The sequence below is a fragment of the Delphinapterus leucas genome, chromosome 1 (genome assembly GCF_059928025.1).
Source record: "Delphinapterus leucas isolate spDelLeu-1000000601 "Yukka" chromosome 1, BTC_Dleu_Yukka2, whole genome shotgun sequence".
Lineage (NCBI taxonomy): Eukaryota > Metazoa > Chordata > Mammalia > Artiodactyla > Monodontidae > Delphinapterus > Delphinapterus leucas.
This window is the reverse complement of record NC_143129.1, coordinates 154,214,161-154,457,858: the sequence shown is the minus strand read 5'-3', so window position 1 is coordinate 154,457,858 and position 243,698 is coordinate 154,214,161. Positions and strand designations below refer to the sequence as shown.

The 243,698-nt window shown below is 46.7% G+C and overlaps 4 protein-coding genes and 1 pseudogene across 14 annotated transcripts; 2 read left to right on the top strand and 3 right to left on the bottom strand.

Moving 5' to 3' along the window:
* Nucleotides 1-15,299: 15,299 nt before the first annotated feature.
* Nucleotides 15,300-29,264, top strand: KLF17 (KLF transcription factor 17). The gene is made up of 3 exons (XM_022575011.2): nucleotides 15,300-15,383; nucleotides 27,762-28,623; nucleotides 28,954-29,264. Exons 1-3 carry the CDS (start codon nucleotides 15,300-15,302, stop codon nucleotides 29,196-29,198), a joined length of 1,191 nt encoding a protein of 396 aa, XP_022430719.2. The 3' UTR covers nucleotides 29,199-29,264.
* A 19,428-nt stretch (nucleotides 29,265-48,692) lies between these two features.
* On the bottom strand, nucleotides 48,693-55,436 carry LOC115801844 (uncharacterized; the record flags this gene model as incomplete). Its single annotated transcript, XM_089912776.1, is given in 4 exon segments — nucleotides 48,693-48,868; nucleotides 49,483-50,500; nucleotides 52,491-52,703; nucleotides 55,206-55,436. Coding segments are annotated over 4 exon segments (1,638 nt in total), but the record flags the coding sequence as incomplete, so codon positions are not given.
* Nucleotides 55,437-92,066: 36,630 nt separating this feature from the next.
* On the bottom strand, nucleotides 92,067-93,149 carry LOC111175468 (transcription initiation factor TFIID subunit 9-like; annotated as a pseudogene).
* Nucleotides 93,150-101,111: 7,962 nt separating this feature from the next.
* DMAP1 (DNA methyltransferase 1 associated protein 1) lies at nucleotides 101,112-109,547 on the top strand. 3 transcript variants are annotated; one of them, XM_089894376.1, is made up of 12 exons: nucleotides 101,112-101,473; nucleotides 102,021-102,112; nucleotides 102,359-102,575; nucleotides 105,933-105,950; nucleotides 106,067-106,165; nucleotides 107,285-107,443; nucleotides 107,571-107,738; nucleotides 108,027-108,212; nucleotides 108,342-108,413; nucleotides 108,698-108,770; nucleotides 108,909-109,198; nucleotides 109,435-109,547. In XM_089894376.1, exons 1-12 carry the CDS (start codon nucleotides 101,369-101,371, stop codon nucleotides 109,492-109,494), a joined length of 1,539 nt encoding a protein of 512 aa, XP_089750502.1. In that variant the 5' UTR covers nucleotides 101,112-101,368; the 3' UTR covers nucleotides 109,495-109,547. The 3 variants fall into 3 exon arrangements, with proteins under 3 accessions (XP_089750502.1, XP_022431229.2, XP_022431228.2); XM_022575521.3 differs by lacking the exons at nucleotides 105,933-105,950; nucleotides 106,067-106,165 and having other exon boundaries at nucleotides 101,113-101,473; nucleotides 102,359-102,554; nucleotides 107,574-107,738; XM_022575520.3 differs by lacking the exons at nucleotides 105,933-105,950; nucleotides 106,067-106,165 and having other exon boundaries at nucleotides 101,114-101,473; nucleotides 102,359-102,554.
* ERI3 (ERI1 exoribonuclease family member 3) lies at nucleotides 108,928-239,296 on the bottom strand. Of its 9 annotated transcripts, none has more exons than XM_089894395.1 (9): nucleotides 238,870-239,171; nucleotides 236,361-236,436; nucleotides 224,168-224,439; nucleotides 205,902-206,018; nucleotides 199,389-199,448; nucleotides 195,031-195,122; nucleotides 171,057-171,129; nucleotides 135,208-135,307; nucleotides 108,935-110,499 (listed from the first exon to the last, which is right to left on the bottom strand). In XM_089894395.1, the coding sequence occupies exons 1-9, from the start codon at nucleotides 239,002-239,004 to the stop codon at nucleotides 110,417-110,419; spliced, it is 1,008 nt and encodes a 335-aa protein (XP_089750521.1). In that variant the 5' UTR covers nucleotides 239,005-239,171; the 3' UTR covers nucleotides 108,935-110,416. The 9 variants fall into 9 exon arrangements, 8 of the variants coding, with proteins under 8 accessions (XP_089750525.1, XP_089750538.1, XP_089750533.1 ...); XM_022575522.3 differs by having other exon boundaries at nucleotides 108,936-110,499; nucleotides 224,168-224,445; nucleotides 238,870-239,170; XM_089894420.1 differs by lacking the exon at nucleotides 238,870-239,171 and adding an exon at nucleotides 239,238-239,290 and having other exon boundaries at nucleotides 108,938-110,499.
* Between the last annotated feature and the right edge of the window lie 4,402 nt (nucleotides 239,297-243,698).

The following is a 243,698-nucleotide window of genomic DNA, read 5'->3' as shown; positions in this document are numbered from 1 at the left end:
AATCTCCATGTAACCCAGAAGCTCTCTGAACCCCAACCTTTTGGGTTTTAATGGACACTTTATTACATAGGCATGATTGGTTAAATCATTGGCCATTGCTCCTCACCCCCTCCCAGAAGTCAGAGGGGTGGGACTGAAAGTTCCAACCCTCTAATCACGTGGTTGGTTCCTCTGGTGACCAGCTCCCATCCTTAGGTGATCACAGGCATTCTAAAAGTCACTTCATTAACATAACAAAAGACACCTTTATTACTCTCATCACTTAGGAAATTCCAAGGGTTTTAGGAGCCAGAAACAAGGGGAAGACAAAATATATATTTCTTATTATAAATCACAATTTATAATATTTCTTGTTATAAATCACAAAATCACAAACCAAAAGTTTATAAGAACACGTGAAATAACCCCCACTGCTATACACATCCCTTTTATACCTTCTTAAGTGGCAATTTGACTGACACAAAGATCTAACTACTTCATAACATATAAAAATAAAAAGCAAAGCTAGATATAGGCTATACCTCATGACCAATGTTTGAGCATCCTATCTTACTTAGAAATTACCCAGATATCCAAAATTATAATTACCATTTATACTAGATTTTAAAGTTAACCAAGGATCTTGGGAATTATATATATAAGCTGACATATTACAAAACCTAATTAATGTTGCTATCAGAAAGTTTGTCAGAGGCTTCCCTCGTGGCGCAGTGGTTGAGAGTCCGCCTGCTGATGCAGGGGACACGGGTTCGTGCCCCGGTCCGGGAAGATCCCACATGCAGTGGAGCGGCTGGGCCCGTGAGCCATGGCCGCTGAGCCTGTGCTCCGCAACGGGAGAGGCCACAGCAGTGAGAGGCCCGCGTACCGCAAAAAAAAAGGTTGTCAGGATTATACTTCAGTTTAATTAAACACATAATTTTACGTTTTTCTAATCTTTTGTTTCAAAACAGCTTTGTTGATACCATACAACTCATACATTTAAGGTGTATGATTCAATGCTTTTGGTATATTTCATTATTAATTTTTAAAAATTGTAGTGAAAGAATACAAAAACACTAATTCAAAAAGATATATGCACCCTTGTGTTCACTAAAGCATTATTTACAATAGCCAAGACATGGAAACAATCTAAGTGTCCATCAACAGATGAATGGATAAAAAATGTGTGGTATGTATATATATATATATATATACACACATACATATACAATGGAATACTACTCAGCCACAAAAAGGTTGAAATCTTGCCATTTGTGGCAACATGGATGGATCTTGAGTGTATTATGCTAAATGAAGTAAGCCAGACAAAGACAGATACTGTATGATTTCACTCATATGTGGAATATAAAAAACAAACAAAAAACCCAAATAAATGAACAAAACAAACCAAGCAAAAATAAACATGTTGATATGGAGAACAGAGTAGTAGTTTGACCAGGGGATAGGGGTAGGGACAGGCAGGGAGGAGGAATGGGTAAAGGGGATAAACTGTGTGGCGATGGATGAAAACTAAATTTTTGGTTGTGAGCACACTGTAGTATATATAGATGTAGAAGTATAATGTTGTACACATGAAGCTTATATAATGTTACAAACTAGTATTACCTCAATAAAAAATAAATTTAAAAAATTTCCCTGATATGAAAAAAATGTGGTAAAATATATGTACAGTAAAAATTTCCATTTTAATCATTTTAAAGTGTACAATTCAGTGGCATTAATTTCATTCACAATGTTGTTCAATCATCAGCACTAATTCTTTCCAAAATTTTTCATTGTCCCAAACAAAAACTCTGTAATCACTAAGCAATAACTTCGCATCCAACCCAAGCCCCAGCCCGGGTAACCACTAGTCTACTTTCTGTCTATATGAATTTGCCTATTTATTTTATTTTTTGGCCGTGCCACGCGGCATGCAGGATCTTAGTTCCCTGACCAGGGATCGAATGCAGGCCTCCTGCAGTGGAAGCACAGAGTCTTCACCACTGGACCACCAGGGAAGACTCTGAATTTGCCTATTCTAGATATTTCATATAAGTGGGATCATACAATATTTGTCCTTTTGTGCATGGCTTCTTTGACTTATCATGATGTTTTCAAGGTTTATTCATGTTGTAGCATGTGTCAGAACTTCATTCTTTTTTATGGCTGAATAATATTTCATTGTTTGATAGATCACATTGCTTATCCATTGCTTATCTGTTGATGGACACTTGGATTGTTTCCATCTTTTGGCTACTGTGAATAATGCTTCTGTGAACATTGGTGTGCAAGTGCTGCTTTGCTTAATCTTAAACATTATATGGAAGTGACGTTAGCAGGGGTTCAATAAGTATCCATCCTCCTTTTCACCAGTATGAAATTGGAAAAATCTATTCTGCAGTCATACCCATTCCTGGAATATCATATTTGAGAATGCATCTCATTCAGTCTGGCAAACCTGATTAAGGAGAGAGGGTTTCAATTCATATATGGAATCAAATCCTGCAAAGCCCTTCCAGGAACCTGAAGTGGCATCTTACCTGTTCTGTGGTATAGCATTGCAGACTTTCAGGTAGTAAGGAAGGTACTTCCTGGCATGCCAAACCTCAGCAGATTTGGGGAATCTTGAGAAAGGGTTCTTTATAGCTGCTGTAGGTGAAACATGGTGGAAATAATTTTGGGGGGGGGGTTCCGAGCCATAGGATTGAAGGGCAGATAATAAAAGTCTTTAAAAGTCTAATCCTAGATTCCTTATGAAATCTCTGGACAAAGGTTACTTCTCTGGCCTTAGTAGTTGTTCATCAGCATGTCACTCTAGCTCTGCTGCTTGATATAAATGCATCAGGCCAAACACTATGAGGCCAGCCTTACTTTGTGATCAGGAACAATCTTTGGAGAATGTTTATGATCACAGTGGGGGACCATTAAGGAAAATTGTATAAAACTGGTAATAAGGCGAAAGGATGACTACATGTCTTTTCTTTTAAAGTTTTTTAAAAAACTTCTTATTTTAAAACAATTTTCAATTTTCAGAAGAATTACAATGACAGTACAGAGTGTTTCCATATACCTGTCACTCAGCATCTTATGTAACCATGTACTTTTTTTTTTTTTTAGTTTTTCAAAGTTATTATTTTATTCATTAAAGCTATAATGGTAAAAAGCCCAGTTAATCCTTAAGCTTTTTTTTTTTTTTTTTTGCGGTACACGGACCTCTCACTGTTGTGGCCTCTCCCGTTGAGGAGCACAGGCTCCAGACGTGGAGGCTCAGCGGCCATGGCTCACGGGCCTAGCCACCCCGCGTCATGTGGGATCTTCCCAGACCAGGGCGTGAACCTGTGTACCCTGCATCGGCAGGCAGACTCTCAACAACTGCGCCACCACTGGGTTGGTGGTGAAAGCCCTCTCACTGGGTTTTGATTTTCATTTCTCTGACAATTAGTGATGTGGAGCATCTTTCCATATACCTGTTGGCCATTTGTATGTCTTCTTTAGAAAAATGTCTATTCAGGTCCTCTGCCCGTTTCCCCATTGTGTGTTCTTGGTGCTCTTGTCAAAGATTAATTGGCCTATATGTGTGGGTTTATTTCTGGGCTCTTGATTCGGCTCCATTAGTCTATGTGTCTATTTTTATGCCAGTACTATACTGTTCTGATGAATATAGCTTTGTAATATAGTTTGAAATCAGAAAGTGTGTCGCCTCAAACTTTGTTCTTCTTTCTCAGGATTACTTTGGCTATTTGGGGGGTCTTTTGTGGTTCCATATGAATTTTAGGATCATTTTTTCCATTTATGTGAAAAATGCCACTGGAATTTTAATAGGGATTGCATTGAATCTATAGATGGCTTTAGGTAGTATGAACATTTTAACAATATTAATTCTTCCAATCTATGAACATGAGGTGTCTTTCTCTTTATTTGTGTCTTCAATTACTTTCATCAGTGTCTTATAGTTTTCATGTACAGATCTTTCACCTCTGTGATTAAATTTATTCTTAAATATCTTATTGTTTTTGGTACTATTGTAAATGGGATTGTGTTTTTCTTCTTCCTTTTTTTTTTTTTGGCCTTGCCATGTTGCTTGTGGGATTTTAGTTCCCCGACCAGGGATTGAACCTGTGCCCTTGGCAGTGAAAGCATGGAGTCCTAACCACTGGACCACCAGGGAATTCCTGGGATTGTTTTCTTAATTTCTCTTTCTGATAGTATGTTGCTAGTGTATAGAAAATCATCTGATTTTTGTATGTCGAGTGTGTATTCTGCAACTTTACTGAATTCTTTTATTCTAACTGTTTTGGTGGTGTCCCTTTTGATTTCTTCCTTGACCCATTGATTGTTCAGAGTGCATTAATTTCCATATATTTGTGAAATTTCCAGTTTTCCTCCTGTTACTGATTTCTAGTTTCATACCATTGTGTTTGGAAAAGATACTTGGTATGATCTCAATCTATTTAACTTTGCTAAGACTTGTTTGTGACTTAATATATGATCTATCCTGGAGAAGGTTCCATGTGTGCTTGAGAAGAATGTGTATTCTGTTCTGTTGCATGCAATGTTCTATATCTGTCTATTAGTTTTTTGTGTTCTAAAGTGTAGTTCAAGTCCAATGTTTCCTTATTGATTTTCTGTCTGGTGATCTATCCATTGATGAAAATGGGGAACTGCCTCCTACTATTATGGTATTGTAGCATATTTCTCCCTTCATATCTGTTAATATTTGCCTAATATATTTAGGTGCTCTTATTGGGTGCATTTATTTACAATTGTTTTATCCTCCTGATTAACTGATCATTTTATCATTATATAATGACTTTGTCTCTTGTAACAGTTGTTGTTGTTGTTGTTGTTTTTGGCCACACTGCACAGCTTACAGGATCTTAGTTCCCCAACCAGGATTGAACCCACACCCTCATCAATGAAAGTGTGGCATCCTAACCACTGGACCACCAGGGAATTCCCTCTTGTAAAAGTTTTTGACTTAGTCTATTTTTTTTTAGTCTATTTTTATGATATAGTATAGCTACCTTGTTTCTCTTTTGGTTTCCATTTGCATGGAATGTATTTTTTTATCTTTTTACTTTCAGCCTATGTGTGTCCTTAAAGATGAAGTGAGTCTCTTTCAGGCAGCATATACTTGGGTATTGTTTCTTTTTTTTAAATCCATTCAGCCACTGTCTTTTGCTTGGAGAATTTAATACACTTACATTTAAAGTAATTATTGATAGGTAAGGACTTACTATTGCCATGTTGTTAATTGTTTCTGGCTGTTTTATAGTTCCATTTTTCCTTTCTTTCTCTCCTGTTGTCTTCCTTTGTGGTTTGATGATTTTCCATAGTGATATGCCTTGATTCCTTTCTTTTATCTTTTGTGTATCTATTTAGGTTTTTGCTTTGTGGTTACCCTGAGGCTTACATAAAACTTCATATAGTTATATCAGTTTTATTTAAGCTGATAACTGTGATTGCAAAAACCTCTACTCTTTTACTGCTCCCCCTCCATTTTATGGTTTTGATGTAACAATTTACATCTTTTTATATCATGTATTTGTTAAAAATTATTGTAGGTATAGCTATATTTAATACTTCTGTCCTTTAACCTTTATACTAGAGTTAAGTGGTTAACACACCACCACATTACAGAGTAGTATTCTGAATTTGACTATCTATTTACCTTTATCTGTGAGTTTTATACTTTTAGATGTTTTCATGTTATTAATTTGTGTCCTTTCATTCCAGCTTGAAGAACTCCTAGTTCTTAGAACAAGTAGGTCTAATGGTGATGAACTCCCTCAGCTTTTGTTTGTCTGAGAAAGTCATTATCTCCTCTTCATTTCTAAAGGACAAATTTGCCAGCTAAAATATTCTTGGTGGGCAGTTTTTTTCTTTTAGCACTTTGTATATATCATTCCACTCTCTCCTTGCTTGCAAAATTTCTGCTGAGAAATTCAGATAGCCTTATGGGGGTTCTCTTGCATGAAATGAGACATTTTTTAAACATTTTTATTGGGGTATAATTGCTTTACAATGTTGTGTTAGTTTCTGCTGTATAACAAAGTGAATCAGCTATATGTATACATATATCCCCATATCCTCCCCGCTTGCATCCTTCCACCCTCCCTATCCCACCCCTCTAGGTGGTCACAAAGCACTGAGCTGATCTCCCTGTGTTATACAGCTGCTTCCCACTAGCTATCTATTTTACATTTGGTAGTGTGTATATGTCAATGCTACTCTCTCACTTTGTCCCAGCTTACCCTTCCCCTCCCCGTGTCCTCAAGTCCTTTCTCTACATCTGTGTCTTTATTCCTGTCCTGCCCCTAGGTTGATCAGAACCTTTTTTTTTTTTTTTTGGATTCCATATATATGTGTTAGCATACGGTATTTGTTTTTCTCTTTCTGACTTACTTCACTCTGTGCGACAGACTCTAGGTCCACCCACTTCACTACAAATAACTCAATTTCATTTCTTTTTATGGCTTAGTAATATTCTGCTGTATATATGTGCTACATCTTCTTTATCCATTCAATGAGATGAGTTTTAAAAAAATTTATTTTCTGCTTTCAGAACTGTATCTTTGTTTTTGTTGTTTGACAGTTTTATTATAATGTGTCTCAGTGAAGTCTTCCTTGGGTTGAATCTGTATGGAGACCTATGAGCTTCATGTATTTGGATGTCCATATCTCCTCCCAGATTTGGAAAGTTTTCAGCTCATTTCTTTAAATAAGCTTTCAGCCCTTTTCTCTCCCTCTTCTCTTTCTGGGACTCTCATAATGCAAATATTGTTTGCTTGTTAGTGTCTTAAAATTCATGTAGGCTTTCTTCACTGTTTTTCATTTAGTAATAATGGTCATGAATGTTCTTTGTTCTCCTCTGATTGGTTAATTTCAAATGTCCTGTCCTCTACTTTACGGGTTCTTTCTTTTGCTTTATCCAGTCTGCTGTTTATGCGCTCTATTGCATTTTCCACTTCACTCCTTGTATTCCTTAGCTCCAGGGTTTCTGTTTGGTTTTTCTTTTTTAATTCCTGTCTCTCTATTGAACTGATTTTGTTCATGTATTGTTTTTCTGATTATATTGAATTGCCTTTTTGTGTGTGTTTTCTTTTAGTTCACTGAACTTCCTTAAAACAGCTATTTTGAATTCCTTATTGGGAAAATTTCAGATTTCCATTTCTTTGGGGTTGGTTACTGAAAAATTATTTTGTTCCTTTGGTGGTGTCATGTTTCCTTGATTTTTCATGTACCTTGAAGCCTTGCTTTGCTATCTTCTCATTTGAAGTAGCAATCACTTTTTTCATTCTTTATTGACTGGCTTTAGGAGAGAAATAATTTCTGTCACCCTTGCTAGGGATTCTGAGGCTCTCTTGGACCTTTCCTAAGGGTATGCTACTCCACACTTGTTCCCTGCTGTGGCAGAATTAAGACTGCATGCTTTCTCTTGATCCTGCAAAGCCAGACCAAGTGCTGACAGCCTCCCTTTTTCTTTCCCTGTAATGGTACTGAATGCTCAAGTCTATGATTTCTCCCAGGCCTGCAGAGTTGGGCTAGTTTTTCCTGTGTGCTCACTAACCATCCGCAAAAACTCACTCTTGCCACCACTGCGAGCACAGAAAGCCAGTCATGAGGTGGGGGTGTGTGGGGGTGAGGCATGTGGAGTGCTAGGGGAGCTGTGAGCCAGTTGGGGGGATTTGCAGGTGAGGCATCTCCAGTGGCTCATGGGCAGCCTTCCTGATGGAGTTTGTGACACAGTTAGTAGTATCTAATTTGGCAAGAAAAGCAGTCAGTCCATCAAATCATAGGAAAGGTAATTCTGCAAGCTGTATGCTACTTAATGTCTCCAGAACTTTTCTCTGCCAGGAGTATCCTTCCCGCTCGTCATTAGAGCATCCGCAAGCTGACTAGCTCCTACCTGTCTTGCACCTCCTATAAGGTAGACTTCCCTGATACTCAGGCTGGGTTAGGTGCCTCCTCTGTGCTCCCACTGCCTTGGGTTACCCACATCTTGGCACAAATAGCTAATTGATTTTGTTGTTGATCATGTGGTTAGTTTTTACTTGCTTAAGAGTCTTCCTTTTCTGCCTTCCTCCCTCCCACTCTGAGCCCCACATATACATACCCCGTTCTGTGTTTACCTCTCTCTCCTCTATGTTCCTTTGATGCCCTCTTTGTGCTCTATCTGCTGCTCCCCATCTTTCTGTTGTGCAGCACACCTCAGTATTCCGGATGGGGCAACAAAGAAGCGGGAGTCTTTGGCAGTGGAATGCACAACTGGGGATGCTGGGCACTCATTCACAAGCTCATTTTCCCCCATGGGAGAAATCATGGGCCAAATCAGTCTCTCTTGGCACTGAGCTGTGCCTTCTTGGGGGAGGGGTGATTCAGGTAAAGTGAAATTGTTCCTCTTGCGTTCTTTAATTTGTCTGATCTCAAAATTGCCTAAATTGGTGCTCTTTGGGAGGAAGATGGTAGAAAGCTCTCATTCTGCCATGGTGATGACATCACACTCTTGAATCCTTTCAATGTTGTAGTGGAGTATGGTCCAATAGGCTCATTTATTATTTGATTCTCTAGGGTGGGTACCTTTGTTTGATTTGCTATTGCTACAAATTAGGGCCTAGATTCTCTGAAGCTACATGTTGACTTGGAGATTTTTGCCTAGTAAAGATCTAAATGATATCTATCCAGTAGAGAAGATAACTCCAAAGCTTATAGTTTTACTGCCTTGTAGTACATTAACTAGTTTCATTTTGTCTTAGTCAGTTCAGGCTGCTATAACAAAGTACCATAGACTGGGTGACTTATGAACAATAAAAATTTATTTTTCACAGTTTTGAAGGTTGGAAGTCCAAGATGCGGATGCCAGCATGGTCAGGTTCTGTTGAGAGCCCTCTTCTGTGTTGCAGACTGCCATCTTCTCATTATATCCTTACGTGGCAGAAAGAGAGCGAAAGAGCTCTTTGGGGTCCCTTTCACAATGGCACTCGTTCCCTTCATGAGGGTTCCAGCCTTGTTATCTAATTATTTCCTATTACCATCACATTTCAACATATGAATTTTGGGGAACACAAACATTCAGTCCATAAGCCTCTAATTCAGCAAACTTATTTAAGCATTCCTTTCCCATGTAATTATGTAAATCTCTGTTCTTTAAATGCCCTTTGAATCAGCTTTCCCAACTTTCTGAGTTAAGCTTTAAAAAATTCTACTTCGACAGAGTTAGTGTGAGCCTGGTTCTGAGGGTTGAGATGACATTACTGAGGAATTAAGATCTTCTCTATAGTTATATAATTTGACAATTCAGAAAACACTTATAGTTTTTTTCTTTCCTGGAAAAAAATTTAAACATACCCCAGGTTTGTCAGATCTTAGCATTTACAACACTTGCCCCAGATTCCTTTAAAGAGAAAGAAACAGTACAGATATGTTTAAAACTCCTTAACTACTTCTCTAGGATCTGCTTCTTTCCTTTCCTCCCTCCCGCCCCTTGAAACCACTGTCTTAAATTTGGTTTTGATCATTCTCATGAATTTTTAAAATCTTTATTATGTATGTATATATCCATAAATAATAATTGGTATTATTTTGTATGTTTTAAAACTATTTATAAAAGTTATCATATTGCATGATTCCTTTTTTTCTATGAGCTTACATTTTTATAAATAAATGCTATTTGGGAATCATTTTAGATTTACAGAAGAGCTGCAAAGGTAGTACAGAGAATTACCCTTCACTCAGCTTCCCATAATGTTAATGTCAGACATAACCGTGGGACATTTGTCAAAACCAAGAAACAAATACAGGTACAATACAGCTAACTAAACTACAGAGTTTATTCAGATTTCACCAGTTTTTCCATTAATGTCCTTTTCCTGCTCTAGGATCCAACCCAGGATACTACATTACATTTATCAGATTGCATTTTTGAGATTTATAATGATACATGGCATTCTTATTTATTCATTCTAACCGAAGATAGAATTCCATTGTTTGACTGTAACCAAGGTGTGTATTCTCCTATCGGTAGATGTTTAGGTTGTTTCCAAATTTCTTTTACTATTATAAACTGGTGCAATATAACTGGTACCTTTGTCCTTATTTTCTTTACCCTGTCAGGAAACAGAAAGCATCTATCTGTTGCATCTATCTGTAACTTATAATGAAGTCCCAGCCTATAACCTTCAAAATCTGGCTCTGACTTTCTGTTCTAGCCTCATCTTAACTCCCAGACAACCTTTCAAGTTCACTACTGACTTCTCCAGCTCTCTAATGTTTTCTAATTCTGCCCAGTGCTTTCCTGTTTCCCAGACTTGTCGTTTCTGGTCATCTTCCTCACTCCACCATCAGCCTCAGTGGTATCTGTTAGAATGCTGTGCGGATTAAGAGCAGAATGGGATTAGTAAGTAGGTTGTAAGAAATAATTATGTTCTTAAAATGTTTTTTTTTTTTAATGATCAGCATGGATATGGAATAACACCACATAGAGGCATATGAAAGTGAAAGAGGTTTATCATACTCACAGGCTGTAGAAGGGGGAGGCAGGCATGCCACACAAGGGGCTATGTGGGAGGATTGTAAAGGGAGCTGGCTCAACCAAGCAGGTGGGAAGCTGAGAGAGACTGAAGACAGTGGGCAAGTGCCTTTATGAGGGTCATAAAGTGAAGTACACAGCAAAATGGGTGATGGGATTTCATTGGTGTGTTTGAATGTCGCTGGGTCACAGTCAGGGTTGGACAAGAAGGGAAACCTGTGGCAGGGACCAGCCTTCTCACACTGGTGCACTTGGTCTCCTGGGCAGGGGGCTCACAGACTGTGGGGCTGTTGAGGCAGCAGAAAAGTATGAAGTCTAATCTATCCCGGGTGATCTCATACATACTAATGGCTTCAACTCTGAAATCTACACCTCCAGCCTAGACTCTGCTTCCCAAGCTTCTAACACATGTATCTAACTGCTTCCTGAATATCCCCATGTGGCTATCTCATAGGTAACCTCAAAGTCAACCTGTTTAAAAAATGAATTCATCACCTGTAAACATGCCCTGAATCTGCTCTTCTTCCAACGTTCCCTTAGGGAATGGCATCAGCAACCTCCTAGAACTCAAGGTAAACACCTGGGAGTTTCCTTTGACTCACTTCTCTTCCCCAGCATCAATCCAATGCAGCACTAAGTTCTGTCTATTCTATTACCTTAGGATAGACACATTTGTCAACTGCATTCACTTTTTATTCATTTTTGCATTTATTCAATGCCTTTTTATGCCAGAACCTGTCCTGGGTTCTGGGAAACAAAAATAAACCAGTGTTTCTCAAACTATCTTAGTGAAGGACCATTTCTTTTCTTTTTTCTTTTTCCAATCAGTCAAGAATGGATTCTTTTGTAAAATACAATGAAAATCAATTAGTAGAAAAATAAAATGAGAAAAAGGACAGACAAAATACAAGTCCCAGTTTTTCATTATTAGATTCAATAAACAAAAATTACTTGCCAAATTACTATAAAAGTTTATAAATGTTTCTCTCGATTTCTGTATCTATCTCATTGCAGACCAGTTCAGTCTGCAAACTGGTGTCATCCATGGACCACACCCGGAGTAGCATAGAGGAGAGAGAGGTAAACACAGAACGGGGTATGTATATGTGGGCCTCAGAGTGGGAGGGAGGAAGGCAGTAAAGGAGACTCTTAAGCAAGTAAAAACTAACCACATGATCAACAACAAAAGCAATTAGCTATTTGTGCCAAGATGTGGGTAACCCAAGGCAGTGGGAGCACAGAGGAGGCACCTAACCCAGCCTGAGTATCAGGGAAGTCTACCTTATAGGAGGTGCAAGACAGGTAGGAGCTAGTCAGCTTGCGGATGCTCTAATGACGAGCGGGAAGGATACTCCTGGCAGAAAAAAGTTCTGGAGACATTAAGTAGCATACAGCTTGCAGAATTACCTTTCCTATGATTTGATGGACTGACTGCTTTTCTCTGAGCCTCAGTATGCATAAAAGGATGTGATAATCCTCTCTTTGAATGATGAAAGAAGAGAAGGATGAAAATGTAACAATGCCTGGTGCTTGGTACCACTGCTTTTTTGTGTGTGAGGAATATTCACAGGAATCAGAGCTATCTTGGATGGTGGGGTAGAGTGGGTGGAGCCAAGACTGGTGTCCAGAATGACTCGGGCTCTGTGGGGGTGTGTGTGACAGGGGAAACAGGGGGACACGCCTGTCCCTGAGTCATTCCCAGGCCTGAGGCATGTTTCTCTAGGACAGTCAGCAGACAATGGGGTGTAGTTTTATGCTGGGGCAGGAGGCAGGACCCCAGAGTAAGCTTCTCTTCCCCTCCAGTCCCTGGTGTTCCAGATGTCCACAACAAAAATAAGGCTGTAAATTAAAAGGCTGAAGGGTGGGGCTGGCTCTGTCTTTTTGTGCCTTGCCCTGGGGAATTTGATGATATAAAGACGTTAATGGGTTGTTCATAAATCACAAAGCTAATCCTCTTAGGTTCTGGTTGCTAATAAAGAAAGTGAGAATCAGGAAGATTAAATCAGTGATCCCCAAATCTCAAAACCAGAGTGTTATGAAATTAATTAATATGAAATGTGATTTGTGAAATAATTTTATCCTACAGAGGAATAAGGTGTTAAAAACTGATCTAATATGTCAAATACGATTCATTTCACAAATATTTTCTAAGTTTCATGTTGGAAGAAACGCTAGGTGTATGGTAACTGGAAGAGGCATCAAATGGGAGTCAGAGGGACTTCCCTGGTGGTCCAGTGGTTAAGACTCCATGTTTCCAATGCAGGGGGCGTGGATTCGATACCTGGTCGGGAAACTAAGATCCCACGTGCTGTGAGGTTCGGCCTAAAAAAAAAATTAACAAACGGGGGTCAGAGATGGCCCAGGAAGAGGTGATACTGGAGCTGATACCTGAGCTGGTGTTAGTCATGGAAGCATTGCCACTATTTCTCAAGGGCCTGTTCTCAGCCCCACCCCATGCTAGTACCTGGAGACACTAAGATTCTTAAGACTCTTGTTATCTCACCTGTTACCATAGAGCAAAAGTCCCTGCTCTCACCAAAAGCTCTCTTGTCTATTTGTACCCTGTGTTCTGTCTTTTCTTCACTTACCATAGTTGCTTCTATAATTTAGCCCTCTCTCTGCTTCAATGTCAGTTTCAAACTCCTTCAGAAAAGTTGTTTACCAGGCAGTGTCTCAGTGTCTCTACCTCATCAGTGCCTGTTCCCTTCTCACCCACTCCAATTGGGCTTCTATCTCCTCTATAACTGCTTTTGTCAAAGTCACTAAGGACCTGCACCTTGTCAAATCCAATAGGCACTTACCTGTTTCTTAACTCAGCAACATTTGGTGCAGTCGAACATTCCCTCTTTTAAATATGTGCTTCTCTTGGCTTTTTTGTTTTGTTTTGGCCATGTCGTGTGGCTTGCAGGATCCCAGTTCCCTGATCAGGGATCGAAACTGGGCTCCCTGCAATGGAAGCGTGGAGTCCTAATCACTGGGCCGCCAGGGAATTCCCTCTCTTGGCTTCTTGAAATATAATTTCCTGACTTTTCCTCTACTTTTCTGGCTGCTACTTCTCAGTGTCTTTGGATGACCTCACTGTTCTACCTGATCTTAAATGTAGAGGGAACTTGGGTTCTGTCCTCAGTTTTTCTCTATCTCCCTAGTTGATATCATTCACTCTTATGGACTTAAAACCACCATCTCTATGCTGACAACACCTAAATTTACATTCACATCCTTGACCTCTCCCTGAGCATATTTAATAGCCATCTCAAAATCAACATGTCTAAAATGGAATTCTTGTTTCAGCTGCCTCTAAATTTTCTCAGATTTCCACATTTCCATGTTACTAAATTGTGCAGTCATCTCTTGGTTGCTCTCCCAATAATCTAGGTGTCATCTTTGATTCCTCTTTTCCTCCCAGCCCTTTACCATTCCAATCCATTACCAAGTCCTGACTTTTTAAATTCTAAAATATTCTCTAATGACCACCCCCCACCCCGCACCAAACACTGACTTCTCTTTCTTGGAGACTTCCTTTAGCTTTCAAACTGGTGTCCCTGCTGCCATCTTGTCCATAAGCCTCAAAGGGTCAGAATGATTATTTTCTTTTTATTGAGGTATAGTTAATTTACAATGTTGTATTAGTTTCAAGTATACAGCAAAGAGATTCCGATTCTTTTTCAGATTCTTTTCCATTCCAGGTTTTTACAAGATATTGAGTATAGTTCCATGCGCTATACAGTAGGTCCCTGTCAGAGGATTATCTTAAAAACTTAGATCATATCTATTTCCTGCTTAAAATCCTTCAGTGGCTTCCTATCACACTTAGAATAAAATCAAACTACTTTCCATGGTCTCCAAGACCCTGCCCATCTCTGCTCTCACGTCATTCCACTCTCTCCCTATACTCACATCACTGAAGTCACCTGGCTCTCCCATTACCCCTCTGGCCTGCCAAGCTCTTTCTTGCCCCAGATCCCTCCAATCTTCCTATGGCTGGTTCATTTCAGGCACTCGGTTCTCAGGTGAGCTGTGTCCTGTTTTGTCTTCTCCTCAGTACTCACCACCATCTAAAATTATGTTAACTATTATTATATCCATTTCTTGTCTGCCCATTTAGGATGAAAATTCCCTGAGTGAAAGAACCTTGTTCTGTCTTATTTGCCAGTGTATCCCTAATTCCAAAAACTAGCGCCCAATGCACAGTAGGAACTCCCGAAGTATCCTTGAAAAAAGACTGTTCCCCGGAGCTCCCAGTCTCCGGTTTGTACACACAAGGACATGGTACGTGGAGGAGATCCAGCTTACGGCAAGAGCCTCGACCTGGTGGGGTGGTGTTGGAAGCTCTCCTGTCTGCAGAGGCCCTGCACCCCGATATTCTGCTCTCTCCATCCTCTTTCCCTTGTTCCTCCACTCGGAGGTCAACAACGGCTGGCCAAAGTCTGAAACCTCGGTGTTGCCCACCCTCACTTGGGCCAAATAAAGATGCTCAGACTGAAAGGTGGATGGGGTAGGCAGGGTGCCGAAGACGTGAGACACAATAAGTGATGAAAGTCTTGAGGTCCCCTATTAATGACCCTGCTGCGTTTGGGCAGGATCAGCACGAGGCTGGAGCCCCGCAGGGTGGGGCAGCGGCTGCTGGGTGGGTCGGTGGGTGCGGCCCTTGGCTCCGCCCCCCGCTGCTCTGTGAGAAGTAGAAGCTGAGAGCGGTGATTGTGGCGTGGTGGTGCCGCGACACCAGACTGCGACGCTCGGCGAGTCAGAGCTCTGTTCAGGTGTGGGTCTGGACCCTCGCGCAGGCTCGATGTGCAACAGATCCCAGCTTAAGATGGAGCAGGGAGTCGAGGACCTAAGCCAGTGGCATGGGGCTCCGCACCAATTCACAGAGGTGAGTCAGGGCGTCAGCCCCAGGGCCCCGCGTGGGGGCTGAGGGCATGGAAGCTGGGGGAGTGGAGGGAAGTAGCAATCTGGAGGATTAGGGGTCCGAGGGGTCCGAGGGACAGGTTGGGAAGGGAAGGGATGGAAGATCAAGAACCTAAATCACGTGTCGTTTATTCAGTTAATATTCTTAGCATTGGGTGCTGGGGGTAAAGAAATTCCAGATAACTTCTGATAGAGACTTTTGAGTACTCAGGAAAGAAGACAAAGTTAGAAAGTCAGAGGGAAGCAGACAGGGAGGAAAAAATTACTAATTGGCAGGCCTTTGACAGACCCTGGGAATACAATTTTGAGTTTACCATAAGATAGTTTACCATTTTATTAATAAGTAGCTAAATGATCGGAAGTATATAAATTACTGTAAAGAAGAAATACAGGGGCCACAGAAATGAATAGTAGAGGTGTTTGATCTGATTTAGGAGGTGGAGAAGACAGCTGAGGATTCTGTCTGGGACCAGAGACAACTGGTGAGGTGAAGGGTTAGCAGATCCTGAGACCAGAGACAGAATGCCTCCACTTTGGAGGTAATGAAAGATGGACTGTGAGACCAAGACCAAGAGACTGATGGGAGAGTGGTCAAGGGGAGGGGAGGCAGGGACCCCAGCACCACCTAAGTCATGCGGGGCTTGAGTTGGTTATTCCAAGAGCAGGGGGAAGCCATTGATGAGTTTAAGCATGATCGATCACAATTAGATTTGTATTTTAAAAAGAGTGCCCCGGGGGTGGGTGGGTGGGGAATGGGCAGAAGTCAAGGCAATAATTAGAAAGGTATCGTGATAATCCAATCAAAATGGTGGCCTAACTAGAGAGATGGAGAAAACGGAATGGATCTTGGAGATGTGTTGGAGGCAGACGCCACAAGAATTGGTAATGACTTGGACCTAGGTTGTGAAGGAGGCATCCAGAACAATTGACCAGATTTCTGGCTTATAAAACTGGATAAGAATAGTGGTGACATTTTCTGAGAGCAAAGGATGAGAAGGAAGAGGATTAACAGTTTTTTCCCCTGGGGGTAGGTTGAGGGGTGGGTGTGTGAGTAAAGATGATCAAGAGTTTTGGACATCGGATGAAGTGCCTTTGGGCTATCCAAATGGACTGAGCACTAGGCGGCTTGAAGATTCGGAAAAGGTCTGCCCTGGAGCTATTGATTTAAGAATAATTGACTATAAACAGAAATGGATTCATTAACATGAGAAAGATTGCCCCGAGAGTGGCATAATGCAAAGGGGACTGAGAAGGAGGAAGCTCAGAGAGAAGGGAAGGAGGAAAACCAGGCTAGTGTGTCAATGTGTTCCAGAGGCCAAGGGAAGGAAACATTTAAAGAACAATGGCCACTATATGGGAAAAGAATCTAAAAAAGAGTGGATATATGTATATATATAACAGATTCACTTTGCTGTACAGCAGAAACTGACACAACATTGTAAATCAACTATACTCCAATAAAAATTAAAAAAAAAACAAAAAACAGAACAATGGCCAGTAGTCTCAGAAACTCATGAGAGGTCAAGCAGGGAGGAATCTGACGTGTGTTTGGACTTAATAACATGGAGATCATCGGTGACCTTTATGAAAGCTGTTTCTGTGGAGAGATGGGGGCCAGACTGAACTTGGAGGCGAGATAGTGGTAAAGATGTGTTTAGACATCTCCAAAGAAGTTTGCCTGTGAAGAATCAGGAAAGTAAAAGGGAGGGAAAAGTGGCTGAGTACCCCCAGAAATACCCATCCAACAGACAGTTATCTGGCACCTATTATGTGCCTAGTTTATGCTAGTTACTGAGCATATAGTGGTGAATAAAATGGACTATGGTTTTTTGGGTTTTTTAAAAAATTAATTTATTTTTATTTTTGGCTGCGTTGGGTCTTCGTTGCTGTGCGCCGGCTTTCTCTAGTTGTGGCAAGGGGGGGGCTACTCTTTGTTGCGGTGTGCAGGCTTCTCATTGTGGTGGCTTCTCTTGTTGGGGAGCATGGGCTCTAGAGCGCAGGCTCAGTCGTTGTGGCTCACGGGCTTAGTTGCTCCACGGCATGTGGGATCTTCCCGGACCAGGGCTTGAACCCACGTCCCCTGAATGGCAGGCAGATTCTTAACCACTGAGCCACCAGAAAGTCCAAATAATTTCTTAATATCATCTATTCAGTACCCCTAGTTGTCCCTCAAATGTCCTTTCCAGCTGGTATGTCCAAACCAGGATCCAGTTTGAGACCACATGCTGTATCTGGTTATTATGTCTCTTGAGTCTCTTTGAAATTAGAAAAGTTTTCTTTTTTCCTGACTGATTTTCCATCATCCCAAGTTTTGTCTTGTAAAATATTCCTCCTCGTGGATTTATCAGATTGCTTTCTCGTGGTATGATTTAGCTTGATCTATCTCTTGTATTCCCTCTAAATCGAAGTTAGATCTTAAAGCTAATTGGATTCCTGATTTGGGGTAAGGATGTCTCATAAGTATGATAGGCTTCATCTTGCATTACATCAGGAGACACATTTGACTCCCCACATTTGGTGACATTAGGCTTGGCGCTTGAATTAGGGTAGCGAAAAGCCTCATTGGTCTCTCTATTCAAACTTATATTTTAGCCTTGTGGTCAGAAAGTAATCTGTGTAATGTTATCTTGGATACATGCAAATGTCCAGTTCCCCACTAATCATTCACTTACGGGCTTGAACCAAATATTAATTTTTCCTTAATCAGAAGTTTCCTTAGAGGTTGTAAAATGATTTTCAATTCCATCGTTCCCTCTACATGTATTTGTATTCTTCTGTAAAGTAGAATTTTTCTTAAACAACTGGAATCATTGGGTGAATTTGAAATAACAGTTTCCTATTGGACAGAATAAATGCTTCTTTCACTTCAATTCACAATGTTCAAAGCTGGAATAATAGCTGACCCTTTGTCACTTTGGCTCATGAATTTTCATAGATTCAATCTATTAAAATCAACAATCATTCTTTTTGATTCTCAAATTGTCACAAATTTGGCCAGTGGGAACCCCTTCTGTACCCCCCCCTTTTATATACAATTAGTTTAAGTCTTTCTTTTTTTTACTTATTCTATTTATTTTTGGCTGCATCAGATCTTAGTTGCACGGGCTCTTTGTTGTGGTGTGCAGGCTTCTCTCTAGTTGTGGCGTGCGGGTTCCAGAGTACATGGGCTCTGTAGTTTGCAGCACACAGGCTCTCTACTTGAGGCGTGCAAGCTCAGTAGTTGCGGCGCACTGGCTTAGTTGCCCCACGGCATGTGGGATCTTAGTTCCCTGACCAGGGATTCAACCCACATCCCCTGCACTGTAAGGCGGATTCTTTACCACTGGACCACCAAGGAAGTCCTTCTGTGCCCCTTTTTAAACATTTAAAAAATTGTGGTAAAATCTGTATAACATAAAAGTATCAGTATAGCTATGTTTAAGTGTATAGTTCAGTAGCATTAAACACATTCACATTATTGTGCAACCATCGCCACCACCCATCTCCAGAACTTTTCTCATAAAACTGAAATTTCCGTAATCATTCAAATAGTAACTTCTCAGTTTTCCCTCTGCCCACCCTCCACCCAGTCCCTGGCTATCACCGTCCTACGTTCTGTCTCCTTGAATTTGACTTCTTAAGTACCTCAAATAGAATCATACATTATTCGTTTATTTTGACCGGCTTACTTCACTTGGCTTAATGTCTTAATGTTGAAGCATGTGTCAGAATTTCCTTCCATTTTAAGGCTGAATGATATTCTACTGTAGGTATATACCAGCTTTTGTTTATCTGTTGATGGACACTTGGGTTGCTTCCACATTTTGCCTATTGTGAATATTGCTGCTCTGAACATGGGTGTACAAATGTCTCTTCCAGTCCCTGCTTTCAGTCCTTGTAGATATATACCCAGAAGTGGGATTGCTGGGCATATAGTAATTCTATTTTAATCTGTTGAGGCAGCACCACTCTGTTTCTATAGCAGCACACCATTTTAACATTCCCACCAGCAGTGCAAGGGTTCCAATTTCTCCACATCTTGCCAACACTTTTTTAAAAAATAATAATCATTTTAGTGGGTGTGAAGTGATATTTCATTGTGGTTTTGATTTGCCTTTCCCTAATGGTTAATGATGTTGAGCATCTATGTCTTTGGAGAAAAGTCTATTTAAGTCCTTTGCCCATTTTTGAATTGGGTTTTTATGGTAAATTTTAGGAGTTCTCTTTATAGTTTAGATATTAATCCCTTACCAGATATGCGATTTGCAAATGTTTTCTCCCATTCTGTGGGTTGCCTTTACACTCTGTTGGTAGTGTCTGTTTTTGTGTGTGTGTGGTACGCGGGCCTCTCACTGTTGTGGCCTCTCCCGTTGCGGAGCACAGGCTCCGGACGCACAGGCCCAGCGGCCATGGCTCACGGGCCCAGCCGCTCCGCGGCATGTGGGTCCCGGACCCTCCCGGACCGGGCCACGAACCTGCGTCCCCTGCATCAGCAGGCGGACTCCCAACCACTGCGCCACCAGGGAAGCCCAGAAGTGTCTTTTGATGCACAAAAGTTTTAAATGTCGATGAACTCAATTTTGTCTATTTTTTCTTTTGTTACCTGTGCCTTATAGTAAGTTTTGAATCAGGAAGAGTGAATTTTCCAATTTTGTTCTTCCTTTTCAGGACTACTTTTGGCTATTTGGGATTCCATATGAATTTCAGGGTGGATTTTTCTAGTTTTGCAAAAAATGAATTTTGATAGGGATTGCATTGAAACTGGATATTGCTTTGGGCAGATTTTTTCTTCCCATTTTTTAAAATGTCTTTAATTTCCTTCAGCAGTGTTTTATAGTTTTCAGTGATATAGTTTCAGTTAAACTCTGGTTATTTCTGAGTGATTCTTTTTGATGCTATTGTAAATTGAATTGTTTTCCTAATTTCCTTTTTAGATTGTTCATTGCAGTGTATAGAAACACAATGGATTTTTGTGTCTTGAATTTGTATCCTGCTACTTTGCTTAATTTGTTTATTAGTTCTAACAGGTCTGTGGGTCTGTGTATGTAATCTTTAGGATTTTCTACATATGAGTGTATCATCTGGGAACAGAGACAGTTTTACTTCTTTTCCAATTTGGATGCCTTGTACTTGTTTTTCTTGCCTAGTTGCTCTGGCTAGAACTGCCAATGCAATGTGAATAGAAGTTGCGGAGGCAGGCATCCTTGTCTTTTTTCTGATCTTAGAGGAAAAGCATTCAGTTTTTCACCATTGAGTGTGATGTTAGCAGTGGGTTTTTCATAAATGTCCTTTATCATGTTGGAAATTTCTTTCCATTCCTATGGTTTTTTTTTTTAATCATGAAAAGATATTGGATTTTTCAAATGCTTTTTTCTGCATCAGTTGAGATGATGTGTTTTTTCACCTTTATTTTTCTTATGTAGTATGTTATATTGATTGATTTTTGTATGTTGAATCAGCCTTGCATTCCTGGGATAAATCCTACTTGGTCATGTTGTATAATCTGCTTAATATGCTGGTGGATCTAGTTTGCTACTTTTTTTGTTTTAAGGATTTTTGTATCTATATTCATAAAAGATGTTGGTCTATAGTTTTCTTTACTTGTGATGTCTTTGTCTGGCTTTGGTATCAGGGCAATGCCCCGCTCATGGAATGGATTAGGGAGTGTTCCCTTCTCTTCGATTTTTTGTTAGAATTCAAGAAGCATTGACATTCTTCTTTTAAGAGTCTAGTAGGATTCAACATGAAGTCATCAAGTAAAGAAACTTTCTCTGTCCTGGAAGCTTTTGATTACTGATTCAGTCTCCTTACTAGTTGTGGGTCTATTCAGATTTTCTATTTTTTCATGATTCAGTGTTGGTAGATATTGTTTTTCAATGATTTTATCCATGTCATTTAGGTTATCCAATTTGTTGGCATGCAACTGTTCATAGTACTCTCTTATAATTCTTTTCATTTCTATAGAATTGGTAGTAATGTCTTCACTTTCATTTCTGCTATTAGTAATTTGAGTCCTCTTTTTCTTGGTCGGTCTAGCTAAAGGTTTGGCAATTTAGTTAATCTTTCCAAAGAACCAACTTTTGGTTTCATTAATATTTCTCTAATGTTTCCTTCTGCTAACTTTGGGTTAGTTTTTTTTTTTCTCCTAGTTCCTTAAGGTGTAAAGCTAGGTTGTTGGTTTGAGATCTTTTTAAATTATAAGCATTTACAGTTATAACTTCCCTCTTAGCCCTGCTTTTGCTGTACCTCGTAAGTTTTTTTACAGTTGTTTTCATTTTCATTTGTCTCAAGTATTTTCTAATTCCCCTTGTGATTTCTTTTTTGACCTATTGGTTGTTTTATTATTATTATTATTTTACCTATTGGTTGTTTAAGAGTATGTTGTTTAATTCCACAGATTTGGAGATTTTCCAGCTTTCCTGCCCTTATTGATTTTTAACTATCTTTCAAAATCTCTTAAGCCTTAATTTGTGGCCTAACATATGATCTATTCTGGAGAAGAATGTACCATGTGCACTTGAGAAGAATGTGTATCCTGTTGTTGTTGAGTAGAGTGTTCTGTATATGTTTGTTATACCTCGTTGGTTTATGTGTTGTTCAAGTTCTCTGTTTCCCTACTTATCTTCTGTGTGGTTGTTCTAGTCTTTATTTAAAGTGGGGTATTGACATCTCCAGCTCTTACTTAGAACTGTTTATTTGTCCCTTCAATTCTGTCAGTTTTGGCTTCAGATATTTTGATGGTCTATTATTCTATGTAAATGTTTATAATTGTTTATCTTTTTTGCTGTATTGAACCTTTTATTAATATATAATATCCTTTGTCTCTTGCAACGTTTTTGATTTAAAGTCTATTATGTTTGATAGCCACTGCTATAGCCACGCCCACTCTTTTGTTTACTACTTCCATGGAATATCTTTTCACTTTCAGCTTATTTTTGTCTCTGGATCTAAAGTAATCTCTTGTAAACAACATATAATTAGATAATGTTTCTTTTACTCCATTCTTCCAACCTCTGTCTTGATTGGAGAGTTTAAACCATTTATATGCTCTTTGTTTTCAATATGGCTTTTAGCTTTTCTTGTCCCTTGTTTCCTGTATTATATCTTTTGTGTTTAGCTGATTTTTTTTTTTTGTAGTGAAACTTTATTTCCCTTCTCATTTCCTTTTGTATATATTCTATAACTATTTTCTTTGTGTTTACTATGGGGATTACATTTAACATTGCCAAATTATAATATTCTAATTTGAATTTATACCACTTTAATAAGATAAAAAAATTCCCCATCCAGTTCTGTCCCCACTCCATTTCAGTTATTAATGTCACAAAGTTACATCTTTATGCACTGAGTGTCCAAAAATATAGACAAATAAGTTTTTTTAATGCATTAGTGTCTAAGAAAACTGTTTTCCTTCATTCTCACACTCACACACTTAGGACATCATATATGTGGGTTTTCTGCACCAAGAAACTCTGACATTAACTGCTTGGAATTAGTGCCCAATCCCACGGGTTAAGGGCTTAATCCCACAGACTGCCCCCTACCCCCTGCTTCAGACGCCAGTCATAAGTCCAGGTTGTCACCTGGGCTTCTGACCAACTGGCTGTAAATCAGGGCCAGTTTCTATGACCTCCTCCTCAGATTTGATAATTTCCTAGAGCAGCTCACAGAACCCAGGAAAAGTTTACTTACTATTGCTGATTTATTACAAATGATATTTTAAAGACTACAGTTGAACAGCCAGATAAAGAGATACATAGGGGGTGAGGTATGGGAAAGGGGCACAGAGGTTCCATTCCTTCTCTGGGCACAGCACCCTCCTAGCACCTCCGTGTGTTCAACAACCAAGAAGCTCTCTGAACTCTGTACTTTGGGGATTTTTATGGGGGCTTTATCATGTAGACATGATCAATTATTAACTCGTTTTCTAGCCCCTCTCCCCTCTCTGGAGAATGAGGGATAGGGCCAAAAATTCCAAGCTTCTAATCATGGCTTGGTCTTTCTGGTGACCAGCCCCTATCCAGGAGCTCACCAAGAGTCACTACATTAGAACAAAAGATGCTCTTATCATCCAGGAAATTCCAAGGGATTTAGGAGCTCTGTGTCAGGAACTGAGGCAAAGACCAATATACTGATTTCTTATTCCACCATTAGTCTCTCAAATCATGTAGAAAACAAAAAGTGGAGTTACAAATCAAGTACAATAAGACCAGTTTTTATAGTTGTCCATATATTTGCCCTTACTAGAAATCTTTATTTCTTCAGATAGTTTTGAGTTAATGTCTAGTGTTCTTTCATTTTGACCTGAAGGACCCCATTACCATTTCTTGCAGGGCAGTTCAGGTCTAATGACATTAAACTCCTCCAGTGTTTGTTTATCTGGGAATGACTTAATTTCTCCTTCATATTTGAAGGACAGCTTTGCCATATATAAGATTCTTGGTTAGACAGTTTCTTTCAGCATTTTGAATATGTCAGCCTACCGCCTTTTGGCATCTAAGGTTTCTGATGAGACATCTGCTGGTAATCTTATTTGGGATTCCATATATGTGATGAGTTACTTCTTTCTTGCTGCTCTCAAGATTCTTTTTGTCTTTGGACAGTTTTGATTATAATGTGTCTCAGTGTGGATTTCTTTGATTTTATTCTATTTGAAGTTCATTGAGCTCCTTGGAGGTCTATATTCAGGTCTCTCATCACATTTGAGATGTTTTCACCCACTATTTTTTCAAGCAATCTCTGACCCTTTCTCTCTCTCTTCTAGGAGTCCCACAATGCATATGTTGGTCTGCTTGAAGTTGTCCCACAGGTCATTTAGGCACTCTGTTCAGTTTTCTTCAATCATTTTTCTTCTTGTTCCTTAGCTTGACAACTTCAATTGTCCTATCTTCAAATTAGCTGATTCTTCTGTCTACTCAAATCTGCTTTTGAATCCCTCTAGTCAGTTTTTCATTTTAGTTATTACATTTTTCAGCTCCAGAATTTCTTTTTTTAAAAAATAAATTTATTTATTTATGGCTGCATTGGGTCTTCATTGCTGCACGCGGGCTTTCTCTAGTTGTGGCGAGTGGGAGCTACTCTTCCTTGCGGTGTGCTGGCTTCTCATTGCAGTGGCTTCTCTTGCTGTGGAGCACAGGCTCTAGGAGCGCAGGCTTCAGTAGTTGTGGCACGTGGGCTCAGTCGTTGTGGCTCGTGGGCTCTAGAGTGCAGGCTCAGCAGTTGTGGCGCACGGGTTTAGCTGCTCCGCAGCATGTGGGATCTTCCCAGACCAGGACTCGAACCGGTGTCCCCTGCATTGGCAGGCAGATTCTTAACCACTGTGCCACCAGGGTGCCCAGAATTTCCTTTTAGTTTCTTTTTAGGTTTTCTATCTCTTTACCAAAATTTCCATTTTGTTCATACATCATTTTTGTGACTTTTTCCACATCTTCTTTTAGCTGTTTGAGCATCTTTAAGACAGACAGTTGTTTTAAATTCTTTGTGAAGTAAGTTCATCATTTGGTCTTTCTTAGACATTTCTGTTTATTTTTTTTTTTCCCTTGAATGGGCCATACATTCCTGTCTTTTTATGACTTGTGATTTTTGTTGTTGTTGTTGAAAACCGGACACTTGAATCTTATAATGTAGAAACTCTGGAAATCCAATTCTTCTCTTCCTCAGGGTTTGCTGTTTTTGTTTTTTGTTTGTTTATAGCTTATTTAAATTGATGTATATTGCCTTTGTGCCAGCATCAGCCTGAGAGGTAAACTTAAGGTTTTCTTAGACCTTTTATGAGCCTGCATCTTTTCTTGGGTATGTGTGGTGACTTTCCAAATTTTCTAGTATATGTGGTTACTTTTGAATATACTAGTTCTTAAATGTCTGGTTCCCAAAAGGTGAAAAAGGAAAAATGAAGGGGGAAAGAAACAGGCGCCAGGGACCTCCATGGCAGTCCAGTGGTTAAGACTCCGGCTTCCACTTCAGGGGACATGGGTTCCATCCCTAGTCAGGGGACTAAGATCCCACATGCCATGCAGCACAGCCAAAAAGAGAGAGAGAGAGAGAGAGAAACAGGTGCTAGTCCTTTTAAATACCCTGGAAGTCCTGTCATGTGGAGGAGAGGTTTGTGACAATGGTAGTGGGAGTTGCGACAATGGCTTGCCACCTCTGTCTGCTCCTCATGATCAGAAGCAGCAATTAGTGATAATACAGATTACTCAATATTTGGAGCACAAGGTTTTCATTGCCCACTCTGGCTCCCACAGGTCCAGAAATGTGTGCACAGCTCCCTGGTATGGGACCCGGGGTGTTTTGGGATAGCCACTACCTACCTAAGAGCTGAAACTGACTGAAGTTAACTGCAGTTTACCTTCCAAACCTTCCCTTGGAAGTCACAAGCATTTAATTGACTCCATTGTTCCAAAGTAATTACAAAAGGCAAATTCTGCAGGCGTAATTGTTATCTTGGTGGGGACATGGATTCCTGGTGCTTTCTACTCTATCATATTCCCTGGTGTCACTTCCTGTATCCTTTTGACACAGTCCTAATAATCTTGGGAAGTTCCCTTATTTTCTGGCACGATAAGATGCACCACAAGCTCACTTATTCATTCCTTCTTCCAGACTTGGAGTCAGGAAATACTCCAAGGATGATTCTTCCTCTTAGTAAGGAATGGAATTAAAGGCCAGAATCTGAGCATGAGGGGTTTGTGTTTGTATAAAATATTTCCTATTTAAATATAGCATTATTTTTATTTCTGATTTTTATAATTTCACTTATGCTGAAAATCCTGATTTCTCACAGTATTGTTTTAAAACCATTTTATTATGAAAAATAGCCCTCAAACAGAAAAGTGAATATAAGTACGCAGCTTAATGGATTATTACAAAATAAAGACCTTTGAAGCATTGTTAGCACTGCAGAAGCCCCTACAGTTTCCCTTATTGCCCCCTTCCCTCCCCTCTAATATTACTCATAGCCTATTGTCTGGACATAACTTTTTTGAATTCCTCTATTTCTGCCCTTTGGTGTTCCTGTAATTGGTAAAAGCCGCAATTGCTTTCTTAAGTTTTGCTTTCTTTTCTTTTTTTTAAATTTGTGTTTGAATGTTGTTAAATTTTTCCTTGATCTTTTTTTTAAATAAATTTATTAATTTATCTATTTATTTTCGGCTGCGTAGGGTGTTTGTTGCTGTGCTGTCTCTAGTTGCTGTGAGCAGGGGCTACTCTTCATTGCAGTGCGCGGGCTTCTCATTGCTATGGCTTCTCTTGCTGCGGAGCACAGGCTCTAGGCTCACGGGCTTCAGTAGTTCTGGCACGCAGACTCAGTAGTTGTGGCTTGTGGGCTCTAGAGTGCAGGCTCAGTAGTTGTGGTGCACGGGCTTAGTTGCTCCGCGGCATGTGGGATCTTTGATGTTTTAGTATCTTCTATAGATACTGTATTTTACTCATGTTTTGTTTTTCATATTTAAATGGATTGGTCTTTTCTGGATCCTCTTATATGGGAAATTACAGGGTAGTGTTCCCAATTTCTCAGCTCAAGAGCTCTCTCTCTACTGCTACAGTAATTGACAACTTTAAAAAATATGATTCTTGGATCCTGTCCTGTTTCAAGAAGTTCTACCACCAATCTCTTCTTTTTTCCCTTGACTTCCAAGACAATCCCCCACCCTTTTTAAAAGTGTTTTTAAAAGTCTGCCTCTTTTCTTTACCTCCTCCAATGCTTGATCTCACACCTTCCCACAGCATTCCCACTCAGGTGAGAACCTCTTCGGTAGGTAAATATTTGTGAATGGTTTCTAAGTTTTGCCAAAGCCAAGACTAAATGAACCCTCCATTCTTCTTACCTTTATGGCTTTCTGAACCTGTTCTGCTGGCTTGGGATGATCCCTCACACTTAAACATAATCTGGAATTTGAGGGTTTTCTCAGTATTGCTGAAAGTACAGGTTGTAGAATATTTTATTTGCTCTTTGTGCTTTTTTTGAAATAAAACCGAAAACATGCCCAGCAAGAAAAGTGGCATGAGTCACATCTAGATTTCCACCATGCTTCTATCAGCCAGACTTGCATTTTGTTTGTTTGTTTGTTTATTTATTTATTTAGTGGCTACACTGCATGGCACATGGGATCTTAGTTTCCCAACCAGGGATGGAACCTGCACCCCCTGCAGTGGAAGCACAGAGTCTTAACCACTGGACAGCCAGGAAAATCCCCCAGGCTTGCATTTTAGAAAGCCCAAACTGGAGAATGGCCTGGAGGTGGGATAATTTAGGCAAGAGACGATAGAGGCCTGGATTAGGGTGGGGCCTGGAAATGGGGAGAAGGGACATGTGGAACTGGAGTTTGAGCTATGGTGAATTTCACCTGACTTTTCTTTTTCTAAGGATACTGAGAAGTCAATATCCATCTTGGATGTGTCTTCATCTCCCAGAAACAGTGGAGTGCACGCCTCTTGGAACCATGGCCCATCAGGCATTCAACGCGTCCCTCAGGGCATAGAGCTGGAGACGACCTCCTTGGTCTCTGCTGAGGCACCCAGGCAGAATGCCAGTGAAATGGGGTCACACTTCAGTATGTTGCTGCCTGACCACGGTGTGACCTACTGCCCCCAAGTGACTTTCACTCCTTCCCAGATGATTTACACTGAGGGAATGTCTCCTTCCCAGACAGAAATGATGATTTTCAAGGGGCCCCAGGCGATGCCCTTAGGAGAGCCCAGTATTCCAGGGGTGGCCACGACCTTTGGTGGGAATCTAAGGATGTCCCCCAATGGGCCGCCAGTCTCACCTGCCAGTGGAATCCCAATGATGTCCCACGTCAGAATGCGAACAATGCCTTATTCTGGCCTCCCAACAGTACCTTCTAATGGAGGCCCTTTAACACCTAAAACATTATTGGATCCAACCATGCCTTCCACTGAGGCCCTGGCAATGCTCCGCTCTTTGGATCAGATGTTGCCCCCTAGAAACCCCCACAACTATGGGATGCCCCCAGCTGAATCGCCATTATTGCTGGCTTTGGAATCCCAGGGCTCTCTTGTGAGCCAGCCAGTCTCCCAGGAAGACCCCTTCCTACCTAAGCAGCCCTTACCTGCTCCACGGAGAGCAGAGCAGTACTCCGGGGCCCAGGAAAGGCCTCCCAGAAGGAGATCCCCAGTTTCAAGGCCTTACCGCTGCGACTATGAGAACTGTGAAAAAGCTTACACTAAGCGCTCCCACCTCGTGAGTCACCAACGCAAACACACAGGTAAATGAGGTGTCGGATGGGTGGGGTGGGTGGAGAGATCTCTGGACTTTAGATTTGTGGGGGACCCCTGGTTTGTAATGGTTTGGGATTAGCCCATCATCCTTCAAGTTTGGGATCAAGCTCTTTTGGGCCCACCAGCTTGCTTTCCCACAGTTCAGGATGACTGTGCCAAGATGGAGACTGCTGATGGTGCTGTCTCCTCACTGCTGTCCTGAGTTTTTCCTTTTGATTCCTCAACGTTGACTGCTCTGCTTCATAAAATCAGACCCCTTCCTTCCTACCTGCTGGCCTATTCCTCAAAATTCCTTCTCTCCCTTGTCATTCCCCCAGGTGAAAGGCCCTATAAATGCATGTGGGAAGCCTGTACTTGGTCCTTCTTCCGTTCTGATGAACTTAGAAGACATACTCGGATACACACCAAATACCGACCACATAAATGTGACCAGTGCGGCCGACAGTTCATGAGATCCGACCATCTCAGGCAACACCAAAGGACTCATATGCGGATGCCAGCATCCCCAGACCCACCGGCTGACAGTGGACGTATGGCTGGTCCTCCTGCTCCTGGTCTTTAGGTCAATCTGCTCTTCCCCTCATTTTGGCTTCTCTGCCCAGATCTTGCCTGCCTCTGACCAGCTAGTCTCTTTGGTAGGTGTAGGTTTTGATGAAGACAGAAAGATTATGAGGCAGTGTGGAAGCCCATATGAGCTCTGGACCTAGTCGGGGCTCCTCAAAAACTGTCTTGGGTGTCCTCACATCTCTGGGGCCACCTACGTTTGTGCCAAGTTCAGCCACATGGCAAGATGGAGCAAAGTAGCGGTTGGGAGCTTTATAAAAAGCTCTTTATCTTATGTCACTCCTAGCTTGAAACCCTTTAGCGACTCTCCTTTGCCTGCTACATAAAATCTAAGTTCCTTATCTTGGTCTTTGACAGTTTCCAGAGACAGACTATGTTCAAATCCTGAATTTACCACTTACTAGCCATGTGACTTTGGGAAAGGTCTTTGATCATTATGCCAGATTCCCTCTTCTGGTAAAAGAAAAACAGTATTGGACTGTTGTGAACACATCTTATGTACAAAACCAGATTCTCTTCGGCACTCACCAGCCGCACACCCAGAGTTTGTCTCCTCCCATCATTTCCAGACTTGGATGGAATGCCCCCACAAGACATGGGATCTGGCACCTCAAGGAGCCACTAGCAACCCAGGAATGTGGAAGAGTTAGTGCTCCTGGGGTAACATTTGACTAATGGGAGATGGGAGAAATCCAGGATGATAAATTCCCTCTTCTTCCCTCCCTTCCCTGAACTGGTCTGGTGCAAGACACCATTTCTCCCAATGGGGAGACCTCCCAAGTAGCCAATGGACACACCTGTGCCTCTTCCAGTCTTGTCATGAAGCAGACTCAACCTGCTATCACCTGGCATTGCCTCCCATTCTCTTGCGTCGGGTCCCTTTTCTCACTCTCAATGCTCTGTATTTGCATCACCCAAATAAAACATCGGTACTTAGTTCTTGTTCTAGGCTCTGTTTTCTAGGTAACTTGGGGTTGGAAGATATTAGACTGGGGCAGAGAAGGATGAACCGCACTGTAACCTTCCCTCTTCCCCCCACCAAGCCCAGGTACCTGGACTAGTAAATATCAGCTATTAAAAGGCCTGCTCTGCCCTGCCCCTCTCCTGGGATTGAGGGCATAATGACTCCTCTGGAAACTCAGCCCCAGGTAGTTCAGAACCTCATTCCTGGATTTCTCAGCCAGCTGTTTTACTGACCAGCAAACTAATAGAAAGGAACTTGCCTAAGTTCTCAAGGGGCAGAGCTGGGATCCCAACCAGGATCTGTCCACTTCAGAGGTAGATCTCTTATCTTAGAGATGACGTCTTCTACAGGTGTCTCCTGGGCCCAGTCTGGTGCCCAGTACTATCAGGTGATGGCCACAGTGAAATGAATCACATCTGGTTCCTGTGGCCCAGGGACCATCTTGGTCTAGGGACTGAGAGGTCCACCTTGGTGCAGTGGCCATGGAGAGGAGGACCACCTGAAGGGGAAGGTCAGAATTTCTGGGGGCGGTGACCCTTGAGCTCAGTAAGTGAGGGTATGTAACATCTAGTAATCCCTTGATGTTGAAATAAACTGAGCAGATGAATGAAGAGAAAAGAGAATTCCAGGCAGAGAAGCTGGATCTGGCGATCGCTCCCAGGAGAGTCAGCCTGCAAACTTCCATTCATTCGACAAATGTTCTTCAACCCACAATACAGAGAGCACCATGGCTGTCAGGACAACTCACGGTGAGGGGCACGGAGACAACGAAAGTGTGTGTCAGGGAAGAAAGACTTCTCAAGGAGGTGCCTGAGTCGGACCTAACGGGTTTATGGGGGTTAGCTGGACCTCCTATTTCCTGGACATCTACCTTTAGTCATGCCTTGTGCTGGACACTAAGTACTCGGAGAGCATGACAGTGCCTTGCTGCAGGGCAGGAAGATCACAACAAAAATTCTGAAAGCGCTCAATGCTGCCAAGGAGAAGAGCCAAACCTCTGTGGACTCAAACTTATTCTGGGTGTCTTGGGGAGTCTCATGGGCTTGGTTGTGCCTGCCCCTCCCACCTCCACCCTGACCCTGTCCTGCAGGGCCACCTTGGTCCATTTCCTTAGTGGTCCCAGCATACCTGGGCCTGGCATCCCATGGCTTCCACCCAAATTGTGAGCCAGGGGAGTGGATATGATTAAAAAATGGGGGCAGGGGGCTCTCTTTTGTGACCCAATTACCCAATTACCCAATTGCTGGCCCCAGGGGCAGCAGTCTGAAGTATTCAAAGTCTCTTTCGTTCCCATCTGAGCACTAGGTCCCTTCTATGGAGCAGGGCATCTGAGGCTCAATGGGCCAGGGCTGGTCTCTGTCCGCCACCCATCTTGCTCACACGCAGTCCTGGTCAGCAGGCCAGGTTGCTTGTTGGGATGCAAGAGGGGTCTGTTGGTAACCCATCACTTTCACTGAGGAATGGAAGTGGGTAGGAACCAGAGTGGGCAAGGGTGAGCCATGTATGCTTCAGTGGCAGGCAAAACAGGCCCCCACCCCTTGGAGGTCACAAACTAGTGGAGGAGGGACATAGGAAATGTACAGCATGCTGTGAGGACAAATATATCTATCTGGGGTTTACTATAGTAGGCCAAAGCAGTTAGGAAGGCACTTCTTAGGAAGAGTAATTTGAGCTCAGAGTTAAGGATTAACTAGGAGTTAGGCAGATAAAGGAGGTGAGGAAAGTCAATCTATCCTTTATCCAGTGATTACCCTGTGACAGGCATGACTAAGCATTTCCCGTGTTATCTTTGTTTCAACACAAGGTAGGATAATGGATGGGTAAGACATTGTGGGCTCTCTAGTAAGACTAGAAGATTTTAATTCTGCCTTTGCCATATGTGACTGTGTGGCCTTGGGCAAATTAGTTATCTCTGCTTCAGATAGCAGTGGGGCCAGATTAGTAGAGTCGAGCTCAAGAGAGATAGGATTAGTCCCATTCAAAAATGGTCTCTTTGATTTGTTTAAGGGAGAGGGAGGTGTTTTGGTTCTCCAGGTGGGAGTGGAAGGTGGCTTGGACCAGGTTGTAGAAGTAGAGGTGGAGGGTAGTAGATTTAGGAGAGACAATTAACCCTAATCCAATGAATTAATCCAGTTAATTCATTGGATTAGGTCCGTGAGGGAGTAGTCAGGATGACACCCAGGTTCCTCGCTTGTGTGATAAATAAGGAGAACCGGATGAAATTCATAACTTATTTATTTTTATTGTGATATCTAACGTGTGCAAAAAAATCTTTTGTATATGTACAACTTAATAATAAAAACACTTATTTGCCTTTTATGACACTTGAGAAGAACTTTGAGTTCGCCTCTCATCACATTCCTTGTCCTCAACAGAGGTAACCACTATCTTGAATTTTTAATCTTGTCTTTGCTTTTCTTTGTTGTTTTTACCATATATGTATCTATTCTTAAGCATATAATGATTGGTTTTATGTGGTTTTGAATTTTGTGTTTATTCTATTTGGGGTTTGTTGAACTCCTTCAATCTGAAGTTTTATATTCTTAATAAAATTTGGAAAAATTTTGGCTATGTTTTGTCAATTTTTTGTCCCCACCCCTTCTCCTTCTGACACACAATCTGTGCATATAAACAGAGCTCTTGCTATTGTCCCATAGATCACTAATACTCAATATTTTTCTATCATTTTTTCCCCTGCTTCATTTTAGATGTCTTCAAGTTAACTGATCTTTTCTTCTGCAGATTAGAATCTGCTATCAGTTCCATCCAGTATGTTTTTCACATACCTTTTTTTCTTCTTCTTCTTTTGGCTGTGCTGCACAGCTTGCAGGATCTTACTTCCCCCACCAGGGATTGAACCCGCACCCTTGGCAGTGAAAGTACCGAGTCCTAACCGCCAGACCTCCAGGGAATTCCCTCAAATACTGTATTTTTCATTTCTAGAAATTCGATCTGGATCTTTTAAAACATCTTCCATTTCTCTTCTTAACATTCTCGTGTTTGCCTCTACTTTCTTGAACATAGGAAGCATCGATATAGTAGCTGTTTTAATGCCTTCAGATGCTAATTTCCATTGTGTCTGTCATTTCTGAGTCTATCAGTAGATTGATGTTTCTTCTGGTGACTGTCCTTATTTTTCTACTTCTTTGAATGGCTGATAATTTTTTACTGGGTGCCAGACAATTGTGAATTTACATTGTTGGTTGCTGGATTTTGTTTTATTCCTTTAAGTGGTGTTGGCTTTTATTTCTGGCATGCATTCTACTTGGAATTAGTTGGATCTCTTTGAGGCTTACTTCCCCACCCACCCCCCCCAACTTAGGGAATTTTTATTTGTATGAGGCCTACTTTTAAGCTTTTCTAGGACAGGCCCAGAGCTGCCTTTTTTTTCTAATTTGCCCCGCTGCTATGGCAATATCCCAAGGATTCTACCTTATCTGTATGTTATGTCTTTGCATTCTGGCTAGTGGAAACAAACTATTTCCAGCCCTGTGTGGGCTACAGGAATTGTTCTGCCTACTTTTTTTTTTTTTTGCGGTACGCGGGCCTCTCACTGTTGTGGCCTCTCCCGTTGCGGAGCACAGGCTCCGGACGCGCAGGCCCAGCGGCCATGGCTCACGGGCCCAGCCGCTCCGCGGCATGTGGGATCTTCCCTGACCGGGGCACGAACCCGTGTCCCCTGCATCGGCAGGTGGACTCTCAACCACTGCGGGACCAGGGAAGCCCCATGTTCTGCCTACTTTTTTCAGTGATCTTTTTCTTAGTCTTGGGTAATTTCTTTTCATGATTGATCAGTACTCAGGCTCAAGGATACACCTTTCCAGATCTCAAGCACTCTGCAAAACTCTTATCCTTTCAGGTACTCTGCCTGCCAAACTCTAGATACCTTGGCCTTCCTAAACTTTAGTTTCTGTCTCCTTAGCTCAGATTTCCATGCTCTGTTTCGGTTTCCCTCCCTTATCTCAGGGGTCACAGTCCTGTGCTGTCTATTGTCCTTGGAGAAAGCCACTGCTTCATATTTGGTCTGATCCTCTAGAAAAAATCCAGTGGCTTTCACTCCATCTTTAAAATGCATCCAAGTGGAGTCATATTTTAATGAAGTCTGAATTTATTTTTTTTCTCACATTTATGCTTTTGAGATTTATCTATGACCTGCATGCAGATGGAGTTTATTTTCACTGTTGTGCAGAATTCTATTATCTGAATATATAATCTGTCTATTCTACTGGGTCATTTCCAGTTTTTTTTTTTTTTTTTAATTTATTTATTTTTGGCTGTGTTGGGTCTTCATTTCTGTGCGAGGGTTTTCTCCAGTTGCGGCGAGCAGGGGCCACTCTTCATCGCAGTGCGCAGGCCTCTCACTGTCGCGGCATCTCGTTGCAGAGCACGGCTCCAGACACGCAGGCTCGGTAGTTGTGGCTCACGGGCCCAGCCGCTCCGCGGCATGTGGGATCCTCCCAGACAAGGGCTCGAACCCGTGTCCCCTGCATCAGCAGGCAGACTCTCAACCACTGCGCCACCAGGGAAGCCCTTTTTTTTGTTGTTTTGCTTTGTTATTAAAAACAGTGCTGCCCTGAATATTCCTGCCTAAATGCTTGCATTTATGATAAATCTCTCTTTGAGGCATTTCCAAAGGGTGGTTGTTAACTCATTAGTGGGTTGTGAGTGGACTAGAGAAACATAGTACGATTAAAGGGCAAGGTTGGCAAGGGCTGAGCTTGGTGACAATTTATTGAAGAGTCAGTCTATCCTGTTATGGAACTTTCTCCTGTGGCATCGGTTGCTTGCATAGTTGAGAAGAGAAGGAGTTGGTTAGAGTCAGCAGCAGTTGGAGCTTTGTCCGTTGAGTGCCACAGCAAGACAAAGGGACAAAGGAGTTTAGGAAAATGGCAGGAGAATCAAGGGGCCCTGGAAGCTAAGACAGGGTTGGGTAGGGGGAATGTCAAGTCTAGAGGATGCTGAGGAACAGACACAGTAGAGCTACGAACAGGTTCTAATGAAGTCAGATAACTAGTAGATTAGCAATTGTTGAGTGAGGCTGGAAAGAATTTAGGATGGAGATTAGGATGTTGAATAGGTATTTTTGCTGTTAGAATGATGATGAGATCCAGGATGTGGCCGAAGAAGTGGATGGCTGGGGTGGACTAGGGGTGAAGGTTTTTGGAAATGTAGAGAATTCAAGGTGTTATCTGGGTCATCCTTGGATGGTGCCAAGGACTATGGCTAAACCTTGGGTAAAGAAGGAGTACTCAAGGCAGGTGACAAATTCTAGGAATGAGTGAAAGTGACCAGGGAGGTGAGTGAAAAATAGTGACCAGGAAAAGGATAAGGTATCCAAGGAAACAGGGTTTTGGTAGGGAAGTAGAATAATGAATTTTAAGTAGCACTGTGGTGAGAGATTCAAAGGTAGGTAGGATGGAGAGAATGTGAGGTCTCCATAAGACAGAGATGTAGCAGGATGTGAAGGCAAGCAGAAGAGGGAGATTATTGGCAGAGGTGGAGGAGGTAGTGGAGTTCTGGATTCTGGAACAGGAGTTCCAGCCTGTACTACTACAGTGGGGTAGTTTGGGAACGAGCTTGGGAGAAGGATGGAAAATAAGATCTAGAAATGGGGAAGGCTTTCCAAAGATCTTTTGGACATTGACCCTGCACAGTGTTGGAACCCGCATTTTATTCATTCTCATTCATCATCAAAAATGTACTGGGTGTCTACTGGGTGCCCAGGGGTCTCGCTGCTTGGGATTACAGTGGCCAAGAGGTCAACTGGATCTTAGCTCCTCCTGGAGATCTAAGTGGAGGTAAGGCTGACCCAGAGAGAGATGATTACAATTGCATTTGGGAAGCCCATCTTGGTTGCCTTGTATGGAGGATGGATGGAAGATTCTGGGCTGAAGAGTAGACAACTACTTATGGGTAAGGCAGCAGACAGCGGTCTGCACAGTCAAGTAGATTGTTAGTAGCAGTATTTGGGATGAAGTAGTTGAGCTGAGAATTTCTCGTGTCTTCATTCTATAGGTCCCCTCCCAGCCCCCAGCCATAATCGCTGCCGGTGGGCTGTGCTGGCAACATGCCCAGTGCTCTGTGCATATGATGATCATTGTGTTTTTTCAAGAAAGTGCTGGAGGCAGCGGCATGATGGAGGGCAGCTAATGCCCTCTTGAAGGCTACTTCCCTGGCCCAGCTGGGGTCCAGAGGAGGACACCCCCTCCTATGTCTGGGCCAGTGCAGAATTCAGCCACACTCTACAGACTGGAGAAACAGTTCTTAAAGAGAATCTTACATTCTGGAGAAACAGGGGCATGGAAGCTGCCTTTATTTTTAAATTTTATTTTATTTATTTATTTATTTGGCCGCATTGGGTCTTCATTGCTGCACGTGGGATTTCTCTAGTTGCGGCAAGTGGGGACTACTCTTTGTTGCAGTGCACAGGCTTCTCATTGTGGCGGCTTCTCTTGTTGTGGAGCACAGGCTCTAGGCGCACAGGCTTCAGTAGTTGTGGCGCACGGGCTTAGTTGCTCCGCGGCATGTGGGATCTTCCCGGACCAGGGATTGAACCCGTGCCCCCTGCATTGGCAGGCGGATTCTTAAACACTGCACCTCTAGGGAAGTCCCTGGAAGCTGCCTGTAGAATGAACCCTTGGATGATTGCAGAAAAGATGGGATGGGGGAGGGATAGGAGGGATGGCATGTCAAAAGGCTCTTAGAAAATAAATACTGGTACATCTATTCCACTCCTACATATAATATAACAAGGAAATAATGCCCTTTTTCAATGTCTCTCCTCTGGCTTTCAGGTGTTCATTCATTCATTCATTCATTCAGTTCTGACTTGGTGAGAACCTCAGGCTATGAATCTTACTTGTACTTGTGTTGAGTGTTGAGATAAAAGATAAGCCCTCTAACTTTCAGTTATTCTCTTCTCTCTTTCCTTTCCTTCCTCCTTTTCCTTTGCCTCCTTCATTAAAAACATCTTAAATAGATAATATGTACATACAGCACACAATCCAAAAGGTAGGACATATTGTTCAGTGACAAGTCCTCCTGCCGCTCTTGAACTTCTCTCCTTGGAAGTGATGCTACTCTGTTATGTGCTTCCAGAACTATCTTTAATATGTAAATAGCATGGTGTTCACACCATTGGGTCTCTTGCTGCTTTCACTTATCAGTACATCTTGAAGGCTCTTTTATGTCAGCAAATATAGAGCTACCAGAATCTTTTAAATTGATGCATATAACTCCGTCATATGGGTGTACTGTATTTATTCCATCAACCTTCTATTGAAGGCCATTCAGTTCATTTGCTATTATCAAAGCTATAATCTTGAGAATGTGGTTTTTCTTTTAATAGATGAGTTTATTTCCATTGCAGTTATAAATATTTAATCTTACTGATTTATTTTATTGCCTTTTGGAGGGCAGTTAAATAACTTTATTTTAGAGAAGTTTTGGAAAAATTGGGTTGATAGTACAGAGAGTTCTCATGTACTCCATACCAAATTCCCTTTATTATTAACATCTTACATTAGGATGGTGTATTTGTTACAATTAATAAACCAATATTGATACATTTTTATTAACTTGAGTCTATACTTTACTTAGATTTCCTTAGTTTTTACCTAATGTCCTCTTTCTGTTCCAGGATTCCATCCAGAATAGTACCTTATATTTAGTAATCATGTTTTCTCACTCACTTTCCTTTTTTTTTTTTTGTTTTTTGATGACCTTCACAGTTTTGAGGCGTACTGGTCAGATATTTTGTAGAAAGTCTCTCAGTGGATTTGTATGATGTTTTTCTCATGATTTGGTTGGAGATATTTCCAGCAAATCATACCATAGATACTACATACTATTCACATGACTTATCATTGCTGATGTTAAGCTTGATTGCTTGGCTGTGGTTGTGTTTGTTAAGTTTCTCCACTGTAAAGTTGCTCCCCCCTCCCCCCTTCTTTTTTTTTAATTTTTAAATTTATTTTATTTTTGGCTGTGTTGGGTCTTCATTGTGGTGCGTGAGCTTCTCATTGCGGTGGCTTCTCTTGTTGCAGAGCACAGGCTCTAGGCATGCAGGCTTCAGGAGTTGTGGCACACAGACTTAGTAGTTGTGACTTGTGGGTTCTAGAACGCAGGCTCAGTAGTTGTGGTGCATAGGCTTAGTTGCTCTGCGGCATGTGGGTTCTTCCCAGACCAGGGCTCGAACCCGTGTCCCCTGCATTGACAGGCGGGTTCTTAACCACTGGGCCACCAGTGAAGGCCCCTCTCACCTTCTGTGCTGTACTCTTTGGAAGGAAGTCACTATGTGCAGTCCACAATTAAGGAGTAGAGACTTGTGTTCCACCTCCCTGAAGGTGGAGTTTCTATGTTAATTATTTGGAATTCTTCTGCTTGAAAGATTTGTCTATTATTCCCCCCATTCATTTATTCATTGAATAATTAATTTGTATCTGAATAATAATAATTCACATAACAAAATTCATCTTTTTAAAGTGTATATTCAACATTTAAAAAATATATTCATGGGGCTTCCCTGGTGGTGCAGTGGTTGAGAGCCCGCCTGCCGATGCAGGGGACACGGGTTCGTGCCCCGGTCCGGGAAGATCCCACATGCCGCGGAGCGGCTGGGCCCGTGAGCCGTGGCCGCTGAGCCTGCGCGTCGGGAGCCTGTGCTCCGCAACGGGAGAGGCCACAACAGTGAGAGACCCACGTACCGCAAAAAAATAAAATAAAATAAAAAAATTAAAAATATATATATATTCATGAAGTTGTGCAATCATTACCACTAATTCCAAGACGTTTTCATCACCCCAGAAAGAAACCCCATACCCATTAATAGTCACCTCCACATTCCCCCCCTTTCTCTACCCCTGAGCAGCCACTCATCTACTCTTGTGTCCTGGATTTGCCTATTCTGGGCCTTTCATGTTAATGAAATCATACTATATGTTGTCTTTTGTGACTGGCTTCTTTCACTTAGCTAAATGTTTTCAAGTTTCATCCATGTTGTAGCATGAATTAAGACTTCATTCCTTTTATGGATGAAGAATATTCCATTGTATGGATATGGCACACTTTGTTTATCTGTTCATCAGTTGAGGGACACCTGGGTTCTTTCCACTTTTTATTATTATTAATAACGCTGCTATGAACACTCATATACAGGTTTTTGTGTGGACATATGTTTTCAATTCTCTTAGTGTGAAAATGCTGAGTCACATGGTAACTAGTTTAAGGTTTTGAGGAACTGCCGAACTATTTCTAAAGTGACCATACGATTTTACACTCCCACTGGCAATGCATGAGGGTTCCAATTTCTCCATTTCATTAACACTTGTTATTTTCCATCTTTTTGATTATAGTCATCCTAGTGGGTGTGAAATCATATCTCACAGTGGTTTTAATTTGCATTTCTCTAATGACTAATGAAGTTGAATGTCTTTTCACGCGCTTATTGTCCATTTGTATACCTCTCTTGTATTTTTCTTACAAATATAGCTAATTGGCCATTTGTATTCTCTCTTTGGAGAAATGTCTTTTCAAATTGCTTGTTCATTTTTAAATTGGGTTATTTGTCTTTTTATTGGTGAATTGTAAGAGTTTTTAAGTTCGGATACTAGACCCTTATCAGATATATGATTTGCAAATACTTTCTCCCACTCTGTGGGTGGAATTTTCGTATTCTTGATGGGGCCCTTTGAAGTACAAAAGTTTTAAATTTTGATGAAGTTCAGTTCATTTATTTTTAATTTGGTTGCTTGTGCTTTTGGTGTCATATTTAAGAAACGATTGCCTAATGCATGGTCATAAATTTATACCCTTATGTTTTCTTCTAGGAGTTTTCTAGTTTTAGCCCTTATATTTAGGTCTTTGATCGTTTTGAGTTAATTTTTTGTCTATGCTGTGACTTCTTTCTTTTGCATGTGTATATCCCACTTTTTTTATTATATTCTCCATTTGCTGAGACATCATTTTCATACTCTTTAAAGTTCTTTGGACATATTTAAATTAGCTGATTTGAATTTTTGTTCAGTATGTCCAATGTCTGGGGTTCCTTAGGGACAGTTTCTACTATTTTTTTCCCTGTGTATGGGCCATACTTTTTTGTTTCTTTGCATGTCTCATCATTTTTTGTATTGTTGAAAACTTGACATTTTAAAAATAATGTGGCAACTCTAGAAATCCAATTTCCCCCCCTCCCAGGGTTGGTTGTTGTATTTGTGGTTGTTATTTGCTTAGTGACTTTTCTGAAATAATTCTACAGAGATTGGATTTTTTTGTTGTGTGTGACCAAAGTTTCTGCTTAGCTATTTTAATGGTCAGCTAATGATTGCACAGATATTTCTTTAGATGCCTGGAACCAATAAGTTTTACAGTCTTTGCCAAGTGGCCCTGTGTGCACACTGGGGTAGCACATCTTCAATATTCAGCCAGGCAATTGACAACTCCATATTAGCTTTCACTTCCTGCTTGCACAAAACCTCCAAGTTAACCAGAGATGAGAAACTAAGACCATCTCTTTCCTGAGCATGCATAGAGGCCTGGGCATGAGCCCAGCCCTATGTATGTGTGTGACCTTCTAGAATCCCAGTTATATGTTGGAGCTTTCCAGAGTCTCCTATGGATATCTTATTCCCCAGCATTTCCATTTAACCTTTTTGGTTTGTTTGCTCCCAACTGTTATCTACTGCGTCATGCAAGTGTGGTGTTCAACAATTGCCTATGGTCATTTTGATAAACATCCCTGGAGAAAAGGCTGTTTGCACTGGGCAAGCTCTGAGGTTGGCCAAATATAGTCAGCCTTGCAAGTGGGTTCTTTCAGGGAACCACCAGACAGGTCAGATAATGACAGTTTTCTGGAAACAGTGCTTTACAGTAACTCCAGCCTTGTTCTGTCCCCTGCAGTGGCTGCCAGGCTGCTAGTTTTCACCATGACTGCAGGCTGTTAGTTTTCAAGGCTACCATGGAGCTGAGGTGGATGGAAATAGGACAAGTTGAAATGCCACAGAGTTCGCTGTTCTTACTGGTATCAGCCATTTTTCTTGAATAAGTTCTCCCCAGATAGCTGCAAGCCTTTAACTAATCTCCTGAATTATAAAACTGTTGAATTCTAACCATTTTTTCCAGGGTTCTCATTGCTTTTATGGAGGAGAGAATTTTTGGAGGTCTTTACCGCACCATTTTCACTGACTTCACTCTTTCATTGTAGTTTTATAATTTTTTAGAAAAATTTATTTATTTTAGGCTGCGTTGGGTCTTCATTGCTATGCACAGGGGCTTCTCATTGCGGTAGCTTCTCTTGCTGCAGAGCACAGGCTTCAGTAGTTGTAGCTCGAGGGCTCTAGAGCGCAGGCTCACTAGTTGTGGCTCGCGGGCTTAGTTGCTCTGCGGCATGTGGGATCTTCCCGGACCAGAGCTCGAACCCGTGTCCCCTGCATTGGCAGGAGGATTCTTAACCACTGTGCCACCAGGGAAGCCCCGTTGTAGTTTTAATTTCTGCCTTTCAAATAATGAATGACAACTAGATTTCTTTTCATATATTTATGGGCAATTGAAGTACTTTTTAGTGTGAATTATCTGTTCATGATTTTGTCCATTTTTTCCTCTCAGTTTTTGTGTATTTTCCCCTCATTTTTAGAGTTTGCCAGTTGTCTTTTGATTTTATCTATCTATCTATCATCTACCTATCTATCTATCTATCATCTATCAATAATCTATCTTTCTATATTTTGCCATGTGAAAGATTTTTATTGTCAGGCAATCAATTGTACGAACTCTCTTCTTTTATTGCATCTGGATTTGAGTCATACTTAGAACCCTATGTCTAAATTCTGGTTATAGAGGAATTCACCTGTTTCTTTTTCTAGCAGTTGTATGGTTGCATATTTTACTTTTAGATTCCTGATCCATTTGAGTTTACTTTTACCTATGGAATGAGCTACAGATCTAATTTCAACTGTTGCTAGCAGGTTAAGCAGCTCTCCCGGCACAATTTCTTAAAGATCATCTTTCTTCCAGTGACTTGTCACTTTTATACTTATTTCCCATAGGTCCTTCTGTCTATTTATGGGCTTTCTATTTCATCCCACTGATCTATCTGTGTCTTCGTTCACCGCCTCCACATTATTATTTGTTGACCTTTTGCAGCCAGAGCACAGCCTGGTGATCATCCTCCCGCAGTCCTGTCAATGAAGACACTGCAGCCTGCAGGCCTCCCATCCACACCAGTGCCCTCAGTCCCTCTGCTAACTCTCAAGGTTGTCTCCTCTAACCCTCCCAGCACCACAGCCCTCCCACCATGGGCACTGTGTGTTCTGTGCCTTGGGCCCACACTAGCACCTCCATTCCCACTCATGCATCCAGCCCCCGTCTACAGCTCACCTGCACCCTGGAGGGTTCCTTCCTGCTTGAGCAGTGACTGTGGTCCAGCTCTGCTTCCGCAATGACTACAAACCTGCAAACTTCTCTGCCATCCACCTTCTGCAACTATACCTTCTTCAATGAGATCAGAACCCCAACCTCAGAGAGAGGGCTCATCTTCCATGCTTGTCCTTACTCCTGAGCTTGTGCTCTTTCAGCCCTAGGGTCTCATATAATGTTCCCTTGCATCTGAGAGTTACTCTTTTATCACAGTTTATTCGTTCTGTTTAACGAATGTTTAAATCACTGTGTTTTCTGTCTCCCGATTGGACTCTGAATGATGCAATCACAGAGCATGTTTGCTGTGGTGCAAAAGGAGAATGCAATTAGTATCCCATACCGTACAGTATCATGGCCTACTGCACACTGCCATGTCTACTAGTGAGTTTATTACATTATAAATAAATATGGAATTGAGGGTTTTAATTCTTTATATAATGTGAAATGCTTGGTGGATTAGTATATGAGTGTTTTAGTGAAATTTGAGGAAATTGGCTGAGATTTTCAATGGGGTGGAAATATGTTACAATTTTGCATATTTAAGTCAATGTCTAAAAATTCACTGTCCAGCAGATTAAATTTGGATAATCAGGGACGGCTGTATTATCTTTTCTCTTTTGGTTGGTTGCACTTGACATAAGGCCCAAGTGCACTCTCATATCTCTTTGGTCTCCTTCCCACCCCAGTGTGTTGATAAGGCATTGAAATTTTCTTTGGCAGTTGTTAAGGATTTCTTTTCTTTTTTTTTTTGGTCCAAGCAATAACACAAATGAATCTTAGAAGTATCATTTTGAGTTGAGAATAAATCAGGTTCAGAAGACTATGAGGAGCGCAATGTCATTTACATGAAGCACAAAATAAGAAAAACTGTACATTTTTTGAATACATACATTTGTAATAAATTGCTACAAGGAAAACCAAGGGACTTTATACATACAAAATTCAGAGTAGTTGTTAATTCTAGAGGCTAGACAGATGGTTGGATGGGGGAGAACACAAGTAGGTACAAAAGTATCAATAATATTCCAACTCTGAAATTGGGTGAGGAATCAGGTTCCAGTCTAAATCCTGTGTATGATTTTTCAGGTCTGACCATAAGGCTTTGCCTGACTGGTCTCCTGGGGGAAGCTGCCCTCCCCACGCCAGGCAGCCAGGCGCAGCCAGGCCACTGCAGTTTCCTGAAGGGAGCTGCAAGGATCCCAGGGCCACTTGGACCAGATAAACGGATGCATATTTGTGTTTCTTGCCTGGTCCCCTCCATCCAGAGACCTCCTTACCCGGGACCTTGGTGAGGCATTTTTCTTCACTATGACTCAGTACTTTTCCAGTCTTAGCCCTTCCTCCTCTTCCTCCCCCAGATCCCCCAAGTGCATGAAAAGACAGGAAGTGTTTGTTTGAGGATCCTTGGCAGTGAGATCATTCCTGTCTGCCTGTATTATCTGACCCTTGCCTTGTGCTGTTCCAAGCGGGTGTCAACCCCAACAATCAATAAACAATCTAAAATAAGGAATGGAAGAGAGTGTTATTCTAGCCATACTGAGGACTAGCCTTGGAGTGCAGTCTCCACCAAGGAAGGAAGTGCTGCGGAGATGCATGACTTTCAGCACAGTTTCATATCTTCTCAGGACAAGAACATACATCAGACATGACAAGGGTACATTCCTTCAAGGTTTCAGAAGAAACAGGTTAGAGTGCATCAATACCTGGCGAGTCAGTATGGCCTTGGCATTTGGGAAAGGAATCTTCCAAGGAGTACTAACATTGGTGTCATAGGAAGGGAAGCATTGATTCTTATCCTCAAAGTAGACATTCTTTTTACTTGTAGATAATGCATTCTTCTATAGTTAAAGCATATGTACAATGGATGTTTGACAGGCCAAAAGCCGGGATGTTCTAGTTCACATAAAGTTTAGGCCAACCTTTGTATAAGCCAGAATGATTTCCCCATACCCCAACGTGTGAAAATCTTTTCCATTGTGGAAAACGGAGCATTAAGGAGCCAGCACCTCTTCATTTCACCTCTTGCTTGCAGTGACACAGTGAGGTTGGACTTTTACCTGCAGTTTGGCTTGTTGTCTTAATTAACCATCTTGGCACCTGGCAACTCAACAAATTGATGCAGCCAGCAGGGTGGCCAATCGAGCCCTAAGCCTTTCTGGAAGAAGAAAAAGCCTGAGGGTCCCCTGGGCACTTCCACAGCCATGCAAATGGGCCTTGGAAGTGCTGGTGAATTATTTATGGAAACTTTTAGTTCTGAGAGGAACCATTGGTCTTCAACTCCCTTGGCTGAGTTCCCTCATGGGTCAAATTAGAAATCCAACAGAGGGACTCCAGGAAAGCTAGGGTAGCAGTTCCCTGGCCACTGCTCATGATCCTGCAGCGACGGGACTAACAGCTGTCAGAGACAGTGCGTTGCATGCAGTAACTCTTGTTGGATCCAAGCAGGTTCCTGGTGCCAACAGAGGCTGGGCAACCCAGTGCGATACTGAGATTTCATACTGTCTGCGAAAGAGTATGGAGTCCTTCAGGATTGCTTTCTCCAGTAGCTCAAAGAGACCTGGAGACTTGGTTAGTTTGCCTCCACCATAACCAAGATCATCTTGTTAAACTTCATGATAGAGAGTCTGTTTGTGGGATGCATTGCTACAGACCCTCTCTTTCAAAGTGCCCTGATGGCGTCCATTTTGGCTGGGGAGGAAGAGGAAGAGGGAAGGGAGAGAGCCCCACCATCTGAGACCCCCTTCCTCTACTGGGCACTCCCTCAGGTTTGGCTCACCCGTGACAGGTCCCTTGTTTAGACCACACCTGCGGAGGATATAACCTCCCTGCAAGCTATCCTTGTGGCCCCATGGGGACCTACAATGAGGGACTGAGGACAGTAGATGGTAAGACTTAGCCAGACTCAGGTTTCCAGGTTTGTAGATGCTACTTGGGTTGGCCCTGGTCATCAGGCCGTTACACCCTGTTGTGAAGTCAGGTCAATTGGTCCATGACACAGTTCAAGTCTTAACTGATGAGTTCCTAGATGTGGAAAACGTGGCCACTGGCAAAATAGCAAAGACTGAGCGAGAGAGATAACTGATGTTAGAGTAATGACCTGGCGCCCTCTCCTGGGCAAACTGGGCTAAGGCCTTCCTAGAAAGTTCTCTGAACTTGATTCTTGGCCAGTAGTCTCAAAGGAGACTGATAGGCCAAGGAAATCAGGACCAAATGCTGGGCCATGGGACACCTGATGGGGCTCCTGGGGAGCCTGGAAATGAAGAGTACTGCCACTTTTACCTGGACCGCTTGGCATTCAAAAATAAATAAGACTAAAAAAATTAACAAAACTACAGGCCATACTAAGATCCCTCTGTCCCCACAGGGGACTGGAGGCCCTAAGCCAAGGTCAAGTTTCAACAGGGATGTGAGGGAGAATTGCACTTCTTGGCCTTTTTTTAAAAACTGAAGTATAGTTGATTTACAATGTTGTGTTCGTTTCTGGTGAACAGCAAAGTTATTCAGATATCTATATGTGTATCTGTATCATCTATATCTATATTCTTTTTCAGATTCCTTTCCATTACAGGTTATTACAAGGTACTGAATGTAGTTCCCTGTGCTATACAGTAGGTCCTTGGTGTTTATTTGTTTTATATATAGTAGTGCGTATCTGCTAATCCCAAGCTCCTAATTTATCCCTCCCCAACACTTTCCCCTTTGGTAACCATAGTTTGTTTTCTATGTCTGTGAGTCTGTCCCTGTTTTGTAAATAAGATCATTTGTATCATTGTTTCAGATTCCACATATAAGTGATATCGTATGATATTTGTCTTTCTCTGTCTGACTTACTTCACTCAGTATGACAATCTCTAGTTCCATCCATGTAACTGCAAATGGCATTATTTCATTCCTTTTTATGGCTGAGTAATATTCCATTGTATACATATACCACATCTTCCTTATCCATTCATCTGTTAATGCACACTTAGATTACTTCCATGTCTTGGATATGGTAAATATGCACTTCTTGGCCTTTGACTGCTGGTCCACAAGTGACTGTGATCCCTGAAATCCTTGCTCCAGGATGAGGGGGAACAGATAAACCTCTCCAGTTTGGGGTTTGAGGTTTCTATCCCTGGGAGTCTTGCTGAAACTGAGCTATGGGTAATTCCGTGTGGGTCCTTATAAACCTCCTTTGCCATGGCTCAGTACTGAACACGTTATTGGTATAGATGGACTGTCTGTGTGTACTCCTACCTGCCTTTGCCCCAAATCCCTGATAAGAACTGCAGCATTTTAGTGGGAGAATGACTCATGAACCTACCCAATTTCCTCCCAGTGCTGAGTAGCATGGTTTATCCAAAATAATATGGGCTGATGGGTCAAAAAAAGGAATAGCCACCTGCGTTGCCAATCTCACGGAAGCCAAAGTTCTCCATGAGAGAACTCTTCATTCAATAGCCCCACCCGGACCGTGCTCAAGGCCTTGGGTATCTGGAGACTCACCATGGCTTATAGGAGGCTCAATGCCATAGCTCCAGAGAGGTACCTGATATTGTATCACAGAGGTTATTGCCCAAGCTGAGGGAACTTGGTATGCTGCAGTTGTTACTGAACATGCTTTTTTAAGCATCCCCTCTCTACCCAGATGATAAAAATCAATTTGCCTTCATAAGGAAAGGGTTGCAGTATACCTTTAATGTCCTACTTCCAGGCTACCTAATTCTCCAGCTATCGGTGATGAATGTGATTTGGAAAAAGTCCTGCCCCTGGAGGGAGCACTGGCCTTTATTATATTGATGACATTCTCCTGGTGGACCTAGACAAGGGCACCACCTAACAAGAATTGGACCCCCAGGTGACTCACATGCAGCTACATAGCTGGGCCACTGACACAAGCAAGGCACAAGGACCGAGTATCCAGTGAAATTCCTCGGCATTATCTGGGAATGGCCATGATATCTCATTCCAGACATGACTGCCCTGACAAACATAAAAAAGGTCCAGTGACTGGTTGGAGTCCTTAGCTATTGACGCCCTCATATAATCCATGTGGGGATCTTGAGGGATCTAGCATCTGGGACCTGTGTGAGGTGAGAGTGGGTGGGTTAAGTAGATCTTCAAACGTTGCAGGGCAAACTGAAGCCCTGGGATTTGTAGTCTGCTTCTTTTTTAAGTCTTGGTCTGGAAAGTGCTTTTCAGAGGACCCCCCTTGGAAATGAGCAGTGGGACAAATCATATCCTGGGTTTTACCCACTTTTCCAGGAGGAATATTATACAAGCTGGCATTTGGATGGGAGCCCAAGCCACACCTAAGAGGACAGGGCCTGCTAGGAGAAGGACCTAGCAGCAGGCAAAGATGGCTAAATTCCTCAGGAGCAGGTGTCCAGCCATGCCCAGGCCAAGAGAAACAGACCCCAGGTCACTGCAGCTGCAGACGTGTCAGCAGAAGCCATGATGGAAAGACCCTGAAGCCCCCATGGAAAGGAAATGTCCTTCCCCTGGCAGCCAGCACTTGACTCCTCCTCCAATACCACCACCCCCTGTGTCCTGACAGCATATAGAGAAGGCAGAGGGGAAAAGAGACACTTTGTCTGAGAGAAAAACAGCCAAGACAAGAGGTTCAACCTTTTAATAGATTAAGTTCATCCAAATGAGTTTCATTTAATCTGAGGCCACTTGACACTGGAAGTGACCAAGTGTCCCTCTCAACTCCCTTGAAATGAACCTCCAAAGAAACATGAGCTCAGATATGAAATGCTACATTCTTTATACATCTGAACTATGCTATCTTACATTGCAATCATCTACATATAAACATCTTTACATGTACACATAGAAGTAAATACACAAGCAGCGATCTACAAGAATTCATACATAGCACACTGAAAACATTCACCACGTACAGGAAAGTGAATGAAGAGTAGTGCTGATTCTATTGAAATGCATACATGCATTCTTTATATGTTTCAGAAAAAATAAATGAAAACCTTAAAAGTTTACAACTAATATTAAGCACCTACTATGTGCTGGCACACTGCTAGGTACTGAGCACCGAGCAAAGTTTTGCAGGGAGAATCTTTCAGCTCAACTCATTTTCTCAAAGGCTGATAGGTTTGTTATCATGGAAGAAATTTATCTGTGGACTCTCTGATGCTGCTTTAAGTGATCTGATCGTGAAAAGTTCCTGTCGCATTTAGTACACTGGTAGGGCCTCTCCCTGGTGTGCTTCCTCACGTGTCTGTTGAGCTCATCCGAACGGGAGAATGCCCATGTGCATCCCTTCGCGTTGCATTTGTAGGGCTTCTCTCCTGGACTCGAGAAAGAAAGGAAGACTTGTCATGCTTCAGGATAGCATGGGACACAGAAGTTGGAAATGAATGGAGAAGAAAAAGGAGTTGGGCATGTTGCAGTGGGACAGGGAGAGACAGACAGGAGACTGGAGGGGTTGCATGGGAAAGGAAGAGAAGGAGGGCAGGATGGGCTAGAAGGCTGAGAGGAAAACTGTGAAGGAGGGAGAGGAAAAGAAAAAGAAAACCAGGAGGGGAAGACAAAGGTCAGTGGTGGGTAAAGAAAGTTGAGGAAGAGGGGTTATCTGTTGGGCCTATAGGAGTTCATGAAGAGAATTCCCAGGAGGGGTAAAGTCAAGACCATCCTAGGAGGTCAAACAAATCCCTCCACTTCTTCCATCATCCCAGACATTCAATACCACAAAAGGCTGCAGCCAGGTTGCCTCTGGCCCAGAACTAGGGTCTGTTCTTAGGACTGCTTTATATACCTTTTCAGATTTGCCAGCATTTTCTAGGGTCTTCTGGGTCCTAGACTTAGAGGGAGGTGGCAACAATCTCAAATGACCCCAAAGTCTTATAAAGGCAGAGATCTTTAGTCATTTTCCTGACACCCTTATATTTCAGTCTTCACTCACCAGTGTGTAGGCGCTTATGGATTCGCAGGTGGGAAGATTTTGAATATGATTTCCCACAGCCCTGGTATGTACAGATGTAGGGTTTCAAAATGTCAGAATTCTTCTGCAACGAACATCTCTGAATCTTGAGATTCCACTTCTGCTTTTCTAGGGGTTGTCCTTGGATCAAATAGGAACTAGAAATGTACAGAAATCTAGGATATGGCAATGGTGATGAGGAATGTGGCACCATATGGACTTCACGGGGAATGTTCTCTTCACTGAGTATCTTCAGCGGACGCCTATAGAGGGTTTGGTCCCCACTGAAGCTCATCTGGCCTCCATTGTGGGTCTGGTATACATGGATGGTTTTCATCTGACTTCCAGAGACAGCCTGGTCCCAAGGGAAGATCATCTGGGCTCCACTGAGAATCTGGCGTTCACTGGGGTTCTTCATCTGACCCTCATAGAGGGTCTGGTCCCCACCGAAGGTCATCTGGCCTCCACTGAGGCTCTGGTCATCATCGAGGATCTTCATCTGGCTACCCTTATTGGGGATTGTCATCTTGTTTGCATTAACGGTTGTCACTTTACAATCAGTGATGAACGCCTTTGTGGTGTCAGTGACATCCATCAACTGGGATGCTGCTGCAGGGTTTTTCTCATCAAAGGAGGTCACCTTGGGGTCAAAAAGAAAGGCATTTTAGGTTCCCAGGGGGCAAATTAAGGGATTTAACATGGGTTGTTGTTAGATATGGACAAGAACTGTCCCAGGGATGTTAGAACATGCATAAATCATCCTTGTGGGCATCAAAGGATTCATCACCTGGTTCTGCATTGACTCCTTTTGGCTGTCCTCATCACAGGCAGTCAGAGGTACATAGAGCTCTGACTCTGGTGCAGCTGGGGTTCTTGCCTCATGTATCTCATTGATGTCCTGGAGAAACTCATCAATGTCTTCAAGTGTCAGAAAGAAAGAAGTCATGGAAGCCTCTTTGCTGTTGCCTGATAACCGAACTAGATCTTCAGCTGTGGGATTCTGCAAAAAAAGTTAGAAGTCAGATGTCTTACCCAGCTCAAATCCTAACTCCACACGCCCTTCCTCTCCATCCCTGCTGACCCAGTCCTCGTCTAGCCCACCATCATTGCTTGCATAAAAGCCTGCAATTTCCTCTTAATTGACCTCTGTGAATCTGGAGTTGACTCCATCCGGTGTGCCCTCCATAAACAGTAATATTTCTAAAATGAAAAGTCTTCCTATGCTACTCCTACCTATCAGTGGGGGTGGGATTCTAGATGAATGGAAACACCCCACTATCCCCTGCAGTGAGCTTGCCCCATAGACTTTTAAAAAATTGATAAACACTTGATGTACACTATTATATGTTATAGTTGTACTATATAGTGATTCAAAATAGTTAAATGTTATACTCAATTTTTAGTTATTATAAAATATTGGCTATATTCCTTGTTTTGTACAATATATCCTTGTAGCTTCTTGTATACATAAGAGTTTGTACCTCTTAATCCCTTGTCTCTATATTGCCCTGCCCCAACAGAGACTTTTCCACAGATGCCCCATCTTCCAGAAATCCTACCAGAGATTTGTTCAATTTAATGAACTTCCAAACATATTATCGCATTTTATTCCAACCATGACCCCAGAAACAGGAGCCATGATAAAACCGTATTAAAGAAGAATTCACAGACGTCCAAAGAGGTGAAATGACATGGCCCAAGTAGAAGATTCTTAACTTGAATTGGACCTGTCTTGCTCTTGGTGCTCACAGACCTGATCCTCTGTGGATATTTCCCCAAGAGACCTCCTGGAGTTCCCCCTGGCATTCCAGCTTCCTGAGAACCATCCTGGAAAGCATCAGCCTCCAGGAACCATTCCAAGAAGAAGCTTCATTACAGGCAGAGGCTAATGTGCACATGGCCAAAGTCTATACTTCTATTCTCATTGGCCATCCTTATGCTTCTAGGTTTCCTATACATCTGGTAGAAAGCTTCCAGTTAACTCCTCAAAGCCATCATGTCTCTAGCCTCATATCTTTTTCACCCTATGTGCCTCCTTGCAGCTCTTATCCTACTCTAGCCAGACCAGTCTGCTCACTTTTGTCATATCCCTGTCCTGTCCCTTGTTCATAGCCTGTCTTATTAAATATGACATCCATTCTTATCCCGGCCACCAAAGACTGGTCTCTCCCACCCTGTCCTGACTCTCAGAGCAGAGAGACAGCTAGGATAGTTCACCGAGGCTATGTTCGAAACATATGACTGTACAGCCATTGACTATGGTAGACTGAGGGCACTCCGAAGTCATCTTCTGCTACAAAAAAATCCATAGAAGTGATAGATGCCCTTAAATTTAATTGTTATCTACATTCACGCTTGGAAATAAGTGGAATTTTCTAAGCCACAGTGTAGCAGAAGCCACTGTCACTTGGAGGTGTGGAAAAGGGTACCTCCATGAAGCCAATGTCACTGTGGAGACAATCCTCCAAGAAGGGCCATCAAAACCTAGGGATTCTCTGAGATGAAACCTCACTGGAAGTCAACCTCTAATAACATCGTACTAGGGCACTTCTTTTACTATCATTCCCACTCTTGAAATAGTGTCATGCCTGTCTTCTCCCCTTCCCCTACCACTGGACTGAAAACGCCTCAAGACTAGAGAACTCTACTTCCACCTTATCAGGGTCTGACAGATCCAGCTGGGCAGACCTCAGAGAAAAGGGACCCAAAGAAAGAATTCTGATTTCTACTCCTCCAGCTCTAGGTCTGCATCCAGCCTCTAAAATCTCAGGATGTGTTTGGGGTGTCAGTGACATCTGTCAACTGGGATGTTACTTGGGTTTACTCTCATCAAAAGAGGTCACCTTGGGGTCAAAAAATGTCTCATTTAAGGTTTCCAGGGGGCAAATCAAGTGCTTTACCATGGGGTGATCTTAGTTCTGGATGAGAACTGTCCCAGGGATGTTAGAACATGCAGAAATCATCACTGTGAGCCTCAAAAATTTCATCACCTGATTCTGGATTGACTCCTTTTGGCTGTCTTCCTCATGGGCAGTCAGAGGCACATAGAGCTCTGGCTCTGGTGCAGCTGGGCATCTTGCCTCAGGTGTCTCATTGATGTCCTGGAGAAATGCCTCAATTTCTTCAATTGTCTGAAGGTAAGAGTCCCTCGACACCCCTTTGCTGTTGCCTGATAACTGAACTAGATCTTCAGTTGTGGGATTCTGCAAAAAAAGAAGTTCATGTGTCATAACCAGCTCAAATCCCAATTTCACACACCCTTCCTCTCGATCCCTGCTGACCCAATCCTAGTCTAGCCCATCATCATTTCTTGCCCAAAGTTTGCAATTGCCTCTTAAGTGGCCTCTGTGAATCTGGAGTTGACTCCATGTAGGGTAACCTCCAAAGACCGTCAGAGTAATATTTCTAAAATGAAAAGTCTTGGGCTTCCCTGGAGGCGCAGTGGTTGAGAGTCCGCCTGCCGAAGCAGGGACACGGGTTCGTGCCCCGGTCCGGGAAGATCCCACATGCCGCGGAGTGGCTGGGTCCGTGAGCCATGGCCGATAAGCCTGCGCGTCCGGAGCCTGTGCTCCGCAATGGGAGAGGCCACAACAGTGAGAGGCCCGCGTACCGCAAAAAAAAAAAAAAAAGAAAAAGAAAAAGAAAAGTCTTCTTATGCAACTCCTATCTATCAGTGAAGGTGGGAATCTCGATGAATGAATGAAAGCCCCACCATCTCCTGTAGAGATCTTGCCCCACAGACCTTTTTTAAATTGATGTATACTTAATGTATAGTATTATATGTTACAGGTATACAATATAGTGAATCATAATAAAGGTTATACTCAAATTTTAGTTATTATAAATAATTTTTATATTCCTTGTTTTATACAATATATCCTTGTAGCTTGTTGTATACATAAGAGTTTGTACCTCTTAATCCCCTATCTCTGTATTGCCCGCCCCTGTCCAGAGACTTTTCCAAAGATGTCCCATCTCCCAGACATCCTACTGGAGATTTGGTTAAATTAATGAACTTCCAAACATCTTATCTCATTTTATTCCCACCATGCCTCAGAAACAGGAGCCATGCTTAATCCCTATTAAAGAAGAGTAAATAGGGGTCCAAAAAGGTGAAGTGACATGGCCTAAGTAGAAGACTTTTAACTTGAATTGGACCTATCTCACTCTGGGTGGTCACAGACCTGAACCACTGTGGACATTTCCCCCAGAAATGTACGGGGTTGTCCCTGGCATTCCAGCTTCCTGAGAACCATCTTGGAAAGCATCAGCCTCCAGGAACCATTCCAAGAAGAAGCCTCATTACAAGCAGTGGCCTAATGTGCCCATGGCCAAAGTCTATACTTCTATTCTCATTGGCCATCCTTACGCTTCTAAGTTTCCTATACATCTGGTAGAAAGCTTCCAGTTAACTCCTCAAAGCCATCATGTCAGTAGCCTCACATCTTTTCACCCTGTGTGCCTCCTTGCAGCTCTTGTCCTGCTTTAGCCAGACAAGTCTGCTCAGTTTTGCCATATCCCTGTCCTGTCCTTTGCTCAGCCTGTATCTCTCAGTAACGTGTCTTAGTGACTATAGCCTGTCTTATCAAATATGACATCCATTCCTATCCCTGCCACCAAAGACTGGTCTCTCTGGCCTGTCCTGAATCTCAGAGCAGAGAGACAGCTAGGATAATTCCCCCAGGTTATATTAAAAATTTATGACTGTACAGCCATTGACTATGGTAGACTGAGGGCACTCCGAAGTCATCTTCTTCTACCAAAAAATCCATAGGAGTGATAGATGCCCTTAAATTTAATTATTATATATATTCACACTTGGAAATAAGTGGAATTTTCCAAGCCACAATGTAGCAGAAGCCACAGTGACTTGGAGGTGTGGAAATGGGTACCCTCATGAGGCCAATGTCACTGTGGAGACACTCCAACAAAAAGGACCATCAAAACCTAGGGATTCTTGGGACTTCCCTGATGGGGCAGTGGTTAAGACTCCTCACTCCCAATGCAGGGGGCCCGGGTTTGATCCCTGGTCAGGGAGCTAGATCCCACATGCATGCAGCAACTAAGAGTTCACATGCCACAGCTAAGGAGCCTGTGAGCCACAACTAAGGAGGCTGCCGGCCACAACTAAGACCCAGCACAAGCAAACAAATAAATATTAAAAAATAAAAAAGCGCCACTTCAAAAAAACAAAACCAAACCTAGGGCTTCTCTGAGATGAAGCCTCATTGGAAGTCAACCTCTAATAACATCATATTAGGGCACTTCCTTTCCTCTCATTTCCACTCTTGAAATACTGTTATGCCTGTCTACTCCCCTTCCCTCACCACTGGACTGAAAGCTCCTCAAGACTAGAGAACTCTACTTCATCCTTAGCAGGGTGTGACAGATCCAGCTGGGAAGACCTCATAGAAAAAGGACCCAGTAAAGGACTTCTGATTTCCACTCCCCCAGTTCTAGGTCTGCAACCAGCCTTTAAAATCTCAGGATGTGTTTGGGGTGTCAGTAACATCTGTCATCTGGGATGTTACTGTGGGTTTGCTCTCATCAAAAGAGGTCACCTTGGGGTCAAAAAGGGTCTTGCTTAGGTTTCCAAGGGCAAATCAAGGGCTCTAACATGGAGTGATCTTAGTTCAGTATAAGAACTGTCCAGGGATGTTAGAATGTGTAGAAATCATCATTGTGGGCTTCAAAGGATACATCACCTGGTTCTGGATTGACTCCTTTTGGCTGTCCTCATCATGGTCAGTCAGAGGTACATAGAGCTCTGGCTCTGGTGCAGCTGGAGTTCCTGCCTTATATTTCTCATTGAGGTATTGATAAAATGCCTCAATTTCTTCAATTGCTTGAAGGTAAGAGTCCCCTGAAGCCTCTTTGCCACTGCCTGATAAATGAACTTGGTCTTCATTTGTGAGATCCTGCAAAAAAAAGTTAGAATTTCATGTGCCTTACCTAGCTCAAATCCCAGTTCCACACACCATGCTTCTCCATACCTATTGACCAAATCCTAGTCTAGCCCACCATCATTGCTTGCCTAAAAGCCTGCAACTGCCTCTTAATTGGCCTCTGTGAATCTGGGGTTGACTCCATCTTGTGTACCCTCCAAAGACAGTCAGGGTAATATTTCTAAAATATGAACTTTGCCTATGGTACTCTCATCTGTCAGTGGAGGTGGTATCTCGATAAATGCATGAATACCACACCATCCCCTGCAGAGATCTTGCCCCACAGACTTTTAAAAATTGTAATATAGTTGATGTTTAAGGTTTCGGGACACACGTAGGATGAAAGTGAAAAGATGACAAAATACATTCCATGCAAATGGAAACCAAAAGAGAGCAGGGTAGCTATACTATATCAGAAAAGTTGATTAATCAAAAGCTGTTACATGAGAAAAAGAAGGTCATTATATAAGAAAAGGGGACAATTAATCAAGAGGATATGACAATTATAAATTAATGGACTCAACATAAGAACACATAAATATGTTAAACAAATACTAACAGTTCTGAAGCCAGAAATAGAAAGCAGCACAACAGTAGTTGGGGACTTCATTCCCCACTTTCAACAACAGATAGATCTTCCAGACAGAAGATCAATATAGAAATATTGGACTTGAACTGCACATTAGATCAAATGAACCTAACAGACATATATACTACATTCCATCCAACAGCACAAGAATACACATTCTTCTCAGGTACACATAGAACATTCTCCAGGATAAATCATGATCATATGTTACATCACAAAAAGTTTTAAAAATTTAATAAGATTAAGGTCATATCCAGTATCTTTTCTTACCAAAATGGTGTGAAAGTAGAAATCAAAAAAGAGAAAGGTTGGAAAATTCACAAATATGTGGAAATTAAACAGCACACTGCTGAGCAATCAATGGGTCAAAGAAGAAATCAAAAGAAAAGAAAATATTTTGAGACAAATGAAAATGGCAACACAACATACCAAAACATATGAGAGACAGCAATAGTAGTTCTAGAAAAGAAGTTTATAACAATTATGTGCCCACATTAAGAAACCAGAAAGATCTCAAATAAGCAATCAAAGTTCACATCTCAAGGAACTAGAAAAGAACAAATTACAACCAATGTTAGTGGAAGAAAAGAAGAAATAACAGAGACCATAGCAGAAATGAATGAAATAGAGACTAGAAAAATAATAGAAAAGGTCAATGACACTAAGAGATGGATTTTGAAAAGACAAGCAAAATTGACAAAGCTTTAGCTAGACTATAGATGAAAGAAAGAGAACAGTCTAACAAATAAAATCAAATATGAAAGAGGAAGGAGTATAACAGAGACTGCAGAAATATAAAGATCATAAGTGATTACTATTAACAATTATATGCCAAAAAATTGGATAGCCTAAAAGTAATGGGTTAATTCCTAGAAACATACAACCTACCAAGACTGAACCATAAGGAAATGGAAATCTGAATAGACGTATATCAGTCATCAAAAATCTTTCCAACAAGATTCCAACAGTGAAAGTGACTTCACTGATCAAGTCTACCAAACCTTTAAAGAATTAATGTCCATCTTTCTCACATTCTTCCCAATAATTGAAGAGGAAGGATTAGTTCCAAATTCATTATGAGGCCAGCGTTATCCTGCCACCAAAGCTTATAAGGACAGTACAAGAAAATAAAATTATAAGCCAGGGACTTCCCTGATGGCGCAGTGGTTAAGAATCCGCCTGTCAATGCAGGGGACACTAGTTCGAGCCCTGGTCTGGGAAGATCCCACTTGCCGTGGAGCAACTAAGCCTGTGTGCCACAACTACCGAGCCTGCACTCTAGAGCTCACGAGCCACAACTACTGAAGCCTGCACACCTAGAGCCCATGCTCTGCAACAAGAGAATCCACCGCAATGAGAAGCCTGTGCACCACAACGAGGAGTAGCCCCCGATCACCGCAACTAGAGATAGCCCACGCACAGCAATGAAGACCCAACAAAAAAGAAATATAAATAAATAAACAAATAAATAAATAATAAAATAAAATTGTAGGTCAGTATTCCTGATGAACATAGATGTAAAAATCTTCAACAATACTCTAGCAAACCAAATTCAGAGCACATTAAATGGATTATACACCATCCTTAAATGGGGTTTATCCCTGGGTTACAGGAATGTTCAATACACACAAATCAATAAATGTGTCTAATGAATTAAAAAATGAAGGATGAAACAAATATGTTTATTTTAGTAGCTGCAGACAAAACACTTGACAAAATTCAACACCTTTTCATGACAAAATCTACAAATTAGATGTTGAAAAGCTGAAGATTTTTCTCTAAGTTCTAGAACAAGACAAAGATGCCAGCTGTCACTTCTATTCAACATAGTACTGGAATTCCTAGCCTGAGCAATTAATTAAGAAAAGGAAATAAAAGGCATCCTAATCAGAAAGGGAGAAGCAAAAATATCTGTTTGCAGATGTCATGATGTTATATACAGAAAACTCTAAAGGCTCCACAAAAACATGCCTAGAATAAGTGAATTTAGCAAAGTTGCAGGATACAAGAATCAGTAGTGTTTCTATACATAAACAACTCTCAGTAAGAGAAATTAAAAAAACAGTTCCACCTGCAATAGCATCAAAACAATAAGGTACTTAGGAATAAATTTAACCATAGAGGTGAAACACCTGAACAGTGAAAATTATATTGATGAGATTTAAGAAGACACAAATAGATGGAAAGATATCCCCTATTCTTAGATTGAAAGAATTAATATTGTTAAAATGAGCAATTACCCAAATTGATCTAAAGATTCAAAGGAATTCTTAACAAAATTCCAATGGCATTTTTCACAAAAATAGAAAAAACAATTCTAAAGTTCAACTCAATCCACCGAAGACCCAAATTACAAAAGCAATCTGAGAAAGAAAAGAGGCATAACACTTCCTGATTTAAAACTGTATTATAAAGCTATAGTAATCAAAATAGTATGGTACTGGCTGAAAAAGAGACACATAGACTAATGGAACAGAATAGAGAGCCAGAAATAAATCTATGCATCTTTGACCAGGGTGCCAAGAACACACAATGTAGAAAAGATAGTCGCTGCAATAAAGGGTGTTGGCAAAACTAGATACACGCAGGTTTAAGAATGAAAGTGGATCCCCATCTTATAGAACTCACAAAAATTAACTTGAAATATACTAAAGAATTAAGTATAAAACTTGAAACCATGAAGATTCTAGAAGAAAACATAGGGGAAAAATTTCCTTGACACTGGTCTTGGCATTGATTATTTTGTATTTGACACCAAAAGCATGTGCAACAAAAGCCAAAATAAACAAGTGGGACTCCATCAAACTGAAAGCTTCTACACAGCAAAGGAAACAAGCAACAAAGTCAAAAAGCAACCTGTGGATGGGAGAAAATCTCTGCAAACCATCTATCTGATAAGGGGTTCATATCTAAATATATATGGAACTCATACCACTCCATAGCAAAAACCAATCTGACTTAGAAATGGGCAAAGGACCTTCACAGACATTTTTGCAAAGACATACAGATGGCCAATAGGTACACAAAAAGGTGCTGATCATCACTGATCATCAGGGAAATGCAAACAGAAACCACAGTAAAATAACACCTCATAACTGTTAGAATAGCTATTATCAAAAAGACAAGGTATAAAATTGGGGGAGGATTTGGAGAAAAGGGAACCCTCATGCACTGCTGTTGGGAATGTAAATTGGTACAGCTGTTATGGAAAACAGTATGGAAGTTCCTGAAAAATTAAATACTAGAACTACCATATGATCCAGCTATTCCACTTCTGGGTGTTCAAAGGAAATGAAATCTGTATCTCGAAAAGAGATCCACACTCAGAGGTTCAATGCAGCCCTAGTCGCCATAGTCAAGATATGGAAACAACCCAAGTGTCTGTCCATAGGATGAATGATAAAGAAAATGTGCTATTCAGGTATCCAGAGCTTTTTGGAAAGTTTGCATTATGCCACTTTGCTTTTATGGAAGACCTACATTAATACCTGTTTTCAATAACCAAAAACAAACAAACAAAAACCCCAGAAGAGGGGCTTCCCTGGTGGCACAGTGGTTGAGAGTCCGCCTGCCGATGCAGAGGACACGGGTTCGTGCCCCGGTCCGGGAGGGTCCCGCATGCCGCGGAGCGGCTGGGCCCGTGGGCCATGGCCATTGAGCCTGCACGTCCGGAGCCTGTGCTCTGCAGCGGGAGAGGCCACAGCAGTGAGAGGCCCGCATACCGCAAAAAAAAAAAAAAAAAAAAAACCAAAAAAAAAAAACAGAAGAGGATTTTCACTTTTTCAAAAACAGGTGAAAGTGAAAATAGTGCTAATCATTTTTTTTTTTTTGGCCACGTCGTGCAGAATGTAGAATGTTAGTTAACCGACCAGGGATCAAACCCGCACCCTCTGCACTGGAAACGAAGACTCTTAACCACTGGACCACCAGGGAAGTCCCTCAACATTTGTTTTGCAGTGAACTCGAACAGAGGCAACGCACACCCAGAACAGGGAGAGTGGCAGCTCCTCCCTGGGGGACTACACTCAGCACCTCCTCAGCAAGCCACCATACCCTTGAACTCTGTCTGTGAGCACCTGGGCTTTATCTCCATTTGTTTTGCCCATCCTTTAGCAAGAAGCGTCCTGAGGTAATTGCCTCATGGCTTTATGCCATTTCAGCTTACAAAACGTTTCATAGGAACCCTCTACTTTCTGAGAACAGAGAACATTATTCGGCCATCAGAAAGAAGGAAACCCTGACATTTGTGACTACGTGGATGAACCTAGAGGGCATGGCATTATTCTATGTGAAATAAGTCAGAAAAAAACATAAACTTTATCTTGTTATTTTTACGTAGAATGAGGAAAAACAGTTGAACTCATAGAATCAGAGAGAAGGGTGGAAGTTGCTAGGGGATGGGGGGTGGGGAAGTGGGAGTTCTTGGTCAAAGGGTGCACAAGTCATAAGAGGAATAAGTACTGAGGATCTAATGTACAGCATAATGATGATGGTTAATAATGCTGTATTGGATACTAGAAATTTGCTAAGAGAGTAGATCTTAAGCATCGTCACCCAAAACAGAAAGGTAACCACATCAGGTGATGATTGTGCTAACCACTTTGAGTGTGGCAATCACTTCACAACATATGCATACATCAAATCAGCATGGTGTGCACTTCACATTTATGCGAGTGTGCCAATTATACCTCAATAAAGCTGGGTAAATAAAAATGAAATGTTTTCAAGGAAGGGAGAAATCGGTGCCCCCTGCCACGGGCTATATAACTCGTTCTCCTGATTGTCTAATTTCTACCAGTATCCACTCAGGCCCCTCCACACATGGCCACCCATTTTGCACATCCTTCCACCCTTGCCACACGGGTTGCAGCTGCCCAGTACCAGGTAGTGATCTGGGGACTGGGGGGGTGTACCATCTAGGCAGCAGCCTTGCCCTCAAGGGGCCTTCGGGGACAGCAGCCAACTGGACAGGTCCCAACACTGTCTCTTCTTCAGGAACTCGACTGTCTGCACGAAGGCACCCCCTGGACAGTGCAGACATGCAGGGGTACTCAGTAAAGAAGGCCTTAAAGAAATTAATGTTTTGAATGTTTGGGTTCCTCTTCCATAAGAGTGTACCCCCTGCTAGGACTCACGACCTTCCACCTCAGTACCCAGACATTGGCTGCAGACTCACCATCAGTGGATCCATTGTGTGGCCAGGAACCTCAGCGTCGTGGGCCAAGAGTTGCCAAGACTGGGCTGCAGGCTGAAGTAGCCGACCTCTTATATAGTCTCAGGGGCCGGATGTACTGGGGTCCCAGACCAGCATTCTTTGGTTGGCCACGCCCTCTGGGCGGATCCCAGCGCACCCAAATCAGACACTTGGGAATTCTCAACCTTTCAGGTTACCTACCTGATTGGGTTACCCACAAGGCACCTCGGGACGTTTTTACAGCCATTTCCCAGGTGTTCAAACTGTGGCGGGGGGTGGGGGTGGGGGGGTGGGGGTGGGGTGGGCGGGACGATTTACACGATTAGCCCATTTCATCCTCACCACAGTAGTATGAGGTGGAATTTATAACTGTCAGCATAAGATGCAGAAAGTGAGGCTCAGAGAGGTTAAGCCATTTGCTGGAGATCACACAGAGAGTCAGTCATAGGTTCTAGATTTGAACTCAAAGGGCTTAGCGTTAGTAATCTGGGCCCTTGAACACATCAGAGGTGTCAGCCCAGGATCCAATCACCACTGAGTTCTGCAGATTCCATCTCTTGGCTGTAAACATAATCAGAAATACTTCCGGGGTGAAATCCTGGATTTGATGAGATCACCTAGAAATGATTTCCACCTCCCCTCTCCCACCCCCAAGTCCCACGGAGACTGTTTCATCCCAGCAGAGTGATACTGAGGTCGCATGAGTGACTTCTGACCCGCTTCCAACTCTGCTCCAGGTTCGTGTCTGGTCCCCACGGCCTATGGCTCATCCATGACCAACAAGCCTCGGGGCTTTAACCATTTGTAGACCCGCCTGAGGGGAGCCCCGACAGCCTCCGGTCTCTAAAAATTTTAAAGCAAGGTGCTCATGCCCTTTCACCTGGGCCCCGACCTGGGTTGAGGGGTGAGGTGAGCGGGGCAGAAGGAGCCTGACGGGGTCCTTGGACGGACTTCCAGATCCTGGCTTCTGCTCTTGGCCGCTGGAAGGCCTGTTCTCGTCGACATCTCCAGTCGTCTTGCCCTCTGCTCTCTCAGAGGCAGCTGCTCTCATTTATAATCCAGACCGTTTTCTCAATCAAACCCCTTCATCCCCAGGCAACCACTGTTGTGTTTTCTCTCACTATTCCACATATGTAAATAACAACATATAGTGTTTCTATGTGCTTTTAGACTCATATACCTGGCATTACTCAGCACTTATTCTGTTTTTTTAAAATAAATTTATTTATTTTATTTATTTTTGATTGCATTGGGTCTTCATGGCTGCGGGCAGGCTTTTCTCTAGTTGCGGTGAGCGGGGGTTACTCTTCATTGCGGTGTGTGGGTTTCTCATTGCGGTGGCTTCTCTTGTTGCGGAGCATGGGCTCTAGGCACGTGGGTCTCAGTAGTCGCGGCACACGGGCTCAGTAGTTGTGGTTCGCAGGCTCTAGGGCTCAGTAGTTGTGGCACATGGGTCCAGCCGCTCCGCGGCATGCGGAATCTTCCCGAACCAGGAATCGAACCCACGTCTCCTGCATTGGCAGGTGGGTCCCCAACCACTGTGCCACCAGGGAAGTCCAGCACTTATTCTTAAATTTGCCTTTTCTCACTGGAACTTATGTCTTCATATCTATTCCTGTGGATAGACAGTGTAGTCTTTTTTTTTTTTTTTTTGCGGTACTCGGGCCTCTCACTGTTGCGGCCTCTCCCGTTGCGGGGCACAGGCTCCAGACGCGCAGGCTCAGCGGCCATGGCTCACGGGCCCAGCCGCTCCGCGGCATGTGGGATCTTCCCGGACCGGGGCACGAACCCGTGTCCCCTGCATCGGCAGGCGGACTCTCAACCACCAGCGGAGCCCTCAGTGTAGTCTTTTTAGAGCGGCTTTTTTTCCTTTGTGTGAGTAGAGGAATGAGATGCCATCCCAGAAAATTCGGGGTCCTCAGGAGGGACTGGCTTTTCTGATTCTGAAGCAAGGCATGTGCAGGAAGCGCCTGGTGTGAGCACACCCCCAGGGCAAAGGAAAGCTGTTTCCTTTCCAGGTTACCTTTGGATAAGTTGGGAAATTCCCTTTGATTAAGGACTGAAGGCCCGTCCACTTTCACAGATAAAACCGAGGGCGCAAGCCTCTTAAATCCAGTGTCACTGACAGAATTTGCATTGATTGGTAAAAGAAATACAGTAAATAGTTTGAAGAAATGAGTAGTTTCAACCTTAAGGTGGTTTTGTATTTGAAAAAATAGGCCTGCCAAGTGGAAAAAGTAAAACTTTGGTTAAATGGTAAAGGTTACACTCTAATAAAAATTTAGAACGTCATGTGAATAACCAGGTAAACTACTAAGTTTTTGGCCAAAGTTTAAACAGTATCCTTCTAATGTAATTCCTTTTCCTAAACAGTTTGTTTGATGAGAAAGAGAAAAGCTACCTGTGGCTGTTGACTCGAGTGTCCCTGCTGAATTGAAGATAATGAACACATGCAAGTTGACATCAGGTCAACAATTCATAGTCATAAAAGGGGTTTTAAGAAACAATTTTGCATTAAGACTTTTCACTGAGATTTAGAAGGTAAACTAAATCCAGGAAATTAAAATTTCACCAAAGTAATTTTATATACCTATCATGGCATACTCTTTGATGAATTAAATTTTGGGGGGAGTCTGGGGCTTCAAAGATGGCTATATGCAAGAGGGAAGAGATATGGGAACATATGTATATGTAGAACTGATTCACTTTGTTATAAAGCAGAAACGAACACACCATTGTAAAGCAATTATACTCCAATAAAGATGTTAAAAAATTATGAGGATTTTCCCAACTTATTAAAATGTGTACAAAGCAAAAAAAAAAAAAAAGATGGCTATATGATTTCTTGATTTTACCACTGTGAGAAATAAACATGCAAATAGGTCATTTTAATTTATGTAGGATTTGGATTTGAGTTAAATAAATAATCTAAATTAAAAGAATCACCTAAATTCTTAAATTGCCTATAAGCTGTATAGTTTATTATTATTTACACTAATATTTAAGGATTGTAAGTGTAAAATTTGTTGTCCAATTAAATTGAATCATAATTTAAATAACTAACATCTTTATAAATTTTGTCCTTATAAATCTCAGGCAAAAATGAAAATTATGTGAGCCTATGGAATTAGGCTAACTAAACTAACTGGGAAATGTTTTCAGGGGTCTTGTTTCTCTGTCAGATTCTTATTATTAACAGTGATGGTATTATTCTTCAATGATAATTTAATTATGTCATGTGAAATTGGTAACTGACTTTAAGATCTTGGACTAATCCAATATTAAGATAATAGTAGTCATTGTTTACCTGGAAGCCTCCAAAGAGGTTAAAATTCAGAGAGGGAGAGAAAATAAAATTCTTAATTGCCATACAATCTTCAAATGAATTTTTAACCTATGTATTCTTGACCATATATGTCTTCTTCATAATGCTCAAACTAAGATGGAAAGTCATTCCACGTCTTTTAATCCTTCTTCCGAAATAGTGCGTCTTTTCATTAGATTTAGGGTTTATAAGAATCATCTGGGAAAGACCACAAATTACAAATGCTGGTGAGGATGTGGAGAAAAGGGAACCCTTGTACATTTTTTGTGGGGATGTAAATTGGTGCAGCCACTGTGGAAAACAGTATGGAGGTTCCTCAAAAACTAAAAATAGAACCACCATATGATCCAGCAATTCCACTTCTGGGTGTATATCTGAAGAAAATGAAAACTATAGTTTGAAAAGATACAGGCACCCCAATGTTCATAGCAGTATTATTTACAATAACCTTGGCTGTCTTGATATGGAAGGAACCCAAGTGTCCAACAACAGATGAAGAGGTAGAAGATGTGGTATATAAATGTCTCTCTCTCTCTCTCTCTCTCTCTCTCTCTCTCTCTCTCTATATATATATATATATATATATATATATATACACACAATGGAACACTACTCAACCATAAAAAAATGAAATTTTGCCTTTTGCAACAACATGATGGACTTAGAGGGTATTATGCTTAGTGAAAGAAGTCAGACAGAAAAAGTGAAATATTGTATGATATCACTTATGTGTGGAATCTAAAAATTAAAACAAACTAGTGAATATAACAAAAAAGAAACAGACTCATAGATATAGAGAACAAACTAGTGGTTACCAGTGGAGAGAGGGAAGGAAAAAGGGGCAAGAGAGGGATAGGGGTTAAGAGGTACAAACTACTATGTGTAAAATAGCTACAAGGATATATACACAGAATAGAGCCAGTATCTTATAATAACTATAAATGGATATAACTTTTAAAAATTGTGAATCACTACGTTATTACATCTGAACTTACATAGTATTGTAAATCAACTATACCTCAATAAAAACAAAAACAACAAAGAAGAGTCACTTGCCGAGCTTGTTAAAATACAGATTTCTGGGCCCCACCTCTAGAGGTTCTGATTCATTCATTCTGGAATAGAACTGGAGAATTGGAACTTAACAATCTCTGAGGTGATGCTGCTTCTGCAGGTCAATGGACTATTTCATGGAACTCTGCCCCAGAACTAGAGTGATTAGATTAATTTTTTGAAAAGTAGAGTTTAAAGATTTGAATAACACCATCAAGTAAACATATTATATTGTTGGATGTAAGTATATAAACACATGTAGACGTACATACTTAACTATCAATGTATATATAATAAAGTTAGCAAAATGAGAAGTGTCTAAAAGAGAGACACTGGTAGCTCAGAGAAAATGGAATTGGGCTCTGGGTACATGATCTGTTCTTAAAACTAGGTAGTTTTCTCTTATCTCTTCTGCCAAGATGGTCCTACTCAATCACGCATCTCTCCTCCGGAGTCTGTTAGCCTTTGGACTGACTTGCATTGCATTTTTAGATAGTTCAACTGGAGACTTTTGTGAAACAATATGGCTTCTCACACTTGAAGAAGTAGAAATTTCCAGTGATCCTTATGTTACTTTCTGTCGGGATGTAATAAAATATTGTCACTGATTAGTGATATAGGCAAGGATGTAGTCGTTTCTCATTCTCAGTCACCTTTGCTCTTATCATTGTGAACTGACCTGTTTTATTTCTGGCACCTTTTTCTTATCTTGCATTTCTGTAGGATCCAGTTTTCTTTTGCACCTGGATTATTTTTGTCTGTGCACCTGCCCAGAGAGACACTGAATATCACCAAAGGTTTGCTCCTCATCTGCTTGGGCATCCTAAGGCAATGCAGCCTCCTCGGGGTTTTAGAAAAAAAATTACTAGGCTCCTAATTCTTCCAGAGTGGTTCAACAGTGCAGTAAAAACTGCTTTTGTTTGTCATCCCCACAATGTGAAAAAAAACGGTCAAGACAAAGAGAAAAACATCAGGGCTGCCATTAGATTGTTTCTATCCAGAAGTAGTAAGTCATGTTCATGTCATGTACCCTAACAGGACATTTCACTTCTGTGGTATTCTTCCCCAAAGTGCATAACTCCAATCTAATCATGAGAAAACTTCAGAAGAACCTTAAAACTTCGAAGTTCCTTAACTGAGGGACATTCTATAAAATACCTGACAAGTACTCTTCAAAAATGTCCAGATGGGGAAACACAAGGAAATAGAGAAACTACCAGAGATTGGAGGAGATCAAAGAAACATGTGAATTAATGCAATGTGGGATCCTGGACTGGATTCTAAACAGACAAACAAACAAAACAGGACAGTACAGTAGTACCGTCAAAATTCAAATATAGTTTTCTTAGTCAATATTGCTAAAAGTTTGTCCATTTTGTTAAACTTTTAGAAGAACCAACTTTTCGTTTCATTGCTTTCCTGTATTCTTTTCGTATTTTCTATTTCATTTATCTCTGCTCTAATCTTTATTATTTCTTCCTCCTGCTAGCTTTGGGTTTAGTTTGCTCTTCTTTTCTATTTTTTGCGGTACGCGGGCCTCTCACTGTTGTGGCCTCTCCCATTGCGGAGCACAGGCTCCGGACGCGCAGGCTCAACGGCCATGGCTCACGGGCCCAGCCGCTCTGCGGCATGTGGGATCTTCCCGGACCGGGGCACGAACCCGTGTCCCCTGCATCGGCAGGCAGACTCTCAACCACTGCGCCACCAGGGAAGCCCTTTCTTCTTCTTTTAGGTGTTTAAATTTCTCCCTTAGCATTGTTTTCACTGCATCCCTCAAGTTTCATATTTTCATTATTATGCAAATGAAAGCAGTGTTTTTTCATTCCCATTTCTTTCTTTCTTTTTTTTTTTTTTTTTTTGCGGTACGCGGGCCTCTCACTGTTGTGGCCTCTCCCGTTGCGGAGCACAGGCTCTGGACGCGCAGGCTCAGCGGCCGTGGCTCACGGGCCCAGCCGCTCCGCGGCATGTGGGATCCTCCCGGACTGGGGCACGAACCCGTGTCCCACGCATCGGCAGACGGACTCCCAACAACTGCGCCACCAGGGAAGCCCCCCATTTATTTCTAAATATTTTCTTATTTCTATTATGATTTCTTACTTGACCCATTGGTTGGTTAAAAGTGTATTGTTTAATTCACACAATTTTGTGAATTTTCCAGTTTTCCTTTTGTTATTGATTTTAGCTTCATTTTATTGTAATCAGAGAAAATACTTGTTATCCTTATATATCTTTTAAAAAATCTATTGAGAATTGAATTGTGGTATAATATATCATCTGTATTAGAGAATGTCTCATTTGCAGGTGAGAGGAATGTCTATTCTGTTGTTGGGTAGAACGTTCTCTTGTTAAAACCATTTGGTTTTTTGTGTTGTTCAAGTTCTCTTACTTATCTTCTATCTGGTTCTATCCATTATGGAGAGTGGGGTGTTGACATCTCCAAGTATTATTGTAGGACTGTTTCCTCCTTCACTTTCTTCAGTTTTTGCTTTATATACTTTGGTGGCTTGTTATTATGTCTGTAAACGTTTGTAACTGTATTATCTTCTTGCTGTATTGAACCTTTTATTAATATATAATATCGTTCTTTGTCTCTTGTAACCTGTTTTGATTTAAAGTCTGTTTTATCTGTTACAGCTTAGCAACTCCTACTCTCTTTTGGCTACTATTTGCATGGACTATCTTTTCCATTTTTTCACTTTCAACCTATTTGTGGCCTTGGATCTAAACTGAGCCTCTTATAGACAGCATCTAGTTAGATCATGTTTTTTACTTCACTGTACTAATTTCTGTCTTTGGAGAGTTTAATCCCTTGCAAGGAGGGATTCACCTCTACTGTTTTGCTGTTTTCTTCTATATGCCTCATAGCTTTATTTGTCCCTCACTTCCAATCTTCTTTTGCATTTAGTTGCTTTTTGCATGTTTTAATTTCTTTTTTCTTTCCTTTTGCATATATTGTATAGCCATTTACTTGTGCCTACCGTGGGGACTATGTCTAACATCTTAAAGTTTTAACACCCTAATTTTAACACCTTAATTATACCAGCTTAACTTCAAAAACATACAAAAACTTTGCTCCTCTGAATCTCCATCCCCACCCCCTTTCAGGAAGGGATAATGAGAACAATATTTCCTGCATTCTGGCATGTTTAAAATTGCTTTCCTGCTGCCTCGATATTACAGGTAAACTGTTCCACAATATCTTTCCCTGGATAGTTGCTATATTACTGTTTTCTTGTATTGAATGTTTATGTCATGAACATAATGCCAAACTGATTTTTTCCTTTGTGAAATAACTTGGTCTTTCTGCTTGCAGTCCCTAAGAATTTTTTTATTTTTAAAGTCTAGTAATTCTATGAGGATATGTCTCAGAGTTGACTGTACTGAGTCAATTTCTCTAGGTAAATGTGGTACCTTTTAAATATATACAGAAGGATCCTATTTAACTTCAAAATATTTTCTTGAATTAGAATTTTAAAAATTAGTTGCTTTCCCCGTTCGGATTTTCTTTCTCAGAGACTCCAATTATACATTGGTTGACTCTTCCTTGTCTGTTTTCTGTATCTATCACTTTCTTCCTGATTTTAAAAAAATCTCTTTCTTTATTTTTGAAACACTTTCTTGGTTCTTTTCATTTATTTTCTCTATATCCTTTATTGTCTTTTCAGTTTATTTATTTTCTCTTGGACACCCTGTAAGTTAGTCTTCCTTTCTGAGATAATTTTGTCTTTTTCAATCTCTTTCCTGAGTTAATAAGTAAGCTACAGTTTACATGATCCTCTGGTTTGGTCCATTTCTGTATTTTTGCATCTTTGTTTCTTGTGATCCCCTCCTCCCCATATTTACAATTGTTTAAGTATTTGAAATTCTGGTTGGATTCTTGTTTTGTAATTTTCCTCTGCTAAATGACAGGAAGTTTTCAGTGTGTTTTCATGTGATAAAAATAGTTGATTCTCATTCTTTTTTTTTTTTGAGGTGCCTGTTTATTTATTTATTTTTTAAAAAATTATTTATTTATTTATTTGGCCACATTGGGTCTTTGCTGCTGCGCGTGGACTTTCTCTAGTTGTGGCGAGTGGGGGCTACTCTTTGTTGCGGTGCGCAGGCTTCTCATTGCGGTGGCTTCTCTTGTTGCAGAGCACGGGCTCTAGGCACACGGGCTTCAGTAGCTGTGGCACACGGGCTCAGTAGTTGTGGTTCGTGGGCTCTAGAGTGTAGACTTGGTAATTGTGGCACACAGGCTTAGTTGCTCCGCGGCATGTGGGATCTTCCTGGACCAGGGCTTGAACCCATGTCCCCTGCATTGGCAGGTGGATTCTTAACCACTGTGCCACCAGGGAAGTCCCTGATTCTTATTCTTAACAATCATTTTATCTTTGCATGTATGCTTTATTTTAATTTTTCTTGTTCATGTTTAGAATGTATTGGGTTTTTCTGGACCATATATTTGAAGAAGGAATTTCTGGAGGGCGAGGAGTGAAGGTGTAGGCATTTTTACCAATTTTCTGTTCAAGGGCTCCCTTTCTGTTGCCAAAATGTAGAGCTGTTTCTTTAATATGTAGTACCTTTATTTCTGGTGATGTTTTCTCTGATCCTTAGATCTTATCTATTTAAGTAGAATCTTTATTATAAGCTACTTCTTTCCTTCTCTTCACATCTACTGAGGCCTCTTCTAGACACTGCTGTCTTCTAGGGTGACTCTCTTTTTCTCTCTTAGAATTGGTACCTTTCAAACACTTTACAATTTTGGTCACAGGCACTTTTGAGCCACTTCCTTTTGAATCGTCTATTGTTAGTGCTTTGACACATCAGTCTCTGACCTGCTGTCAGTAGTTCCCTTCAAGACGGGTTCCTCTCTGTCTGAGGATGAACGCTTGTTCTGCCGCTGCTAGGACCCATCCACAGTCTCACTCTTGCATGCAACTCCTTCTGCCCTCCCACACCTATGTGGGTTCAAGCACAAATTCTGCTAGTCCCTGGTGTTTCTCTCCCTCACTTTCTATTAAATTGGAATGTGTAGTCTCTTCTGTCTCAGAGTTACACTAGGAGGATAAGTTCTGGGTATTTTTATTTATTCTCAATTGTCTGCTTGATTTTTAGGAGGAGATGTGGGAGGTATCAGATCTAGGCAACATCCACTATCATACTATAAGATTCTACAGGTTATGGGCTTCAGAGTTTTCTTCCCTTGTGAGAACTGAAATTAAGCTGCCATGTCAGAGGGCTTTTCCAGACTTCAGACAAACCACCATGGACCTTTGATCTATGTTAGAGGGAAACCTGTTGGCAAGAAATACATTGCTTTTGCTCATCAATAGGAAACTACCTATTCTGGAGGAGAATCACATGTACAATATATCAGTTGTTTTAAAGTTCAGGATGGGATATATGATTATATTTCTATCCTGAGTGTATCTTTTAAAATTGTGGGTGAATTGGGTCTGATTATTTGAAGCTTGTTCCAAATGTTTGAATCTCTCTTTTCTTCATTTTCTTTAGAAGAAATGTGGAAATCTACAAAAATATCAAATGATTTATATTAGTCAGCTATCACTTTAATAATAGCTCATTATAAACAACCCCCAAAATCTCAGTGGCTCACAACAACATACAGGCTTACCTTTGTTTCATTATTGTACTTCACAGATATTGTGCTTTTTACAAATTGAAGGTTTGTGGCAACCCTGTGTTGAACAAACCTATCAGTGCCATTTTCCCAACAGTATTTGCTCACTTTGTGTCTCTGTGTCACATTTTGGTAATCCTTGCAATATTTCAAACATTTTCATTATTATTATATTAGTTATGATGATCTGTGATCAGTGATTTTTGATGTTACTGTTACAAAAAGATTACTTCTCATGGATGGCTCAGATGATGGTTAGCATTATTTAGCCAAAATATTTTTTAATTAAATAAAGTACATTGCTTTTTTAGACTTAATGCTATTGCACACTTAATAGACTCCAGTATAGTGTAAATATAACTTTTATATGCACTTGGAAACCAAAAAAATTTGTGTGACTTGCTTTATTACAATACTCGCTTTATTGTGGTGGTCTGGAATCGAGCCCAAAGTATCTCTGAGGTATGCCTGTACATTTCTTTTTCTTGTTTATAAATCTGTAGGTCAGCTGGGGCATCTGCTTCACTTTGGATTGGCTGGGCTTGTCTGTAGGCCATGACCTTGGCTCAGGTCTGCTCCTCATGTTGTCTTTCTGGGGCCCAACTTGAAGAGGCAGTGGCTACCTGGACATTCTCTTCTTATGCTGGATCATAGGAGTGTAAGAGTGGAGAGTGGGAAAACATGCACTGTTTCTCTGGGAGATTGGGATTGACATATATACACTAATATGTATAAAATAGATAACTAGTGAGAACCTGCTGTATAGCACAGGGACCTCCACTTCGCTGTACAGTAGAAACTAATACAACATTATAAAACAACTATACCCCAGTTAAAAAAAAAATGCACTGTTTCTCAAATTCTCAGCTAAAAACTTCAGTTACTTTTGCTCATATGTCACTGGCCAAAGCAAACCACATGGCCAAGCCCAACATCAGTGCGGAAGACAGTTATGGCTCTGCCTCCTTTAGTGGGAGGTACTGCAAAATACATGACAAACCTCATGCACGTATAACTTTTGTACAGAAAGAGAGTGAAGAACCGGAAGCATTGATCCAATCTATTACAGAAGCCAAATAAGGAAGTGGACAAAAACTTACATGACAGAAAAAAGGCATTTTATCCGTGGATATTAGATACTGTGCTAAGCTTAAACTAATCTCTTAACCCAGTTGGACAATGGAAGAAGCATATGTAATAAAACAGGAAGAAATATTCTCCAAAAATAAAATCCTCACATGGGAGCTTCCTGGCTTAAAACTCTATACCTTGACTGGGATACTCACCAGAGCTTGGCTCTGGGGAAAGGGGGCCTGTTGTCTTAGAAGAAGGTCTTCTTAAACTCTCTAGACTGCCTGAGAATTTAATGAAATCTTCAACTCCTTGAGTGCATGAGATCTTTTCTTTTCTTCCTGGAAGAAAGTATAAACTGGTTGAGAGATGGAGAGTGGGGATTTTAGGAGGATTCTGGAACCCCAAAACTGAATATCACTTTTTGAAAAAAAATGTTTTATTTTGAAATCATTTCAAACTTACAGAAAAGTTGCAGGAATAGTACAAAGGACTCATATATCCATCCAGATTCCCCAGTTGTTGATATTTTGCCACATCTGCCTTATAATCCTTATTATTCTCTCTCTCTCTGTATGTATAGATATAGATATATTGATATTTGTTTTTTCCTGAACCATTTAAAAGTAAGTTGCACACAGTGCTTCATTAATACATCCACACTACCCCTTAATACTTCAATGTTGATTTCCTCAATGCAAGGGTACTCGCTTACATAACCACACTATAACCAACCAACAGATCAGAAAATAAACATTGGAGCAATCTGACTGTGTAATCTATTTGCTCCACTCACATTTTTGCCTATTATCCTGATGTCTTTTATAGGTCCAAGATCCAGTTCAGAATCATGCATTTAGTTGTTACATCTCTTTATTCTCCTTCAGCATGCAACGGCTCTTTGGCCTTTTTTGCTTTTCATCATCTTGGCATTTGTTAAAGAGTGCAGACCAGTTACTTTGTAGAACGTACCTCGATTTGGGTTTGTAGGATGTTTTAAATGATTAGATTCAGATCATATACTTCAGGCAGGAATACCTGAGAAGTGGTGCTTTGTTCTTCTCATATCAGGAGGCACGTGATGTTGATTTGTCCCATTATTGTTGATGTAAACTTTTAATCACTTGGTTAAGATGGTGTCTTCCAGATTTGTCCACTGTAAAAGTAATTAACAGGTATGTTTTCCTTATTAATTCAACTGACAAGTATCTTGTACTTATACATTTAATAAGTAATTAATAAATATTTTGTGAGGACACAATTTGAGATTATGTAAATACCTGTTTCCCCACCAAACTTTCCCCTATTAGTTTTATCATTCATTAATGATTTTTGCATAAATCAATTATTTTTATGATGATGGATAAATGATAATTTTCTACTTCTACCCTTCCTTCTACATTTATTAGTTGGCATTCTACTGTAAGAAAGAGCTTTCAATTCTCCCTCATTTATTTATTTATATGAGTATGGGCTCATGGATCTCTATTTTATTTGGTGAGTTAAAATCCATTATTACCATTATATACTCTGATGCTCAAATTGTCCCTAATTTGACCAGTGGTAGTACCTGTATCCTTTTCTCAAGTTCCTTTTGACATATTCCCATAGTTCTTTGAGCATCTCCTTATTTTCTGACACTATAAGATATCCTAGGCTCTTATTTTTTTTTTCCTTATCCAGTCCTGGAATCAGCCATTTCTGTAAGAAGCCCTGTTTCCTTTTATGGAAAAATAGTATTTAGATTTGGATGCTAGGTATCCTCGTTGCCATGGGATACCATTGCTACTAGACCTTCTCAATGGGCAGAGCTAGGACATATCCATACACACTCACAAATACATCTATATTTGCTTTTTGTATCTATCTACTAAAAATCATGAGTTCTCACTGATACCTCCAATTCCAATACAATCCTAGAGAATTATTCTAGACTATCCTCTTTCCGTATTTGTAACTCCCTCAACACTGAGAAACCTGGTTCCCAATATTCTCAGTGTATTTACTTACTTGCCTATATGTAAGAAATCTTCTGGCCACACTGGTAGCCTGCTCAGTCCTGGTCCCACTGACCTCTGGCTACTCTGGCTGAACCAGCCAATTCCTTGGTCCTGGTTCTGACAACCATGCCTATTGCACTGCCTTACTCCTTGGCTTCAACCCCACAGACGATGCCAGCCGCACCAATCAGATCTTCAGCTCCTGCCTTGCTAACTGTGTTGGCCATACTGCCAAACATGTGACCCTGCCCACCAGATCTTGGGCTTGTTTTTTACGGAGGGACAGAGCTAGCAGTAGCCTTTATTACTGCTTACTGCCAATGGTTGAATATAGATTCAAGTCAATCTCTTCTGATAGTGCTTCTGACAGTAGCAGAAAGCTGCCCATAATTTTTAGAGCAAAAGAATAGAATCATAGCTTTACAAATTGAAAAAAACCGAAATGCTGGAAGGGGACAGAGGAATTACAAAGGAAAGGGGAGACAGAGCTTTTAACAAAGATACTGAGTGGAGAAGTTTTCGTTTCTGCAGGCAAAGAGATCTCTGGAAAAAATAAGTACCTATACTGACTTCAGAACGGAAGTAATTCCTTGGGCCCACCTCCTCAGTGGGCTCAGAATCAAGTTGCATCCCCGAATCTGTACTCCTCTTATGGGAGCCTAAGAATTAGAAGGTCATTTCCACGTGGCAGAACCCCTGGGTCACACGGGACTTTGTGTCTTCCACACACTAGGTGTCACCCAAGTCAAGGGCTTGTCCCCACGTTCAGTTAGGATAAGTTGTGGCATATTCCTCTCTCTTCAAAAATGTTTAATGCTGTGGGGATTTCTAATCAAAGTGTGACTCCTTCTACCTCTCTCCCTGCAAATGTTACCTTAGGGCCATTCTGCCTTTTTAATTAAGTCCTTCCTTTCCTGTCAGCCTGATGTAGACCCGATGGAGAGAGTTTCTGGAGGACACCCCACTCCCCCAGGAAAGGAGCGGGGAGTCAGGTGGACTTGTAAGACTCCCAGGCACTTCCAGCCCTCTGTATGCTGAGGCCAAGTTATAGGGTCCAATGCCCAAGGGCAATTCATGCTTTGCTGCAAGTGTAAGCTTTGAGCAGCAAAGCATGCAGAAGCTTGGGGAAAGGTGCACAGAGCAGATAAAGGGGAACTGAGAGCATCTGGGTAGGGCCCTGCAGTGATCACTTCTTGTACATAAATCTATTCTCAAAGTGAAATGGAGCAGGACCCTATGGTCTACGCCTCCCAGGTCCTCTGCCTGTTTTTGTCTGTGGAAAAACTTTAGCCAAAGAATAAGTTTAATCAGAGAAGTGAGAAAATGCAGAAACAAAGGAAAAGAGTCAAAGGAGACCAAATAATAATAATCTAGTCATTAAGCAAAGTCAAGGACCTTTAGTTCCTCCTCAAGGGCTAGAGATAATCTTCTGAGCTGTATCCCGTGAGCTGTCTTACAGATACTGAAACCCACACCAGGTGGAAGAAGTTAACTACATGAAGACCAGACTGTAGCCATGACATAAGCTGCCACAATTCTGAGAACTGGGCTCAGGGAAATGGGAACAAACCGACCCTGGAACTGAAGACTAACTGTACTTAATCAAGATGACGCTGATCAGACCATTGGTCTTGATGACCAATTTCAAGATGACTGTCAGAGCTGACTGTGCTGTTTCTGCACGTAGCCCCCTCCCTCAGCCTATAAGAGCTCTCGCCCCCGATTGTCAGTGGGGGGAGTCGGCCTTTGGACAGGCGTCTGCCCTCCCCACCTGTTGGCAGCATCCAAAAGAAAGCAAATTTTCCTTTCCACCAACCTTGCCTCTTTATTGGCTTTTCAGCGGTGAGCAGCCGGACCCTACTCTCGGTTACAAAAGTACTTGCTATGAGCTGAATTGTGTCCCCTTTAAATTAATATATTGAATTCCTAATCCCCAGTTACTTCAGAATGTGACTGTGTTTGGAGATAGGATCTTTAAAGAGGTAAGTAAGTTAGAAAGGGGTGATTAGGGTGGGTCCTAATCTGGGTATTAGTTACTAATATGAGTGGTATCTTTATAAGAAGAGGAAATTTTGACACAGACATGCAGAGGGAAGACCTCGTGAAGACACAAGGAGTAGACAGCCATCTATAGGCCAAGGACAGCAGTCTCAGAAGAAACTAACCCTGCCAACATCTTGATCTCGGACTTCTAGCCTCCAGAACTGTGAGAAAATAAATTTCTGTTTTATAACCCACTCGGTCTGTAGTATTTTGTTACATCAGCCCAAGCAAGCTAGTATAGTATCTTCTGCATCTGGAAGCAGGTCTCCTTTCTGTAATTATATCACTTTTAAAACAAACTATTTTTCAAACAAGAGTTTTTCTGTACCTGGATACCTGTAGGGAGGCCACAAAATTAGTAAAAATACCTATGTTTTAATTCAAGATCTCCGCTCCATTAATGAAGCATACTGCCTTTGTTTCCTATTGCCCCTAATCCAGCCACAACACTGTCTGCTAAATATTTCGCACTCACAGCCTTGAGTTCTACCATTTTCTCTGTTCCAATCTACAAAGAAAACATTCCAAGGCCTATCCATTTTTCTAAATGTTTTAGAAGGGTTTAAATAATATTATGTTTCTTGGGACTACCCTGGCCGTCCAGTGGTTGGGACTCCTTGCTTCCACAGCGGGGGGCCTGGGCTTGATCCCTGGTCTGCGAACTAAAACCCCGCAAGCCACGCAGCACAGACAGAAAAAGAAAAAAGAAAAAAAGTATGTTTCCTGGTTGTTTAGTCTCATTTGACATAGTGATGATCTATTGCTATTCTGTCCTTCAGTAGATGCCTGCAAACAGAACAAGCATCTGTCCTGTGTGGCCTAAAAAAGCCACTATACTTTTGTGAAAAATGTTACAGTTATGGTACTCTGGGTCCACTACCTAGAACATAATGTCTCTGCAGGGGAACAGCATCTTTCCAACAACTGAGAAAAAGCTATTTTCAAGGACTCCAGACATACTGCAGTTTCACAGATGTACTCTTTATTGGGCATGATTGGAAGTTTTCTCTTTTCCTTTCACGCATAAGAATAAGATAAACCTAGGCTAATGGGATTCCATATTCAAAATGCGTCAGGTGTCTTTTTTTTGCATTTAACTGAACGTGATTCATACGTATGAGATAACATAACAGCATAAGGCACTTAACAAGCCTTGGGCAGTAGTGCTGCTAGAGACATGGTGAGCAGGGGAAACAAATCCAAATCAGAATAAATGTCTATTCCAATGGGGGTCAAATCACTACTATGTTGTGATGTAATCAATCTGCCTCCAGGTGCTTGGCTGCCCCCATGTGCAGGGGGCTAAGGGTTAGTGACTCTTGCTGGTAAATTGGGCCTCAGTAATGGCAATAAACATGTCAAAGTAAGGGGAAGTCCGTGTCATTGAACCCATTTAATTTATGAATCCATTGAGCAAGTAGGGAGTGACTAGGGAGGGAGGCTGACTGACACCCACAGAACAGGTCACCTTGTTTACCAGGTTATGGGGAGTCTCCTCCATTCTGAAGATGAATAAATACTCTCATAGTCTAGACCCATTTTAAGAACGTCTTAAATCCATCTACATACCTCTTCTCCAATCTTCCTTGTCATCAATTTTCTTATTTTGCTCCTTCCAAGTCCCTGACCATACAGTTAACAGTTTGCCACTTTTTTATGTGTCCCTGTGAGGCCTTACCTCAGACCATCTTCCCTAACAAGGAAAGTGGACAAGAAGATGTGCTACTTAAGTTCTACCCACTAGAAGGATTCCCTTCTCTGCAGTCCATCAGGGACACTCCGAATGGAATACAGGACACAGTAGTATACTTCTGGCCACTGCCAGTGTCCTGTGCTGAGTATTCTGTAAAAAGGCTAAACGATTTTTCTCTTGGCTCATTGATCATAGGAAACTCTCTGTGAGGTCATTGGCATTGGCCGAGGCAAGCGATGAGAGTAGACATACTAGGAATGTAAGCAGTCAGCTCATGCAACTTACATGTATATTCAGACTTAGGCCTGGTCTTATAAGAACACTTCCACGTGATGGAGGACGTGCCCTCTGTTTTATGGTTTGGGATCCGTTGGGGTTGTATAGTCACCAAGTATTTCATGGCCAAGTGTCTTTATACTCTCCTGGAGTCCAGGAGCAAGCCAGGTGCTAGTTCGCAAAAGAGCCATTTGCTGAAGATAACATGCTTTCTAAATGTGCTCTATTTATTAGGGTAAAGTTAGCTTCACCTGGTGATTTCAAATGATAGTCCTTTTAGACTTAATGTACTTTTGTTTCTATCACATCAGAGTATCTCAAACCAAAGGCCACCAGCCCCCATCTTTACTTTGCTCTAACTAGTCAAATAGGAGATTACTTCATGCCTCCATTTTTTCCCCATCTGCCCCCGCTGATTAAAAAAATTAAAAAACAAGAAGAAGAAAAGGAAGGATGGAGTGTTAGAGAGCCCTTTGGGAAAATTTTCTATATTGGATCCTGGATCCCATAAAACTGCCATATAACTATTTATCCTTCTCATGGGAAGCATATGGGATTAACAGACTGTGACAATGGTCTTTTATTCTTCCATAATATTTTAACTTCTATCTGTTAAAAGGTTTTCAAGACCAAAGAAAGCAACTTAAAGAAAGTAATTTATGTTATAAAACTTTTATTTGATCTAACACTTGATCTTGCTCTTTTGAGTTCAATGACTTCACCTGGGGAGACATATGAGTGAGAGAATTCATACCTTTTTATTATGGAAAATTTCAAACATACATAAAGTAGAAAGAATGGTATAAGAAGCCTCCGAGCACCTATCATCCAGCTTCAACAATTATCAATATTCTATTCCTGTTATTTATACTCTATCCTACCCACCACTACTTTTTTTTTCTTTTGCTGCAGTATTTTAAAACAATCCAAGACATATCATTTCACTTTGTAAATTCTTCAGTAAAAATCTCTAACATAAACAGACTAATTTTATAACCACTATTTCATTATCATACCCAACAAAATTAATTATTAATTCCTTAATATCATCTAATAATCAGTCCATGTTCAGTTTTCCCCAGTTGTCTCAAAATGCCTTGTTATAGTTGCTTTATTTAAATCAGGATCTAAACAAGAGCTACATATTGCATTTGGTTGGTAGGTCTTGTCTCTTTCTCTCTCTCTCTCTCTCTCTCTTTTTAAAGTTAAATACAGTCTTTTCTATTGAAGCAATTTATGTTTTTTCTAGTTCCCAAAATAGACATCAGGTTTCTAAACAGAAGGAAAAAGTTGTAGCCAAAGAGCCACATATTAGCTATTCAGACTGGTCTAAGAAAACTAATAAATTGAGTAAATGAACTTGAATAGATTAAGAGTGCACATTCAGAACAGAATTGTACCTTTTGGTCAGAAATATATGAACCAAAGGCAAAAATCTGCTAAGATTAAGGTCATTTTAAAAATATATATATATAACACAAGGTATTTTTTCCTTCATTTTGCATTCATCTTGATATCATATAAAGTGCATTGCCAAGCTAAAATATGAGCTTCCTAATTTTAAAAAAATGGCATAGAAATTTCCCTTTGTTTCAGGGTCTTCCTTACACCTATTAACGGCATTTTGCTTTTGCCCTCACATTCTTAGTGTAAGCAATTACTGCAACAATCATAGGACTCTAAGGCAAAAGCTTGGGTACAAAGCATGACAACTGTGAGGGTGGTGGTTGTAGTGAGGAATTGTTGCTTTTTTCTTTTGTAGTTAAGTTTGTTTTTTAACTGTGTGTATATTTTATTATATCAAAACTATAAAACAAGGTCCATTGAGAGAGGTACATCCCTATCCTTTTCCTTATAGGTAATCATTTTTATTTATTAGGTTTTGGTTTATGCACTTTAAAATTTTGAAAATAGAAATATATATATATATATACATACATATATATACTTTTTTCCATTCTTACACAGAAAGTATAATACTATACATACTCTTCTGCATGTTGCTTTTTTCACTTTTATCCTGGAGATCACTCTTTAGCAATATATAGAGATATTCTTCTTTTTACATTTGACTAATGTTCCAGTGCATGTATGTGCCATTGTTTATTCACCTGTCCTGTACAGATAGACATGTGGGCTGTTTACAGTCTTTTATTATTACAAAATGTGCTGCAATAAATAGCCTTGAGTATTCATCACTTCAAGTTTTTACCATTTAATCTTAGCTACATATACCTAGAAGGTAGGTTGCTCGGGCAAAGAATAAATGCACACATAGTTTTGCTAGCTCTTGTCAAATCCCCCTCCATGGTTGTACCATTTTTCACCCCCATCAGCAATACATGAAAGTACCTATCTCTCCACAGTCTCACCAACTCAGTGTGTTGTCAAGTTTGAGATTTTTGCAAATCTGATAAATAAGTAATGGTATCTCATTTTAGTTTTAATATGCATTTTTCTTATTATACAAGTAGTATATCAAAGTTAAGCATCTTTTCATATACTTAAGAGTTATTTACATTTATTTTTCTATAACTTTCTCATTTACTGCTGGGTTAGACTAGGATTTGAATTTCTTTTCAATATTTAGAAAAATTTTATATATTAGGGATATTGAGCTTTTATGATATTAGTTACAATTTTGTCTTGGTTTTTATTTAACTTTTACATTGCTCATGGTATTTCAGACATGCAATTTTTAAATTTTTAAAAAATTTAGGTAGATAAATTTACCCATCTTTCCTTTATTAAATCCAGATATGGTATCATAGTTAGGAAAGTCCTCTTCATTCCCAAGTTGTAAAAAACTTGTTTTCTTCTAGTATTTGTATGACTATATTTTTACATTAGATATGTGACCCACTTGGAATTTACCCAAGTGCAAGGTGTGAGGAATGGATCCAATTTTATCTTTTTTTTTGGTTGTGCCAGGTCTTAGTTGTGGCAGTCGGGCTCCTTAGTTGTGGCATGCAAAATCATAGTTGTAGTATGCATGTGGGACCAAGTTCCCTGACCAGGGAGCAAACCCATGCCCCCTGCATTGGGAGCGCAGTGTCTTAACCACTGCACCACCAGGGAAGTCCCAGGATCCAGTTTTATCTTTATCCACTTGGCTATCAGTTGTTCCAACACCATTTGTTTATCAAACACTAAATTTCCATATGCCTTTGGAGTCTATCTTTGAATTTTATATCCTGTTCGATTAGCCACATGTCTGTTTATGCACCAATACCATAATGTTTTAATAAAAGAGTTTTTTTTAATTGAAGTATAGGTGATTTACAATGTTGTGTTAGTTTCTGGTGTACAGCAAAGTGATTCAGATATATCTGAATGGTTTATTATGGTTTATTACAGGATTTTGAATATAGTTCCCTGTGCTATACAGTGGGACCTTGTTGTTTACCTATTTTATATATAGTAGTTTGTATCTGCTAATCCCAAACTCCTAATTTAACCCTCCCCCACCTCCTTTCCCCTTTGGTCACCCTAAGTTTGTTTTCTATGTCTGTGAGTCTGTTTCTGTTTCATAAATAAGTTCATTTGTGTCATATTTTAGATTCCACATGTAAGTGATATCATACAGTATTTGTCTTTCTCTTTCTGACTTACTTCACTTAGTATGATAATCTCTAGATCCATCCAGGTTGCTGCAAATGGCATTATTTCATTCAATAGGAGAGTTTTTATAACTGTTTCAATGTGAGGTAGGGCTAGTCCACCATTTCTCTACCTTTTTTTTTGTTTGTTTGTTTGTTTTTTGCGGTACGCGGGCCTCTCACTGTTGCGGCCTCTCCCGTTGCGGAGCACAGGCTCCCGACGTGCAGGCTCAGCGGCCATGGCTCACGGGCCTAGCCGCTCCGCGGCACGCGGGATCCCCCCCGGACCGGGGCATGAACCCGCGTCCCCTGCATCGGCAGGCAGACTCTCAACCACTGCGCCACCAGGGAAGCCCCTCTCTAATTTTTAAGGAGATTTCTGGCTAGTCTTGTATTTATTTTCCAAAATAACCTTATAATCAACTTGTCTGGCTCCAGAAAAAAAAAAAATAACCTGAGAATATTTTTACTGGGATCACATTAAGTTTACAAACTTTTACCTTGGCAAGTATTGATATCTTTCTGATATTGATTCTTCTGATCAATAACATGGTATGTTTTCCCATTTGTTCAAACCTACTTTTTGTCCTGTAAGAATGTTGTATAGTTTTCCTCATGTAAGTTTTACACAATTCTAAATTTGTGCCTGCATTTTGTTTTGTTTTGCTTTTGCTATTGTAAATGGAATCAGGGCTCTCCTCTTCCTTTATTTCTTCCAAGTGGTTATGATACCATGCACCTCAGATTGGGACTCGAACCCACGTGCTAGGACTCGAACCCAGCCAAAACCCATGGTCTTCCAACTGAGATCACACACCTTGTTTCAGGACTTAATGAAGCTCAGGTTCTTGACGTCTCATTGCAGAAATAATTCAGTGAGAGACAAAGTGATAGGTAAGAACTTACCCATTTATTAGGACTTTTTTAGAAAGAACACACTCCACAGAGTGTGGGCCATCTCAGAAGGTGAGAGCAGCCCCAGGGTATGGGGTGGTCAGTTTTTATAGGGGTGGGTAATTTCATATGTTAATCATGGGAGGAGTATTCCAGCTATTTCAGGAAGGGGCAGAGATTTCCAGGAATTGGGCCACTGCTCACTTTTTGATCCTTATGGTCGGCCTTGGAACTGTCATGGCGCCTGTGGGTGTGTCATTTAGCTTGCTGATGTGTTACAGTGATGTGTTATACTGAGGCTCAAGGTCTAGAGGAAGTCGACTTGTCTGCCATCTTGGACCCATTTGGTTCTAATCAGTCATGTCCTCGGGCTATGTCATTCTTTCAAAGGTTGTGCCCTGCCCCCTTCCCTCCTGTTTCAGTTACAAAGCTCTTTATTTCTGTATGTTAATTTTATATCCTGCTACTTGACAAAATATATTTACTCTTCATAGGAGGTTTTCCATTTATTATAAGTTTCCTAGAACTATATTATTTGCACATGGATGTAACTTTATGTCTTCTTTTTCAATTCTTATGACTCTAATTGCTTTCTCTTGTATTTAAAAAAGTGGACATCTTTGTCTTCTTTCTGATTTTTGCAATGAGTTCCAACACTAATTGTCTGATACCAGCTGTGTGTCCTACAATTCAATTCAATTCTGACACCACCTACCTGCAGTTAGTGAAGATCCCACAGGTTAAGGTTTTCAGTCCCACAAGGCTGCCTCCACATCAGGTCCTGGGTGTCCCCAAGCCACCCACACTTCTGCCTGGCTGGATACAAATTTGGGGCTTCTCACAACATCCTCAGGTGGGAAATTCACTAGAACCACCCTCAGAACTCAGGAAAGTGCTATATTTACAATTACCATTTTATTACAAAGGATACTAATGAACAGCCAGATGAAGAGATACTATCCCCTAAGCCTATTAAGGTGTTCACCAGCTGGGGAAGCTCCCTTAGCCTCCTGGCCGAGGTTTTTTAAACCATTGGCTTGGTTGGTGACTGAACTCAATCTCCAGTCCCTATCCCCTTCCCCGAGGTTGAGGGTGGGGCTGAGTCCCAATGCTCTAATCACTGGTTTGGTTCCTCTGGCCCCAGACCCCATCCTGAAGCTACCAAACCCCTCCCCCCATGAATCATCACCATGAAACTCCTTATTAGCATAAACTTGAATTTATAAAGTATTAAATATATCAACTCAAGAGTTGATTTTATAAACTCAAGTATCAAGGAGCTTGTTATAACTAACAAGGCACTTTTATCACTCAGGAAATTCCAAGGGTTTTTGAAGGTCTGTGCCAGGAATCTGGGAGAAAAAAAAAATTTTTTTTTACAATTATATCACCAGCAAGAAAGCCTCTAGTGTTTGCCCACTAATTAATTAAGATGCTGAATTTGGGGTCAAGCTATGTAAGGGAAGTATCCCTCAATTTCTTTTTATTGAGTCTTTAATATGAATGGGCTTTGAATTTTGTCAAATGCCTTTTCAGCATCTATGGAGATTATCAGATCATTTTCTCCCTAGGTGTATAAATTTGATACATTATGTGAACAGATATCCTAGTGTTAAATGATCTTTATATTCCTGAAATAAACCCCACTTTGTTATATATATTTATTTAATGTGCTATTAAGGTATGTTTACTAATATTTTACCTTTTTTATTCATTTACTTGTTATACTTGCTCCACAAAAAGAAATTAGAAGTGTTTCTTCATCTTCTATGCTCTAGAATTAAGTAACATTCAGGTTTTTTATTTAAAGATTTAGTGTAAATCACCCTTGAAGCCATTTGGGCCTGATGCATTTTTTGTTGGGTTTCTGTTTTACAAATTTGTATTTCTACAGAATTCTGTCTGTTTAGATTTTATATCTCTATGAGGGTCAATTTTGATAAATTATAATTTTCTAGAAAATTATCTATTTCATCAAGTTTTCATATTTATTTGCATAAAATTGTACAAATTAACAGGCTCTGTTTCGATGGCCATGTCTGGCTTGTCATTTAGTTTGTATGTTTATACTTTATTTAAAAAATTAAGTTATTTAATAGTTTGTGCACATTGTTAGTGTTTTCAAATAAGCCTTTTGATTTCTGTATTACTTTTACTCTGTTTCTATTTTTTTAATTCATTAATTTTTCACTCTTATCAATTCCTTCCTTATGCTTTCCTTTGGTTTTCTTTGATCTTTTTCTATCTTTGTGACATCAATGTTTCATTTATTTACTTTCATATTCATTGATATAAGTATTTAGTGTATGAATTTTCCTCTGATAACTTTTGTTACTGTAGGTCATTTATTCAGATGTAATATTTTTACTATTAGCAAGAGTTCTGAATTTTTTATTTTTCCTTCATTGCAGGAATTATTTAAAAGTATGTACATTAAAATTTTTTCCAAGTGGCAGAAACTTTATTATTATCACTAATTTCTAGCATTGTAATCAGGGAGTGCTGTCTATTATTTGCATTTAAATTTTTTTTACATTATTTTATTTTATTATTTTTTAATTGAAGTACAGTTGATTTACAATATTATATTAGTTTCAGGTGTATGGCATAGTGATTCAGTATTTTTACAGATTATACTCCATTAAAAGGTATTACGAGATAATGGCTATAATTTCCTGTACTCTATAATATATCCTTGTTGCTTATCTATATATCTATATATATCTATATATATATATATTTTTTTTTTTTTGCGGTACGCGGGCCTCTCACTGTTGTGGCCTCTCCCGTTGCGGAGCACAGGCTCCGGACGCGCAGGCTCAGCGGCCATGGCTCACGGGCCCAGCCACTCCACGGCATGTGGGATCTTCCTGGACCGGGGCATGAACCCGTGTCCCCTGCATCGGCAGGCAGACTGTCAACCACTGTGCCACCAGGGAAGCCCCTTATCTATTTTATACATAGTAGTTTGTATCTCTTAATCCCATACCCCTATCTTGCCCCTCCTCCTTCCCCTCCCCACAGTGGTAGCCACTGGTAGTTTGTTTTCTATATCCATGAGTCTGTTTCTGTTGCTATATACATTCATTTGTTTTATTTTTTTTTAGATTCCACATATCATACAGTATTTATCTTTCTCTGTCTGTCTTATTCCATTAAACATAATAATCTCTAGGTCCATCCATGTTGCTGCAAATGGCAGAATTTCATTCTTTTTTATGGCTGAGTAATAGTCCATTGTACATATATACCACATCTTCTTTATCCATTTGTCTGTTGATGGGTACTGGGTTGCTTCCATATCTTGGCTATTGTAAATAGTGCTGCTGTGAACATTGGGGTGCATGTATATTTTCGAATTCGTGTTTTTGTTTTTTCCAGATATATACCCAAGAGTGGAATTGCTGTATCATACAGTAGCTCTATTTTTAATTTTTTGAGGAACCTCCATACTGTTTTCCGTAGTGGCTGCACCAATTCACATTCCCACTAACAGTACACAAGTGTTCTTTTCTCTCCACATCCTCTCTGATATTTATTATTTGTGGACTTTTTGATGACAGGTATGAGGTGATATCTCACAGTTGTTTTGATTTTCATTTCTCTAATAATGACTGATGTTTATTGCCAGTTTTCTTTGTGTCCTAAGATATCCATTTTTAGGAACATTCCATGTGCACTTCAAAAGGAAGTGTATTCTCTAATATTGATATTCAGAGTTTGACATATATTTGTAAGAGTTACCATACCGATTATGTTCTTTAGGTCAGTGCTACTCAAAGTAGCCAGTCTACTATATCACTAAGCACAAAATAGTTTCAGTTGATTTTTTTTTTTTTTTTTTTGGTAGCAAGACTTTCCAGATGAAGGAAGTAGTTCATCGATTTATATTCTGGAGCAAGCTTCTTATCTCACTGCATCTGGTAACCATAGTTCATGAACTTACACCAGTCTATAACCACATTTTCAGTAGCACTGGATTAGGTTTCCTAAATCCTTATTCATGTTTCATCCACTTGCTTTGTCTTGGAATGAAAGTAATGTATCAAACTTTTCTCTTGTTAATGTGTTTCTATTTTGTCTGCATCTGCTGTAGTTTTTACTTTGTGGAAGCTGACTGCTGTGTTATTGAGTATATATCTCCATTGTTAAAACCATTAACATTTTAAAAAGTCCTCCTTTTTCTTTGTAAAGCTTTTTGGTCAGAATTCTACCTTGACAGATACCAACATCATGACCCTTGCTGTTTTTGTGTTTTACATCTTACTTGGTATATATTTATCCATTCTTTTATTTTTTTAAAGACTTTTTAAAAAATAAATTTATTTATTTGATTTATTTATTTTTGGCTGCGTTGGGTCTTCGATACCGCACATGGGCTTTCTCTAGTTGCGATGAGCGGGAGCTACTCTTCGTTGCTGTGCACGGGCTACTCGTTGCGGTGGCTTCTCTTGGTTGAGAGCACAGGCTCTAGGCGCGTGGGCCTCAGTAGTTGTGGCACGCAGGCTTCAGTAGTTGTGGCTCGTGGGCTCTAGAGTGCAGGCTCAGTGGCTGGGGCGCACGGGCTTAATTGCTCCGCAGCATGTGAGATCCTCCCAGACTAGGGCTGGAAACCATGTCCCCTGCATAGGCAGGTGGATTCTTAACCACTGCGCCACCAGGGAAACCCCCATTCTTTTATTTTTACGCTTTCTAATCTCTTTCTTTTAGGTGTGTTTATAGGTAACACAGGGTTAGACTTTGCTTTGTCTGACAATTTGAAAATCTTTTCATTTAATATGTGAGTAAGCCTCATTTTTATTGTTGATAAAAACCATTTTTTTCAATTATAAAATATTTCACCATATCGTCATCTCTCTCTCTTTCTCTGTCTCTTTGTCTCTCTTTCTCTGTCTCTCTATCTCTCCTCTTTTAAAAAATATTTCTCTTGGTTTGGAGAGGAGACAAGATGGCAGAGTAGAAGGACCCTGAGCTCACCTTCTCTCACAAGCACACCAAAATCACAACTAACTGCAGAACAACCATTGATAAAAAAGACTGAAACCTACCCCCCAAAAAAAGCCATTATACATCCAAAGACATAAAGAAGACGCCCAACAAGATGGTAGGAGGTATGCACTCACCATATACTCAAATCCCATACTTCCTGGGTGGGCAGCCCACAAACTGGAGAATAATTATATTGCAGAAGTTCTCCCACAGGAGTGACAGTTCTGAGCCCTTAGGCTCCCCAGCCTGGGGGTCTGGCATTGGGAGGAGGACCCCCCAGAGCATTTGTCTTTGAAGGTCAGAGGGGCTTGAGTACAGGAGCTCCACAGGACTGGGGGAAACAGAGACTCCGCTTTTGGAGGTGCACACAAGATGTCGCACACACCGAGACCCAGGGCAAAAGCAGTGACTTCTGACCTGGGCCAGACCTATCTGCTGGTCTTGGGGGGTGTGTCCTGGGGAGGCAGAGGATGGCTATTGCTCTCTCTGGGGTCATAAAAGCTGGTGGCAGAAATATCAGGGAGTGTTCATCTACTTGAACTCTTGTTGGAGGCAGACATCTTGCTTGGGTCAGTAGCACCAAGACCTGGCCCCACCCAACAGCCTGTAGGCTCCAGTGCCTCAGACCAAGCAACCAACAGGGTGGGAACACAACCCCACCCATCAGCAGACAGGCTGCCTAAAGACTTCCTGAGCCCACAGCCACCTCTAGACACATCCCTTGGCATGGCCCTGCCAACCAGAGGGCCAAGACCCAGCTCCACCCACCAGTGGGCAGACACTGGCCCCTCCCACAAGGGAGTCCGCACAAGTCTCTAGACCACCTCACCCACCAGAGGGCAGACACCAGAAGCAAGAAAACTATGATCCTGCAGCCTGTGCAACTCAGTCTGCAAATGCAGGTCAGAACCTACCCTGGGGCCAGCTGGTCCCTGGCCCTTGTGTGACAAGCAGAGACACATAGGACATCCCCTACAGAGGGCCACTTCTCCAAGGTTGAGAAACATAACTAACCTTCCACATACATAAAAATACAAATAGAAATTTAGATGAAATGAGATGGCAGAGAAATATGTTCCAGACAAAGGAACAAGATAAAACCCCAGAACAGCTAAGTGACATGGAGATAGAAAATCTACCCGAGAAAGAGTTCAGGGGTAGCGACTGTAAAAATAATCAAAGGACTTGGGAAAAGAATAGAGGCACAGAGTGAGAAGTTACAAGAAGTTTTTAACAAAGAGTTAGAAAATGTAAAGAACAACCAAACAGAGTTGAAGAATACAATAACTGAAATGAAAAATACACTAGAAGGAATCAATACAGAATAAATGAAGCAGAAGAACAGATAAGTGAGCTGGAAGACAGAGTGGTGGAAATCACTGCCATGGAACAGAACAAAAACCAACCAAACAAAAAGAATGAAAAGAAATGAGGGGCTTCCCTGGTGGTGCAGTGGTTGAGAATCTGCCTGCCGATGCAGGGGACATGGGTTCGTGCCCCGGTCTGGGAGGATCCCACATGCCGCGGAGCGGCTGGGCCTGCGCGTCCGGAGCCTGTGCTCTGCAACAGTGGGAGGCCCGTGTACCGCAAAAAAAAAAAAAAAAAAAAAAAAATGAGAACAGGGCTTCCCTGGTGGTGCAGTGGTTAAGAATCCGCCTGCCAATGCAGGGGACACGGGTTCGAGCCCTAGTTCGGGAAGATCCCACATGCCACAGAGCAAATAAGTCCATGTGCCACAACTACTGAGCCTGTGCTCTAGAGCCCATGAGCCACAACTACTGAAGCCCACACACCACAACTACTGAAGCCCACGCACCTAAAGCCCATGATCTTCAACAAGAGAAGCGACCGCAATGAGAAGCCCGTGCACCGCAATGAAGAATAGCCCCCACTTGCCGCAACTAGAGAAAACCCACATGCAGCAACGAAGGCCCAACACAGCCAAAAATAAAATAAATAAAATAAGTAAATTTATAAAAAAAAAAAGAAAAGAAAAGAAAAGAAGTGAGGACAGGGACTTCCCCAGCAGTCCAGTTGTGAAGACTCCTCCTTCCAATGCAGGGGGTGAGGGTTCGATCCCTGGTCAGGGAACTACTAAGATCCCACATGCCATGTACTATGGCCAAAAATTTAAAAAGGAAAAAAAAAAAAAGAAATGAGGACAGTTTAAGACTTCTGGGACAATGTCAAACGCACCAACATTCGCATTATATCAGTCCCAGAAGGAGAAGAGAGAGAGAAAGTGCCTGAGAAAATATTTGAAGAGATGATAGCTGAAAACTTCCTTAACATGGGAAAGGAAACAGTCACTCAAGTCCAGGAAGTGCAGAGAGTGCCATACAGGATTAATCCAAGGAGGAACACACTGAGACCCGTAGTAATCAAACTGACCAAAATTAAAGATAAAGAGAAAATACTAAAAGCAACAAGTAACATATAAGGGACTCCCCATAAGGTTATCAGCTGATTTTTCAGCAGAAACTCTGCAGGCCAGAAGGGAGTGGCATGATATGTTTAAAGTGACAAAAGGCAAAAACTTACAACCAAGAATACTCTACCCATCAAAGCTTTCAGTTTTTAAATTAATTAATTAATTAATTTGGTTGTGCCAGGTCTTAGTTGCGGCTCACAGGCTTCTTAGTTGTGGCACGTGGGCTCCTTAGTTGTGACATGTGAACTCTTAGTTGTGGCATGTGAGATCTAGTTCCCTGACCAGGGATCAAACCCGGGCCCCCTGCATTGGGAGAACAGAGTCTTAACCACTGTGCCACCAGGGAAGTCCCTCATTCAAATTTTGACAGGTCTCAGAACTGTTCGGACAATTTAAAAATCTTTCCTTCAAGCAGAGGACAGGAACAGTATGAGTAATATCTGGATAGTACTTGGCAATGGCTTTGATAGGGAAAGAAGAAAGTAACCTCTTTTGATCAGTTTCTGTTTTTGTGTAAGATTTCAATTTCCATTCTATTGTGTAATATAAAATCAAAGCATGTCCTCTTGTTTATGGCAGGGGGCATTCTCAGACTCTGGAATGGGGTCTGCTGTATGAAGTCATTACTCCCTTTTTCTAATCCTCTCTTTCATTTTTACACAAAACAATTTTGAGTGATAGCAACGGTCCCTGCCTTGTTCCTGACTTTAATGGCAGTGCATTTAATGTTTAGCCATTTAATATGATGTTTCCTCTTTGTTTCTCGGAAAAAGAAAATAAACAACTCTTTATCATAGTTAGGAAATATCTTTTGTCTCTTGTTTTACTTAGTGTTTTTTACCAGAAACTGTTCTTGAATATTCTTAGCTGCTGTATAATTGTACAGTTTTCAACTTGATTTTATCAATGTGATTAATTAGGTTGATGGATTTCCTAATTTTGAACTATCTGTAAGGGCATGAGATAAATTCTATTTTAAGGTTTACTCTTAGGTGGTTAATAGTTTTTCTTGCTATTGTGAATGGAATCTTATTTTCTATTACATTTTCTAATTGGTTATTGCTGGTATAAAGGAAAGCTATTGACTTTTTTTAGGTTGCTCTTGTATGTGGTCACCTTGCTGAATTCTCTTATTAATTCTAATAGTTTATCAATTGATTTTCTTAGGTTTTTATATGTAAGCAATAGTGTCATTTGCAAATAATCACAATTTGCCTCTCCTTTTCTAATGTTTATACCTCTTAGTGTTTTTCTTCTCATCTTGAATTAGAGAAAATAAGTGATACCATTTTAATAGTAGTGGTGATAAAGGTCATTCTTGTCTTGTTTCTGACTTCAATTGGAATGTGTCTATTGCTTCACCATTAAGTATGGCATTTGCTGTAGGTTTTTATCATTGTTTTATTAAAAACAAACAATGTGGGACTTCCCTGGTGGCGCAGTGGTTAAGAATCCGCCTGCCAATGCAGGGGATGCGGGTTTGAGCCCTGGTCTGGGAAGAGCCCACATGCCGCGGAGCAATTAAGCCCGTGCACCACAACTACTGAGCCAGTGCTCTAGAGCCCGTGAGCCACAACTACTGAGCCAGCACGCCTAGTGTTCCACAAGAGAAGCCACCGCGATGAGAAGCCCGTGCACCACAACGAAGAGTAGCCCTCGCTCGCCACAACTAGAGAAAGCCCGCGCAACAATGAAGACCCAATGCAGCCATAAATAAATAAATCAATAAATAAATTTTAAAAAAACCCCAAAAAACCAAACAGTGTATCAGATTAAGGCTGTTCTTTTCCTAGATGCTAGAACATTTTTTCTTTTATATCATTAATGGGCGTTGAATTTATCAAGACATTCATTTAAAATGTTTTTATTTATTAATATAATAGGTTAAATTGATATATAATCTAATGCTGAACCATTCTTTCTTTCTTTCATGAATGACAACTTTTTACACTGAAAGGCTGCTGAAAAACAATTACTAGTCCTATTTAAAAAAATCCAACATCTTAATTGAAAAGTATCGTGACTGTATTTACTCATTAACTACTACTGAAGTTTTCTAAAACAACTTGAAAACATCATGTGTGTGTTTAATTTCAGTACAAAGGATTCAAGATCAAGTATACCTGTTACATGTATTACGGCTGGATTACAAATGTTCATCGTCATCACCATCATCATCGTCATCACCTTCAAGTTTTCTTTTAATGTGTTTGATGATTCATGGGCAGTATTTTGTGATGGCACCGTGTTAGTGTTAATAAGAATGTTTTGGGACCCTATTAATGATGGATTAATCCGACATTCTGAACTGCTGCTGTTGCAGGAACTGATGGTTTTACAGCTAGGACTATGAAGTGAGTAACTGTACCATAAACCTTTGCTCTGTGAGGGACATTGGAGTCCCTTCCTTAGTTGAAATGGACATGATTTTGGGGGTTGGTGTGTCTGGAGTGGGCGTTCTTGGTCTGCTACTAACTGAACCAACACTTAACTGTGGAACCTTTACTCTTCCTGCAGAGCAGATGCCTTTTTTTTGGTAAAGATTTAAGTTTATAGTTTGGACTGTCAAGCAATATCTATCAAGTGGCACTTTAGGGGCTGACTATGGCTTGACCAATGGCAAAAGAGTTTGATTTCTTTGCCTTCAACGTCTAATAAAAACTCTCTTGGGGAGGAGAGGTTAAAGATTGGTTAGTGCAACACTGCATTGCCAATCACACATCGTCTGCATCAACAGTAGCTTTCTTAGCGTGGCTTGAATAAATTTTCACATCGTCTAAAATTGTGGTCACAGATTGAAAGGCGAACTCCAACATCCGATTTATAACTCTTGCCTCAGAGTCTGTAATCTCCATGTCCTTCAGGATTTGTGCCATCATCTGTGCATCTTTCGGCATGCTCTTGGGGGAAGGCATCTTGCCAGAATCCGTGATATCTAGTGATCAGACTCCTTGAGCTAAATCACCCACATGAACGTAGTTCAGTCCTGGTTTTGATGCCAGTCCTTTGCCTAGTGTGGTTTTTCCAATCCTGGTTTACCTTGCCTGCTCCGCCCTCCAGCTCCACCCTGCCGTACACCCTGACTGGTGAACAGCATGATGGGCCTTTCCTTATTTTCTTAAATAGATTATATAAGGTGAAAATTACGTATCCTTCAAATGTGTTTCTCTCTTTATTAGGCTCTGATATTGTGCTACTTTCATGAGCTGAGAAAAATTTCAACTTCTTATATGCTCTGAAGTCAACTAATTTAAATGAGGAATAATCTGTCCCTTGAAGTTTGACTAGAACCACCTATTTATAACTCTCAGCCTGTTACTTTTTAACATTGTAGCTCAATGACGATATTTTTACTTTTTCTATGGTTATTGCTCCATTTGGTTTTCTAATTCTTTCTGGAACAATTTTGGCTACTTTTTTTTTTTAACTGGAAAACATAACTCAGAACTATGAGCTTTAACTGATAAAGAAATTGGTATCAGAACAGGCATGAATTTGGTATTTATTTTGGGGCAGTGAAAATCCAGCTAATAGCGAAGGTAGCCTTTGGCCTGCTGCCAGTAGATTATCATCTGAGTCAAGTGTCACCTGAATGAAAGATGCGTTGAAGGCAAAGTGTTGGGGAGCCAAGTGGCCTCTGCCACAGAACAGTATGGAGGGCAGATGGGATCTGTGAACTGCTGTAAAGAGGGGCTTCTCTCTGGACAGCATGACGAAAAAGAAGGTGAAGCTTAATACTCTGAAAGTTTGGCTCAAGACAAGTCCCAAAACCATTGGCTTTCTGTGTCTATGATAAAAATAATTTATCTTTTGCAGTCGCGGGGCTGATAGTAACTGAAAATCAAATCCAAAGTGTTATATTGAGAATTACTGTAGTGCCATATCAATAAAATTCACAGCCTTGGGACTTCCCTGGTGGTCCAGTGGTTAAGACTCAGTGCTCCCAATGCAGGGGGCCTGGGTTCGATCCCTGGTCAGGGAAGTAGATCCTGCATGCCGCAACTAAAGATCCTGAATGCTGCAATGAAGATCCCGCACGCGGGAATGAAGATCCAGCGTGCCACAGCTGAGACCCGGCAGCCAAATAAATAAATAAATATTAAAACAAAACAAAAAGCTCATAGCCTTGCCAGGTCTCATATTTGAAAGTCAGAGCGTTGACCAGAAAAGAAAGCAGTCAGATGACCCAGAGCATCCAAAATCCTACCCCCTTGAGCCTCCCTGGCCAGCAGAAGTGGATCCTCAAGGCTAATGGGTGACTTCTGACAACCCTCGTCAGCAGGAGGAAATAGTGACATAGTTCTGTGACAGCCTTCTGTTGATCCCTTCTGGTAAATCAAGGTAGATAAGGTAAACTCCATGAAAATACATGTGAGCGATGTTTCTGGAGAGCCAGTGTTCTAGGGAGCATCACAATGTCCGTCCTAAGTACAAGTTGCTTTGCCTTACAACCTCCTACCATATGAAAGAGACAGAATACCATATTTTACTGATTCACATTTAAGAAAATAATTTATTAAGGTAAAACTCACATAACATAAAATTAATCATTTTAAAATGAACAATTCAGTGGCATTTAGCACATTCACAATTCCAACATTCTAACATCTCTGAAATGGAATTCATCTTACAATCAATGGTATGCTATGGCTTAACTGATAGTGTTTTATAAAACTGTTCACGGTGGAATATAAACAAAGGTGCACCTTTCAGTTGATGGTGTCTTAGAGTAGTTGAATTTGGGTACTTGGTGGTTTTCTTGGATTTTTGAGGGAGCATACATCATATCTGGGTGTCTTGCAGCCCACTCATTTACTGAGTGACCTGAAAGACTGTCAACTTTGAGAGGAATCCAGAGCAAAGGAAATTGTCCAGGTGGTCTAGGCTGCAATGTAAGTAGATAGAGGCCACTTGGTCTCCATGACCCACCAGATCCCAATCATGTTTCAGGCATCTTGCTGAGGGAGTCTATAACGAGCCCAGGAGCAGCAGTGCAGAAGAAAGCCATGCCCTGTCTGATAAGTAACGGATCTCCTTTGAGAAACAGCTTTATCTTACTACTGGTTCCTGACAGAAACTGAATGCTTGTCCATGGGACAACCAGGACAAGTGACCTTGCAAACTGAACTGCCCAATATAACCTGCAAACTATTTGATCCACTCTAAAGTCTGTAGTGTCCAAAAGCATTCAGCATCAGGTAGAAAGGATACAAATGAGAGACAAGGCTTAAGCATGTTTTCCTTTACCACCCATCGCTCAATGAATACTTATTGGTCTCAACAGGCAGAGACTGTTTGAATGGATAAAGAAAAGCAAAACCCAAATATCGGCTGTATATAAGAGATGTACTCTAAAAGATGAAAGAAGACGGAAGGAAAAAGACACACCATGCAAACAGTAAGCTTGTGAAGGCTGGAGTGGCTATAATATCAGATGAAGTATACTTCAAGACCAAGACTATTACTAGAGATAAAGATAGATATTTCTTAATGATAAAATGATCAATTCACCAGGAAGAAATAATAATTAAAAATGTGTAATAACAGAGCTTCAAAATATGTGGAGCAAAAATTGACAGAATTAAAAGAAGAAATACACAATTCCACAATCATAGCTGGAGATGAAAAAAAAATCTTCAGCAATAGACTAAGAGACATAAAAAATCAATAAAGACATAGATTATGTGAACAATACCATCAATCATCTTGCCCTAACTGAAATTTATAAAACTCTGTACCAGGACTGCAGGGTAAACATTCTTTTCAAATACACACGATATGTTCACCAATGGACCACATGCTGGGCCATAAAACAAACCTCAATACATTTGAAATGACTAGAAAAATGGTACAGATGAACTGGTTTGCAAGGCAGAAATAGAGACACAGATGCAGAGAACAAACGTATGGATACCAAGGGGGGAGAGCGGGAGTGGGGAGTGGTGGTGGGACGAATTGGGAGATTGGGATTGACATATATACACTAATATGTATAAAATAGATAATTAATAAGAACCTGCTGTATAAAAAAATAAAATTAAATTAAAAAAAAGAATTTGAAAGGATTGAAATCATATAGAATATGTTCTATGACCACAATAAAATTAAATTCGATATCAATAATCATGATACCTAGAAAACTCCCAAATATTTGAAAATTAAGCAACATAGTTCTAAACAATCCATGGATCAAAGAAGCAATCACAAGGGAAATTAGAATGATAATGAAAATGTAAAATGATTAGTAGGATGCAGCTAAAGCAGTCATTAGGGTGAGAATTATAGCTCTAAGTATTTGTAATTGAAAATAAGAAAGGTCTAAATACCCCTTACATTTTATCATGGAATGCTGACTTGCATCACCAACTTTATGGTCCAGGGGATTGGATAATTCTCAGTTCACATTGGGTGGGTTCACAGCATCTCGTGGACAAATGTTCAGTTTCTACCAGGGTTGCTGTAAGCCAAAGACTGTTTTTCAAGTAGTAGCCAGTGGTTTGCAGGTGGGATCAGAGCCTTACTTCAGAATCCTAGGTGCCCATGCTGTAATTCTCCAATTGGGGTTGCCAGAAGGTATATGTAAGTTTTTTGTCACAAAATACTTCCAAAACCATTGGGTCTATTGGATAATCAGGCCCGACTGGTAACACAGCTTGCATTGCAACCTGGACCTACCTTTTGGAGAACCCCCTTTGGAGCCAGGTTCCTCTCTAAACTTACAGATTACTGGTAAGTGAGTCAGAGCAGCATGCCCCAAAATAGTACACATCGCCTCCAAACCCAAAGAGGGCCACCAAGCTTTTAACTCTTTCTTTGAGGTGAGTGGTATAAGCTGTGGCATCTTGTTTCTTACTTTAATTTTTATTTATTTATTTAGTTTAGGAAAGCTAAAGAACTGACTTGCAAAGAAGTTTGTAAGATACTCCAAGATTTTGGAAGGACTGGCTCAAAGAAAAATACAACATGTATATAAAAGAAGAAAAAAAGTTGTCTTAGTTTGAGCTGCTCTAACAAATACTATATAGCCTGAGTGACTTAAACAGTAGAAACTTATTTCTCAGAGTTCTGGCTGCTGGAAAGACTGAACTAAAAAAAAAAAAAAAAAAAAAGCCAAATGGCATAAAATAGACCACAGGTGGGGGGAGCGAGGGTGAGGGAAGGGGCCAGGAGTCCACTCAGGAAAGCTGGTAATTGTCGACGTGGAACTGGCAGGGGAAGGAGAAGGGAGATGCCTGCAAGAGCACGAATTCCAAAAAAGCTGAAATGGTGCGGGGAGAGAACTCCCACAAACCCTGGAATACATGGGCGGTGAGTTTGACAACAGCAATCTTTTCCTTTGCGGAGGATGGAGGTGGAGTGTCCACCCAGCCGCAAACTCTGGAGACTCAGCGCTGGGGCTGGGGATGCGGGCGGGGCTCCCGAGAGCACCAAGGGAGGCGCTCCCCTCCGGAAGTCACCTGGCACTGTCCGGGGACTGCTCCCTGTTGGTGCCACACGTGTCTTCCAGCCATTCCCAGAGGAGGTCTTGATCTTTCTTTGGCCCCCAGAACTGGCCGGGGACCACACAGGCCTTGTCGATGCCACCGTCCTCCAGCTCCTTGCCCTCGACTTTGCCAATCTCGCGCGCCCCACTGGCTTTCCCCCCAGGGGCGCAGGATGCTTTGGAGAGGTTGTCATCTTGATCAGGCCTCATTGGCAGCTCCAGTTCCCATCTACCTGTTTTTCTTTTTATTGAGGTACAACTTTCACACGATCAAGTGCACAGTTCTTAATGTACCAGCTGAAGGCAGTGATCACTTTTCCTTCTGGACTGCTGAGGCCTCTATGGCACAGGGCCTGGCATGTAGTGGCATATCTAAGTGGCTTACAGTAAGTACTAAACAATTATTTGTTGAATGAACTAATGAACAAAATCGAATCAATGTACATTCCCACCAACAGTAGGCTGGTGCCTATGTCGTCCATATCCTTGTCAAAAATAGGTATCACAGTTATGTTCAAGTTTTACCTATCTGATAGGCATAAAATGATTTCTCATTATAGCTTTCAATTTTTCAGCTCTTTCAATCCCAGTGAGGTGGAATGCTTATCTGTATGGTTACTGGCTGTTGCACCTCTTCTGTGACTTTCCTAATCATGTTCTTCGCACATTTCAAAAAGTGGGAAATTTGTCCTATTAGTTGGAAAATGTTCTTCATAATTAACCTGAGCAAGACCAGGTCAGACTGAGCGGTTCTGGATCTTGATCACACCACACACAGACCACCTTCCCTTTCTCACAGTTTCTAAGGAGCCCCTGCAAATAGGGCACATGCTGGGAGAGACCAGAGGATGAGGAGACCCAGTGCCATGCTTAAGGAGTGAATAGTCTTGGTAGGAGAGGGGAGGAGGGGAGAGGGGGAAAGGAAGGAGAGAGCCAGGCCAGGCACTCAGGAGCTCCAGTCCACTCTTTCTGGGCGCAGCTGTGAACAGAGAGGCTGAGGAGGGAGGGGCTTCTGCGACTCTTTTTTATTCTGCATCCTACTGCCACAGCCAACCAGCCCCCAGTCCCAGCTGACTCTACCGCTGCCTCTCACCAGGTTCTCCTGCCTCCAGCTTCATCCTCCCCACTGGCAAGCCACCAGTTATCTTTCTAAAAGATGGATCTGACTCTTTTCAGCCTTCTTCCTAACTCTCCTCCCCATGCCACCTCCACACACCCTTCAATGGCTTCACATTGCTCTCAGGATTGAATAAAAACTCTGTTAAAGTCAACTTTGCAGCCCCAGAGCACCCCAGCCTGAAGTCCCTCTCCCAGGCCCCTCAATAGGACACTGCAATGCAAGAGTCTCTTCAGAAGTGATGCTGGGTTCCTGAAGAGGGTCAGCTGGGTGGGCACCGCAGAATAAGCTCCTCTCGGGGCTGGCAGGGAGACCCGTTGTCACCTGCAGTCTGGTAGAGAAAGTGTAGCAGTGGCTCCCCAGAAGGGTCAAGAGAGAGGCATCCCTCTCTCGTCCTCTTTTCCCCAACCCCTGGACTCAGTTTCCCGAAGGAATGAGCAGCTCTGGACCCGTCATTCTGGGGGATTTCTTAATGGCAGCAGCTAAGGTGGCACTCCAGGATGGCGACAGAACCAGGCCATGGCCAAGACAGAATGACAAATGATTAACCTTAGGGTAAACACCTTATCATGGCCCCCAATGCCTACCTCTGATCTTAAGTCTTCCTATTCTCCCCCTCCTCACCCAACAGCCACCACACTGGCCTTTTTTCTTTATGTCCTTTCAACACATAGTTCCTTCCATTTTAGAGACTTTGCACGTGTTATTCCTCATGTCTGAAACTCTCCTTCCCCAGGTGGCTATTTCCATCACTTAAACCTCAGCTCTGATTTCAGCTCCCTGGAGAAAACTTCCCTGAGGTTCCACATAGTCCCCCATCCTATTACCCTATTTTATTTTTTTCACAGCACTTGTCACCATCAAACTTACACTATCTATTTTATTGTTCATATGCTAGTTACAAGCCCCACTGGGAAATATTTGTATCTCATTCACCCACTGCATCCCCAGAGCCTAGAATAATGCCTTACACATACACACATTTATGTACCACGATCCTTGCCCTCACAGAAATGATTCTATCAAGAGAAACATATCTTAAACAAATAATTATGCAACACAGTAACTACAGGCAGAGTCAAGGGTTTTGAGGCAGAGGTGCAGGACCCTCTCCCACTTCTCGCTCCAAGGATCATTCCCTTACACTGTGGACAATTTCTGCTGCAAGACCCTGGCGTCCCCTGGAAACTGTTTAGAGCTCAGAGGATTCACCCAGGAATCAGGCCTCAGGAACAGGGCAAGGTTTGTACCTCTAGGCCCAGTTCTTCAAACTTTCAGGGTCTAGCTAGGCTTGTGGGCTGCAGCAGCTATGTCCCCATATGCCTCCAAGCCAGAATAAGTTACAACATTGATAGCTCACTTGTGTGGGCTGTCTGCTTCTCCAGGCCCTGCTTGGATTTTTGACATGCCCCTGGCTTGGGGCCTGGTCTCCTTAATACCTTACAAGCTCCACTCCATCCCCCATGCTCAATGCCCAGTGTCCTCCATGTCTACAGGGTAGTTTGCAGAGGCTGAAGTTGGGAGCTGCTTCTCCTGTCCCTTCTGTGCTTCCTCAGGACCTCCTGTTCTAGAAGTTTCTCTCTCTCCAGGGAGATCAGCAAGTTTCTTCCTTTGAGGGATACTTCTTCCAGCTGCTACCTGTTTGGGGCTGTGTTCTTGGACTTCTTTGGAACCCACACTAGTGCAGTTAGCTCCCAGACTAGTGAATTTCCAGGAAGCTGGGCTCCAGGAAAGCCCCATGAGGCCCCAACCCACACCCCACCTCATCAGAGGAGGTGCAAGCGAGGGTCCAGACCTCACTCCATCTTGGCAGCCACCCTGGGAAACTCTGCCTTGTCCAGTTGATCTCTTCATCTCGAACGCGTAGCAGTATCTGGTACGTACTTAGCACTTAATGAACAGGGACAATTAATACCACTAATTTATGTAATGAAAAAAGGCACCGTGCAAATGTTTTACATGGATTATTGGCACTTCACTTACGCAGGTACCATGACAATTTCCATTTTAAAGTGAAGAAACGAGTTCAGAGAAATTAAGCGACTTCCAAGGTCACAAAGCTGTGCACTCTCTCTTCATTGCGCGACGGAGCAACGCAGAGGGAAAATGCCAGAAAGCATGCAGCCCAGGAAACGCGCGGGCTCCTGGGAGGCAAGGAGTGCAGCAGTCCCTGCGCGGTCAGTAGTTTTCACACTGGGTTACCAGCCGGCTCGGTTTCCGCTAAGCACAGACCGGAAGTGTTCCTGACGGCCACATTTCTAACGCGCACGACCGGAAGTTTCTGTTTGCGGCTTTGCGGGGATAGGGGATTCGCTGGGCCACAGCCCGGACGTCTAGGTGCGGAGGCGCTGGGGCTTAGGAGGCAGCTGGGGCCGTTAGGGAGACCCAGGCGGCGGGACAGTGGCGGGGCCCCGACCTGACCCTGAGCCACTCTCGTCCTCGCGGCCCGCTTCTTCACCCCGCCCCCACTTGGGGCTGAAGTGGCTCTGCCCCCCGATCTGAGCCTGGTAGCTCCTCAGGCGCTCCCCCATCTCTCGGGCGCGATGGCTACGGGCGCGGATGTGCGGGACATTCTAGAACTCGGGGGTCCAGAGGGGGATGCAGCCTCCGGGACCATCAGCAAGAAGGACATTATCAATCCGGACAAGGTAGCAGTGGTGCCTGAGAGCGCTGGGTAGCGTTAGTGAAGTGGTGGGTAGGAGTGACAACGGAAGACGGCTCGGGGAGAGATGAGGTGCCACACTTCTTGTGAGATGGGCGGTAAAAGATGTGAAATAACGGGATAGAGAATATGTGTCACCTTGGTGAGATGGGATGGAGGAGGTGGGACCCCGTGGAAAATGGTGGGGACCAAGAGGGTGTGACATTTGTAAGACAGGACCTAGAGAGTGTGACACTTGTGGGATATTGGGGGGACATCAACTCGGTGTGACATGCTGAGAGATGCTGGAAAAGCATCTTCTGCTCTGACAGGTAGGGCTCTGAGGTACGGGTGTGGAGGGGAATGACCTGCTCAGACCCAGGTGCCCCTTGAGTGGGTTTCTGTACCTTCATAGTGTGTCATTATGTGTCACAGTGTGTATGTGTGTCATTGTACCTGTAGATGCTGGTTTGTTCAGGGATTGAGCTGGGCTAAAGAATTTTCAGGGAAGGGAGTCTAGCCTGTGGTTCCTCTCCTGTGGTTTCCCTCCCCAGAAAAAGTCCAAGAAGTCCTCTGAGACACTGACCTTCAAGAGGCCCGAGGGCATGCACCGGGAGGTCTATGCACTGCTCTACTCTGACAAGAAGCAAGTATTAGAATCCCAGATCCCCCAGGCTTTGGTCCCTGACCAACCTGCATGTCCCTAGCTCCTAATTTTCCCAGCCAGTTTTCTCCCCGCTCCCCTCTCCACGCTTGCTTAGGATGTGGGAGCTCGGATGTCTCACTCCAGGACGTGACTTCCTTGCTCTATGGTAGATCAGCAGCCTGGGTCCAAAGGCTCTCTACACACCTTCTGACTGTAATCTCTCACCTCCTTAAACCCTGCTTCCAGGGATGCACCCCCACTGCTACCCAGTGACACTGGTCAAGGCTACCGCACAGTGAAGGCCAAGTTGGGCTCCAAGAAGGTACGGCCGTGGAAGTGGATGCCATTCACCAACCCAGCCCGCAAGGATGGAGCCATGTTCTTCCACTGGCGACGGGCAGCAGAGGAGGGCAAGGACTACCCCTTCGCCAGGTTCAATAAGGTGAGCCACCACCATTGGGACGTAGGCCAAGGTTGCCCACCTACTCTGAGCCACTTGCCTGAGCACTCCAGTCTCCTAGTTGGCTCCAGAGGCCCCCTCAGGCCAGGTCATTAACAGTGGTTGCCCACTCAGTCATTGGTGCAAATACCTCTGTGGGTCTTCACTGCCCATGGGATCCTGTCCTCTCCTAGACCTGCTCTGAGTTTTGGTTTGTTGCTTTAGCCTTTTATTTCTCGCTATTCTTCAGAGCTGTGTCCTAGGTCCTCTACTCTTCTCACTCTCCACTTTCTCCCTAGTGTGTCTCATTTACCCTGTGACCTCAGTTACCCTCTGTATGCCATTAACCCCAATTCAGTATCTCCAGTCCAGAGCAGCAGTCCACATATATCCAGTCATTTGCTTACCTCTCTCCCCGAAGGCCCCACGGGTACTTCAGATCAAATGGATACCCTTGAGCAGAACTCATAATCTTCTCTCAGTTCCCCACCCCCAAACCTGTTCCTCACATAAGTGAATGAATGACACCACTATCCACCCAGTTGCCCAAACCACAAGTTTGGGAATCATCCTTGACTTAGCTTCTCCCTTAGCTCTCATATTATTTCAATCAACAATGGAACAAAGAAGGTAGGGGAAGACAGATAACAAACATGTAAGCAAATGAATTGGATTCTTTCAGATAAGAGCCGTCAATAAAATAAAACCAAGGTATGAAATGAGATAAAGAGTGAACTTGTAGGTGTAGGGGAGGCCTAATAGATAGGGTGGTCAGGGAGGGCCTCTCTGAGAAGCTGGCATTTGAGTTAGACTTCAGTGATACATCTAGTCATTGAGTCCTGCTGACTCTGTTTCTATAATAAATCCCATCTGCCTGTGTTCTTCATTCTCTGTACCCTAAGCCAAGCTGAATTATCTCTGGTCTAGATTACTGTGGCTCAGATGGCAGGGCCTTATACAGACTCACCCAGCCAGTGAGAAGCAGAGCTGGGCTGGGCTCGGATTCCCTAGGCTGTTGTTTAAGCCACTCACGATACGGCCCCACAGTCCCTGCAGCTTGGAGCAGCCTAGACTTCGAGCCTGCAAGCACTGGGGGCTTGAACCCAGGACTCCCAAGTCCTGACTTCCTTCCCCGCAGCCAGTATACCCACCTGCACCTGGACACCTCCCCCTGGATGGCTCACAGGTCTCTCAGACTCAGTACGTCCAGGTGTGACCCATCATTCTCCCCCATGCCCCCAAACTGGTTTTCCTCCTTAGGCCCCTCACCACCATCCTTAGGCCCCTCAGGTCCAGTGGAGGGAGAGGCTGGAGATGTAAGACTGAGAAGGGATAAGCAAGAGGTAAGAGATTTGAGGTGGGGGTGGGAAGGTTGGATGAGACAATTTGAGGTAAAGACAAAAGAGTGTTCATTTTGTATTTAGTAAATACTACTGCATGCCGAGTCAAGCCCGAGGCAGTGAGGGCACAAACATGAATCAGACACAGTATCTGCCCTCTAGAAACTCTGCATGTTGATGGGGCGCTGGGGGGAGGCACAGGCAATTACAGTTTGGTGGGATACATGCCATATTGGGAGGAACTGAAGGTCATGGAAACTTCCTGGAGAAGTTAGAACTTGAGTTTTTTTTTTAATTGAAGTATAGTTGACTTACAATGTTGTGTTACTGGTGTACAGCAAAGTGATTTAGTTATGTGTGTGTGTGTGTATTCTTTTTCTTACTCTTTTCCATTATAGGTTAATACAAGATATTGAATATAGCTCCCTGTGCTGTACAGTATGACCTTGTTTATTTGTTTTACATATTGTAGTTTGTATCTGCTAATCCCAAACTCCTATTTATCCCTCTCCCCCTTCCCCTTTGGTAGCTGTTTGTTTTCTATGTCTGTGAGTCTGTTTCTGTTTTGTAAATAAGTTCATTTCTATTATATTTTTGATTTCTCATATAAGTGATGTCATATGATATTTGTCTTTCTCTGTCTGACTTACTTCACTTAGTATGATAATCTCTGGGTCCATCCACGTTGCTGCAAATGGCATTATTTCATTCTTTTTTATGGCTGAGTAATATTCCATTGTATATATACCACATCTTCTTTATCCATTCATCTGTCGATGGGCATTTAGCTTGCTTCCGTGTCTTGGCTACTGTGAATAGTGCTGCTATAAACATAGGGGTGCATGTATTTTTGCAAATTAGAGTTTTCTCCGGATATATGCCCAGGAGTGGGATTGCTGGGTCATATGGTATTGATTTGAGTCTCGAAGGATGTTACCAGGTAATAGTAGAAAAGGAGTGCAGTGACTTGTTCAGGCAGAGGGGACATCATGAGCAAAGGCATAAATGAAAAATCAGTCATATGTGTGGGATGCTGTGGGCATTTCCCTGTTGATGGAGCCTGAAGTCCAAGGTAGGATATGGTGGGAGATGAGACCTGAGAGGGCAGCAGGGCCACATCAGGCAGGGCTTGGCAGCCAGGCTCAGGAATTTGGGCTTTGCTCTGATGTCTTTAGGGAGCCACTGGCAAATTTTAAGTAGAGAGGTGTCGGGATCAGATTTGAATTTTAGAAAGATCGTGGTGACTGGGTGGAGAGTGAAGTCGAAGTAAAGGAAACTAACAATCTTCCCTCCAATACTGCTCTCTCCTGGGGTCCCGCTTTCAGTCTGTGGCTCCCCAGCCGCTTTCCTGCTCAAGCCAGAAACATAGGAGTTACCTATGACAGCATCTTCTCTCACCCCTCACAGCCAGTTGTCACATCCTATGATGTTTAATCTAAAGCCTCTCAAGTCCATGCCCTTTTCTCTACCTTCCACTGGTGCTGCTTTATTTCAGGCCTCTTCACTTCCCACCTGGATTATTTCTTAAACCTGCCAGCTGGTCTCCCAGGCTCATGTTTCACCCCGTCTTCACTGTTGCCAGGGTGGTCTTTGTAAAAGAGAATCATGACCATCTCACTCCTCTCTTTAAAACTAACCTTACTGACTCCCGTCACCCACAGGATGAATTCCAGACTCCTTAGCAGTCACACAAGGCTTACAGCATCTTGCCTCTGTCAACTCTCCAGGCTCTCTTCAGGCCTCTCCCTGTCTCACCCTTTTCTTGTTTCCCTTAGTGTCCCTGACTGCCAAGCCCGCACACATCAGGCCATTTCTCTCTCATCGCTGTTTATGTGGCCCCCCTGCTTAGGAGTCTCTCCAGCGCCTTCCCTCACTGGTTCAGTTCTACTTAACCTTAAGACTGAACCAGGCTCCATTTACCTCTTCCCTGACAACCCTTGTCCCAGGCTGCATCAGGTGTCACTCATTATACCCTAGGCATACCTTTGTCATCAAATTCACTGCACTTTACTAAATTTTCAGCTGGACTGTGAGCTCTGAGAAGGCAAGGCCCCTGTCTGTCTTATTCAGCATTGTGTCCCCAGCATAGGGCTAGCAGGCCCATGATAAATATTTGTTGAATGAATGACCATCTCCCTTGCTTGACGGTGAGCTTCTTTTTATTTTAAGTAGCAGTGTTCAGAGAGGTCACATCTTGGCTGCAGATGGAGAATTGTTTGGAAGAGGATTAAATGGAGGCAGAGACGCCAGTGGGGAGGCTGTTTCTCTATCCAGGCAAGGGGTAGTGGTGGTCTGGACAGGGTTGTGGCAGAGGAGATACAGAATTGGGAGGTAAAATCCACAGATGTGGGAAAGGGGATGGGTCAAGGGTAAAGGTAGGATTTAAATATGCCTGCTAGGTTTCCGCTTGGGTGATGGTGACACTGACTGAGATCCGGACTGGGGGAGATAGGAGTTTGAGGGAGGGCGATGAGCTCAGTACTGAACATATTAGGATTTTTTTTTAATTGAGGTATAATTATTATATATCATACATATATTAGCTTCGGGTTACAACATAATGATCCAGTATTTGTATATATTGTGAAATGACCACCCCAGTAAACCTAGTTAACATGTATCACCTGAACATATTCAGTTTGAGATGTATATAGGATCTCCGGTAGGAGATGTCCAAGAGGCAGCTGGACATAAGGGTTTTGAGAGCAGGTTCAGAGCCAATGTGGTCTTTGATGGAGAAACTTCCATGGTCCAGCCTAGCATTGTCTCTTTCCTGGGGTCTCTGACTGATAGACGCAGCTGGTGGTGGTGCTGTTTGTCCCTGAGGGAGGTCTGGGGGACAGGGCATGGGTGTTGGGGTGGGGGGTGTATGTTGCGAGTAGGATTCAGGTGCCTTTTCCTTAGAGATGTGACCTTGGCCAGCTCCGGGGGAGCTGCAAGTCTCACTGTCACCACTGGGTGGCAGGAGTGCTTCAGACAAGTGTGCCATGACTAGGGCTTCTGGGCCTTTCTCCAGAATTTAGCCATCTTCCTTACTCCAAAGTTGACCTTTGGACTCCCCAGAAGCACTTACACGTGGTCCCCTCACCTTAACCATCGGGTCAGGAGCATGTGTCCTGTTACCGAGGCTCTGGAGCCGAAGGCATGATGAAGTTGGTCCTGGAGTGGATTCAGAGGCAGGCAACAGTTCTAGAGGCTGCCAGGGCCTTTGGTCAAGCAGTTTCTTTTCTTGCTCTGGAAACATCATCTCCAGGTGCCCTGTGCAGGGTCCCAGGCAGAGGATTTGCTTTTGTCCAGCCCAGGGATTGACAATAAACAGGAGGGGCTGTGGTCAGGCTGCTGGAGCCTGCGGGACGTGCCGTGACGTGGGCCCCTGTCCCTCCATGCCTGCAGACGGTGCAGGTGCCCGTGTATTCAGAGCAGGAGTACCAGCTCTATCTTCATGACGACGCTTGGACAAAGGCAGAAACCGACCACCTCTTTGACCTTAGCCGCCGCTTTGACCTACGTTTTGTTGTTATCCACGACCGGTATGACCACCAGCAGTTCAGGGTGAGCTGGTATCGTGCATTTGCATGTGGGCCCAACCCCCGGGCGTGGCAGGCCCACTACCTTCATGTTCTCCTTTCCACATGCCTCTGAGTATTCATCTTTCCTCTCTCTATATCTTTATCGTCAGAAGCGTTCTGTGGAGGACTTGAAGGAGCGCTACTACCACATCTGTGCCAAGCTTGCCAACGTGCGGGCCGTGCCAGGCACAGACCTCAAGATACCAGTGTTTGATGCTGGGCACGAGCGACGGCGGAAGGAACAGCTGGAGCGTCTCTATAACCGGACCCCAGAGCAGGTCAGCCCAAGTCCCACAGACTCTGCTCCGTGCCGTGAAACCCCTTGACCGTTGCCTCCCTCCTCCATACCCTCAACTCCCTAGACCCAGCTCCCCTTCTTCCCCCTCTTCCCGCCCCCATCCAGTCCTGCCTCTCGCCGGCCATCCTCCCTGCTCTCTGTAGCCCTCACCTCCCTCACGATCCCCTGCTGCTCAGGTTCCCTCACAGACAGCCCGGCACCCCTCCATCTCCCCATCTCCTCTCACCGCGCCATGACCCTCACGGGCGTCTCAGCGTCTCTCTCCCAGGTGGCGGAGGAGGAGTACCTGCTGCAGGAGCTGCGCAAGATCGAGGCCCGGAAGAAGGAGCGGGAGAAGCGCAGCCAGGACCTGCAGAAGCTGATAACAGCGGCGGACACCACTGCCGAGCAGCGGCGCACGGAACGCAAGGCCCCCAAGAAGAAGCTCCCCCAGAAGAAGGAGGCTGAGAAGCCGGTGTGGAGACCAAGTCGGCCCAGCTCAGGGTGGAGGGCTCTGAGAGCACGCGGAGCCGGCAGGGGGCTGGGACTAACGCTGGGCCCTCTCCCCGTGACACCCTGGTCTCCGTAACTCCTTCTCCCCCAGGCCGTTCCTGAGACTGCAGGCATCAAGTTCCCAGACTTCAAGTCCGCAGGCGTCACGCTGCGGAGCCAGCGGGTACGTGAGTCACCTTCTTCACTGTGTCTGGGCCCTGGGCTCTGCGGCCTGAATGCTGCAGGCCATGGGGCCGGTGCAGGTGGAGGCGGACGTACTGGGATCTCAGGGGGATGCCAGGCCGAGCTCACAGCTTTCACTCTATTCCGCTTACTGGCTGTTTTCTTCTGTGACCCAGAGCTGCCTCTAGGGGTTAACTTCTCTTCCACTCCCCCCACTTCCTTTAGTCTCCTTCATTCTAAACCGCTTGTGGCGGGGAGAGGGCTTAGTTGCCTGGGTCATTGCAGATGAAGCTGCCAAGCTCTGTGGGACAGAAGAAGATCAAGGCCTTGGAACAGATGCTGCTGGAGCTGGGTGTGGGTGAGTGCGGGGGCCAGCCCCTCAGGACGTCCCCACCGAGGCCGCGGATAAAGGCCGGGCCTGGGGGGCAGTTCCGGCTGCTGGCCTCCCCACAGGCCCCCAGCTCTGTCCCTGTGCCTCCCACCCACCTGCCCACAGAACTGAGCCCGACGCCCACGGAGGAGCTGGTGCACATGTTCAATGAGCTGCGGAGTGACCTGGTGCTGCTCTACGAGCTCAAGCAGGCATGCGCCAACTGCGAGTACGAGCTGCAGATGCTGCGGCACCGGCACGAGGCGCTGGCCCGGGCCGGTGTGCTGGGGGGCCCCGCCACACCGGCATCGGGGCCGGCCCCGGCGGAGCCGGCGGTGCCTGAACCTGGTCTCGGCCCGGACCCCAGCAAGGACGCCATCATTGATGTGGTGGGCGCACCCCTCACACCCAATTCGGTAAGAGGCCGGGAGAGCAAACTGGCCCTGCTAGTGAGCACACGCACGTGCGTACGCAGGCCCCACCCCCTCTAGTGCCTGCAACAGGAGTCGTCACTCTGAGGGGTTCTGAGAATGAGGGAGTGGGTGGTCGGTCAGTGGGCATCACCTTCCTGACTCAGAGAGTGAAACACGTGCACCCAGCCTGAATCTGACCCTGGGGGCCATTGACCTCAGCACCTTCTGTGTCTCCTCAGAGGAAGCGACGGGAATCGGCCTCCAGCTCCTCTTCTGTGAAGAAAGCCAAGAAGCCGTGAGGGGCCACACGGGGTGTGGGATGGTGCTGTGTAAATAGAGCTGCTGAGTTGGACTGGGCTGCTTCCTTTTCCTTCCCACCACTTCTCATGCCCCTGGCTGGGAGGGTGGGCAGGAGGGGGATCACCATACCCACTCCATGGGGATGGGGCTGGGGCTTGCCTGCACTGAGGCCCTTAGCAGCCCTTTAACCACTGACCAGCTTTGCCCAAACACCTGTATCCAGGAACACCCGTGGTTCTGCACTCAGGTTGGTTCACACACAGCAGTGACCGTAGATACCGGCTGCTTTGAACACAGCCTTGTGCTCAGACAGTCCCCAGGGCCCTGTGCATATTCGGTGTGGGTCCCCTAGGTGCTCGAGAGACTGCCAGCTCTACTGGTGGCCTTGAGCACAGGGCAGCCTGGCATATGCTGTAACCCCTGCACATCCAGACAGTGTCAGGCACGGCACTGCCTGGTCCACACACACACCCAGGGCCTCGTTTCCCCGACTTTATTCAGTGGCACGTTCACAGCGGGGATGGGGGTAGACACAAGGTGGGGCCTGATCTGTCCTGGAGCCCTGGGGGCACCACACACCATGCACTACAGATGGGAGGGGGCACAGGGGGGCTTGGTGGCCCCAGCAAGAAGCCTGTACTGGGAGGAGACAGTGAGGAGGAGGTCCCCCAGCCCAGGCCCACAATGGGAGGGCCTGATACTGGGCTGAGGTTGAGGGGAGGGGGTAGGGGGCACAAAGTGTCTGTTCCAGAGGGGCCAAGTGGCCAAGCCTTACCCAGGACACAAGCCCACAGGGCGGGCTGGGGGACACTCTGGACGTAGAGCTGTGCCACTCTCCCTTTGCCCCTCTGGTGAGGGAGAGGAGGGTTTTGGGCTGGGCCAAGCAGCTACCCTGTCCTGCCCCATCCCATCCTCGGCCAGTCAGAACGGCTTTGATGTCTGCTTGAAGATGAAGCCTCGGTATGCAAGTGTCTTCATGATGTTGGCGATGTTCTTGCAGTCATCTGAAAAGAGGAAGAGAAGACATTTAGATGGCCCCCAGAGCCTTCCCCTGTGGGCCCAGAGGTACACGGGTGGGGGTGGGAGGCAGGTTCAGATTCAGGAGCCATAGGCTCTAAACCAGTGGGTCCTATCCCCAGGTGGCAGCAACTCCAGCTTCAGGTTAGGCCGGGTGATGCTGGGCCAGCAAGAAGCCTGGTCTCAATGCTTCTGAGTCCCATAACTCATGCTGGAAATTGGCCGGCGTGTCCCTCCCTGGCCCCAGCGGTGATGTATGGGCACCGTCGCAGTAAGAAAAAGGCAGAGTAAATGTGTAATTTCTCCCTTGACGGCCCCCGGCCGCTGGGCGATCCTTCTTGTTGCCGCCGCGTGGGGACGGCCCGTCTGCCACACTCCGTCTTCCCGCCACCCGTCTTGATGTCTCCATTTCATTACTGTGCAGCCATTCATCACGCCCACGGCCAGGGTGACTTTGCCGGCACTTGCATGTGTGTGGGAGATGTGGCCCAGGCCATGATCACTGGTGACAAGGCACAAGTCTCGGCACTTCCGGGCCGGGGTCCCAGGCTCACGTGCTCCAGCAGCTACCGCCTGGGCGCCTGGCTCCTGTGCAGCCCAGGCCAGTGGAGAGGGGCCGGGTCTGTGGTCCTCCTAACACTCTGGCCTGCAGCCTTCTACCAGACACGCCTGTGTAGCTCAGCCCAAGCCCTGCCTCTCCCACCCCGGCAGGCTTCAGCCCTGTCTCTGGCCATACCTCAGATTAAAGACATCTGCGCCTGCCAGACCCTGTCACAGCAGTTTCCTCGGTATTGACTGCCCTAAGAAACTCCATGGTGAAAACTGTCCTAGACCCCGGTGGCCACAGGAACAGGTACTTCTGGAGCCTCAGTATCATGGTCATGGGCCCCGACTCCCTCACCTGCCTCTTCTTCCATCCCCCTCCCACCTCCCATAGGTGCTCTGCTCCTGTGCCATAACCAGGACCTCAGCTGCCACTGCCCTCGTGGGCTCGATGCTGTGGTGGCAGAAGTACGTCGATGTCATAATCAGGTGTGGGGGTGGTAAGGTCAAGGTGGGGTCAGGAGGCCCCTGCGTCTGTCAAGGACCAACCCCTTGCACTGAGCTCCCAGCCTGCCCTTGCCAGGACCTTAGACCAGGAAAGGGGATCCACCAGAGCTAGAAAAAGACTGTGGGAGTGGGAGGAGTCTGGTCAGGCCAGGCCCTGTGTCATCAGCCAGACACCAGCTCTGCAGACCTGGCGCTCGGCAGACGAGCTCTCTAGGTCAGGCCAGACAAGTCACACGGGGTCCTGTCTCTCAGAGCTCAGTATGAATGTAGCTACAGTGGATGTGGGCATGGACAGGTGACCCAGGCACAGGGACACCTTGTTCCTCTAGGTGCTCGGGAAGCCATGAAGGCTGGTGTGAGGCGGAACAGTGAGAAGACAGATGGGTGGGTAGTGGCGGCCATGGCAACTCCAGACGTGACCCATCCCCATGGTTTATGGGCCGGACAAGCGCCCCGCTCAGCTGAGGCCCCCGTCATTTGTCTCCCTTAGTGTGCACGCCTGTGCTGTGGGGGTAGAGGGTGGAGGGAGGGGGCTGTGATGGGAGGAGCTAGGTAGTCGACAGGAAGGGGAATGGGGCAGGAATGGCTGTGCAGGAGGGGTGGGCCTCAGGAGTGGGGAGGGTTTATGACAGGGTCCAGGGGCTGTCACGGCACCGTTGAAAGGGCTACGATAGGTGATTTTCTTCCCAAATAAATCTGGCCTTGTCAGGGCCCCTCCGATCCTTGCTGTCTCCGGCACTCTGGGGACCGTGGCCGCTGTGCATATTAAGAATAAGTCCCCTCGTTATCTGCAATTACCCAGCGGCCACACACCTCATTTCTTCCAGCAGAAAAGAAAATTAGTTTTCTATTGACTTCATCTGGCTCCTCCCTCATTGCTGGACAAATTGCTCAATCTACCTCCCCTGGCCCAAGTGAATGTGCCCAGTTCCTCCCCCCAGGCCACCAGCCATCCAGTGGGGGAGCACTGACTTCCCACCTGTGCCTTGTCTGGAGCTGGGCAAAGGTCCATGTGCCCCAGTCTTGCCCCTGACCTCTCCCCACTCTACATGCCAGATGGCTTCATCCACATCCTGAGCTTCTGAAAATTGCTGTCTTGCCTGGGCCTCTCTCCTGAGCTCCAGACCACAGATCCAAACGCCTCTGGAACATCTCGTCCTAAGTATCTATACAAACTCAAAACGTCCAGCAGTGAACTAATTTTCTCCCCCAAGCTCCTTCTCTCCCCTATGTTCTCCATCCCAGTGAATGGCACTCCCAAATGTCCCAGAAGAAACCTGATTCAAGCTTGACATCCTGCCTTCCCCCCAAATCCAATCAAGCGTGAACTGCAGGCTGTATCTTCTTCTCTGTCTCATCATCTACTTCCCTTCATTCTGGCACCACTTCCCAGTCCAGACCCCATCATCTCCTGCTCTTACAACAGCAGCTGGTCCTCTTTCTTTTCCCTTTAATCCATTCTCTTACAGCCAAAGTGATCTTTCTCACACAAATCTGATCACGTTCTTTTCTCTTTAAATCCCTTCAGTGGCTCCCCTGCCCTTACTTTCAAGTCTACACACTCCTTATTATGACTTCAAGTTAAAGGCCCTGCAAAAAACAGATCCCTGCTATCTCTGGTCTCACCCCCGTCACTCTCTACTCCCAACGCCCGGATTCCAACCTCAAGGAACCACTTATGTTTTCTGAAAATGACAAAGTGGGTTTTGGAGTCAGACCTGTTTGTAGTTTTAACTTCGCCCACTGGCTGTGTGCCCTGCGGCAAGTGCAGAGTTTCTCCAAACTTCAGGTTCACTAGAGGTGACAACAGATACTACGTCAGTGTTACTGGGAGGACTGAACGGGTGATACACCCACATGTCTGCACATGCTGTGTTTGGAATACCTCCTCTCTTCTTGAAGGGAAGGCAAGGATGCTAGTTTTCTGGATGACCCAATGGTGAGAAGGTGTATACTGTACAATCTGTGGCACAGATTACACAGGGGCCAGCAGCACACTTGGTGAAACCACTTGTCACTCGCGCCACAAACTCTGACTACTGACCCTGTCCACTGGGGATTCTGGAGTCTTAACTTTTTGCAACTGGCCCACCACAATGAAGAGAGACCCAGACTGGGGAAGACAGCCCTGAAAGCCGACCTAAGAGTCAGTGCAACCCACTGATCAGCACAGAGACAAATCTGGGCTTTTAATAGACCATAAGTTCAGAGAGAGCACGGGGTGAGCCTCCCAAGGAAGTCCTCTGCTCGAAGCTCTGGGGCCATCTGGGTCAGCAGCCCCACCTTGTGGCACGTCGTTGAGCTACTGAGGCCAGCCTGAGGCTGTTCTGAGGTCGGGGGCAGGGAGCCTTGTGCCCACAATGGAGGCCTCCAAGAGTAGGTCTTCCTCACCTCCAAATTCTAGAAGACTAACCTGTTTTTATGTTCCTGCAGGAACACCAACTCGTGACAAGATTGCCCTCTTCTTTTGGGGGGCATTAATAATTTTAATGTTGGAATTAATTTTTCATGTTTTTACATTGCCAAGGCTGTAATGGGGGGGTCGGCTGCATAAACCCCTCAGAGAGGTGAGTGGGGGCCAGCACCTAACAAAGGATGAGCTTGCTGGCTGGCACCAAGGGTAGTCAAATATCTGCTTGGCAGAACAGCTGCTAGTGGAAAGGTGGCTCAGATCGCTTAGGACAGCCGGCGAGAACACACACAGGGCAACCACCTGAGGCTGACACGCTCCAGTTGGCTGCACTTGTCTGGGAGTTGAACGGTAGAGGACAGGATGCAGAGCCTGGGCCAGGGCCACCCTCAGGAGGGAAGGGACCCAAGGAAGCTCTCGGAAGGCCATCTATTCATGCACTCATTCATACAGCAAATACACACTGACACCTTCTGTGTGCCGGCTGCGCAGGGCCGCGCTGGGCCACAGGGCTGCAGACTGCAGCTCCCTGCCCTCGAGGAGCTCAGAGACCGCATCTATAAGAGGTGCGGTGTGAGCAGTGCTATAAGAGAAGGAGGCACAAAAAAGGGCACTTTGTTCAGTCCAAGGTTCAGGAAAGGGTTCCTGGGAGGACGAAGTTAAACATGCAGAGAGGGCCGGCCAGCAAGTTGGGGTTGACGTGGGGAGGTGTTCTCAGGATACGGAACAGCACAGGCACATTTCTGGAGGGGAAATGTGGAGTGTGCCCCACAAATTTAAGTTGAGCAGGTGGGGGATGATGAAGAATAAGAGGCAGGGGAGCGGCGAGATGAAGGTGGCGAGGTCAGCAGTGGCCATCTAGAAGAAACCCTGCAGAGCCCCGAATGCCAGACTAAGGAGCTTATAATTTCACTGTTCTGGGAATGATGGGGAGACTCACGTGTTTGAGGAGGAGCATGACAGGACCCGATTTGTGTTTCAGAATTATCTTTCAAGGATTAGAGGTGTTAACGCGGAAGGCAGAGACAGCAACTAGCAGACTCTACTATGTATTTCTGGTCCAGGCCAGAAATGGTAGCCCAGAACTAGGCCAGTGGCGGTGGAAATGGAGGTGGAGATAATACTGGTGATGTGGAGAAGCAGGTGGAGGCAAGAGATTTTTAGGAAATAGAATGAGCAAGACTTAATGAGGGGACTGGGAGGGCTGGAGGAGGGATGCGTCTAGGATCTGAGTGCCACTCACTGAGATGAGGCAAACCAGAGAAGGTGCAGGTTTGGGGCAGTGATGAACGTACCTTCGGATGTATTAAGTCTTGAGACTTCTATGAGACAGCTAAACTTATCAGGCATTTCTTTTATGGCTTCTGGGCTTTATATCTTGCTTAAACAGGACTTCTCTATCCCAGTGTTATTAGAAAACTATCATGTATTTTCTTTGAATACTTTTTGTATTTAATTTTTTAATCTGTCTGGAATTTACTTTTGTATGTGGTGAGAAGTAGAAGATCTAACTTTATTTTTCCCCTAGTGGGTGGCCAGTTGTCCTGTCACCATTGATCAAACTGTCCACACCTGCCCCATGCTTTTGAAACGATGCCTCTGTCTTATATACCATCCCCACACATGGATCTGTGGGAGCCAGGAAAGAGAATGAACGTGAAATGATCAAAGAGGCAAACCAGATTGAGAGGACACCTGGAGCAGCAGGGTGACAAGCCGCTGACCTTACAGGGCTGTGAGGCAGTGTGCCCTAAAGGAAGCCTTAGACACAACCTGAGGCCTCCTGCCTAAAAAGCTCAGCCTGGCAACACACCTTATGAGTGATCTCCAGGTGCTGGTGAGCAACGGGGCCGGAGCCCACAGAGCAAAGATGGGTGGAGAGAACAGCACAAGGAGCAGGAACCATGACAAGGAAAAGAGAGCAAGAACCTGGCGCGTGTCGACATTCTAGAACCTCATCTTGTTTCCACCTCTTTCTGTCTGTCTGTCAGGACACCTTGGCAGCAGCGTGCCTGAGCGCCAAGTGTCAGTGGGACTGCCGGATCAAATATGTTCCCAGCCCCACATGGGACACACTTATGCTAAAAAAATTATTTGCTGTTTATCTGTTTAAATTCTAATTTAACTGATGTTCCTATATTTTTATTGCTAAATCGGCAACTCGGTGCTGGGGGCCAGCATCTCAGGCCATGGCTGGGTGCAATTCAGGGCACAACAGCAAATAGGAACTCAGAAGAAAGGAAGCCAAGGCAGGGAATTTAGGACTAAACCAGCAGAGGGCCCCTATATATCCTTAGATTCTGGGTTCGAATCCAACCTCCATCACTTAGTAACTGTGTGAACTTGAGCAAATTACTGTACTTTATTTAACCTCTGTTTTCGGATTCTTCTCCTCTAAAATGGGAATAATAATGATAATTATAGCAACTACTTCTCTCAAAGGGTTGTTAAAAAGATGAAATGAGTTTTTATTTGTGAAGTGCTTAAAACAGGTGGCTGGGTTAGTTATTATTAGTAGTATTGGTGTCGTTATTCCAATAATATCCAATAATAATATTGTTATTCTAACAGAAATACCCTGATATCCCCCAACCCCTGCTCCTTGTCCCAGATGTGGCCCCCAGAGTCCCCTGGGCCCCCAGACAGGGTGACCTTGGCCCACCCGACACACCCTCCAGACATAGATTCCCTTCTCCCCACTGACACGGCTCCCACGGCTCCCTCCCCCTCCCCCCAGACAGGCCGTTATAGCCTCAACTCCAAAGTGACCCCTTCTTCCAACCCCTCCCCGCATCCCCCCTCCACCCCACCGAGGTGCCTGGAGGTGCCACAGGGCTGATGGTGAAGGATGACGGTGGTTCCACAATAAGGGGAAAAGGCAATTTCATCTTGATTAGCAGGCGATTTCTCTCTCCGTAATAAGCGCGCTCCAAATAATTAGCGTGTTTTACGTAATAATGAAATTACAGAAATGCAGTCCACTTATTCAAACAACTCACCATTACCATATTTTTAAATATTAGACTTAATTAGAGTTTATCACTTCGGAGAAGTATGCGGACCGAAGATGTTTTTAAAAAAATCCTCATAAAGTGTTTATTAAGCGCTGGTAAAGCTGGGATAATGATGTGTTTGGAAATTAAGGCAATCAAACACTTACCGCCGCTTCTGGAGGCCGGGCATGGAAATGAGGCCATTACACGCCCATTACCCGCCAGCTCACAGCCACTTGGGGGGCGGGGAGAGGATGCGCCTGGCCGAGAGGGCACAGTGCCCAGAAACGCCTGTGCCAACAGCCCACAACAGCCTGACCAGTAAGCACAGCATCACTTAACAGGACATCTGGCCACCAGGAGCCCAACTCAAACATGGCCAGGCAAATGACTGGACAGGTCCCGAATGCCAAAGAAGACACCCAAGACTAACCCAGGTCCAGACTCCCAGGCCTGGCAGGACATATCAACTTCATTTAAACCCCAGTGCAGAGTGGGGACAGGAGCCAGATTGGGCAGCCAGAGAGGCCAGTGAGAAGAGGCAGAGGCTGAGGAAGCTACAGACCGGAGTGTCCACTCCCAATTCTGGGCCACACAGGAAGGGGCAGCTAGAGTGGTGGAGAAGGGTCTAAGAGGAAGCTGGGGAACTGAGCTGGGAGCCAAAGACGCAGAAGAGCCAGGGGCCAGGCTCAGGAACACACCTGGGGACAGGCTCGGACTGGGGAAAGTAGGCAAGAAGGGTGGCGGGAGAGGGGCTGGTGGCTCCAGGCCCCATTTATCCCAGTGAATAACTAATTCCAGAATTTATAGTGCTGGGTTTTTGTTCTGTGGCCATTTATATCTGCGAGGGGAGGAAATGAAGAGGCAGCGTGGATGCCACATCTTTCTGTGTTATTGCTTGTCTGCCATTTGCAAATCATTATTAATTGTGGGCCCTGGTGGCGGGCTGGGCGGGGGCCGGGCTGGGTACATCCACATAGCTCTTCATCAAGGACCCCAGCCGCTGCCCCAGAGAGCCAATTACCCCGCCCTGATTGGGATCAGATAAAGAGGGAATTTTTACAAATTAGGGAATAAATAGAATTTCCACACAGGGCGCGGGCAGGACCTGAGAGGCTGTAATGAAAAACCATCCGTCACCATCAGCGCGGGCTGGGCACATAGCCCCGGCACTCCCTCCCTTTGTGGGCCCACCCTCATGCTCAGGGGCCTGGACGTACAGGTCTAAGGACACCCCAACCCCTCCAAGGCCCGGAAGCAGGGAGAGGAGTTCCCAGTGGGGCGCGTGTATGCCCTCTGGGCCCCAGCTCTGACACTGTCCCTAGTGCTTCTTCCTCAGGGGCTTGACAAAGAGGAGACCGAGGCAGTCCTGAGAACGACCAGAGCTGGGGACCACGGGGCAAAGACCACATCCACGCCCCTCCAGCTATGGCAGCCCTAGGGCAGAGCCCCGGCCCGCGGACCACTGCCCTCACTCTGGGTCCCCATTAGCGCCCCTCCCCTTGGGTCATTAAATATGTATGTCTTATTACGCGCCTTGTTAGAGTATCGAGCTCTACTGACTGATGGCAAATCCTGAGCCTCGTCCTGGCCATAAATTTATCTGGAGATGATGAAGACTCAATAATCTAGTCAGGCAGATAATACCATCGGGCCTTAAAAAAGATCATTACATTATATGTCAGAATTAAAAGTGAAATACGCCGTAGTAACAGGGCGGCTGCTCTGGCCGTTACAACGGGTGCCCGCCTCCCCTCACTCATCCCCAGCCAAGGCCCCATCCAGGTAGAGGGGCCAAGAAGCCTTGCCCTCCTCTTGGCTCTGAACGCCACAGATAAAAGTGCCTGATAACCTAAGGCAAAGTGAAGGGGACCTGGCCTGGGAGGGGACAGGGGAAGAGGTGGCTACTGAGAACAGCTGAGCACCTCTGCCATACTTGGCAGCCACTTCTGCCCCAACCGAGCTCCCACCTGACCCTGTCCCTAGGGGTCTCGTCTTCTGGGGGGTCCTTGAGTGGCTCCAACAGGAAGGTGACAGGGCTTCACACCCTTCCAGAGTGGCCTGACCAATCAAGGCAGATTCTTTCCAAAATGGAGACACAGGGATAGGGAGAGGCTACTTGTGTGTATGCCCCAGGCACCTGTGACCTGGCCCCAGACCCATGTGCCAGCAGCATATCTGAGGCCTTTCCTGTGAGCACGTGCTATCAATCTAGACCACGGCCACCTCCTTCCTGAGAGCCCTGCCTGTCACAGCCTCTACATCCTGTCCTTTGAGAAACTTGGTGCCAGCTTCTTGTTCTTTGACCTCAGCACTAACAACCATCTCCATTATATCTTATTTTCACCCATTTCCACAGTCACACACTCCACCTCGTTAACATCCTCCACTGTTCTACCTTTGAAATGTTAAATTCAAGTATTCCCAGTTACTGATGATAATATGCTTTTTCTTTCATCTCACTGGAACCTCGAAACTGTTTACATCCCTAATATCTCCAGATACATCCCCCTCCTGTGTTCACCTTTTTCCCCGTCCACTTTTGACTGCTTACCCAACAGCCACTCCCCTTCTGCGAAGCTGGCAGAGCCCACTCCTCCCTCCCTGACCAAGGGAAACCTCCGTGGTCTGAGCCATTTGTGGGGACCCTACCCCCTTGCCAGCCATGGGTTTAGGAGTGGCCAAGTGTTCTGGCTACTGGGATATGACGGTAAGTTTGCTGAAAGACCTTCAAGGAAAATTTCTTCACTCTCACGAAGAGAACCATGAGGGGAAAATAGTCCTGTATATTCTGCTGGACGTTTTCATGTCTGCACATAATGTCTGGGACTGCAGAAGCCATATTCCAACCTTGAGGGGACTTAGCCTGTGAAGAACATGCTGAAGATAAAAGAACAGAACAATGGAAAAAAATCTGGGTCCTTGATGACATTGCTGAGATGCTGAATTAACCAACCCTAGGATCACCTTACGTCTTTTGTGAGGGAATAAACCCTCTTACTATTTAAGATTTAAATTGGGTTTTCTTTTTCTTGTAGCCAAAAGCTTACTAACATACAGAATGTAAAGGCAGGAAAGAGAATGACAAAACAAATGAAGGGAGGCAAAGGGCAATGAGGACGCTATTTCAGGCTAGGAAGCTGGTAACCCTTGTTATGCTCTCTTAAAACATTTGCTCAGGGCTTCCCTGGTGGTGCAGTGGTTAAGAATCCGCCTGCCAACGCAGGGGACACGGGTTCGAGCCCTGGTCCGGGAAGATCCCACATGCCGTGGAGCAACTAAGCCCATGCACCACAACTACTGAGCCCGCATGCCACAACTACTGAAGCCTGCGTGCCTAGAGCCCGTGCTCCACAAAAAGAGAAGCCACCACAATGAGAAGCCTGTGCACCTCAACGAAGAGTAGCCCCCACTCGCCGCAACTAGAGAAAGCCTGCACACAGCAACAAAGACCCAACGCAGCCAAAAATAAACAAATTTATAAAACAAACAAACAAAAATTTGCTCAAATTGTCTCCTGCTGTATCTCAGGACACAGGCCATGTTATCATAAAGGCTAAAAGAGTCAAGTTTAGGTGGGAACCCAGGTGAAAACAGAGGGAAGAAAATACAACTTTACAGAGAAAGGATTTTTATGTCTCTGACTTGCAATTTAAGTTGACTTTTTCAAAGTCCCACGGCAACACAAAATCATGAGACTCAAGGCTTCCTTCTCCCCTGCCCTTCTTAGCATGTCGTTTCCAATTTCCAGGTTATCTTATGGTCCAAAATGGCTGCTGAAGCTCCAATCATCATGTCCACATTTTAGGAAAGAGGAAGAAGGAAAAAGCAAGAATAATGTACTTTCCAGCTAAGTCATTTCCCTTTCAGTATTGTTCCTGGAGGACCCACACACTTTTCCTTTTATCTCACTAGCCAGAACTCAGAGACATAACCATATCCAGCTGTATGAGAAACTAAAAGAGAAAAGTAGTCTTTTAACTGGGTACCCCCTGCTGCCCCTAATTATCCAGGGTCTCTATTTAGTGAGGAAGAAGGTCAATGGCCATTGGGTACATACCAAGCAGTTTCTGTCCTAGCAACATAACTGATACACCTCGCTTTGGAGCTTGGATTCCATGGTCCATCATCTTAGTCCTTTCTTGCCAATCGTCTCAACTCTCTTGCTCCCCTTTTCTCCCATCACCCTTGCCTGGAAAAACCCAAACACTGCCTTCTCTACGCTTACATCTGGGCTGAGTGTGACAAGAGAAAACTGAAACCTTACAGATTCACGCAACTCATAAAATCATAGTCATCAACCTCAGCTGGGTGTATAAAACCGCCCCATTTCCTATGTGCCTGATCAGTGTGCATGCTCTCTCTCCCTTTCTTGCTAGTTCAATGTCCAACTTTCTCTACTTTCCACAACTCTCAAACTCCCTACCCCCAACATTGCCCTGACCCTCTCACCCACACAACCTCATCTTCTACTTCACAGGAAACACAGAAGCCACACCCCTGCACCTGTGCCAGTCCTCGCCTTTCATCCTGATACAAGAGAGGAACTGTCCTGATGTCACTTCTGAAGCCCATCCCCCCACTCCACCTGGTTTCTGGAGTCTAACCCGACTGCCTTTTCAGGGGTCTTACTTTGTGAGTAACCCCCTTTCTCTCTGATATAGCTTCAGTTGCTTCTTCTGCACTGGTTCCTTCATGTAAACATGTAAATATATTAAATCTTTAAAAACAAGCTCCCTTTAATTCCTTTTCCCTTTTCCCATGTGGCTAAGACCCCATCTTTCCTCCCTTTCGTAGCCAAAGGTCTCATTTCCTCCTCTCCTACCCTGTGATCTGATTTCCCCCAGCAGCGCCTTACCAAACTGCTTTCTCTAACCATCCTTATGGCCTCATGGGGCTGAAGTCCAATGGAAGCTTTTCAGGTTTAGATCAACCCAGTGGACTGAGTCATGCCTTGAAACTCTTCCCTCGGTTTCAGTGACACCACCTTTTCTCCACTACCCTCCTCCAGCTCCCCTGTCCGCGCCTGCCTTTTCTCCTGACTACCCCTAAGAGGTGGGTGTTGCTAAGAGTGGTCGTTGGCCTTCTTCCCTTTTTACTGTCTGCACTCTCCCTGGGCAAACTTATCCACCCCTAAGCTTTATTTACCATATATTTTCCCATAGTTTCTAAACCTGTATTCCTACTACCACCATCCTGGTCCAGGGCACCACCCTCCCTCATCCAGGTGACATCAGTGCCCCAGCCAATCTCCTCTATAGCGTCCTTCTAAGCCACAAATCTGGTCATTTCACTGCCTGTCTTAAACCCCTTCAATGATCCTGGAACTGAAAAAGGACATCAGTAGAAGTGCTGGTGAAACTGAAGTAAGGCCTTTCGTTTAGTTAACAGTAAAGTAATACCAATGTTAATGGCCTGGTGCTGACAGTTGTACTATGACTGGGTAAGATGTTAACACTAGGTAAAGATGGGCAAGAAAGGCTTCTGCAAATGTCAAATGAGTTCCAAGTAAAAAGTTTAATAAGAGTTAATAATTAAAACGACAACCATCACCACCACTTCCAACGGTGCCTCACTGCTCTCAGGATAGCATCCAAACTTCTACATTAAGTCCTGGGGATCTGCCCAGGTGTCCCCCTCGGGCCTCATCTTTCCCACTCTCCTGTTGGACCGCGGAGTTCTGGCTCTTCTCCCTCATGGCTTTTTTCACGTGCTCTTCCTTCTGCCTGGGAAGCTCCTCCCCCACTTCTCAGCTGGAGTGCCCCCCCCTCGTCTATCCTGAGGGATGGAGGCTTGCTGTGGTTTCCTGAGGTGCCTTACCTGCGCCCCCATGTAGGCGTTAGGAACCCCTTCTGTGTGTTCCCACAGCACCCATGTTCCTCCATGTGACTGCCTCTGTCACTCCCTGTCAAACCACAAACCCTTTGGGGGCACTAAGGTTACCTCAACAGAGGCCCTCGGTAAATATGTATTAAGTGTAGGGAAGGAAGGACTGGAGGAAAAGAAAGAGGGAAGGGTGGAGGGACAAGATCACAGGTGAGCCTACTCCAGCCCTGACATTTGCCGCCTGAAGCGCAGACAGGCCCAGGCCCTGAAAATCAGTCACGGCCCTTCCTCAGATTCCAACGTGCCAGTGGCTTCAGCCCCTTCCCCACCTCCACTCCTTCCTAGTACCTTCATTTCCTCAGGACCTGCTGTGCCAGGAGACTGGCTGGGACCTGAGCTCTCAAGTGACCTGGCCAGCCTGTCCTGAACCAAGACATCTGGGGGCGGAAGCTGTGGTGCTGGGGCTCCGTACACCCCGCCAATGATGCCCTGGAAAAGGGCCTGGCGATGCCTGGGGACTCTGGGAGGGGGGCTGCCCTCCCTGAGCCCAGTCCCACCTGGTAAATATTTCATCCTCAAGCTGCTCAGCTAATCCCTATTAATTTCAATACCGCTGCCTTGCCTGGCTCAGCTCCCAATGCATTATTTATCCCCTTTGTTTGTTTGTCGCTAACAGGTGGGCCCCAGCGGAGGCGCTGACTGGGGACAAGTCCACTCCATCACAGTGTGGCTGTGAATTAATCATGAGGACTAATGGGAACCACCTCAGCTCCAGGCACTTCCCTAGCCCCCTCCCCCTGCCCTGGCACCCAGGGGTGGGCCGGGCCACCTCAGCTCAATTTAACTCGATTCAAATCAACACATTTTACTCACTGTCTATCCACAAGAGTCAGACACTATGATATGCTTTGGGGATACAAGCTGAACAAAACAGACATAAATTCCTGCCCTCAGGGAACTTACAATCTAGTGGGGGAGAGAGGCATTAAAAAACTTCTTAATGAGGACTGTGACGGGGTGCTCCAAAGGGGGAGTGCACAGAGGAGGGGCGCTGACCAAGGCTACGAGTCGGGGAAGCTTCCTTGAAAAGGAAACTGAGCTGTGCTCTGCAGGAGGAGCGGGACTTGATTAGGCCAAGTGTGGGAATGGGGGCTCCCAAGGAAAATAAAGCCACGTGGGAAGGCCCTGAGGTGAGCGAAGGCATGGCAGGTTCCAGAAAATGAGGGAGGGCATTGTGCTGCCGCGCACGGGGCACGAGGAGAGAGGCTTGAGAAAGGAGCACTCTTCTCCCTGAATGGCCAGCATCTGTCCCGGCGGATTAGCACAGAGTCCTCCTGAACACCCAGACACAAGCACACACTCACACCACCTCTGCCGACTTGAGTGACATACAATTGCCTGACCTTGCACCTGTGACACCGGAGCGGCAGTCAAGATTATGAACCTTCAACTGCACAGATCAGGAAACTCAGGCGAGCATCTGGCCTGGAGGCTTCTGAGGGGGCCAGTGTGGGCCTTAGCACCCTGAGGCTTAGGTGTGCCCGTGGCAGGCCAGGGCTGGGGACACCGACCGGCCTCGGCCACAATGCTCACATCACCCCCCAGGAAGGAACCTGCCTCACCTCTGAAAACCCAGCACTGGACGGGGCACCCACAAGATGCCAGCAAACACCTGCTGAGTGAATGACCGCACAAGAGCGAATCTCTCTCTGGGGAGATCCTTCCCCAGAGATCTAAATAGACGAGGTTAGAACGAGCTAACCTGTACGCACGGTGTTACAGTACTTTCATAGTAAGCCTCACAGTAAGCCTGAGAGGTAGGAGCCATCATCAGCCCCGTTTAAAAGAGGAAGAAACAGAGGCCCTGGATGGTGAATGACTTACCCAGGACCACACAACCTGAAGTGATGGGCCGTAACCAGGATGAGGTCAGCCTGGCTCCAGGCTCCTGGCTCCCGCATATCCATAGATCTAACCCCTCTGTGGGGTCTCTTCCCCAGGGATCTCCCTTGGTGACTCCAGGGACCCTAGTTCTTGAGGACAACCCTAAAAGGCACCTTGTTTATGAACCAAGTGTAGCTCTGCCAGGGCAGAGACCTCATTGTGCACATGATCAGGGGTGTGTAATTCCATTCAAAGTGGCCACTTTGAAAATCCATGTGTCTCCAGGCTCTCCGTCCATCATGGTGTCAAGTCCTGGAGCAGAGGCATCCTTCAGCGCCTCCCAACGCCATGGTCTGTGTGCCCGCATGCCTGATCCCGCCCATGCGCCTGTCCTTGGCTGGGAGCTGCTCTGGCAGCACTGCCCCGCCCTGTGAGAAGGCTCAGGCTAGCCTGCCTGCTTGGCCCAGCCTTACCCTTGCCTTCAGGCTAGCCTGACTGCCGGGCCCCACCCCTGCCCTAAATGCCTCCTCTGCCCTACCGGGTCTCTGTTCTCTTGGAACTAGGCAGCCAGCGTGGAGGTAGCCTCGATAACTCGCTAACGTGCTGCCCATGCTGTTCTTAAAAATTTATGACTGTGCAACATGAAAAATCCGGCTGAGGAGCCGTCATTAGCGGCGCTGCCTCCCTCCCCCACCAGAGCCGCCCTCGTAAATTGAGATTTATGGCTGCAGCAGGCGGGGCGGGGGCGCGTGCAGACGGCGAGGATGCTGTGGCGGAGACAGGCAGAGGCCGATGAGGCCGCGATGGGGCCGGGGGCTCCCCCCTGCGGCAGCTCCGGTTCATCGCAGTCTGCGGAGATAACTACCGAGAGTAACGTCTGGCCTGGGGTGCCGGCCTAGCGCGCGGAGGCTGATTACGTTTAGCAGTCGGACTGCAGAGGGAGGAGCCAGTCCTGTGCCAATCACCGGCTCCTTGAGGTGTAGGGACAGATCCTGAAGTCCAGGGGCAAGCAAGCAAGGGCCTCTTAGCAGGATGACTTGGGGAGGGGGAAGGTTGGACCTAGGGAGGAAGGATCATCCTTGCTGGGGTCACAGGGCCTGGGCACCCCAGAGTCAGCTTCTCCAACCAGAAGCATCTAATTTGGGCTGTGACTGTGGTATCCCAACCAGAGAATTGAAGGGGAGGGAGGGAGGGAGGAAGGAGGATGCCAGGACCCTTCTCTTCCCTCTCCTTTCTCTGGTAAGAAGGGCCAGTGGAGAGGATGTTAAAGGCAGGAGGGCAAGGACTGGATCAGTCACAGAGCCTCCCCTGACAGAGGCCAGGCTGGGGCTGAAGAGGAGAGGAGGTGAGCCCATGAGCCTGCTGCCCACCCCCCCCGCAGGCCCTCCCGATTACCTCCCCTCTGCTTCCCCCCCTGCTCACTTAGCCCTGTCAGCCAGGCCATTATGAAATTGGGGTTTCATTTACAGACTAATTAAACATTACAGCTTGTTCACAATTACAACGCGGGGATGAGGGAGTAACTAATTACGGAAGAAATGAGCTAACATTTATCTCTGCTCCCACCCTCCCTCTACCCACTGCCCCCCCACCCCCGCCTCAGTCTGGCTTCCTCCCACTCTCTGGTCAGTACCAGCTCTCAAGGCTTATTACCTAGGATGGGGAACTGGAAGGGTACCCACCCACCCTAGATACCAGGTTGGGCTGCGGTTCCCAGCTACCCCAGGGGAGGGGCTTAGCTCCCAGAGCCCTGCCACCAGAGACAGTCAAGGCTTTTGTGCAAGACCCTGTGGGTGAAAGGACCCTGTGATGGTATGTGTGGCCCTCATATGGGGTGTGGGGACCTGCTCTGGTGTACGACTGTGACAGCACTGTGGAGCCATGTGGCCCTATGTATCTTTATCTTGTGGGGCAAGGTTTTGCTGTGACTGCTGCAGACAAAGATTTGTGTGACGGGCTATGAGTGTGAATGATCCATGCCCTAACCCCCAAACCCCCAGAGCAGAATATGAAAGAACCAGGCAGCTGCTGGAGGTGATGGTCTAAGCGGGCCTGGGATGTGGCCCCGGCAGCTCCAGGACCAAATCCCCACTGGGCAACCTTATTCACTCCCTCAGAAGCAAGAGAAGCAAGCAGGGTTACCCTGCCCTAGGACTCATCTCGTCCCTGTCCTCGGGCTGGCCTTGGCTTCTGGCCAGATGCCCCCCCTGGGGCCCAAGGAGCCTCCTGGGGACCTGGGGTGCCCCCTGTGGGCAGGAGTCCTGGGGTCTGGCTGGCCTGCTGCAGAGTTTAATAATAGTAACAGTGAGAGTAAGCGTTTCCATCCCTCCTGCCTTTGGGCAGAAGAAGAAAGGAAAGAGGAGGGAGAGGAGGGAGTGGAGGGAGCGGGCTGAAGGGAGGCTTTGAGGCCTCAGAACTCACATCAAACGGCCGGATCTGGGCCTAATTGTCTGACCCCTGCCCCTGCCTTCAATCAGCTCTGCGGCTCCCCGCCCGCCCCTCGCCTAACTAGCAGCCATGTTCTCCTCATTAGGACAAGCTCCCCTTGCACACATGTCCCCGGACATGTCCCCAGCACTCCCAGCTCCCAACCCTGCCTGGTGGGAGGGTACAGCGGGGACCCAGTTTTGGCGGGGCTCCTGGGACAGCTATTCCCTCAGCCACAGCTGGCTGGCCTGAGCGGCTCAGCACCTCTCCCTGAGCTGCAGGGTCCTGGATGCCACGTGCTGTGACATATCCCTGGGCTGGCTCAGCCGCTGGGTGCATTCTGTCCTCTGTGTGTCCTTCTTGATACAGCCCAACTGTCTCAGACACACAGTTCCTGAGGGCAAGATGCATTTGAATCCTGCCCCCTTCGGGCTGGTTCGGCTGTTTCAGCCCGGCAGGGGGTCTGGTCTGGGTCAGGGTCTATGTTCAGAGGCTAGGAGCTGAAGGAACTTGTCTGCCTACTGTGCAAGGGTGGTTCCCTTAAACAGATCCAGGCGTGGCGATGTGTGAGTGTCTGCGGCTGGTGGCATGGCAGTGAGGCAGGAGAGCTTGGTGGTTAAGAGCTCTGACCCTAGAGAGATGTGTGTTTAAATTCTAGCTCTCCCGCTTCCTTGCCCTGCTGCCTTGGGTGCATGACAACCTTCTTGAGCCTCAGTTTCCTTATATACAGTAGAGGTGACAGACCCAATCTCACAGGGTTTGGGAATTCAATGAGATTACAGACATAAAGTCCTCTGTACTACATCTGGCACTCAGCAAATCTTGTGGAAGGATACAGGTGTGGATGGCGGATTCAGACCAGACCAAACAAATTCCCTGCTCCACAGGCCACAGGCCTCGCTTTGTCCAGCTGGGTCAATAGTGTCAGGGACAGAAGGAGCTGTGAAGAAGGGTCCAGAGCCCTGCAGAAAAAAAGAGCAGCTCCCAGGAGACCCAGCTGATACCAGGGGCAGAAGCACCAATGCTGGAACCAAAGCTTGGGGGCAGGAATGTCACACAGCAGTTTCAGGTGGGAGGGGCAGGGGCCCAGCTTAAGGACTGTCAGGTGGCTTGAGGTCAGATAAGGTAAGTTAGTAGGGCTGGTCCATGAGGTATGGATCGTCCCTTGAGTACAGTGGGCTTGGAAGGAGGGGATGCCGTGAACACCGGTGGAGTGAAGGCTGACTGGACTGCTCTAGGTATTAATTCTCAAGGTACCAGACCTGTACAGGATTGGGGGAAGGGCTGGCCTGGTCTGGGCCCTGACATTGTCTCTCACCTTAAACCAGTGGTAATGACTTGCAAATATTGATGAAAACGCAAACTACAGAGACTGTGTTTTTCGGGGAGTGAAGGTGGGGAGAGGGGATAAGGAGGAAAATAAACTGAAATGAAGTCCGGTTATCTCCCATCTGTGGCTGCTCCTAATCCCCCAGCCCAAAGGAATCCAATGCAGCCCCTTATCTGCCCTGTCAATCACTCCATCACCGCCCAGTGCTTGGTGGGCACCGCACGCCCTCGCACACACTCAAGCACATGCTCACACATGCACACACACGCACACACTCACTCCAACTCTTGCTCCAACACTCCTGCCCACCCCCAGCCCATTACTCCTCTGAGTAGGAGCAGCCAGCACGCAGGTCCTGCCAGATGGATGCAATTTGCATAATATCAGCAGCGGAGGCTGCAAGATCACCAGGGGTCAGGGCGCTGACATCCCCGCACAGTCTATCTGCAAGTGCTAATTTGGCCAGCATTGATCTGTCTTTCTGATTTCTTTGTCATTTACGTCTGCGATGGTTTGACAGGAGATACAGAGAGAGACAAGGGGAGGCCAAGCCAGGCCTGGGGCTAGGAAGGTAGGGAAACAAAGATTGTACTTCCCAGCGCATCTCACACACACAGACATACATCAGAACCTCCTCCATCTATCTGTCCCTACACTCATCCATCCGTCCATCCATTTTTCCATCTGTAGTTGCTCCTGAAGACTAGAGCCTGGTATCTGGCAAGGACCAGTTCCTCAGATGTCCCTGGACTCCAAGGGTGCCAGCTCAGGGGGGAAGGCGTGAGCAGCCCTGAGCACTAATGCAGGCAGGCCAGTGGAGGCCCTGTCAATGCCTGGAGACTTAACCCTCCTTGTGGCTGGCCATACCCTGGTTCCTCACTTTCTCTGGGACACACTAGAAAGAACTGGACGGGGCGGAGAGGCGGGAGGTGGTGTAGGGGAGTGGTAGTGCTGGGGAAGCAAGCACACTCCAGCTGTCTCTGACGCCTCCTCATAAGGCAGCTGTGCTGACTCCTCCCCTCCCAGCCCTGAATATGGCCAAAGCAGAGGGGAGGGGGTGAGGCACCCGTCTGCCTCTCCGGGACAGGGTTATCATGGCTGCAGAAGCCTCATATCAACTCTTCACCACCCTCAGGTCATCCAAAGCCCAGGCTGGGCTCTGGCTGATTCTGAAGCCCCCTAGCTCAGCCAGGAAGCCCAAGGTCAGATCGGGTCTACATCCTACCTGCTGGACCCTTGGCCAGAGTCCCCACATTCTCCCCCTGGGAGGAGGGTTCACCACAGGGATGGGGACGCTGCCTGGGCAGGAGATGTCATGGGGGAGGGGAGGGGAGGAGAAGATGGGAATTCTGGGAAGAGCCCACTGCAGAGAGGTGGGCATGGTCACTCTGTCAAGGGAGGCAGAGGGGCTTGAGCCTTCCAAGGGTGCCCCCCAGTGGCTCTGTCTTCACCCCACCTCTTTCCCTCGCCCACAGCAGCAGGAGCAGGTGATCAGAAGGAACTCCCTGCTGGGCAAGAGGGGGGCTGGCGTTTGGTGTGTGCTAATCCCGGGCCGAGGTCTTCAGAGGGACCGGGGAACTTCAAGGAGGGAAAGGCAGAGCTGTACTGCAGACGAGCTCATTAGCCAGCACCCCACCCCCCCACGAGGAGGAGGGCGGGCAGCCCAGGGAGCGTGGCAGCGGAGGCGGCAGAGAAAAGGCTGTCACTGTCCTTTCTTCCTTTTGGTACAAGCATCTCCCTGAACCAACGATTCTCCTGCAGTGACACCTCTCACGGGCGCTAATGAGATCCGTGTCACAGAGCTAATGTGCTCTGACTGGACTCTGATAGACACCCCACTCCTTCAGGGGAGCCCACAGGCCAGCACTGCCCCCCAGGGCCAGGCCCCACCTGCCACCTGCCGGCCCGCTCTCTTGCCAAACTGTGCTGGGCAGCAAGCTTCTGAGAGAGCCCACCTGGTGTCGGGCCATCCCGTCTCACCTGGAGCCTTTGGGACCCCCAGTCCCTGCGCAGAGAGGGTAAGCGGCCAGGGCAAGACCACCCAGCTGGGCACCAGGGAAGGTTCCGACTGTTCTCCCTACCTGTGACACCAGCAGTCTGTGGGGCCTCTGTGTCCCAACAACAGGGGAAATCTGACATTTCCCGTGCAGACTTCCAAAAAGAAAGAAGGGAAGGAGGCACAGGCCCCGCTCTTAGAGAGGTCAAGTACGTAGGGCCTGATCATCACCTATAACTGGGGTCCCGGGATGTATTCTGCACGCTCACAGTGGGAGGGCCAGGCAAGATCCCCAGAGGAGGGGGCCCCTGGAATATGGGCAGGATTTTCCTGGGCCACGAGGTGGAGAGCCAACAGAAATCACAGTGCAGAACTAACTGTCGGGGTCAGGAGGAGGCCGGAAGCCAAGTGTTAGGGCCCCGGCTCCAAGGGCGACTGTAGCAGGGTGAAGGGTGGAGATGCCCCCGCCCCTTTCTTCCTCAGCTGCTGCTACCGAAGACTGTCAAGACCTGTGTGTTTTACACGACACTGAGGGAAAGGGAGAATGTGAGCTTGTTTTCTTCCTCACCATCTCTGTTGGCAGCACAAAGCCCAAGACCAAAAAGGTGCTCCTAGCTCAGCACGGCGGTGAGAACACAGGCTTTGTGCTCAGGTGGACCTGGGTTTGAATCCTGGCTCCTCAGTTCAACTGCCTGTGTGACCTCAAGCAAGTCACTTAACTAAGCCTGAGCCTCCCAATCTGTAAAATGGGAACGATAATGCCTGCCTTCATGAGAGTGTGAAAATTAAATTAGCGCCCCGGATAATGTGAGTGCTGTGCTGACCACTTGCTGAAGCGAAAGAAGGCCCACTCAGCAGTCCCCTCTGGAGGCCGCCCTGCCTCGGAAGCTGCCCGAGCCAAGAGCGCTGACGGAGCCCGCTGACCCAGCCAGTCAGCAGTCCTACAAATGTGCAGTCCCCTCACCTACAACCTGCTCCATGCCACCCTGCTCACCAGGCTCCCAAGGGCAAATCCACCCCCCAGGAGGAGGCGTCCCTCCCCGACCACGAGCCCACTGGGACAGCCTCCGAGCCCCCTCTCTGCCCAGAGCTCCATCCTGGAACCCTACCTCTTCCTCAGTCCCCAGGGCCAACCCCTCACCCCATCCTGGCGACTGTACCTGTGAGCTGGGTGGGGGCAGGGCCCTGTGGCTGTCATCTCCCAATGCACGTTCAGCACCTACCACAGCTCCTGACACACAGTAGGTGCAAGGCAGACGTCCACCACCTCCCTCCCCATGGCCACTGCCGGCCCTGAACTAACCACCACCTCCCGCATGCCTTATTACATACACCCCCACCCCGACGCCCGTGGCCTCCCCTTCTGCGATTTCTCCTCACTAGTCCTCCCTATACATACTCTCAGATGGCGCTGACTGGAACCCAACTCTGACCAGGTCACTCCTCTATCCAAACACCCTACGGCTCCCCCTCAAACAGCTCAGCCGGGCGCACCGATCCCAGTGGGCCCCTCCCTTCCACAGCCTAGGCCCCTGCCCTGCCCGTCAGCCCACGCCTCCAGCACGCCTGCCCCCTTACTCTGTCAGCACCTCCTCCACCCCAATGCTCAGCAGGAGTCCCCGCCAGGTAGGCCCCACGGGCTTCCCCTGCCACACATACCTTAGAAGGAGACTCAGAAGATCCCTCCAGGGCCCAGGGTCATCGGTGATCTGCACACCCCGCCACTGCCCCCCACAGCATTGTGGGAGAAGCCAGCAGCTCCTGGAGAGGGCCAGGCTGTGGGATCTGCAGAGCCCTTACCCAGCATCACTAGTGCTGCCTCACCTCCCAGCAAGATACATACCACTCCCCACTTCGGGCTGGCAGCTCCTCACACAGTTAATTAGCACCATGTCACTGAGGACCAGCCTGAATGGCCAGTGACAGGAGCTGACCCCTGACCCCAGGGCTGGGAAACAGTCCACATCAAACTCTTACAGCGCGACCCTTTTAGCACGCACAGTAACTCAGGGCACCGTCAGCTGAAGCTCATTAAAGCTGTCTCTTTGGCGCGAGGGCCATTAACCTCACCGCTCAAAACCCGCACCTCCCCTCCCCGCCTCTCCCAGCCCAATTAATGCCCTGCATCCTCCCCCCCTTCCAAGCACCCTCACCCACACCTCAGAGCCAGCCAGGAGCTGGCAGGGCAGCCCTCTTCATTCACAGATACAAGGACCAAGTGCCAGGAGCCCCCAGTGCCCTGGGGAGACCCTGGCATGGGCAGAGCGACAGAGGAGGCAGCTCCTTGATCAGCCACTGTGTGCTCAGACCGCACAGGCCCTTCACACAGGGGACCTTGCTGAGCTTTCCCAACAGCCCCGAGAGGCAGGTAGCATTGGCCCTTGTCTAAGGTCACAGGGCCTGAACTGCTTCTGGCTCCAAAGCCCTGACTTTATTGTCACCCATAGCCTTGGGCTGTCCCCTGGGGCCCACCCAGATGGAAAAACCTTCTTCTCTGAAGAAAGAGGGAATACTTCAGGGGTCCAACCCAGAGTCAACATGGGTGAACCAACAAGAACGACATCAATGAGTCCCAGGAGGCAGCAGAAAGTGGGAACAAGGAACCCCTTCCTCTCACAAACACCCCCAGGACAGATACACAGAAGCAGGGCACCCAACTCAAGGTTGCGTGGGGTGCATTAACCCAGTCCTGCCAGCCCCTCCCACCAGGCAGACTCAGTTTCTGGCAGCTCCTCCTTCCCTGGGCCAGTGCAAGTCTTCTCAGTGGCCTTGGTTCTCCGGTCCCTCCCTTTCCCGTCACGCTTGCACTGATTCATCCACTCACTCACTAACTGTCCACTCATCTACCATAGCATTTGTTGAGCACCTACTTAGAACTAGTGCGTACAGCACCAACTGCCTCACTGATTCTGGATCTGAGCTCTGATCCTGTCCTTATCTCACTCACGGACTTCCTGTCTCCTCAAAACCTCACAAAAAGCCACGCCCTCTAACCTGGCATTCAAGGCTGGCTTGTTCCCCGTTTAATTTCTAGCCGTTTCCTAACCCAAATGTCCCACTCCAGTCATGGCAAACTACTTGCAGACATCCAAAATTACCCTCTTAGCATGTCAGGCTTCCTCCTGCCCTTGGGCTTTTGTACACACAGTTTCCCCAAAGTGGAAAACGCTTCCCCCATCTGCCTACCTAGCAAACTCCTATTCATCCTTCAGGCATCCCCTGACCCAAGTCTCATCTTCTCTAGGAAACTTCCTGCTGACCTCCAAGGCCTATCAGCTTGCTAGGTTTGGGGTCTCCTCTAGGCTGTACGAAATAACTCCTGTGGGAGGGAACAGCAGTGGTTGTGGGGTACTCCCAATTCCCCAGGCCCGTTGACCACTTTCTCTTCCCCCCTGGACCCCAGGAGAGCCTTGGGGGCCAATAAGAATGATATGGGGTGTCCCTGAAGTCAGTGAAATGTAAATGAAGAAGTAGAAGCCACTTGGCAACTGAGGACAGGGGAAACCTCCCTTGGGGCAGCCCAGGTGTTTCTATCACGACCCTGAGTACCCTGGGTGGCAACTGCCCAGTTCAGTCTCTGTCTCCTCCCAGGATGTGAGCTCCCCGAGGACAGGAACATCCACTCAGCATGCCCAGCCCCACTAGGCACCTGTGATGTCTGCGGACAGGATTAGGGGCCAGTCTGTAGCAGGTGACTGGACCCTTTCGGTGTTATCTTGCCAGTCCCCTCCCCCTCATACCTCCCAAAGGTACACAGGTTATGATAATGTCGTAGCACCACCCAGGGACACCCCTGCTCCTCCCCACTTGGAACAAAGCCTATGCCTGTCAAGTACCCTGCTTGAAAGCATTTGTATGCACATGTGTGCAGATGCACACACAAAATAAGATACACAGAAATGAACAAACACACTTTCTGATGGATACACATACAGGCTGATGGTTGCTTCCATACACAGACAGATGCCCCCAGGAAAATGTATATAGATACACTGTTACACATACACACATACACGTATCCCTCAAAAAGATACACATACATGGACACATATAAACCCCTAGACAAACACACAGAGACATGCAGCTGAAGGTGCCATTCACACACACATACACTCACAGACACATATCCACAATGATATATATAAGAAGCTAGCAGAGCCTCCAATGCCTAGAACCAGCCCCCTCCCATGCAGGAATCCCCCCTGAGGGTACACCCCCATCTGGTACCCCAAGTGGCTCCTCCCAACCCAGGCACCGCTCAATGGAGGCTGCTGCTCCTACGGGGGAGTTCAATACCCTGTGGACAGAGCCATCGGTCAGAAGGACCCTGACTAATTAAAAGCTGGTGAGGTTTAAATAATTCATCTCCTTAACTCCCATTGATCGCCCAGTTTAGTGGCCACAGACTTGAAACAATATTAAACAGCCTTCTCTAGCTCCACGGGGGGTGGGTTAGCTGACATGTGCCCACCCCTCTGAGGACATCACCCACCAGAGATGCAGCCAAGGGCAGGATCCCTTGGCCTGAATCCAAGGCCACCTGTGACCCACCCAAAGCCCAGACCCCAGCCTCCTCTTGAATGTTGTTTTGAGAGATCCTTTCCAATGGTCAGATTCCACTCTCCCCTCACTCCACCCCCCTTCCCTGCTCCCCCCAGCTATGGAGAGCACCCTGCTGGAGCACTGAATGAGCCACGGAACCCCTCTGTGTGCCAGGGGACTGGGGCATGTGGGCAGGGGACGGACCGAGTTGCCAGGGGGATATGTGGAGGGACTGACCAATGCCGCTGTGGGGCCGGCCTATGTGTTGCAGGCTGAGGCCCTTGTTCATGTCTAGAAGTCCATTCTTGGGCCAGCAGCCCATGGCGAAGCTGTAAGCCTGGAAGACAGGAGGCAAGAGTGGTTACCAGAGGTCCTGACCCCTGACCCAATCCCATCACTCACCAACACCCCCAGCCCCCCATGTCTTCCCAGCAAGGGCTTACTCTCATCATGCCACTTCATGGGAGTCCCCTTGCTGGGTCCTCTTTCCACCAGGGCCCCCTCCAGAAAACCCCTTCCTTCTCCACAGCTCCCTTTCTCCTGGGCGTCTCCCCATCAGAGGCCCCTGGCTCCCACGGGGTGCCCCTCACCAGGCTCCTTTCTGGAGCTCCCATTTACTAAGATTCTCCTGATCAGGACCCCTCCTCTCATAGGGCATCCCCTTCAACCCATGCCCCCCCTTTCCAGAGTCTCTGGCCCTCTGCTGGGCCCCTTCCCCACAGCATTACTGGTCACAGAGACTACTGTTGGAAGGGACTTGGAGACCAATATATCCAGACTTCACTCCACAGACAGGAAAACTGAAGCCAGAGACGAGGGGGCCAACTACCTGCCTGTGGTCAAGTTGCTTTTGACCTGGAGGCAGGCCAGACTGCGGAGCTGAGTGCCACATGGGGGCTCAGCTGAGGAGGGGTAAGGTCACCTGGCCGACTCAGGCAGCTGTGAGGGGAGCACGTGAAGAGTGTGTGTGTGTGTGTGTGTGTGTGTGTGTGTGTGTGTGTGTGTGTGTGTGTGTGTGTGTGTGTGTGTGTGGTGGGGAGCAGATCTTGCTGAAGGTCAAGTGCTCACTTATGCATATTCAAAGCAGCCACCCATCGATCTGTACTTAATTGTTTTCCTGGGGTTGGGGAAGGAAGTGCTGGGGGTATCGATCTACTCAGGCCCCCAGCACTCCATTGTCCCCCTCTGTCCCCTGGCCGCCACCCACCTCCACGGTGGGCGGGGGCAGGGCACACGTCAGGCCAGGGACAGCACCTTCTCTTACATCCCTTACAGGCTCGATGACCAGATGTCACAGATGAGGAAACTGAGGCCAAGAAGAGACTTATAAGGGTTAGAATGCTATTAAGTGGCCCAACAGGGATTTAATTCCTGTTCAGCCTACTAGCAAGTCCCAGGCTTCTACCAGTGGGCTTGCGAGGCTAGCTGACTCTTCAAACATTGCCCATCTCCTCACCTTAGAAGTCCCCAAACACCAGGCTGTCCCCCCAGTGGCAGGAAGGTGACAGTGTGTGGGACAGTGGTCAGTGGGAATGAAGCTTGGGTGAGTTTCCAGAAGTTGGATGGTGAGCCCACTGGTGGAACTAAGGTGACTGCTAGCCATGGTCAGGCAGGCACTGCAGAGCCCCCGCCCACCACTGGGCCCAGGAGGTCTCCATCCCACTATAGACTGCCTCCCAGTGGAAGAGTATCCAGCACGGGGGTCAAAAACAGAAGACAGGAGGCTGGACACACAGGCTGTGCCAGGACCAAGGGGCTGGGCAGAGGTCTAGTACCCTTCCTTCCCAGCTGCAGGAACCAAGCCTCAGCCCCTTGGGCACTGGGAGGCTAGGAGCCAGTGTACTTCAACCTCAGCCCCCTCCAAAGCCACTTTCCTTGACCACAGAGGTACCAGCCACAGCCCAACTTCCCAGCCAACCCTCCCACCCTTCCCCAGGCCACAGCTGTACCCACAAATCGGGGGCTGAGCGTGAGGCTCAAGGACAGGGGAGAGGACGCTGGCTTGGAGCCAGGGCAGAGCTGGGACACAGGCAGCAAGGAGAACGGCCAGTGGGCGGTGCACAGCTGGAGGAGCTGCTGAGCGTGGTCAGGGCCGCGGCTGGAGCGCAGTGGGCCAGAGAGCAGTGGCGGGCTGTCTTTCAAGTACTTTAAAATCACTTACAAAGGGCGGATTAAACGATCAAAAATTCCATTTAATAGGACAAATAAAGAAATAACAATCTACTCTATCAGCCTGGAGAAGGCGAGCTGGATGGGTTTTTTTCCCCTCTAAAAAGGAAAAAAGGGAAGGAAGGGGGAAAAAAAGAAGGATAATGTGTGTTTACTCAAGCAAAGAAAAAAATATTTAAGTGATGTCGGGGAGAAGATTGCAGTAACTAGTGAAGAATAACATCGTCTACTTTGCTGTCAAATCACACCCGAATTTCAGTAATAGATTCTCGGCTGACACTCAATTCAATTCGAAGGTGATCCTGCTTTATCCCAGCCCATCAAATATTAAACACTTGCATTAGCAGGTGCTGCCGCTTCCCGGCTTAAAGCGGCGGGCGGGCGGCAGGGCTGCGGAGGCCCCTCTGCTCCGCTTGCGGCTCGGGGACAGGGCAGCTCAGCGCTATCTGCACGTCATCCTGAGTCTTATCGCAGCTAAGCGGGAAGACCACTTCAGATAACATTAGGCGCTTGCCCCGACGCGTCACCATGATTAGATTATTATTATAATTATGACCCCCCAAGATCTTCTGCAGATGGGGATGTGCGGAAGCGGGGTGGAGGGCAGCAGAGCCCAGGAGGGCCAGACTGGGCCTGGCTGGTCCAGGGCAAGCCGAGACCCACGGGGGGAAAACAGGGGTACCAGGCAAGGCGGTAGCCCAGTCCCGCCTGACGAATGCCTTTCAGGAAGGGCAGTCTAGCTTGTCAGAGCCGGGGCGAGATGAATTGGCGTCTCCACCACGGCCACACAGTTTCGTATTCCCAGATAAGGCGTGATAACCAATTGCTGCTGTGACATGGCCTCATCCAGCACTTCCTCAGGGGGGCACAGGCGGCGGGAGAGGCAGGCACGTGCACATGGGTCTGCCAAGCTCCTAATAAGAGGGGTTTAATTTTTACAAATGCTGCTTCCAGCGGGGCCTTCACATACCAGCCAAAGTCCAAAATGATATTAAAAACGGTTAATTAAAACTGCTCTCCTTCAGCCTGGGCTCCCCCACTGCTGCCCCTGCTGAGAACCCTGGCATATCTCCTCCAGGTACTGCCATGCACCTCTGCAGAGCTGAACCTTCAGAAGTGACCACCTGCCTCGTGGAACCCCCCCAGGCACAGTACCAGGGCACAGCCCCACAAGCTCCCCTCAACTCCTGCCATCCCAGGTACCCCTCAGGCACAGCCAGCAGAGAGCCACCCAGAGAACACAGGGTCCTTTCACAATCTGTGCTCCTATCAATGTGTGGTCTGGATCTTGCACCTGCTGCCCCTGTGAGCCTGTACCCACATGCCCACCACCCCCAGCACTCACTTCGAAAGTCCTTCCCCTACTCCCCCCCACCCCAGATATATACACCATCGAGCACGAGTACACACACCCACCAAACTCTCCCTCAGATGACTCAGCCCATCCTTCTATTCCCTACTCCCTTCAGGCATCCTCCCTAAGAGATTACATCCATCTGTGAATCTTAGCAGAGCCTTCCCAGGAGTCCAGCTCAGGGCAAGGTGATGTGGGCTATATCTCAGAGATTCTGGCTGAGAAGTCAAGGCTGGGACCAGAGAGCCATCAGAGCAGGAGGACTGGGGAGGCTGTCCCCTGTGGGTTGCCCACAAGCACAATGGAGAAAGACAGGCCCATGAGGGGTTGGAGATGGCTAGGAGAGCTTCCTGGAGGAAGTGGTACTGGAGGCACCAGGAAGAAGACACAGCAAGGACAAAGGAGAATGACAGGAGCAAGCTTGATGAGAACAGGCAAAGGCTGGGGTGTGGCTGGGGCAGCCAACATGGGTGGAAGGAGAAAATATCTTGAGGGCTGCCTCCCAGCTCTGTGCAACACTGGCCATTGTCATCAGTCAAGGGGCCCTAATATTGTCTACCCCCTTTCTCCCACCTACTTCCTATCCCCACTCCCTCCCTCTCTTCTGCCAGCCTTTGGGGTGTGGGGTAAGGCACTCAAAAGCTTTTTGACCCTGCTCAGTGTTGGGCAGAAATTTAAGAGCTAAAGCCTGTGCCTGGGCCCCTTTCCCATGCTGGTTCCAAATTCTCTGGGTGCCACTTCTCTAGCTGCACCTTTCTAAGCTACCAGGGCCCAACGTGCCCATCTGTGGCTTCCCGGCCAGAGGGTGGGGCAGGTGGAAGGATGACGGAGGAGTCCTATCCAGGGCAGGTAGAGGCGGGGTGAAAGATGCTGGGCCTCCCAAACCACCCACCCCAGCCCTGTGCCAGGCAGGCACGCACACTTTCCTTCCCCTGGGCTGCTGTAATTTCCATGCGCAGGGAAGCAGGTGCCGAGCTGTTCCCGGCTGGCTCTCCCCTCTCGCGGCTCTGCCCGCCTTGGCTGCTGCCCCATTAGCTTAGTGGCCAGCCATCTGCGACGGGCCTGCCGCGCAGCCCTGCTGTAGGCGCGGCGGGTGGCCCCCTGTGTAACAGGGAGCTTTGCCATTAGCGCCTTTAATATTCTGACACCTCAGCACAGCCTGCTATTACATGCAAACGCTGATCGCCCTGTGAAATTACATTGCTGGGCCCGCGAAATGGAATCGTGTATAATCAGCCTCCTCCATGCACTGTCAGTCCCATCACAAACACTGCGCCCGGCGGCTTACAGGGGCTTAGCAGCTGCGACAAGTGTATTGGGTTTAACAGATGAAGTAGCCCTCATCGGCAGCAGCATCAGATCCTTCAAAGAGGAAAGAAGAGGCATCGACAGCTGCTAGGGCGTCTCTGCCCACCCATTTGCTACCTTACCAGGGCCCTGAGAGTTGGGTTGACACAGAGTGGGCAGGGGCAGTGGCTGGGTCTAGAACCCAGCTCAGACCGCAAAGAGAAGCACAAACTGCTCTGCAACTTCCAGAAAACCCAGAGCCTGCAAGCTGACAGCAGCACATCTGACCCATCCATCCTCCCCACGAGGTCACCCTGTGGGCCTAAGGCTGAAGGGCCATTTCCCAAGAGGCGGAACCAAATCAAATCACCTGGCTTTCCCATAAACACCCAACAGGCAAAGATACAGAGGTGATACTCTGGAGGATGGGGGGAGAGAGAGTCTGACAGACATAACTACTACCTAACCTTTTCTTTAACTGGCCAACACATTTACAGTTGGTGAACCAAGTACCAAGGCAACAAATATACATGAGGATGGTGTTCCCAGCAGCCCAGGCCTCATGGAAAGGCAGTGTGTTCAGGCTCAGGCGTTGGTTCCCAATTCTGCCAATTATTAGCACCATAACTTTGGATGAGTTATTAAACCTCTCTGAGCCTCAACTTCCTGTACTGTAAGATGGGATAATAGTTCTTTCTCCCCGGTATACCTGAGGTCACTCAGGAACACCCACTCCCACTGCCACCTGCCACCTCCAAATATTCTTGGTGCCATCACCCAAAATGCAGATTGCCTTTGAGAATGCTGGTCCCTCTCCCTTTTCCAGGTTCAGTTTAACACCGATCATGGCAGACTGTATTTTCCAGTGACTGTCATAACATTATCTTCCATCTCACATATGCTCTTCCTGCAATATGACTCTGATAAACCTGCCATCAAGAGGGGGAGTCTAGGGCTTCCCTAGTGGCGCAGTGGTTAAGAATCCGCCTGCCAATGCAGGGGACACGGGTTCAAGCCCTGGTCTGGGAAGATCCCACATGCCGTGGAGCAACTAAGCCCGTGCGCCACAACTACTGAGCCTGCGCTCTAGAGCCCACGAGCCACAACTACTGAGTCCATGTGCCACAACTACTGAAGCCCGTGCACCTAGAGCCCATGCTCCACAACAAGAGAAGCCACTGCAATGAGAAGCCTGCGCACTGCAACAAAGACCCAATGCAACCAAAAATAAATAATAAATTAATTAATTAATTTTAAAAAATCATAAAAAGGAAGGGGGGAGTCTATACCTCTCCCTTTGAAATGGGGTGGGCTTTTTTTTTTTTTTACTATTTCAACCAAAATAGTAATGCAGAAGTAATGCTATGTGATTTCAAGGCTATTTCAGAAATGCTGAGGAAGCTTCCTCCTCACTCGCTGGAACATTTTCCCTGGAGCCCTGAGCTGCTTGTAAGTGGTAAGACTGCTCCAAGGCAGCCATGCTGGGAGGAAGCCCAAACTAGCCCACAAGGAGAGACCACATGGAGAAGCCATGAGACTAGGTGAAGAAAGAGAGATGCTCAGCCAGCCCCCAGCTGCTCCACCCACACACTGTGCCAGCTCCAGTCACTGACCACAAATACATGAGAGAACCTGGGCCAGAACTACCTAACTGAGCCTTTCCTGAATTCCTGACTCATAGAAACCATGAGAGATAATAAAACAGCCGTGGTCGTTTTAAGTCACTAAGTTTTGGGTGATAAGTTATGCAGCAGTTCTGGAAAACTAATGCCTACTCACTTCTGGATATGTTGTGGCAATACTTTCAACTTCCTCTTTCTGGCTGCTTCTAGACAATTCTTCCTCTCCCTCTGGGACCTCATTCTAAATCATCATCACTCTGGGTAACTTCAGTATCTACAGGATAAACCCACTCATGAATCTAGCCTCTTGATTTCTCAGCTCGCTGTGCTCTAATGACCTTCTCCTCTACCAATTTCAGCCATCTCTCCCTGGGGCCACACCCGGGGCCTTATTACCCAGCACTGCTCTCCTTCTGGAATCATACAAAGACAGATTCCACTCTGATCGCAGCCTCTGTCCTTCCAGCTTTTGAACCCTCTCTCCCTCTACTCTTGCTTTTTTTCCTCATCTGTCAATCCCCTTCTAGCCCTTTTCTACCAAACCTGGACCTCTTGAATCTATGACTTCAACCAGCCCAATCTTTTTGTTTGTTTGTTTTTTGTTTTTTTTTTTTTTTGCGGTACGCGGGCCTCTCACTGCTGTGGCCTCTCCCGTCGCGGAGCACAGGCTCCGGATGCACAGGCCCAGCAGCCATGGCTCACGGGCCAAGCCGCTCTGCGGCATGTGGGATCCTCCCAGACTGGGGCACGAACCCGCGTCCCCTGCATCGGCAGGCGGACTCTCAACCACTGCGCCACCAGGGAAGCCCCAACCAGCCCAATCTTGAACTTCCCTAAGAAACCCCAACATGACTCTGTTTCACCACACTTGCACTTGAGCTCAGTGATCCTGGAAAGAAGTCACTGTTCTGTATAGAAAGTGGCCACTATAGATCCAAGATCACTATCTTAGCAACCCTCAATGGTATCCCACCACCCTACTCCCCTCCTACTTTCACAAAGAAAATAAAAGCTGCTAGGCAGAATTCTTCCAACTGCATGCCCTTCATATACAAATGCATCTGTATCCTTCCCCACCTGCTCGTGCACCAATGCTGTTCTAATGGAAGAGACACCTCACGTCCAGTCTAAGGGCAAGCCCACACTTGTGCTGTACATCTCACTCTTTTTCCACCTCCTCAGGCCCTGTTTCATCTAGTATCCCCTTTCTTTCTAAATTCTGAACCTCCTCATTTCTGCTGGCTCCTTTCCATTAGCATTCAAGCATATGCTTGAATCTCTATCATCTTTACATAACTTTTTGTGTCTTAGTTCCCTTTTTGTAAAATGGGGGTAAAAACAGTTCCTACCCCATAGAGTTGATGTGAATGAGTTATTGCATGCACAGTGCTTAAAACGATGCCTGGCTCTTTGAAATTTATATAAGTATTAGATAATTATTTTTAAAGTCTTCCATTCATTCCACATCCTGATCCAGCTACTGCCTGTTCTCCTGTTAACAACCAAACTTCTCAAGGCTGTCTCCACTCACCTCCCCAACACCCCTTAACCCCTGCAGTCTGGTTGCCAGCCTTATCATGTCACTTAGCTCTGGCGAAGGTCAACAGTTCTCACCATGCTGCCCACGTCTATGGACAGTTTCAGGCTCTTGCTGCCTTTGCCACCCTGCAGCCTGCTTCACATCTTTGAAATCCTTCTCCTTTGATTTTTCTCAACACCCTACTCTTTGAGTTTTCCCCTCTCTCTGACGTCTTCCTCACAGTCTCCTGTAGAGTCTCATTCATCTGGTCATGTGTGGGCTTATGCATGTTCCCTTCCTGTTTTGGTCTGTGCTCTACCACTCTCCCTGGGTGATTTCTTCAACTCCCTGGTCTTCGACCTCTCCAACTTGCAAATTGATATTTTTTGCCACTACTTGAGTGTCAAACATATATATTCTATTGCCTACCTGGCACTTCCACCTGGATTCCACCCAGGCACTTCATTCTCAGTAGGTTTAAAACCAGTTTCAACATCTCCTCTCCAAAGTGCTCCTTCTCCTGGGCTCCCAAATCCCAGTGAAAACCCTTACCATCTACCTGGTCTACCAGAAATGTGGGGGCCAGCCTTGCTTCCTTCTTCTTCCTTACCTCTCACCAAGTCCTGAGATTGCTGTTTCATGCCCCCAAGACTCTACTTGAGCAATTCCTTCAGCCTACCCAGGATGCCCTCTGCCTTCTCCCACTTTTTTCCCCTAATGAACACATACTCTTCTTTCAACACTCAATTCAAAAGTATCTTCCATCACACCAGGCCTTTCCTGACTTGTCCCTTCCTTAAACCCACCCAGACTCTGAATAGCATCTGTATTATTAGATTTGTTTACAGCCCCATGATGCTGGGTGGGGCTGTATCTGCTCTCTCTGAACGGCCTCCTTTGAGGGAAGGGCAAGAAAGCACCTCTCTGGATATAATCCCGCCAGGCAGAAAGGCCTGGTTTTCAGAGTTGCTGCTCCTGCCAGTCCTATTCAGCCTCCTTCAGGAACCACTGTTGATCCTGCCCAGCGGAACAGCAATCCCACCCGACCCCCAGCCATCCTTGGAACTGGGGGCTCAGGTGCCTGGGTTAGGAAAGAAGGGAAGACTGTCCCTGTCTCCCTTCTCCTTTTCTGAGCTCTTTGGTCTTATGGGTGGTCTTGACTCCATTCCTCGGGCCAGCGGAGACCTGGCCAGCACGGCTACAGCAGCAAAAGGACGGACACTCCTATCAGGTGACACAAACCCATCCTTTCTACCTCCAGCTGGTAGTTCTCCATGTTCACAGTGTTCCCTGGCTTCCAACATACTTCAGGGGCACCAGAGCTGCTGCCGCCTCTGTCCATCAACAGTGCTTGAGTGGAATCGTTATTTTCTCTGTGTACTTAACCTTCCTGCTCACTGCCTACAACAGGACAGCTGCCTCTAGTGCGTGGGACCATCACCACAGCAAAGGCAGGGGCTGTGCCACAGGTCCAGGGCCCACAACATTTGGAAGACAGCTGCCAGCGCAGTTTGGTCCCTTGGGTCCTGAGTCTATTTTTGGGTAGAGCAATCTTCATCATGTTCCCAGAGCCCTTGCTTCACTGCTGAGTCACAGTGGACTTGGGGACACTGAGGTTTCTGGGGAGAGAACCAGACAAGGAGCAGGATCCTCAGCCGTGCCGCCTAAGCCTCCACAGAGGAGGCTGGCCTGGCTGGGGCTCCACGTGCACGGCCACAGAGTCAAGGCAGCAGGTCAGTCTGAGCCAGCTGCCCAGAGTGAGGGCTACATTGTGGGTTTTCTTTGTTTTCATTACAATTTCTTCTCCCATTGCTTCTTTTGAGCCAGCCCTTTCCTCCCCGGAGTGCTGGGGATTGAATGAAACACCACCCCCGGCTCCAATAAGTGTATTTCAATTACATCTGTCACTGCATAATGATATAATGATATATCATGTGATATTAAATCCATGGTAATCATATCAGGGATTTTTTTTAATCGTGCACTAATCGCATTATTACATCTCTATAATTAACAACAGGAGGTATGGAAATTCAGTTAAGGCAGAAGGCTCAAGGTACTCCCCCCACCCCACCCCCGCCCTAGCTCCCCCAGATTAGGGCCCGATTAGGAGATGGGAACTGCAGGGCACTAGCAAGATGGGCCAGAGCTCCCACCTCCCAGTACCTCAGCCATGGGCACAGCCTTCAGTATCTGGGGCTGGCAGACATAGGCCAGACTGAGACCAGGGTGCTGTCTGTCTTGTGGCTGCTCAGGAAAGAGCCTGGGGCAAAGGCCACACAGAGAGGGCCAACAACAAGGCAGCTGGGCCTGCCAGACCTCCTGCCATTGCAGCGCCAAATCTTCTCCATGTGGAGGGGTGTTTGTTACCTTTCCTTCAAACCAGCAAGGCCCTCAAAGGTGCTTGTAGGGCACAAGGCAAGTTCCTGCCTCATGGCCTCCTAGACCAGAATTCCTCCTACTATTGCTACACATAATCCCTCCCTTGACCTAGCCCTTTGTGTTGGCAGCTCTTAACATCACCAAGTCCAGCAGCTGTGATGTCTCTGCCTCTCAATCCTATCATCCCTGAGCTGAACAGATCCAATTCTTCTTGGGGCCATTCCTCCCCAATTCTCCCTCAGAAGTTTGGCCCTGACTACCGCGTGACAAGTGGATTTCTGATAACCACTGGAGCCGTTCTCCCATCCCCCCAGATGGTCCAAGTTCTTATGTCCTCTCACCCAGGCCTATATGGAGAAGGGAGGGGCTTGGGACTGCAGCCTGAACTATGTCAAATGACCCTGTCTCTCCCACCCCCTTCCTGATACTGAGCTGTCAGGACTAATCCCCTCAGGGGTGTCAGAAACCAGTCTGCAAAGCAGAATTTTGTGTTTCAAGTCCAAAGCTTTGAACTTGGCATGTAACTAGTCCTCAGTGAGGGGCAGGCATTTTGCTAAGTTTGACTCTCAGAAGTTGGACAGGCCTGAAGATGAAAGAGAAAAATCATGTCCTTTTTCCTAATAAAAAGGAGACACTAATAGCAGTCAGCACTTAGGCAAAGCACTTTAAGTTTCTAAAGTCCTTTCCAAATTAAAATATAAGCCTTTACTGAGCATGTGACACCACCATCACGGCCACCCAGCCCTCAGAAACGAAGGGAGGTACGTGCTGGCACCCAGCACACACACCTTCACTTCTTTCTCCCTAGGAAAATGGAAAGGGTGCTCAAACCTTCATCCCAGACCTCCCTCCCTCTATGTTGGCTTGCTCATGTAACACACACTTAATGAGCAAATCCATGTGCCAAGCTCTGTGCCCAGTGCTGGGGATAAAGCACACTAGGCAGCTCGCTGCCTTCCAAGCTAGGGACGTCCCTGGCGGTCCAGTGCTGAAGCCTTCGCCTTCCAATGCAGGAGGTGCAGGTCCGATCCCTGGCTGGGGAGCTAAGATCCCACATGCCTCGAGGCCAAAACACCAAAACATAAAACAGAAGCAATATTGTAACAAGTTCAATAAAGAGTTAAAAAAGAGAAAAAAGGAGCTTCCAAACTAGAAGGAGAGACATGTCAACTCACACATGGTGGGGGACTGAGATCCTACAAGAGCCCCAAGGGAGAAACCAGCCTTAGAGGGGGAATAACTGAGAAGGACCAAGATGGCTTTCAATGGAACATCCAAGGTGGGGTGGCTGCGAAAGGTGGATATGCAGGCCAGGAGCTCAGTTCCAGGGGTCTGAGCTGAGACAAGAAAGTCCTAGGAAAGCACATGGGTGGTGCAGGAGACTGCAGGAGTGGATAAGCTCACCCAGGAAGAGAATAAGCCTTTAGGGTCAACGAGGCCCTTCTCTTCTCTGATGTTTGGACGGAAACAAGGAAGGCTGAGAGACGGGACGGCTGAACACTAGGGCGTCCAGAGCTAAGGCCCAAAGAGACTTCTCTCTGGGCACACCCAACATCCTGGCCTCTGTCCCTCCCATTGTCATCTCCACCTTCACTTTACCCGGATGTGACACGATGAAACAGTGTGGACTTCAGGCTCACACCAACTTAGTCACAACAAACATTACTATGAGCCTATTATATGCCAGGCCATATGTGTACTTGTAGCAATACAGACACAGTACTGTCCTCAGAGAGCTTCCAGTCTATTAGAGAAAGCCCATGTTAAATAAATAGCAACATAAATAATCATTAAGCTATCATAAGGGCTCAAAGAAGAAAGGTGGGCTGTTTATAGGATGGAAGAGGGGAATCTGACCTAGCTGGGGAACTCTGAGGACAGGTCAGCAGAAACTGACTGACAGGAAGGCAACAGGGGAATGACACGTGCTAAGGCCTTTAGGCAAACAGCACTTGGAAGGAATCAAGTCAATGCTAGTGTCCCTGGAGCACAGAAAGCCAGCAAGAGATGAGGCTAATGAGGAAGGCAGGAAAATCCAGGGCCTCATAGGACATGATAAGGGTCTTGTACTGTTTCCTAAGGCAATGGGAAGCCATCCAAGTATCTACCACTGCCGTGCTATGCGATCTTGGGTACTCCACCAGCATCAAAAGTTAGTTCCTTTGCACACCTACCCATCCCTATTCCCAAGGGTGGAGAGGCCTGGCAACCGGGGACCATTTTTTTTTTTTATCTAGAAGGAGAGAAAGACACTGCAAGAGAGCAACTGACCTCATTGGTTCATTGTAAGATTCACACATTTACTGAAGGTCTGCCCGACCCTGGAAACTCAAGTGAATCACACGTAGACCCTGTCCTCATGGAACTCACAGTCCTTTGCAAGGAAGCAGATGTCAGTAAGTGCCTGATCACTGCGATAGAGAGGACTGCAGTAGAGACAGAAAGGAGGACAGTGCTCGGGCCTGAGGCATCTGGAGCCCAGCATGGGGAGTGCTGCCCCTAGTCCTCTCCTCAGCACACAATCCGCAGCAGGCTGGGGCAGACAGCACTCCCCACACAGACTGCAGATTGGGCGGGGGGCAGGAGTGTGAGGAGGACCCTGAGCAGCAGTGGACCTAAGCCAGGGTCTTCCGGTTGCAAAGGTGAAGGTTGAAAGGCTGTGACTAAAGCCACTAAGGAGAGAAGAGGGAAAGGTTCACTGTATCGTCCAAGGATAAGGGAAGGGGCACCTTTAGAACACAGAACAGGACTGGAATAGAAAATCATTCAGGAAATGGCAACTCCAGTCTCCAGGCCTGTTTTTGGAAAACACGGGACTGGGGGGTGGGGGAGAGGGATAAATTAGGAGTTTGGGATTAACAGATACACACTACTGTGTATAAAATAGGTAAACAACAAGGACCTACTGTTTAGCACAGGAAACTATATTCACTATCTTGTAATAACCTATAAAGGAAAAGAATCTGAAAAAGAATATATATATATATATATATATATATATATATATATATAAAACTGAATCACCTTGCTGAACACCTGAAACAAACACAACACTGTAAATCAACTATACTTTAAAAACTTAAAGGGCGGGGGGGTGTTGCTTAATGACTTGATTTCTTAGGTCCCTTCCTGGTCTGAAATTCACCAGTTCTGAGGCTCCTCAGCCTCCCATAAGGGTCAGGCTTATTGCTATCCCCCAGTCTTTGCTTATGCTATTTTCCCACCTGGAACACTAGCCTTCCTCTACCCTCTCCAAATCCTGTCTGCCAGGACACCACCTTCAGGAAGTCCTTCCTGATTTTTCTTCCTCCTTCCTCCACGTCCCACCCTGACCTCCACAGTTAATACCACAGTTCTCCCAACAGCACTTTGCTTAATAACCTATTACATACGGTCTGGTACTCTTACTTGACTAGTCTAGGGACTGTCTCATCACTTCCAACCTCTGACATCCATTTCAGGGGCAGGAGGGAAGCTCCACCCGCACAGGTCCTAGAAGCAGACAGAAGTCTGGGTCCCCACTCCCTCTGCCCACAGTCCTTTGAGAACTCAACAGGCCTCTACTTGAAAAGGGTGCTGAAAGCAATGATGTCTCCAAGTGCGATGGGAGATATTTGTGTCTGCTTTACCCTTGGCTTTTTGCTCTGGTTCAGGTAGGAGCGGGGTGGGCTGGCTGGCAGATCTGAGAGCGCGGCACGCCCCAGCGGGCAGGGCGCACAGCGCGGAGGAAGGCGCGAGTCAGTCTGGAGTGCTCCCCATTTATCAAGCTCACGCAGGCCGCCAGCCGAGCGAGTCTTTCTATCATTACACCTCTCAAAATCCGATTCATACCACTAATCCTGCCTTCATTCTCCCAGATTAATAACATCTCTTTCAACCTTCACAGTGTGATAAATAGACAAAGAGAGAACAAAAGGAGAGACAGAAGAGAGAGAAAGAGCTGGAGCAAGTCCCCATAATAGAGAGAGCCGAGAAAGAGGAGAGGGAAAAAAGGAGAGCGAGCGAGAGCAGGCAGCGGCCAGAGACTGCAGCGGTCTCAGAGAGCCAGGAGGAGAGCGGCGGCTGCGCCCCGCTATGCACTGTGCTCCGTCCCCAAGAGAAAGAAAGGCTCGTTAACAGCTCCTTCCTGCCTGCACTTTTGTTCAAATTCTTTTCTTCCCTTCCAATCCTGCTTTAGGTCAAATTCCAGTGAAAATGAGTCTCCTGGCTTCCCGGTCTCCTCCCAGCCTCCCTACCAGGCCCAGGGAACCAATCGGGCCCCTGGTGGCAGGGCTGGGTCTGGGCACGAGACAGGGCTGCGCAGGGGCTTAGAAAGGGGCGGAGCGAGCTGGCCTAAAGCTTTGCCAGAACTGTCCCCTTAGCACAAACCCCTGTCCCTTCCCTGCTCTTTAGGCAGAAGAGGAGAGGGAACAGAGCAGAGAGGGGGCTTGGGGCCCGTCCCTGAAGGCTCTGTCCTGCACATCGTTCCAACCTAAGGCTCTAGCTGGTCCAATCCAAGGCCCCCAGCTGCTAGCAGCTCAGCTAGATAGTGAAAGTAGGCACCTCTCAAGCTTGCTAAAACGAAGGTGTGGCCCATACCTCCAAATTCTGATGGAGAAGTGTGCCAGGGACAATAAACCCCACTGGGCCCCAGCCCTAGGCCTAACACAACTGACCTGTGATGCTTCTTGTTCTCCCTGCCCACATGCTTTGCCCAGACTTGTCTCCACAGCATACTTCCCATCCTCCTCTCAGACTCAGTTCAAGGGCCCCCCTTCCGGATGCCCGGCTGAGCTCTTCCAGGAGGATTCAGGCACTCCCTCTTCGGGGCTCTGAAAGGCAACAGCATTCACATTACCCTGCAGCAACTATCTGTCTCCCTCACTCCACTGGGAGTCTGTCTTCTGAGTTCTCTAGTCCCAGGTCCAAGCTGCCCACGGCACTTCCATTCTTTCTCGACTTTGCCCGAACTAGCCCTAGCAGAAGACTAAGCCAAACAAGGCTCGACCCTCCCTCTGGACTGCAAAGTATTCCTAGGCAACTGGTAAGCCTAGCTCAGAGGCAGAGGCAGAAGCACTCCGCATGGGGAAGCTCTCGGCCTTGTGTACCCACTCCCTTCACAGTCCATCAGAGTGGAGGGGGGCGGGGCTGCACCAAGCTCCCTGGACCACTCTCTTCTTCAGCAGACCCTCATGGCGGGAGGTGGGGTGCACGTATGCAGAAGGAACGCCTGCCCTGCCCAATCTAGCCTAGTAGGAAGAGCCTTCCAAGAAAGTCAAGGCTTCTCCAAGGACGGAGTCTGGTAGTGGACAGGAAAGACCCAAAGCAGACCCTCAGTAGAAAGCTGGTGGCCTTGTGATCTGTTGAGAGGCAGATCCCTCCTAGGGAATATCTTGCAGACACCTGCCAGATACTTTCCTCCAAAAAGCCTCCCTCTACCCTCTGTCCCAAAACACAGCCCTCCTTTTGGATCAAAATGGCTGCTACCTACTCCCACCATTCACTCTTGGGGGCCCCATCACTTCCAGTCCCAACTCTCAGGTTTGCCCAGTTATACCTCTGCCTGGGGAAAGTCCAGAGAAAAGGAGGCTTCATAGGGCCAAGTCAAAGAGCAAAGTAGGGATCATATCCCATCCACCCAAAATCCAGAAGTTCTGTTAACCTTCCCTCAGCCCCATATCAGAAGGACTGTCCACACTGTTACCTACTCTACCAGGCCTCCAGGATCAGACACCTACAATAGGGAAGGCTGAAACAGTGACAGTGACTGACATCTGTCCACGGGTCCAAGTGACCCAAGGAGGTGGGGGGCTGAAGAGCGAGGGCAAGGAGGAGAGAGAATGATACAGTCTCACTGAAGGAGAATGGTCCTCCGTACAATCAGCCTAGCCCACCGGTACCCTGGGCTCTAGGACAGGCTAGGTCCAGCTGGCACACAGGCCCACACTTCCTCCGAGGCCAAGGTCACAGCAGAGCTCCAGAAGCATGGAGCCCAGAGGCCCTTCCTTCCCTAAGAGCCCACACTGCTGGCAGATCAGAGAGCCTCAGCCAGTCAGGCCTGCAGCCTTCTAGACACAGGCAGCCAGCAGGCCCAGACACCCCTAAACTTGCTCTAATCAGCTTCCCCAGGGGCTCAGAAAGATGCCCTACCCCTGACAGTGGGACAGTCCCAGGGCCTAGGAAAAGAAGTCACGGCGGCCCCTCTGTCCTCTGCCTTTACCCAATACACAGTCTCAGGGCCTCCCCCAAGGTATGCCTCCACCAGGCCATCCAACTCAGGGGTGAACCTCATCCCCTCAGGAGGCTTGGCGCCTGCAGCAGAGAGTCAACCTAGACCTCAGTAAGGGACCTGTCGGAGGTCAGATAGAAGAAAGTCAGCCAGACACAGCAGGATCTCTGGCAGGTCGAGAAGCCAGACCCGAGTGATGCTCTCCCCCCAAACCAGACTTTAAAAGCTCACTCTCTGAGTGCCTGGTTCTAGAGCCCACTCTTCGAGGCAGCCGGTAGCACAGAGCAGGGAAGAAGTTGGGTCCTAATGTGTAAAAAGCCCCAGCAAAGCAAAATCATTTACTCTTCAGTGCGACTGCTCAGCAGAGCTAATAAATCTTGCATGAGCAGGGCCGATTCTAATTTCCTAATATGAAAAGGCATTTGGATTGAGAGAGAGGGGGAGATAAAAGTGATTGAATCTCCAATAGTCCAGGTTACTGACAAGAAACATCCTGCTCAGCCCTGAGAGAAGGATGGCAGCGCCCGGCCGCCTGCACACACCCATCCGTTCTGCCCCCCCCTCTTGGCGCGATACATCTCAGTCTCTTCTATTGACAGGACGTGGCTTTAAACACAGTTACACAAGTTATCATTTCTGCCTTCTGATCAATCTGAATTTTCAGGACAATTACCCTCTTAATCAATGATTGCTATCAGCAGCCCAGCGCCTGGACGGATTTCTCAGCAAGGTAATCATGCCGCCAGGCTGGACGGCGCGTGCATAGGCAATGAAGCTCCGGGTGGGGTCTCCTCCCTCCCTCCGGAGCCCCCATACCCCAGTGCCACTGGCAGCATCGAGGACAAGGACGGCAAAGTGTGAAGGCCACTTCAAGGAGTGATGAGAGTAGAAGGGAGGGAGGGGAGGGGCCCAGCCACCCTGCAGCCTTTCGGACCACCTGATTATGGAAGAAACCTCTTAAAACCCTAAATTTACTGCCCACCATGCTGATGCATCTCCACATGCCCTCCTGCCATCATTCCTACCTCCTAATTAGCCTAATAAAGCTCAGTTCTAATTATGGGCTCAAACTATTAGGGTGATCACCAAGTACAAAGAAAAGAGAAATATTGGTTTTACTCATCTCTTAGGGGCTGTTGGTTCTAGAAATTCCTTTTCTTCCAAAGACTTGGTTCATATGAGCTACTGACTGGAAGGGCAGGGGCAGCCTCTCCTCCTCCTCAGAGGTCCAGGCACCTGGAGCTTTCACAAAGCCAGCCTGGCCTAGAGCCAGGAGGCCACCCAGCCCCACACTCCCTCCAGGGTCCTCCCACAGATTCAGCCCTCTGTGCATAAGACAAGGCAGGGCCCCTCCTCAGGAGAAGAGGGGAGGGTGGATTTGGTCTCTGCCTCAGCGTCAAGTTAGTCAAGAGGTATCTGCCATCATGGGGGCAACTCAGTGTCTCAGATCACCTGTTGTTGGGTGAAGGACTTACACGAGAAAGGCCAACAGTGGAATGAAAAGGACATGGTCCAGGACACTGACGCGTCAACTTATGCTTCAGCATGGGTGGCAGATATGTGTACACAGTTATACCCAAGCAGAGTGGGTTATGGGATTAAAACAGGTCCCCACAATTTGCTATTATATCCTGAGGGGGAAAGAGAATTAGAAAGCATGGATGTATTCACTTACTGACATTTACTGGGTGCTAACCATAGGCTAAGTGTTGGGGATACAGCAAGGAACAGTATAGAAATGACCCTTACTCTCAGGAGCTCACAATCTACTAGGAGACAGACAAGCGGCTTTCTGTCTGCAAAACAAAAACAATAAAACAAACTTGTAACACGAATGTTCATAGCAGCATTATTTAATAGCCATAAAGTGGAAACAGCTTAAATGTCCATCAACTGATGAGCACATAAATAAAACGTGGGGACTTCCCCGGTGGCGCAGGGGTTAAGAACCCACCTGCCAATGCAGGGGACACAGGTTTGAGCCCTGGTCTGGGAAGATCCCACATGCCGCGGAGCAACTAAGCCCACGAGCCACAACTACTGAGCCTGTGCTCTAGGGCCCACGAGCCACAACTACTGAGCCCGCACACAACTACTGAAGCCCATGAGCCTAGAGCCCGTGCTCCGCACCAAGATAAGCCACCGCAATGAGAAGCCTGCGAACTGCAACAAAGAGTAGCCCCCGCTCACCGCAACTAGAGAAAGCCCGCGCACAGCAACGAAGACCCAACGCAGCCAAAAATAAATAAAAATAAAATTTTAAAAAATGTGGTATATCCATACAATGGAATATTATTCACAATAACGAGAAATGAAGTGCTGATTCATGGCACAACATGGATGAACCCTGAAAGTTATGCTAAGTGAAAGAAGCCAGAAACAGAAGGCCACATATAAGAAATTCCCAGAATTGCAAGAATAGGCAAATTTATAGAGATGAAAGTAGATTAGTGGTTGTTTAGGGCTTGGGTGTTTGAGGGGAAATGGGAAGTGACTGCTGTATTTTAGGGGTGACAAAAATGTTCTAAACTTAGATGGTGAAGATGGTTGCACAACCCTGTGAAGATACCAAGAAACAATGAATTGAAACACTTTAAATGGGTGAATTGTATGGTATGTGAATTATATCTCAATAAAGCTTTTTTCACACCTGCAGTATGACAGAAGAAGTGCAGGCTCACCAGCGGTGAACAGAGCCAGGGAAAGCTCTAGCACGGTGCCCACATGCTCTGCAGGCACTTGATACAGGTGTCTGAAGACAGAGGAAGTTCCCAATGGGAAAGTCTTCACAGGGGACATAAAGGAGTTAGGTCTTGAAGGATAAGCAGGAGCTCACTGGGCAGGAATAAAGCGAAGGACATTCATGCAAATGGAACCAATGTGAATAAGGTCTGGAAGTGGACACACAGGCTATCTTGGTAGAGTTGGAGAGGTACTTTGGGGGTCTCAAAGAACAGGCCAGAGAGCTTGTACTTCATTCAGTGACATCAAGATTTTTCAAGTAGAGAAGTTAGATGATCAGTACAGGATAGCTTGGGGTTTGATGGTTCAGGTATGGGAAATAACACGTCACAGTTGCAAGGACATGGTTTTGGAGTCAGATATCCAGGATTTAAAATCCTTAAAATTCCTCTTCCAATAAACTCAAATAACCAGCAAGGGCTGGGATTTTGCTATTTTGCTCACTATTTTATCCCCATTGCTTGGCAGAGTGCCTGGCCCAGTAGGTGCTCAATAGCCATTTACTGAATGAAAATAAAATGAATGAACGAATGGCTATGTTGAATGCAATCCCATTTGACAAATGTTTATTGAACACCTACTGTGAAGCTGGCACTCTGGTTACATAGTGTGAGCTCTTCAACGGTAGGGCCCCTGTCTGATCTCTGATCTCTGCCTCAGCGCCTTACACAGGTTCTGTTTGGCACAGGGCAGGTGCTGAAATCAATATTAATTCCCTTCCTTCTCCTGGTCGAGGAGGTTTCCCTAAGAGCCAGTGAATCTTGGAGAGAAGTAGCCTGAACACTTCACTGTGGTTGGCGAGAAAAGGGAAGCCGAAGCTGTAGGGGTGGAAGCCTTCAGGAGCAGGGGGTGGTGCCCACGGTGTTTGTCCCAAAGCCAGCCATGGTGCGCCAGGAGGCAATCCGAGTCATCAAAGCCAGTAGAGAACTGAGCAGGGATGAGACTGTTCCCACAGCGCATTCTCAGAACCCTCTACAGACTGCCCTGGACCAGGCCTCCACGCAGGGAACCTAGCACCGGTAGGGTGGAAACAGAAACTTAGGGCTTGCAGGTGGAGGAGGAGGGGAAGATCTGGGCCTTATCTCCTGAGCACCCTGTCTTGGCCCTGGACAGCTGCCATTTCCACATCTCCCCTCTGGTCGGGAGGGCCCTTCAGCTCATGGCTGACCACAGTAAGAAGGGGGCTCCTCAGTCTCCCAACCCCCAATTCCTGTAGGCCTCCCCTCCCCTCCCTTTCCTTCCCTCCCTCTCCTTCCTGCAGAGCTTCCCTCGAGCCATAAATATAAAATAAAACACAAACACCCACAGTCCAGGAGGAGGGCGTCAGACAGATAATGGGCATTTTGTATCTTTTTATGACACTCCCCATAGGCAGCTCGGCAATCACAGAGCAATAAAGGCAGGCATGCAGCTTGCATAGTTAAACAACTGCCGGGTAATTAGGCACGGCAAACACACCACTGGGGAGGCCTCAGGGCTGCCCTGGGATCTGCCTGCAGCCTGCCTTCCTGCTTGCAGCCAAGTAGGGGCCAAGCCCAAGCCTAGCACAGTTAAGACCTGGCTGTGGGGCTGAGGACAGACCACTGGCTGCTGCCATATGCACATTTGGGCTCATGCCTGTGCACGCTCACAAACACACCTGCCCACGCCCACACACAAGCACTTCCTGAGCAGCTAGCCTGGACCTCATCTCCCCAGGAAGGCCACTCCTCTTTTCCAAGTAGGGTAGCCGAGGGTCTCTCAAGGGCCCTGCTTTAATGCCCTTGAAGAGGTCTCAGGCCTGGCTGCAGCAGGGGCTCACTCATCCAGGTAGCCCTGAGCTTACCGAGTTGCACAGGCAAGGAGACACATGAGCATATGGTCATGACTACACTGACTCTTTCTCTTGTAAATTCCAACTCAGTACAGAGGCGAATTCGAAATAAATTATTTTTTAAAAATACACACACACATACCGTACACATATTCCTATCACCGCACTTATTACCTCTACTGTATTTTTCCCCATCTACCTTGACCCACCCATCTTCCTTGCTAGATGGGGAGCTCTGTACAGGTGGAGACCAGACCTGATTCATCTCCAAGTCTACACGCCCTGATACACAGGGCTTCGTTGGGGAATGGTATTAAGTGAGATGTTAACTGAGATGTGCTGGCCCAGGCAGAGCACAGGTCACTTGCTACCTGGGGCCTAGGTCCAGGCTGACCTAAGCCCAACCAACAGAGACAGAAGCCCTCACCAGCGCTGAGGCAGCTGCACTGTGAGTCCACACAATACCCATTCCTCCTCTAGTGACCCAGCCAAATTCAAAATTTCAGGGAACTGATGGCTAATTAATGGAACAGAATAGAGAAAACCCTGCTCCAATTCCACCTGAGGACTGAGACAAAAGATCCCGTCTCTAGGAGCCACCAGATCAGCTCTGAGGAGTTAGCCAGGGAAAATTAAAGCACTCAACCCTAAAACCCTCTTCCCTCAAGAGAGCTGACAGCAGGCCAGGTGAGCTCACAGAAAGACCTTGATTGACCCAGCACAGTCCCATATGAATGTGAACACACATCCAGCTACTTCTCCTGGTCTCTATCTGGCCGTCACTCCACGTCTGCCAAGACAATCAACAAAGGGGTCAAAGGCCAGAGGAAGGGCCTGGGCTGCACCCCACCTTTAGGGTACTGAGAGGACCCCCTTCACCCCCTGTAGAAGCAGGGAGACAAGCTTCTCCTCACCCCATATTCTTATGGAAAAGCCCAAAGCCTCAACGGCATTCAGCTCCAGTCCAGGTCACCCCAAACTGTGACAGATGCCATCTGTCCAAACTCCTCCCCAACACCTGAGCCCCCAGCTCTCCTGACTTGATGCCAGGCAATGCCTTGCCTTCCCTGGACCCGCAACATTTCCCAGTGGGGTAAAGGAGTGGCCCCAAGGTTAGAGATCAAAATAAGTAAGGGTCAAAGAGGGACTTATCTTTCTTTCCTTGCATCCATCACATTTTTTGCTGGGAGCAGAAAGAGGAAACCTCAGGTACAATGAATGATCTCAGAATGGCAAAGGCAGAAGAGGCCACAAGAAAGGTCACCTCACTCAGCTTCCTTATTTGTTAGATGAGGAAACCGAGGCCTTAGAAAGGGCAAGTGACCCAACACCAGAGTCCATGCCTTTATCTTCCAGCTTCGAGTTCAGTCCAGGGTTCTTTGTATTGCACCATGCTGTCCTCTAGAGACAAGGCCTGCATCTGCACACCTCCAGGTGGAGTCAGACCACAGAGCCCACACCTACACCCTCCCCATATTCCCATGTGTGGGCACATGCCCACACCTGAGTATGCACAGACACAAGCCTCCCCGCAGGGAGAGATACGAGATACACATCTTTAAACACATATAGACATGCATGTTCACATGGGCGCACTCTCTTACACACAGACAGATTCCCATTAAATAGATGTCATTCCCAAGACAACTGGAGCATGAGGCCAATCCCTGTCCTTCCCCAGCCACTGCCTCACTGGCCATACAACTAGTAATGGCTGGTGTGTGTTTGCCCAGGCCTCCAGCCCAGGCCAGACCAGAGGAACTGCCTTCAGGTAGTATCTGCTATGGGACAAGTGACAAGAAGGAAGCCATAGAAGGCGAGAACCTGGATTTACATCCTGGTCATGTGGCCTTGGGCAAGCTTCTTAATGCCTCTGAGTCTCTATTTCAGCACCCATAAAATAGGGACAATAGCCCTTGCCTTGCTGAGTAGCTGCGGAAAGCACCTAGCATAGAAGTTGACTCCAGCTGGGGCTCAATATGTTGGTGCTGTATTGCTGATACCTACAGACATGGTCAAACCTGCCTTTCCAGAGTGGTCTGCATGGAATGTGGGAGATGGGAGGCAGGGCTGTACCTCCTCCCTTCAAGGAAGTTTCTTTGCCCTTTTCTCTCCTTTTCTGTAACTCCTCCCAGTTTCCAGGGTCCAGAGTAGCCACAACAACAATTTAAAGGAAAAAAAAAGGGAAGAAAGAAAAAAACAAAACACAACAGAACCTGGGAGAAGGCAGAGTAACTAAGGGCTCCCTTGGCTCTCTCAGACTTCCACCTCTTCCCTACACGACCCTCAGCTCTTCTATAGTACCTATGCCTCTAAGAGCCTCTTGAGGTCCCCTCTGCTTGCCTCGTTCTGTGGATTCAGAGAAGCAGCAAATCTGGTCCCTTGCCTCAAGTGGCTTATGGTCCTGCACGGGGAGAGACCAGGCCACAAAATAACCAAAAGGCATGGACCGTGGGCCACTGGGCCCTAGCCCCTGGCCCGAGGGTGAGAGTATGGGCTCTGCAGTCTGGATGCTGAGGTTTAAATCCAGGCTCCAAACACACCCAGGACAGAAGAAGCACTCTCTCCTGCTCCAGAGCGAGCTCAGAATTCACTTCCTCAAGGACACAAGAGAGAGACAGAGGCGGCTCATGGTGGGACCAGGACAAAGAGGTTGTGTCATTTGACAGGACATAGACTGAGCAGCAGCCAGAGAGGGGCACACAGACCCAGGGTGGGCCTCGTTGTAAAGACCTGCCACGGAGGGCACTGCAGGCAACGCCAGGGTAGAGGTCGATTTTGTAGCAGCTGCAGGGAACCTCACCGAGGAAGAAAGAATCCCAGCTGCCTTGAGCTGATTCCTCACCCGCTCCCCTCCCCCTTGTGGCCACACTCACCAGGGACACAGAGCAAGGCAGCATCTCTCCCAGCTGAGGCCGCGCCAGGCCACCCCCACCCCCACCCCAGACACACACCAAGTACCAGCACTCTTCTACAGGCGCAGCAACCAGGACCTAACTGATTCTTCACTCTGTAATTTCCTACATGTTACTGTAAGGATACTGAGGTCTTCTGGCCAAGTATTCTCAGACTGTCCACAGACAATAATGCTACAGGTCATGGTGGCCTCTTTCCCTCCCTGCTATCCACCAGGCCCACAGGCTCTTCCTTCCCTCCCCTGGACGTAAACATGGCAGTTTTCTGGAGCCACTGCCCCATTCTTAGAAGGCAGCTTAGGTTGGCTCCACTCCAGACATCAGGAAATGGCTCCTTACTGCGCTGACTTGCTTTTGCCTTCTCTGCTTTTCCTCCGCTAAAAGGCATACACACGGCTGGACCACATGAGTACCTTACAAAACCTGAAAACTACTGTTTGTAGTTTCCCAATGCAGCAAGCTCCTTCCCCTCCAGGCCTTTATTCACACGGCTCCCTCTGCCTGGAATGCCCTTTCCATTTGACTCCTAAAAATTCACTCACCTTTCAAGGCTCACCTCAACAGTTTCCTCAGTGAAACTTCCTTGACTGCCTCTCCCACACCCCAGGTGAAATGACTCCTCCCTCCTTTGCCCTGGAGGCAACAGGGCAAATCAGTTACAGGCATGGTCCCTAGATTCAGGTGCGTAACTCCATCACTCACTAGCTCTTGAACCTTGTGGAAGGTACTTAACCTCTGTACCTCAGTTTCCTCATCTGTAAGTTGGCTAATAATAGTACTTATCTCAGAGTTGTTTAGGATTGAGCTAATTTATAAAAAGGCATTTAGAGCAGCACCTGTTTATTATTATTAATTATCTCTACTTTACAAACGAGGAAACTGAGGTTCTGAGAAGGTAAGTGGCTTCTCCAAGGTCATAACGCAGCAAGATGCAGAGCCAGGAATTGCCCGAAGGTGAGTGTGACTCCATACTCTATTGGACAGCCAGGCACGCTGATGGTGGCTGCAGTCTAGGACGTGAGATGATGGACTCTGTTCCTCAGTGTCAGCTGAGGGTAAGCTAGTCCAGGGTGGCATCTGGCTCCTCCTCCCTGGTGCTCACTTGCATTCTGCTGGAGGAACCCCCTTTTCCTAGCTCCTGCCCACAAAGGCTTATATGTCTATCTTGAGCTCCTGTCTCCTTTCCCCTTGTAGCCTAGTCGTCTTGTCTCCAGTGGTCAGCGTGAGGACAAGGGAGCAGCAGAGGCACAGTGCTGTCACTTCATGCCCAGGACAACTCTCGGAGTGGGTATTCTTTTTCCTGTTTTACAGAGGTTGATACTGAGGCTGAAAGAAGTTAAGTGAATTTCCTAAAACCTCACAGCTAGTAAGTGCAGAATCAAGATTCTAAATCAAGCCTACTGGACTTCAGAGTCTATGTGTCAGATATTGGCACCTTTTATAGGTTCAGAGAGGTTAAGGAACTTGCCCCAGATCACACAGCTAGTTGGTAGCAGTGTCATACGTTTGAGCCAGACTCATCTGGCTCCAAAACTCTTTCTCTTGCACCAACGGTCTCTAGCCTGTGAGCCACATCCCACATCACATCAAGCATCATCTGAAGACCGAGTGAAGGGGAAGAGTCACATACAGCCACACCATTTGTCTACGATTATGCAGCTAGTATCGTCCTTAAGAAAATACAAGTTCATTTAAAAGCCAATCAAATTCACTGTAGCTTTTTTTTATTATGTACTTTTATCACTATACACCCAAAATATAAGGTCCACCAAGTGCTCAAGGGGGAAGGGAATGTCTGATAAGTTTTCTGATATTACTAAGAGCCCCGTGTGCTCTGTCTGCCTACCTCCCTAAGAGCTCTCCAAAACCACACTTAGTACCTTTCTCAAGGTACCTTCCTGATCCTTAGTCACAAACTCACAAAAGAGAAGTGCCTTCTGTGTGGAATAACTGTCTAAAGGTCATTAGCAGGAACAGGAGGCACAATCCTTTCCAGGTCTTGAGTCCCATGAATGTTAAGAAGTAATGCCGTCTCCAGCAAAGAGGACCCAAGTCGTGAGCTGTGGAAGGAAGGAAGGAAGGAAGGAAGGAAGGGAGGGAGGGAGGGAGGGAGGGAGGGAGGGAGGAAGGAAGGGAGGGAGGAAGGAAAGGGTCAGGGAAGTGAGTTTCTCTTTCCTATCCTGGCCTCCAACTCCTTCCCTGTCCACCTGCCTAGGATACATAGTCTGGGGAAAAGAACAACACCTATGTGGGTTCGAATCCTAGCTTTACCTCCTCCTGGCTATGTGCCCTTAGATAGATTACTTGCCTTGTCTGAGTCTATTTGTCTGGGAAATCTGGTAGGGGAATAGGCATCTGGACTCTGGAGCTCATTAGTCCAGCCTCATACTCAGCATGGGTTCAGTGAATGCTTGTTGATACCCGGTGTGTGCCAGGCCCAGTGCTGAGCACGGGACATACAGAGATGGGTGGTAAGCAGGCCTCAAGGAGCTCACAGTCTAGCAGGAAGCACAAACATGTAAGCAGATTATTACAAGACCACATGATATACTCATTACAAAGTACTGGAGCCATACTAAGGAAGTGATTAACTATGTCTACCAGAAGTGGGAGAACACCAGAGAAGGCTTCACAGAAGAGGGTTTTGAAGGATGAACAGGAGTTTTTCCAACACATTAAAAGGGGAAAGGCGAGGTAAGCAAAGGGAACAGAATGAGCAAAGGGAAGTGAAAGTGCCCTGTCTATTTGAAGAGCAGCGAGAAGTTTGATAGGGCTGGAATGTTAGAGAGACAGGAGATATGAAGATAGGGATGCTGCAATGAGCTAGATCCTCCAGGCCTTGGGTACCGTGCTCAAGAGGAAGGATGGGCCACAGCCTCCCACACCTACCCTCTTGGCTCCGGTGCTGTTCCTGTCAAAACAAGCACACTGAATCACACCCTTTCCTGTGCCTTTGATTTAAGAGTTCTTCTCCTGGCCCTGACAGTAAGGCATTTCTGTCCCACAGATTATAACTCACTCTGGGCTATTATTCAGCTCCCCAGCCCTGGCCCTGCTGCAGTTAGTCCAAACATAATATCCTTCATGCATATATTATCTGTCTCCCTATTATCTGGAATCATTTCGGAATTAAATTTCAGTCCTGCAATATTGGCTTCAGGAGCGGCACGCTTTATGGGCTAGTCAAAGGTTAGAATACCAATCAAAATAACAGTGCCGATGCAGTGAGACATTTTAATATTCCAAAACCCGGTAATTGTAAAAGGACATAATATTTTTTCCCTGATTACCCCAAAGGCAACACATGTTAACAAGGCGAGGGAAGGAGTGAAAGAAATTTCAGAGTTCAGACAGCTGTAAGACATATTTAAAGGAAAAGCCCAGGCAGGGCACTATACACCATGGGGGCAGGGAGATGAGAAGAAAGAAGACAGTCTCTCTAGCTCCAGCTGCCCCGACTACAAATATAGCACTGGTCCCTCTGCTACCTCTGGACTACGTCCCAAGAGCTCATGCCCAAGGGCAGATGTTACAGAGGATGGGATGAAAGGAGAAAGAGCTCAGATGTGGAGTCTTGAGGCCCAGGTTCTAGTTTCAGCTCTTCAATCCAAAGCGTCCAGCCCCCAAGCTGGTCCCTCCCAGGGTTTCAGCATCAAATCCAGTGGCAAACCCTTAGGGCTGCTCTCCCACTCGGCCTCTCCTTGTCCCGTGCCTGTGCCCCCGCCTCTCCCACATTTATACCTGGTGCTTTTGTGTCCTGTTCTCTTTGTACATATTTCTTCCCAAAGACAGTTAGAGGCCCTCATCTACCTGGCCTCAGAGCTGGCTCCCCTCAAGATGGCAGCCCGCGTGCCCAATGCCCCACGGACAACGCTCTGTACTTTGGTTGATGCCAAAGACCTGCGCCACAGCCCCAGTCTCGTCCTGACCACTGAGTGGTCCAGAAGCATGTCTCAGTGCAAGCCCTCCTCCATCCAAAATAAACACAGAACAAACACCTGGCAGGGCCCCTACATCTTCAAACCTCTCTTGGTTTTCATTTTTGTTTTGTTCTTGTTTTTTCCAAATAGCCCCAATCAAGGGGCTCTGCAGCAGGCACCATGCAGCCACCACTGTACGAAGAGTCCCAGCCTCTGTCAGGCTGCCTATCACTTGAGCAGCTCTATCCCCACAGCTCCAAAATAGTGACCTGACCAGCAGAGTTCCAGACACTTTCAGTCCAGACGGCTTCCCAGCTAGCTCAGCCTACTCGCTGGAGCCTCCAATCTGCACCATCCCGACCTGCTGACCTGCCTATGGCCCCCAGCAAAGAACTTCATTAAGGCTGAGAATTTATTCCTCCATAAGCCCTTAATTTATTACTGCGCTGATTGGGACTCTGAACACTCCAAGGTCAGGAAAAGTCGTACTCAGTCGTAGACACCAACCCTCCCTTCAGCAGTTTCTCCTGCTGTCGGCTCCCAGGGGAGGGGGAGACAGAAATGCTTCTTGGAGAGACCCAAGAAGGTCTCCTCTCCTTTCACAGCTGGTCCCAACCCCATCATCCCCTTCAGGGCACACAGATATTGTAGCAGGGCGTATAGCACAGATGGCAGAGGAAAAGTGGAGCAGCAATCTTCACACCCTGGTTCATCTGGGTCTGTCAAATCCTAGGTGACCTCCAACCCTACAACTTCCTAGCATGGCTGGCTGAGCCCTGTCTGCCAGGACTGACTCAGAATCCTCCGAAGGCTGCTGCCTGCCTGCTTCCCCAAAAGCCCATCCAAACAGGCCCAGGCACCAGAGGGAATTCCAGACCATTTGTGAGTGTATGTGCACGTACTTGCATGGCTTGGTCTGACTGTCCGTGAATCGTGTATGTGGAGGCATGCATTTATACATACATTTATACCTATGTGTCCTGCGTATGCAGTGAATATATACATACTATGTGTGCATGTGTATATCCACATACTCACATCCTTTTGGACCTACCCATTTCTTGACCTCTTATTTACACTAACATTCTCCTCCACCTAACCTTAGCTACCCACCCCCATGGGCACATCTTGGAGCCTGCCAACACTTAGAACTGCCCCGTCTCTGAAATCACTAATTCAGACATGCTACTTTCCAACCATAATCTCTTATCCTTTCATCTGGCATGCTCAACTATAGCCGGTATACCTGTTCCCCATCTTACTGGGACCTCTCTACTTTTTCCATATCCGTCAGGCCCCCTGCTGTCTTCATTTCCCTCAACATCCAGCTTAAATCCCACATTCCATCTTGGCAACCACTGTCTTGACAATATCTTCAACTCCTTTGTTCCTTTCATCACACCCCTTGGGAAAATATCTACTATGTATGAATCTAAATGTCTGCTTTCTGCATGCCCACAGCCAGGCAGCTGAGTTTTGCTAAAGGAAAGCCACACAACTGAACAGAGAGGTTCCACTGTGAATTAATGTCACCAACGTCAACTGGACCCGCACCACTGCCTAGAAATCCGACTATACTTCTCAAGTAAGATCATATTGCTATTCTTTACTAAAACTACAGCAATCCTTTTCCACTTTCTGCAGGCCTTCCCAGCCCTCCTCTATTAGTTATCAGCAAATGACTGATCTACTTCACAGAGAAAAACAAAAGCCTCGGACGGGAACTACTACTTGTCATCAGCAAATGCACAAGCCTACCTGCATCTGTGTGCACCCATCTGCCTCTCCTTACCCCATAATGACGGAAGAGGGGACCGTCCTCCTGAAGACAGCCAGTGTCAAGAACCTGGGTTTTCCATACCATCTCCTGTCACCTTCTCAGAGACCCCTCTCACTCCTATATTTCGACCCTTCCTTCTCTAATATACAAACGAGCACGTATGTCTTTCACCTTAAAACACAAAACCTGCCTCAACTCCACCGCTGCCCCACCGCAGCCCTTACCCTTTCTCTCTCCTTCAAAACCACATTTCTGAAAAAGTTAAAATTTCTGTCTCCTCATTTACTCCCCAGTTCACTCCAACTTGGCTCCTATCCCTATCATGCCATCCAGAGGTTTTACCAGAGTCACCACGGTCCCTGAGCCCAGGTCTGGCACTCATATTTCAGTCTTTACGTTATGTGGCTCCCTCTGAGCAGACCAGTCCTTTTCTTTGGAAGACGCTCTTGGTGTCTATGGCATCACACTCTCCTGGTCTACCTCTTCTTCTATCATTCTTTTACCCTCTCTTTTTTACCGTCTACTCTCTTGAGCACAGAGTCAGGCAAAACTAAACTTAAGTTCTAGCTCTGCCATGTAAGACACTGAGCAAATTTCATCACCACTCCGTGCCTCAGTTTTCTCAACCTTAAAATGCAAAGAATAATAGTAACTACTGTGCGGGGCTGTGAAGCTTAGATAATGGGTTAGATAATGATGCAGTGTCTGGCACAGCACTGTCCAAAGCAAACATAACGTGAGCCACATAAGCAACTTATAAATTGAATGCCCAGCTCAAGTAATAAGAAACAGATGAAATTAATTTTAAGAATATGTTTTATTTAATTTGGTATATCCAAAGATTACCATCTCAACAGGGACTCAGTATAAAAAAATTATTAATGAGGTATTTTGTATTTTTTCATACTTAAGTGTGTAATTTACACTTATGACACACCTCAATTGAGATGCTAAATCTTCATCAGAGATACCTGATCTGTATTGAGACTTTAAACAATTAACAGTTGAAAATACAGATTTACCAATCCAGTGTGTTCTAAATATACTGAAAAGTTCTTCCTGAAAGTTTTTAACTTTCATTTAAATTAATTAAAATTAAATAAAATTTAGAATTTGTTTGTCAGTCATATCAGCTACATTTCAAGTGCTCTATTGCTACAGGTGGCTAATGGCAACTATACTGGACACAACAGATCTAGCGCATGAAATGCAATCATTAAATAAGAAATATTACTATTACTACTAGTGACCACTCCTCCTCCTTCTCTAGTTCTGACTCTTCCTCCTCTATGTATCAAACATTGGTATTTCCCAGTGTTCTGTCCTAGGCTCTCTTTTCTTCTCATCTTATTCATGCCATTCCCATGGCTTCAATTATCATTCACATACCAATAATGCCCCCAAATCTGTTATCTCTTACCCTGACCTTATCCCTGAGCCCCAGATCTATATATTTAAATACTTTCTCAACAGCTTCACAAGAATGTCTCAAAGCCATCTAAACTCAACATGTCCCACACTGAATTCACCTTCTCTTCCAATCCCCAAACTTCTCCTCCTTCCATTATCTCAGTAAATGCATTCCAACTCTCCCAGTTGCTTACATCATAAACCTTGGGAGTCACGATGGTCTTCTCCTTCATCCTCAACCCTCACAGCCGGTCAGTCACCATTTCCTATCTATTGTACAGTCAATTCTGCTGTAACACTCATTTTGAAAGAGCAAATTTGTTCCAGGGCAACTGAAGTATTAGGGAACGATTTAGCATAACGCACATTGTGCATTCGTGTGAGACTGTGTCCTTAAGCAATACAAGATAAACACAGGAAGTTACACCCAGCTGAACAGAGCTGTGTAAGAATAAACAAAGTGACACATGCGTACACCTCAAACATACACCAGCTACCTGGATCACCACATGTGCTACAAGCCACAACCGTCTGACTACAATCTCTGATTTCAGAGGATTCTCTTTCCGCCACTTCACAATAACTCACAAGCTACAACCCTTCTCATGCCCACTTCCACAAGCAGACTTCAAGCTTTTTTCAAGGTAAAATGCCATATTTATCGTAGTATTTATGTATTTCTTAACCATTTAATACGTGTAAAATCATGCTACCCATAATTTTTATTTTATTAGATTCCCATATTTTTTCATGTGTCGCTGATGAAGTTTGTGAGTACTGTGCACCTAACCCCATTTTTATTGCACAACTTTCCACAGCATGGTGATTTGGGGGGAGGTATATGTTGCATCACAGCAGAACTGACTATACCATTTAACACTCCAGATTCAGTCCATTTCTCTGCATTTCCACTGCTAACAGTTTAATCCCAGTAGCTATAATCTTTCACTTGGAATGGTCCAATTCTCTGGTTCTCAACCAGGGACGGTACCTCCACTCCCACAACATCCAGGCCACGGGAAAAGTATGTGTCTGTCGAGGGGGAGGTGGCATTTTTAGCTGTCACGGTGACCTGGAGAGGTGCACTACTGGTTTCAATGAACAGGGACTGGGGATGCTGCAAGTTCAGCAATGTTGCCCACATGATGATGTGCCCCGTCCCAACACGCCAACTATAGCCCCATCAAGAAAAACCAGTACCGGTCCCCTATATCTACTCCTAGCTCTCTCTACACTGCAGCCAGAGAGACTTTTTTCAAAATGCAAATCAGATGATGCCTCTCCTATGTTCAGTAATTGCTTCCCCTCGCCCTAAGGATAAAGATCAAAATCTAAAGTCTGGTCTACAGACTCCCCTCCAGTTTCATCTTATGTCATCCTTCTCTCTTCCCCACTTTCACTGTGCTTCAGGTAGTCACTCATTCAACAAACAATGATTAAACATCTACTGTGTGCCAGGAACTATGCAAAGTGATGAAGACAGAAGAGTAAACAGAAGAGACAAGTTCTTTGGCCCCCAGAGAACTTACATTCTACTTTCATGAAGCTGCCAGGCTTCTCTTCACCCCAGGGCCTTACCACGTGTGGTTCTCTGCTTAGCCAATTCCTGCTCATCCCTCAGGTCTCAGCTTAGACTCCCTTCCTCCCTCCACCCCACTAAGTCAGGTCCCCTTGTGATGTGATTCCATGAGTCTGAACTTTTTAGTGTTATAACACAATTGAAATTGTTTGTTTAACATCCATCTCTTCTGTTATATCCCCAGGGCCCAGCACAGTACCTGGAACATGGAAGGCGCTCAAAAATATTTTGCTTATTGATGCAGATGTATATGTTTATATATGTGCATGTGCCCTTACATTTTATGAATATGTATATATAAACACATTCGTGTCTGTGTATATTTTCAGATATTTCTGCAGGTGAATATGTGTATACACACGTATCCAAGTATGGATACATACATACAATTTTGGGTATGCTCGCTTGAGTGTATTCATTCACATGGGTACGCGTGTATATTTGTGTGTGTGTGTGTGTGTGTGTACTCTTCTGGCCCCTCAGTGACAGCTCTGACCTCCTGGAAGCCGCTGGAAGCAGGGCCCCAAGTCCTCTCTAAGCTGACAGTTCAATGAGAGTATAGATCATTCAATGACATTCCAAATGTCAGCAAACACTGGCTTGCGCCTCTCTGCTACAAGGAAAGTAGGTGGAGACGGGAGATGTGGAAACCTGGCCCTAGAAAAGTTGTCTTTCCCTGACGCAGCCCACACCGCCTCTGGACAGGAAAGGGCAGCTGAAAGATAACATTCTGCCTCTTCTCAGACTGGAGGCCTTAGTCAGTCAGTGCAGACCGTTGTTACCTCAGTCCCAGGTACTCACTCAGCACGTCTAGGTGGCCAAGCAGACCAGGACCCTCCCCGTTCTTTTCATGGGGCAAAGCCCTGCTGGGGGGTTGAGAGGAGAGGACAGGAAGGGAAGGGGGTAGGACAAAGTAAGATCAAGGATGGGAGAGGAGCCTGTAGACAGCCAGGGCCTTGGTCCCACGTGGGGACAGGAGGCAGGAATGAGGCTTTTACATGGTACTCCCACAACCCTGGAAATGGCCTCTCCGGCTTAGCTTTTATCATTGCTCTTTTAAAGGGTGCAGGAATCTTTGTGCAACCTGCACTAAGTCACGCAGTATTAAGATCAGAAAGATTGCCATGTGCCTGGACCTCTGGGGCCCTGCAGCCTCCCTGTCTTGCATGGCTGCTGGCCAGGACTGGAGTTCAGTCATCTTTCCTGCTGGGCCCTTAAGCACAGCTGGAACACCATGTGGCTGCAGGGCAGAGAGGAAGGGGTGAGACCTCTGGTTTTTCTTAGACCTGCTCAGTCTACCTCCCAAGAGGCGATCACAGAGTCCTCAGTTTCCCCTGGTACCCACTCCCCGCTCCATGGCTCAGCACAGTCTGGCAGACAAGCAAGCCGAGCAGGCTCAGCACAGCCGCCTCCACTGCCAGCAGCACCGAGGTAGTCCCGAGTGGCAATGTTATCACACGGGTCGGCTGCTTTCCTGCCTCTCTGCCAAAGAAGCTAGAGGCAGGGAGTTATCCATACACCAAAAAGTCTAGTGAACTTCACAGAGCAATTGTTCATGGTCAGCGCCTGCCTCGCTTGGTGGGGCCTTCACATTGCATTTGCCGAGGCCAGCAAGCAGCCTCAGATGCACTCTGACAGCTGGCACGCCGTCTTCCAGGAGCACAGGCCTGGCCACACCCACACGCGTAGCCCTGCCAAGGCCCGCGTGAGAGGGCCTCTCTGGAGCCAGCTCTCAGAGATCAGTCAGCCAGCCAGCAATTGTTCACTGAGCACACACTCTGCACCTAGCCTTGATCTGGCCACCGGGGACACAGAGAGGAACCAGACTCAGTCTTTGTGCTTCGGATGGACACGTCTGCAAGGAAACACACAGACTCAGTTTCAACCCTCGAAGATCACTGATATCCAGAGTGGCAAGGAGCCTCAAGGCAAGAGTTCGACTGCAAGGCTTCTCAGTGGAGGTGAGACCTGAGCTGAATTGTCAAGGAGAGGGAATAAGCCCGATGAAGATGACTGGGGGCACTTCAGAGGGAAGGCTATAGGCCAAGGCCTGAAGGCAGGACAGAGCCTGGCCTCCTCAGCCAAAGCTGGGAGGTAGTAAGCAGCTGTTGTTCAGCTGCAAGGGAGATCATCGGGAGAGGTGGGGAGGGGTCGAAGCACAGACAAGCCAGAGGGCAAAGGACCCGTACACCAGGGAAAAGTAAAGGAGTTCACAAACACTACCACAGAGAGCGGCTGCCCTGAGACGTACGGAACAAAGTCCAAGGTCATTGTCTTCCAGTGCTCCTCCAAATGCTCACTTAGCTCCAGCCCTCACACACACCAAAGGCAGGCTGCTCCCCCTGCCCCGAAGCCCCCTCTCCTCCTCAGATCCAAATCCCACCTCCCTTGAATGCCCAGTTCAAGACCCAAATCCCCACGATGCCAGCTGGAGCCTCCAACGACCTCTCCCTTCTCTGGGCCCCCCGGGAGCCACTACTCTGACCTCTGGTGTGTTCTCCCTTTGCTCAGCTTCCTGGGAGGCACTGAACGGCATGGGGTTCCTGGGGCTGCCCCAGGTCTGTTGCCCTTACATCACAGGGATTAATGGGAGTCAGTCTCCCTAGTGGCCTGGGCCTCCTAGAGCCAGGATCCTATCAGAGCAGGGGTCTGCAGTGTCTATTCCTACGCCTCCCTTCTTGTGCTTACCTAGGAAGGACAGCACACACTAGGAGAGTACAGTTTTCTGGGTGATTCATTCTCTGCCAGGCCCACTTTCCTAGCTACACGGGGTCCCTCCCAGCCCACAGCCTCAGCGCCCACTCTCCAGGTGCTTAGTGCTACCTGAGTGCCAGTCTCTTCCCCCATGCTCAAAGGGAAGTGGGCTCTAGTGTCCACAGCCCTTCTCACATGAGCAAGCTCGGCTGGGGCTAGACAGGACCAAAGCCCGCCTGAACCAACTCCACCTCCCAACCCGAAGGAGATACCAGGGCCAGTCGGGAGGCTCAGAGGCCACACTCATGATCACTCATGATACTTTCCCAGAGGCTGAGCTAGGACCACCTCCCTCCCAGAGGCAATGCAGCTCAGCCTGGAGGTAGAGCTCCAAGCAAGAACCTGGAAACTACCCTTAATCGGGACTTCTCTGCACATCTGGGTTAACACCAAGGAGGGCAGTGTCAAACTCCACCCAGCAGCCTGGTCCCCCAAGCAGCTCCCCACTCCCAGAAATAACCACAACCTTCCAGCACACATTAGCTAGGGAAGGGTATTGAGAAAAGAGAAGAAAAGAAAAGAGATGAGAACAACAAGATGAAAACAGCAATGAGAAAAGAAAGCAAGAGAGGGGGGTGGTCTGAGGCAAAGGAGAACCAGAGGAAGGATGGAGTGGGACTCAGACACAGTACCTTTTTCAGATTAATCCACTGCTTGAAGTAATCTGCCACTGGCAAGCCCAAGTACTGGCACTGGCCCGGGAGCCTGAAGAAAGGGAGGAGAGAACAAGTTGAGCACCCATGTACCAGGTACGGAGTCTTAAAACAGGAAATCCAATAGAGTCTATAAGACAAAGTGACCTCAAAGGCTAACCCACTAGCCGTGGGTCCTACCCCACCCAAGAAAGGCACCCCACCTCCAGCACTCTGGACACTGGGCTCCAGATGCAGCCCTCAGATCCAACTGTGAGAACCTGGAGACTCTATTCAAAATGACATCAGCCACACTGCTTTCTGATGGCCTACAGCACGCTAAGTGTCTTACTTACATTCTCACGTTAATTCAGAGAGATGCTGTGAGGTGGGTAGATCTGTATATATTATAGATGAAGCAAAGATTCAGAGGGGTTACCTAAGAGTCCACAGCTAAGACCTGATAGTGCCAAGAACTGAACCCGGATCTGTCTCACTCCAAAGCCTATGTTCTTTCCAATGCACCAGGATATTGTCGCCATCTTGTTACACAGAGAGGCAGAGATGTAAGATAGGAGGAGAGAGAGGAAGAGCATGTGATTTAGAGATAGTTGGGCAGGGGCTTCGGCTCACACCTAAGTCTCAAGCAATAGGCTTTCTGTGATAGAGAAGAGACCATACAGAGGGCTAAAAAGAAGTCAGAATCTAAACCAAGAACCTGTTCTTGTTTTTTCTTTAAATCATAATTTATAAATTATCTCCCCTTCCAGCTGATGATGCCGTTTCGCCGACACAAATCCATTCAGCCAAACACTGATGTTTTACAATAACAGTCACTTAGGCCTCAAAAAGTAAGACTGAACTCCTGCACATAAGGGGCTCACAGTTTGTTCAATGGAATGGATAATAAAAGAAATAGATAAAAAGCCTTAAGTTGGCACTTCCCTGGTGGCGCAGTGGTTAAGAATCCGCCTGACAATGCAGGGGACACGGGTTCGAGCCCTGGTTCGGGAAGATGCCACATGCCACGGAGCAGCTAAGCCCACGCGCCACAACTACTGAGTCTGCGCTCTAGAGCCCACAAGCCACAACTACTGAAGCCTGCACACCTTGAGCCCGTGCTCCTCAACAAGAGAAGCCATCACAGTGAGAAGCCCGCGCACCGCAACGAAGAGTAGCCCCCGCTCGCCACAACGAAGAGTAGCCCCTGCTCCCCACAACTAGAGAAAGCCCACGCGCAGCAACGAAGACCCAAGGCAGCCAAAAATAAATAAACTTTACAAAAAAGCCTTAAGTTGCAGCACTGGGGTACATGGAAGGATAGTGGAGGATACTAGAAATATCAGCTGGGGAAGATCACGGAGTTTTCTTGCTAAGAGGAGCTTGGCCACAGGCAATAGAGAGACTCAGAAGAGTTGTGATTTACAAAGATTGTTCTGGGGGCAACAAAAACAATACATTAAAAAAGCTGAGTAGTAGCCAGGAGACTGGACAGTAGCCATAGAGACAGCGAGCCAGCAACAGGAAAAGATATAAAGGAAGCCTTGGTGACCAAATGGGACATGGGGCCCAATGAGAGAAAGCAGTAGAACCCAATTCAGAGGTGTGTGGCTTGGCTTGCTTCATGCTACTCACTGAGACAGATACAAAGACAAAGTTAGGGGCGCAGAGAGCATATCTAATAGATGAAGCAGACCAGCATTTAGTCAATTTCATTATTGTTTTTAAATTTTCTTCATACAGTGTCTCCCTAAACCAGGGCACACTGCTCCCACTGCCTCGCCCCTACCACCCCACCGGATGAAGGCATGAGTTTGGGAATGCAGTTTTAGATATACACCTGACGTATGCTAAGCACTCAACATCTGTTGAGTCTGAGGTGCCTAGGAGACATCTGGCAGTGGGGACGGTGTCTAAGAGGCGGATGGACGTCCAGCTTTAAAGACAGGTCGGGACTGGAGATATGAATTGCTAAGTCATTAATGTAATTTAAGTAAAATTAAAGCCATGAGAGGAGACGAGATCACCTGGGAAGAGTGTGGAATGAGATGAGCAGAGAGCCCAGGCTAATGTCTCATAAGTTTTGTTGAGCTAAAATGAAAGCAGGCCACCCCTACCAGACCGTCAGCACAGACAAGGAACTCACCACTCCACACCGCAGTCGGCTCTAATTCTGGACGCCTTCAATTCTCAGAACAGCCTTCCTTAATGCTAAACTAAAATCTGTCTCTTGTAACTTCTACCCATGAGTCTGAGAAATGTCTTTAGAAACTACAGAGAATGAGACTTCTGTCTCTTCCTTGCAGAACCCTCCCAAGATCTGAGCCTAGGGACCTTCCTCAGAGTTCCCTTCTCCAGGTCGCACAGCCTCAGCTCCTTCGAGAATTCTGTAGGAGATAAGGTACCATGAGTCGGGACTCACCCAACCCACCTCCGTGTCCAGAGGGCAAGGCTCCTGGACCTTTTTCAGGGTATCAGATAGCCAAGGTCACACATGCTCTTTGGACCCCACTTCACATCACCTGTGGTCAACCTAAATGATGATGAAAGCAGGCTTACCCTTTCTGGAATATTTACAACTGATTTTTGAGCTTAAAAAGCAGGTCATTAGTGTCAAATGCCAGAGTGGTCAAGCAAGATAGAGCTGAGAAAAACCCAATGAATTTGACATCGGTGGGCTAGTGGGGACAGAAGGCAGCAGGCGACGTGTTGAAGAGTGAGAAGAGATAAGAAAGTGGAGATCACAAGTACAAACTCCTTTTTTAGGAGGCTTGGCAAAAAGAATCCAGTCGAAATGACTTGTTTCTACCCTAGAAAGTGTTAGGGCAGTCAGCCTTCCATCCATTACTCTTCAGTTATCTGACAGACACTAGTTGGAGGTCAGTGCCCATGTTTCAGGTGGTAGAGTTAAGGATTTACTTTTCTAAGACCTGAGACACCTTTCCAAGGGAAGGTTCCTCTCAACACCCAGGTGGCACAGTGACATTAACTACAACCAGTCAGTTTCCTGGGAGGGAGATTCTGGCTGAGGCCAAGATGACGAAGGGGTATCCAGGTAGGATGTCCCCATGTGGGAACCAAGGACCAAGATTGTAAGGAAATGAGGCAAGATTTTGAAAGATGAAAGGTAGCTTTAGGAACTAGAATGTGGTTGCCTAAGAAGCAGAACTGTAATGTCTGGATAATTGTCTTATTCCCTTCAATTTTTCTTTCATGTTCCTTATCCTTGGTATTTGTGAAATGCTTGCTCAGGTCAGCTTTTTTTCTTTTTTTTTTTTTTTTTGCGGTACGCGGGCCTCTCACTGTTGTGGCCTCTCCCGTTGCGGAGCACAGGCTCCGGACGCGCAGGCTCAGTGGCCATGGCTCATGGGCCCAGCCGCTCCGCGGCATGTGGGATCCTCCTGGACCGGGGCACAAACCCATGTCCCCTGCATCGGCAGGCAGACTCTCAACCACTGCGCCACCAGGGAAGCCCCTCAGCTATTTTTGAAGAATCATATTAAGACCTGTGAGTGAAGGGGGCCACCAGAAGCACAGAATCTGCAAAGGAGCAGGTTAGGGGACTGGCCAGCAAAAGGCAAGGGTCCTGGGTAACCTATCATACTCTCCCTTAGCCAAGCCCAGCACCCTCTGATTCTTTTAGTTGACACAGGCCAGGAGTGCTTTTGGCTGGCTGGTCCTGGGAGAGGGAAGGGCTCCCTCTTCAGCAGGATTTCAAAGGCAGATATCAGCTGTAGGCTTCTCTACCCAGGTAGGAAGGGTCTAGCTCAGTAGGATCCTGCCTGTTTCTCTTGGTGGAGGACCTATACCAGAGTGGCCGCACTGAGGACAGACTAGACAGATTGTCAGGCTGGAGACTCAGCTTCAGATATGGCTCAGCCGCATCCAGAGTGCTGCCTGGGCCCCCTGGCTGACTGAAGCAGAGGGAGGCGGGACCATCATTCTCACTCGGGGCCCTGGTCACTTGCAGGTACACATGTTGTTTGCAGACGCACGGGCATTCAGGTTGTTGAGTCCTCCAGCTAATGGGAGGTCCTAGCTATGTGACTTCAAGATACAAGCAGTACAGTTATAGCAGGACCCAGGCCTATCTTCACAAGAGACACAGAGCCGTATGCCAGAACTTGAACTCCCAGGTGCCTCGTGGGAAGACAGCTACACATTTCTATGACAGAACCCTAGCCCAGCTTAGAGAGCACCAAGAGAAACCCTGTGAGGAAGGTAGGTTAGAGAAGTTGTCACCCCTTCACAAAAGAGGAAACTGATGCCCAGAGAAGAAAAAGGATTTGCTTAATCAGACAACAAGCCAAGGGCAGAGCTAGAAATGGGATCTAAGTCTTCTAACTACACAAGGCATCCATCATATAGATGCAGTCTTTGCAGTCCCTGGGAAGGCAAGGCCTGGGACTTTAGAGGGTCGGGTAGCATGGTGGTCAGTGCTCAGGGTCACACCTGGGTCCACGGTTCTTAGGAGCCTAAGGCTAGGGTCAGTGGGTACCAGTGGGTACATGGTTCCACCAATTTGGAAAAGAAAAAGGCAAAAGTCACCCTGGCACAAAGGGCCTGAATGCTGTAAGTTCCTACCAGATACTGATCCCAGGAAAAGAGCCACTGGCAGTGGGCCCTGGACTAGCCTACGGGCATGAACGTGCAGGCAGGTTTATGGTGCCCAGGTCTCCAGGCAGCTGGGATCACTGGGCACAGAGCTCCTCAACTGCCCAAACATCATCTGGCCATGCTTATTACTGCTGCCCAATGAAATTTTATGCACCAAGTCCACAGGTGTGATTTCCCCTTCTTTATGAGGGTCGGAATGACATCACTGATGGCCAATAGAAAAGAGCCAATTATGTCCAGGCCATAAAAAGGAATGGGATTTTTTTTCAACCAAATCAAAACTTCCTTCAGCTTCATGAATGCAAGGGGCCCTCTTTAAGGAAGCCAACCCCCACCACCAACCCCAGTCCTGCCTGTGGGCTCTAAACCAAGGGATATGATTGCTTTCCAAATACTATGGGGCCTAAGGCCAGAGAGGGGCTCTGCCTTTGGCGTTTACCATGTGACCCTGCTCTTACCACACTGGCCCCTTAGGGTCATCAGAACCCACTGTGAAACCCTCTTGCTGATGCTTGACTGGCTCCCTGCTGCTCCATCCAGGGGGGCATTAGAAAAGATACGGTACTCCTCAAGTTCCTTTATTACTCCCGCTAAATAACAAAAAGGAAGCAAAGAAAGCCCTCTCCTACTTAGAAAGAACAGTATGGGAGGAATAGAGGTGTAAGAAACAGCCCCCCGCCCATACAGCACAGAGCAAAAGGAGCCCCTCATCCAGCCCTACCACCTGCAGCCCAGCACTTGGGCTAGGTCCAGACAGCCCTGATGGCAAACAGGTGTGACCAGCTCAGCGCCAGCCAAGGCAGGGGACTAGCTCATTAAGGGAATGTCACCCTTGCTAATGGGTATGGGCTGGATGAAGCCACTGTTAGCAAGAGCTCAGCTTTGAAGACTAGGTGAAGTAGAGCTGGGGGACTCTGCTAGAACTACTAGGCTTGAGTCGATGGGGCCAGCAGCATCCATGGAGGTCTGACAAACAGACTGGCAGACACCAAGAGCCAGGACCAGCAGGAGAGCAGGCACCAGTTCCGGCAGAGGTCATGGACACTCTTCCTTCTGTGCTTCTCTCTCTGCAAGTCTTAGGGACAACTCTAAACTGGGGAGATGCAGGTCACTCTCAAGCCCTTGAAGAGGAGGAAGTCAGCTGAATTGGAGGCCATATTTGATCCCTCTCTGCCTCTCTGGAAAAGCTGTGGGACCCAGATCTCAGAGTGATGTAGGCTTTCAGTCCTGGTACTCAAACGCACATACTGCTCGCCTTCAGAGGGCAAACTATTTTGTGCCACCTGATATGCAGAAAAAGGGGAGTGTTGAGGTGCAGAGGCCAAGAGCAGGGAGAAAGGCCCTGTCTTCTTCAAAGTCACCTTGGAGCACGGAGGCATGGAAGGCCCAGCCTGGGGAAGGCAGAAGCAGCAGACTCAGCTGACCAGTCAGATGGGAGCTCCTGCCGAGGGGTCACCCATGAGCGGGGTTGGACTTGTTTCCACGAGGGGCTCCACACTTGCTCATTCTGATACAAACCTTCCCAAAGAATGCTGTCACTGGCTGTCCTGCACCTCAGAACCACCACATCTCCTAGGCTTGTCTCCAACTCCCAGGGCTGAGCCTCAGGAAGGGTCCCCTTCCCCTGGGTCCCAGTCTGGGAGTCCTACTAGTCAGAGCCTCCCCAGTCAGCATGACGTGATTCTGCATCCAGCTCCGGCAGGCTACCCCAGCCGAGGCAGCACTTAGCTGGGGACGCAGCTCTTTGTCTCTCCTATTTCCGTTCCCCTACCCAGAGGAGATAAACAGACCCTGGGTGATAAACGGCCCGCCTTTCACGATCACTTTTCCTCAAGTTGAGGAGAGTAGCTGGTGATGGATGGGCTGGAATTTGGTTATCAGGAAGGGCTGTCAGCCAGAGGTGCCTATCTCCTCCCCCACTACGCAGGGCATCATTACGCTGTGGCGTCGAGGTAAAATACAAGCAAGGGGAGGGAAGGAAGGAAGAGGGGACGGCTGGGCTTCTACATGGAGCCAACTGAGCTACAATGAGAGCAGGCACGGGGCTGGGACGTTAGTTATCTGCCTGTGACACCTTTTATCTCTGCACAAATTGGTCCTTCCACCCCCACTGCATCCTCTTATACAAACACAGGCAGGCACCATGTGTCACCATTGCAATCGCGTAGCAATTTAACCCGAATTAGTGAGGGGGTCAAACAAGGAAATAGGGGTTTCTCATTTCAACAGGTTCCTTAGTCTCTGCTCTGAACCACCACACTGGGGGGAGGAGGGTGGAGAGAGGCAGACTCATAATTGAATTCACTCACTTGGCCACTGCTGATGTATAAAAAATTAATGCTCAAGTCTCGTACTTATCAAAGCCAGTCAGTTTCCATCTCACCTGCAAGACGCACCATGGCAGGAGATACAGCCTGGCTGCCCCCGGGGGGCCGAATGCTCAGTGCTTTCTACCAGGGCAGGACTGGCAAGGACACGAAGGGAGAGAAAGGTGCTGCCCTGCACCAGCAACCCCTACTAGAAGCCTACAGGATAGTGTGTAGGGTGTGGGGGAAGGATGAGGGCAATGGGGGTTACAGGAGGTGAGCACATCAAAGATGATCCTGGACAGTTCAAGAATACACTTCAGTCTACAGAGAGAAAAGGCATTCTGGCTCCACCCTCCACCAGGAGATGGCCAGTAACCCCTCTCTGTCCCACAGACACACACACACAGACACAGCTGTGCTGAAATGGAAGAAGCCAATGGGAGCACTGACAGCACTGACAAGGCTAAAAGAGCAGGGAGTAGAGGAGTCAGGTCTGTTCCCAAATCACTTCCCCCATGCAGACCCTGGAGCTAGAAGAGCCCCTGATGGGGGCGGGGGGAAGGAGAGCACAGTAGAAGCCCCACCAGGCACATGGCTCTGCCGCACTAAGAGACAACTTGGTCAAGTGAACATGTGTCCTTGGGCAGCTACATCACCTCCATGCCCTGCTCTGTGAAGGTTAAACGAGCCGGCCAAGGGAAACATACTTTATAAATAAGCACTTATAGAAGAGATTCTGGCTGTAAGGAGGTTAGCTGAGACCAAACCTGCCTTTGGAGATGCTTCCAGGCCACCTGCATTGAGAAGACAGTGCCTCGGTCAGGAAAAGGATTCTAGAGAAGTTTTCTGGGGATGACAGAGTAGGGATGTCCCAGAACCATTCAACAGTTGCCAAAATGAATTCCAAGAAGCTTGGGGGTGAGGGGAGGAGCTGTGGATAGAGAAGCACCTTGGTACTCATTCTCCAAATCCAAAAAATCAGCACACAAATAGGAGGGAACAAAAGCCAAGGCCCCAGTCTGAGACACAAAGTGGGAGAACTTTCTACCTGAATCGATACCACATATTGATGGGTATCACTGAGACCCAGGACCCTCAAGGAGTAGAGGCCAGTCAAACCTGATTCCTATACTCAGGGAGCTTTCAGGACCACCTAGAAGATAACCACAGCATCAACTATAATGATCACTCCAGGAGAGACTACAGCAAAAGGGTCACTTCATTCCTGGGGATGGGAGGGCAATGCTGAGGAGCACTTACAGAGACTGAGCTTCAATCCCCTTTGCTATCACACACACACACACACACACACACACACTCTCTCTCTCTCTCTCTCTCTCTCTCTCTCTCTCTCTCTCTCTCTCTCTCCTCTCTCTCTCTCTCCTCACTCACTCCCTCTCTCTGTCCCTGCACTCTCCTCCTGCCCACAGCCTTGGGAGAACGCACTGCCGACTTCTCAGCCCACTTTGCCCCCACACTTGCCCCTATCCTCTGGGACGGCTGCAGGTTACAATTCCAACCACCAGCTTCAGAAAGATGATACACTTGCTGGAGCCTGCAAAGGGTCAGGAGAGAGTACTGTTTGAAATACCAGCGTGACAGCTGGCTCCTTGTCTGTCTCTTCCTCCCCCATCCCCCTCCCCAAACTTGTCATGGTACAAGAAGTCTATATGCAGCCCATCAGCTTTAAATATCAGTGTGCGTGAAGCAGGAGCACGAGAGCGAGGGAGCGGGAAGCAGACAGCGAGCGCCTCTGTCGCCACTGCCTGTCAGGGAACACTAATGAATTTCACTACCAGCAGCCATGCCTCAGATGGGGGTGAGGTGGGGGTGGGGAGTTTTCTAGGGAGAACACTCACAGTATTAAAACATCTCTTCCCAAAGCCCTGTTAAAAAATGTCACTGCAGAGCCAAGAACTACGCCCCGCCACTAGGACTCAAGGCAAGGGAGGGGCTGGGACGAGCCCTGAGGTCCTCCCAAGCAGGAAGGGGAGTGCAAGTGTGAGGCTGGAGGGAGCCAGCTGAGCCCCCCCAATTAAGAGGGTGACCACTATCACCCGTGCTCATCTCGTAAAGGCCCTGGGATGCTTGGTTGAGAGGACTAGGAGGACAAGAAGGAAAGGCCTCGCGCTGGGAGAGAGTACCAGCGGTGTGGCCCCAGCCAGACTTACTCTCCACCCCACTTCCCATCAGCTTCAGCCAACTCACTACACTTGAAGCCCCAGGAGGTACAAGGGGCTCCAGGCCATCTTTCCAGATCTAGGGGAGGTGGCGTGAGGAAACTCAGGCACCAGTCCCAACAAGAAGCTACTTCCCCAACAGATGTCAGAAGCCAGAGCTTGTTATACTCTCCCTTTCATAGATGAGGAAATGGAGGTTGAGAGTGGTAATGTGACTTTCCCAAGGTCCTACAACTAGTAGGTAATGGAGCCAGGACTCAAACCCAGGTCTCTTTCAATCCTAAAGGTCCTGTTCTTTCCACAATACCACACAGCTTCTCTGAGCACGGGCTGATCACCTCACTGGCTCCTGTGTGTCCTCTATTGCCAGGCCCTGCCCTGCCCTGCCCCTCCACCCCCTCCCACTGGTACACATGCACCTCTGGCCTGGCATGGGCCACAGCTGCCACGTAGCACAGGGCTGGGCCTCAGGCCAGGGTGAACCCAGCCTGGCACAGAAAGCCCTGGGCCTGAGCCAGGCCATCACCTGGGAGTCTCCACAGCCCAGAGGGCATGGCTGCAGGCACAAGCCTTCCCTCGGGTGCTCTCCGCACAGCTCTGATCAGCACTGTCTGATCTGGCAGCGACCTGCTGTGCAGGGGGCAAATGACATTTAATTTCCTCTTGGTTTCCCTATGGTACAGACGAAAGGCCGTCACCTGCGTCTGGGTCTGGCAGCACAGCTGGAAGTGTTCCCAGACATGCTGCACTGGAGAGCTCCCAAACAGAAACCAGAACGCAGGCGGGTGCAGAGGGACGCCCCGTAGGCCAAGCTGCCCGTACTCCCAGAGAAAACCAACCTCAAATCCCCACTGGCAAGCCTCCAAAAGGCACCGTATATGTACAGAGCACCTCCCTGCTCCACCGCTTTGTGGCCCACCTGCCACCTGTCTCTACTCCCATTTCTCCCACACGGAGCCCACAGAAATAACCACACAAAGCACACAAGAGCCACAAACACCCTGGGGAACAGCCTAACATGCACCTCCCCCAGTGCCACAAAACCAAATACTGTGTATCTCGCCAGCCCCTCTGGTGAAACAATAAGACAAGTGCCTCTTTGGAGTCCCTCCCGCTGCAATTCTTCCAGGGAAAGGGCACAGTGCCCCACCTGTTGCGGCTGCGAAAAGTGCTGGAGCGGCCACCAGGGCCGGCCAGCCCTCTTTCCCAGGTGGAATGGCAGAGGCCCGAGCAGGCAGCAGGGAGTAGGGTCCGGGGAGGAGAGTCAGCAGGTGACAGGAGGTTTCCAGGGTATTCTGGTCAGTGTCTTGGCTGGTGAGCTATTCTCTTTTTGGCTCAGGCACTCCGTAGCAGTTTGAGTGGTCTTCAAGATACCTCATTCATCCCCCACCAGAGGCTCCCCCTGGCCTATGGCCATCTTGACCCTTTGCCTGGGCTGCCTTTGTGTGGCCTACAATGCCCTCTGGAGGCTCTGAGGAGAGCATCCTGCAAGCATTCAGGATCTGGGATGCAGTCTGACCTCTGCTTCCAGGACACAGCTGTTCCCCTTACCCCTGGCTGATCTCCTCTGCCCTGATCCCAGCTCCCCTGACCCCTTCAGGATGTGTAACACCTAGCCTACACAGTCACACTTCTGGTGGGCATTTTAAACCATGCTCCATGGAGCTCTAGGGTTCTAGGAGGGACATCGGGCTACTCTGTGGACTGGGGGAGGAGGAAGAGGAAGAATGGGCAGGGCCGTGCCCCAGCTTCAACCAGAAGAGCTCAACTTTTATGTTTTGTAATATTGGGCTTTCTTTAACGTTTTATTTTTTTTAAGTTTCCTGCTAAAAATACTACCCGTTCAGTCTCTCTACTATGCTGCTCTGGGTTCTCATGGCATTCGTTTTGTACCTTCTTTGTAGTGTTCGCATGCTCTACCGTACTTATTACTTAGCCTGCAATTAGTTTTGCACGTGCTGCTCCTTCTGCCCTGATCACCTGGCAGTCCCCACAGTCCCCAGCACAGTACTTACTGGGCCCCGAGCAACTCTCAACTGGGGCTAACTTTAGGCTCCTGCTGGAATATTCTTCCAGGATACACAGTGCTTAGTGCCTTCGATGGCAGTTTCCAATGGTATTTCTCAGAAGAGAAGAGCTGAAGTGGGTGGTAACTGACATTTACAGGGAGGTCCTGGTGAAGACGTGTGGCACGTGCCACTCTTAAATCACCAAATGCAGCACACCTGCTACCATCATCAATCATCTAAATCAACCTCCGGGGGACCAAGAAGACTTTTGCATCTGGCCAATCTCTGAGCAAAATGCAGTCTATTCCAACAGGAAATACCACTCACTAGACGTTTCTAAACCATGAATGTGGGACCATGGGAACACAGGATGATGCTCCTCAGCCAAGTACTCAAGGGTCTGTCCCCTTGTAGAGGAGTCACGAGTCCCACAGCTCTGCTCATCCGACTGGAGATGGGGGAAGCCCCTTGGCCCGTCAACCAGACCCGCCGCCTGGGCCTCCTTCTCCAGCCAGCTTTGGGGAGGTGGCAGCAGGGGCGCAGGGGGCTGTGCTCCTCCTAGCTAAAGCCGCTTGTTAATAGGCCCTAGATTCCCTTATCCCCGGGGAAAGGGAGGTAGCAATGAGCCCTCTCCCTCCCTCCACACACCCCCACCCCACAGATGCCTCCCAGCAGGGCCAGGGAGGAGAGCCATTAGTGTGTGCCTCAGCAGACAATGGGGAGGAGAAGCCTCCAGAGCAAAGGACAACTGCAGCAATTAGAATGCAGGGAGGTTCAGAAGCTATTTAACTGGGTGACCCTGAGGTCGCTGCATCTGACTCCCATCCCTGGATAAATATTGTATGAGAGGGGAGGGGGGCAAGCGAGGGAGCCATCGGAGTGCTGCCTGTCCTTCCACTCCTTTCCCCACCCAACCCGGCTGCCTCCAGACACACACACCAAGAACCTTATTTACAGCCCTGACAGTCAGAGCACTCACTCTGCTAACCAAGAGGGAATGGACAGAGTCGACTCACCCAAAACTGACTGTGGCAATCGAGGAAAAATCCAGGGCTGTCGGGGAAGGGAGCTGAGCCAACACTGAAACACAAGGCTTCCCCCAGATTCTGGGTCCAGCTGGCACAAATACTATCACCCCAAAACCACCAGAAGGCAAAGCTGGTCCCAACTGGCAGCGAGTAAATAAAAAATGGAGCATCCTTCCACCTTTTGGGGGCCCGGTAACAGAAAAACTCCTGGATCTTACCACTACCCAGGTGTTCCTTTGCAAAGACGGGAGTCCTAGCTACCTGCCCAAAGGAAGCGGGAATAGCCACCTGCCACTTATCCAGCGGGTCCCTTAGCTGACCTAGTGGGGAAGGGCCACGAGCAGGAAAGTCAGACAGAGCAGCAAGGGGTCAGGGTGGGGGAAGAAGAGGAGAGCGTCTGAGCACAGGCTGCTTCTCAGCCCCCTCGTGCCGCTCCTCCAGTCCTGCTCTAATGCACCCTGACATGCCTCTGAAGACAGAGAGCTGTTTGCAGTCAGCACCGTGATTTGTTAGTAATTATTTCCATGGTGTCACATTGCTGTCACTCTGTTAACAAAGAGACAGGCTGCCTCGGGCTGCCTGCAAGAAAGAATCGCAGAGAAAAAGGCCTGTCAGGCTCCCGGGATTCTCTGGGCTGGCTGGCTTTCTTCCCCAAACCAACATCCTTGCAGGCTTTGGAAGAAACAGTTTTACAGAACTATCAAGTCTGAGGCGTGTCACCCATTAGCCAGGGACACTGAGAATTTACCCCACCCGCTCACAGGCGCCCTTCCCAAAGGGCAACAGAACTAAGCCCCCAGAGTCCACAGATCATTCAGGCACGGACCACTATGCCAGCTGCAGCCTTGAGTTCCCTGGCCTTCACCTTCCAAGACCCCTGTTTCCTGACCCTTCCTCCTCACTGGGGTGTTCACAGCCTCTCATGTGCTCTTAGGAGCCTGAGGATAGAAACCTATTTCAGAAGCAGCCGCCCCACTGGCATGGATGGTGGTTAGGGAGTATACGATGGCAGGGCATCTTCCCTCCTTGAATCTGCCAATCACCGTTCAAGACCAAAGCTGCTCAGGTACCAACACCTCTGTAGCCCCCAGGTGCCTGAGCACCTGTGAGGAGATCCCCTCTGAGCTGCCTGGATCGGGACAGAATCCGCACTAGGAGAGCTGGTGGTTTGCTTTAGCACAAAGTCATGTCTCCATTACCCTGGCTGGGAATTAGAGGACAGATTGGCAAGCGCTGACAAAACAGAGGTCACTCACCTTACAGGCATGGAAAGTTGGAGATTAATTCTCTCCTCTCACAGAGGGAATCAGACTCCTGGATAGTGGAAGGAAGGACCAATCTTGAAAAACCCTTTCACTGCCAAGCAGCAGCAGCAGAGAAGGGAGACGAAAGCCCACGAAAGCCCTGGAGAGGCCCCGTCAAGGTGGCAAGAGCCACTGCCACCAAGCTCCTACAAAATCCCAGGAGACAGAGGAGCCTAGGCAAGACTAAGATTCTTCTGGTATCAGGGTCCAAAAGACAGAGGGCAGGGCTGGTTGCATGCACTGAAATGTAAACCCCACGAAGACAGGAGATTTTGGAAGTTTTATCTCTTTGTTCACTGCTAAATCCTCAATACCTGGGACAGTGTAAAACATACAACAGGCATTCAATAAACATGTGCTGAAAGAATAAATAAAATGGGTCACTAGGGCTCAAAGGCCACTTCCACAGGCCTGGGGTCAGCCTCCCTCTATCACAGGGGCTTAGAAAAGAGGGAGGCCAGTGCAGATTCCACAAGAGACAGGGAAGACCATATGTCTGAGGGACTGGAATTAGGTTTTAAAGGATGAGGGAAATTAGGACAAGCTGATAGGTCTAGGGAGATGCTCGTATCAGATTGAACATTCACATACTTATTCGACAAACATAAACTGAAAGACTAAAGAAGGTATGTAGTCCAACAGAAAGGGAACACATAAACTGCAGTGCAGTAATACAATGGAATCCTACCCAGCAATAAAAAGGCTGAACTACCGATACATACAACAACACGGATGAATCTCTCATATGCTATGTTGAGCAAAGGAAGTCCGACTCAAAAGAGTACATCTTGTTTGATTCCATTTATACGAAAGTTAGTAAGAGGCAAATGATCCACTACCAGAGTAGTGGTTACCTGGCAGAAGGAGGGCATTACTGACTGGGAAAGGGCACAAGGGAACTTTCTGGGATGACGGAAAAGGTTCTTCGTCTTGATCTGGGTGGTGATTACACAGGTGTATACTTGTATAACAATATATTGAGCTGTCCATTTCTCGTTTGTATACTGTATGCACCCTACTGTACCTATTTCATACCTCCATTTTGAAAAAGATAAATTTTTTTGAAAAAGCTGGGTCTCAAGAGTCACACAAAGAATGTTCAAAAGAAACACAAAAATATCTCACCCAAAGGAAAATATTTTCCAGCATCAACAGTGGCTCTTTCTCCCTGTAGTTCAGGACACAAACCCTCCAGCCTTCACTCTCTATTTGCCAGAGGAAAGAGAAGCCCAAACAAATGGCCAAGGCCTGGGAAGGTCCAAAAATGTTCAAAACACAAAGCAGTGCAGCCCGAGTCTTAGGTGGAGGACATCATGACCTGGCGGGAGGCCGCATGCGGCCTCTACTCCAGACCACGGGAGCTCCAGGGAAGCAGAGCTGGCGCCCCTGGGCAAGCCATGCCCTGCTGGTTCTGAGGCGCTCTGAAGCAGCCTGTCAGATTCTCCCATGCAGCGTAGAACCAGACTTCCAGACACTGCCCAGAAGAGCCACAAACATAAAACCAATTTGTCTTCCTGACAAGCCAGGTGGAGACTGGCTGAGCTACCCCAACTCTGGGCGATGGTCAAGGTCCGATTGCCTACAGCCCCTCCTGCCAGCAAGGAAGAGGCAGTAAGAGCCTCATGGATGGTCAAGGGGCACTCCACCTATCAGACCGGGGACCAGAAACCAGGCGGCAACACTCACCTCAGGACCAATTAAGCAGTAAAGAGCCATCTAGTGAGCAGCTCCGCAGCAGGCCGAAGCAGGAGGCTCCCACCACCATAAACATCTCAACGCCTGGTCAGTCACTACATAAACATCTCCATCTTTTATCAGGGTTTTAACTGAGCAAAACTTCCATCGCAGGGATTCCTATAATCACTAAAGTGCTTTAGACCCTCTGACACCTTCCAGGGGGTGAGGAGATGAGGCTGCCACTGGGGCCCCACCCTTCAGCCTAGAAACGTCCAGAAAGTGGAACACCAGAGGCTCTGTCTGCCTGTGACGGCCCGTGCTCGCAGACCCGACGACAGGACTTCTCTCTCCCCGAGTGCCCCTGCAGGCCCAAGGTCGTCCCAGGGCACACCAGCTTCCCCAGACTCAGGCTTTGAAGGAAGGCCTCAGGCTGCGCCACCCACTGACCTGCAGCTCCAGGACCACATGGAGAAGAGCGGGAAGGGAGCACAGACCGGGAGCCGGGAGCCAGGAGCCTCCTCGGGCTCCAAAGAAGCCTGCTCCTGCCCTGAGGCCTGCCCAAAGGAAATGGACAATCCCCAGCCAAGCCTGCCATCAGGCGCCCCTTTCCTGCCAGGTCCAGGCCCCAGGACAGGTGCAGGAGGGGGCCCTCCTGCATCTGCGAGGAGGCTGGCCCCAGAGGCCGTGAGCTCTCAGGTGGAGGCGGGGCACCCCTCGCTCCTCTGCGCCCAGGAACTCGGGGCCCAAGGAGCTGTCAGGCTAACGAGGCTACCCCACCACTGCTCCATCTGAGCGTGGCAGGCTGCGCCGCACCACTGGCTTCAGGTGGCTCTCCTTTAATTAATGGCATCCCAGGCTCTGCAGGGAGCTTCACCCCACAATGAATGGCCCTCTCTCATTAGAGGCAGGCCTGCCATGATGTATTCAGGGCGAGGGCCAGGACTCATTTCCCTGTCTGTGGGCTGGGGATGGGAGGGAGGGGAGAGGCAGCAGGGAGAGATTTATGTCAAGTGACTTGGATTAGCTGCAGCTGAAACATGACCCCATCAACGCAAGCTGCCTTCTTGGGGCTAACCCCATGTACCTCTGCTGACGAGAGGGCTCTAGGGAAGCTGAAGGGAGGGCAGAAGGTCTGGTTCTCGTTCTCTCTGGGCTTAGGCTGCAGCTCAAAGGCCCAGAATTCCTATACAACCTCCAGAACCCTCTCCCCACCCCGCCCGCACACACTTTGTGTGCACTGGGAGCCTGCCCTGACTCTGAGCTGATCTCGTCCACTGAGAGCCTCTTCATGGCCAGGAAGCTGACCCACTGGCCTCACAGCTATGGGACCGAGGCCCTGACCATGGCAGACAGCTGTTTCTCCTGCTTTCTGTAGGAAATACCCTCACTCCCTACCTCAGAGGAGGACTCCACAACATGGTAAGGCCCCGTGCCTGCTGCTGTGTGTGCAGGATGCCACGGGACATCTCAGACCTCAGGCTACCCAGCGCTAGGTAAAACGCAGGCATCAGTCTGACACGGAAACATGCTGGCAGCCATCACCTCACTGTGGTGATCCATTAGGCTGAACCCTACGTCCTGGGTGAGGAGATCCTGTGCAATATGACTCTCCTTCCCTCCCCCTGGCGCCACTTCACAGGGTTCATCAGACCGTGCAGGGTGGTCTGGGGTATTCAAGGAAAAAAGGCAAGTGCAGCCTTCAGTGGTCCACGTTTCCAATGTACTTCTCACAGACCTGGAAAGAAGGCCACCCTGAACTCCGCTAGCCACAGTGGTTTTAGGCCACAGAGCTGGGTAGGTTCAGGCTGGCAGCAAAGAGCACACAGGCCTACAAACTCCCCCTGCAAATCCCACTAAACTTGATGTTCAGTTTTGCTTGTGCTTGGGAGAAGACTCCTACTCAGAGCCTGCGCTCTTTCCATCCTCAGCCCTCTTAGAACGCCAATTCACTAAGAGAGCTGGAGGGTGGGCCCCCATCTGCTGCTGCCAGCTAGTCAGAAGGTTGCTTTGAAGGCCTGCTGTGTCCCGAGGAGGCCAGGGCAGAATGCTTACCATCTGTACACACTGGCTCCATGTCACCCACACTTCTCCCGGTCCTCGTGGTGGAGCATTCATGTACCCTTCCTTCCCTACTCAGAAAGAGATGTAGCTCAGTTCTGCTTTGCTAAGCCCTATTTGGCAATGCGTCTAAACACATGCAAACTTAATTAGTTCAGGAGGGGAGCCCAAGCGCTTGCAATGACAGATAAAAGTATCAGGAAATGAGACAAGTCAGGACTGCCAGGGAGTTCTTACTCAAGCCCCTTCCCCCAGCAGGCTGCTAATCAATGGTGATACAGCTCAGTGCTGAGGCCAACCGGCAAACCCACGGACAAGAGACACGTCTTCACGAGCTTAAAGACACGACGAGATGCCCCACGTGCTTCCAAACATACTACAAGACAGAGGTGTCCAAAGTGATATTGGCAGTGGTTTCCTTAAAACAGATCTGAGGATTCATTCATCTGTAGCTCAGCAAAGAGGCTCTCAGACAGCCCCAAGTCATTCCCCACCACACCTCCTGGCCAACCACGTCCCCAAAGCAAAATGATCATAACAGTCCAGACCTCCGCCAACACCAGACCAGGTACCAGAAGCCGAGGGTGTCAGAGAACATCCCGAGGCTCTGCCTCTCAGTTGCGAACAAAGGAGCGAAGGAAGGGCGTTCCCACCAACCACAAAGCCATGGGCCATGAAGGAAGACAGAAGCAGACGGTCAGATGGCAGAGCGGTCAAACGCATGGCTTCTAGAGTTCAAATCCCTGCCACAAATAGGTTGTGTGCCCTCGACAAATTACTTACCTCTCTGGGCCCCAGTTTCCTCATTTGTTAAAATAAAAAGTTACAAAAATAATTTTTTTCATTGGATTGTAGTAAGGTTTAAATGAGATTAATGTATAAATAGCACAGCAGGACTCCTGGGATGTGGTAAGTGCTCAATAAGGGCTGGCTATCTTTATTATCTGATGTAACTTTCCCAAAGCAGTCCCAGCCCTCAGTCCTGGCGGCACAAATGTCTCAGAGAAAGCCCTTCACACTGCACCTAGGACCAAACTCCTCCTCCCTCGCCCAGGCCCCCCTATGCCATCTCACCCAGTACCCACCGTGGAGGGCCCAACACCCAGTGCTGGCAGGGGCAACCCAGGAGCTTCTTGGCACTAACAGAATGGTCCTCTAACCCCTCACACTCAGGCTGGTACAGGAGGGCCCGAGGTTTCCTCTTCCATTCCATTCTCCTGAACCTACCCACTATGACCCTCTGCCATTCTTCCTGAGCAGGGTATTCCACAGGCCCACTCCATAACTTAGTTGTCATTTATTCAACACACATTTATTGAACAACTACTACATGTCAAGCATTGTCCTAGGGTTGTAATGGTGCCCACAATCTAGGGAAAGAGACAGACAAGTTGAGGCAGCTACAGCACACTTTCATGTATCAATAAGCACATGTGCTCCAAGAACACACAGGAAGGCACCTGGAGAAAGATGTTAGGAGGGATCCTTAGGAATCGGCCAGTTAGAGCATCTGGCTGGGGTGGGGACTGAATACATAGAGAGCATCAAGAGATGAGGCAAGAGAAATAAACAAGAGCCTTGAAAGCTCCAATAAACAGTGTGACTTTGCCTGGAGGGCAAGGGGAAGCCTTGAAGGCTGCTAAGCAGGTGTGATGTAATCTGCTACAATTAGGAGAAAGGAACAGAAGAAGCAAGACAGTCAGAGAGACCAGTGAGAAAGAAGACTTTCGTAGGAATCCAAGAAGAATATGGTGACCTGAACTAGGGCAGTGGTACTGGGTTTGGAAAGAAGGCAAAGACTCTGAGAAACCTCTGGGACAAAGGATCAATAGGATTTGGCAATTAATTTGTTATGGCTAAAGGGAGGAACCAAGGGTGATTCTCAGGTTTCTGACAGAACTACTGAGTAGATGGTACCAGTCAATCATTATTTAAGAGAATGGTGGAAGACAAGGTGTTGGGAGACAAGTAACACCTGAGCTTTAAGGGGTCGGTGTATATCTAGGTGAGAGAGAGAACAGGGGCTGGATATGAAGGCTTGGAGTTCAGATGGCAGATGGAGCCGATTCCTTTTCTCCAGTGGGATCACTGCTGCCATGTCAGTTCCCACTTCTCAGATGGAGGAAAAATGAGAAGACAGCATACAGAGGATAACTGAAGCTGGGGAATAGATCACTCTGATAAGTGTGAGTGTGTCAGATAAAAAGAAAAGACAGCTAGGAGAGAGGTCGAAGAAATACCAATATTTAAGAAACACCAAATTTAAGAAAAAAGGAAAGAAGAATCTGCCAAAAGTACTGTGAAGGAAAAGTCAGAGAAACAGGAGACATAAGTAGAAATGAAGAGTGCTTCAAGAAGGATGAAGTGGTCAGCTTTGCTGAATGATGCCAAGAGGGCCCAGACTGACCCCCATCAAGCATGTCACCGGCTCAGCATTTCAGCCTTCATCTACACGCCCCACGAGACAGTCCCTGCCCCACAGTGCTCCCCAGGCGGGTGCTTCCACCGCCATGAGACTTCACTCCAGGTGACAGCAGTCTCTGCTCTTCCACAGTCTTGGCTGCGTGACCCTCAGTAGTCCCCATTGAGTGCATGCCCCCAAATCAAGCAGTGAGTAGGGTAATATGAGCAAGTGTCTTTTTTTTTTTTTTTTTTTTCAATCAGAGACATCATGTTTGTTTGTACTTGAAACAACAAGAAGGGAAACCTATGCAGTCTGGAAAGGGTTCAGTCATCTGAAAAAAAAAAAGAGTGTGAATTCAGGTGTGACTTTCACACAGATGCTTCCACCTGCCTCCTGATTGGTCTTCTTCATGATGAATAAAGAACAAAATAACACAAAAAACTTCATGTCAGAGTATTGAAGTAATTGGAATAGATCTCATTTCCTTTGGCTGGACAGCATAGTATTAAGTGCTTTCCCCCAATTGGCACTCTAATAAATTATCATTCTTTTTTCAGAAAGCTTTCTACCCAGGTGGCTGAGTTTTTTTGTTGCAAAATTAGTTCAGATGGTCTCACACAAAATAATGTTAAATGCTGAGCAAGTGGGCTTCCCTGGTGGCGCAGTGGTTGAGAGTCCGCCTGCCGATGCAGGGGACACGGGTTCGTGCCCCGATCTGGGAAGATCCCACATGCCGTGAAGCGGCTGGGCCCGTGAGTCATGGCCGCTGAGCCTGCGCGTCCGGAGCCTGTGCCCCGCAACGGGAGAGGCCACAACAGTGAGAGGCCCGCGTACCGCAAAAAAAAAAAAAAAAAATGCTGAGCAAGTATCTCTTGATCTCCAGACTTTCACCAACAGAGGGGTGTAGTATGCACACCTCACAAGGAAAGCAAGGAAAACAACTAAAGTCAAATACCAGGCCCGCATTCACACAGTCGACCTCCAATGGCAGGAAAACTCGCTATTCCAAAGCTGAGGGGGAGGGGGAGGAGGACCCTCTCAGCAGACCTTGAGCGGACCCCTGGGCCCTGCCTCCCCACAGCGGTGTCTGCTGATCCTGCCTCTCTCCTCCAGAGGGCCCCCTCCCAGATGGCACCGAGGACCAGGTCCACCCTCATATCAGCTCTTCCTTGTCCCCCACTCCCAGCCCACACCCCAGTCCTCCTGATCTCAGACCCACAGGCCACTGGAAAAGCCTTTGGTCTAGCTTCTCAGCTACCTGTGCTATTCAGCTGGTAAACACAGGTCACCAAGCTACAGGTGAAAAGCTGAGTTCCTCAAGGGCAGCACCTGTGCCGGTGTCACTCCTCACTCCGCATCCGCCCTATCCTCCCACCATGCTGAAGGTGGAAGCCCTTCACAGAGACAATACAGAGAGCCTGGGTACGTGGAAAGAGAGAAAATTGGTGAAAGAACGCTAAACTCTACAAGGAGCTTCAAGAAACACCAGGTAAGGCAAAGGAAAGGTAGGTCAGGTAGGAAAGGCAAGCTGACCAAGAGCCAAAACCATGAGTGTCGTTTCTTAAACAGGTTTAGAAGGAAAATTAAATCTGCACCCCCTAAATTAAAACCCACCGTAGCAGGATCTGTGATGATAGCATCAAAGCCCATGTAAACCGGAGTGTCAACCCATTCAGACTGACCAAAGATGGACACAAAACAATTTTGTCAGGATGGGAACAGATTTCTTTTCTCCAGTGGGATTTCCGCTGCCACTTCAGTCCCCATTTCTCAGTGCCTCACTAATCAGGCCCTTTCCAACAAAACTGATGTGGAAAAAAAAAAGTGATGTGAAGCTGGTTGGAGGGAGAGGGGGGCTGGGAGAGGGGAAGGACAGCAACGAGAGGGAACCATGGCTCTGAGAGACTAGAGTGGGAAATGAAAATATTTGCCGAGTTCCTTAGACTTAGTTAAATCTGAAAATGGATGTCAAAATAAGAAGTGAGCCACATACTAACAAGTTGTGGGTGTCAGTTTAACACCACCCTTGTCAGGCTCATCAGCAGGCTTTACCAGGCGTGTGAGAAAGTGGCTGTTCTGACGACAGCCATCTGACGAGAGGCTCCAGGAACATGGAAAAGCTGTGCACCGTCACGCAGCACTACTTAGATTTCCTCTCTGGCTGTTTTTATTTTGCTACACATTTAATTAAGAGGCTTCCCAGCAGTTATGTGGGGTCCTGCTTCTAAAAGGCAGACACAGAGGTCTCCTCCCCCAGCCACCTGCCACCTGCCACCTCCCTGCTCACTGGCTTTCAGAGCTTCACTGGCCTTCCCGAGCCAGACCCAAACCAGCCACCAAAGTCCGCCAGAATCATCTCTTTTGGAAGCTATGTGGCCTTAAGAATTCAATTCTGCCTACCTCTGAGTCTGCCAATTTGAGCCTCAGTTTTTAATTGTGCTTTGTTTTTTTCATCTATAAAAGGGAGGCACCACCTCCTACCCGAGAAGGCAGTTAGGAGGACTGAGTGAAATATAGTATGTGCTCATTAACATCTGATTTCCTTTTATGTGTAATTTGATTCCCCAACCCTATCCCTCTTCTTCATTACACCAGTTCTCATGAAGATGCAAAGCAGCCTCCCGAGTCACCAAAATCTGTCCAGGGCCTACCGTGCCAAGGCCTGAACTGGTGCTGTAGGCCAGCACAGGCCAGACCCAAGGAAGATGGTATCTCCTCTCCTTCTCATGCAGAAACCAACCAGACGGTCCCCAACATCATGCACAGGAAAGCTTTCATATACACATATAAGTACACACCACTCACAGCCATCACAGAAGATGCTGAAACTGGGTGTTTGGGACATGAATACACCAAAGAGAGAAACCCATTGGGAGAGTGGGAGTCTCAGAAGGCTACCTGGAGAAACTGGGCCTCTGGTCTGGGCCACATGAGCCCCAGAACTCTGGGTGTCAGCCTGAGCCCCGCCCCACCCCAGACAGCTTCTCCTGTGCTGGAGCTCCTCGTAAGCCCCTTCCCACTTCGAGTGCTCAAAGCTGCCCAGGATGCCGTAACAGAGCAACAACAGCCTTCCTCCTCCTCGCCTTCTCCGCGGAACCCTCCCCCGACTCAGCTCTGCCTCCAGGCCCAGCCACTGTAATTTCCCTGACAACGAGCGTCAACGGGAGCTCCGGAGCCTGTGGTGTGCAGTCAGCATGCACACGACCTAAGGGCTGAGGGAGACAGGTGCACAGGCACTTATGTGATCCAGGTGCACAGGCACTTATGTGATCCAGGCCTGCCCTTCCTCCCGCCTCACCTAGAGGGTTGGGTCCAATAGCAGGCTGACAGCCACCTGGGTGCAGAACTTCACCTCAATGCCCAGCATCCAAAAGGCATAAAAAGGATCTTGGTGAGAAAGTAATGCCTGAATTTGTAGGAAATGTCACTCTAGAGCCACGACTCCCCACCCCAGCCAATACCCTACCCTATGTTCAAAAGCTCACACACACACACACACACACACACACACACACACACACACAGAGTGCTTGCTGCCACCTTCAGTCACAAAGAACACAGAGGTATCGATTCTATCAATCCTCAGCAAACAGTGCCCCACTACCTCCACCCCGCTTTAGTTCCTTGGGGGCTCTCTGAAGCCAGGTATCCAGGAGGACAGCCAAGAGGCAGAAGTGTCAACCCAGCAGAGGAACCAGTTCTGTCTTCCATAACTGGGGCAGGATCAGGAGACAAAGGAGAAAAAGCAGTGGCGACAAAGGAGGAAAGAGGAGGCTGGTGACCTGGGCAGCTTCCTAGAAGCATCCCTCTCTCATCCTCACAATGGGCTCTCCGTGGGACCGTCAGGGCCTCGTATCCCAGATAAGAGCCTAGCCTAGTATAATGGTTAAGAGAATGGACCCTGGAGCCAGGTTGCCTGCATTTGAATTCTGGCTCTGTGTGTTCTTGGGCAAGTTACTTAACCTCTCTGTGCCTTAAGGTCTTCATCTATAAAATAAGAATAACAAGAATCCCTAGGGTTAGTAAATGACTTACTATTTCCAAAGCATTTAGAACAGTAAATACTATGTATTTGGTTTAGAAGAAAATTTAAGACCCTCTTTTACCTCCTTCTTTTCAGGGCAATAACATGTAGCTCCACAACAGGATGGGCTGCCCTGGCAAAAGCAAGAAGGCAACAGCAGTACTAGCAGGGTACTTGGCCTGTCCACTCCTGGTTCTAGAGGCAGAAGGCAGGGCTCCCAGCCCTTGTCTCGCCCTGCTGACCCCAAAATCCAGGGACTCCTGACCCAGGTGCCCTGAGGCTTGGACATCTGAGCCTGAGAAAGGCAAAACCTGGTCCCGCAGATTCCAAGGCCTGCCAGCAAAGGAGTCCTGCTCATACTCACATGACTTTTAAGTCCCAGTCTCCACAGGTGACAAAAATTGACTTGACGTTTGGATCTAAGAGGCCTTCCTTCGCCATCCACTCATCGACCCTCTGAAAAGTACACAACAAGAACAGATGAGATTTTCCTTTTTTTTTTTCCCTGAGTGTGAAGAGCCAACAGTGAAACGCAGATAAGCTGCTTGTAATCAGAGCAGGAGAAAACTGTAATCTTATCCCTCCACTCTGGGGTCTCAGTCTTGACTCGGAACTTTGGAGGCCCTTGCAGGACAATCCCTGCAGGCAGATCCCACAAGCCCAAGTGGTGGGGGGCAGGGGCCCCTCCACTCCCCCAGTGCCTGGCAGCCCACCCTGGACAGGATAAGGACAGATCCCAGTAGGTCAGTCCACATACCTTTGGTCCTCAAACAAAGGCACAGCCTAGCACACTCACAGGCTGTCCTGGGCCACGAGAACAGGCTGGGAGGAGGCCCCATGCAGGGAACTCCAATCCACAGGTTCATTCGCTCATTTATTCATTCCACCCTCCCACCAAATGTCTACTAACCAAATTTATTAATTTGGTTATTCCCCAAATGAAGGTGAAGTTAATTTTCACCATGAGTCTAGCAGAAGAGGCTCCTCTGACGGGCTATAGGCCCATCTTGACAACTGGGATAGCACTGCCTGCTCCAGTCGCTAGAAGCTCATAAACTGGCCCCAGACTTTGTATTTCTCCTCTCCTGGTTGGGGATTCAAATTCAGCGGAATCTTCTGAAGGCTGAGCTCAATTCCTAGACAGGGAAAGAAACTAATCCTAAACACACTTTAAGTCTTTCTTCCCCTTCATCCCTTTGATCCATTTTATTATTTGCCTCACACTGGAAGTACAAATACTAAAATCAGTATATACCAAGAAAATTGTCATAAAGAATTCATGAAGCATTGCCTATTTTTCAGAAGATCCTGGGCATGGGGCAAGAGTGCGGCAGATCACACTGCTGTTCCACTCACACAGGAGGATTATTTTTAAAGGCTATATTGCGTAGTCGTTAGAAACGTGGGATTGAAAGTCAGACACATCTGGGTTCTAACCTTGGCTCTTCCATATCCTGGCTGTGTCACTGATGGGAAGTCATTTAAAAGTCACATAACCCCTCTGAACTTCAGTTTCCGTCATCTATAAAACGAGGTAGGATGACTAACCTTACAGGGTTGTTTTGAGAATTATATGTGATAATGTATTAAGTGCCTACCTAAAAATAGACAGTAGGCTGGGAAGGGAAGAAAGACAGATCATCTTAATACAATATAATAGAGGCAGCAATGGAGAAGTACCCAGGATGCCATCAGACCAAGAAGAGGCAGAGGCTAGCCTCACCTTTTACAGGGAAAGGAGTCAGAAAGGCTTCATAAAGATGACTGAACTAAGGGCTTGATGACAAAACTAAGAGTTTGCTTGACAGCAGGGAACACAGGAAAGGACACTCCAGGCAGAGGCAAAGGCTTAGGCACAGACATTTTGTATCTGATTAGCAATTGTCTGTTTAATGTCTGCCTTCCCCACCATACTATCAGCATCACAACAGCAGGGACTCTTAGCTGTCTTATTCACCGTCTTAATCCCTAACCCAGCACAGTGTCTTCTTGATGAAAATGTGAGTAAGAAATAATGTGACTGGAGTCCGCTGTGATTGAAAGGTAGGGCAGGAACTGAGGCTGGGGGACTAGGTTAGGCCAGACTGTGAAGGGCCTTGTGTGCCCAGCAGGTAATGGAGAGCCCATGGTAATCCTGGGCTCCCTGGAACCGCAGAGATTCGGGAGGCCTGGCCCATGCTGAAGCAGTCCTGGAACAGGGCCAAGGATCCCATCTAGGTCCACAACCACAGCAGCCCTATCTCCTGGGACATCAGGGCCACTCCTCAGTATCGGACTCTGCAGACCCTCTTCACAGTCTGCACACCACAGCCCGAGGGTCTCCCCAGCAGCTAAATTCTGGACCTTCCACTGCTGAATGGTTTGTCTCCCCAGTCACTCTGGCCCAAACCCTTGCACGACACACACACACATGCACGCACACATGCATCCTTTCCCCAGGGTCACCTAAAGAAAATAAAGCAGACTTTACATAAGAAAAGAGGTAAGGCAAACCTGAAGGTCCCTAAGTCAGCTAATCTCGCTCCAGTTCACTGGCCTTAAATCCCCAAGGTAAGTGCCCCACCTGCTAGGGGGCTCCCCAACGCCCCAATTCCTGCAAGTGGTCCTGGAAAAGAGAGCAGGACAGGACAGGACAGGACTGTCAGGAGGAAATGCCCAGCAAGACCAGGGCTTCACCATGAGAAGCACTTACTGCTCCTTCGAAGCTTAGGGCCGAGGCCATTCCCTCATGCAGCAGACATTTAGTGAGCAGCTTCTGCTACGAGCCTGTCCAGGAAAGTGATACTTTTGGAATCAGGCCTGTCCTTTTCCTTCCCTTCCTGTTTGAATGGATAAAGGGCTGGAGGGACCACCAAGACAAGCCCCAATCAGCCAGCCCTCCTGGCTATTGAAGGTCTAGAGGAATGCAGACTGAGCCCTGCTTAGAACAAATGTGTCAGGCAAACATCTAACTGGCCATCTGCTCAGGGCCTTGCTTAGGACAAGAACTAATTCTTCAGCTCTATAACCAACTCAAGGCTAATGGGAAAGAGTAGAGCCCAGTCTGGTCTCCTTGTCCTCTCGGAGACTTCCTATCTAGGCCAATGCCTGGAATCTCCCCCTCTTCACCCCCCAAGTATGCTGAAATAGCAGAAAGTAGCTTCCTGGGTGAGACTCAGAATCCTCTGAGCATCCTGCTCCAGAGCTGGCCTGGGGTCAGCAGCAGCAAGCCTTCTGAAGAACAATCTCCCCCTCAACCAGCGCCACTATGGAGAAAACTCCATAACCTCGACAGCGCTGGTTTGGTGCTGGCCCAGAAAAAGCATCTTCCTCCCTGGATCCCAGCCAGAGACGCTCCAGGGGAAAGCTGCCTGCCCCCTTAGCCTCGCTCTGGGATGCTGGCTGGGAGATAGGGAAGGAAGGTCCCCTCTTTCTCCTTGAGTCTGGGCCTGGAGGGAGCAGTCCAGGCTGAGGACCCCCCTCAGTCATAGGGTGAATCTCCCCACCCAAAAAAGAGGGTCAGTGGGGCTGGGAGACACCTCAGAGCCCATCTTCTCCCAACCCCACAAGAGCCTGACCAGCCACAGAGCCTGGGCCTGCACACTCCCTGGGACAGGGAACGCACTTGGCCACTGGGTGAGCCTAGACCTCTCTCTCTGGCCCTAGTTCCATCCTGAGGAGCCCCAGGAAATTCAGTCTGCATTTCTCTCTCCCATGGGACAGGCCTCTAGGCTCAAGAAAGAGATCTTCCTCCCTCTCCACCACCCTGCTCCCTCCAGGTGGACTACCTCCGAGGCAGATGTGCTCTGCTATCCTCCCAGACACTCTGCTCTCTCCTGTGATATAGGGGCTGAGCTTTGGGTTTATTGCTCTTAAAGATAAATAAAGCACCTAAGGAGATCCACAGGCTTTTTCTCTTCTCTTCTCCCGCTAGAGAAGGGAGTGGGAGGGGGACCTTTCTCCCTCTCTGAAAACCCCAGGCCCGCGGGGGTGGGAGATGAGCTGAGGCCAAGCACCGCTTCCTGACTCCCTCAGGCTGGAGCACAAGCAGCAGCGTCTTAACCTTTTCCAGCTCCCGGAGGAGAACATCCCAGAAGTGTGGTCTCTGCCAAGGGTTCTAAAGCCTTTAATTTGATTTTCCTCACATAGGCAATTGTTGTAATTATTCTGATTAGGAATCATTACCCAGCGCAGCCTCTGCACCCCTGACAGGCACGATGCATCCAGCGGCAAGCTGCAGTGGGGCAGGCGGGCCGGCCGCACCTCCTGGAGGAGCTGACAGCAAACAAAAGCCATCGATGGGGAGTTCTGCGTGAGTTAATGAAGTGCTCACATGCCACAGGAAGCCAACACTAAAGCTAAACAAAAACACCTCCAGTCCCCGGGGCCAGCCCGCAGTGCTGCAGCTTGGCTCCCCTACTCCCAGCCGCCCAGCGCGGGCTGCCCGAGCCGCCGGAGCCGCCAGCCAGCACAGCCACAGGCCGGGAGCTGGAGGGGCCTCCACCAACCCCCGGTGGCACTCGGACATCTCGTCAGTAACCCTGACGGGAACAGCTGGAGATGACAGATCAATGGTTCAATACTCTCAACAGCATGTCACTGATGTGACAGCAAATGTTATTCTAATCAAGCCATAATCATAGTCAAATTACAGGGCTACGTTCTCAAGAGGGGAGGGAGAGGAAGGCGAGGAAGGCAGCAGGAAGGGGTCAGAGGTCAGGAATTAAAGGTCACTCAACCTACCTCCAGCACTTGCTGCAGGCTTGGCTGACCATCCACCATGGCTTGAATAATCCCGGTGAGCTGAAAGAAAAGAGAAATAGCCGATGGGTGGGAAACCAGGGCGCAGGGACTCAAAGCTGGACTGGATCCTTTCCTTTCTGTTTTTCTCCTTCTACCGTAAAAGACTCTGACCTGCACAGCTGTAGGCTCCGAACCTGACAGAAGCCTTGGGAATCAAGTTTCCCCACAACTTCCTGCCCCAAAATGGGGGTACACATCCACATACCGACCACGGGGTGGGTCTCAGACCTGTTTCAGCTTTCATTTTGCAGAAAATTTGGTTTTATGTGTCTTCTGAATTCAATAGGTTCAATAACTCCCCCCGAATTACAGTGAATTCACCTCCAAGCTTCTCAGAAGTTCCTGCAGAACTCGGGGAATGCTCACATGGGACCAGCACACTTGGTTCCAAGTCCACCCCTTCTCTGAGCGCCGGTGTCCAGCACTTCCCCCTCTGAAACCAGCAATGGGCCGGGGGAGCCCCCCAGGCATCCACCCTTCACCCCGCATACCTGGACCCTCAATACCGGCTAGCCAAGCAGGAAACAGGCACCTTTAGCAGACAAAAAAGCCTACGAACCTAGTCTAGAGAATTTCTGACTCAAGGGCTTCCGCTCCACCCAGGTCAGGCCTAGGTTCAAACCAGCTTGTTGCTTTGTTTTGTTTTGAAGTGGAAAATACCCCTCAAGCGCAGACTAGATAGGCTGCCTGGAAGGCTTGCGGCAGGAGGCCCCCTGTACAGACGTGGGCCCAGCTGGAAATCATGGTGGCCGACATGCCCCCAGCCACTTCCAGACAGAGTAGCATCTCAGGCCTGCTTGGAAACTTTTTTTTTTTTAAGTGCGGGGCGGGGGGTGGGGATTAAACTCCAATTAAACTATAATTACATTTAATGAACACCACATACCCAACTCACAGAAACCGCTGGCTCTAAGAGGGAAGGTTATTTTCTCATAGCGACTTACATGGAATGGTAATACACACCTTTTAGGGAAGAAATTTTCATTTTAAGAACGCTGGGTTCCTCTAGGTGGGTTTCTGTAGTTCATCAAGTCATTATTAGGTGGCATTTTAAGGAAGTGTAAGGACACAGCCACTCTATTTTATATTCCAGAAACTGTTTTTATATTAATCTGTATTTTAATTGGGTAACAGCTGCTGCCTACAGACTTCCCATGGTCTAAAAGGAAAATAAATTAGAAAGATTAACTACACTGTTGTTTTGCGAGGCTTTAACCCACAGCATGCCCACCCGGCTGGCACCTCCACACCCTTTCCTTGCTTGGGAGACCAAAGAACTGCCCAGCAGAGGGAGGGCCTGAGCCAAAGAGAAGAAAAGGTGGTCGGTCCCCTGAGGGCTGGGGGTGGGGATGGGGAAGAGCCCAGGGTCTGTAGCTTTCATCTTGGAGTGCTAAGACTCCTCCTTTTATTTAGTCAACATCTACTCCTGGAGAGGCTTGGCCCCATTCTAGGAAGCGGGGATCCAGCAGTGAAGAAAAGCGTGGAAACCCTGCCCTTGTGGAATCTGCGTTCTTCTTGGCAGCCCCGTCCTGGCCCAGTCCAGCCAGCACCCAGAGCCTGTTGGCCTTCCCGACCCACACACTGAGCAGGAAGGGCCCTGCGTTTTGTCTCAAGCAGGGGCCGGAGTCCAGAGTAGGCCTGTTGCCAACTCCAGGTCCAATAGCCAGATGACTGGCTGGCACCCATGTACCTACCACTGCCCTTTCTCGCCCAGCTTCTCTCCTGCTCAGTTCTCCCAGGGCCGAGTCACATCCCCAAGCCTGGAGCTGGGGCTTTGGGTCAGAACTATCCTGGAGAAGGGGGCCCACAGCCATTCTTCTCGGAAAGCCCCAGGGTCTGTGTACAGTCTCATGTCCAGTCTGAGTTTCCTGGGGCAAGGTTAGGTCTACTCCTTCTCTTGGCTCCCACCAAGGGTCACTCAGATGAACACTGAAGGGCTTCCAGAAAGTCTCGCTTACACAGGAAACCAATGGCACCCTTGCCAAGAACCCTCTCTCCGTGGAGATGGGACTTAGGTCAGCACTTGTGTACAAGGTGCACAAGCACCTTCCCTGGGCCCCAGGAAAAGCACTACACCGAAAAGAAAAACTGGAGCGCTGCTCTGCAGGGTCTCTCACCACAGACTAGGCCCACCTCTTCCCACCCTGGGCTGTGGTGAGGGTGGGAGCCTCCCGGATCCTGGGGCTCTCTCACACTCCTCTCCAGGGCTCAGCAATCCCAGAATCATTCAGCCTGGGAGGAGCCTAGTGAGCTCAGCTCCCTCCCTCTCCATGCTTCCCAGACCACCATGTCCAGCAGGACATGACTTACGGCTTACAGCTGAAGGACTTGAACTCAACCCCCAGAGACACAGGGGCTGGAGATCCTTTCAGGGGCAGGCCTCACTCCCCTGCATTAATGCCTCCAACAATGGACCACATCTTATCAGCTCTGCCAAGGCACTGGATGAAAAGGGGATGAAATCTTAAAAGTCAGTCCCTGTACCTGATACTGACAACCTATAAGACTTGTACCACAAACTGTGAGGAAGAGAGACAATATAATAAAATAAATACTGGGAAGTTATACCTTATGCCTAACCTAAATCTTTCATGCTGCTCTTTAAGCCCATTCCCACTTGGGTTAATATATGTTTGTAAAAAGCTTTCACAGCCTCACAATGAAAGGTACTAGAGCAAAGCCAAGTATTTATTAAGCTGAGAACCAGGGCTCACAGGCTAAACAGAGCTCAGAGACCTTAACCACTTAAAGCAGGAGAGGTGAGAGGAAGAATTAATGTGTGCTCTGTGGCTCCTTTCACTGAGGGATTACAGATTAACTCCCGCTTCTCCAGACTCAGAAACCACAAGGCGAGGAGCTTTTGACCCTGACTGATAACATGGCTGGTTACTGAGATCCCCTCCCGCACAAGGGCTTTGTCCAGGAACGAGCTGGCTTCCTCATAAACACTGGCAACTACACGAAGCAGCCCAGGACACTCGGTGCCAATAGCATGTCAGCATCCAGTGCTTTCTCCCTTCACAGTTTATCTCCAGCACAATCGTATTCTGACACCAAGACAGTTTGTTGATTACATAAGCACTTGTCTCTGGTGTGCAATCTGATAATCAGACCCACTCTTTCTCCTCAGACAAAGAGACCAATAAATCTCACCCTTTATAAGTACAGGTGCAAGACAAAGCCCTTTACTGGCAGTTAGCAAAATGGGTATTTTTCCTGGTTTTTTTTTCTCACAATGACAACAACAACAAAAAAGACTGCACATGGTCAGCCCAGCTGCTAGAGACAGAGATCTGATGAGTTGGAGCAGATTCTAGAGGTGGTAGGGAAAGGAAAGAAACACATCCCATCCTATCTCTGTCAGAACCATGTCTCCAGACCAACTATCAACTGGAACTAAGAAAGGACCTCAAGAAGGCTAACAACATGTCCATTACACAGAGCAAGTAAGAGTGTCTACATGTGGGCTGCAGACTCACTCAAGGCAGAATCCCTCTTCCTACTGCCCAGCACTGAGCCCGTCTCTCTCCCAACACAAGCATGTGCTTGTGCATGTACACACACAGTCAGGGTTCTTAAAACACTTCTTGTGCAAGAGAGAAAATCCTACCAGAGGAGCTGCCTAGGAAAATCTGGAGGTTTTTGTTCCTCACACTTACTAATGGAAGATTCCTTCTGGCCGTAATGACCTCCCTCCCGACCCGCAAAGGCAACTACCGCCAGATTGGATGAGGTCTCAGAACGACAGCCGCGTCCCGTGTCCATGCCTCTCTTTGCATTACAATCCATCTAGTATGAAGATGGGGCAATATTTAGACGATCTGAGGTTTTACAAAGAAGACTTTACTTACTCAAAAGAGCAACTCAGCAGTACAGCTACTCTGAGGGGAGGCAAGGTGTGGTTGAAAAACTCATTGACAATATTCACTCAAGGAACATGTATTTTTACTTGGTGCCAGGCCCTAAGGATGGGACCGAGATGGATCAGATCTAATTTCTGCCCTCAAGGAACTCACAATCTAGTGGAGAGAGGATAAATGACTGCAGTATAATGTATCTGACTGGTGCTACGCTGGGGTGAGCACAGCCCAGCCTGGGCTCAAGGAAGGCTTCCCAGAGAAGGTGACCCTGAGCAGGGTGCTGCAGGACAAGTAGGAGGGTGGGCGCAACACAGAGGCAGAAAGACCATCGCGTGCAGAGGCAGACTGAGGGAAGTCAGGGGGAGACGAAGCAGGGAGATCTGAGGCTGGATGCAAAGGCAGGGACCAGGCCAGGGAGAGTTCTGAGCTCTGGAAGCCCGAGACAAAATGGCAAAATCGATACCTACAGCACAGCCACAGCCTCACTTCAGAGCAGGCTTCGTAATGAGGATCCCACACCACCAAGCCTACTACCCTCCAAATTATGTATGTGTGTCCTTGGGTGAAACTTTCTACAAAAAAGAAACATCTTTCATCAAAGTCTCACAATCGGGACTTCCCTGGTAGCGCAGTGGTTAAGAATCGGCCTGCCAATGCAGGAGACACAGGTTTGAGCCCTGGTCCGGGAATATCCCACGTGCCGCGGAGCAACTAAGCCCGTGCACCACAACTACTGAGCCTGCGCTCTAGAGCCCGCGAGCCACAACTACTGAGCCCACGTGCCACAACTACTGAAGCCCGTGCGCCTAGAGCCCGTGCTCTGCAACAAGAGAAGCCACCGCAACGAAGAGTAGCCCCCGCTTGCTGCAAATAAAGAAAGCCCGCACACAGCAACAAAGACCCGATGCAGCCAAAATTAAATAAATAAATAAAAAAAAAAAAAAAAAAAAAAGGCTCACAATCCTTCCTCCCCTTCCCCAAAAGAGAAGCAGCAGCAGCCCTGCTCTGAAAAAAAAAACCCTTTTCCCAATATTCTCAATCATCCATTCCTGCCCAGGGCTGAGTTCCAGCAGTGCTCTGCTCCATTCCTAAACAAGTAGCAACTTCCCCAAATTTAGGCCTGCCTGTCTATGCCAGGCAGCAAGCTGGAACTGGAGCCCCCAAGGGGGAGGTCACACATACGGAAGAGGAAGAAAAGGATAAGAGGACATTACACTTTCAGGCCAGTGGAGGGCTCAGGTATCTGGCTGGTTTAAGGAAAGTCTTCCCTTCCCTTCCCATAAGGAAGGGGATTTTCATCATCATTAAAATGATGATTTTTTTCAAAAGGGGCAAACAGGACAGATTAGCACCCCCTAGTGGTATAGGTAATTCCCAGGGGAAAGAGGGGGAAAAACAGTTGACCCCAGAGGAAGCAAGAGCCTCAAAAGCATTGGTTGGAACAACAAAAGGCTTGAGAGACTAGACACCTTGGCAGATGGATGCCTACAACAAAAGGCCCACCTGGGTCACTGGCATCCAGCCCTGGAGAGACCCTTAAGACTCATATTTGGGCTAAGTTAGTCTCAGAGCCCACTGAGCACCCCCAGCAGTGCAGGCAGGCCCTTCCCCAGCCCTTTCCACACCAAAGGGATTGTTTCGGGATTACTCAAGAACTTCTTTCCTCCTGTTTCATTCATATGAAGAAAGTAGGTCTCTAAATGAAGGCACAAAGTCTCTAATGTATTCTCACCCCAAATGCTTAAGATTCCAAAAACGCTCATGTTTTCCCATCACCTCTACCACACACACTTGACTGGTGATTCCACCACACACAGCTTGTGGCTACCACAGAGTAAATAACACAATGCACCGCAGGGAAAAGCAGCCATAGAAGGCCTCTCCATACAGTCCTGGGAGTCAGACTCTTCAGGGGCACCTCCTCTCTGCCGATGGCTCTTTGAGCCTCCAGAAAGCATCAAGATCTCAGTTAGTCCCGGTTTCACAATCTGTGAAATGGGGCCATACTAACCTGTTGGCAAGGTGGCCGAGTACAGAACCAGCCTAGGATAAGGATAAGGACATTTCAGCCTCAGCCAGGCTGTCCTCATACCCCACTTGGACTGCTCTTGTCTTTCCTCAGTGATAGCGCTGTGCTTCCCACAAATTCAGCCAATGCTTCACACAGGACCACTTTGCTCAAGCACAGAAAAACATCACCAGAAAGCTAAGAAAGCCTGAACATAACCTCTGCTTCCAAGAAGCTGAAGTCTTCATCTCTTGCCAAGGGCCCTAAGGGAAATGGAACTGAAAAGAAGCTGAACCCCAGAGGCACCACCCTGCTCCTAAATTCCAAGTGCCTGGTCACCAAGAAGGGGAGGGATGACAAGGAAGGGAAAATGTTGGGGAAGCTGGGACAGATTGTGCCACTGCTCTCCCTGGGTCCCCCAATGACCACACTGGTTCAAGGGGAGTGGCAGGCTTTGTAAAAAGCTGACTGGGTCCAATGCACACCTGCCTTAACCACTGAAAAGACCTAAGCAGCCCGTATAGAGCACAAGTGATCCCCAGGCTCCCGTCCCAGCAACCCTTGCTGCCCAGCCAGGGCCCTTACCTCTGTACAGAAAGGAGTAAGCTGTGGATGGACTACGGGCTGGACATACATGTGAAAGGTAGACTCAATCTCCATGGTCCGGCCATTTAGCTTCAGGATGGGGAACTCGATGATTTCCTGGAACGGCAAAGGCACAGAAAAGGAGGAATGAGTTTTTTTTAACTAACCATTTCAAATAACTCAAGAGTCAAGAATGGGGGAGTGTTTTGGACTCATTAGCTCCTGCCAGGCCAAACCCAAGATTGAGTGAGATGGTGCCAGCTCAGTTATAATCCTAACCCTCCCGCTGTTAACATCCTCACAGGTTCCAGGGACTCGACACATATACCATTCCCACTGTCTCTGGAAAGGGGAGGGAAGACAGTGGGAACATCTGCCCTGATTTCCCCAACTGGTTCTCTAGCAGAGGCCTGCTCACTCGAGCCCCTAAAAGTAGGACCCCCTTCCTCTTGCCCAGGTCCCTGCCCTGGAATGGGCCTGGGTCTCCAGTCACATAAATAACCAGCCATCAGACTAATGCACAGACTTCCATATATGAAGTTTAAACAGAGCCGATGAGTTTCATTAGTTTTTACAAAAGGAAATAAAAAAGATAAATAATAAATAAAGCCAAAGGGGCCAAAGGGGATACTGAAGAGGAAAACTGAATAAGAGTAATAAGAGTTAGTGCCCTCCCACCTTTCTTTCAGGCAGTACGCCCACCCCTCAGCTTCTCCCCCTGCCCCCCCCAACCCAATCACTTAACCAGCCCTTCCCAGTCCACTGGAACGTAATGGAAGAGAAGGAGGAGTGACAATTTGTTTGGTGTCTCTAAGATTAATTTGTCTCCATTATTTAATAGAGATGCACAGCACCAAGGTCCTGGTGTGCAAACAGGCTTGCAGCACGCCGGCTGTGCAGCCCGCCTCATACATCGCTCCTGGGAAGGGAGGAACACGCCAGAGTGGGGAGAGGGCCGGAGAGAGCACGCACATGCTGGAGAGAAGAGGGAAAGCCAGGAGAGAGAATAAAAAAAATGAGTGCTTTTTAATATTCAAAAACAGTTTGCAAAATTTAATCAAAGCAGAGGAAAAGCTAACATTTTTACCACTTTGACATTTTTATTAGCGCTTTCATAAATTTTTAAAACATGAATGGAATTAGTTTACAACACAAAAAAACTGCCCTGAAAACATCTGGAAGAGACAAATAGGAAATAATAAAAATAAATTAAAAAAAACACCAAAATCCTCCCAGTAAAATTAGCATGTGAAAAAGGCCTCCACTGAAGAGAGAGGAGGGGGGCTTTGCCCACTCAGTGGCCACCACAGTCAGCCCCAGTGGCATCCCTATCCCAGGTCCCCCGTTCTGGTGCGGACCTTTCCAGTATCACTAAAATCAAGGCAAACTGGCTCTCTCCAGGGACAGCCTGAAGAGGCAACACAGAAGCCGTTGACACCCGACTGCACTAAGGAAATGGATGAGCCGGGAGACAGAAGGAGAAACAGCCCATCTCCCTGATATTCCACGGCAGCCTGGCGTCTCCCCACCAAACATACCTGCTCTGTTGGCCTCATTTTTAAAGCATCTTTATCCAACACATCACAGCAGGACTGAAGAACAAATCAAGGCAGCCAGATTTCATGACTGAGAAATTCAAAGGTTCTGGTTGACTGGTCTCCCCGGAGTGCCCCCAAAGATGGGGAAGCTGACAGGAGCCCCCAGAGATAGGAAGGGCAGAAAGACTGCAAGACTGAGGCAGAAGGGAACAGAGAGGAAGCCCAGGCTGCTGCTTAGACTAGGTAATGCCTCTCCTCCCACCGCACTAGGAAGTAGGCCAGAGAGGAGAGTTTGGCTCTGAAAAACAGAACTGAGGCACACACACAGAAAATACACACTGGGTCCCCAATGTGTATTTTGAAATCAGATACCCAAGATTTCCAAGTGCTAACCCTGAGGTGGGGCTCATCTGAGTCAGGCTCACTTCTGATATATCCTTCCTCTGCCGCTAAGTAGGAGAAACACTTCCCCAACAGAAAGACCTCCGTAGCCTGGTGAGTTTGGCTGCCCTGGTGTCTAAGGAAACAAATACAGCCAGCTCCTCACTAACAATGTTAGCTGGGCCCACAATGAAATTTAACCTGTGACACAACTGTACTTTTCATTTAAACTTTCATTTGGAGAGAAGCAGTGTTTGGAGACCTGCAGTTTGTCCTGCTAATAAAGACAAGTGTTGGGACCTTTAAGGATGCCATTCATCTCTGGCTTTTATTAAATTCAATTTTCTTAAGCCCATGATACATTATGAAATTAGGAGTTGACATTCCTCTGGAAACAAAAATATCTATCAAACATAAATAGAAAAAAAACCCTCTATTACCAAGAATTTATGGCTTAAAGTTGATCTCTTTCCACTTTTTTACAAGCACATGGTTTGTTTTAGAGATCTGAAATGTTATTATAGATCTAGAATTTTATTAGTATTTATTGTAAAATAGTAAGCGCTTCAGCTCCCACTCTGACCAGCACCGAGTCAGCATCCCCAACAGATACTCTTAAAACTTGGCCTTTGGGTTTCCCTGCTGCAGCTCAATCTTTCCTGCTGCTGGCTTCCTCACCCCTGGGGAAATGGAGCCAACCTAAGTGCTCACACTAAGTATGACCCTCCCAGAGAGGGGGAACAAGCCAGCCTCGGCTCCATGTGAAGACGAGTGACCCCTGAAATGCCTGGGGGCCAGAACGCAGCAAATTGGACCTGACCTGAACACCTCTCCAATGTTGCATGCCCATCAGCCAAGCCTTCCCTCCAAGACCAAGAACAGGGCCAATCTCAGAACATGACTTTGCAGGGGCCCTTCCTCAGCACCACCATCAGCTGTTGTAACAATGACCTTACACACTGGCATATTCTTTTGAGCCACTGAGGATGCAAAAGAGGAACTTTTGACAGATGACCCTTTGGGGAGTCAGAAGAGTAAGGACCTCACTTAGATACTTCTAACCTTCCCATATTGCCCAGACAAGCCCAGAGCCTCAAAACACTGGCCCCAACAGCCCATTCATAGGAGAGGAGCCCCAATCTGTACCAGATGACAAAACTCCGCAGCTAATACACCTTGGGTATGCCAAACACTTCAACAGTTTTCAGCTGATAATGAATCAGGGCGGGAACCCCCAAACTCTAAGCTGATCACATTAATTCCACCCAAGAGCTTGTGCAGATGTGCCCTAAGTGCCAGCTTCTAGGGGCAGGTGCTCGGATCATGAAACTGTTATTTCTGCCCTTCCTCCTTTGCCCTCCTTCTATTTCCTCATTCCCCTGGGAACATGTTTTTTTAAAGGAACATTTGAGTGTCTGCTTGTGTAAAGGTAGCACCATGAAGGAAAGAAGAACTGGTCTGTATTTACCAGCCCTCTTTCCCAACCCTAATAATAATTTCTCAATTCCTTACTTTTGTATGACATTTGCATTCAATTAAGCTACCTGAGCATCTACTCTGTGTAGGACACTGGACAGGTGTTGGGAGTGGGATTCAGAGATAAGATGTAGTCTGCATTGGAGAAGTACTCGAACTAGAGGGCAGAAAAGATACGTGAGCAAGTGATGAACAATGCACTATGATAAACATCTTAGTGGAACGACATACCCAGTGTTGTGCTTTTTATTACAGTGTGCTTTCAAATGTATTTTCTTATCTTACCCTTTTTAACCCTGGAATATAAGTCATATCGTCATCACCATCAGGTCATAAACCAATACTATTAAGCACCTACTATCTACCAGGCAGGGGCTGGGTGTGGACACGGAGGCAAATAAAATGAGATGTGGCTCGTCTGTCTGAGGTGCTCGGAGTCTGGGCAAGGGGTAGAGAGGAGCTGGCCCCAAGATCCTTGGAGACACACACAAAATGGAATCATTTCATTCTTTCCATTTATTGTTAACTATGTGGCAGACACTCTGCTAAATGCTCAATAGGAATGACCACATTGAATCTACCTAACAACTCATGAGATGGGAATCACTATTATCCCTATTTTACAGAACAACTAAGGCCCGAAAAGCAGCTGTCACTTGCTCAAGGTTACACTGCTAGTAAGGGACAGAGTTGGGACTCCAAATAGGGAAAATGAGACTTAAAGAGAGCAGGACTAACAGCTTTCAAAATCTGAAGGGTCAAGAAAGATCTGATTCTTTTAGTCTGAAAGGCTGTCTTTAAGGAGCTCAGACTCCTATCTCCCAGGAAGAAAGGCTGTTCTTGCGTTACAAGAGCGATGAATGTGGACCATCCAGGCAGAAAGTCCTGCAGGATTGCTACTGAAAAGCCTCCACTATGGCTGCAGGGACACAGATGGCGCTGAGCTCTGGGCTCGGAGAGGGCAGAACTGTGAGCCTTCAGTTTGCATCTCTAGCACCCAGGTCTGTTCCAGCACACAGACCTCATTCTCTGCTTTTGGTGAGTAAACACATGAAGGGGCTGATAAATAGCAAGACAGAAGCCAAGCGCATGGCTGTAACAGAAAATTCTCTGTTTTCCCAGAGTTCTCCACAGGACCAGAGAGGTGAAGTGATGGTTGGTGGTAGAGCCAGGATTCAAATGCAGATATACATCGCGCCAAAGTCTTGATACTTTCTACTTTCTACCTCTCATCTCTAAGTGGTCTCCCATCCTCCCTCAACTGCTACAAACCACCAACATCCCAGTTTTCTGTTTGCCTGGGACCACAGTTTCCTGGAGCAGGAATCTGCTAAAATTGGGATAGTTTTGTCACCCTGCACCATCCACCGCTACCTGCACTACTAGGTTGTCCAAGGGTAGAGCACCATAACCACAAAAAGCTGGTCTGCTGATGGTTGATGGGAAGTGGCCACAACTTGATAACTAAGCACAAAAGTCTTGGAACTTGGATTTTTCAAAGTATCCATGGTTCTAAACCTATTGTATCTGCTGTCTCAATCAATAAAATGCTAGCTGCAAATTTTCTTTTAAAGGGAAGGGAAGCCAGAGAGATTAAAAGGAAGCACCAAGCAAATACTCTTTTACCTTTTTAAGCGAGCAGAAGTTTCAGTTGGAGCAGAGATTTCAAATGCAGCTACTTTCTAAAATTGCTTAAGTAGGAACCCCAGTGATTCTCTTGATAAACTGAGGACAAATCTGCAACAGCATTTCAAATGAAATTTCACACGCACGATCAGTAGACTACAAGAAATAAATGTGTAGGTCGCTTTCGGTGTATTCAGACTCCCTTAAGCTAAAGTGTCTGCAGTGATAAGATTATATTCAAAGATACAACAACAACAACAAAAGGATTTTAAGCAGAAGGGACTTGGGTTAGGCATTTCTTGACAATGGGCCAGAGGGTTTAACAGTGTAGCATTCTTACAGACCTTTTCTCCAAAGCACAGATTCTTCTTTGCCTGAGCCGATGTTTCTACGGTCCTGTCTAAAATGGGCAGATCATTCTTCATGGCTCCCCCCTCTCAACCTAGGAACTGGCATTCCCTCAATTTAGAGATGGTAACAACTAATCTATCCCTTCTCTACATCCACTGACTCTAGTCCAAAAACTGTGCACCCCTGCAGAGAAAGGTTTGATAAAATCCAAAAGCAACATCATCACATAGCAAGGCAGAAAAAGCAGTACCTGGTGAAAACATGGGTTTTATCCAGACAATGATTTTTGAATAAAAGTTCCATGCAAAGGCAGGCCCTTTCTCCAAGGGATCAAAGAGGCTCTTGGCCACAGGGAAGAGGGGAGGTTGAGAGGGAGAAGTGAGGGCTGCACTGGGCAACAGAGGGAACATGGTTTGCTTAACAGTTTCTCCTTTGGAAAAAAAAAAAAGACATTTTATGCACAAGGAGCTTATTTCTTAAACAAACACTCGTGGTTTTGATTTACACCACAGTCTGCTCCTAAATAATTTATGGCGGGTTAAATTTATTGCCGAGCCCTGGCTGGCTGCAAATTCGAATTGCCAAATAATTAGATTTTAGGGCAAAGCTTATAAATTACCCGTCGATTTGTCCGGACTTGTTTGTCAGTTGCTTTGTGCTTCGGGTCATCTTTGGCATTTGGCTGTTTGGGTTTTAATTGCTGATTTACACTTTGACAGATGAGAGCTGATGCTCGAAGTTTCAGGACAAGGAAGGGTAAAAAATTGGAGCTTTAAAAGGCTGATTTTTCACCTACATGTCCGTCTTCACCCATTCCCATAGACCCCAGAGCAATTAAAATGTAGAAAAGAGGCTGAAAATAGACACTGCTATTCCTTATGGCGGGGGGGTGGGGGTGGGGGTGGGGGTGGGGGTGGGGGTGCAGAGTGAATTATAATTTACTTTTACTGAAATCTGAATTTTAAAAAAATATATAATACCAATAAATGAAGGAGACCAAAAGTCTTAGAAACTGCATCCTCACCCAGGGGTGTACGAGCCTGCGTCTACCTCTACGCGCACCTGACTCTGAATCAGCCTCAGTTCAAATACTTCTAGATACTCAACTGTAAATAACTTCTGATATTAGTGGCCTCTGTGAAGTTGACCCTTCAGGGCAGCAAACAACCAAATGATTTCTTTGTAGCTATCTGTTTACATACATTTGTCATGGAATTTATTTAAACAAATCTCAGGTTCTGTGCAGGAGAGGTGCCCCAGAGGCAGCACTATAGGAGGGCAGGGAAGTTGAAGGGTGCGAAGTCCAACTTACCATCCCAGTGGAAGGAAAAAATCTCTTTGGATAGTGCTGCGTTCCCATCTACATGCTGATAGAGGGCCTGCAGGCTCCCTTTATGCTCCCCAGAGAAGCAGGGCCTGTCTCCCAGCCACCTGCTGTATCCCAAAAGCTCACCATGAGGCCATGAGTCAAAATAATACTAGTAGTAATTCTACTAACAAGAGCTGATACATATAGCTATTACATGCCAGGCACTGTTCTAAGCTCTTACATTTTATCCTCCCAATAGTCCTATAAGATTGATACTATTATTAATCCCATTTTGCCAATAAGGCAACTGAGGCATAAAGAGTACAAGTAACTTGCTCAAGGCGAGTCATACTGCTAGTAGGTGGTAGACACCAGATTCAGATCCAGCGGGTCCAGTCCAGTGGTTAGGAGACCATGCTCCTAACCACTCTGCTATACTGCTTCTCATTAGAACAGCCTCTACCTGAGCTCCCTCTCACGTTGGAGGTTGAGAGTCCACATTCAGGGACCAGGGCACATGCAGCCAAAGCCTGTTCAGTTAATCACCCAATAGGGTGGGGAAAGTTATGTAACATGCTCAGGATCACAAGATGAATCAGAGGCTTGGTTTGACAAAGACCCTTTTTCCAATCAGTGCAAATACCGCACTGAAGATCCACTAGCCGGGGGTGAAGAGGTGGGGGTGAATAACAGGTGATCAAGACAGACCAGGCCCACTCAGGCAGACAGCGGGTTCTGGTCAGGCAACCTGGAGAGGAGCCCAGAGAGGCTGGCTGGGCTTCAGGAAGCCTTGCTCAGTAGTCCCCATCCACAGCCCCAGGGGCTGCTGGCCTCTTCACAGAAGACTGAATCCCCCTGGGGTGCTTCATAGATTCCCTGCTCCCTGTGTGTACCTGACGGCTAGAAGCCAGGACAGGGAAACAAATGTGCTGCCATGACGGCAGATTTTCAAAATCACTGACCAGTAAGTGAGCAACAAAGACTGACATCTTGCCCACACTGCCTGAACACTTCTCTCACACACTGGCTCATCGGAGCCCACATCTCTGTAAGGGAGGCAGGTATCACTGCCCGATTTTATAGACGAGAAAGCTAAGGTGGTCAGTGGTTTAAAGCATGGTCCCTTACAGGCAGCATCCCATCTCCTGGGAACTTAAGAGAAATGCAGATTCCTGGCCTCCACCCCAGACTTTCTGAATCAGAAACCCTGAGGGTGGGCACAGCAGTGTGTTTTAAAAGGCTTCCAGCTGATACTGATACTTGCTGAAGTTTGAGAACCACTGGTCTAGAGTAGAGCAGTGCTTCTCAGACTTCAAATTACCTGAAGATCTTGTCAAACTACAGATTCTATTTAGCGCTGGAGTAGGGCCTGATACTCTGCATTTCTAACAAGCTCCCAGGGATGCATCCCAGGGGATGCTGTTGGTTCTCGGACCACACTTTGAATAGCAAAGGTGTAATCTAGAACATCTGTGTGACTAACTCCTTATCACAGAGATACTGACGAGTGAGAATCAGAGCGCAAGGTTCTCAGCTCTTCTCTCAGAACAAACCCTTGCTTGGCCCACTCTCAAGCCCCTTGAGTGAGCCCTTTAGATCTGCCAACCACTCCCAGCTCCTGCCATCAGACATTTCATCCTCCTGGCCGCCAAGATCCAGGGGAGGAAAAGCTGGCATCTCACATCCCAGAACTTTGTAGAGCAAGTTGACACATCTCTGTTAGGAAGCCAGCAAGAGGTCTTCCTGCCACAGCAATGCATGCTCCCTTTAAGAATGCCGTCAAGACCCAGGGCATCAGCTACCCAACAGAGCACTCATCATACTATTCTCTCCAAAAAAACACCTTCCTTCTGTACAAATGAACCAAAAAGCAGGACTGGATACCTAGGTCTCCAAGGAAGACCTCTCATTACAGACATAAGCCAGGAGCTATTTTTCTGCTCCTGGTCCTGAGAAAGGCCTAACACTGGCCACGGATGTAAAGCGGGATCACAGCAATTCCTACGATATCCTGAGACCCCAAGCTGGAGATGCCTCACCACACTCCACACCATTGCCATGAACTTCCTTTAAGGCCTTCCCCTAGCACTGTCCCTCCAGTCATGTTACCTCTCTAGTGAAAGCAGACCTTATCAAAATGGCATGTTTCCTCCCACTCATCAGTCCCAGCCTCCTCCATCCCCAACTAACTACCAATCCCTTTCAGCTGAGCAGTTGGCCTTTCATTCAAATCTGCAAGTGCTGGGGGTGGGGTGGGGGTGGACAGTGAACAATACAGAGTCCCTGAACTCCATTTCAGACATCGCAATCTCAAACCATGGCCCTCAGTTTGTATCACACTTGTGGAGAGCAAGATTCCAAGCTTTTCAGCCAGTTATCGTCCTATCTACCCAACCATCACTACCTACCTCCCAAAGGCCAATGGCCAAACAGTTCATCAAACAGACCCTAGAGGAGTAATGGCCTACATCACCACTAAGAAGCTGACCTATGTCAGGTGTACCCGACATGGACCTTCAGCGCAGAGCGCTCCACTTACGACAACCATAGGTTTCGCTCTCCACCCCTTACCAAATCTCTTAGCACCACTGACGACCAGAGCCCACGAGTACCCAAAAGAGCTATGAGCTACTTAAGGGCACAGTTCTCAAGCTTGTTTCTTTCCCAGCACATCTAAGGGCTACAACACATAACTCCTCTCCATTCCCACCATCACCACCTTAGTCCAACCCACTAACCCACTCTCAAGTAATGCCTCCTAACCAGTTTCCCTCTGCCCATGTTTAACCCCTTGAACACTTTTCCCTCCATTCCCATGAACTCTGGCTTATGGTATCTATTTCTGTTTCCTCTCTTCCACTCAACAATACATTCACACTTCCTTTTCTGGGTCACCAATTTTGCCCCCAGCCTTACTGTGGACTCTGCACTTCTTCTCCTTTCAGCAACGTCGGCATCTTCCAGTGAGAGCCTCTGCCAGCATCTAGCCTTCAGACGAGCCCATGGCTGGAAGGGCCTCCCCAGGACTAGACCATAGCACTGGAACAGAAGTGGACCCCATACAACAGACGTTTGCTAACACAGACCAAGATCTCCCACTGGCCAGCTACAGGCAGGTGCAGGGCCTAAACAGCAGCCCGTTCCAAGGCACCTTCACTTCAGCTTAGGGGCTTCCCTGATGTTTGACTCCCCCTCCAGAGTCTACCTCCCTCCTCTCTGATTCTCCCAGCACCTAATCGGGCTTTGCCTGTGGTAGCACTCAACACATGCAAACCTTCTCTGCCTGTCCTAACCTGCTCACCCTTCTGCTGCAGACCTGCCAGCCTGGGGGGCTAGTATCAATCTGGGAACACTCTTGTTTCAGGCTTTTAGGCAATGACTCAGTTTTCACAGCTAGAGCTCAAACCTCATCACATAAATGCATGACTGTGGGGGCTTTTTAAGTATTGTGAACACCCAGGATAAGGGAATAAAAAATAATCATTCCAATGGCATCTTAATCAAAATGATGCAGGACCCTTTTTCCCAACAAGACACAGAGATGGAGGAAGCATCTCCTAATATCAGTTTCCTCATGTCAGACAACTGATTTCAGTCTACAAAGTAAGAAATGTAATCAACAGAGGGGAGAGGAAAAACAAAACAGAATGGGGGCAGAAGTGAAGCCCATGGACCAACCCTAAACGCTCCTCTGGATTGCACTCCCCCTCCTCCCTTCCCGACCTAACTGGTTTTCTTTCTGTGGCTGTGTTACCTGTTGCTGCTGCTCTGAGGGAGAGCTCGTCCCCACCTCCCACCCCCTCCGGTCACCTCCACTGTAGCAAATCTCTTCTCATCCAGGCTCTCCTGCCTCTTCATTAATCCTTCCCTCCTTCCTTCTGTTTCTCAATGTTAGTCAGCAGGCCGTTTATCTGTTTGAAGGGTATAAACCTCCCTGATCTACGGAAGGAGGTCTTCCCAAGGGATGCCTAGCAGATCCAGATCCAAACTGCCAGTACTTGGCGGGCGGAGCAGCTGTCAGGCCCTAGCCCTTACCTCTCTCCCTGGAGACCTTGCAGCCCAGCCCAGTGCTACCTTCAGGAGCAGCTCCCTGACAACGCCTCAGGGCCTCAGCTCACATATTTCTATCTTGATCCTCACCCTTTTGGCCCACACGTTACTAGCTAAAATTCTCTTAAACCTCTTGTAGCCTCTGTACTCTCACTTACGGCATCCCAATAAGATGTTCTGCTTGAACGTGAGAAATACCATATCACCGTTATAGACCATCCTACCAGCCAAACAGTGAAATAATTTGCCGGGTTCTGAGAATTCCCTAGGGGTCCAGGGCTTAGGATTTGGCGCTTTCACTGCTGTGGGCCCGGGTTCGAGCCCTGGTCCGGGAACTAAGATCCTGCAAGACGCTCAGCATGGCAAAAAAAAAAAAATTGCCGGGTTCAAAGTCTTCATTCTCCCTCTTCCTCATTTTCAACGTTTGTGCACAAACACGCTTGCAATGCAGGTCAGGCTTTTCAGACTTCATTCAGTTGGTCCTGGCTTACTCTGTGAGTGCCTTCTTTCATTCCTGCTGCAGCAATTCTGAGAGCCCTCCAGCCCACTTGGCCCTCTCGGCCTCCTGACTTTCCCTTAACAGGAAGCTGTGCAACCCCTCCCCCACCCGTGAGCAGGGCTGACCAGTCCCCTCCTCTATGCGCCCACTGTACTGAGTACTCACCCAGGCCACGGTACTTATCACGCTGCTTCACAGCAGTTACGCGGCTGTCTACCCTCCTCGACTACGAGCTCCTTGAGGGTAGGGATCATTTCTTGTCTTTATGCCCCAGCATCTAACAAAGAGCTTGAAGTTGTCATCCAAAGAGTAAAAGGAGGCCTTTTTGTTGCCTCTAAGGTGGCTACCATGAAGTCCTCCCCATTCCTTTACTGACCTGGTTGGTTTTGTCATGTCCAACAAAAACCTTAAAAGGCAGCTCAGTGTCACTGTTAGTTTAACAGTCCCTAATTTCATTCACCATTTATCAATGGCCCTATTCTTTAGAGTTCTTCCCCACCATCAACCTTAGCTCCATGTCTAACAAAATCTGCATTCCAACAGCTGTCTCAGCCCTGGAGAGGCCACCAGATAATAAGAGGCTGGGGGAAATGTCTTCTGATTTGCACTAAATTACGTGGTGACTTTGCTACGGTGACCCAGCGCTCCCCAAGGAAAGTTCCTTGGTCCCACCCCAAGGCAACTCCACAGCCTAACTACACACTATGGCAGCTTAAAGGTGTAAACCCTGGGGAAGGGAGAGAAGCAGACTGAATACAGCAAATAAACCCACTTCGATCGTACCCCTGCTATGCCAAACACACGTGGCAGCACCACCATGCACCAGTGCTCCGCTCCCCGACATGTGTATTTTACTTTTACATTGCTGTGTCTACTCCAAATAAAGAAGGGCCGTTCGGCTTTCACATGAAGTTACAACAGGGTCAAGTTCCGGACACGGCAAATGGGGCAAATGCTTGTCCCACTCAGGGAGCACTAGTGAGGAGCCACAGTGAGAGCCAGGGGAGGCCCAACCCTATGAGGGACCACCAGGAAACTGCAGCCTGTGGAGGGGGGCTCAGGAAGGGGTGGGGGAGGCACCACATTTATGGAAGCAGCAACAAAAAGGACAAAAGGGCCTAGTGGGCTGCCCCATGCCCACCCATTACTGGCTACCAATAGAGGAATTCACTTACAATGACCCTGAAAGAAGAGATGTGTTAAAGCAGAGATAAGAAAGGCAATAATTGGTCTGATGGGCAGGGGAAAAATTATTCCAGGAGTCGAGAGCCTATGCATGAACACTTACGGCTCACACAGTCATCATAACTCAGCCCCCTCAAGCATTTTGTGCTCTGCTTATGGTGTTAACTTTAATGTCTTAACATATAACACCATCCACACTAACACAAAATACTACACACGCCAGATGAGGCTGAGTTATAGTTGCTGTGGGAAGCATAACTTTGAATTTCCTGATTTTGGTGCATTTAATCTCAACCATAATGTTACATTAACGTCGGTTTTGCATTTCATTTCCCAGTTTAGAAGAATAGCGTCAGCGCCTTGGCCTGTCTGTACAGAAGAAGGGGCGGGGCTGACTGACCACAGGCAGACGGACCACCACCCAACAACTGGGTCCTCCGCTAAAAAGCCTGACCCGGGGCCTTCCCTGGTGGCGCAGTGGTTGAGAGTCCGCCTGCCGATGCAGGGGACGCGGGATCGTGCCCCGGTCCAGGGGGATGCCACGGAGCAGCTGGGCCCGTGAGCCATGGCCGCTGGGCCTAAGCGTCCGGAGCCTGTGCTCTGCAACGGGAGAGGCCACAGCAGTGAGAGGCCAGCGTACCACAAAAAAAAAAAAAAAGCCTGACCCGACCCCTCCCCTTTGGAGGAACCTAGGCCGGGACAAGTGAATGGGGAGGGAAGGGTGAGTTCTTTCTCTAGGGAATGGCCTTTCCATCCACTTGCAAAGTACAGGAACCAAGAGCAGAGGGGAAGAAGCCGAATATGGAGCAAAGAGCAATGTGTGTGTATCAGGTGGGGGGAGAGTAGGGGGTAGGGGGCTCCTGCCTCTCAGCCTTGAAGGGAGGAGAAGGGAATCAATATAGTGTGATTTGTAGGGATCTTAACCCATTTCCTGTGAAGTTTTCCAAAATGTCTCTCTCACAAAAGACTAATAATGAGGAGCCAGCTTCAAGTCATACTGAAATCCTCCAAATGCCTCTCTTCTATTTTATCCCTTCTCCTGTCACCATCAACCCTCCCCCCACCCTGCCCTCCCAAAATAACCCGGCATCTGGACAATTTTCTATAAAAAAGAAACGCCTTTACAAATAGTTCTAACTCAAAATGCAGATGGAGATTCTTCAAGGTTTCCTTAAAAAAAAAAAGCCCCTGTAGACAAAGACCAAACACTAGAAAACCTCAACCCCAAAGGTCATTTTTCTCCAAAGTTGTGGGCACTTAAATACAGATGAGAAGGAAAACAGTCACCGGGGCTGCTGCAGAGCAGTGAGAAAAAGGCTGTACCTCGGAGCCTGATGGAGTCTGATGGACGAACTCAGGGAGGGAGGGGAGGCGGCAGCCAGGACATGTGCTCCCAGACAGGAGCGCCAGGCCGCCCCTCCCTGGCCATCTGGACAGCTGAGGTTACTTCCTCCTCCCTGCATGCTATGGCCTACACCTCATTTTCCTCACTTACATTTGCTTTGGTCTTTTCTGAACACTGAGGTGGTGAGAGAACTTGCCCCCAGGTTAAAGCTGCACAATTAAAGTTCCCACCAAAGCTTTCAGGCTGCTCCCTGGGCTTCGGGGTCACAGCCACCAGCATTCGATGCACACCCACACCAAAATGAGCAACGTGAACTCCTGCTGCCGAGGACAAAGCAGCCACGATTCTCCGAACCAGATAAAAACCTACTTCCATATCAGGAAACAATTCCTAAAGCAAGAAAGGAACTGTATTCCTCAAATTTTGAGTCTCGAAAACATTTTAATCCACCTAAGTTAACATTTAAGTGAGAAAATATTTTCAAACGAAAAATGGTCTCATGTTCAACCAATACCTATCATGTTAATCTGAATCAAAATGTGTAAAACAAAATGAGTGCAAATACCAGAAAGGTGAAAGCCTGTTACTGGCAAACCAACCACTCCAGTTTCAGTGAGCTGAACAGAGTACAAAAATAAACAGCAAAAATTACGACAAATGGGAAATACCAGATGTTTTACCATGTTTACAACCAATATTGTTACTCAAGTACAACAGAGCTTGCACCTGTCAGTTTGCATGGTGGCATTCCTTTTGGATAGTCCCAACAAGCTGACTCAGGGATTTCTGAATAGCAGACACAGATGAGAGAAATGAACCCCATGCCGAGCCTCCAGAGAGGCCCTGGCCCAAAACTTGTTCCTGCCTCCTATGCAACTGAGGAGTATGACACACTCCCAAAAGAATCAGAAGTGCACTGTGTTCAAGTGTTAAACTCTTGGGAGCCAGGCAGCAAGGGAGCCGGGGTGGTTCTGATTCACAGGCCAAGCACATCCCCAGGAGGCACACAGGCCTTGTCCACAAAGTATCTCTGTCAAGTGGACAGCCATCAAGAGGTTCTGAGAGAGCTAGGTAGGGCTGATCTAACCTGCACACCATATTCTAGTCCTTTTACTGTCTCTTCTAGAAGTTCACTCTCATCCCAAATCTCAATCTTTCCTGCTTCCACTTATATTCTTTTTTTGTCCTTATTAAAATGAAGAGCAAGTTATTATCATACTCCTTGGAACAACTCCTTCCAAGTCTGGACAAGAAATCAATCACTAAAACCATATTCAGTTTCTCTTCTTTCTAAGTCTTATTTTTGTGCCTCTAATAATTTTTGTTCCTCTTTTTTTATTTTTTATTGGAGTAAAATTGCTTTACAATGTGTTAGTTTCTGCTGTACAATGAAGTGAATCAGCTATATGTATACCTATATCCCCTCCCTCTTGGACCTCCCTCCCCCCTTCCCCCCCATCTAGGTCATCACAGAGCACCAAGCTGAGCTCCCTAATTTTTGTTCCTCTTATCCTGAGCTTTTCCAATTTCTCCACTGCCCTTGTTGACCAAAAGATCTAAACAATACAGAGGCTATAATGAGAACCTGACCTATGAGGACCTCAGTGGAAGGACACTATCCTATCTGGGACTGACAACTTCTCCAATCCATCCTCCAACCTTTCTCTGAATCCTTTCAGGACCCTGCTACATGCAAACTTTAGGGAAGGTTTTTTTTTAAAAGAAAGTGGGGTTGGCGGGGGGAGCTTTAAGCTGCCAATAACAATAAGTCTCAAGTCACTTCTAAGCTGCCCATCCCTTTCCTGAGAGTGGTCCAGTGGGTAGTTCAACAACAGAGCTGTCTGGCCCCAAACTCACCTTCTTACCTGTTGATCACAGCATTGTAGAGGCTTAATGAAGTAGAGATGCATTACATTTATCACTTGCCCTAGATCCACTCAAATCCATCACTATGTCACAGCAAGGAGTTAGATTGATCTGACAGGATTTGCTCTTCTTCACAAACCCATATAAGTTATTACTCAGTACCCTATGCTCTTCTAGCTGTTTGCTGATTGATTATCTTACGATCAGGTCAAGTATCTTCTTTGGAATCACAGTAAACTAACGGGTCTATAATTTCCAAGATCATTCGTATTTGCCTTTTAAAGATAAGCAAGACAGCAAATGCTTCTTCCTGAGTTCTCTAAAGTAACAGCTAATGCTTTGCTAATAATGAACCAGGACAGCCAATTCCTTAAGTGCCCTTGGAATCACATCATCAGGGTTCATTGATTCTGGAGATAAACTTTAATCAGGCTCAGACCCTGGTAAAAAGCAGGAAGCCCAACCTCAGGCTAGGTCTAAAAGGCCCTGGTGCCTAAGTCTAGGAAGGAAGTTGGTGATACAAGTGATTTAAATCTGTACTGCATTATATCTTCAGCATTGCAATAGATAAATAAAAAAAACAAAAAATTAAAAGCACAATGCCCTTGAAAGAGAGATGAAAGGTGATACTAACAGACCAAACTGAGACATGAATCAAGTTTCACCTTCAGTAACATTGGCAGGACCCTCTGTAGGACAAGAGAACAGAGCCACATAATTATCTCAGCTTATAATCTAACTGAAAAGTTCAGAAACAAATATACATAGGCATGTGCCAGGAAGCAGAAAGCAGGAAATGTCATCAAGAAGGTGCCAGGCAATCATGAGGCTTCAGAAGAGGGATGAATCCTATGCAGTAGCAACGTGTCAGGTTTTAGACTCAGGTCCTACTAAGGCTTGCTCAGAAACTGAAATCATCAGCTAGGGAAATAATACGGCATTCTGGGGTATGGCTCCCTGATTCTCAACCCAAGAGAACCTACATAACCGAAACCCCACCCACCACCCCGGTACACCCACCACAGAATCTCCAGTAGTTTGGGGAGGTGGAGGAGACGACCCTACAGCACAGGTAGGAGCAAGAGGCTGAGAAAGAAAGTGTGGCTCAGGCTGCCCCCAAGCCGTCTTCCCTTTCATGCGAAGTTCCTTCCCCTAGGAAGCTCTCCTCATCCAGCGCCTGTCTTCCCAAGCCTCAGCAGGCCGGATTCCAATCCTCCCCCAAAGGCAGACCACTACTTTGAGAATAGGAAACAAACAGGAAAGTAGAAAGGGAAAGGTAAAAGGGTTGTGGTATCTGCTTTATGGAAAATAATCTACTGACCTAAAGATAGAACCCCTCCCTGGAAAAAAAAACCAACCATGAGAAATGAACCCAGTTTACCTCCGAATGGACCTCCCTGTCTCCCAAGTGCCTGCTGCTACAATCCTCTTCTCCTCCTCTTACTACTGAAAGCTACTCCCAGACCCACATGTCTACACACCCCCAAATTACCCACCTGATAATCCAGCCCTACAGGGAGGAGTTCCAGTCCTAGAGTCAGGCATACCCAAGGCCCCCACACTACAAGGCACTGCCACATCGGCCCCCAATCAGGCCCCCAAAGCAAACACCAAGCAATCCAATATCACCTAGCACACGTGTCTCTCTGCTGCTAATCCAAGCTTCTTAGCAGCACTACCTCAAAAGGTAAAAGGTCTCCGAACACAGTTGGTAACTAAGAAAAAAATGCAAGCAAAGAAATTTTCCTTTCCAACAGACCAGCAATGGTTGTTCAGGTTATCTAATGCTGTATAACAAATCATCCCAAAACTTAGTGGCTTAAAACATCAATAATCATTTATTATCTCCCACAGCTCTGATGCGCCAGGAATTCAGGAGTGGCTCGGCTGGTCAGTCTAGCTCAGGGTCTCTCCTGAGGTTGACGTCTGATGTCCACTGGGGCTGTAGTTATCTGAAGGCTTGACTGGGGGTAGCAGAGTCACCTCCAAGACAGTGCCAAGAAACATGACCGGCAAGGTGGTACTGGCTTTTAGCTAAGAGCCTCAGTTCCGGTACACATGTGCCTCTTGCCAGGGCTGCTTGAGCATCCTCAAAGCATGGTGGCTGGCTTCTTCCATAGCAACTGATCCAAAAGAGCAAGGTGGACTGTGATGCTCTTTATGACTTAGCCTCAGAAGTCACGCAATGTCTCCTCCACTATACTCTGTTGGTTACACAGGGCTAGTTCTCACTCATTGTAGGAGGGGGGAACTACCAAAGGTGGGGATATCAGGACGTAAGGATCGTTGGGGGCCATTTTGGAGGCTAACACAGTATTCCTTAAAAGAACATGCAGCTGTAGCAGGAGAAGGAAGGAGGGAAGGGAAAGGAGAGAGGAAGGATGGGACAGAAGGAAACATTTTGATTCCCAAAGGCTGAGACCAGAGAGAAACAGTGTGCCCAGTTTTCTACAAAGACCTCTCAGGTCTACCTTACCCTAGGATGCCTGAGTCAAGTCCTGCTTCTAAGGCAGGAACTCCAGATGAGTAGCTAAAAGCCAAGAAGACATGAGAAACTTCCTCTGGGTCCCAGAAAGCAAGTCTATCCTCCCTCCCTCCTTGCCCACCCCATCTTTGCTGAAGCAATGATGCAACAGTTACCTGAGGATGAATCTGCGGCTTGTCACACGTGGCCTCAAAGTCCAGCACTAAAAAGTAGTGATACCTCTGGGGAGGGAAGGACATCATTGCCGCCATGGATGCGCCAAAGCTGTGGGCCGCCAGCTTTCTGGTGGATATGGAGCAGAACTCCGGAACACCACAGGGAGAAAATAAGTGGGAGCCCAGCACTTTTCTTGCTCTTGAAAGTAAATATGAAGAAAATCGAGCTGCTCCAGTCTGTAAAGGTGCTAGCATTGAACATCCAGAAGCATCTAAAACTTAGGGGAGGAAAGTTTAAAAGAAAAAAAAAAGAAAGAAAGAAAAAGAAAAAAAAAAAAAAAAAGAACAGAGAGTCTGGGTTACTCCCTCCCACCGTGGCCCTGTTCCACCTAGTCTTCAGGAATATTCACAGAACATGAACCACTCCTCAGTGTTTCTGTGCCCCTTTTCTAAATCCCAGTATTCGTTACTGAAGTTCAAGACCCTTAATACTGGCCCCCACAGCATTATGACAGCTCTGAGTCTCCCAGACCATTTTCAAAACAAGATGCAGCACTGGCCTTGATCTTTAAGTGCAGCTCTAAAGTTCAAAAGAGAGAAAGAAAAATTCTGTGGTCACTTCTCAGGTGGCAACAGTTAACATTAAAGCTAAGTTTCCCAAAGTAACCCGGGGTGCCCTGGTTGTACAATCAGTCCTGGGAGCTAAGTAGACTCAGACAAACAGCAGGAAATGCCCAGGACTCTCTCCTCAGCTCCATTCCCAGCCATTGTCCCTGGCTTTCTTGTCTGTATCTTGATGTCTCCACATGCCCTCCTCCCTTCTCCCAATGGGAAAGGAGCAGAGCCCATCACAGGGAGCTTGCTCACCATACTCTGGTGATTCCCCAGCCCCCAGCCAGTAAGTGGCACCTGGGGGAATGAACGAAGCCTGCAGAGCACAGCTGCCAACAGCCTCGGGCCTTCCTCCGCTGCCTTTAGACTAACTCTCTACTAGAGGCCTTGAATGACTGCAGGACTTTTTTTAAATAGGGAAGAAAAAGAGAAAACCCAGATGTGGTGGTAATGGGAGCATTGCTAAAAGTCTAGTAAAGTTTTCTGAGTGTACATGTGCAAAAAAAAAAAAAATCCAAATCACTTTTCAAGTTTTCCCTTTAAATATGCAGAATGTCTGCTCCTTAGAGGACTAACGAAATATAAAAATATAAGCCTAAGTTTTACTCACGAATAACTCAAGCTTCCTTTAAAAAAAAAAAACAGGAATAAAGCAGAAATTTTGTGTTTTTTCCCATTTCATACCCAACACTCAAATTCCCTCAACTTTAATCCTCGAAGTCAAACAAGAAATCATGCTGCTCAATACGGAAATGGCCACAGTTTAAGCTTTCTGAAGCCCCAGTCTGACGGAGCCAAAAGCTTGCCTCTGAAAGACTGCAATGGGCACTCACTCCCTCCTGTAGCGTGGAGGAAACTAGCAGCCTGGGAAGTCCAGAGCACACTAGAGGCAACAAGGTCACTACCACCTGAGCGGACATGGATCATGCCAAGTGTCACTTCTCACCCCGGCTCTCCCGGGACTCAAGGAATGACCTACAGTAACTTGCCTGCATATTTATTAGGATACGTGCTGGTGTGGGTCCTCAATTTCCCTATTCCTACAGTGAAGTTCCATATGGAACAAAGACCAAGAAGTATTTTAAGTTCTTCATGATTCTAGCACAAGCGTAGTGCTTGTTTTCACCGTGGCCTACAGCCTCTCCAAAAACGCAGCCAAACTCCGCAGCCGGGGATAGAAAAAGGTTGGCTTGAGTTTCATTATGGAATCCCTTGGAAAGGCAAACGGGCCAACATCCTTTTGAAAGCCGGAATGCAAAATAACTCTTCACGTCACCTACTCCTGAACGGTACTGGAAGCCTTGCTGAGATGGGAGACACCAGTCTGCTCAGATTACACGTTCTAGTTTGAATCCAAAGTCCCTCAGGGCCTTAGAACTCTTCTCTAACCTCTCAAAGTCAGGTCTTGCATAAGGACTTTTGAAAGTCTTAATGTTTTCCAATGTGTATATATAGTGTATAAAGTGTTTTTAGTCAATCAGACTCCATCTGCCAAATACTACAGGCAATTAATCGTCATGATTAAGGAGGGCTTCTGGGTTTGAATCCTGGTTTTACCACTTACTTGCCATGGCACCTTGGGCAAGCTCTGTTCTTCAATTCCTCACCTGTAAAATGACAATAGCAGCTCCTACTCCTTAAGCGAGAGTGAAATGAGAGGACATATGTAAAGCTCTAAGAGCAGGGTCTGGTACATAGGGCTCAATAAATATAAGCTTACTATTATTACTACTACTATCCTATTGGGCTATGCCCACCTGGCCAAGCCTGGACCCCCATACTTTGGGCCTATAAATCCAATGCATAAGGCAACCTCAGAGAGTAACATCAATGTCTCCTGCACCCCCAGATTGCTCTAGACCCCCCCATACTACATACTATATATGCCCTATTCCCTCCCATGGACAACACACTGATGGCCAGAGGTCCTCACACCTGCAGGCCTTGCTTTCTCATCTGATTTCACCCACACAAAAAAGCTTCTCTCTTGTAAAAAGTCTTGAGAGCAGACATTAGGAGACCAGGCTTCCACATATCAGCAGTCACTGGGTTCCATACTTCCCTTACATTAAAAAAAAAATAAGTTCAACTCAAGTCAAGAAACAGAGGGCAGCTCTTCTCCCCTTCCTGAAAAATTCAATCTAATGGCTTTAGAGCCATTAGTTGTGGCAGAGGAAAGTAGGGTCTACATCAGTTGAAGTGGGAGGAGCAGAAGGGTCTGGGAGGGAGTATCAGAGCCCAAGCTGGGTGAGGAGGCATCCATACAGAGGCAGGAAGGTGTGATGCAGCATGCCACAGCCCTAGTGGGGTATGAAGGGCATCCGTTGGCGGAGAAGGAGCCGCAGCCTGATGTGGGGACTCCCAGGCAGGGTAAAAGAGTACCCAAGACAGGGAAAGGGCAGTGGCAACAACGGGAGATTAGTTACATACAGAGGGATTGATCAAAAAAGGGCATATGTTAAGGGTAATGGGACCAGGTTTCTCACTGTTAGAGGATGGAATTAAAACATGGAAAGGGAAAAACAACTGTGGTGTCGAATTGGAATTGGAGTGTGAACTCATGGTTTCTGATACATATATAATATATAAAAATAAAGCTAGGGCTTCCCCGGTGGCACAGTGGTTAAGAATCCACCTGCCTGGGGACATGGGTTTGAGCCCTGATCCGGGAAGATCCCACATGCCACGGAGCAGCTAAGCCCGTGCGCCACAAACTACTGAGCCTGCACTCTAGAGCCTGTGAGCCACAACTACTGAGCCTGCGCTCTAGAGCCTGCGAGCCACAACTACTGAGCCCGCATGCCACAAGTGCTGAGGCCTGCGCGCCTAGATCTCGTGCTCCACAACAAGAGAAGCCACCGTAATGAGAAGCCTGCGCACCGCAATGAAGAGTAGCCCCTGCTCGCCACAACTAGAGAAAGCCCGCACTCAGCAAGAAAGACCCAATGCGGCCAAAAATAAATAAATAAATAAAATAGACACAAGTATATATATTTTCTAGTTCTGTTTACTGAAGGGCCAGGGAGCAGCAACACTCTGATAGCAGTGTGCACATCTAGCACCTAGCCGCCTTCTAAACAACATTCTCCACTGAAAGAACTAGAGCTCTTTGGAGAACTGGCTGATTCCAGGGCTGTGGCAGAGAAAGTACAAGATGAGCCTAGAACATCCTGTTGTGCCAGAAAGCAAGGAAATGCTCAAAAGGATGCAGAAACCAGCTTGAAGGGGCTCCCACTGGCAAGTAAATAATGATATTAATGGATTATAATGCACTGAATAAAAAAGGAAACCATGAGGCCATAAAGATAAAAATAAATACATAAATAAGTAAATAAATTTTAAAAACTAAAGTTTGGTAAGGGATTTCACATAGTTTCAAAGTATCTCCCCATAGATTGCTTATTAATTATAACAGGGAATAAGTTTACAATGGAGAAGCCTGGCAGACATCATCTTAATCAAGTGAGCAAAATGAACATCATCAATAATGGGATTAATCAAAATCTTACATCACATGATAGGATGCAATGAGAAAAACAAAGCATCATTTCTGTGATACTCCTGTTGAAGATGCATAACCTGAATCTAATCATGAGAAAATATCAGACAAACCCTGAATGAGGGACAGTCTACACAATAACCAGCCTGTAATCTTCAAAAGTATCAAGATCATGAATCTCAAGGAACGTTTAGTGAGAAAAGTCTATAGGAGATGAGAGACTTGGTAACTAAATGCAATGCACGATTCTGAACTGGATCATTTTGCTGCAAAGAACATTACTGGGACAACTGGCAAAACTTGAATGGGGTTTGAGGATTAGATGGAGGTAACATATGAATGTTAATTTTGATGGTTGTGTTATGGTTAGGTAGGAAAATGTCCTTGCACATAGGAAATGCACGCAAAGTATTTAGGGTGATGGGGTGTTAGGTCGGCAACTTAACTCACAAATGGTTCAGGAAAAAAATTCTTTGTACCCTACTTCCAACTTTTATGTAAATTTGGCCTATTTCAAACTTAAAAAAAAAAATTTTTTTTAACCACATGCAATGTTGTTTAAAAAAAAAAAAAGAAACAGAGAACAGTATGTGAGGGAGCCATCTCCCCGTACTGCCACAGAGGGTAGGCTGCACGCTCTCCTCTGGCAGCCCTCAAAGCACGGAGTCTCCATCCTAAGTGCCCCTGCCCAGTGGCCCCTCACTGGGCATCCCTGCCACCTCTAGAGCCTGCTTGGGAAATATCCCTGCACTTCCTTGCAGAGGTGCTCCACTTGCCTGTCTACCCTCTGACATCTTAGAGATTGCCCCTTTCTATTCATGTCTTTATATTTTAGTCACAAGTTTGCAGAATATAAGTCTACACGTTATATCATCAGCCAGGACTTTGAGAATCTAGTTGAGGGGCAGAACTCAAAAGGAACAGTTTATGATTCTTTGTATATCTATCTCCTCATCAGCTTTCACCAGAGACGAAGATTTACACACATTTATTCTGACACCCATTTCCTTCTCCTAGCAAATTAAAGGTAGTAAGTAGCCTATGGCAAAGAGGAAAACGAATGATTCTCTCCTCAAAATAAAGGGACCAGTCCCCCAGTGAGGCAGGGGAGGGGAAAACAGGGATTGCCACAGGGCCAGCGCGATTTGGAGGAGCAGGCCTGTACCACAGCCCCTGGAGGATGTGCAGAGTATTTACACAACAGACACAATGGCTCCTCTGCAGCCATTACTGTCGGTCAGGTAAATAACGCATGTGCCAAAACACACATTTAATGAGCGAAATAATATGCCTTTATAAAAAGCCTCAATTTCTATTTACCTGAGAGACCAGGGAAGCACCAAATCACCAGATTAGTGGAACCACAGAGGAGTCATTCTGGCATCTTGGGTAAATAGACATTTTATAGCCTTCCATTACTGGAGGGGGGAAGGAAGGGCGAAGGGAGGGGGCCATCCTTTAATATCTACATACAGGCCAGGGGAGCCTGGGGGAGAGAAAAGAAGAGAAGCCCATCATGAAATATGGGGTCCTCTCCCACCCCATCTCCCCATCCACATATACTTGGGATCTCTGGGAAGGGTATGGGTTTATACCATCCCTGGGTTCAATCCACTCCATAAAAAGCCAGACTGGGGAGTTCCCTGGAGGTCCAGTGGTTCAGACTCAGTGCTTTCACTGCCGCGGGCCTGGGTTCAATCCCTGGTCAGGGAACTAAAACCCTGCAAGCCTCGTTGTGCGGCCAAAAAAAAAACAAAAAACAAACCAAAAAAAGCCAGACTGGGAGGCAGGGTTGCATTCCAGAGAAACTTCAAGGCACTGAGGCAGGTTCTGGGTGCAGACTAGAAGCACATGGGACAGCCACAGAGTACCCAGTTCCCAGTCTTGGGGAAGTTCCTGTTCCAATCTGACCTGCAGTAGCACAAGTGCTCAGACACCTAAGCCACAGAGGCATCCACTGAGAACACAGTAACACCTGTCTGCGACTCGTTCAGTCACAGGCCCTGTCTCAGGTGGCTAAAAATAACCTGGGAAAAATATAAATAAACTGCATGCCTTCAAGTCATAATTTTCAATCTAATGAATGCATTCTTAACTGCCAGAGCACTTTCTGTGAAAATCATAGACTGTCAAAGGTGAAAGAAAACCTAAGAGAAGACGCAGTCCAGCAAGCCAGGGAAAATGAGCCCTAGAAAGAGAAAAGGACAGTCCAAGGTTCACAGAGCAAGTAAGGGCAAGAAGAGAACCCACGGCTCCTGACCCCCAGTTCAGAGCCTCCAGCCACTGCCCTAACACAAGGAGCAGGCACCAGCATTTGTCCCCCAAGCTTTTCTGTAGCCTCACAAGTGGAGGCCAGGGGCCTGAGGGCTCAGCCTAAGGCAGAACAAAGCTTGACACCCCTACAAAAGCTTAGAACCTCTACACGACTTCCTGATGGCCCCAAAGTGGAATGCAAGCAGGTACTCTAAAGCTGGGTCCTCACCTCAACAAAACACTCTCCTCCTCTCTACAACCCATCAACCTCTAGACCTGTAGCTTCAGCTGCTTCTGCTCCAGGACAGGGCTAGGGGGAACTTGTCCAACGTCAGAAGCAGCTGCTAATCCCAAACTATCAGAAGAGCTAAAGTCACTAAAGACCTACAGGAATACCAAATTCTGATGGCAACATCACAGGCCATAGGAGCCTCGCTCTCCCCTTCAATTAGCCTGTCTCAGCAACTCAAGGCAGCACAGAAAAAGAAGTACCTGTTTGTGATTTGCCTGCTGTTTACTAACCCATCAGCCACATTCAGTAGCTTGGGCAAACTCCTTCAAGGGGCCAAGGATGGGAAACATCTCTTTGCAAAGACCTGCACGTCAGTTGTGACCCCACACACGAGAGGGAGCAAAGGCTAGTTTCCTAACACATAGTAAATAGGATAGAAATGGAGGAAGGGCAGTGTATGGTATGGTACTCTCATCCCTGTAAGCTCCTCCCACACTTGTAGACAGCATCTGACCCCAGAGGGGAGGTACGCAGAACCTGCTATACCCCTGCTTCCAAAATGGAGAACTGGAGCAGAAACAAGGAGTCTTACAGCTAGTTGCTAAAATGCCGTATTAGACAAGCACAGGTTCAAATCCTGCCTCCACCACATGCTCTTTGTAATAATAGCTGTAACAAAAATACCTATCTCTTAGGGGTTCAATTATACCATACAATATGTACAAAGTGCTTTGCACAATAGTAAGTTCTCAGCAAAAGGGAGCTATTGCTAATACATGAGAAAGAGGAAAGTGAAACACTATTTTGTGAAAATCTACTACAAGCCAGGCACTGTAGTTGTGACTTACATATTTCATCTCATTTAAGCCTCCCAACCATCAAGCAAAATAGGGAACAGTATTCCCATTTTACACATGAGAACACGAAGGCTCAGAGGCACTCAGCTCTTCAGGGCCCTGTTCTCCTCTCCCACATTTAAGGGCCCACTTTCTCCACTTGGCTGATTCTCCCATCAGCCATAGGGCTAACAATGCATATCAACTTTAGTTTTTCTCTTGAGCTAAGGTATGACTTTAACTAAAAGGAGCTCAACCATAGCAATAATTAAGTCTGTCCAAATCACTCAAATTTGTTTCTAATAAGAAAAACAAATTGCAGCCTGGGTACAAAACCGGAAACAGGGGGACTTCCCTGGTGGCGCAGTGGTTAAGACTCTGCACTCCCAATGCAGGGGGCCCAAGATCCATCCCTGGTCAGGGAACTAGATCCCACATGCATGCTGCAACTAAGAGTTCGCATGCCACAACTAAGGAGCCTGCATGCAGCAACTAAGGAGCCCATGTGCCGCAACTAAGAAGCCGGCGAGCCACAACTAAGGAGCCTGCGAGCCACAACTAAGACCCGGTACAACCAAATAAATAAACAAATATTAAAAAAAAAAAAAAAAGCGGAAACAGGAAGCGGTGTCTTGGATTAAAGCAACTGCAGCACAAGGAACTCAAAGCCTCTTCCCAAACCCAGTTCCAGGGGAGCAAATCCTCCCATCTCACAAAGCAGAGAAACTGGCAGGAAGCAGGGTGACAACTAGCTCTTGCTCAGGCCCCTAAATGTGATGTTTCCTTTTACAAATCTGTGCCTTGGCAAATGCTGCTCCCTCTGTTTTGAAATGTACTTCCATTTTCACCAGGCAAACTATTGTTCCTTCTTCAAAATCCAGCTCAAATCTTCCCCTTTTAGTAGCTTTCTCTGACACCTCATCAGAAAGTTAATTGCTTAAGTGATCCAGTAGCACAGTTTAACTTTTATCTCACTATATTGTAAGATTTTAGTTATCTGTTTCTCCTCTTAGCAGTAATTTTCAGCAAGTCACGTGAGAAGGATGGAAGATAGCAGGTGTAGGGGTGTATGTGTGTGTAAAAAGGCATATTTGAAGAGGTCATTTCTTTTTTTCTTTGGCCGCGCAGCATGCAGGAACTTAGTTCCCCAACCAGGGATCAAACCCATGCCCTCTGCAGTGGACACAGGGAGCCTCAACCAGTGGACCGCCAGGGAAGTCCCTGAAGAGGTCATTTCTTGTACTTGTTTTTTGTCAGGCCCTTGAATCCAGTTTAAAATTTCAAGCAGCATTAAAGAAAAGTATAAGATTAGCTTTTCCCATCTAAGGAGTATATGAGTTTAAAAAGTCTGAGGAACACTGAGCTAAACATAGATCCTTAAGGGCAAGGACCACATTTTATTCATTTCTGTATCCCCAGCACAGGGCCAGGCACAAAGTAAGTGTGAGGCAATGTCTGCTGAATGAATTATGATGTCAACTGCTCTGGAATCAGAATATGGCAGAACAGAGCAGGGCCTAAGAATCAGGAAAAGCTTCTTTTCTTTCTTTCTCTCTCCTTCTTCCTAGCCCCCTCCCCCCAATTCTGTCCTCCCCAGTTAGAGACAGAGAGTGAGCGAGCATTGCCTTGGTGCCAGAATACTATTAAAAGGATTAATTTAGGGACCGGTGTTTGGACTGTCACATCCAATCACTACCCACAGATCTACAGCTTCCCAAATCAGGCTCATGCAAAGAGGAATCAATTGCAAGGACACAGAGGGTCTGAAGAGGCATACTAATGGCTTCCTGAGGTGCCAGCGGCCAGCTCTGACACTCCCATAAATTATCTGCCTTTTGATTTTACCTGTAGCTGTGGGGCACAAGGCACAATTTTGAACATATCAAAGCAATCTCTCGTCACCCAAGGCTCCCCCAAGAATGTCCCCAAAGGAGGATGGACTAAAAACAATGACCCAAAGGGAATCTGCTTCCCAGCAGGCCTGTTCCTAGCAGTCATCAATTAAAACCCAACAGGACCAAGTGGATAAAGGGACCCAGATCAACACTAGGAGATATGGATAAGACATGCATTAGATTGCAGTTCTGCAATGACTATACATCTCTCACTCAAAAGAAGAGAAATCACAGCAATAAACTCACACAATTTCATCTGGGGGCAACTCTGCACCAGCTCTAACAGTACCTCGCAGCATGACCTCGGACAACACACTTAAACCTTCCTGGGCCTCAGTTTCCTCACATGCGTAGCAGGGACAATAATGCTGACCACCTGACCCGCTTCCCAGAGTGGTGATGAAAAGTAATAAAAAGCATTCAAGAGGCACTTTACAAAGCCACAAGGGTGACAACATTAATAAACGACCCCAACAGACCAGGAAAATGACTGGTCACACTTCGGTGAATTTCTTTCGGGTAGCTGCTCACTCAGTTCACTTCACTGATGGTGCTGGGGCTAAGGTCCACCCTGAAGAAAGTTCTGGAATTCCGAATGGGACTCCGGCTGTCTGAAGAGTTTCCATTATGAAGAGCAGCATCTTGCTTTAGTTATAATTTCCTCCTGTTTGCTGGCTGCCTCTGCCAGGGACTAGGTTTCTATTAGATGGCCACAGTGACAATTGGGAGCACCCCAAATGTACTAAGCCAAAGGCCAAGTCACCCAATTGCTACCTGCTTTTTAAAAAATTGTGTAAAATACTGTTAATAACAAAAGTTAAGGACACCTCGCTAAGAGTTTTACATCTCATTAACTCCTTTAACCAACCTATTAAGTTCCATTTTACAGATAGAAAAGCTAAACTCAGAGAGGTAAGTCATTTGCCCAAGGTCACATAAGCACTGTTATCAGAAACCTCTAGCAATGCACACCGGAGCTCGCAGGTAGAGGAAGACAATTCATCAGACACTCAACAGATACTTTATTTGATCCCTGTACCTGACACATACCATCATACTCAACTAGGAGACACTCTCAAAACCAGAAAAAGATCATCAGTTTCTTAGAAGCAAGCAAAGAAGACGACTAAGTAGGACATATAGAGAATGAGGCAATTCCCTGGGAAGCTTAGGAAAATGGGTCCCCCTCCGTGTGTACAGTTCAAGAAATTCAAAGCAACTAACATTAAGCTATGAGACCAAAGACCAAAATCTCTCCCCGGCTACATTTATTCACGACTACTTTCAATAGAAAAGCGTTCCCCCAAACTTCTCATTCATTCCACACCAACCTGTCCTTCCCACATCTTTTCTAATCTGTGAAATAGGAGCTGGTATCGTCAACAGTTTCTCTGGTAGACATCCTTTAAGCTCAAGTAGATGGCCAGGAAATTAGCAAAGAGAACCAGTATACACAAAGATGCAAAGATTCAGGTATACTCAATTTTTAATTGTCAAAACACTGCCTCAAAGGTGAAAATGTTACCCATGTAACTGCCACAGCCTCCTTACTGGTCTCTCTGCCTCAGGTACTATCCCCTTCAATCCATTCTTAACACTGAACATTAAAATTAAAGCAAACTTTCTAAAACACACATCTAGTATCAGTCCACTTCTTAGAACCTTTCAATGGCTTCTCACGGCTTTTATGATGGTCTGATCCAGTGGTTGGTTCACAGGCCAAATCCAGCTGCCACCTGTTTTTATAAAGTTTACTGGAACACAGCCATGCTCACTCATTTTCCTACTATGGCTGCTTTCGTGCTATAGCAGCAGAGTCAACAGTTGTGACACAAACCCATAAAGACTAAATATTTACTATCTGACCCTTTACAGTAAAAGTTTGCTGACCTAGTCTAATCTTTTTTTCTACCCACCATTTAATCCTAAGAGCTTATAAGGCCCTGGCTTCTGCTTACCTTTCCTCCTTAATTTCTCACTGTATTCTCCTGTCTCCTGCCCACTGAGTACTGTATGTTTCAATCACACTGAACTTCAGTTTCTCAAACTCAACAAAGCTCTGACCTTCACACTTGGTTCTTCACATCTTCGTCTAATTCTAGCTGAGTAGGTTACTTCCTCTGAAAAGCCTTCCCTGAACCCACCAGTCTGGGCTGGAGATCCTTCTAAGTACTCTCAAGCATATATACTTACCTCGTTACAGCACTCTCAGAGGTCTTTTGACTGCTTCAATACTATCTGTCTCACCCATGAACTTGTAAGCTCTTTGGTGTCAGGGACAGCAGCTGTCTTGTTCACCACCAAAATCCCACCACCAAGCAAAATGCCTGGACCTCAGTTATTCAACAAACAGCCTCTGACATCCTGGATATCCATCATCAGAGTCTACCTTTTTAGCCAGCCCCGATCCTCGTAAAACGGAGACAGACTGGGATTAACCATCCACCCAAAGGTGACCCACAACCCAAATTTGATAAATGCATGTGAGCAAGATCCCAAAGGCCTTGGTCAAATGCATTTATCAGAAGCCAAATAAATGTGATCCTTCCTATTGTCTTAAGATGTGTATTTCTCAGGATAAAGGATTATTCCGGTTCTATTCAACCTTCCTGAACTTCAAGTAGGTGCTCATGTAATGCCCACTGAGAAATCATGGCAGAACTTGAAAGTATGGATATCCCACCTTCAACTCTCACCACTTTATAGACTTTGGGTAAGTTTCAGTAGTCTTTTAGCATATGGTATCTTGTCAGGAAAAGCTACAGAAAAGTACAGTCTGCACCAGTCCCCACTCCCCACCCTCCAAGCCCAAATACTCATAAGGAAGAAGTCAAGCCAAACCTTGACCATGCAACAGGATTCTCACCTCTCCTCACTTCGAAGATGCCAAGACTGGCCGCTGGGGATGCTGAAGTTTCTGTGAGAGCTGGAAAGCCCCAATGCTGTGGATAAATACAGATCTCTGCAACAACTCTATTTCAATACTGTTTGAAACAACTTAAAGATCACACCATACTTCAAACTCCTAAACTCAAACTACTCTGGGATAACAGTTATCTATGTGGAAGCACAGTGCCAGTACAGAGCTTTCAGAAGCTACTAGTACTACAGTTGACCTTTGAACAACACAGATTTGAACTGCGCAGGTCCACTTCTTATGTGCAGATGTTTCTCAACAAATAAATATATTGGGAGATTTTTTTTTGGAGATTTGTGACAATTTGAAAAAGCCCGCAGATAAACCACATAGCCTAGAAATACCAAAAGAATTAAGAAAAAGTTAGGATGTCGTGAATGCATTAAATATAAGTAGATATACACATAACATACAAAATATGTGTTAATCAACTGCTTATGTTATCAGTAAGGCTTCTGGTCAACGCTATTAGTAGTTACGTTTTTGGGGAGTCAAAAGTTATAAGCAGATTTTCAACTGTGTGGGGAGTCGGTTACCCTAACCTCTGCGTTTTTTCAATGGTCAACAATATATATTTTTGCAATGATGAATTTCATCTTCTCTAGTGGCATACTTTTCTTCCTAAGGAGGTTTACCTCCTAGAAATACTAAACATTTACAATATCTGAGCTTGGACTGAGAGAGATGGCCATGAAGTCGTGGCTCTCTGGATAATCCCAAATCCTAGTCTAGCCAAGGAGGGGATCCTAGTAAAGGCTGACAATATTCAGAACTCAGGCACTGAAGCAGGGATTGGGGGAAACACTGGTTGCCACAAAGCCACAGGCCATACTGCAAATGGCCACACAGACCAGGAAACACTTGCAGGATATATCTAGGTCTGCCTCAAGTTCTAAAAAAGTCAAGGTAATCAAACCCCAAATCAAATCATCAATGGACACCTATCATATTTATCACTTAATTCAGATTTTCCATACTCCGGTTTCTCTTCAGATCACTTAATTCTTGCACCTTTTACTCATCAGATCTTCAAAAGGATTAGAAGTTGCAGAAGTGCCCTTGTAAGCTAGCAACGCCCTTGCACAAAGAAACACCTAGGTTTGGAACCAATCTATTCCTTCTACCACTCTACACATTTAACACTTTATTCTACTCAGATCCCCTGGAAAAATGCCACTCGCCAACCTACCCCACCGCAAAGAAAACACTTTTCAAAATGAAAGGGAATAAAAGCACTTTTATTTGGAAATTTCAAGTTGCAAGGAGAGCTCTCAGCCAAGCTCTGTGACCTAGCTAGCCGATTATTTACAGGATCTTTGGGCAGGAATTGTTAATGAGCTTTTAATTTGGAGTGCTTAAGTTGCCAAAGTGCTCTGAGCTCCAGTGAAGCACCACAGAATCCATAAAGGAAACCTTATCAATCACTTCCCGGCAGCTACCTCCCCCAACTCCCCCCACGAAAGGCAGCCAAGTGGGTTTCTAACCAAGATCACAGACACACACATTAGTGGAGTCACACTCCAAGTCCCTGTTTATAAATTGGCTTTCAAATGCTAGGGGATTCAGGTATAATATACTTAAGCTCCAGGCATGAACCCACCAAAACAAGGCATGCTGTGTATGATAAAGTCAGAATAAAGCAGAATTTGATGAAGCCAATTTCTGGTAGAAACTCTACAATCAAAAATCATTCAGCCAATCACAACCTACTATCGTTCAAATAGTGTACGGTCTTTAGCCAATGGGATTCCTGGTATTTTGCCCTTCGCCTGGGAAACTGATAAAATGTCTGACAAGAACTAATACCAGAGAAGTGGCCAGAGACCTATAGCAGAGGGAATGATGGGTACTATCAGTTTACAAAATCCAGCCCTAAGGACAGAATCCAAACCCCCAATGAGAAGCCACGTTCAGCATCTTCCAAGTCAACAAGGAGCAGTTATATTTTGCAAGAACTCGCAATCAAGCCCCAATCCAAGTTCATGCTTTTTTGTTTTAAGAAAACACCTGTTGCTGGAGCATTTGCAGGAAAAGCAAACAGAAAGCTAGCCAAGTTAGGCCCCTTATTCAATCCTTCCACCATAACTACGACCACCGCAACAGATTTACAAAAAGAAGTAAACTGCTAAGCTTGTGTGTCTGTGTGTGTGTTGGGGAGAGGGTAAAGGGAATGTTCTCTCTACCATCTCCTTGCTAGTTTTCTATTCTCTTTGGTCAAAGCTCTCTTCCTCCTCCTAAGCAATCCCAGGTAGGAAGTCAGCATGCTTAATCACCTCACCCAGCCTGTCTTTCAAAGCCCTGCCCCTCTCCTTCTCCGCCTAAACGTTTCTCAGTAGACCATGCATCCAGGGTGAGCACATGGGCCAGCACCCCAGGCTGCACAAACTGCGCGCCGCGACCCTCACCCCGCATGCATTACCAGGGCCCAATCTGGGGGGGGCCTCGCCGCATCACCCACCCCGGGGTGTTGCCCCCAACTCGGGCCCATCCAAGTCCAGGGAATTGTAAGGGGAGGAGCAGGGGGCCAGGAGACCAGCCCTCCTTCCCAGGGCCGCCCCCGCCCCCCGTCAGCAGCGGGAGAGGCTGTCGCCATGGCAACGCCCCCTCCTCGGGGCCAGCGCGGCAGGCTCCCTCCAGGTGCAGGCCCCGACTTCTCCCTCGGCCTGAGCAGGCGCTCAGGGCAGTTTACGGCGGCGGGCGCGGCCCGCGCCGACTGCGGCGCCGGCCAGGCAGAGGCAGGGCCAGCTCCGCCCGCTCCCCACCGCCCGTTCCCGGCCGCCTCAACAGCGGCAGCCAGCACCACGAGTCCACAACACACCGACTCACCTCCGCGCACTCTGACCCCGGCCGACGCGGCGGACGGGCGGGCGCGATGGCCAACCGCTGAGCCCGCCGCCGGCTCCTCCGACCAATGGGCTGCACGGGGGCGGGGCTTCTTCTCCCCAAAGGCTCGCTCTCCCGCCGACATGCGCGCGAAGGTGCGCCAAGATGGTGACTCCCCACCGCAGGCCTTATGGGACTTGTAGTGTCGAGGTTGCACGTATTTAGAAGAAAGTGAAGGGGGGGCCTCACTTCTGAGATGTGAAAGAAATTTTCTACAAAAGGAAACTTTCTAAGGCGTAGAGAAACCCAGGTCCCCCACTTCCGTTTTCCCACCTTCCAATATACTCATGAGGTGAATATAGGCTCATAAGGTGACATGTTGTATTTAGATGTCACCTTCTCATGATTAGTTCATTCAGCAAGCTACTACTATCATTTACTCTCTGAGGTCGGCCTGGGGAAAGACCTGAGAGGAGGGGGATTTTAGGCGAAGAAAAAAATGCTTAGTTTTCTGAAGGGCCTTCCCAAGGAAGAGGGAGCTAAGTTGTTAAGATCAGCTCCACAGGTAACTTCAGAGTTAAAAAGAATTCTGGCTTCAGCTATGGGGAGTTTCCACAGTCAGTCTTTTCAGTCAACTGGAGAGAACTCTGGCCAAAGCCAGAGATGTATTTCTTCATCTTGGTTGTGCCTCTCTGGTAAGTCATGGGTACTAGGTTCTGAGCTGGGAAACCCCAGCCTTGGCCAAGCCAGTGATGGTTTTGACAGCCTCCCGGTCAGCCAGGAACCATCTGTGACCAGCTTCGGTCACCAAGCCCTCTGTCTGACATCTACACATTTTCACTTAAGAAAATGTTGTCAGGTCTGGGCCTTACCACCTCCGTGAAATCTGACCTTAACATAATGAATGGTTCCCACCTGAGCTGGGAAAGCCTGGTAATCCCCCCTTTAAGGAATGCCTTCCTTAATCCCACATGATGGGTTAGGTGATTCTACTCTGCACCTAAGGAATTTATTGCATTGTATTATAATTGTCCGTTTCTTTGTTGTCTCTCCCCCAGGGCTGTAAACTCCTGTAAGGTAGGCATTATTTCTATATCGTTCATGCTGTAAAGTAATATCCAGCACAGTGCCAGGCATAAAGCAGACACACAATAAATGTTTGTGAACAAATGAGGGAATAAACACCAGCAGGGACAGGTGTCACTTAACCAAGGGTCAGTAAAGTGGAGGCACATCTGCCTATCGCCTGATTCTTGGAGCTGGAATTGGGTCTTCCTCTTTCCATTAATGTTATCTAGATGTTAATCCCAGTCGATCATATTAGTCAACATATTTTATAGTGCCTCTGCTAAGTGTCAGGCACTGTTTCTGTTGCTGAGGATTCACTGGTGAATAAGACACACAAAATCTGTGTCCTCAAGGAGCTTTTACATTGAGGAGGAGGAGGGGAGAGGAAGAACAGACAATAAACAAGTAAACAGACAAATAAAATTAGACCAGTATAAAATAGATAGCTGGTGGGAAGCAGCCGCATAGCACAAGATCAGCTCGTGCTTGTGACCACCTAGAGGGGTGGGATAGGGAGGGAGGGAGGGAGACGCAAGAGGGAGGAGATATGGGAATATATGTATATGTATAGCTGATTCACTTTTTTATAAAGCAGAAATTAACACACCATTGTAAAGCAATTATACTCCAATAAAGATGTTTAAAAAAAAATTAGACTAATAAGAGGCCTTAGTATGGCCTCTCTTGTCTCTGGCTTTGTTATATCCTGAATCTGGCCTGAGAATATGGCATAGCCAGCCTTCTTGGCTGTAAGAATGAAGTAAACACACACTATGAGAATTGGAGGCTTTCCTTAAGGCCCAGCCCTGGTATCCTCCATGGAACCCTTGACTTCCCCAAAATGTGTTCTTTCCTCCTTGGTGCCCTAGAGCTCATCTGAACAACTTCCAGGGCCTCACCACATTGTAAGCTCTTTTTGGACAAAGACCAGGCAAAATGCACTCAAATAATAGGACAGTTTAAGTACACTTGGTACCTTACACTGCTGCCTAACCCAGCATTTGGCTCCCTCAAGCCTTTGGCTGTGTTCTGGTTCCTTAGAAAACAGAGCCTGAGGCAAAGCTTATGTAGTAAGATTTCATTGGGAAATGTAATCCCAGGACAGCAAGAGTGAGGGGGAAAAGAGAAGTGAGGCAGGGAAGGAGGGGATAAAAATATAAAGTAGTATTGTTATGACCAAAGCTTAACAGAAAGCACAGCTAGTTGCTCTGTCCTACAGACCATGTAGAACCATCACTTCTCAGACAGGAAGAAAGGGAGGGTTGTGTTACCCCACTACTCCCGTAGCCACAGGGGGCGCCAGATCCCACACCCTAAAGCACAGTGGTTCACCTGAGACTAGAAAGGATGAGAGGAGCCTCTGGCTTGGTCAAAATAGGCCACTGCAGTCCCATCACAATGCGCACATTGGAAGCTCCTTCAGAACCTAACCCTCCTCCCAGAGGGCGCTGAGACAACCAGATGTTTTAGTAAATGACGTGATAGTAGTGGCAGCTGGGTTGTCCATAAAACGGGTGGCCAAGGTCTAGGGTGGGGCAAGCAGATGGGGCGAGTGAATTTTCGGGGACAGATGAACTGAGTCCAGCACAGGCACATATACACCCTGGGTAGACTGCCTGGCTGCTGGATTAAGTGACTGAACTAAAGTGAACACTGAGAGCAAGAACCAAAGAGGACCACATGGGTTCTTCTGCAGCCCTGTCAAACCACCAGGAAAAACCACAAGATAGCCATCAAAGTTGGGACCTTAGCAACTGAAGGGCAGAGAACCCAGGACCCAAGGACAGTGCATGGCAGCCCCCAAACTTGGCACAGCTGAGAGAACCCAGACTGGATCCGAAACCATTTTATCTGATAAGTGGAGAAACTGCTTCTGCCATTCTCAGTCCTGTAAGCTATGTAAGATAGCATACTGCAGTTATAGGGAGAGTGAGCGTGGAGAGAGCCTGCTCAGGTTTGCATCCTGGCTCAATCTGTGACCTTAGGCAAGTCACATATTCTCTGAGGCTCAGTTTCTTCATCTCTATAGTGTAGATAATACTAGTACCTACTTGTTATTAGAATTAAACATGCTTAGCACAGTATCCTGCATAAAGAGTGCAGTAAATATTGGCTGTTACTATTATTCTTGCCCCTCCCCCACCCCTCTTCCAACTCCTCTTCCCACCGTGACCACCACCATACCACCTCCTTGCTCCCCCACGCCCAGCCTCGGTCTTCTTTGCTCCAAGAGCAGTGGAGCCTAGACCTGGCCATGCCTTCTTCGCCCTGCTTTCCCCAGGGCTGTTCCCTATGAGCCTGAGCCATTCATCTCCCTGGTGACCTGAATCTGAACTAAGAGATGGATGTGGTGTGGCTGAGGCCAGGGTGGTAATGTGCTCCCTTATCTCTGTGCCCCTCACTGGGGCCTAGTTAATTTTCCCTTTGATTTTAATATAGATTTATTGAAAGTTTCAGTTATCAAAACAAACTGCGGCAGCCAATTGGTGTTCTTTGCTGGCCTACAAGTGCCTATAAAGCTGCCATGCTCGGGAACGAATGGCGCTCTCCAGGAGGTCAGTCATGGCAACAGGAAGTCCCTGGGGACATACACACTGCCGTTTAATATTTTTCTTATTAGCCTTTTTCTTCTTGGCTATCTAAGCCTCCCCTTTAAATCGGAAATCAAATGGAGCCACCTGCCCAGAGAGGCTCTCTTCCCCAAGCTGCTCCACTGTTCCTTCTCCAGTCCTAGCCTCCCCACCTCTAATCCTCTGACTTCTCCCAGCCTCACCCATTGTTCCAGAGAGAGTTGTGATTCACATGCCCCAGAGGTATGGCCCAATGCCCCGTCCCAGCTGTGGAAGGTTGGCTTAGGCTATCCAGCCACTAGTCAGAAACAAAGAATCCCTAGAAAAGATTAGGGCCTCTTCCAGATCTGGTGCTCAGAAGGGAGGAAAAAACAAAGCTTTTAAAGCAGAAGAGTTGTTTTCCAAAGGGCAGACAGTCCTGTCAGGAGCTACTGAACTCAACAGAAGCAAAAAGGAGGTGATGATCCTAGAGATTGGGCAGATTTTCCTTCCAGCCCAAGAACTGTCTGATTTCATTCTCACATCCCCACTGCCATTCCCAATAAGGCCCCTCCTCTCAATCCCAACTTGATTTTTGAGACCCTCCATTTTCTGGTACCAACCTGCCTCTCTAAGTGCAACCTGGTTTCTTGCTTGCCCCAGTGGCTCTTATAGGTAGAACCACTCACTGCCACCTCTAGGCTCTGGAATCAATCCTGTCCCAGGGGAGAGGCTTCATGATCTGGTAACCTCTCCTCTCCTGGTCATCATCTCCTCTTCTGGGCCTGAGGTGCTGCTGGGTCACTTGTACATGCCACATCCCAATTCCCAAGGGCTTCTCCTTGCT

Excerpts from the sequence above, each read along its gene's own strand:
- KLF17 (XM_022575011.2), top strand. The coding sequence starts at position 15,300 with ATGTGCAACAGATCCCAGCTTAAGATGGAGCAGGGAGTCGAGGACCTA. Across the intron at positions 15,384-27,761 it reads CTCCGCACCAATTCACAGAG|GATACTGAGAAGTCAATATC; the intron begins GTGAGTCAGGGC and ends TCTTTTTCTAAG. Across the intron at positions 28,624-28,953 it reads TCACCAACGCAAACACACAG|GTGAAAGGCCCTATAAATGC; the intron begins GTAAATGAGGTG and ends TCATTCCCCCAG.
- DMAP1 (XM_089894376.1), top strand. The coding sequence starts at position 101,369 with ATGGCTACGGGCGCGGATGTGCGGGACATTCTAGAACTCGGGGGTCCA. Across the intron at positions 106,166-107,284 it reads GAGGCTGTTTCTCTATCCAG|ACGGTGCAGGTGCCCGTGTA; the intron begins GCAAGGGGTAGT and ends CCATGCCTGCAG. Across the intron at positions 108,771-108,908 it reads GCTGCTGGAGCTGGGTGTGG|AACTGAGCCCGACGCCCACG; the intron begins GTGAGTGCGGGG and ends ACCTGCCCACAG.
- ERI3 (XM_022575522.3), bottom strand. The coding sequence starts at position 239,004 with ATGGCGACAGCCTCTCCCGCTGCTGACGGGGGGCGGGGGCGGCCCTGG. Across the intron at positions 206,019-224,167 it reads AGCCGCAGATTCATCCTCAG|GAAATCATCGAGTTCCCCAT; the intron begins GTAACTGTTGCA and ends TTGCCGTTCCAG. Across the intron at positions 110,500-135,207 it reads CCGGCCCCACAGCGGCATTG|ATGACTGCAAGAACATCGCC; the intron begins GTCAGTCCCTCC and ends TCCTCTTTTCAG.